The sequence below is a fragment of the Topomyia yanbarensis genome, chromosome 3, assembly GCF_030247195.1.
Source record: "Topomyia yanbarensis strain Yona2022 chromosome 3, ASM3024719v1, whole genome shotgun sequence".
In the NCBI taxonomy this organism is placed as follows: domain Eukaryota; kingdom Metazoa; phylum Arthropoda; class Insecta; order Diptera; family Culicidae; genus Topomyia; species Topomyia yanbarensis.
The window spans coordinates 143904260-144114135 of NC_080672.1; the positions used below are offsets into that span (position 1 = coordinate 143904260).

Sequence of the window (209876 nt, forward strand, 5' to 3'; positions counted from 1 at the left end):
ATTCACCACGCCTGCTCTGTGTGAGTAAGCGTATGTGTGTGTATGCGATAAATAATCGCAAATCGGTCACAATAAATTTCCCATTTACCTGTACTATCATGAAACTTACTTTTTCCACTCATATAGAAAGGTTTTGCCATTACTCTGAAAATCGTCAACCTAATCCAAGCCATTTTTTACTTGAATAGATATTATGGATTTTATCAGGGGTGTGTGGCGGGGGTTACTCTCCACATATCGCACAATTATCCTCTCAATCCCCCTCTCATTAAACTCTACTCAGATCCCTCTCCATCACACCCCGCTCGGACTACCGCCCCATCCCACCTCCTACAGACCCGTAACTCTCTCATTCCTATCGCGTTCACCCACCAGCCATACCAAAATAAGCTAGAGTGGTGGCTTTGGGTTGTGGGTTTTTCATCCCCCTCACACACATGCCAAAATAAGTTAACAAGAAGACACCATTGAACTAATGCTGATTAAACTAATTAGGTATGATTTATTTTTTGTTTCAAGTGTTTCAGCATCAACACGCAGCTCATCAAGTTCGTGGACGGCGAGCCATTATACATAAGTGTACTAAGAATGTAATAGACATTTCCACAATTGTATTGAACATAACTAGCCATGGAATCATAGTTTGGAGAAATGAGAAAGGCACAATTGTACCACTAGGTGAATTAAAACATGTTTTTTTTCATTTAAGTACGATCTGCAACCATTTCCCTCCACATCCCACGACAAAATCAATTGCAATAGAATCAATTTATTTAAAAATATTCACCTTTTCTTGCAGAAGTTTGCAGATGCAACATAATATTGCCTGTTTTTACATTTCTTATAAAAGAAATTTATAGAATTCGTTCAAACTTTCAAGGTTTTTCCCGAGGCCCGGAGGGCCGAGTCTTATATACCAATCGACTCAGCTCGACGATTTGGGACAATGTGTGTGTGTCTGTGTGTGTGTATGTAACGGACAAACTCTCATTCGTGTTTCTCAGCAATATCTGAACCGATCTTATCCAAACCAATTTTAAATGAAAAACCTATCAGCCAGACAGACCGCAATTAATTTTTTTTGATTCTGATGTTTAGTTTCCAAGATATGAAAGTTCAAATGTGTAAAAATGGCGTTTTTTGCAGTTTTTTTTAAATTATCTGCCGAAATAAAATTTTTATATATTTTTAGACAGCTCTAACGAATTCCTTTCGAACAAGCTATATATTATTGAAATCGGACTATTATCAAAAGAGATATTTAACATTAAATAAGGACGAAAAAATTTTATCATTTACCATTGCCAGAAATATGACCAAAACATGTAATCTATTATTAACGCCAAAACGGCAACTTTTAGGTCAATAGTATCTTCAGAGAATCTAATAGAGGTAATATGCCCTTTCTTTTGATATTGTGTTTTTGCTGATTAATCCCCCTACGAGTGAGATATTTTCATAAATTTTCTTGAGGTTTATTGTATTGAGATGATGTGTTCAGCAAATTTGTAGCTCTTACTTTTGCGAATAACTTTACTGAAGACATCAAATATCTATTTTTAATACTTTAACAGTTATGGCTTGTTGTTTGTGGATTACCCTTTGTCGCCTATTTATTGTTCAATATAGTAATAATCCATTTAAATAAGCCAAACATTATTTCGTTAAAACGAATTTTGTATTTCATTCTTCTATCTACAACCGCTAGAAATAATCACCGAACACTTCCAAGTTGTCTGGAAGGAACTTGATAACTTATCAGTACAAAAATGTTCATTTGTGCGAACCTTCTGACTGCATTTTTTCTAACTTATAACCATCGGATCGATCTGAAACATATCTTAAAAAATAAGAAGCGAAAAAAATAATTACAAGCAACGGCGTAGCCAAGAGGAAGCGTTGGGGTTTAATACCCCCCCCCCCCCCCCCCGGTAAAAAAAATTGGATTGAAGTTAAAAATTTATTGATACTGACTGATTTAATTCAATATTACAATAAGAATGATCTGATTCGTACATTGATAACCTGTTGTTGTAAACATCATGAAGACTTTTGAAAAATTGTCGGAATGGGATCCTGATATGTAACTGATGCATTGGTCTTGATTTCACAGTTGTCTAATAACATCAATATCAAATACCTGCCTGAAAACATTCCAATACAAAATTCCAGAGTGAAAAATGGCGTTTTCCATTCGACTCTAACAGTTCCTGATCGATTTTGATGAGCATTTGATTTTTGTTGTATAACCAATATGAATAGGTCAAATAAATGTTCAAAAACAGTAATTTATGGTCAAGATAACACTATTTTGAAACCGCTTATTTCGGAGGTTTAGTATCTCCGATGAGTTTTACAAACGTTAAACAGTACATGATTTGATAAAATAATTTTAACGTTATATCCTCCAAGAAGTATTTATGAAGAATTTACTCAGGTTAATAGGTCATTATTCCAATGATAGTCTCAACAAATTCGCTTAAGACACGAACTCTACTATTTTTTGAAAAATTCCTACTCTGTTACTAAAATTACTACTCTGTTACTATATTTTGAAAAATTGATTCTCCATAATTTTAAAACTTCAAAGATGTCGGTTTCGGAAATATGCCATTTGGACAGTTAGTTCGATTTTTACCAAACCGAATTTCTGACTACGCCGCTGACTTCAAGTAAGTAGAAACAAAGTCGTTCTACATTCATTCACAAGAAACTTCTTTGAATACTGAATATCTATTAAAATACATTGAAAACCCGATTTTATGAGTCATATATGAACATATGTTTGATGGGCTCTAGCAGACGAACAAGACTGAATTCGAGTAAATCCTTTCTTGAGCATGTTTTCCTTATCATGAAGATGCAAATATGCAAAAATAGAAAAAACTCATTCTTTTTAAATTTTACGCTAGAAAACCCCTTTAGAGAAATTTATATTAAGTAATCAGAAATAGTTATCAGATTACATCAAGGGACGGGAAGAATATTTTAACAGCTTCAGTTTATTATAAAGAAAAAGAAAATTGCCCGATTTAGTCAATGTCTCCATTTTGTTAGCCTAAAATACACCATGGGACTGATAAAAACGGGTCTTTACTGTATGTATTATTCACTGTGTCCCACATTAATAGGTACATTCCATTTTTTTATTGCTTCGAACTACAACAATTTTTAGGTAGTTTTCAAGGGGTTATTTTATCGACTTCTTCCAAAGGATTTATATGCTTCAGATAGAGAAAATACTGAAATTTTCAGCTTTTTTCCTACACAATATTACGAAAGCTTATTAAACAACTTTCCCTAATAAGTTTGTGAAAATTATAAATTATTTGAAATTTTTTAATAGTTTTATTTTTGTTTATTAAACCGTGATTTTTTAATAAATAGTGACCGTCGCTTCACAACGTAGTTTATTTTTCATGGCTTGCGGTGAGCACGATCTCTCGAATTGCTGAACTGAAAATTATGGAATAGAAGTTAATTGTTAGCAGAGTTAAAAATATTCAAATTCATTGAATGAAAATTGATCATATTCAGCCGCATTCATTTTCAATATTCAGTGACGCAGCTGAAAATGTCAAACGAACAAACCGCCCATGAATCCATGCAGATTTTCATTCGGCTCCGATTATTACACGAAAACACCGTGCAGCAACGAATCAAACGCATCAAAGTAGGCCCTGGCACAATGTAAGCGATGATGATTGTTGTTTCATATGCTTTATCGACATTTGAAAACATTTTCCTAGATAATTAGTGTAATGAATATATTGTACGATATTCAACTGAATGAATAAGATGGATAGTTGAATGAATATTTTTTCTATTCACCGCGAGTCGCAACAGGGTCATTTTCAGCAGTCAACAAAGAGCTTCGATTATTTTTATCTCTGATTGTTAGTATTCTTTACAGATTTGAACTGTGCACGCATGCAATTCAGAGGTAGCGTGATATCAGGAGCTGCGATTTTATTTCTTAGTTCTCAGTCGCGTTGGAAATTTGAGCAAATCGATTCAAAAAAAATTTCGATTTTTTTGGCTCAGCACAATATATAACCTCATTAGGAAAATTCAGTTTTCCCACCACAATGCATTGATTGAGGAATTTAGATATTTTATTAACAGAGCATTAGCAATAATTCGTTTGTATGTCTATTTTATGGGCCATTTTTTCGCTTTCCCGTTGATTTTGTTTGAGATTTCTAGCACTGATGTTGTCCTACGCCGATTTGAGCCATTTTCTGAGTCCTGCCACTATCCCACGTAGTATGTATTATCAAAAACATCGTGAAACATAAAGTTCTTAATATTCTCAATCGATATAATTTCCGAAGAGAGTGATATGAGTTATAAGAAATGTGTCATCACACTGTTAGGTGGATTAAAAGCGTTTTTGGGATTGAGACTACAAAAACGGATTTATAGGCGGACCTGACCTTAGATATCGATCACGATCGATGCTGCCACTACACTCACTTGAATTTTAAAATGGGCTTGAGTTTTTTTTACGTTTAGATGGTTGGGAAACTTGGAACAGATACAATATACACAAAGCGCATGAAATTTTTTTCTCAAAACCCATTTTAAGATTCAAATGATTGTATGGCAGTCCTAACACTAGTTGAGATCAATATTTAAGTGCATATCTGCCTATAAACCGGTTTTCACAGTCTCATCCTTAAAAAGCAGATATTGTGCACTATTTCACCCCCACTGCATAGTGTTTTGAAAGGGATCAACCCATGAAAACACCATCACCATGGTCCGGTAGACTGTATTTTGGTTTCTTTGGCTTATTGAGACATCTTGTGGTGTTTGGATGGTTGTAAATCTAGGCATGGACCATATTCATGGTTTTTATAGGGGTTGTTTAACTGATGGTTTACAGCTTCAAGAATAGGGAATTAGTACAGATAGTACAGATATATATATATATATATATATATATATATATATATATATATATATATATATATATATATATATATATATATATATATATATATATATATATATATATATATATATATATATATATATATATATATATATATATATATATATATATATATATATATATATATATATATATATATATATATATATATATATATATATATATATATATATATATATATATATATATATATATATATATATATATATATATATATATATATATATATATATATATATATATATATATATTCACTTTGGAATGATTGCATCTGTATCGTACGTAGTTTCATTTTGACATAATAAACCATATCGCTTACAATAAATGATCAGCGCATACCCTGCATTACTAAGGGTAGAGCAAATTTAACACAATTGAATTCATTTCGAAACCACATAGTCTCGGTGCAATGATCAGGTAGCGCAACAGGTAATATTAGTAACAGACAGTGGCTTTGGCTGTCGGGACGGTGCATGAAAAGTACGGAAATTTATTGGCTGTGAAAAATCATAGCCGCCGGCTGAGTGCTTCGCAGCAATATAGGTTAGACCTAGATTGTAGAAGTAAGTTGAAATGGAAAATATGTGCCAAGTTGGATTGGAAATGCAATCATGTTACATCATAATATGGATGGATTTGCACTATACTGAGCCCTATGCTTCCATTATGAAGTGTAGAATAACGTGAAGCCTTAACTCCCTTACCGGGAACGACCGTATTGCATTTGCCCTTAGCCTGGTAATCTCTAATCATTCATTAATACATTGCGTTGAATGTTATTCATACGTCATACGTTATTGTCACATTAATCTACATTGTAAGTTTATTTTTTCTGTGATACTTATATTGATATAGTCGGTGTTATACTCAGAGTTTGGTGTAATCCGTCTATCTCTTTTTTGCATTACTGCAGTATAACACAACGTAAAAACGTTTACATTACACTGGTGTATGCCAATTTGAAAACGAAAACAGTATTAGAACCCATACTGGTTGAGGCCCGAACGAATTAGCTGCCACCGGCTTACCTCGGTATCACCACTCACATAATGTATAAAAACGCTTTTAATCCACCTAACAGTGTGATGAGACATTTCTTATAACTCTTATCACTCTCTTCGGATATTATATCGTTTGAGAACATTTAGAGCTTGATGCTTCGCGATGTTTTTGATAACACATACTACATGGGATAGTGGCAGGACTCAGAGAATCGCTCAAATCAGCATAGGACAACATCAGTGCTAGAAATCTCAAACCAAATCAATGGGAAAGCGAAAAATGGCCCATAAAATAGACATACCAACGAATTATTGTTAATGCTCTGTTAATAAAATATCTAAATTGTGGTGGGAAAACTGAATTTTCCTAAAGGGGTTATATATTATACTGAGCCAAAAAATTCGATTTTTTTTTGAATCGATTTGAAGTTTATACTTTACTCAAATTTCCAACGCGACTGAGAACTAAGAAATCAACGCTTTTTCTTGAAAACTACTAGCAGTGACACCATTCAAAGAAAATCAACAGTGAATATTTCCAGTGTTTTATATTCTAGATTGCATGATTCAGTGATCGAAACCCAAAACTTCATAAAGTATTTGAAATTATTAAATTAAAATTTGTTTTTGCTATTGAAATTGACAAAATTATAGTATCGCCCCTTTGGCGATTGTTTACATTTTCGGTCCCACCTATCAGCATTGAAGTATCGCCCTTACGTTTTTTACAATAACTACAGTTTTACACCACCGATTTCGTCCGGGTTTTTTCAATAGCGATCATTGTTACTATTTACAGCTGGTATCAGCTTGATAATCCTAAAAAATACGAAAAAACAGTTTCGCCTCTAAACTGCTAGCAAATAAAGTATCGCCCTGATTGTTTGCATGGAGCGTGGAGGGCGAAACTTTAAATAAACAAACAAAAATACAGTTTCGCCCGTTGTATTTTTTGCTGTAGTTTAAGAAAGCAAAATCGTAGAATCCAAATTTTTAGGTTAATTTGTTGCGTTTCAAAGCCCTCATTCGCATGTATGAAAAAAAACCTTATGTTTATATTTGTAAGTATCGCCCTTTTCACAAAAAAGCGTTGAAATGGAATCGCAGATCCTGATATCACGCTATCTCTGAAGTGCATGCGTGCATAGTTCCAAATTTTACTTCGACTTCGACTTTTTCTAAAGGTGACTTCCCAGTAGTATCCTTGATTTGAATTATTATCGCTAATCCTAATGCCAAAGAACAAATAAAAACCTCTCGAAAACGAACCATTTGGGAAAATCACCATCATTACTGGAATTTTCATTTTCACGAAACTTTTCGATAACCTTCCGTCACTTGCGTTAATGCACTGGGTGCACAGTGCTCTGAAAACCTAGCGAAATCGTCTTAGGGCACCAGCGGGTCTAATTCAGAGCTATCTGCGCGGCGAGTTAAATCTGTAAAGAATACAAAAAATTAATTTCTCTTCCATCATTTTCAGTTCAGCAATTCGAGAGATCGTGCTCACCGCAAGCCATGAAAAATAGACTACGTTGTGAAGCGATGGTCACTATTTATTAAAAAATCACGGTTAAATAAAAAATTAAACTATTAAAAAATTTCAAATAGTTTTTTAATTTTCACAAACTTATTAGGAAAAATTGTTTAATAAGCTTACGTAATATTGTGTAGGAAAAAAGCTGAAAGTTTCAGTATTTTCTCCATCTGCAACATATAAACCCTTAAGTATACCAATTAATTGGTATACGAATTGGAAAAAGTTCGCCAAATTTTGGAAGAAGTCTATAAAATAACCCCTTGAAAGCTACCTAAAAATTGTTGTAGTTCGAGGCAATAAAAAAATCCCCAAAAATGAAATGTACCTATTAATGTGAAATAATACATACAATAAAGAATAATACATACAATAAAGACCCATTTTTATCTATCTCATGGTGTATTTTAGGCTGACAAAATGGGGACATTGACTAAATCGGGCATTTTTTTTTCTTTATAATAAACTGAAGCTGTTAAAATATTCTTCCCGTCCCTTGATGTAGTCTGATAACTATTTCTGATTATGATGAACTTTTTATTTTTACATATTTCCATCTTCATGATAAGGAAAACATGCGCAAGAAAGGATTTACTCCAATTCAGTCTTGTTCGTCTGCTAGAGCCCATCAAACATATGTTCATATTTGGTTGATAAAATCGGGGTTTCAATGTATTATAATAGATATTCAGCATTCGAAGAAGTTTCTTGTGAACGAGTGTAGAACGACTATGTTTCTACTTGCTTGCCAGAAATTCGGTTTGGTGAAAATCGATCATACTGTCCAAACGGCACAATTCCGAAACCGTAATTTTTGAAGTTTTAAAATTATGCAGAATTAATTTTTCAGAAAATATTAACAGAGTTCGTGTTGTCTTTAGCGAATTTGTTGAGACTTTATTATAATCATGAATATTAACCTAAGAAAATTCACCATAAATACTTCTTGGACGATATACCGTCAAAATTATTTTATCAAATGATGCGCTGTTTAACGTTTGTAAAACTCATTGAAGATACTAAACCCCCGAAATTGGCGGTTTCAAAATGATGCTATCTTAACCTTAAATTACTGTTTTTAAACATTTGACCTATACATATAATTGGTCATACAACAAAAATCAAATGCTCATCAAAATCGATCAGAACCTGCTAGAGTCGAATGGAAATCGTCATTTTTCATAAATTTCTCTCTACATTCGGAAAGTGTTATCCTCGTTATTAATCATATTACGTTTTCGTCTCAATTCGACGCATTCCAAAAAAAAACCTGTTTTAGGTGGGTGCAATTGTGCTTTTCTCATTTGTCCAGACTACGATTCCATGGCTGGTTATGTTCAATACAATGGTGGAAATGAATATTACATGTTCAGTACGATTAGCACATACATACAACGGATCGACAGCCACGATCTTGAGATACTATGTGATACTGAAACATCGCTTGAAACCAGCGGCGGATCATGGAGAAAGATCCGGAAGGTCCAGGCCCTGCCGAACATTTTCAACTTGTTAAGAAATTTTAAACTAGTTTTAATTTTAAAGTAGCAACCCCTCACTGCATACTCCCTCCGGGCCGGTATGATTGACGATTTTTAGAGTGATTGCATAACCTTTCTATATTAGAAAGGCAAAAATGTACCAAAATCCAAAAAAGTCAATTTTTGTCAAACATCTCAATGTTTCATGCATTTTAAAGTCATTTGGCATCAAAAATACAAATTTGATTTTGAAATTTTTCATTTCATTTGTGCAAATCGATCCAGCCATCTCTGATTAACAAAGGTTACATTTTTTTCCACATATACACATACACACACATACATACACACAGACATTTTCCGATCTCGACGAACTCAGTCGATTGGCATATGACACTCGGCCCTCCGGGTCGGGATTAGATTGACGAATTTTAGAGTGAATGAGAAAAGCAAAAACATTTTTAGCAAATGTTGAAAGTTATGCATTTTTTTGGTGAGCAGTTCTATGTTTCATAGACATTAAATCAATTTGAACTTCGCTTCCTATTAACTAAAGACCCTTATTACAGTACATTTCTACAAAAACGAGCTCAATTTGAAAATAAATCTGAGGATTATGATTGATTACAGACTCTGGAATTTTCTATTGGAATGTTTCCAGGCAAAAATTTGATATTGATGCAATTAGACAACTGTGAAATCAAGACCAATAGATCACTTACATATCAGGACCCCATTCCGACAATTTATCAAAAGTCCTCATGATGTTTACAACAACAGGTTATCAATGTACGGATCAAATAATTGTTATTGTAATATTGAATTAAATCAGTCTGCATCAATAAATTTTCAACTTCAATCCAATATTTTTTTGGGTCTGGTGGGGAGGGGGGGGGGGTGGTTGTATGGTGTTAAACCCCAAAACCTTCTCTTGGCTACGCCGTTGCTTGGAGTTATTTATTTCGCTTTTCATTTTCCGATATGCTTCAGATCGATCCGATGGTTATAAGTTAGAAAAAATGCAGTCAGAAGGTTCGCACAAATGAACATTTTTGTACTGATAAGTTATCAAGTGCCTTCCAGACAACTTGGAAGTGTTCGGTGATTATTTCTAGCGGTTGTAGATAGAAAAATGAAATACAAAATTCGATTTATCGAAATAATGTTTGGCTTATTTCAATGGATTATTACTATATTGAACAATAAATAGGCGACAAAGAGTAATCCACAAACAACAAGCCATAACTTTTAAAGTATTAAAAATAGATATTTAAAGTCTTCAGTAAAGTTATTCGCAAAAGTAAGAGCTACAAATTTGCTGAAGGCATCATTTCGATATAATCACTTCCAAGAAAATTTGTGAAAATATCTCACTCATAGGGGGATTAATCAGCAAAAGCACAATACCAAAAGAAAGGTCATATTGCCTCCATTAAATTCTCCGAAGATACTATTGACCTAAAATAAGCCGTTTTGGCGTTAATAATAGATTACATGTTTTTGGTCATATTTCTGGCAATGGGAAATGATAAAAATCTTTCGTCCGCATTTAATGTTAAATATCTCTTTTGATAATAGTCCGATTTCATCTATATTGTCAATTTCGGGAGATAATTCAAAAAAACTGCAAAAAGCGCCATTTTTACGCATTCAAACATTCATATCTTGGAAACTAAACATCAGAATCAAAAACAAATTAATAGCGTTCATACTGTTTTTTAGTTCTTTCATTTAAAATTGGTTTGGATAAGATCGGTTCAGCCATTGCTGAGAAACACAAATGAGAATTTGTCCGTTACATACACACACAGACACACACACACAGACATTGTCCCAAATCGTCGAGCTGAGTCGATTGGTATATAAGACTCGGCCCTCCGGGCCTCGGAAAAAATCTTGAAAGTTTGAGCGAATTCTATACATTTCTTTTATAAGAAATGTAAAAACGTTAGAGAATAAAATCACAGTTTTACATAATTATTAAAAAGGTAGACGGCGGCAGTTCAATCGTGACTTACGGCAGACCGGTAACCATCGCGACGTGGTTCCTCCTTCAGACAGATACATCCGCACATTGGTTTTTAATTGTAGACCATTGATTGTTGAAATTAAGTACTGTCGAAAAGTACATACCACGGCCGCATTGCGCGAGCAAATTTGATCTGCTCATTGTCTTAATTATTATTTTTTGGATTGTCTGGTAGCTTTTGTTGTGTTTCTTACCCATACGACGAGGTTGGTGTTGAAATAGCTGTTAAAAATCTCTCATCATTTGTGAAGTGAGTTACGGGTAAGTGTTGTTGTTAAATTAAATGGAGCACTATTTGGTCGATGAAGTGCACTTTTTTCGAACGATGTTTTGCAAGCCAATATCGATGGGTCTAGTGTTGTTAGCGTAACTGTTTGAGGTTTTGGGTAAATTTTGCAGCTATTGCAATGGGAAACAACCTATTTTTGATTACTCTTAGTTTTTCGCTTAATAGCATACTCATCCTCGATGCGACGATATAAGATGAGGTTTCCTGATCTATTTTAAGTGAATTTGTCGTATGAGCTAAATAAACAAACTTCAACCTCAACCTGCATGACACCTACTGAACAGAGCTGAACGAATTTCAGTAGTGTTAGCCGATAGCTGACATCCTGCCGTTATGAGCTATATCCTTTATTTATTTATTTATTTTTAATTTTTCTTCTGACCCATGTTGGTCTGCATGAAATTTAATGTTGTTGTTGTATGGGAAAAGCCCATTTCAAGGTTCACTTCAGAAGCAGACCTTGAGTGCGCGTAAAAACCCATAATCTTTTCGCACGTTTTTTCAACAATTACAATGATCTCACATTACAAATTAACAAAATTACATACAAGGTATACAGCATTGCAATAACATTACAGAATTATTTTAACATAATCTTATAAGCTAAGTCAATCTCCTAAGTCTATTCTTGAAAACATCACTAGAAACATAACAATCGAAATGGTCATACACATTATTGAAAACATTACACATCGCCCTTATGGGTTCGTACTGACCGTACTCGGCACGCTGAAAGTCGAGACTTAAAAAGTTACGTGATCTAAGGTTTCTGGGTGGTACGTTGTTGTTGATTTATGAGAGAATATCCATTTGGCCAGTCAATATTTTTCCAACAAATACCGCTCTGAATGTATTTCGCCTTTTTGCCAGAGTTTCCATATCGAGCAGACGACAGCGATCAATGTATGTCCTGTTGGGTTACGCCACGGCAAAGTTCTAAGAGCAAAGCGGAGGAGATTGTACTGCTTCAATTTTGTTAGTCCAAATGCTCGTATAAGAACACCAAATGGCTGCGGAAGCTTCCAGGACAGACCGAACAAGTGAAAAATACAACGCCCGCAGACAATATGGATCAGTAAATTCGTTGGCTATTCTTATTATGAAGCCAAGGTTTCTATATGCCTGTGCTATAACGTGAGAGTAATGGTTTCTGAATGTCAGTTGTGAGTCCAGGAGTGCACCAAGGTCTCTGATAACTGACACTCTCTCTAGCAATTGGCCGGCGATGTTGTAGCTCCAGAGAATTGGATTTTATCTGCGCATGAAAGATATTATGGAGCATTTGGAATCTCTGAGAGCCAACAAGTTGCGATTACACCCATTACAGAAAGCATCTAGATGTCGCTGAAGTTCGATACAGTCCTCTATTGATCATACAATAAGAAAGAGTTTGAGATCATCAGCGTATATGAGTTTGCACCCTGGGGATATAACACAGCAAGCGTCGTTGAAGAATAAAGAAAAAAGCAACGATCCGAGATGGCTCCCTTGAGGTACACCCGACAAGTTGAAGCTATATGACACGTTACTTCCTAATTTCCCAGAAAGAGAACGATTTACGGGATATGATCTAAGCCATCCTGCAAAATTTGAAGGAGCACCCAGCCACTCTACCTTTGCCAGAGGAAGAGAGTGGTCTACACGACCAAAGCAGCTTTAAGATCAGTGTATATAGTGTCTACTTGTGATCCATCTTCGATGTTTTTAATGCAGTACGATGTAAATTGGGCTAGATTGGTGGTTGTTGCTGCCTGCAAAAAGCCATGCCTTCGATATGTATGTATTGGTCTCATGAAAGAGCATATTTCCTGCTAGGATCTCAAACAACTTTGATCCAGCGCAGAGCGAGGTTATGCCACGATAGTTCGCAACATTTTGCTTATCACCTTTTTAAAAACGGGAAACATTACTGATTTTTCTAACACACGGGAAACACTGATTGCGACAGTGATTGGTGGAAGGAATCCCATCTGACCCCCCATATAGAGTGCTTTAACTTGCTTATGGCAGCTGGAATATCTTCGCCAGTAAATTTAAAGTGTTTCCAAAATTGATTACATCGCGAGGAACACCTGAGTTAAGCTAGCCGATTCATTTTTAAACATACTCGAGAAATATTTTGCGAATAAGATACTGCTGGGAGTATTGGACGTTTCATTTGCGAGGAACATACTGGAAGGAAGCCCATTTTCTGTACGTTTCCCATTTACAAAGGTCCAAAACTGCTTTGGGTTTCATTTTAGGTTGGATTGGGTTTGTGCTACGTGTCTTGAGTAGAGAAAGCGATTATATGTTTTGTAGCTGTTACTGGCTACAGTGAACTCCCTTTTTGTGATCGGGTTTCGTCGAATAGATTAATGTCAAAGCGCATCTGCTCGCAATCTTTTCAGTTTACGTAGCCGGTTGTTGGATCATGTTTTCGAACCTTAATATCAATTCTACACTAACATTAATTATTAGTCTGCTGTATCTCACCTAACTGATTTGAAACGTGATAACAGATGCCAGACCAATATTGGACAAACGTTGGACCAATATCGAACAATGTAGGACTAATATTCGACCAATGTCAGTCCAATATCATACCAATGTATGAAACCTTTATTTTTCCCAAAGGAAAAAATAAATGTATCAATTTGTTCTTAATGGCACAAAACCTATCTTAAATAAGTTGGATTTGAATGTTTCGTGTTCCACTCGTCAGTAATTAACACCAATTTGCTGTTAGTAAGACGATATATTCAAACTAACACCAAATTGGCATAAGTTAGACAGTAAATCCAAACAGCTCACATAACATGTGTGAACGCCTAAAGCAACCGGTTGATACCGTGTGATGTCTCGGTCAGCCAAGCACACAAGCTCTGGGTCACTGACGAGTATAGGGAACCGATATCTTGTCTTATGGAATTAGAGCCAAATGCCTGTGAGTATGCAACCTGTTTTTCCCAAAGGAAAAAAATGGATGTACCAATTTGCACTTAAAGGCTCAAAACCTAATTATAATTTTGGCGGGTAATACTCCTATAATAATAAATATAATTTTGGCAGGTAATCCTTCTCGATATAATTTTGGCGTGTAATATTCCTAAAAGTAATTATTCACAATTTAATCTTCAAGTATCTTTAGCTTGAGACTTAGTATCTTCAGAAAACTTTTCGAAAATGCTATTTCAAACAACTTTATGGAAGGCATGAATATTCTATATATTCAGGGTATCGAAATATATGTAGTAGACTATATGTTAACGAAAACCTTTAAAACAAGTCATTCCAATATTACTGAATTTGATAAATCTCTTCTGCGGTTTATAAACAATAAAATTTACATTGCATTCAAAGTTCGACGCTCTAAAGCTTACAAAAAAAAGTTATATTGAAGAGAACTGGCTTTAAAAAAATTGGCTAAATACTGTTTTATATCTCGATATGCTGCATTCATGGGGCCTTCATATATTCAACAAAATTGTTTAAAATGATATTATCAACAGCTTTGCTCAAGGCATCAAGTCCCTTACTATTTTTAAAGAGATAATTCTCCATAATTACTTCTAGAGCCAGTCTATCTTCTGACCTCGCACAAAGCAGAAGAAAAAAAATCGCTACGCTACACAGTGGCCGGTCTTCGAATAAAAGTTGGACGAAACCAAAAATGTTGCCCAATCTGGCTGAAAACTACATATTAAGGTAATTTTGGGGTGCTGAGCTAACGTCAAAAGTTATAAAAGAAGAAATAATTTTTCCCATACAGTGCTATCGAACCTTTCTTATAAGCATAATATCATTTTTATGAAAAATCTTTTTTTACTGATTAGATATAACTGAAACTAACATAAGCAACATAATAATCAGATAAAACTTCTTGCAATCTGTATGTAAGTGTTTGTTTACGTTTTATTTAGTTGTTATTTTGCACTAATAACCATGCTCCTCCATGTCAGCAAACATTTTAAAATGTCGATTTTAAATCCCTCCGGGCAAAAAGGGGCAAAACAAGACCATGAAATCCAAAAGGTAGAGATAATTTCCCATAGAATATATAAAAAGTGACCGCTCCGAACTGTTTCACCTGATTGTACAGAATACATTTGTTAAAAAAGAATTTGCTATCAACCCATAATAATATTACATTGTTAGAATCAGATTTGGCAAACACGTTGAAAAAATTCTTTAAATGCCCTTTAAATGAAGCTAGTTGCGATCAAATCGGATTAAAATTGAAAGAGTAACAGGTTTTTGAAGTGAACATAAATACTGTGATTTAGAAAATGAATTTCATTAGAATTGTCTGACACAGCGATGTTTAAATTGCTAATAAAGTTCTAATTCTCATTCAGTTCTCACAAAATTTTGAGAATATGTCATTCAATACATAGGAAACCCAGAAAAAATTAAAAAAAAACATCAATATTTGAAACATAGGTTTTGTCCGGTCTCCGGCCACTGTGCGCTATAGCAGGCTATAGGCACCAGTAAATCAAGCAAGCTTTTGTTCTATATCATTGCACAAACAAATTGTATCGTTGCCCCCGACTGCGGAGTGAAATGAGTTTGCCAAATGAAACAAAAGTGCCCGTGCTACGCGATAACACAATTTCGATCGACTTGAATAAAACTCGTGTGAGACCCACAGTTCAGGAAGTGTAGCAATTAGTTAAAGTTAAAATGAAGCTTAATCTCGCTGAATTTACGCACATTCAGCTACATCACGTTAAAAACTGTGATTTTAATCACTTTTAGAAGTTTAGCGCAGGCAGAAAACTTCATTGAAAAGAACAACATGCAACACGAGGTCGAATTTAATAACACCAGAATCAAGATCCCGGTGCATATGGAAAACGACATGGTGGACGTACGTATCCATGATTTGGCCCCGCGCACTAAGATTACATCAAACAAATTATGTCGCAATATAGAGAAGTAGAATCTATTACGAATGACACCTGGAGAATTTTTTTCATTGGCATTCCCAACGGCGTTCGTATTGTGAGAATGCGAGTGACTAAACCAATACCTTCTTACATGACTATCGAATGCAAATCACCGAAGGATGGCGTGGCCTATAAGCAAACAACGCTAATCACATATCCCGTGCAGACCCCAACATGCCAATTCTGTAACCATACAGCCCACTACGGAAAAACATGCGCCGAAGCAACTAGTCAAAACTCATCTACTACAGCCAACTCTAACAAGCAGCCACCGACACCTTCAGTTCTCGCGTGTTTTTTGTATACGACCAATAAGCATACTGTCAAAATTCACTTTGAGAGAAAATTCCAGGCAAACCGTAACTCATCGAGATTGGATGTTAACGTTTTATGAAAGAGAAAAGTTTTCTCTTTCGTTTACTGCTGTGCTTTATAATCGGCAATTAATCGTTTTTCTAGAATTTCCTCTCAAAGTGGATTTTGATAGCATGCTTATTGGCCCTTTAAAAAAAAACGCGAGGGTTAAACCAAAAACAACGATCCAATTAACCAATAATGCAGGTACAACGACAACGACAACCGCTCCCAAACCAACAACTAGCATCGCCAATAAAGAAGAAAATATCGATAAAGACGGATTTACAAGAGCGACCCGTAAGAACAAGAAACAAATAAGATCCTCTGATCGTGAATAGCAAGAAAGCAGTACCGACGATGACATGGACGGGAACGATAACGCGAGAGAAGGCAGACTGAATGACCCCCAAGTGACTTCACCGCCAAGGAAAAGGATCTCAACACGCAGTAGCAAACTGCGTCAACATGATCTGGTAGACCGACATTTTTAGATTTTTATTTTATTTTTACTTATTGTAAAAAAATAAAAGACCCACGGCTCAGTTGTGCTAACGCATTGAGCCGTTTCAAATAAATCTTTAGATTAAAAAAAAATACTTCTAGAAGAAGTTGTATATCAACTGATGTGCTGTTTTATGTTGGAAACTTCTTCGAACCTTCAAAGCTGATGATTTTGATATTATGTGATCTTGACTGTTGAGAAAGCTTCCGAAAATATGTCACACATTAAAAGTTTACATTCTTTGACTTCATCAACATATTATTCAAGAAAATAATCAATAGAGGTTTAAAAACTGTTCCACAGTTCTCCTTGTTTGTAGACTGGAGTGGTATCTGTTAGTGTACTCATGTTTCTGAATTTTCAATAATTGATTACACTCTTATGAAATTTTAGCATTTTCAAAAAATTCATCAAAATACGCCCCCCCCCCCAAACCAAATTTTTGGCTACGCCACTGCCACCACTGATAACAATGAAATCCACCAACCTACCGGCGAAGATTAGGAGACTTCATCACACGGGGAGAAATTATTCGCAGTGCAGTACTACTGAGAGAGAAATACTGTGAGAAGGAAGGATTGAGGAGAATAATATCGGCCAATTTCTTCACTGGATGAAAGCCGGTTTTCGCTGAAAACCACTTTTCCGATTGCTGGTGACCAATTAAATTGGCCGTATGAGTAATGTTCAGAACAGGGGAGTCGTTGGAAGCTTGCGAATGTTGGTCCTACGAGTTCTCTAAAGGCAAATTTCTTCACTTGGATGAAAACCGGTTTTCGTTGAAAACCAGTTTTCGACTAATTGATAACCAGCAACCAGAAAACTGGTTTTCAGCGAAAACCGGTTTTCATCCAGTGAAGAAATTGGCCGTAATAGTTGGACCTAAAACTGTCGCGGTTTATAATACCAGCTAAGAAATTCGACGGGATGACGACACGAAATACTGTGATGACGAATTATCGTGTGTCAGATGTACGTCTCCGTTTCTTCGAAGCCAGAGTCAATTCTGTAGAAAGCCACGTTCGAAGGAGATTATTAGGGCTACCTGACACTAGCATATCCGCATGCCCTATAGCGGATAAGGAATCTACCACTCCTAGCAATCGAAGTTTATCCAGCTACTCCATAGTCGGCAAAGAAGATGACACCTGTCCGTCGAAAGAGGTGCTGGTGGCCGGTTAGACTTACGCTATCGCCGTGTCTCACGCCGGAACGGACGTTTTTGAGGTTCGGGTTCGCAGAAGTCTGATATCTCCGCTCTTCGTTCTGCGACCATAGTGGATAGAGCAACTGCTACTACTTCTTTGAGCAGCCATCGTCACATCCCATACCAACTGGACGGTGTGTTTATTTTGCTCAGGATCGTTCTATTCACATCACGAAACACCAAAAAAGTACATGCACTCCATCCTCTCTCATCACCACGAAGCAACAATGACCCCAACAGTTTCTGACGGCAGCACCGTTACATCATGTAAGAAACCAAAATATATAAATTTAAAGGTATTTCGTTGGTATTGTATAGTTTTCTTTTTCCTGAGGCTTTTGTCTTAAATACCGATCGATTGTGTTCGTTAGATGTACTATCAGGTAAGCCAAGTTTTTTGCGTCCTCTGAGCAGCGCGTAAGCCGGCATTGAGTAAAAAGAATACGATTGAGCTAGTCGTTCGTCCCATATTGCACACATATTGGATAGAATAACTCTCCATTAGTTTGGCTTGAGCTTTTTAGCACGCGCCATGGTTCAAGATAAAAAGTGAAGTACCGTAAACCGGGGTGACTTTGATCACTCGAAATTTTTTTCGTAGATCTTATTAAACCAGAATAGTTTACCGAATCATTTTAATTTGAAATGATTTTTACTCTAAACTTATAAAATACTGATTTGTTGATTTGTTATACTTTTTGAGTATTTTGTTCGGTTTTTGGGTACAAAAAAACGAAATTTGAAATAACGAAATAATTTTAAGTTGAAATTCGCAACATTTTTTTATAGTTCAATATTCCAACGTGTTAAAATGGATGAAACTTTTTGTACATTGATAAAGCACTGAAATAAAACAATTTTAGCAGTTTTAAAGGTTTTCAGAATCTTTTATTTATTTTTATTGGACACAAATTATACAATTATAAATTTTGGATACTCGAATTTTGCAGTACATTGAAATACTTTGTATAATACCAATTAACATTTATTTAACAATGAGTATCTTTCCAGAATTAGTTTAAACAAATATTTGAATGAAGAACATTGACATCGATAACTTAATGTGGGTGAACATGCAGGCTATCAAAGTCACCCCGGAATACGAAAACGGACTTCAACTTGAAATCATTTTTGGAAAAATAGCTATAAGCGGACAATTTTAGGTAAAACCATCCAATCTCTTGTTCTCCATACATCAGTACATGGTTTAAAAATATTAAACTTGAAAAAAAATTGCTGCGTCTAAAAATATGTAATGATTACTTCGAAAAGTGATCAATGTCAGCCTGGTTTACGGTACACTGGTAAGAAAAGCTTAGGAAATAACTATAGTGACATGACCTGCGGATTGATTATGTTTACGACTGATCCCAGCAAAAGGAACATGGACCTACTGACGACAATTTTATTTTTAGTACATATCCACAGCAACAGAAGCTCCATCGTCTTCATACATTTATTCTCTAACTCTAAGCACCTTGATAAGCTAGTCATGAATGATCTTATGAAAGAATTATGCAATATTATTTCCCAAAAGGGTGAAGGCATTGCTCCGACCCCACGCCGCGATCGTTGACGCGTTCGTGAAGTGGAATACCTTCTGAAGGTGAAAATGGGCCATAGGCCATATTCAGTATCATCATCTGCGCAATGCAGTATTGATATCATTCAACACGTAGATCAAGCCGAACGTTTCGTTTTGCAAAACAACTGAAAGCATGTGGTTGAAAAGATTGCGATTAAGATGCTTTTCTATATAGGAAAAGACTATATAGAGGTATGACTGCATGACCCATCATCACGTACCCTTCCTGAGCTAATTGCAGAATGCATGTTACAATACGGAGAAGTAAAATCCGTTACACCGGATACGTGAAGAAGTTCCTTGCAGGATACACCTAACGATGTTCTTGTGGTGATGATGCGGATCGAAAGACCTATATCCTCCCACTTGACTATATAACTTAAAATCCACGAAGCTATTATTAAACGAACTACGTTATGTACCCAAGAGGGGCAAACTCCTCCATGTAAGTATGTACTGTAATCAGGCATTGCGCCACGGACAACCTTGCCCGGAAGATGCAGAGGAAAATGCATCTCAACTGATTGCCGAAGCATCCACGGCAAACCAACCCAAAACAGAGTTTTCAATACCAATTCCCGAACAACAAATGGTTGCCATATTTGTAGCAGCTGTTCATGCCATAACGACAACTGCAAAAGCAGCATCCAGAATCCCAAAAACAACTGTAAGCGACATCGGCGAGGAAGTTATTAATAATGACGACGGATTAACACCCGTAAGTGTAAGAAGCCTGAGAGAACATATGATCGCGAGCACCAAAACACTTTTTTCGATGATGACCTTGATGTGAAAGAAGAGAATTAAATGATCCCCATGACCTAGCGGTACAGAACAGCTAATTGGCGATTTAAAAAAAAATTAATCATGCGACACCTATGATTCAGCTCATGAACTGGCAATACAGTTTGTATTTTTTCACTCGCAAGTGAGTCGTAGCTTCCAACAAAAACTTTATTTTCTTCTCGGAAAAAGCTTACCAGTGCCAAAATATGAATGAAACGGGTAAGAAAATTTGTGTTATTTGCAATTATTCTAAAGTTAGAACCATTTGAAACTATTTGGCTCATATATTTCTTCGAAATGTAATCGGGGTATTCTGGTGGTTATAAAAATACTTTCCATAAATAAAGTTCCAACTCGAAACCGAGACCCAATCAGTATCAATGTCAAACTCCTTTATATTTTGGACTACGTAGGAGATTCAGTGAAGACTATCAGAGAGAAGGATCGGCTGTGTATGATACAAAGCTGACACTTTCCTATTAGCCGGATATATTCTTTCCTCGCGTGATCTCGAGAGTTTCATGAATTTACACCATCTCATGAAGGTTTAGCTTAACTTAGCAGAAACGGGAAATGATGTTGAGGCGGGTACGGTGCTCAACAAATTACATTTCGGAACAGCACACATATAGCTCTGCGAATAATATTAGAAACCACTGTATTTTACACCCTTTTCGCAAAATGTTTACTCATCATCTTATAAAATGAAGGTTTTTCTTCATTTTCTTAAACAATTATCAACAAATTGACAGGTGATTTGCTGTTTTAAAGTTATTTTTTACCAATGTTTACAGAAAATATATGCATTATGACAGAACAGAATCAAATCAGCAGCACTTTGCTTCCAGCGCTATCTGTGAGCGGTTTCAACGTAGAATCGCCAAAAAGACACGAGCAGAAAATAAATAAACGAGCATTCTCAGTGTTCCGTTCACACCCATTGATAATAACCGCCTTGTACACTTCTACGAGAAACGGCGTTAACGTCAGGTGTGCTCGTGCTAGCTGAAAAGTAGGATTCTTGCACTTACGGGTGACCAGTGTAACACTGTTTCGACAACCTTTCAGGAGAACCAACTGTGGTCGCCAGATTTTTAACAGTATGGCGATGGTATTCGGCTTCATCTAAGAAACCACTGTTGGGACCAAAGGGTCTGTTGGTGTAGATGTAACAAATAAACAAATCAGGAGGGTGACCATACGTCCTGGTTTCCCAGGACATGTCCTGGGTTTTCACTGACTGTCATGGTGTCCTAGGAAGTCGAGGCAAAAGCTTGATTTGTCCTGGTTTTTCTCCTGTTAGCCTAATAACAGGTGTTCAATAAACATGAAAGTTTTTTTAGTCATGTAGTTGAAAAACAAAAAAAAATTCTTCAGCGAATTCAGATTTTTTTTTATTAAAAACATAATGTTTATTCTTCAAAAAAACGTTAATGAATATTGGGGAAGGGGCCCTGGTCAGCCGTACGACGCAACTTAGTCGCGATGCTCTCACAAGAGCACTGGACGCACTATCATCCATCTTCCGGATACAATTCCGGATCCTGGTGTTCAACTGCTTCGTATTCTTGTCTCGCCAATTATTTTAATACACACTGAGGGAGCCGAAAAAACCCCAATGGGACGGCACTGTGGCAAGTTAGTCGGGTTTCTTTCTTTCGGCACGTACGGTATCTTTTTATGCTCAGCGTCTTCTTGGCGTACTTCCCAACCGTATGATGCTCCTTTAAGAACGACAGAAGAATTTTCTCAAGACACTCCTTCTGGTACACTTGTTGATTGATGGCCAGACCGCTCGGCTTGAACCACGGTTTTGAAATCCCTCTGTCCGATGTGGCGATGTACAGCATAATATTTCTTTTAAATTTATGCTTAAACTTATATTTTACTTAGGGGTGTGTGGCCGACTTGTCGCTGGAATAGTAGCTGTCATTTCCTGGAATGTGGGTATTCGAGAGCAGCACGAACGACGTCTCGCGGTAGTTGTTCGTTATCCACTGGCACTGCGATTTCACGATCGCTATCTACTCGTCCGTGTCATCGGGGGACCGAATCTTCTTCCGATAGATGATGTCCTCCATCTTGAGGGCTCGGTGAATCAAGGCCGGCATCACGCAAACTCGTTCCGTCCTTGTTGTCGAACAGCCTTTTCAACGCTTCCTTCTTCTTCTTCGTCATTATCTTCGCCGGCGGCCGCTACCGGCCTTCCGCTCCACACTCAGGGATGCCAGAATCTGGTAAACTGTACTCACGGGCACGGTTTCGTCTCCAAAGTGGTCTACCGTAAACTTTTTTCCACGATTGCCAAGTAAAACCGCACAACGCGCTCGCGGAGTACTTGCTGTTTCGACGCCATCTTCGATTGAGCTGACAGCACCCGATCGAAAAGAAACATGTCTCCCAATTAAAGGGAGTCCAGAGAACAATTCTCTTGGAGAGAAAAGAATTTACGCTCTTTTCTTTAATTACAGAAAGGTATTGAAATCATTCTCATTTTTTTATTAAACACCCGTTATATTTCTAATTATTGAGTTTTCGCTTTATTCACTCTGCTCCAGAGTACTACAAACAAAACTTAATACACTCGAGTCTCTATTGTACCATCCGATGCCTTTTTTAATTTCTCGATAGTACCTCGTTATTTCTTTTTCCAACTTACTTTTTTACATGGAAATTGAAATGAGAAAGAGGCGTTCGTATGTACGTACCATATGAATGAGCTGTAGTCTACGATACAATACAGTGGTCGTTTGTACAATCCGCCCTTGTGTTCACGAAGTGGAACAGTTTATAAAGGCGCATACTCGTAATCCGATACTGATAGCATTTAAAACTTTGGCCATGGCGAAAAGTTTGGCTATGGGAAACAACATACAACACGTCGTTGCACATGACAATGTTAGAATCAAGATACCCGTTTAGATTGACGATGATAAGACTGGTGTGCGTCTGCACGATCTATCCCCGCGTACAACCAATAAATTCACATTTGATGTCCAAACACGTAACGGTGAAAGTTTGAAACCTGGAGAAACTTTTTTCCAGGTATATCCAATGGTATTCGTATCGTGAGAATGCGAGTTACATAACCTATTCCTTCATACCTGAACATTCAATACGAAATAGAAGGTGTAAGCAAATCTCAAATCACGATGTGCACATATGAAGGATAGATCGTACGTGCCAAGCCATGTGCGAAAGCCTCTAATTAAACAACATCAACTGCGAGCAAACCCAACAACATTAACTAAATCACCAACAACCGGAGTTGCAACTCAGCCACCAACGAATGCTGGAACAACAGAATCTACTCACAGCGTGTTTGATCATTGTGATGCTACTTACCAATCAACTGCCAGCACCCCCGACAATAAAGTAAATGACAAAAAATACGGATACACGATCGTGACCCGTTGGTCCCACAAACGATTCAAACCAGGTAATCGTGAAAACCCATACAACATCAAGAGGACAGCATGGACGAAAACGATAATCCGAGTGAAATCGGACTAAGTGATTTACATGGCTTTGCGCATGGGCATGGCTACTTGGGACCGTTGCTGTTTCTGCTTTGCTTCAATGATGTGTATTTAGTGCTGAAAACTCCTCGCCTGTTCCTGCACAGACGATCTCATAATAATTCGTCTCATTTGCTCAATTCAGGATTTCCGATTTCTCCAACAACAGCATGAAACTTTCGCTGGTGGTGTAGCAAGAACTTCGCTTGTGTGTGTAAATCCTAAAAAGCACGGTGATCGAATTCCCACGAAAAATTTTCTGGCAGAGCTCTTCCTCCCAGACCCACAGAACTTTTTTACTGCCGAAGCTCTGCCTGCCCGATTCAAGATCTTTGTAACTGCCGAAAACATGTGGAGAAGGCACAGTCGATTGATAGGTAACGGGAGGAGGGAGTCCCCTTTCGACTGTCCTGGTTTTTTACTCGCCTCATATGGTCACCCTTACAAATGACACATTCTTTCGTGACGTTACAACGATTTGACGAATCTTCATTCGACAAATATGTTATAACTTTATCAATTGAACGCCTACATCAAAACTTATTACAGATTCAGAAAGTAGACAAAATTTCACGAAATATTCAATCAATATTAACTACTAAATATTTTAGAAGATGATTGTTTTATGACCGATGATGTAACGTGGCGTTACAACGCGTGACAAATTAGAACGTTCAACGTATTTCAATAAAAGTCAAATCATCAAATTCACAACGATTAAATACGACAATTTTGAACATAGGTGGTACAACACGAGTTCATGAACAACCTGCGAGCGCCAATACACTAGATCAGCGGTTCTCAACCTTTTTCGTACCACGGACCCCTTGGAAATCATCCTGGGTTTTTGAGGACTACCACGGTTAAACATCGATTTTGTATATTATCAATATATCATTTTCAGTATGTTAGACTTGAAATTTCCATATCCAATTGGCAAAAATATTTTTCCTCCTGGACCCCCAGTAACGACTCCATGCCCCCCTAGGGGTCCGCGGACCCCAGGTTGAGAACTACTGCAGTAGATTTATCGCGACGGGTGCGATTCGATTGTTTATGGAAGGTGATTCCCAACCCCCAGACTCAATCTCGAAAAGAATAAAAAGTGAATGATTTCCGGCTCCATTGTGAACTCGAGCAACATAAAAAAGTAGATATCGATCGTCTGTCGACTCTATGTTAGTACTGATTTATGTAATCATATTAATTGCATAATTCTAGAAAGATCTGAACTCGAACAGGCAACTTATGCAACAAGCGTCCGTTGCTTTCAACAACGCCGTTTAATACGGAAAACTTCAACGAGGAAGAGAAATTAAGTCGATAGCATATCGTGTTCCCACCGACAACACAGGCCTTATAGTTGATAGAAAGCCTTAAACTGAAACTAAGCTGCCAGTTCCGAGGGTTCGGTTTCATTACCCGATCGTAACAACTGTAAGTTGTTTATGTAACAATAGTAAAACCTTATCGTTTAATTACATCGGTACATATATGGCAATAGTATGCCATTGCATATGAATTGTCTCGTAGACGTCAATTTTCTTTGAGGGGGTATCTGTGTTGTTTACCTTGAAGCCGGTAGCTAATGAACAGTGTTTATGCTTTCAGATATCAATTAGATTCAACGACAGAGTCGAGTTCTGTCTGCAATCAATTGCTCCCGCTCTTTGATTCTGAATTTCTTTCGTATTCGTATTACTTCTTGAGTCCGGCTCCTAAGTTAATTTTCTTGTGCTCGAAGAAAGCAAAAGAGGAAGAGTTCGGAAGGAACAAATAGTAGTTACATAGTTGCACAGTGGCACATGGTTTCTCGCGTGCCCATATTGGCACAATGGGAGGAGAGCAAAAGTTCCCCATACGCTGACGACTGCTGTCGTTTGTACCGACATGCGGACATAAATATGGCATGTGGGCCACAAAACAAATAATATAGCAAAGTTGGCCACCTAATTGAAAACGAAAGTATCCGATGATCAATGCGGACTTTCGATGGCAAACTTTAGTAATTGCTGCGGCGATATAACTCGATCAACCATTCAATCGAATTGTACTCGAATTGGCTATATTTGTGTTGTTTCTATGGTGCTCCCCCTTGATGCGATTGTTTTTTGTCCGATCATCTATTGTTATTACATATATCGATCTGGAAACCGAAAGTCGAACGCATTTGATAAGTACAATATTTGTAACTCTCTGACCTGATATGTACCACGTACAATTAAAAAATGTCAGATTTTATTGTTAGTAAATGTTGCACAAGTCACCTACCTAGATGCACAATTATCGCCCACCATACAAAAGTAGGACAAATCCTCAATAGTTTAATACAGTAAGGAAGGGGGGAGGAGTGGGGAGGTTTCTAAGGTTTTCAATGTGAAAAACACATTTTTTCCAATTTATTTTAGAAATTTGGATAAAGCGAATTGATTGAAACTATATAATGTATCATTTCAATAACATTCTGTAATCTTTCTATGCAAAAATATCGACAACCGACTTTTGTAGAGCATCTTTGAAAAAACACGATTTGCGGTGTTAATTGCCATTCAAAAACTACTTAACCGATTTATTTCAAACTTTTCATAGGGGAGTCCGGGGCTAGTTGGCGGTTGGGCTAAGTTGGCGGAATTCCTTTTTCTCCGTTTCTATTAGACTGCCTCTCGTTGTATACCTCAAGTTATGCGAAACCACCTATTATCCAATGTATTTTTGTTGCAAAGCATTATGTTTTGTAGAAGTTGTGGGCGATATTGTGTTTTCGAGCATACTAAGTGAATTTTCTAAATTTTAATCGCTGTGTTATTTAGGGTGATTTTCAATTTATTTCCCGAATGATTTCAGTATTCGTATAGATATTATACCTACCCACGGACAAAAATTATTATTTGAATAGTTTTCCATAATAGTTGGGGTAAGTTGGCGGTGCTTTTGAATATGGAGTACGCGTCAAAGTCAAAATGCCGGAGTATTAAGACTGAAATATGGTCGGTGTTAAATCAGACCGGACTAAGTGACAAAATATTGATATCGAGAAAAACGAGTTTAAAGTTTCAATCGCAGCATCCTTTACATTATGACTGAAAATTTATTTTTGCTATAATCATTGTTTATTGTTACATATTTCAAATCTGGCAAAAGTCAAATGTAGTTGACGATATTCTTTATCCAGAGCTATCATTATCTCATTTTTTGATGTTTTGCGACTTAGTCCGGTCTGACTAAACACCGACCATATAATGACAAATGCCGGTTAATATACTGTTTTCTTGAGAATGTCTTTGCACATTCCATAACTACCCCTGGAGTAATTGAATCTCCATCTGATTGCTTATTTATTGGCGTATCTATGCATACCTGGTTTTTCGCGTAACATATTATTGTCTATATAAAAAACAAAAACAATGCAACATATAAATATAAATATTTAATAAAATTCAGGGATGTTTCCAACAGTCTGCCTTTTTATGCAACGAGTTCTATTTTGCAAGATCTACCTAAATCAAAGCGGTAAAATAAAAAAACTGAATACACCGCCAACTAACCCTTGACTCCCCTACACAATTTAAATATAAAATACCCAACCCCTAAGTTGAATTTTTGAGATAATTTTTCAATTAGAGCGTTTCTACTCATAAAATGGCGGTATTTTTAGCCTTTTTCCAAATGAGTATAAAAACCCCTTAATTGAAAGAATATCTCAAAAACTCAAAGTAGGGGTTATGTATTTTTCACGTACAATGCGTACACAAAATAAAGTATTTTTTTTTTTTTGAATGGCAGTCAACACCGTAAATCGTGTTTTTTTTCAGAGACATTCTACAAAAAGCTTCATCACCGAGTCGCTTGTCGATAATTTTACATTAAAATAATTTCAGAATGTTTTTGAAATGATATATTATAATGCACAAATGCTTCAATCAGCTCGCTTCACCCAAATTTCTTTAAAAAATAGCAAAAAAGTGTTGTTTTCACGCTGAATCCCTTACCCTCTTTCAATATGAATATAATATTAAAATGCACTTGCACTTCACTGTCAAAGTAGATACTAGTACTGTAATCTTCGACAAGGTTCAACCTTGAAGCAATACCTGGGTGTCAGTATTGCTATAGAACTAAATAAAAAGATTGTCGTTAAATGTAAAGTACGCGCAAGAAAAAGATATTTTTATATAAAGATAATGGTACAATTAAAATAATTATGAGTCCAAACAATAAATTGAACAAGTTGCATTTCATTACAGTTAAATACTCGTGAATATGTGGGTCGTCGCAACGTCGGTTTTGAAAAAAAAACAATTCAAAACTCAGACAGAACGGTAAAAAGAGCCGTTGTACCGTCAAGTGAGACCACTCATGCATTCACAAGTAAAAGGCATCCGTATTAGTGTTTCGTCACCATGCCCATTTGAGAAAAAAAAACCCAAACTCTCATAAACGAGCAGAGCGACAGAAATATTTGATGTGTCGTCAAGTGGGACCATTCACTAGTACGGACAGCCAATCTGGAGCTAGCTAGGTGAATTAATCCCTTCGAAATTCGAAGCTGTTCAAGAATACCACAACCCGCAAACGAAGCTACGCATAACGCCTGATGATCGGGCGGAAAGATGATCGCGTGTTCTGCCGAGCCACCGTTTGCAGCCGAATGAAGGCTATATCTTTGCGCCAGCACTTGAAGGAAAACCGCCAGAGTGAATCCCTCAGGCTATATAAGCTCCTGTACCACATGGTTAGGCTCTCTTATTTCCTGAGTCCGTGAAAGCCACACAGTGATACAAATTCGACAGTTTTATAAAGATATATAATTATCTTAGCTATTTGGTTCCGGAAGCCGTTACAATTACCGGAACTTTATAATTCGGCACAGTTATTCGCCGTAAGTTCGAAGTGACAATATTTGCACATAGTTTGAGTGCATAAAGTGACACTCGGTGCTGGAAAATCTGGACCTTCCGTCAGCCAAAATTAAGGCCAGATTCTTCCGAAGAAAAGTGGCAGTGGCTCAGAAGTGTCGAACGGTCGTCCGTCAACAAACGACCACGCTAATCCGAGTGAAGCTAACGGAAGGCCGGAGGATGTTCCCGGCGGAAGAGCTGGACGAGCAAGCCACGCGGTAAGACAGCGACGTAAACCGGTGGCCATCGGCCGGCGGAACACACGGACAGCATCAGCAGCAGCAACACGTGGAAGCAGCCATCGTCGACGAATCAACGCAGTGACCAGTGAGTTAATAAAAGTTTTCTCATTCCTCGTTTGATTAAAAGTAGTTTCCTTTAAATTAAATTGGTTGTTGGACTTTTCTGTTTGCCACATTTCTTGTGTGCGCCTTTAAAAGTGTTTTCAGGTGTGACCAAATCCTGGTTAGAGTGTGCAGATGGGTTTTCCCTAACGCGGTGGCCGACCCTGTGAAGCTATAGAGGGTCTTGTTACTGGGCTAGCCGGCCATTAGTTACAGTACCTACTTCAACTGGTCGGCGTTAAGTCAGACCGGACTAAGTGACAAAATATTGATTTCGAGAAAAACGAGTTTAAAGTTTGAATCGCAGCATCCTTTACATTATGATTGGAAATTAATTTTTGCCATAATTCTTGTTTATTGTTACATATTTCAAATCTGGCAAGAGTCGAATGTAGCTGACGAAATTCTTTATCCAATGCTATAATCATCTCATTTTTTGATGTTTTGCGACTTAGTCCGGTCTGACTTAACACCGACCAACTATAAGTCGTAGTCGAAATACTAGTATCTGTTTTGATAGTGTAGTGCAAGTGCATTTTACCATTATATATAGTTGAATTAAAAGGAAGAGGTTTTATTTTAATTGTGACAATCCACTAAGTCGCTCAATAGCACTTTTCAACCAAAAGAGCCAACTTGAGTATGCTGTGATCGCATATTGTTTTTCGGGAAGTAGAGGGAACTATGAAACATATTTTTTACCATCAATTTTAACAATAGCCACCAAGATCACAGTGGGCCAGAAAGAGAAAATAGCTAGATAAAACCTCTAGCGCTTTGGATAGGAATTTTTTGGAAATGCTGTCTTCAGTAAAGTAGCTTGATTTTACCTGCCTTCTTTTGGTGATGTAAATTAGTTCGAATGTTCACTACGTAGGGATGCTATCTCTCTTATTTCGCATTTTGGAGATTTTTGGCCTTCGACAAAGTTTTAGATCGATTAAAACTATGACGAGTTGTCGAAGACATCATAGCTCTATATCTATAAGTAACAAAGCTATAGCGGTATTTTATAAAATTTCACTTTACTTCGCGTTTTGCCTTTCTCATATACAAAGTATATAGAATCACTCTGAACAGTTCGTCGAGATCGGAAAATGTCTGTGTGTATGTGTGCATGTGGAAAAAATGTCATGTGGATTCTCGAAGACGGCTGGACCGATTTGCACAAATTTAGTATCAAATAAAAGGTACAAGCCCATCGGCTGCTATTGGACTTGCGGTTCCGGAGTTACGGGTTGAAGAGTGCGGCTACAAAGTAAATTCTCATATAAATTGGTGTCACCATGATATTAAAATGATGCAAAACTTATTAGAATGTATGCAAAATTACTTGGATTTACCAGTCTAGATCAATAGCCGAAGTCGCTTTGACCACATTGGCCATCTACAACGGTTCTTGATTCCGTTTAAGCAGAAACTGAAAAATGCTCAAAGAAGGGGGGGAGCAAAGGAAAATTTGGAAATCAAATTGGCATATAATTCGAGATAATCTCCAAAAAAAATGACTTTTTTTAACTTTGGCACATTTTTGTCATATAAAAAAGTTATGCAATCACTCTGAACATGGCCAACCTTATCCCGGCTAGCTGAGATAAATTTTCTGCATTTGAACAGGGGCGTAGCTAGCCCCTACCCCTTCAAGCCTCCCGTCACTCCCGCGCAACCCCCCCCCCCCCCTTCATCAAGCCTCCCAACAGATCCCTCTTAAACGAGCACAGCATCTACCCTCTTTAGACCCACCCCTCTCTCATCCCAATCACCTTCACCCAGTAGGCATATCAACATAGGTAGGGGGTGGTTCGGTTGTGGGTTATTCATCCCCTTCACACACCGCATGATAAAATTAGTTAACCGAAAGACAACATTGAGCTAATGCTACTTAAGCTAATTAAATATTATATATTTTTTCTTCAAGCAGGATCCAGAATAAAAAATTTTAGTGGGTCAGAAATTTCGATTTTGAAATGAGCACATTAGGGACCATTCATAAATTACGTAACGCTTTTATGGGGGGAGGGGGTACGACAAGTTATGACATTTTGTGACATAGGGAGGAGGAGGAGTTAGTTAGATCGTTACGTAACATGTTTTCACCGAAGAAAAAATTGTTTTTCTAGGAATGTGTTACGTAATAGGGGAGGGGGGATGGAGAATTTTGTGGCAATTTTTGCGTTACGTAATTTATGAATGATCGCTTACGTATTACGAAATAACCACATTTAATACAAACTAGTCAAAAAATTTGGATTGAAATGATTTAAGATTGAAACAACTTCAAAATTGAAACCAATTTAAAATTTCTTAACAAGTTGAAAATTTTCGAGGGAGTCCGGATTCTGCCGCTTGTTTCAAGTGTTTCACTGTCGACACATAGTATCTCAAGTTAGTGGCTGCCGATCCATTGTGTGTATGTGACAATCGTACTGAATATGGTCAAGGCTCCGAAAATGGCAACCACAGACGAAATTTTTTTTATCAATTTTTGCGCCAAACTGTTTTCTTTCCGTATGTATGTATCCTCTAATATTAAACAACATGGATGGCGAGACCAAAAAAAATGTTTATGCCTGTCATTTATTAAAACTTGTTGATGCTTTTTGCATGCCCTGAAAATGACTAGAAGACCGTAAGGAGATAAAAAGGTCAATAAAATCCATAATTTTGTCTGGAACCACATTTTTCCATCGTAGTCTAATATAAATTTAATGATATTGCTTGAAAGTTTGAAATGAAAATGTATTAATGCTTATTTTTAATTGTGAATTAATGGAAAACAAATATCTAGTAACGTGACAGATCGAAAATTCGAAACAATTTTGTGAACCCCTTCAACAACTTGCACAAGCGGTACAAGCTGAGAAAAGCGTTTCAAGCTTTAGCTCAGGTAGGCCCTTTAGGTTTTGTGCTAGGCTGAAACGTTCGTGTCTAGACTGAAACTGACAGTATCAAACCAACAGCGTTGGATTATTGTCTTCAACAAAAACTTAGTTCGCCCAAATATTAACTAGACGAAACCAAAACCTTAACTAATTTTTTAGTTGAAATTGTGATGAATCGGTTTTCCGTGTGTGTTCTCGCAAATTCAAGGCCAACGGAACAGACTTTGCCATTTTAGTCGGGCATCCTCCAAACCCACTGCGAAAATTTTGTAACGTCACAGACGCATTAAAATGAGAATAAAGCGAAAACTGTTCATGATAGAAAACAACTTTCTGTAGAAAAAATATGGGGTTTAGCCACCTTAATAATGTGCAATTGTGATAGAATCTGATTTTATCGTTTTTGCAAACTTATCTTATGCGTAAACTTGTAACGTGACAGACAGAAGCCTTGACCATATGTAATAGACATTTTCACCATTATATTGAACATAACCTGCCATCGATTCGTAGTTTGGACAAATAAGAAAGGCACAACTGCACCACTAGGTGGATTAAAATAGGTTTTTTGTATTATTTTTTCATATTCGTTACTTTTATCAATTACAACGTTACTATTCTATCAGAACTGATAATGTGCGTCTATTATAGAAGATTTTGCGAATTTTCGATGAATTTTGCACAAAATATGTCCAAAATTAAAATATCATAATTTTAAAAATAAGTTTTCTAAAATCGTTGCAATTTTTGGCAAAAAGTCCTCCACGTTCTTTTTTTTTTTATTCTCAAACAAATGTGAAGGTCGCCAAACGAGATAACATAGTTCTCACAAGTCTCCTATCTCATGCCTCCACGCGAGTCTAAGTCTATTGACGACATTTGAATGGCTGGCGTTTTTCCGAAATTTGCATTTTTGCATTTTTTAATAGTCCCAAGTAATCCACGTGGACTGTTATTTGAGAAATTTGAAAATAATTTTTAGCTGTTTTGCTGTTAGCAGTCAAAGTTGACTATGGAGGCCAGTACTAACTGGCGTCCCAAAAGGGGCTAACCCCACATATTGTCTTTTGGTAATTCGAGTTTTCTCGTTCGTTTTCTTAAGTTTTAAGAAAAAGTGTTCAATCGATTCGCCATCAGTAAATTTTATGTTGCAGCTCACAATCGGTTTTCCGTGTGTGTTCTCGCAAATTCAAGGCCAACGGAACAGACTTTGCCATTTTAGTCGGGCATCCTCCAAACCCACTGCGAAAATTTTGTAACGTCACAGACGCATTAAAATGAGAATAAAGCGAATACTGTTCATGATAGAAAACAACTTTCTGTAGAAAAAATATGGGGTTTAGCCACCTTAATAATGTGCAATTGTGATAGAATCTGATTTTATCGTTTTTGCAAACTTATCTTATGCGTAAACTTGTAACGTGACAGACAGAAGCCTTGACCATATGTAATAGACATTTTCACCATTATATTGAACATAACCTGCCATCGATTCGTAGTTTGGACAAATAAGAAAGGCACAACTGCACCACTAGGTGGATTAAAATAGGTTTTTTGTATTATTTTTTCATATTCGTTACTTTTATCAATTACAACGTTACTATTCTATCAGAACTGATAATGTGCGTCTATTATAGAAGATTTTGCGAATTTTCGATGAATTTTGCACAAAATATGTCCAAAATTAAAATATCATAATTTTAAAAATAAGTTTTCTAAAATCGTTGCAATTTTTGGCAAAAAGTCCTCCACGTTCTTTTTTTTTTTATTCTCAAACAAATGTGAAGGTCGCCAAACGAGATAACATAGTTCTCACAAGTCTCCTATCTCATGCCTCCACGCGAGTCTAAGTCTATTGACGACATTTGAATGGCTGGCGTTTTTCCGAAATTTGCATTTTTGCATTTTTTAATAGTCCCAAGTAATCCACGTGGACTGTTATTTGAGAAATTTGAAAATAATTTTTAGCTGTTTTGCTGTTAGCAGTCAAAGTTGACTATGGAGGCCAGTACTAACTGGCGTCCCAAAAGGGGCTAACCCCACATATTGTCTTTTGGTAATTCGAGTTTTCTCGTTCGTTTTCTTAAGTTTTAAGAAAAAGTGTTCAATCGATTCGCCATCAGTAAATTTTATGTTGCAGCTCACATATCCGCGAACTCGATATAATATTGTGTTTAGCATTGGATTGCATTGTACGTTGACGTTTCGGCCCAAACAGTCGCTCCTGAAGGTTAGTATCTATTTTCTATATAATATCTATTTCTTACACAAAAGTATATTGTTAAGCATAATTTTTAGAAAATTCAAGCGAGAGTGTCATTCATTGAATGTTGACAGAGCAATAATTGATTAAGAGAAAAACGGTACATTGTGGTCGGAAAATCAAATATTATAGAGTTGTAGAGTTATGGTGTCTTCAGGCAAGTTGCTGCATGGCACCTATCCTTTTATTTGGTTGAATCATACTAGTTCGGAATTCTGTCGCTAGGGCGGCGCTGTTATCAACTTTTTAATAAAGCTAGATAGAAATGTGGTGTCTTCGAGAAAGTTGTAGGTCCAATCATTTTAAATACAGTGAGGACTCGATTCCATCAGTCCCCGATTTTATCAACCGAGCAAATCCTTTCTTGATCATATTTTTCTTATCTTAGAGATCCAAAATATGCAAAAAAATCGAAATTTTGTGCTGTCAGACCCCCTTAAGGGAAATTTAAACTAAATAATCAGAAAAGGTTATGAGGCTATATCAAGGGACTACAGAAGAATATTTTAAGAGCTTCGGTTTATTGAAAAGAATGGAACAAATATGTCCAGATTTTGTCAATGTCCCCCTTTTATCAGCCTAAACGTCACAAAGGAGCTTATAAGAACGGGTTTTTACTGTATATCTTCTGAAGATGTAAACTTTGTAGGTCCTGTATGTTTCGAGATAGAGCATATATTTTTTGGTTAAAAAATTTACTTTCAGATTATGTTTTCAAAAATCCGTTATTCTGAAGATATAATTACCTGAACTTTGTTGTTGACATCATCTTTCTATCTCGTTCCATTAAAAAGTTTATAACAGCGCTGCCTTAGCTACTGAATTCCGAACTAATAGGAAATAATCAAATAAAGCGCTAAATACCATGCAACAATTTTGCCAAAGACACTCAATCACAACTCTAAAAATAAAGATAAATAAAAGACGTGTGAATTGTGGATTAGCCCCTTTTGGACGCTAGAATTAGCCCCTTTTGGACGCTAGACAATATGGGTTAATGAACTACTAATAAAATAATGTATTTTTATATGTTAATTTGGAAATGCGGAAGTTTTTTTTTTCCATTTCCTGTAAACATGCAAAATGTGGGTTAGCCCCTTTTGGACGCCAGCCATTCATTTGTAGACCGCCGACGACTGGGTGCTGTCAGCCTTCTGCCGATAGTAGCAGAATGGGAGGGTGCGAACAATCCTAGTCGAGAAAACACTACCGTAAAAATGAATTTTCGGCTGTGGTCCAGTAGGAGGTTGATAACAGTTTATTATCTTTCTCCGGACAAAACCAGCCTAGAGGCTGTGTGGCATCCGGCGGGTTGAGGTATCTCAACCAAGAATTGATCCACTGGGTTCCTGTTCCCATGTCGTAAGAGGCGACTGAAAACAGGAGTCCTCAAGTCAAGGTGTTTCTCCGTGCCGAGGACTGAATGGCTGACAGGACTAAAATATGCCAGTCGCGCACGGAGTTTCATGGGTCTTACCCTTGTTGTGTTACGCGAATCTCTGACACAGTGGCCGTTTGTTTCTTCACAAATAGTGAAATTTAAATGATGGAAATGTCCCTAATACCCATTTCGGGGTTCGCTATAGGCGATTATAAGCTAACGTGTTTGGTATTTTCTAGTTGATGTACAACAACTGCTGATGATAAAATATGTATTGCTGTAATCGAGTATGGTTAGAGTAGCACAAATTAATCTTCAGCATAAACGTACAGCAACCATGAATCTATCCCGCCTTGTACAGGAAGGAAGAGCTTCTATGGCTTTGGTTCAAGAACCGTATTTCTATGTTGGAATGTTACTTACACCCGTCTTCGTAGCTTTCAACAAAAATGGCATGACAAATGCACGTGAAGTGCCTCGTGCATGTATTCTTACGAATAGTGCTATTGACGCATGTCTTATATCCAACTTCACAACTCGCGATATCACGGTAAATATAACTGTTGACAATATAAACAAGAAATACTCTATTGATCGGCACATTTGCCGCATCGCCTTCTGATGATTTCAAAAGGGTTGTATCATACTGTAGCAGAAATGGGTTACCTCGCATAATCGGCAGTGATGCAAGTGCCCACCACATAATATGGGGCAGTTTAGATATTAATTTGAGAGGCACCGAATCAATTAAATACTTAAGTAGTATAAATCTGCACATTCCCAATGCAGAAAAACGTCCAACATTTGCACGAGCTGGCAGAGAAGAGATGTTAGATGTAGCTCTCTGCTATGACGGTATTACGCATGACTTGGCAAACTGGTTCGAACTAAACGAGCTCGAACCGTCGTTATCTGCTCATAAGTACATCGTCTTTGATCATTTAAACGTCTCACTAGATATCGTCACATATCGTAATCCCAAATCTACGAACTGAGACCTCTACGAAGAGGGCTTGGCGACTAGGTTTCATGGGTATTTTCCGACGATTGAATCTCCAAGTGACTTGGATGAAGTCGTGGATAAAACAAGCTCATTCATAGTAGCAGCATACCAAGAGGCTTGTCCACTCGGAGTTATGCGTGCTTTTAGAGGAACACCTTGGTGGAATACCAAACTTGAAGTGCTTGGAAAAGCCTCTGCACAAATGTCTCAAGTCTCAACGAGTCTAGTAGATAAAATAAGTTGCTTTCGAAATCGAAAAACTTTCATGTCAGTTCAATTAGAACTGCTAATGGTGAATAATCGTCTGACGAAGAAATAGTACTCAACTGTCTTTTTGACACACAGTTTCCAGGCTGTACAGAGCTATCACTGACGACTGCCCCCGAGTTCTTTTCAGGTAGTCCTGATTTTTGGGCATTTACTCGTAGAATTGTGACAACCGAACCGATCAAACGGGCAATTGAAAGTTTTGCTCCCTATAAGTCTCCGGGAAAGGATGGAATCATTTTAGTTCTACTACAAAAAGGATGTGAGCACTTCAAGCACATTTTGAAAAAGGTTTTTATTTATAGTCTTGCAACAGGATACAAGTTTGGGAGTTTTTATCGATATTGAAGGTGCTTTTGACAACGTATCTTTCGAATCCATTTCAGAAGCAGCACGAGGTCATAAAGTACCTTCATATATCACGAACTGGATACACGCAATGCTTAGCAACTGACATCAGTGTTCATCGTTAATATAAGTAGAGATAAGGAAGCTGAGTGTCTGCGGATGTCCTCAAGGTGGTGTGCTGTCACCACTTCTATGGAACCTTGTCGCCGATGGCTTGTCGAGGAAACTTAATGAGCTTGGGTTTCCGACATGTGGTTTAGCCAATGATTATCACATAATGATCACCGGTATTTGCATTAACACACTTTTTGATTTGATGCAATAAGCCTTATGTGTTGTTGAGCAATGGTGTTTTCATGTTGGACTATCAGTTAATCCAAATAAAACATCAATGGTGCTTTTAACGCAACGAAGGATTACAACCGGAGCTCGTCCATTGCAGTTCTTTGACTCTGAAATTATTATCGCAGATCAAGTTAAGTACGTTGGGGTAATTCTGGACTCAAAACTTGATCCGATTTTAATGCAACTAGTTTCATTTTGTAGAAAAATGAAAGAACTTGATTGGCGATTGTAACATATGTGCTAAGTTTGCTGGTTGGTAAAACCTATGCACTAGTGTCTCTAGTCCAAACTAGGATAGCAGGTTAAATAAAAATCTCTCAAAATCGAAAGATTTTCAAATGAACTCTTTAAAAACCAGAGATGGAGTTTAGACGATTTACGAAAAAAGTTCTCAATTGTCTCTTCGATGCTCGTTTTCCAGATTGTATCGATCCGGAGCTGGATTATGTTCACCGATCTCATTCCTGTGACTCGTACTCGTGTGCGTTAGTACGCACATTAGTTATCACTGTTTCGGTTCAAGTGGGCAGTTCACAGCTTTACTCCATCCAAATCGCCTGGAAAAGATGAAATCTTTCCCTTGCTACTGCAAAAGGAATTTGGTATTCCGAAACATGTCTTGAAAAAGATTAGATTAATACAGAATTGAATCAATTGTCTTCTCTGAATTGTTTCTACCATATAAGTTTCAACTGTACAAGCTTGGGAGGGGCATACGACGCCGTACAAAGTAACCGTTTGGATCACGTTCTAAGAAGCTTTCTACGTTTACTTTAAGAAAACTTCTTTGGAATAACCCATCCATCTAGCTCTCTATAATCAATCTCGTCGAACATTATTGACTATCCCGATATTCTTATAAGAATTCATTTTTTGTACGTATTCATGGTATCGTTTGCTTCTACGGATTCATAGGAACCGCACAGCATACGGCTGTGCAAAACCTAGTTAGTAGAGTGGTAGTGTGTTAGTTAGAATTACCCCTTTTTAACACTAACAATAGCATTAATATCCCAGTAAACGAAAAGGTGGCTAGGCGAGTTAAACTAGATGCTGGCGATCGGTGGGCTATTGAAACTTTATTGTATCTCCGCCGTAACTTGCTGTTGACTATAAATGTAGTGTAGGATGTACTGGAATCTGGGTTCAAACGTTGTTCTATTTGATGTTGTGTTGCATGCTGTTCTTCACAGTTATCCTTCCAGACTCGGCCAAACTTTTGAATGTTATCAATACCACATTACGCCCATGATTTAGTTAATTCCTGATAAGTTCACTTTTCCCTTCTGGCTTTTTCATTTCACAGCGGAAACGCGGGAAAAAACTATACAATGTGTGCAGTGGATAATCAACAAACCGGTAGGAATTGAATGCTTGCTTGTTTTAGTGAAAGCTATAAAAGATCCGGTGTTTTTAGTTTTTTTCTTGATAAAAATATTTCAATACCGCTATTTTACCGGTACTACCGGTATTGAGGGCGTCTGTACCGCAGAACTGGTTCTCGCCAAAAAGGGTCAGTACTAGCTGGGATGTGTCTATGGCGACAAAAATTTACGAATAGCGGTCACGCATGTAGCCGTACCTTAACTGCATTATCTTCCAAGTACATTGCATCGAATGGCGAATGACCCACATAGGTTAAAGCCACACATAAACAACAACACCAACAACATTGCATCATGAGTTCATGTTTGTTCTGGAATCCCATCAGTGCGACATTTCTAACATGATGGAACTGAAATGTATGAACTTAGTCTATGCGCATTTTTTTCAGCAAGCATTGGGACAGGGAGTCTAATTTTGACGCATTTAAAATCAACAGCAGAGTTAAAAATATTCAAATTCATTGAATGAAAATTGATCAAATTCAGCCGCATTCATTTTCAATATTCAGTGACACAGCTGAAAACGTCAAACGATTAAACCGCCCATTCACCCATGCAGATTTTCATTCGTCTCCGATTATTACACGAAGCGGCCGTGCAGCAACGAATCAAACGCATCAAAGTATGCCCTGGCACAATGTAAGCGATGATGATTGTTGTTTCATATGCTTTACCGGCATTTGAAAACATTTTCCTATATAATTAGTGAAATGAATATATTGTACGATATTCAACTGAATGAATATCATGGATACTTGAATGAATATTTTTTCTATTCACCGCGAGTCGCATCAGGTTCATTTTCAGCCGCCAAAAAAAAGCTTCGATTATTTTTAACTCTGGTCAACAGCGGAGGTACAGAAAACCCATCACAATCACTCAAAGTCCTCTCAATCCGAACTGCTGGCTAGAAATTTCTATAGCGAAATGCACATTTACTAAACGCGGCTGGTTAACTGTATACTATTATCAGATTAAATAGGACCTTCTTGCCCTTTTGCTATGTACAGTCTGCACATGTCAATGCAACCCGTCATGTCGGTGTAATGCTCTACTGCCAATAACTCATAATTGATGTATTGCGATCTCTACAGCAGTATTCAGCGTATAGTAATATCAGGGGTAATAAAATAGTACATTATTATAGAAGCAGACATCGTGGTCATTCCTATTTTGGTCAACTTAAAGTCGCTTCTCGTCTTGCCTTCCATTCCGAACACCTCAAGTTCAACGATTTCGTATTGAGCAATGTTTATGCTCACAGACGATGTTTATATTTCTCTTCGCTCCTCGGTTGATGTTAACGATTTCAAGGGTAACCTTCAGCTGTATACTCGGATCTTCTCGAAGCTCAAGAGGCGATATAAATTTGATTAACATGCTTCTTACGATGGTAAACATCTCAACGGCAATCCCGAGACGAAAGACTTCAACGCTTGGTGCATCGCACTGTGCAAGGTACAAAACTAACATCGATGAACTAAGTAGCAACACAATTATAGCACAACTAGTTTGTAAAGATTTGAGTGACTGAATTTTGAATAAACCCGATACATTTAATGGGTATTCATTTTGAAAAATACGATTCATCGCTTTTCAGGGTTAGTTACTGACCACGGTGAATGAGAATTATGTTTCTGTGCAGCCAGTTTACCTTCGAATGCAGCCGAGAAAAAGTCGTTAAAAGTTAACAAAAGGAAATTGAAGAAATGCATGTTCGCGAAGGATGGTGAGATTTTTTCTCATGTTGCAACTACAATCCTCATGCATGTGAAAAGGTCTTTAGCACGGCTCGAGCCGTGCCGCTCGGAGTGAACTTGCGCTTACAACTTATCTGCGTGTAAGAAGAAACTTGTCTATTTACCAACCGAAAGGGAAAGCTGCCGGACGGTCGATCGCCTGACTGTATGTATCAAAAAAGGCAAATAATAACCGCGCAGACGACGAAAAACAACTACCATTGAACCTTGAAGGCTCTCCGGAGGCCACGGATAAATAGCGGACTAGAAACAACACAAAACCGGATTGTTTTTTATGTGTCCTAGGAAGGATTGACCACGTTAAGTAAACGATGGTCGAAAGATAAAACGTCGAAAGGACAAAAAGTCGAAAATCTCAATTTGAAAAATTTATGTTTATCTTACAAGTATATTTTCTTTAATCGCAATTTTTGAAATATAACATCATTAAATGTAACATAATAATCAATTCTTTTGGTTGAAACTGAAACCGAGAGCTCCTAAAAAGAGAGCTTTTTTAAATTTTTAGATATGTAGCTTCAATTGTGATTTATTGGAATCAGTATAATTGATCGTCTAATAAATTCATATTCCACTTACAATTCTCAGTTTTTGATTTGTCTCGTACTAATAATGATATGAAAAAAATTCTCAAGTAAATTTAGTAATGCTTGAGGAAAAGAATCAATCAAGAGAAGATCTCATGTGCCCAACGTATCCCTTTGTTCACTCGATTGTTTTTCATCTATAGCGTTAGCAAAACCATAATCACATATCTTTTTTGTTTTTGACGTATTTTCTTTTTTTAGGAACATATTTAACGGAAAATAGACAGAGATAGAATGACCGGATCGGCGAGAGTGGAGATACGGTGAAAATTCATGTTTTTATTGGACACACTGAGAAAAGATATGTCCTCAAGCAAGAATAGAAGCTGCGATCCCCAGTTGTAGCTGGGTTCGTTAACCACTCCGTCATTGAGGAACTGTAATGATGTCATCACAAATTCCCCACAGTATTGCTACGGCCCCAACTAATGAACCCAGCGACCTTTAATGTCTCCTGTAAGCAAATCGTCATCACCTCCTCTCTTCGATCGGCCAAATCTTCCTCGTTATCTATTTTTAGCTCTGGTGGAACACGTTCAGGCTTGAAATATTATCACTAGTTACGTCCCGTTTGCGGTTGTGTTTAAATAAATGGTTAATTTAATGATGTGATTTTTACATTTCTTACAAAAGATATGTATGGGATTCACTCAAACTTTGAAAACGTATTCCGAGGACCGGATGTGTGTGTGGGTGTGTGTGTTATTTATCGAGGAGGAATCTTCAAAAGAGACCAATTCCGACTTGCCGTGGTACTGTCGGATTCTTACTGCAGCTCTCCAGCAAGCCTACTGACTAAACCTAAACCTCTTGTATCTCCGTATGCTCTTCCTCTTGGGATTAACGCTGAGTATTACTTTGCGAGGGAATTGTGCTCTTACACCTCACCTTTCCTAGAGCCAGTACCGTGTTTAGGCATGTGCACGCTGGGCTATGGCCAGGGTCCCCGGGCTTAGATATAGGATAAATATAGAACCATTCTGAAGGCTATGTTTCAGAAAAATAGTAGCACTCAATGCGTGTGGGTAGTAATGGATCAGTCGCTCGTATTCGCACATTGCACCTTAACCCATTTGACGTTTTAAGAGCATCACACAATCAAGCGAAGTGATTGTAGCGGTGAGAATTTTCTACAATACGTATATAAAGTTCGAAAGGTATCAAGCAGGAGCGGCAACCAAGAAGGTAGCAAAATTTCAACAAGGAAGCTCTAAGAAGGAAGAAGGTGTTGAAATTCGGTACACAATCCTTGTTTGGCAAGCGATCCGCGCATTTGGCAAATTTTCATTTCTTCGTCACATCAGGGATCGTGAATGGATAAATCTACAGCCTTTAAAAATGACTCCTGGACTTCTTGAGGTCTCACGATACTTTCGCGGCCGGATAAGGCATTTTCCACAAAACCGTCGTAGTCTGGTACAGTACCAATTTTGTTATTTTTGCACGACAGTGATAAGGGGGAGTATCAAAAACTATTTTAGGCCCTCAGAATCAGGAATCAGAATATACTGGCTCAAATGGAACGTATCCTGTAGGCAGTCGAGGTTTTGTGCCTCACGGCTGCGTGCATTCGATGTTTTTTTTTATTTTGACAGTTTTACATGACTGGTATTGTGACGAATTTTTAAGCTAAATTTTTTCATTTATATTTGAGTTTACATTTTGTATAATATTGCAGTCTAAGTGATATATTTGCATTTGCTTTTCGTCTTTGATGAGCTTCATTGGTAGATGGTTGCATTTCAGTTTTTGGCTGATTATGACTGAACTCTTAAAAGTTGAATTATTGAAATGAATTGTGTTGCTCATATTAATAGGTTCGAATAATTTTGATGTTTCGCTATGTTTATTTGTTTACGTAACAATGAAGGTATTGAACATTCATACTTTCGAAAGGTAAAAAGGTTAATTATTGTTATTATTTTATAGTTTTCCTTCGGTCTCTTTCTACACTGAGTGCCTTTCACCGACACCAGAAAGGCGACTCTACCATCAAAACCCTAAACTTGCCACTTAACTACCGCCTACCGGCGCCGTCTTTGAGATACTAATTCGTTGAACATGAAAATATTAATATTACTTATAATGTACTATTTTCGCATCTCAGAACCGTTCAGTATAAAAGAAAGCACAAAACTTCTGTCAGAATATATCGTCGCTGTTGTGTTATCTTATGACAAGCGCCATTTAGTACATTTCGGGAAAACGATTTTTAAAGCTTAAGATTGAGTATCTTGAAACTTATAAATGATATAAACAATTCAAAGAATGCAATTGATGCTTCTATCTATTCTGTATTAATTTCTCAATTATTTCGAAGATCGGTTGAGTATGTTGCGAGTTTTTACTATAAATGTAAGCAAAAGTCGCACTCACACGTGTCATAGGTGTGCATTGATGACAAAATTTGTATGGCGTGTCAAAATCGTGCCTGGAAAATTTTCCATAGAAAAGATCTTCAATTATTAACTTTTATTCATATCTTTGGCTTCATTTGGTCTATAAACAATCGGTAAGATGCATTTTGCACTAAATGAGTTAGGGAATCCAGAAAAATAGTTATTTTTGGTTACAGTGTTGCCAAATATGCTATTTTTCAGTTTAAACTTAAACTGCATTTTTCTCATAATGCTTGTATTTTTCTTTTGAAAATAATCATGCCATTGTGTTTCTCGGATAGTTTTACACATAAAAACATCTTATACTTCAAGATAACTTGAGCCAATCCCCAGACACAATCATTTGAAGCAAAAGATTAAAAATTTCTCAGCAAGTTTCTTACTATATCTCAGTAACCAAGCAGAATTTCAAAATTCTGAAAACGACACTTTGTAGACATTTTTTTATACAAGTGATGTGGCATATGAGCGACCGAAAATAAAAGTCGCTAGGACAAAACATGCTTCGTAAAACCCGTTTCAAATATATTAGAATATAAAAACTGGATATAAACTTCAAGCATAAAAAACGGACTGGGACATTCGTTTGTAAGAGTCGGGTAAAAAAACCTTCAGTAAAAAAACCGGAAAGGAATACATCCGATTCTTACAAAGTAGTTTTTGTTAGACGACTTTTAATCTTGAACATCAAGATATACGGATGCTCCTACGAGTGATTTATTTTTTAACGATTTTTATACTGGAGGTTCATCCTTGCCAAGTTTTACGGGGGAGAACTTTTTAAGCGATTCTTATGCTGGAGGATTTCTATCCGATTTTTATGCTTGAAGTTTATTTCCGATTTTTATATTCTACTATGTTTGAAACGGGTTTTGCGAAGCATGTTCTATCCTTGCGACTTTTATTTTCGGTAGCCCATATCTAACACAATTTACCCCAAAATGGCGTTTGTCATAAGATAGCACAACAGTGACGATATAACAAAAATCTACCTCATCAACAATTTGTGCATGAAGAGATACTATTTCAAAAATCTTTCTATTCTTGCAGCGAATAATGCGAACATCTAAAATGAATGAACCTCGAATCGCGCACTTAGATTCGACAAATTTAGCGAGTGATTTCAATGGCTGCAATATTCAACATTGTCATCTGTAAATGTAGTTGAATTATGATTGAAAAAATGTTGCTTTTTTAAAGCTGCCAATTGACTTTTTCCATCTGCATCATATCAGGAACAGTAAGAAATTGAGAACAACACTGTACGAATCAATGCAACTTTTGTAAATCACGTAGTAGTCATCTATTAACAAGATGAATTTTATAGCATATTGCCATATATTTTTCCTAGATTGTCATAGTGTCAGGACAATTATTGATTGAATCGTCGACATTGTAGTGTTGACGTTTAACCCGCCTTACTCCATCATTCCTCTTTTATGACGGAAGCACTCTTCAGCCTCATACAACGTCAATTATGATGGTCAGATTATATCACATGGGGAAGGCATATCGCAGCTGGTAAGCCCATTACACTGTACGCAGGTCACCTGAGTTCGAACTCCCACAACCGCAAATAGTGTGTTAGGCCCTTCGCCACTTTCGGTCAGATTGGTTAGAAATGATAATATCTTTTTAAGATCTATCAAAATCATCTTCCGTTTTTCGACGGTACCTGGACATTTACAATGCCACATATAGTGGTGGAAATCTAACATTTTTTCTCCATCTGTTTTGATTTCTGTAGTATTTTTAATACTCTCACATGGTTGAATGATTTTTCAAATTAAAAAAAATAAATCTCAAAGTGGCATAGATGGTTCCCTCATGCTGGGGATCATTTGTATATCATCCTACTCTATAGCAGTTTATACCTGTTCAATTGTATGGGCCTCTCAGCTCAGTTGTGCCCAGGGGCCCCGAGTTGTCTTAAGACGGCCCTGCCTAGAGCCCCTGACACCTATTATTTTTGATTTGGGACATGTTGATTACCTTCTGATATGGGGGATTTTGTTCAAACATGACATGTTTTAAGCATATAACTTTTAAACAAAGCAATTTTGTCACGCATATAAAGTGAAAGCTTATGAAAATACCTTTTTACGCGATTTAAGGAATTCGATTCCGGAAACATGTTGTGATTTGACTCAGTAATACATAAATTATTTTTCAAAAATTAATGTGTAAGCTCACTACAAAGATATGGGGTTCGACCCTTGCATTAGGCATTGTGATCAACCGTGATTTTGATGCTATATTACTTCCTAAGGAGTAAATTGGTTTAAAATTGTCTTTATGCATGAAGAGCACAAAACCTAACTAGAATTAGTCTAGGTGTTTGTGTTTGCTTGCAGTTAAAATAAACCACAGGGATTGCAAATAGGTCTGGGGTACACATGTACCCCACAAAACCGCTCTAGGGTTAAAAATATTCTTATCTTATGGGCCTGCAACCCAATTCTTAAACGATCATAGATATCAGACTACCCAGTATAGAAATACTCCCACGGCCGGCTGTTTGGAATTCAAATTGCTGTAGTTCATGGAAAAAGTAAATCACTCTCGATGGCCGGCTATCCAGAGTTCAAACACAAGAAAAACACAACTAAAAATCTTTTTACTCCAAATATTCGTATACTCGGAGACTAACCACCCCACCACATAAAAACATAATCATTTCGTGGTCGCATTGCCTGCTTGTGGCGAATCCTAGACCTATACCTGTTCTATAATCTAACTAAGCGTCGCTAAGTCGATGGCCTTCTCTAAGTAGGTGTTGCATCAAAATTTCCAACCCTATCCTAAGTATCGGTGAAGATGGTCGTGGCCGGCGATGACGATTCTCATGCCATTGGTTTGCTGAACTCAAAAGAGACAAAGCTCAATCCCGACCATAACACAAGCAAGATAAGTTAAACTACCTATTGGCAACATGATAATTGTTAGTACGCAATCTACGAATAGCACCGTGCTTTTACGAATAGCACCATGCTTCACAACGCAACGCAACACATTAATAGATTCGCATCCAGCTAGCATGCAACTAATTAGCATGAAGGAAACATTGCCATTAGCTTCCTTCGTAAAGTCAATTTCTTTCACTAAACGTCGACAGAGAAAGGCTCGAAAGCAGCATACCTTGCCTAAAGACAGTTAGTTGATTTACCAATTACAGCTCCATTCGCTGTGTGCTTCATCTGTTTTATTTCTTCACCTGCGTTTCATGCCTCCTTCACGGTCATTCGAGAGACCACGTGCCGAAAGTCGACTATCTTAGGAAACGGACTAATCACAGGGGGGAAAAGGCTACCGGTAATACCGCTTTATCTACAATCTGCCCAATACGGCAAGCGCGTGCATCAGCTAGCCATCTGTAGGGGTCAACGGCGATCAGTCACCCTCGAGCCTAGTACCTGCGATTAGTTCCCGCAAATACCGCACTGTGACAGTGAATTTAACGCCTCTAACCATCTGCAACTTCAAAGGCTGGTCGATGATGGTCAAGGTGCTTTGTCCCATTCATTGAAGCTTTTTTAGGTAAAATTTCCGCTGACCGTGAGAAATGGACAATGAATGGTGAGATTGCAAACCTTAATTTAGCTTACATCATAACGAACTATTTAATCGCGAAATACATACCTCGCATGAACAATGGATAATAATCATCGGAATAGCGAAAAATCACATCTCCATGTGGGCGTTGGAGGTTTGCACCTGCACCATATTCACCTTTAAGAAGAGTGTGCTTTGCCGTTGCCGAGCGGTTAATTTGGAAATGATGGGGCAGAATCCGAACATACAGCTGAGATAGAAAGCGAAGAGGCGTAATTTGCAAATTTGCTGATAATTGATGCTTCCTCTTGCAAATTGTTTCGTGATGATTCTTCTGGTTAGAAATCAAAATCTGCAGGAAACAGAAAGTTTAATTTTCCTTTCTCTCCGGGTAACGGTTTCCGATTGTACCTTAAGCAACTTTTTCTTGCCAGAGGGATGTGTGTACAGTGAAAACCTCTTAAAAACAATATCACAATGGACAGACAAACAAATCAAAATATTAGTGTGTATAAGAAATTGTTCCAGTAGTTGTTTTTTTTTTATTCATTTCGTTTATTTGATAGGCACAAATGCGTTAGCTTGGCGGTGCCAAATGCTTATGTTTTTACATTTTGGATATCTTAAAACTAGGAGGTTACAATGTTGAAATATTTTTTTTACAAAGGAAAAAAAGTTTACAGCTATCTTAAGACTAGAAATAAGATTCAATATACAAGAGAGGGCCAAAAGATTTTTTTTATGAAAAAATTTAAAACAAGGGATTCACTTTGATATACAAGAGGGGGAGTAATAGTATTTTACGAAATATTTTACGGTTATCTTAAAACTAACAATATAGTTTAGTACACAAAAGGGGGAACAAATATTTATGAGAAACTTCACAGAAATCTTAAAACTAGGGATTCAATTCTATTTACAAGATGGAGGACAAGAGTTTCAATAAAGATTAAAAATTATAGCTATCTTAAAACTAGGAATACAGAATACTAATTTGAATTTTTTAACTAAAACTTATGCTTGGTCAAGATATTCAGAGGGTGGCTTATTTCCGCATCAGTGTAGCAGCAGTTGTATCAAGGACAGGGGAGAGACAGGGAAAGAAGAGCAAAACTTGCAACTTTCGCTCAAAGGGGGGGGGGGGGGGGAGGGGGATCAGCGAAACAAATTTGCGCCTCAGTCTAGAAAGTCGTCGAGTACCGGATTGGCGGATGGTATTCTTCGGACCCGCGGGGAATCCTTCAAAAGTCATCGGACTTCGAGTCGCTTTCGCTTCAGTTTCCTTCTATGCAGGCGTAGTGGTAAGGGCGACGGCGGTTACATAGTGGCACTCTGGAGCTGATCGGTTCCACAAGGCAGGAGGAAACTCTAAAAACGAGAAATAAAAGAGAGGGGCTAAATTGGGATATTTATCGTTTTTATGAAGGTATAAATAAGGGACATATAGGGGAAATCACGATTTGCCAGTATATCTCGGACTGGGACATTGGGTGGTCTACCTCGGGCCCGAAGGAATTCCTTTAACTGAGACCTGGCGTCACAATACCCGGCGCATACCCAGACAACGTGTTCGATGTCGTGATAGCCCTCGTCACAAGCGCACAGACTACTCTCCGCAAGCCCAATACGCCGCAAATGCGCATCCATGGTGTAGTGATTGGACATAAGTCGGGACATTACTCGAATAAAATCCCGACCCACATCCATCCCCCCGAACCAAGGCTTCGTTGATACCTTTGGGATAATCGAATGTAGCCATCGTCCAAGTTCCCCGTTGCTCCACGAGGTTTGCCAACTGTTGAGCGTCCTCTGATGACAATTACTAAAAAATTCGTTGAAGCAGATTGGTCTTTCGTATATGTCACCATTTAATGCGCCCACCTTTGCTAATGAGTCGGCCTTTTCATTGCCCGGGATAGAACAATGAGAGGGGACCCAAACAAAGGTAATCTGATAAGATTTTTCAGATAACGTACACAAGGACTCCTGTATCATCCCCAGAAAATACGGGAGCTGCTTTTTAGGCTTCACCGCACGAAGAGCCTCGATAGAGCTGAGGCTGTCCGAAACGATGAAGTAGTGATCTGTGGGCAGAGTGTCGATGATCCCAAGGGTGTACTGAATTGCAGCTAACTCTGCGACGTAAACTGAAGCGGGATCATTGAGCTTGAATGAAGCGGTGATAGTATTGTTGAAGATACCGAAGCCAGTGGACCCATCGAGATTTGATCCGTCAGTGTAAAACATTTTGTCGCAGTCGACTTCTCGGAATTTATTATAAAATATATTGGGGATCACCTGCGGGCGTATATGGTCCGGGATTCCACGAATCTCTTCCTTCATGGATGTGTCGAAGAATACAGTAGAATCAGAAGTATCTAGGAAACGGACACGGTTGGGATTGTACGAAGAAGGATTGATGCTCTGTGCCATGTAGTCGAAGTACAAGGACATAAAACGGGTTTGAGAATTAAGCTCGACGAGCCTCTCGAAATTTTGGATTACCAACGGGTTCAGAATGTCGCATCGGATGAGCAATCGATATGAGAGTTCCCAAAATCGATTTTTTAGCGGAAGAACGCCCGCCAGCACTTCGAGACTCATCGTATGGGTCGAGTGCATGCAACCCAAGGCAATACGCAAGCAACGATACTGGATTCTCTCCAGTTTGATGAAGTGTATGTTCGCAGCGGAGCGGAAACAGAAACACCCGTACTCCATCACCGACAATATCGTTGTTTGGTACAACCTGATCAGGTCTCCTGGGTGAGCACCCCACCATGTTCCAGTTATTGTTCGGAGAAAATTGATCCTTTGTTGGCATTTCTGTTTCAGATACCTAATGTGACATCCCCAGGTACCTTTAGAGTCGAACCAGACCCCGAGATATTTAAATGTGAAAACCTGGTTGATCGTTGCACCCATTAATAAAAGCTGGAGTTGCGCCGGCTCACGCTTCCTAGAAAAAACAACCAACTCAGTTTTCTCCGTGGAGAACTCAATACCCAGCTGAAGAGCCCAAGCAGACAAATTGTCCAAGGTATTTTGTAATGGTCCTTGCAAGTCGGCAGCTTTGGGCCCTGTAACAGAGACCACCCCGTCGTCTGCAAGTTGCCTTAGCGTGCATGAATTGGCAAGACAATCGTCAATGTCATTCACGTAGAAATTGTAGAGCAGGGGACTTAGACATGAGCCCTGGGGAAGACCCATGTAGCTAAATCGCGATGTTGTTAAATCGCCATGCGAAAAGTGCATGTGCTTTTCAGACAACAGGTTTAGCAAAAAGTTATTTAAAATTGGCGAAAGACCATGCTGGTGCAGCTTCTCTGACAGAATGTTGATAGAAACTGAGTCAAAAGCCCCCTTAATATCCAAGAAGACTGATGCCATCTGCTCTTTGTTAGCATAGGCCATTTGGATTTCTGTAGAAAGCAACGCAAGGCAATCGTTCGTCCCTTTGCCTTTGCGGAAGCCAAATTGTGTATCTGACAGTAAGCCATTTGCTTCAACCCAATTGTCGAGGCGAAACAAGATCATTTTCTCGAATAACTTCCGAATACAGGACAGCATTGCAATCGGCCGATACGAGTTGTGGTCGGAGGCTGGTTTTTCTGGTTTTTGGATGGCGATGACCTTCACTTGCCTCCATTCATAAGGGACAATGTTACCCTCAAGAAACTTGTTAAATAAATTCAACAAGCGCCTTTTTGCAGTGTCAGGCAGATTCTTCAGCAAGTTGAATTTGATTCTGTCTAACCCTGGGGCGTTATTGTTGCACGATAAGAGAGCAAGTGAGAACTCCACCATCGAAAACGGTGTTTCGTTCGCGGTATCGTGAGGAGACGCGGCGCGGCACGTTTTCTGTACCGGGACAGAGTCCGGGCAGATCTTCTTGGCGAAAGCGAATATCCAACGGTTTGAATATTCCACGTTCTCGTTGGTACTATTACGGTTTCGCATACGTCGAGCCGTACCCCAAAGAGTGCTCATCGCTGTTTCTCTCGTTAACCCGTCGACGAACCGGCGCCAATAACTGCGTTTTTTGGCTTTCATTAGACTCTTCATTCGCCTTTCTAACGACGCGTACTGTTGATAGCTAGCGGGTAACCCGTCTTCCCGGAAGGCCTTATATGCAGTGGACTTTTCCGCGTACAGCTCTGAGCACTCTTTATCCCACCACAGGGTGGGAGACCGTCCATGGGTATTCGCGCTGGGTACTGGTTTAGTCTGAGCTTGATTCGCACTGTCGAGAATCAAGCCAGCCAAAAACCTGTACTCTTCCTCCGGAGGAAGTTCTTGAGTGGATTCGATTTTAACGGATATCGCGGTCGCGTAACTCTTCCAATCAATGTTCCGTGTGAGGTCATATGAGACATTGATTGTTTCCGATGGTCTTGAACCGTTAGCAATTGAAATCACGATAGGCAAATGATCGCTACCGTGGAGATCAGGGATCACCTTCCACCTGCAATCTAACTGTAGCGATGTCGAGCATAGCGATAAATCCAACGCGCTTGCGCGTGCTGGTGGTGTAGGAATCCGCGTCATTTCTCCCGTGTTTAAGATGGTCATGTTGAAATTATCGCAAAGATCTTGGATTAATGTTGATCTATTATCATCATGAAGACAGCCCCATACCGTACCGTGCGAGTTAAAGTCTCCCAGAACTAGCCGCGGTGCCGGTAAGGATTCCGTGATATTACAAAGCGTTCGGTGCCCTACCGAGGCTCTAGGAGGAATGTAGATGGAAGCAATGCAAAGGTCTCTACCTTTGATTAAAACTTGACAAGCGACAATTTCAATGCCTGGTGTCGAAGGGAGGTTAATTCGGTTGAAAGAATAGCACTTTTTGATCCCCAAAAGTACTCCTCCATAGGGGTTTTCTCGATCCAGACGAATTATATTAAAGTCGTGGAAGTTGAGATTTATATCGGAAGTTAACCAAGTTTCACATAATGCGAAAGCATCACATTTTAAACTATTTAGTAAAAATTTAAAGGAATCGATTTTCGGGAGGATACTTCTGCTGTTCCACTGTAGAACAGTGATCGAATCGGTGACCTCGTTCGATGACTTAGCCATCGAAGGATACGATCGCTGCAAGGAGGGGCCATTTAGTAGTCAACTGCTTCAAAAATGTTTGCACTATAGGGAGAAAACGTATCAGAAGGCTTTTAAGAGGATCAGTAACATTGAAAGCTGTGAAAATTAAGTCCACTATGTCAGAAAATTTCATTAGTCCGCTACTGGACTGAGTATCTGTTTGAAAAAAGGGGACACTTGGGGTTTTGGATGTCCCTGGAAGTGGTGGGTACTCCTTGTTAGAATTAATATTTCCAAGTCCTGGAGCAAATTGCTTCGGCTTTTGTGCATCACTTCCGTTGGATTTATTGGTTGTAGATGGCGCACTCTGAGTGGACGACACCTTGGCACCCTTACGAGGCAATGTAGGGGAGGCTGGATTTATCCTCTTCCTGGATTCCCCTGGGTTAACCAAAGATGTTCCCTCTCGTGGGTCGTCAGATTCTTGCTCAACGTTAGCCAAACCAGCATAGGGATTTTCGGACAGGACAGATGGCGAAGCATTCTTTAGCATTTCTGCATAAGAACGCCTTGAGCGTTCCTTAAGGGAGCGCTTAATTTTATCCCCGCGCTGCTTGTACGCAGGACATGATTTAAGAGCATGTGAAGGGCCCCCGCAGCAAATACACTTTTCAGTTTCTTTGTCGCAAGAGTCATCCTCATGCTCTCCTTCGCATTTGCCGCATCGTTTCTTATTTCCACAATATGTGGCTGTGTGGCCCAACTGCTTGCAATTGCTGCAGCTCATGACCCGTGGTACGAACAGGCGAACTGGTAGGCGAACCTTGTCAAGGAGGATGTAGTTGGGAAGAGAGGACCCGGCGAATGTCACCCGAATCGAGCCTGATAGAGAGTAGGTAGTCTTACCTCCCTCGGTGTTTGCGGTATACAATTGTTTGCATTCTAAGATCTTAATCTGTTCAAGAGAGGGGTCCTTAAAGCAGCCAACCCCGTGCTCCAACAGTTCTTCGCATTTCAGGCCCGGTTCGGACACTACCCCATCGATTTCACAGGCCACACAAGGCACGTATGCTTTAAATTCCCGCGTAAAGCGCTCACAGCAAGCAATCGCGTTTGCCTGGCCGAGATCATTCACTAGAACACGTATCTTGTTTGCCCGAACACGTGTTATCTGAGTTACGGCCGGGTAATTAGCAGTCAGATCTCGAGAAAGTTTTAATATATTAACCGGTTTCTCTCCGGTCCGAAAATATACCACCCATGGCCCAGAGGAACCTTCTGGGTACTGCTTTATACGGGGAGCAATGCGAGTATTAGAGGGATCAGGGACTTCCATGATTACATCAGATGGTATTTCGCCCTCGGCCATTTAAGCACGAGGGCAGAGCGTTATATAAACGGGAATGTGTCTTATTATTTGATTACAAGGTAGAGTAAAAGTAAGGAAAAGGAAAGAAAGCAAACGAGGAAAAAAAAATAAAGCAAAACTTATCTGCAAACAACGTCGATTGTTCCGCACCAGCGAAAACAATGTACTGGATTTACTGCCGGCACCAGCAGAATGGCAGCTAACGAACGAACAAAGGATGACCTTCAATCACTTTAATTTACACAACGAACACCACTGTGAAATATAACGATCCGTTCCGTTCAAAGGTTGGGAGACGTATGGTCCAGTAGTTGTTAAATGCCATCTAAAATTGGCAACTACTAGCAAACTCAGACACGTTGGCAATTTACAATCTATTTTTATTTGAACATACATGCAACTATTTTGGAAGAAACCCGATTAAATCCATTCTGCAGTATGATGAGACATATCTTATAGATATCACTATTTGCTCATTTATTAGTTTGAAGAACCAGAGATAGGGTGAATACAGAATAAAACCAAAATGCACCAATAAAACCTCGAATAAAATGAAGTAACTATAGACAACAAACCAAATGAAGATAATTTCAAGAACTAAACAATAATTTCCAAAATAATCAAATTTACAAGGCGAATACAGAGAAAAAATGAAAAAAGTGAACAAATTCATAAAATGAGCAGAAAGGTTAATGTTCAAACTATTAAAGTATATAAAGCGAATAATGAATAAGTAAATAAAATAATTCAAGTTATAAACGGAAATATTAAATTAAGTGGAAGTCCAGGGGTTTGTATTTCGAGTTTGTCCCTACAGAGCAATGGTACTTTTAGTAAGTTACAAGACTGACGCTAGTCCAACATGGGGACCACTACTTGTAAACATACTAAACGACTCCTAACTTAGGAACTAACGTACCTGGTCCGTAAGAGAAGAAGTTTGCTAATAAGACATATTCGAATCTGGATTTTAGCAGGTAAGCCAATGCGCAGCGATAGGCATCAATCCCCCCAAGAACAATCTATAGAGCAGTCCTGTGATCAATTGACCACCATATGTCGGGAACTGAAATATTATAAAAATAAATAAATAAAACAAAATTTAAAAAAAAAATCCTGTTTTAATCCACCTAGCGGTGCAATTGTGCCTTTCTCATTTCTCTAAACTATGGCACAGAGGCTGTTTATGTTCAACATAATTGTGGAAATGCCCATTACATTCTTAGTACACTTTGCACTTATACACAATGGCTTGCCAGCCACGAACTTGATGAGCTACGTGTCGACGGTGAAACACTTGAAACAAAAAATATCATACTCCATTAGCCTAATCAGCACTAGATCAATGTTACCTGCTTGCTAACTCATTTTGTCATGCGGGGGTGGGTGTGTGAGGAGGGCGAAAGTCCCATGGACGAACGACTCCCCAGCTTAAGGTTCAAGTTACCGTTTTTAAGCATGTGTTAGAATTGAACGCTTGGTAGTGTGCGTAGGAAAATTTGTGTTCAGCTTTGCCACCGGATTATCCATATAAACCTTTTTAAAACTCTAAAAGAAGAATATCAGTCGATTTATTAGATCATCAGGATTCAATTCATGCAAAATTCCTGCTGGAAAAACCATTGGCTTAGCTGGATGGTGCTTTTGAAAAAGGGGCTGTGGTTTTTTCATTGCGCAGTTGTGTTGCGTACCCCCGCTCGGTGTGGTAGTGTGAAAAAAAATCACAGCCACTTTTTCAAAAGCACCATCCAGCTAAGCCAATGGTTTTTCCAGCAGGAATTTTGCATGAATTGAATCCTGATGATCTAATAAATCGACTGATATTCTTCTTTTAGAGTTTTGAAAAGGTTTAAATGGATAATCTGGTGGCAAAGCTGAACACAATTTTTCTTACGCATACTACCAAGCCTTGAGGTAACTTGAGCCTTAAATTGGTATGCTTTGTGATATAGTGGTGGTTCAAAGATGATGGGGTTGAAAGGAAGGGGTATGAGGGCTGGATGGGGTGGTGGTCTGAGGGGTGATTTAAGGAGATTTTTAAGGGAGGGGAGTGAACAGTAGAGGGGGGGTGTAACCCCTCTCCGTCAACCATCAACTACGCCCCTGTTAAAATCCAGAAACCTTATGCGAGTCAAAAAAAAAAAGTTGGCCTGGGATTAGGTTGACGTTTTTCAGAGTGATTGCATAACCTTTCTATATGAGAAAGGCAAAAATGTGCCAAAATACGAAAAAGTGAATCGTCGTCAAATTTTTTTTCGAGTTTGCATCAAATCTCGACGTTTTATGCACCTTGAAGACATTTAGCATCAAAAATAAAAAAATTTTTTTTAATTTTTCCTATAGTTTATTTGAGAAATTTCTGTGTGGCCGCACTCTTAAACCCGTAATTCCGGAACCAGAATTCAGATCGATCCAAAATTCAATAGCAGCCGATGGGAAGGCTGCACCTTTCATTTGAGACTAAGTTTGGGCAAATCGGTCCAGCCATCACTGAGAAAAATGAGTGACATTATTTGACACATGCGCACATACATACACACACATACACACATAGACACACACATACAGCCTTTTTCCGATCTCGACGAACTGAGTCGAATGGAATATGGCCGGGATTAGGTTGAAGTTTTTCAGAGTGATCGCATAACCTTTCTATATGAGAAAGGAAAAAATTGTGAATTTATAATAAGGATTACTTTACATCTCCAGTATTGTAATTCTTCGAAAAACAAACTCGCAATATCCGTACAAAAATGACTCTATATACGAGAAAAGGAGAGTGCGGCATCACAACAGATTCGCCATCTCTCCCGAAATTACCCCACATCGAATCATGCATTTTAAAAACATTTGGCATTAAAAATGAAATTGAAATTTTCCTTCGCCCCTTTAACCACTTTTAGTTCCTGCTTATATGGAATCAAGAACCGTCGTAGGTGGTTAATATGGTTAAAGCTACTTTGGTTAGTTATTATTGATCTAGATTGGAAAAATGAAAGTAATTTTGCATCCATTTTAATAAATTTTGCATCATTTTGTTATCATTGTGGTACCAGTTTATATTGGAATTTGCTGTGTGGTCGCACTCTTCAACCCGCCACTCCGGAACCGGAAGTTCAATCAATAAAAAAATCGATAGCAGTTTGTACCTTTCATTTGAGACTAAGTTTGTGCAAATCGGTCCAGCCATCTCTTTGAAACAGAGGTAACATTTTTTCCGCATCCACACATACACACATATGCAATAATATATACATACACATACAGACATTTTCCGATCTCGACGAACTGAGTCGAATGGTATGCGACAGTTCGGCCTACGAACCGGGATTAGATTGGCGATTTTCAAAGTGCATAACCTTTCTACACTGAAAACCCGTTTTTATCAGCCCCTTTGGTGTATTTTTGGTTGACAAAATCGGGGCAATGACAAAACATATTTATTTATTTCCTTTAACCTTCCGGTAGTCGCGCTAGTGCACTGAGTGTACGCTGCTCTGAAAATCTAGCGAAATTGTCTTTGGGCACCAGCGTAAGCATAGCCTCATAACCCTGACTGGTTGACGAAATCGGGTAGAAAAGCTGACGATATTGGGGGCTGATAAAAACGGTTTTTCACTGTATATAAGAAAACCAAAAAGTTAAAAAATTAATAGAATAGTTCAGATTGTTTAAAACTAATCAATTGGATGAAATGAATAAAAAAATGACTGCAATGAATTAATAAAATGAATAAAACCTTCCAGTCCCTTGCTAATTATATGTCGTTACAATATAAAAAAGGAAAAAGATTGACTCACTATAAGTCGTTAATAAAAAAGGGAAAAAAATTAATAAAAGGAGAAACTGAATAAACTGGAAAAAAATAAAACAATAAAATGAACCAAATAAGTAAAATAAATGAAACGAATAAAATGAATAATATGAATAAAATAAATAAAACAAATAAAATGAAACCCTTTCATGCTCAACTTTTATATCTCATTTAGTTTTAACTTTGATAAAATCAGTTACAATTTTGTTATCATTAGCCAGTTTTTTGTTTTATTTTTTGCTATTTTAACAACTAGACTACCTGCTAGATTTATAACAGGTTCTGTTTCAAAATAATTTTGAAATAAATTACCTCAGTTGTTATAAATCAGTTATGACCTTCTGATCGGGGAATTACACAACACGTCTTTACTAATTGTGGCATTGAAAATTCAAATATGGCAAATATGAGCAACTGAAACCGTCGCTATAAGTTAGAAAAATCATTATACTTACATCCCCCAATTGAGAGTTCAGGGGGCCCTTGAGCGACTTTTTTTGCCGGATGCTCGGATCTAATTTGTGGGAATTTTGGATCTTTTAACCGTTATTTAACATTCCTTCATTTTACATTCCAATACAATTATTATGCATTTGTAATACCATCCCAAAACAGGTATTCTTAGATTTCAAATGACATATTTGAACATATGTTTCATTCAAAATTCAATAGAGATACGAACAGTTTGAAAAAGGCACGTGAAGTGGCTCTTTTCAAAATTTTCATCTTCAAACATCCATACTACCCAGTGTGAGATATCCTTAATTATAGTATACTAGCTAATACCCATCGCGCGTTGCTGCGATTTTCAACGAAATAGGAGGAAAACACAATTTGTTCCAAAGCGGGTATATAATCTCCAACTAATAGCACACAAACACGCCCTATAACAAATACCTACTGTGCATAATTTTTTACGAAAATCGGTTAAGCCGTTTGGGAATCTATAAATCATATACATACAAACTTTGGCTTTTATATGTATAGATAGATAGATTAGTTGAGATTTCATTAACCTTCTGGAAGTCACGCTAGTACATTGAGTGCACGCTGCTCTGAAAATCTAGCGAAAGCGTCTTAGCGCACCAGCGGCTGCTCGTTCTGTGGGCCATTTGCGTGACTTCCAGAGGGTTAATCATAGTATATATAAACGCTCAATATTAAATTTAATACGCTTGGATTTGATGTAGTTTTCGATTTTTGGTCACATGACTCTCCATAGTGCAATGTTTCGAAAGAATATCCCTTCATCTTAAAGGAAAAGCAGGGTTGAACATAAATTAGTTATAGTTTTCTCATAATACGAATATTTTGCAAATTTCTTCAGGACTTCAAATATTTTCTTTTTCAAGTAGAATGTAATATTAAGTTTGTTTCCGCGAGTGGCTTTGCTCTACACTAAATTCGAAAAACTATTTGTAGGGAAATAGCAGACAAAACAGTTTTGTCTTCCTAAACCTATAAAATTATATTGCAAACATCAAATTAGTTTGGACATTAACGAATATCTCAGATGGAGATCTTATGACACAACATAGAAATAGCTAGAAAAACAGCAGGAGGATAGTGACTCGTGCCAGTAACTGTGGTCAAGAACACGAAGGGAGTGGGGGAGGGTTGGACGTGCATGGAATGGTAAATGATGGTTAGTGCTGTGACATAAGTTTCGTATATTGGGCGATAGTTTGATTCCTTACATCCTTATTATTATTTATAATACAACTGGTAATTTTTATGCCATAACCAGTAAAACATCTTACAAAAAAAGAAAAATTTTCTCTAAAATTTTTGGATTCAAAACTACAAATCCTCTCGCTGAGGCTACTAATAACTTGATGATCTGTGTATTCGTATTCCACCCCATCTACCTCATGACTGAACGCAATGCTTAATCCAATGGGTCAACCCTGGACAAATTTTCACTTTGAAGAACATACACATTGTTTGTCTTTGTTTTTGGAGTGAATTTACATATTATTAAATAGTGAACTTACATATTATTAAATAGTTATACTATTGAGTTAATTTACAATATCTTTTAGAAATTTAAATCCTTGAATTAGGTAGATGTGTTTTCATACCCCGAAATTCAAAATCGATTCAGTTTTGCCCCCAAAACACCAGTAAAGCAATACTCTGTATGTAACGACCAATAAGGTTATTGAAAATTGGTAAGTGGGGAATACCAATATTAAATGTTTAATATCTCCACCGTTCGTATACGGAATTAGACGATATATAGTTATGTTAGTAAAGGTATTTTTAAAGGTTTTCTATTTGTATGCACTTAACTTGACTTAACCCTGCGGAATGGCTGACTGAACGAACACCCGCTGGTGCCCAAAGACAATTTCTCTAGATTTGCAGAGCAGCGTGCATTCAGTGCACTAGCGCGACTGCCGGAAGGTTAATTGCTTTGTTCGAAAGTTATTTTCCTAAAACATGTTGTATTTTGACAAAATCACTCATATCTCAGAAAGTAAATAACGTATTCAAAAACAGAAATAATAGTGTCGAATTGTCATGTTGAGCCTTTCATTTGAAACTAGTTTCGATAAGATCGGTTAAGCCGTTTTCCTGGAAAGGAAAATTCAGTTTTCCCACCACAATGCATTTATTGAGGAATTTAGATATTTTATTAACAGAGCATTAGCAATAATTCGTTTGTATGTCTATTTTATTGGCCATGTTGTCCTATGCTGATTTGAGCGATTCTCTGAGTCCTGCCACTATCCCATGTAGTATGTGTTATCAAAAACATCGCGAAGCATCAAGTTCTAAATGTTCTCAAACGATATAATATCCGAAGAGAGTGATAAGAGTTATAAGAAATGTCTCATCACACTGTTAGGTGGATTAAAAGCGTTTTTTGTAAGAAATGTTGAAATAGATGAAAATTCCTAAAATATCTCGATCTGCAACAATCTAAGGCTAGGTGTTTGGCTGGAAGTGATAGATGGTAGATTTATTCTGTTGATCAAGACCGGTATATTGCGCCCTGGTTGGTAGATTGTTGATGTCATCACATACCATTAGATTTGAGTTATTAATCCGAATGCCATTACAACCCATTGGTTATGCCCCAGACAACATCCATCAATCTTGTTTTAACACGGATCGTATCACTCGCATCCAAAAATGAGCGAGAAGAATCAGATTTTTAAGTTTCCCAGGTTGAAAAAGTCACACGATTATCCCTCTCCAGAAACTACATGAGAATAGTTTTTTCGCTCCAATTTAATTAGTCCTCGCACCGAAGAATGTGATAATTATTTATTTTCGTCAAAATAAACAAAAGTGTCAAAATATCCACTCCTTTGGTAAGAAAACCATAATGAAGTAGGATTGACTTGTGTTGTCATATTTATAACGAGCATCAGTTAGTCAGCGAGCACAAAAAGTATGCCGCAACCAACCCATAAGAGTTCATTCTCCGACTGATTATTTATTCGGGGTAATAATGCGTATATCCGGAGAGCTTCTATGAGTGATATCTACTTTTCATATGAAAATATGAGCTTGTATCGCGGAATCAATGTAATTACCGGGCACTATTATTCATATGAGTGATAAAAGTAATGTCTGATAAAATTATGAAATGACACCCAGCCTCAGATAATGAAGTGAGACTTTTTTATGTCTTAAATTTGGGTGTAATCACCATGGAATTTTAAGGCAGTACTTTCGAAATATGACTTTCTTCTCTTCTATTTTTTTCTAGCATAACTTAGGTACACTACCCCCTAAAGTAAGTGTTAGGGTTAGTGGTGGGATATATGATGCTTAGTTTTGCATATTTTATGGACAGTCTCATCGTGGTTTTGAGTAGTCTAGAAAAGAACGGTCATTGTTTCAAAGCTGCTTGCCAACCCAATGCTCCCCTACCCTATAGTGTTGATAGTATACAGGTAAGCAATCTCGCGATTGTCGGATAGTTTCGCACTTCGCGCACCTCCAAATCCAAATAGACGAGCCCGAGCGAATGAAAGTTTGCCTGCCGTCAGCCAGTGCACTGTCGGATCACGCGATTTTAGTTTCTGCACGTTTGTGCTTCGAAACGGACGCGTGTTAGTTTTTTTGCTCTCGGTTATTAATCCGTGGGTCGCGATCAGCTTAGCCAGGTTTGTGTGATCGAAACGCAAACCGACCGTGACTCGTGAGTGAATCGTCGTGAAGTTTTCTCCAGCAACGATGAGTAACCGGCGGTCGAACGTTGGCGAGTTTGTATTATGGTCGGTATCTCACCGTATCTGATGCTGTAACAGATTTGGTTATTCTGAAGAATAGTGTAAATCCGTTCCACCTAATTCGAACCGGTGTGAATCAAATCTCTTATCGAGTGGATTGCGGATTGGGGCAAATAGATAAAACCAAGCCCGTTAGGTGACCACGATTTGAGATTAATATTCATGCCAGAGCCGAAGGTTTTTGTTTTGGTCGACAGACGACCCGGACGAATTCGATTACGAGAAAGTGAAATTTCCGTTACCTGGCGCAAACGTGTGCCCGTACAATGTATAGAAGGAAGCAAGTCAATGGAAGTGTGGCAAGTGTGGATGAAATTCATAAACTTTGCGTTGATCGGTTGTGAACGCGCGACCGTAAAACAGGTCTGTGCGACAAGAAGTTCTTCGTGCGAGCAAATTTCGCCATCGTTCAAGTGAAATCCCATATGTGCGTGTTGCGTACAAGGCGCAAATGTACCTGCACACTACTGATGGAAAATTATTATCGCGGTGATGTAAATTTACTGTGGAATGCATCAAGAGAAAAGCAAATCGTAACATCACTGTCCAGCCGAGCTAGTAAATAGTGTGATAGCTGATAGCAAACAAAAAATTTTCCTTTCGAAACCAAATCTATTAAATGGGCGTTCGTCTCGGTGAAATGTGGCCAAATGTGCATTCGGGCGTGTTGCAACTATTTATTCACGTACATTTTGTCTTAGATGTTTTACTTTGCAGGCTGCAAACACTTTTTGTTTCTTCTTCTTTGTTTTTGTCTCTATACCTGCCGACGACGATGATTTGTAGCGTCTATGATTGGTGGTCAATCAGGCCACAGTCACAACACGCTATATATGAATAAGTTATGCTAATTGTATGAAATGTGTGCTGAGATGTGCGTGTGCCGTGATGTGTCGACATCGGTATCGATATGAGTGAATTTGGTAATGAGTGCATTCGAACTAGCATATCAGGTGGCGTTCTTCATCTTCTTTTGTCAGTTGTGCTCTTTATTACTGTGTTGATGCCGTTAGCTCAATGAAGGTGAAGTTCATAAATATTGAGGCAATTGATCGAATACTTGATTGAAATAAATCATTTTACTTTACATAGTTGATTCAGTCATTGTACCATCCCTATAATTTCATTTGTCAAGATTCTACTACGATAATACTATTAGAAACAACATGTTCAGAACATAGTTTTTGTATAAATTTGAATAATAAATAGATTTCGCAAGCAATTAAACAGCAAAAAACATAATTAGTATTGATGGGGTGATACGGGTGATAAAGATTTTTTTTTACATTCTGGGAAAACAAAGTTTGTTTTGATAATGAGTAAACAGGGGCACAAGCCGTTGTGTTAAAAGTGTTTAGTATTTATGCTAATATTCCAAACATATGAGCGACCGAAAATAAAAGTCGCAAGGATAGAACATGCTTCTTAAAACCCGTTTCAAATATATTATAATATAAAAAACGGATATAAACTTCAAGCATGAAAATCGGACTGGGACATTACTTTGTAAGAGTCGAATAAAAAAACCTTCGCAAAAAAACGGAAAAAACTATATCAGATTCTTACAAAGTATTTTTTGACAGCCGACTATTAACCTTGAACATCAAGATATACGGATGCTTCTATGAACGATTTAGTTATTTTTAAGGTTGGACAGAGAATGCGCAAAATTCGCAAACGAAAACAGCAGTTTTTTCCACACCGTATGTCAGATCTTCATTAAAATCAATCAGCGTATGTAGAATGTTGTTACAATACTGCTGATTGATTTTTATGAAGATCTGACATACGGTGTGGAAAAAACTGCTTTTTTCGTTTGCGAATTTTACCCTTTCTCTGTCCAACCTTAAACGATTTTTATACTGGAGGTTCATCCGTGCCGAGTTTTACGGGTGGGAATTTTTCAAGCGATTCGTATGCTGAAGGATTTCTGTTCGATTTTTAATGCTTGAAGTTTTTTTCCGACTTTTTTATACTAATATGTTTGAAACGAGTTTTGCGAAGCATGTTCTATCCTTGCGACTTTTATTTTCGGTCGCTCATATATAGTCCTAATATATAATGTTGATCATTTTTGTTTATAATTACGAACTTTTTGAGCAATGTTGTTGTTGTTGTTGTTTAATATTGCGTTAAAATTTGGGAAACGACTAACATTGGATAAATCATCGATCAAATAGTCTCCGAAAATTTAAAACGCAAGTAGTGATTTTGTCGTTAATATGTTAATTATTAAGAAATGATCAACAAGTTGCTAAGTTTGTTTGTTTCCAAGTTAAAATCATTTTCTTATTTAAATTTTAGAACAAATTCTGAGTTTTTGCGAACAACGTTCCGACACGTTGGACCTCATTCACGATAATTGAAGGGATAGCGATCGATTACCTGATTGGGACGCGAAGATCATAATCATGCCTTGGAGAATAGCTTTACAATATGGTGTTGCCCAGTCAGGATACTAGGATAGGATAGCAAAATGATTGTGCAACGGAGATGCAGTATCACAAGTTCAACAAATATGCTTGTAATTAGTCTTATTACTCTTAATCAATCAAATCAAATCATGTTATTTTTATCAAATAAGGAATTTCCTTTCAACGTGATGGATGTTGGTTTGAAAAAACTAGGCACAGCCGTTGCTGAATAGTTGGACAAAACTGGTTCTATTGAGCTTTAGCTGAACATTGAATGTATACTTGTAATTATTTTTATAGTTTATTCCACCCTTTAATATCTGAATTTGAAGAATTTATTCGGGCTACCTGATTACCTGATTCGGGCTACCTGATGAAACGCATTAAAGGAAGCTTAAGTTTAAGTCAGAAAAAGGGACTTTTTCAAAAATGTTTTAGTGATGTATTTAATTTCCGTATAATAATGCAACAATTGAAGAATATTTCCTCAACGTTTCATTGCAAAACACAAGTTTTTCGATTTTTGAATTGTCCGTACCATTTCGTAGTCAAAAAATCGATTTCCGCCAAAAAAAATAGACGGCTAAATGATATTGTAAAAATATTAAGGGGTTACATAGGGTTACTGTGTCCTAATTCATCTTCATCCCACCCATTTGAACACATTAGTTAGAGCAGTATCTGCCATCTCTATTCAACGCATTAGCTCAAATAGTAGGATGAATAAGGGTGCGTTGTACTCGACTCGCTCTAACGTGAGTATTTTACATTTTCCAAGCCAGATTTTTTTATTGATCTGCTTCTTAAGAATGAATCAAAGGCATTGATACCTATTTAAGCGTATTCCAATCAGTGTATGCCGAGTTATCAGCGAAATAGTGTGACATCGTGACGAATGAGATGAATAAGGGCACGTCTACCCTATATTTTTATTTTTCCAGAATCGATTTTTTTTATTACTTTAACTGAGAATGTTTTCTGAATTTTTTTAAAGATCCGACAAATAGTTTGAAAGATATAGTGCTTTCAAACGCTTGTATGTGTGGCTCTGCTTAACCACATTTTTTCATGCTCAATTAATGTATAAATAAATCTTAACATTACACAAAAGATCGATTGTTGCCTTGCCTTCAAAATTGCAAAACAAAATAACTTTCGGTTTGAGTACTTTACACCAGACGCCCCCCTTAACGATTCCTTTTTTATGCATAAATTTTTGTTTTGTGGATAAGAATTTTTTAATACAATTTTTAGAGCTTAAAGCAGCGGTTTTTCTGTAAAAATATTCTAATACAGGAAAAAATTATTATTTATTCAACTAATCATTAAGGTACGGGGAAAACTCATATACTAATGGAATTTTTTGAGTTTTGGATTTTAGTTGATCTATTGGTCTTTAATCGTGATCACCGCAAGCCTTTCAAATAAGAAAGGGCTTCGGAGAAAAAGCAACAACTCCGCCAATTATCAATATTTTTTCTCACAAAAAGATATTCAACCCCTTAATAATAATAAACTCTCGTATATTCATACGATTTTTTTATTAAGCTTTATTTGACACGGCTCAATGCGTTAGCACAATTGAGCCGTGGATCTTTTATGTTCTTACAATATAAGTAAAAATAAAAAAAAAATTAAGAATGTCTATCTACCAGATTTTGTTGATGCAGTTTGCTGCTGCGTGTTGAGATCCTTTTCTTTGGCGGTGAAGCTGCTTGGGGGTCATTCAGTCTGCCTTTTCTCGCGATATCGTTCCCGTCCATGTCATCATCGGTACTGCTTTCTTACCGTTCATGATCATTTTTGTTTCTTATTTGTTTCTTGTTCTTACGGGTCGCTGTTGTAAATCCGTCTTCATTGTGCCTGTATTATTGGTTAATTGGATCGTTGTTTTTGGTTTATCTGTAAGCGTCGGTGGCAGCTTGTTAGAGTTGGCTGTAGCTGCTGCCTATAGCCTGCTATAGCGTAGCAATATTTCGCTTCTGCTTTGTGCGAGGTCAGAAGATAGAATGATTCGTACGATATGGTGTCTGGTATAACAATATTTAAACAAAAAAATCTGCGTCGCTGAAGTACTCACCAATCGAATGCTTAGATATTCCTCTTTCATCTGAGTATCTGAAATGATCTATCGGGGGGTCTAGAACAATATTTTTGTGTCGCCTATAGAACAATATTAACACAAACAAATCAATATTGCTGATGTACTTACCTCTTTTACTCTGAGATGGTCGAACCGATTTTATAAAACTTAATCTCAAATGAAAGATACTACAATTCCTATAGGCTGAATTTAATTTAATTCCGACTTCCGGTTCCGGAGTAACAGGTTGAAGAGTGTGGTCACGCGTGACATTCCCATATAAACCGAAGTCAGAATGTTATCTTAATGATGCAATACTTCATAAAATGTGTTCTAAATTGTTTGGATTTAAAGGGTCAGCTCACTGATGTCCAATCAAACCCACGTTGACCACTTTGGACATCTTCGGTGGAAATGTAAGCTTCGGGAAAGTTTACCACCAGTTCCTGAATTGACTTTACATCTGCTTCTTAGAAAAGTCTGACTCGACTTGATTTTCTCAAATTTAGTCTCAAATGAAAGCTACAGCATCCCTATAAGGGGGGTGGGGGGTGGTTAAGGGTTTCAGCAAGAAAAAAAATCAGTTTTTTTTGTCAATTTTTTTAGAAAGTTGGGTGAAGCGAATTGATCTAAACTTTTATACATTAGACTCGGTGACGAAACTTTTTGTGGAACGTCTCTAGAAAAATACGGTTTGCGGTGTTATCTGCCATTCAAAAACTACTTGACCGAATTATTTCAAACTTTGCATACATATTCTATGTTAATAATTCCTAACCCCTACGTTGAGTTTTCGGGATAATTTTTCAATTAAGGGGGTTTTCTACTCATAAAACGGCGGAATTTCTCTTGAAAAATAGAAATTCCGCCATTTTATTAGCAAAAAAAACCCTTCATTGAAAAATTATCTCAAAAGCTCAACGTAGGGGTTAGGAACTTTTAACATAGAATGTGTATGCAAAGTTTGAAATGAATCGGTCAAGTAATTTTTGAATGGCAGTTAACACTGCAAATCGTATTTTTGCAGAGACGTTCCACAAAAAGCTTCGTCGCCGAGTCGCTTGTAAATATTTTTGCATGAAAAAATTACAGAATGTTATTGAAATGATGTAGTTTAATGTATAAAAGTTTCGATCGATAAAAATCATTAAAGTGAACATATAACATCATATATCATACATTCAAAATTAGTCGAATATTTAAAATTAAAAAAATAAGCTTATCGAATAAAATCCATGAAATGAACGAACTGGAAAAAATGAATATATATGAAACAAAATTTAAAGAAAGTCATTTTAATGAAGTAAATGTACGAATTCCAGAATCATTATTTCAGAGTATTCTGAAATGTTTGTTAAAATCCCATTATTCTTTTCTTACTTCTTTTCTTGACGGCGTTTTTAAGATTATCTGCGGTTTCTACTTTATTGGTGGGCCTTAATTAGTCATCAGGAAATCGAGAAATCAGGAATTTGTTTTGGAATTAAAAGATGTCTCTTTGGTCACAGATTTCTGAAAAATGATTTTCATACAGAATAGAATTTTCGGGTCAATTATTTGAACACGTAACTGGAAATAGTTAACTGATATAAGGTCACATGTGCTTTCAAGCCCCTTAAACAGAGAGCGACAGAGTGAATGCGAATAATGTATAGCAATACAATAGTATTTATTTGCATTGAAGTATATAGAAAAGAGTGTCAAGTGTCTAGGCTATGTTGGCACTTATGTTATCGATGGCACAAATGCCTTACACAATGTAGCAAACCCGCTACGACTGTAAGCGCAGTGACAATAGTCTAATGAAAATCTATCCCGGTATTCGAAAGGCAACAGAGATGAACAGCAGCAATCACCATTGAGGTTTTCAGTGGTGATCTTGCGTGGCTTTTATTTTGTCGGTTCCCTTGGTAAAGAAGGACAAGTCTGTCTATGCCAAGGTACATGCTGGTGAACTCGAGTGATTCGTAGTTATGCTGCCTAAGCTCGACCCTCATCAGCAGAAGACAAAAATTAAGCCCGTAAGATATTAAGCCTGTTCTAATGACCTTGCCACTTCTAGTTTTCCGATTTGTTTACTTTACTTGCTCTTACTTGAGTACTATGGCCCTAATTTTCATAACTTTCCCTACCCAGTATGGCAAAAATTTAGTGAGATCCACTATCTGTCCAACGCATAAACTCTGATTGTAATCCTCGCTAATTTACTTGTAGAATACGGAGCACTCAAACGAAACGTAGGGGGTCTTTGGGCACCATCTTTTCCGTGTCTAATTTGTTAATATTTTTGGAATTTGATCAGTTATTTTTCAAAAAAGTGCATTCCAATACTATTAATGTGCCTCTTCAATAATATCATCCCAAAACGAGTATTCTTAATTTTCAAATGCCCTATTTGAACATATGTTTCATTCAAAATCCGGTAGAGATACGAAAAGTTTAAAATATTCACGTGGTATGTCTCTTTTCAAAATTTTCGTCTTCAAACAACCATATCATCAAGTTTGAGAAACCCAAGGATTTTATTAATTAATGTATATACAAACGCTCAGTATAGAATTGAATTAAGTTGGAGTTGATGTATTTTTGGTTTAGTGCAACGTTTCGAAGGAATAGCCCCTCATCTTCAGGGTAGAGTATTTCTGTAGTTCTACGTACTTTTGTCTATTTTTTGAGAAAATATAGGAATATGCTTTTTTCAAAAATTTTAGCTGCCATCAACTACAATCGATTTGTGTATAATAAACTATAGGTCATCGTTTTAAATTTAAAGTTATATGACGAATATTTTAAAAACTCTGAACTTCTTCGTATATACTTTCGCAGTTAAGTGATTTTTGTAGTAGGAAGTTTTAAGTCTACTTGTCATGTAAATAAGGAGTTAAAAATATTAAAACCCAACTTATAAACTATAAAGAGAGCTAATCGCTCTAATTGATAATTACAACGATTTTTGTCGGAAATTGCTTATAATGCTATCCGTCATAATTTCTAATGTTTCTATTTTTGTGAATCTGTGCAATTCGTTTGTACTGAACCAGGGAGGACGCTTCAGAATTATTTTCAGAATTGTTCTGAATCCTTTGGAACGCTTTCTTACTAGTAGCACAACACCTTGTCCAAATTGGCACTGCATAAAGCATTGCCGGTCTAAAATATTTGTTTATAAATTAATAGTTTGTTCTTTAGGCAGAACCTAGAATTCCTGTTTATAAACATTTTATTTATTTGTTGCATTTGTTGCGCTTGGATTCATTCTATGTGATCCTTAAAAGAAAGGTTCAAGGGTTAAGTTGTTTATCCTCTGCCGAATATGGTATAATGTATAAGCACAGATAACAGACATCCATGATCCAACAAAAATATTTAAAAAACGTGTGTAAACATTTGAATTAATATAATAAAAACACTAGCGCCGCCACACCAACCTATCCCAACTATCCGTCAAATCGATTCCGGAACCGGTTCGAAATCCTGGATGGATTCTGCATGGAACCTAACTCAAAGAAAACAACCGATTCCAACTCTATCGGTTGACGCATTTGAGCTGGAATTCATGCTGGAAGTCCGAATCGGTTCCGGACTAGTTTGACTGGGTAGAGGAATAACCGCTGTCAATTCTGTCGCACTCAGCCACAAAAAAAACATGACGACAGTAGCGCACCTGGTTTAGATATCCAAACTACCTTCGAAACCGTTAGAGATTTTACACAAGTTGAATGCTGAAGATGGACGTCTGTTCTCTGTGGTATAAGCATCAAAACATAGGATTTAAACAAACAGTTAACTTAAAAAGTTTTTTAAATGCTGGACACAAACTAGCATTTAAAGATAAAAAAACGAAAACTGTGTGCAAAAAGGATGTAGGCATGAGCTCGTTTAGTTCGTAGATGAAATTTACACTCACTTATCACAACACGACTTTCGCAAAGCAAGTATCTTAAAATTGTCGAACCGCGACAACTGTCGATATCAGCGATAAAACCAGCACCATATTTTCATCAATTGGCGTGGCACATGCGAAACTAATTGTTCATCATATGAAATGCTTCGATGCTGAGAAAATGTAAATGAAAATGGCAGAAGAAAGATTAAATATAGGTAATGTTAGCATGCATGCTAAAATGAAGGAGAAAATAACCGATCAACGGCTCAGCTGTGTTTTATTGCGATTCATTTATGTTCATTGAATATGGCAGCATGAAAGGATTTCTGCCTGTTATGAGTATAAAACTATGAAAGTGGAACTGATCGATTGCAATCCAACCAAACATTGGAAAATGGTTAGGTTGGGTAACAATTTTCTTCGCCGTCTAGCTAATCAATTCGAGTTTTCAAGTAAAAAAAGTGGCAAGCTTACGGGTGTATGAAATAAATTACCGCGAACTGATCTTATTAGCGGGTCATGACACAGGAGGAATTTCCGACAACCAAATTTAGTAGAGCCAGTGAGTGCACTTTGTGTACTACGATCGGAAGCTCGAACGAAGTCGTCTTTGAGCACCAGTGGCTTGGCTGCCTGTTTAGGGTGGCATAGATCGAGGACTGCACATCAAGAAGACTGGCAACTCTGTCCAGAATCTGGAGACAATAACAGCAACGCCACTTGCAGGTAAAGGTGGTACTTCCCACAGAGATGCACACACATATACATTTTTACATTAGGCATCCTACCTTCCTCCTATTGGTCTATAGAGGCCTCTGTCGCTTCTCGTTTGTATGGGGGGAAGAAAAGAGATATTAGTCTTCTTAATACGTAGTCTTCGCATAGATGCATATATATATATATATATATATATATATATATATATATATATATATATATATATATATATATATATATATATATATATATATATATATATATATATATATATATATATATATATATATATATATATATATATATATATATATATATATATATATATATATATATATATATATATATATATATATATATATATATATATATATATATATATATATATATATATATATATATATATCAAATATATGTATCCGGTATACTTTCACATTTGCTAGGACATGTATGGTACATTAAGGAACATCGATGACTTTTTGCGAAAAATAGCAAATTTTTTTAAAAGCTTTTTTTTTAAATCATGTTATTTTTGCTCATATTTTACATAAAACATGTCGAAAATTCGTAGTAAAGTTGTTCATAATAGACGCAACTTATCAGTTGCGACAGAAGGGTAATGTTGTAAGTGTTGAATTATTGAACGCAGAGAAAATAGTGTAAAACCGTGATTTCAGTGAAATTTTATTTTTTTTTTATGCTATAACTTCGTTACTAATAGATATAAAGCTAAGGTATCTTCGATAGCTGGTCCTAGTTTTAAAACTTTGCTGAAAAATTCAAACCTTTAAAATACGAAATTAGAAATTAATATCGCAGCGCCACCAATGCAATTAAAAATTAATACTAATTTACATCACCAAAAGAAGGCGCAGGTAATACCGAAATACCTTGCTGAAGGCAGAATATCAAAAAATTGCCTATCCAAAGGTCTGGTTAATTTTCCTTTCTGATCTAGAGTGCATAGTGACCACAGACACTTTTGAGAATTTTTGTTCGATATGAACTTCATTCACTACCCCTACAACGCAATTATCGGAATCGTCAGAAGAGACCAGTATGATCACAGACAAATATGACATATAATTATGTCGTTATCGATTGATATCGTTTTTGCTTGATGCTGAAACTAACTCAGTTTGGGACCTAACTGCTGTCAAACCGTTTGTTTGAAGCCAGCAAAACCGTTTGTTTGTAGCAAGACAGAACCTAGGTTATGCGAACTGAGAACCGAGTTGGGTTCTAACCTGAGAGATATTTCGGGTTCGCTCACACCACAGCTGTTTTGCCAGAACTCAACTCAGTTTTATTAAAAACGTTTGTTTGAAGCAACTAACCTGGGTTTGTTTCTAGGTTTTCAATCGAAAACGACATAAGAAACATGACGGCGTGAGGCGACCAGACAAGATTGGTTACCGCATTAGAATGATACACATTTGTACAGTCTCTTCCGTAAGGAAATTTATGACAAAACATAATTCAAATTTAGCAGACACGAATCACTTTGGCCACATTACCCGTGAAATTGTGCAGAGTGAACCAATGAAGAGAAGAAAACGAAGAAAAAGTGCAATCGGAAAGGGCGCCCAAACTCTCCGCTGTTAGTGCAGTTGCCGGTTGGGAGGTGAAATCGGCAACGTGTTGCATGCCGGTGACGAGAGACGAGAAAAATTGTAAATATGTGGTAAATTTGGAGAATCAAATGAGACCGAAGCAGAAACAGCAGAGAAAGTCTGTCTGATACAGTCGACAGCAGTTGGCTGTTGGTGATTTCAGCGACAATCACAACGATCTTAAGTGACGCACCGACCGTCAAAACAGTAAAACGTCAACCTAACAACAACCAAAACAACATCAGCAAATTACGTCAACCAGAAGGAGAACATGAGCTGGAGGGATTCCATCTGGCCAAGCATCGTTATCTTCCTGGGACTGCTCGCCACTGAAAAATGCCGGTCTGTAGCTACGGATGATTTAGCTGGTTTGTCGGAGAGAGAAATAGGTAGGTGTCCCCCTTATTGTAAACATTTTCGATTTTTTGAATCTAAGTATATATTGATTTTACTTTAATGAAACGATCTACTTCAAGTTCACTTTCAATACAACTTATTGAAATCACGTCCTTTTGCATTTTTGTTGTAAGATGTATTAGGCCTGTTATGTCAAAGATTTTGTCGTTCCTAAAATTGCAAACACAATCGTATGCGTGATATTGTTTGCATCATTAAGCATTGCAAAAATTAAAAAAAACGAAGGGGCGGGCATAGCGTAGTTGACAAATCGATTGCATTGTACGCAGATCACCTGGGTTCAATTCCCAACTCCGCACTTAGCGTTAGAGATTTTTCTAAACAGATTTCTCTAACCCGAAACATAACCAAAATAAAATATAAAAAAAAATGAAGAAGAATCAGTTTGGTTCTTTTTTTATTTAACCTTCTTTAGGTGTTGGTAGCTTGACTTTTCCTCTTTCATGTAGAGGAACGATTTCCAATTGAAAACAAGATTTTCGGACATTCCTGATGGGCTGTACAAAAAGGTTACTAATAAAATGTTAGCATTTCCAGGATTTCATACACAGTTTGAAGTAATATTTGCCTGTTCCATGTAATCGTTTTTGCACCAAAATTGAGTACTAGAATTTCAATTATCAATTTTCTGATTAATATTATCAATCTTCACCAATAGAAATCGATGCCAAAGAGGACCCTGTTTGGCGATAATACTGTACAAGTGACAAAGTGGAACTCTAATTGCAATGAATTCATGTTTGTAAGCTGAACTTGGACCTTATAGACTTCGTAGTGACCTTCCGGAAGATCCGAAACTTTCGTAAAACCAATTTAATTTACATGCAACCTTCTGATACATATTTTTTAAAAGAATTTGTTTAAGTATCATTCGAATGAATTTATGACTTTGATTCGGATATGGACCTTATTGAGCATCTATCTCCTGACTTTCCGGATGGAGCGGAACCAGGGGGTGGCATCTCCATCCCGATGTACAGACGTTGGCAGTAGTCCACATTTGATGGGCCTAGTCATTTCTAGGCCCATGTCGGCCATGCTCTTGCATTGGGTTGTTTTGTGTTTAACTAAGGCTAAGATGTTGGCTTGAAAAAATGGCTACCTAGCAGGGAGTTGAACGAAACCAATTCATAAAGTTTGTCCTAGAACTTGGTAATTTTTTCGAGCATATTTTTGTAGTTCTTCATATTGGCCCTTTAGATCCGTTATCTGGCTCATTTCGTCAACTTGGTACTAGAGCTCGATTGCTTTGACCGGAATTAGGGTCCATCCATTTTTTAAAAGGATCATTCTATTGTTGTAACCAAACATTGAAACGTTAACTAGTATGAGAATTATGGGTAAATTCGACACTGTGGGTAAAACCAACACCCCACAACTTTCCATAGAAATCAAATTTTTAATCATTTCATGATGACACTTTATTATTAGAGATTATGTAGAGCATTTGAAGACAAATTGGATAACGCATAAGTACGCCGAATGTCATAAAACCATATGACAGAAGCGTTTTTACTCGTCTAGATGTTAGATTTTGTTGGTAGATTTTAAGGTTTTAACCGAACAAAAGGTTTTCAAATCACTAGTTTTTTCAGTACCTATTATTATCAGCCTTTCCAATGATCAACTGGGTGCATTGAAGACGAGTTTGAGAAATTCAATATTTTTAACGCATTTAAAAAAAAAGTCGCTCTTGGGGTAAAACCGACCCCCTATGGTTAGGGTAAAACCGACACGCTGCTAAGCTGGTTGTGTTTACTTGCGACTCATTACAAAAGGCTGGGAATCTTTGTGACACTTCACTTACACTACTAGCACATTATAGTAATTGCAGAAATACACAGAAATACTTGCATTGTGTTTATTTCTTATAAGTCTGTTTAAAAATCAAAAATTGGAATTTTTGCTTATCAGGTTCAATCGAAGCTTTTGCTATTTCTGCAAAACGCTCATCAAACCGAATTTCTGGTGCTCTCTTGGTTTGTGATAGATGTACTTTATCACATTGAGACAATGATCTTTTGTATACCCCGGTAATCGTTGATGATCAGAGTCCCAAAAAATCAAAGTCTGAACAAGAAGTTTTACCAAGAATTGTGTGTTGCTCATAAGTGAATGAATCATATTAGCGGAATGTAAAATGCTTGCAAATCTTCTCTTACGAAATAAAATGACACTGAAGGTTGCAATGATTTGCGTAAGGATTGGTTGGAAAAATCCATATCAAGAAATAATCCTATAGTATAAAATACTCTTGTTTCTATCACTACGCTTTCCAATTCTCTTCCCCTCACTAAATGATGAAGCTGCAAAAAGCACATGTTTGCATCACACATACTCACACATTATTACTCACGCATAAAACACATTTTAATTAAAAATGTGGAGGAAAAATGAATTAAAGGGGGTGTCGATCTTACCTCTATGGAGTGTCGGTTTTACCCCCAGTGCCTAGAAGAAGTCACTTTGTTTTCCGAGTTTTGCAACCAATAATTTTTAACGAAATTATTTTTTTGAAGCGCTGACAAAATTAAGCCTTGTTAAGAATTTTCTGAAGAAGAATTCTGCGTAGAAACTATTTTTTTTTTTTGGTTTTGTGATAACCCAGAAAAGCTTAAGGTGTCGGTTTGACCATAATTCCCCCAGGACTTCCACACAAAATAACACCATTATGAAGAGTTTTGTTCATTTTTATTTTATCATCAAATGGATGGTATGTATTAATTTGCTTGGAAGCTGAAAAAGTTTCGAAAAGTTCGCGTTTGAATATTTGTTTGCAAGAGCTGATTCATGCTTTTGAAGAATATAAGTTTTTGAATTCATTCCCATGATACTTCCAGAAATACTTTTGAAAATGCCTCAGCGCTCTAGGATCGTGCTAATAAGATTAATGTACCGATCAAAATATGAAATCATTGCAAAGAGAATTCTGAAAATACTGTCGAGAAAGCTTTGGAGTACCAGAACCAAATTTGTGAATTGGCCACTTCTGCGGATGTAGCGAATTTTTCGGAAGGGCATTATGTTGCCAAATACTTACGAAGACGAATGTACGTCAATTATTCTTCTAAAACATGTTCAAAAAACCGTCGGAAAGTTTAAAAATTGCTTCCGAAAATAAACACCGAATTCTAGACTTTTCTGGCTGTTCCAGATTATCCTACAGGGTCCATAATCTAATCGAAAATACAAATTAACGTCAGTACTATTCCTAAAAGACTTCCATAGAAAAAAACAAGGGTTAAGATTTTTCAGCGAGAAAAAAAACACTTTTTTGCGATTTTTTAGAACTCAGCGTGAAGCGAATTGATCAAAACTTTTATACATTACTAGAAAATACTCAACGCGCGATGCTGCGAGTTTCAACACAATTTATTCCGCAGCACCATCTAGCGGGCAGATAATCTCCAACCAATAGTACACAAACACGCTCCATATCAAATGCCTACTATGTATAAATTTTTACGACAATCGGTTAAGCCGTTTGGGAGTCCATAAATAACACACATACAAACATTGACTTATATATATATATATATATATATATATATATATATATATATATATATATATATATATATATATATATATATATATATATATATATATATATATATATATATATATATATATATATATATATATATATATATATATATATATATATATATATATATATATATATATATATATATATATATATATATATATATATATATATATATATATATATATATATATATATATATATATATATATATATATATATATATATATATATATATATATATATATATATATATATATATATATATATATATATGCGACTAGCTAATACCGATCGCGCGTTGCTGTGACTTTCATCGAAATAGGAGGAAAACACAATTTGTTCCGTAGCGCCATCTGGCGGGCTGATAATTCCCAACCAATAGCACACAAACACGCTCCATAACAAACGCCTACTATGTACAAATTTTTACAGCAATCGGTTAAGCCGTTTGGGAGTCTATAAATCATATACATACAAACATTGACTTTTATGTATATAGAAAGATAGAAAGAATAGAAAGAATAGATAGATAGGTAGCGATAGCGGCAAGCAGTAATGATCATTTAAATGTGATTGATGGAAATATTGAATAATTATTCAAAGTGTTATGTCTGTTTGTCTGTGCTATTATTTCTAGTCCTACAGCGCGGATCTAAACGGGACAATATTACTGAGTACTACCGTAACTCCAGTAATCTAAACATTTACATTGAAATTTATTGTTTGCATATTTGTTCTTAACATCTATATCGCGATTACGGTGGCTGTCATACGCAGATCAGAAGAATTCGAAGTTAACCCCAACTTATCATGTACTATCAAATGGTGTACTTAACTACTACTCCTTGGCAATTGCATTTCCAATTTTAGTTAGCTCAGTTCGAAACAAAACACATTATTTCTTATAGATTGAACATTCTTTAGCTTTAGAGCTATGAGAAGAGAACTAAAGAAATAAAAATACATACTAGCTACGGTCAAAATCAACAACAAATACTTCTTTCTTTATTTTGTCAGCATTTTGGAAATTTGAATGTGTGATACTTTACTTGATCTTCCAAAAAAAGCCACGTTCGCTTATATATTAATAAGGCTTTGCAGCTATAGTATCGATGTTAATAAGTTCAGATTGAACATGTGAACTATTAACAATCATCCAGAAATAGGAAATCTCGCGCTTTATTTACGCAAGCCACCTTAAACTCATCATGTAATACAATTTTTTCTTCTAGTCAAGACAACGTTCAAGTAGTAAGCGGTAAACCAGCCCTTCTTCAGCATTCCCGTTTGGCAAAGTACTATTCCATATCAACATTTGAATAGGGCTAATAATATTTGTAAACAAACTTTTGTTTTGCTGATTTTTCTTAATTTGTTATAATTTTAACACAGAAAACATTTGAAATTAATTCTACCAAGTGTGAAGATGTTTATTCATATGTATCTTTCATGAAATTCAACTCGGCAGCGGAATAATTAGCGAAAGAAGTTTGTTTACAAAAATCTCATTAGCCCTTTTGAAGAATTAATATTGTATTCATCCTCAAACAACGACATGCAACTATGAAGGTCAGATTACCGCATGTTAATTTTGTTAGGTTACTGCTTCATCATACAGCTGCTATTAAAAAAAACGCCATGCCATATCTTTTATTTCTGTTATCTTTCCAATAGCTCAAATTTGGAAAAGTCTTAGAATGACATGGAGAAACATGCTATTATATATCTATTTATACCTGTTCACTGATAGGGGCCCCTTAGTTCAATAGTGCCCATGGCCCAGAGTGGTCTTAAGACGGCCCTGTTGAGTTCCTAAACATCATGCTTCAAGGGGTTACACCACTGTATAACACGAAAAAACAGGCATATTTCAGGAATTTTCCTAGGCGCAATAAAGAGGTGAATCGAGATCTTGTCGAATGAGATTTATAATACTAGTTTTCTTAAGTAATTTTGTCACAAGATGGCCAACGCGTAACAACCTTATGCTCAGATTGCCATTTCGACGCACTAATTATAGCATGCACGGAGCCATTACTGGTCTACAACGGATCTTCAACCGAGTCGCATCAGCTTTCAACTTTAATTTGTCTCGCCCAACTCTACGTCTACGATTTTCCAGAACCTTTAACGGACCCGTTAATTTCGGCTGATTCCTTCATTGCTGTTTTTTTATATTTTTTCACTGTATTGTTATTATTTTTACTGTATTATTTTTTATTAAGTTTGTAACGATTTGACTGTTAGCCGTAAGTTTAGCATTAAGACATCATTGGGGCTTTGAATTGCCTGTTGATGCATATATGACTAATACAAATACAAATACAAATACAAAAACGCGCCGTACTGCCTTTTCCGTAGACGACTCTTTTTGGAAAGAGTCCATGGCCGTAATCCTATCTCCCGTAATTTTCAACCTAGAGCTTAAAATCAACGTTTTTTCGATGTGTTGTAACAATAGCAAGTTACGTACTTACGTACGACTTTTTTCGATATTTAGTTTTTTCACGAAATGGCGCTATTTTTTATGAAAAGAACGCTGAAAATATCATAGAAATCGACACAAAATTGTTGATTAAAAAATTAAAGGGTTGTGTACAGGATACGACCACGGTGACATTAAAAATATAGCTTTTTTCAAGAGCGTGCAAATGAATTTTATCTATCACACATATCGACTCACGTTCTTGTTCACTCCTCTGTTTTCATATGTTACAATTTGCTATATACCATCCCCATCAAAACATAATTTATTGAAGGTCTTTTAACGGTAATCTATTAATTAATCAAGTATCTCACTAGGTGATTGGCATTATTTGGCTGATCCATCTAGTAAAAATGAGCTGGTCTGTCCAGAAAATATATTCAAAAGAAAAGTTCCATATTGAGAGCTGTGATGAGGAAGCCCACGCCCGCCAACGGAAATATACAGATTCTCCATGAAATATGAAATTTCATTTTCCATTTAAATTTTCAATAATGTACTAATGAACTTAAGTAAACAATCTTAAGTTTAAGTATTTCTTGATCGATTAGTGGTGGAAAAAATGAAATTATTTGATAAATTACATTGTTATGCAACGTTCGCACTACCAGTTAAAACGGGTTTTTATGCTATCTTGTCGACATTTTTCTTGTTGCTAATTATTAAAACGTGTTATAACTATGTAGTGTAAACATTGTATTATTAAAACAATTCTGCAGCGTTTTATGTTATATAGATGTTTTATGTGGTAATAGGACTGACATAATTATATCTTCAGTACAGCGGTTTGTTTCATAATTTAAAACAGATTTATTTTAAAATTTAAATTAGTATCCCCAACCGTTGTATTTGTTGTATACTTTACTGTGTTTTAAATACATAGGGTAGGACAGATATTCTGACTGGATAAACTGGGAAAACAATTTTAAGTCCAGTAACGCTTAAGACATGGCTAGAATTTAAATCGAAAAAGAACACCCGCTTCAACTGCTGCTGGGACGGTAAGTTCTGTTTTAAAATTTTCCGTTGTGTGCAGTACGAAACAAAAGTGTTTGAAATTAGAAAACAAAAAGTTCTGCTGGGAATGTGATTGTTTCCGATGCAATTACACTCAGATTTTTCACGCAGGGGATACAGGCCGTGTAAATGAAAACCGCGTAAATTTAAAAAAACGCGTTTATGAAAACCGCATAAATTTCAAAATCCGCGTAAAAAACCTGAGTGTACTCTCCTATATAAAATACTACGCTGCTGAACAGTGCAATAACTACAGAAGCACGTTGTCAGATGCCTTACTGATAAAAAAAAACACATAACCAAAATATGAAACATGAAAACCAATAGGCTCTTTACCCTACGCAGCTACAAAGCGCCGTAAACATGGATTAACAAGTTACAACGCACACGCATGCATAAAAATAAATATATTTTTTTCAAGCGCAACACTCTTAAGCAGCACACATCGTACTGAATTGAAAATCCAAACCACCCCGCCCACCCACTTTGCAAATCATTCTGTGACACCGTGCTGGTACCCGAAAAATCCGCACACGGCCACCGCTGCCGAAAATGCTTAGCGTCTACCGCTTATTGTAGTGCCCAGACGCTGCAGCCATGATCTTACCCGTTCGACATAAGAACAAAAACTGATTCAAACGGGTACGCGTCACCTCTATTTATAAACTAACCGTATATGGTTTAGTCACTTAGATGCGAGTGTGTGCAAATGCCAACGTTGCCGAAAATCGATAGCGCTTATTGCATCGCCCGGAGACGATGTTGCTCGTATGGGATAAGAGCAACAACCGATTTAAACGGACATGCGTTGCTTCTATTTATGACTTTTCGTGTTTCATTGAGCAACTAAGCTGCCCACTCTTGACGGCTGTGTCTGAGAAATCTGCCTCACGAATGGTAATTTTCCCGTTTTTCGTGAACTTTTTAATTTTACCAATTTCCAAAAGTCTACTTTTATTGGGGAGATATTAAATTATTACCAATATTTAAGTTAGGTGTTTCTGAATCGGTTGGTGTATGAATGATTAAAATCCATCTAGTAATATCGGAGTTATAAACGTGCAAACCTTACATAGTTTCGTTACATGGGAGATGCTTTAGATTTTAGAATGACACCTAGCCCCAGATAGTGGAGTAAGACATTTTTAATGTCAAAAAAATTAACCAATAAAAAATAGAATCCTACGTACGTCGTACGGCGTCGGAAGTAGAACATGATGATGAGTTATGTTCTATCATAGACCATGCGGTAGACTTGGGTAAAACGCCCAACTCCTACTCTGCAGAAGGCAAAGAATTCTTCACATTTCCTTTCGATCATGCCCATATGAGCCTGCCTAGTTCTAGTTTTCCGTTCTAAGTTTATAACTGATTCGCTCTAGAATACCTATCCTTCTTTCAATTTCATTGCTTTCATAGAAATCATTTTTGAATATGTATGTATGTAAAATTTCAAAACGATCAAAAATCATTTGTTCGAATTACGCTTCCGGTCAGCTAAAAAAATGTGGTACGATTGCGTATTTGTTTTAAGAAAATTTCAACAGAATAGAACTGTCAACCCTCAAAAACAGCTCAACTACGGACCTCAAGAATAGAAGACCTTCCTAATGAAAATCATACCTTATACAATAAATCGTTATTCTGGAATGCTGCACCTGTGCTTGTGAAGCATGAAATCTCAGCAATACTAATTCGCTCAGTTGTCACACAAACGTTCACAGTGATTGAATCATCTATGGCCAATAGGTTTCGTAACAAAATTATAAATTACCATAAAGTCAACGCAAGTATATCGCAACGATTCAAAGTACATGAACCAGCAAACCATATCAAATGCCCAAAACCACCGAAATGTAACGACAATTTGGATCCATCCATTAGCTGGGAAAGCGTTTGCTATTTATATACCCACGTTCCTTTTGAGCATGCTTATAAACCTAGAGTACCTAATGTTGATTGTCGTAGGTCAAGCATGCTTTAACAGTTAATAGATTGAGTCAAGTGTGGCGCAAAGTGTTGAATAAATAATTCACGTATTCTCCTCTACTTTATTTCTATCCTTTCAGTGGAAGCAATTGTGAGAAAGTGGGCCCCCTTGGTTTGGCTTGCGCCGAATGAAAAGTATCTGCCGGGAGCGGTATCGACGTTCCTGGAGCACGTGCACGCCGAAAAGGCAAAGATCGTAACGGTTTACCCGGGCAGCGAAATATCGGATGTGAGTGAGTTGAATCACTATACCTACAACTACGACAATGAGAACGAGCTGACCTACTACGATCCAACACTACGACAAGCACGCAACCGGAACAAGCGTAACTTCCGCGATCCGGCCACGTCGCTGGACCTACTGTTTGATCTACCTATTGGGAATGAATCCAAAAATTGGTACCTCGTCACCAACAATGAAATCGAAGAGCTTATAGCCGATAAGAGTTCGTTTATTTACGGACAGAACCCACAAAATGAAAATGTGCCAATCTATGCCGTTGTGAGCATGTGTCGTTCAGCGACCTCGACAGTCGGATCGCCGTCGCTTGCTGCCTCCATCGCTGCGGCCGCTTCGTCGACCGTTACCGTGCAGCCGCTGCCACTTTCGTCCACTGTGCCACTGCAACCACCCACGACCACCTTTCCGACGCCACCGGTAGCAGCATTGCACCATTTTAGTCATATTGAAAACGGTAAGTGCTTGGCATTAGTATTCTGGACTTTCTAATAAATATGCAACCACTCTACAAGTTTATTTACGCGGTTAAAAACTATTGGCCACTTTCCTCGATTATGCTGCATTAAATTTCAACGAGAGTACTTTATTGTTTAAAAAAAGTTCAGCACGAAACATGGATGCAACGTCTTTTCTAAGCAAATGCAAAATCTGTTGAAACAGAAGGCGAAAATTCCGCAAAGGGATTGTAGCACCAAGGCATTGCTTTTTGATTGTTAAGGGGTTCAGCGTGAAAAAAAATTGATTTCTTTTAGAACTTTGCATGAAGCGAATCGATTGAATTCAATAACAAGCTGTAATTTTTCTATGCGAAAATATCGACAAACGACTCGGTGACAAAGCTTTTCGTAGAACGTGTCTGGAAAAACACATAATTTGCGGTGTTACCTGCCATTCAAAAACTACATACCTCTTAATTTTTAAGAAAACCGAATTTTGGTTTTATTATTTTATCTGAAAGTGCATATTTTCCCAAATTTTTATAGATATCCGAGAAATAGATCGAAAGTTACAGCGCTTCCAAGCGCGCATCGTCTACCAAGAGCAGCGGTAACTTCTCGACAAACATATGATTACGGCTTAAAAGTCAACTGTCAAAATTCTCTGTGAAAGGAAATTCCGGACAAACCGTTACTTACTAAACACAGTTCATCGAAGTTAATGAAAGAGAAAACTTTTCTCTTTTGCTTACTACCAATATCTGTTATTGGCAAGTAACGATTTACCAATATCTGTTATTGGTAAGTAACGAAGTAATTTCGTTTCAAAGAGAATTGTTAAAGTTGGCTTTTAAGCCGTAATCATATGTTTATCGAGCAGTGGCGGATACAGGGGAAGGGTCCTGGGGGTCCGGAACGGGGGGGGGGGGGCGAAATTTTTTAACTTCCTGAGAAATTTTAAAATAGTTTCTATTTTGAATTCAAAAACATTCCAAACCAGATTCGACCTCAAAAATTGATTCTAATTAACCCATTCGTGCCCATGTTGTTTGTGGACAACAACGTTTTTAAACAGCTATAACTATTGATTAAGGCAAAATTTGCAAACAAATACAAGTAAGGCTAATAAATGTGACTATTGCCTTTCATTTGAGTATTAATAGTTTCAAGGACCAGCTCTAGAACTGAATTTGTTGCGATTAGTCTGATAGGATTCCGATGGAGCAGTGCTGCCAGGAACATTTACGTTGACGACGGTAAATGATTTTTTCGTACATTTTCGTTATGTTGCAATATTATTGAAAGTTGATAAAACTTATCAATTTAGACTGTCTTTGGCTACATTTTCCATGCAATTGGACTGTTGTAAATATTCTAGGGGTATTGTATTGAGCATTGGAAGGCAAAAATTGAGCAACTTCTAGCACTGCGAGGGAAGCACCTATCTTTATGAAAAAATACTTTTCGTGTTTCTTGACCCCACCGTTTTCAAGGAAAAATAGTTTTGAAACTCTACATGCGCGAGAAAAAAGTTGGGCATGAAAGGGTTAAATGAGGGTGTTACATATTACGTATTGTACAAAACACATTTCAAAATCGAAATTTCGGACCCATTCCGAATTTTTTTTCTGGATCCGCTCCTGTTATCGAAACTTGAAATTTCAAATTAGATTATCTCGAATTGTAGTTCCAAAAATGGTTTTCCGTGATCACGATTTCCAAAACACCACTAAACCGATTTTCTTCAACTTTTTTTTCAATTCATCGTAATCAATTTTTCTCGTACCTTCACGATTCCTTTTTTATGCATAAATTTTTATTTTGTAGATGAGAATTTTATAATGCAGTTTTTATAGCTTAAAAACGCATTTTTTCGGAAAAACGTTCCCGAGTGCAGGAAAAAAAATATTATTTATTCCTTAATGACGAGGAATACTCAAATACTAATGGAATTTTTTGAGTTTTAGGATTTTAGTTGATCTATTAGTCTTTATTCGTGATCACCGCAACCCTCTTAAATAAAAAAGGGTTTCGGGGAAAAATCCATAACTCCGCCAATTATCAATATATTTTTATAAACTTATGCATGTTAATTTTACTGAAAATATGTGTTTGGAAAGCAATTTCCGTTAGCGCCTACATATTAGGCAATCTGTAGGCTTTAGCTTTGAAAACAACTCAGTGAAATCGCAGAGACATCTTGTGGTGAAACAGAAGCAGTTAGCCTAGACAAACACTACTTGTAATCGAATATTTTAAATTATTTTATTATTAGCGTGTAGGATGTTATATTTCCAATGTATCGCAAATGTAACTTGTCGGTCGATTATCAATACTGCGGCCGTACTAGTGTTAAGTCAGTTCAAAATAAAGTTCTCTTGAGGATATCAAGAAAACATCGACAGTTTGATAAGCGGATACCTATCAGTGACCCTGCTAGAGTTCAACAGGTTATGGGCCCAGGACCCTTGCCAGCAACTGCAACTTTAAATGATGACATCAAAGAAATGCAGCTATGGACTACCAGTATCAACGAGTTCGAGCCGGAGGAGCATGTCGGAGAAAATGGCGGCGGTGTACCAGTTTTGTCAGGACCAATAGCGTCTGGCAGTGGCCTGGCAATCAACAGCGGCGCATCAACTCCAAGACGGCTCGGCATTGGACTACCAGCTAGAGGCATACAAGGATTACAAGCTGGAGGCGGATTGGTCGAAGCCATATCTGGTTCTTCCGTCAGTAAGCAGACCAGGAACAATCAGCGATCATCCCCAATCCAACCACCGTCACGATGATGGAACGGAGAAGTCTGGCTGTAGGAGTTTTCAACGGCAATGAACGTGAGTTCGTTGCGTGGAAATAGAGATTGCAGCACCATCTCACCAGGATCAAGCTTATTCACACACTGGACCGTACACCTCTGGAAGAAGAATTCGCCAGGACAGATCCACATGCAACTGAGTAGCAGGAGCAGGTGCGCCGAGCGAAATATATTCAACGATGTGAAGAAGATGACGCTGCAGAACATGAAATATGCTGCACAATCTCCAACGAGATGACACTAAAAATTATTAACTGCAAATATGCGAAGGAATGCATGGACACTCTGGTTCATGCATATCAACGAACAGGGACGCTCGTGGCCATATCATTGCGTAGGCAACTGTTTACGCTGGGACAGAGGCAGTTCGTAAACCTATCAGAGCTTTTCAGTGAACACTCTCGACTCAGCCACGAGCTCGAGGTAGCAAACCCACAAGCAAGCCTCATGGAAAGGTTGCAGACCTTATTAGGAGCCATACCAAAGAAATACAAGCATGTGGTAGCAGCTATATTGATCTTGCCACCAGATGAGCTACAGCGCAAATCAATTATTGATATTCACCGCATGCTCCTGGAGGCGGAAATATATATCGACAACAGTGATAGGACTTCAGATGCAGCAAGGCCAACGGACCTGGCCATGATAGCCGCGAAAGGAAACATCGAGTGTTTTGGATGCGGTCAAATCGGACACTATCGCAACCGATGCCCGCTCGACAAGCGTCGAAAATTCCAGGAAAGAAAACAGTTCCCACCGAACGCGACGAAAGAGCACGCGCTTATGGCTGGACGAGGATTCGGCAAGCGAACCAGTTGGGTGGTGGATTCTGGAGCGTCGAGTCACATAACCAACGATAGAGGTATAATGAACGACGTACGTGAATTCGAAGTGCCCTTAACCACATCTACGGCAAAAGAAGGTCAGCAACGGCAAAGGTAACATTAAATTGAAATCAATGAATGGATTCAATAAAGTTAAAGATTTGAGACTTTACGACTGCCTTTTTGTATCTGGGTTACAGAAAAATCTCTTGTCCGTTAAAAGGGTTGCCTCCATAGGAAAAGAGGTGAAATTTTCGATGAATGCGGTTAGCATCAATGAGTATGGTGAGGTTATCGCCAGAGGTCAGTTGGTAAACGGTTTGTATCAAATCGACGTTACTACAAACAACGAACAATCCTTGATATGTAAAAATAACAGTTTGGTTCACTGGCATAAAAGGTTTGGACATCTAGGTTGGTCAAACCTAGAAAAGTTGTACACACACAAAATGACTGAGGGATTTGATATTCAGTCAGAGGACTTTCATCAGGGTGGTCAGCTCTGCGAATCATGCTTGTTTGGGAAACAAACAAGAGACAAGTTTAAAAGAATCAACTTGCCACGTTCAAGCAGACCGCTTGAAGTAGTACATTCAGACGTGTGCGGATATTTTGAAGAGTGTACTTATGACGGCTTTCGGTATTTCGTCACCTTCATCGATGACAATACGCATTTCACAATGTATATCTTTTGGGTCACAAAAGCGATGTTTTTTTTATCGATTTAAACAATTTGAAGCAATGGCAACAGCTCACTTCTGCAAGAGGATTGCTTATTTAAGAACTGACAATGGTACGGAATACTATGGCGAAAGTTTCATGGAATACTGCAGACTGAGGGGTATTCAGTTGGTTGCAACTGTTCCTTACACACCTCAACAAAACGGGGTCAGTGAAAGGATGAACAGGACGCTTTTGGATAAAGCATGAGCCATGCTTCATGAAAGTGAATTATCAAAAAAGTTTTGGGGAGAAGCAATATTCGTCGCGGTCTATTTAACAAACAGATCACCAACGAGTGCTTTATTGGATAATAAAACACCTTTTGAACTATGGTTCGGTAAGAAACCAGATGTAAGCAAGCTTTCGGCTGTAATGCTTATGCTCAAATTCCAAAAGAGAAAAGGAAGAAGCTGGACAAGCGAAGCAGACTTCTCCAGTTCATAGGATATGCGAACAACGGATGTAGGCTTTGGAACAGTATAACAAACACTGTGGAAATTTCACGTTATGTTGTCTTTGATGAACGTATATTCAGGAATAAATCAAACCACTCTGAAATGGACCCCGTTCTCCCAGACAGCGAATTATCGGTTTCCGAAGACATCGAAGTCATTGAACCAAGGGAGAATGATGACAGAAGCCTGGAATATAACAATATTGATCAAAATGGTGAAAACAGCTTCATGACTGCTAATAACTCAGATGAAAATCTGTCGGACAACGACAATGATAACACGACCTCGTCACAATCTGTGCGTTGCAGTGGTAGAGAACGTAGAGCTCCTGGATGGATGGATGATTACGAGACAGCCTTATGCGTAAGTGAAGATATCCCCCAATCAGTGGAACTGTTAAAAGTGCGAGCCGATTGGGTAAAATGGAAGCAGGTCATAGAACTAGAACTGCAATCATTAAACGACAACAACACATGGTCTGAGATGGTGGACTTACCAAATGACGCATTAACAAAACCACTATCTAAAGTAACACACAGAAAATTATTTGAGAAGTTGAACCTGAAAATTGAAGGTAGATGTTTGGAAAGCAATTTTCGTTAGCGCATACATATTAGGCAATCTGTAAGCTTTAGCTTTGAAAACAACTCAGTGTAATCGTAGAGACATATTGTGGTGAAACAGAAGCAGTTAGCCTAGACAAACACTACTTGTAATCAGAGTTAAAAATATTCAAATTCATTGAATGAAAATTGATCAAATTCAGCCGCATTCATTTCCAATAATCAGTGACGCAGCTGAAAACGTGAAACGGATACACCGCCCATTCATCTATGCAGATTTTCATTCGTCTCCGATTATTACAAGAAGCGGCCGTGCAGCAACGGATCAACGCATCAAAGTATGCCCTGGCACAATGTAAGCGATGATAATTGTTGTTTCATATGCTTTACCGGCATTTGAAAACATTTTCCGATATAATTAGTGAAATAAATATATTGTACGATATTCAACTGAATGAATAACATGGATATTTGAATGAATATTTTTTCTATTCACCGCGAGTCGCATCAGGTTTATTTTCAGCCGTCAAAAAAGAGCTTCGATTATTTTTAACTCTGCTTGTAATCGAATATTTTAAATAATTTTATTATTAGCGTGTAGAATGTTATTATATATTTCCAATGTATCGCAAATGTAACTTGTCGTTCGATTATCAATACCGCGGCCGTACTAGTGTTAAGTAAGTTCAAAATAAAGTTCTCTTGGGGATATCAAGGAAACATCTACAGTTTGATAAGCGTATAGCTATCAGCGACCCTGCTAGAGTTCAACAATATGCCACCAAAATACTATAAGTTTGATGCAATTAAGATGCTTTATGCCTTTACGTAAATTCAATCTTTCTTGACATTTTTCGCACTAAAAGTAATGTAATTTATTAAAATTTAAAGGAAACATTTATTTCCGCATCAAACATCCTATTTATCATCAAAATCGGTAGAAAAATGGCATAGTTAATTATTTTATCCCAAATTGGAATCTTGCAACTGTTAAGGGGTTAGTGAAATTATAGTATTCTAGAATCATATCTTCCGATATGTTTTCCTTTAACTTCAAAATTCACACACATAGTTTCGAATGTATACATAATCGAGTAAAAAAATCGATCTTTTGAAAAAAATTCTGTCCCCTAGCCCTCCGCCACTCGCGCGAATGGTTCCCCGAATGAGCAGCCGCTGGTGCCGAAAGAAGATTTCTCTAGAGTTTCTGAAGGTGTTGCACTAAATACAACGGCGCGAGTGTCGGAGGGTTAAAAACTCGCGTAAGTTTCTAATTTGAAAAAAAAAAAAATAAAAATGTTGAGCAATATTCATATTTTTCATGAAAACATCGTAAAATAATGGTTACTTTCATATTACTGTCCCAAAACCGCATAATATTTTTAACAAAATAACATATATAGCATATCGTTGGAAAGGTTATTTGTTCTTCCTTGCAGAACAGTAAAAACTTTGAAAATCGGTTGAAAAATGACCGCGAAAATAAACTTTGAGTGCCGAAAGTACCGAAAAATAGTTTTTTTACTATAAATCAAGATTTTGAGGGTAGATTAAAATGATTAAAAGAGGTTTTGTGTTGTATTTGACTAGACCTACAACCTTTAACAGATCACCTGAAAAGTACATTCATTTTTTTATTTTGTAGCACCGTGTAATTGGTCACTTGTTTCACCACACTTCGATCCCTGTTTCAACTTACTTGATTGAAACAAAATGAACACTATTACAAAAATCAATATGTCGATCCTTTGCTCGAAATTTTTACTGCTTATTTTAACGTAACTTGATAGAGCATAAACAGAAAAAAAATTAAAATTAAAAGGTCGTCAAATAATAGTGTTTTGTAGATTTATCTAATAAAATAAAAAAAAGTGTTTCAACCCTCCTTGATTGATTTTAAACTTTTTAGAAAGGTCTTATGATACTGCAAGTTGGCAAAAATGAGTTTTCAAGTGCACAGCTACAGACTTTTTTGGTTTCAAAAACATGAATTTTCATAGCAAAAAGTGCAAAATTTCATTTAGATTACAATCGAATCGCTTCGATCGCGTTCTAAATATTTTAGTTACATAGATCCTGGAAAACGCATATCGATCGGTCGATAGGTTGTGCAGATAAAGTGTTCACCGCCAACGTAATACAAAACGAAACGTTTAGGGAAAAGGGCCGTTGCTCCGTCAATTTTCGCTATTTTAACCTTTTTTTTACAACCATGAAAACTTTTTCTATTAGATACTCTATAGCTGATATGAGGCTTAAACAACAAACTTTTCGGTTTACTCGACATAAAAACAAACTAAGTACAAGAGTTTTTTGACGTGAATGAACGTGCAGACCAGTGATGGTTAATGTCAGAAAAAAAACTAAAAATGAGGCACATAGTTTGGTCAAGTCGAACAGTACGATACCAGTATACTTAATTAACGGATTGAATAAAACTGGCAAACATGGCGAGGAATGTTCAACAGAGTCGAACGGCAACAATTCACCCTACATGGACATTAGCGGCACATGTAGTAAAATTATTAAATAAAATGTTTGTTTGGCCTACCATTATATATATTAGATACCTTATGACACGCTGCATTTTTAAGTACTAATAAATAAGTTTACTTTTAATAAAAATTTTTAATTGTGCTTTTCAAAGTTTATTTAGTTCAAAGATGTGTTGGTTTGTTAATGTTAATGCCGTTTGATTACTTTGATGGACAGACAATATACCGTCGGGACCAATACATTTGTCCACTGACAGTCTCAGGTAACCAAAACGCACAAAACAGCCAGTTATCAATTGAATACCCAGGTAACCAATAAGCATGCTAAATGCAACTTAACGGCTACTTGATAAGCACTTAAGTCATATTAAAAGCTATTTAAAAGTCGCTTTTGGCAAAATATACGGCTAAATTACTGCTGTGCCATGAAAATGCTTTTTTACTGCTGTTGTGCATTCAGAATGCTGCTTAGTGGCAAGAAGTTTTTAAACAGTTTTTCGAATGCTGATTAACAACAGTTATGCATAACGAATGCTAGCATACGGCAAGAAGCATCCGAAATGCGAATTTTACGCTACTTTACTGCATACACTAATGCTTGTTGGTTACCTGGGTATTCACCTTAATGGCAACCTTTGTAATGATATTTAGTATTGAGGGGGGGGGGGGGGGTTGTTAAGGGTTTCAGCGCGGAAAAAAAATTTTTTAGCGATTTTTTTTAGAATTTTGCGTGAAGCGAATTGTTCAAAACTTTCGAACATTATAGTGTATCATTTCAATAACATTCTGTAATTCTTGAATGCAAAAATATCGACGAACGACTCGGTGACGAAGTTTTGTGTAGAACGTCTCTGGGAAAAACATGATTTGCGATTTCTTTCAAACTTTGCATACACATTCTATATAAAAAATACCTAACCCTAACTAAATATAGAAAAATTACAGAATGTTATTGAAATGATACACAGTTTTGATCAATTCGCTTCACGCAAAGCTCTAAAAAAATTCGCAAAAAATTCTTAATTCACTCTCAATGTTATGTAAAAACCGCTTGTGGAAAAATACACAGCTGCTTTACCGCTAGGCCCAACAATTTGATCCCGTCAATAGTCTTAAAAATGAAAAAGGAACATATTATCTACCTTGATAGAATTTCAATTGCACTTATTACCTTTTTGCCTTTCTCATATAAAGAAAGGCTATGCAATCACTGTAAAAATCGACTTTTTAACCGAGGCCCGGAGGGCCGAGTATCATACACCATTCGATTCAGTTCGTCGAAATCGGCAAATGTCTGTGTGTGTGTGTATGTATGTGTGTGTATGTGTGTGTATGTGTGTGTGTGTCATTTAAACTCACACAATTTTCTCAGAGATGGCTGAACCGATTTTCGCAAACTTAGTTTCATCTGAAAGGTATAACGCTCCCATAAGCTGCTATTGAATTTTTAGTTGATCCGACTTCCGGTTCCGGAGTTACGGGTTGAAGAGTGCGGTCACACAGCAAATTCCCATATAAACTGGTACCACCATAATGTTCAAATGATGTAAAACATATTAAAATTGATGTAACATTACTCTAGTTTGCGGGTCTGGATCACTAATGATCAATCAAAGCAGCTTTGACCACATTGGCCACCTATGACGGTTCATGACGCCCTCGGGGAACCCGCCAAGTTCCAAAGCTAATATCACACCCATTCCACAACGAATTCTCTACCGATTTTTACGAACTTAATTTCAAATGAAAGATACAGTAATGCCATTGACTGCTGCTGAATTTCATTCGGTTCTGACTCTTGCTTCCGGAGTTACAGGGGTGTTAGTAAGGATACACTGGAATTTCCCATATAAATCGGTACAATCGTAATACCTCAGAGGCTAAAAACTATTGAAATGGTCACCAAATTACTTCTAATCGTAGATCTAGATCACTGATTGCCAATCAAACATTCTTTGAATATATTGTCCACTATCGACGATTCCGGAATTCCGGGCATATTCCACAATTAAAGTCACATCGGTTCATCGGTGATGACTGAACCGATTTTCTCAAACCAAGTCTCAAATGGAAGGCAAAATATGCAGTTGAGTATTGCGTTTCCAAATCGGTTTCTCGGAATTTTCTGAACCGATTTTGACAAACTTAATTTTAAATGAAAGGTCCATCAGCTGCTGTTGAATTTTGTGTGGATCCGAGTTCTGGTTCCTGAATTACAGGGTGATACGTACGATCACGCAGCAAATCCCGATTCTAACGAATTCTGCGATGAATGTAAAAAGGTGATTTTTTTTCAAAAATGTAAACACAACTGTTGAATTTGTAGATCTAGGTCCCCAACAGTCATTCAAAGTCTCTTTGGCCACACTGGCCACCATCGACGGATCCGGAAGCATCCAAAGTCAGAATAACGGTTATATTGGTTTCTCGAAAATGGCTAGATTTGCTCAACTTAGTCTCAAATGAAAGGTGTTGCGTCCCCAGAAACTGATATTAAATTCCATCTCCATCCGACTTCCAGCACCGGAGTTACGGGTTGTGGAGGTCGATCACATAGAAAACTCCGATTCAAACCGATACCGCGATGAATGCAAAAAGGTGCTCTTATATATACTTACCAAGTGTAATAAGAATGAAAGACATTTCCATAAAGTTATATTGTACGAACCAGCTATTAAATCATAGTTTGGAGAAATGAGAAAGGCACAATTGCACCTCTAGGTGGATTAAAACAGGTTTTTAATTTTCGCTTCATCATGTAATATATATTTTTAGGTATGGTACAGTGAAATTATTAATAGATTTGCTCGAGATACATTTCCAACTAGTTAAAAAAGTGGCTTCGAGACAAAAGACGTTGAATGTTTTCAGTGCGCTGCACTGTGCGACGAAATCGTACAAAGCCGCACATTGATATTTGAGACGACATTGTGATATCTGCAGAAATGTTTTTTTTTCACAGTGCTTTTTGCTGTAGACATCTTTAAAACCTACTATTCATGTAAAGCAACGAAATAAACGAATCCCCAAAACTACCTTATAAACAACTAAGAAAGCTAATCGTTGGTATTGATTATTGTCAGAGCCGTAGCGCGCGATTGGTCAGGTTGGCCCCCGCCAAGGGCGCTAGCCTCAGAGGGGCGCTGAAATCATAACTGGCTTGTTAATTGTTGTGAGGAAAAATCACGCAATAAGCCAAGATAATGTGCCATTTGCAAGTGAACTGAACACTGAAAACAGAAGAGAATGTAACACAAAAGGGTTGCAAAACTAACGCAGTTTTTGCTCGAGGAGAAACTGAGTCAGGTTTTAACTCCACTGAAAATCGAATTTCTAACCTGAAAATCGAATTTCTAACCTGAAAATCGATTTTGTTGGTTTTGGCCAGCTTTGCATCACTGTGCATGGGGTTCATCAGAGTAATACTCTTCCAAAAGAGCATAATGATTTGCCGTGATGAGCGGCGTAGCTCTTTTTAGTTTTTCTGCAAAAGTGCTTAGATTGTCTATAAAGGTCGTCCTTTGGTCCTTAGACCGGCGACGACTGGGTACTATCAGCCTTCTGCCGATAGTAGCAGAATGAGAGGGTGCAAACAGATCTAGTCGAGAAAACATTGCCGTAAAAATGAATAGTTGATCAGAAATTAGCCCCAAGACAACTAATCTGACTAGTATCGATGATCACGGGTCAAAACGTATTGAAAATTCGCCGCGTCTGTTTTTATGAACCTAATTTCAAGCTCCGTTATTGCTAACAAGCCCGTGCATCAGGTTAACAATCCTTTATATTTCCCTTCAGTCTTCGATATTATCGCTCGTATACTTGTATTCCACAAACAATCCGATATGGAAAATAAAAAATACCTTTCCTTTTTTATAACATCTCGCGCTATTTTTGCCTGTATAATGTGTTATCACTCGGTAGTTTTCAAGCCAATAAATATATCGTAGAGAAGACGTAGCAAATTCCGTCTAAATACTGTTTCAATATATAGTGATCCGGCCCATTACGCAGATAAGTTTAGCTTGCCTAGGCAATACTCCCACGGTCGGCGTGTGGAGTTCAAATTGCTTTTGTTTAGGGAACATAGGATACTCTCGGTAGCCGGCTGCCCAGAGTTTAAAAAGAATCAAAAACTAAACAAGATCTTTTCTTTTTCGAGGCATCGTGCATTCGAAGACTAACTAAACAACTACCTAATAAAATATGCTTTACATGTCGCATCGCTTGCTTGGAGCGAATCCTAGACCTGATACCCTTCCAAACTACCAACTCTGCGACACCTATGGAAGAGTCTGATGAATCGTCGTCCTTCCGTTAAGTAGGTGGAGCATCAACACTTCCTGTCTATCTTATCCTTTATCCTTCCCCGTGAACGATGAAGATGGGAGCGGCCGGCAATGATGGCTATCATGCTGTTGAGGTTTTAATGAGGGTCGGATTGGTATGAATTCCTACTTACCATTTCCTAAGCAACTCTTATTAGATAATCAGCAGTCAAACATGATGAAGTCAGTGTGCAATCCGCCAAAATCATCGTCACAACGCATCGCAAGAGTGCTTAGATAGTCTATAAAGGGAACGCTTAAGATTCCTAGTACCCTAGAACACATGGAATCTTTCATAATAGGCATATCTTTTTTTCAGCATTCTCGATGCAAGAGTCATCCTCACGATTCTTGGTACAACAGCCGAACAGGCAGACGATTCCTGTCGAAGAAGACATAATTAAATACCAAAGTTCACCCGATACGAGTTAGAAGGGACACACAAACCAACCAGGATTTAAAGTTTTATAGCACGCTACAAGTGCAATCTAAGTATAAAGACACTCTTCAAGAGTACCTTAAAACCGCAAATGTTGCTTGAGAATGTTGTCCCCTCCAGTGCAATTTCCATTCAAAAACCTTCGTCCAATGAAGCAAGGGACCTTGAAGCAGCCAACCCCATGCTTCAGTAGATCCACGCACAATTTCGAATCGGTGGCCCCACCGTCAATCTCAACTTTGTAAGCGGACATTTAGACGTGGTAGTCGTTCATACAAGCCTAGCTACGAACGTCATTTGCTTGCTTTAGACAGAATATCACAATTGTGAACTTATCTGGACGACCTTTCGAGATATCTGTCACTATGCCTGCGTTAGCTCTTTCAAAATCATTATAATACTTAGCGGATTATCTTTGATTCGAATGAAGCTCAAATTCAATCAATGTTTTTAAACGGAATCTGGGTCTGTTCAGGAGAGTTTATTTATGCCCGGACCTAAAACCCGACGCAAAGTGAAAACTTAAAGAATACGAAGGTAGAGACAGAAATTACGGGATATATAATAAATTGAAAGACAAGCCAAAGGATAGTAATGCTAACATGTGGTAAGTCTGGGAGTTAGCAATAGATGTCATTCCCAACGGTTTTTACCCGAAACTGTTTTGGAAGTCAGCAAAACTTTTTATGTGATTACCTATAAAAGAGGAAACATCCGACTGCATTGTAACATTACTTTGACCCTCCCAATTCACGAAAGAACTTGGTGTTACCAACCTGAAACACATGCTCTTCGAGTTTGTGTCAGTGAAATGTTATACGACGTATGTTGTATTCACATGTCTATGTGAAATTCTTTTTTACATTTTAACGACATTCAATTAGCTAGAGATTACTGGGTAGGGAAAGTTATGAAAATTAGAGCCATAGTACTCAAGTGAGAGCAAGGACGTGAAGTAAACAGATCGGAAAACTAGAAGTGGCAGGGTCATTAGAACTGGCTTAATATCGTACGGGCTTAATCTTTTTCTTCTGCTAATGAGGGTCGAGCTTAGGCAGTATAACTACGAATCACCCGAGTTCATTAACATGTGTCCTGGTAATGATAGACGTGTCCATCGTTACCGTGACAACCGACAAAAATTAAGCCACACAAGATCACCACTGAAAACCTGTCGACGTTTAGTATCAATCTTAATGATGATTGCTGCAGTTCATTTCTGTTTGTTCTGTTTCTGTTGCGAATGCCGGGATAGATTTTTATTAGACTATTGTCACTGTGCTTACAGTCGTAGCGGGTTTGCTACATTGTGTAAGGCAATGGCTGTGTCTACAGCGGCTACCCATAACTTTCCCTACCCAGTAATCTCTAGCTAATTGAATGTCGTTAAAATGTAAAAAAGGAAATGTGACTAACACAGTCGAAATAAAAGAGGAAAAAAGAATATGTGAAATTCTTTAAACCTTTACATCTGAAGAATTTTGTCGGGGGGATTCATGTTCACCGCGGCATATTCGCTGACAATACTGCTAGCATTGGCAAATGCCTTTGTGGCCACCGCCTTAGGAAAACGGAGCTATCTCCATGTACACACGAAATCATTGTTTGAAGGTCGAACTAAGAAGAATGACAAAATTAACTCCAAAGGGTCACAAAACTGGTAATTCGCCAAGGGCGCCAGAAGGTCACGCTACGAGTCTGAGTATTGTATCGATTTTTGTCGGGAATTGCTTATACTAGGTACTATTCAATATTATTTCGAAAATTTGCTGTGCATTGGAATGGGACATGGATATATGAAAAACTAAGGGTGGGTAATGTCTAGGACATAACCGCGTGTTGACGTAGGACTATTCGTTGGTGTATCATATTATTGAAATATTCCTGATTGTAATCCACGGGCTCAGCGAAATTTTCCTGGGGTTTTGAATAGTATCCCGTTCGGTAATCTGTTCTAGACTAGAATAGAATAGAATATAATTGAACTCCCTTCGTTTTTGAATACAAGTTTCATTCGCTTCGGCATGTAATCATTAAGATTTTCTATATTTCAGGCTCTGAGCTTAACCTAGAATGATTTGATTGCTTTCATTTATCAAGCAAATGCAGCATCGAATGAAGTTTATATTAAAAATGATGGGTTTTCGAGTGTTTATTTTTACTTAATAATTAAGTGAATAAAGCATTTTATTAGGAAAAATCGTGTTTTTTTTTATTTTGCTTGTAGAGGTTATAAACTTTGGGACATTCGCCTATTTTTTCGGGTTAGAAAAATCTTTAACCCTATGTGCGGTTATGTTCCGGACATTACATACCCAAAAAAAATTTCAACATTTTCATTATCTAATTCCAATTGAATAGATTGACTGATTTTATTGAACATTGATATCAATACAAATTAGTGCGTTCAGGAAAGCTAGTGTCCAAAACTTTAATAAGGCAAGGGGGGCAAATCTGACCTGAACAATGCTCATTTTGCATCGGATCAAGTCGTTATATATTACCAAATTAATAGATAGGCTTTTGCGCAACTTTCTATGAATAGCATTTTATTCATACCTTGCGAAAATTTTGAGATACAAGTGTTTTACGAAAAAGTTAATCGAGGGTGAAGAAATCGACCCTTATATTTCCCAAATTTAATGGTTTTGCCTTTCTCATATAAAAGGTTATGCAATTGCTCCAAAAACCGACATATACTATTCGACTCAGTTCGTCGAGATCGGAAAATGTATGTGCGTAAATATGTGCAGATATGTTAAAAAAAGGTCCACATCGGTTTCTCGGAGATGGCTGAACCGATTTTCACAAACTTAGTCGCAAATGAACGGTACAACGTTCCCGTTGGCTGCTATTGAACTTCATTGTGATCCGACATTTGGTTCCGGGGATACGAGTTGAAAAGTACGGTTACATAGAAAATCTTGTCTCAATTTGTCCACATCGGTTTCTCGGAATTTTCTGAATCGATTATCACAAACTTAGTCTTAAATGAAAGGTGCAACGTTTCCATCGGTTGCTATTGCATTTTGTGTGGGTTTGACTTCTTGTTCCTTAATTACAGGTTGATGAGTACGATCACGCAGAAAATCCCGATTTCACGGATACTGCGATGAATGGATCAAGCAGCAACTTGCGGACCTTTTCCAGTCTAGCAAACAAGGGTCCGTGAATGTTAACTCCGGCGAAAACTTAAATGTTCGTTTATATGCTGACGTCGTTCAAGCCAATGTGGGCCACCCCGCATCAATTAGAAAGAGGAAAGCTGCCGTCATGACTGCAGGTGATCTTCCGGTGCACAAACAGTCAAACTCTAATTGCGACTCCATGGAAGTAGGTCAACTTCGGTCGGGTAAACGTCGATTTTTGACTGTTCCACCTAGCAGTGATAACCTTGGCAATGAGAATACGCCCAAAAGCGCACCCCACAGTGGCGGAACTGCTTAAAAACCTGGCCAAAAGTCGAAAAGTGCACGGTAGTACTTTGGGTTCTAGTACATACATTGTCCTTCAGATGGTGCTGCCGCATGCCATTTTAAGTGAAACACTCCAAAATTTTCATATTTGAGGTGTTGACACATCCAAACAGTTTAAACCATCGCGTTTTGCTCATATTTTTCATCGTGCACCCGAAATATTGGTATTATTCAAGTGTAGCTAGATTTTGATAAAAGTGCTAGTTTCAAATGTGTAATAATGGAAAGTTATGCTGACGGTATGTACTTTATTTATATGTATTGATGTCAAAATTTATTATTTTGCTTGTTTATAGAAAATGTCAATAACTTTCACGCTTTTGTAGTAGACAGTTTCAACAAACATTTTTGCTAAATTATTGAAATACTTTTTTGTCCACGTATGTCCACTATGTTTCAAGGCAATTTGTGTTCCTTGAACGATTCTCCATTTGGAACACAATAAAATTCTTGCCCGAAGTTGCCCGTTTATGAGTAATCTTTGATTAAGTGAAGACGAGATGGATTATAAGATTTTCAGTTTAAAATTTGGACTCGTACTTTTATTTTTACTTTTCCAACGAGGTCAACAGAAGTGATCGCCAAAGGTTCCAAATCGATTATGAATACCATGATTAAACGTTACCGGGGAACTATGACCTTTGATCATGCAAAGCAAAACAAATCTAGAGGTGGAATATATGACTGGATACTACAAGCGAAAAGAGTAGAGTAGTGCAAAAGAATACTGGGATCTCTGGCCGTGATTTCGCCAAAGAGCTCACTTTGGCGTACACTCCAGCTTGGCGAATTTGTTTTTGAGAAGATTGACAGTCATAGCATGTCAGCAAGCATTACAACAAAACGTGGTTGCTCAAAACTATAGCAGGAAGCAGTACTGGTATGTTCTGACCAAGTATAACGCATGAATTTAAATGGCCGTTTCATCGTAATAATGGACTTTGGACAAATCCTCGGTCAAATTTAATTTAAATAAAACTATAGATCTAAGTGAATTTCACTTATTTTCGTATTTTTCTTATATTCATTTTTAGTTACTGTAACTTGCAAACTTGTCAATTTTCACTTCATGCATTTCGTCGCAGAATCGGCTTATTTTCTGTAATTTAGAAAAATATCATTTTTCGATTTTTGAAAAATGTGTGCATCGGTCAGCAATTGAACAATAATCGTACAGAGTTTAAAAGTTTCGTAACTATGTTGCATAATATTTCAAAATACAAGTTTGAAATGACTAATAACATCAATTCTCATAATACCTACATTATCTGGACACCCAGACATCTTAATGCGTGCAAATCAACAAAATCTATCATTTATCTACATACTATTTAAAATTCGATACATTATAAATGTTATTGGCATACACTGGAACCATTAAATCTTCATTCGTGAAAATTTACTTATATTTAGATTAAAATTTCGGCCATTTTGCATCCGCCATTTTGAATTTTGAAAATCTGACATCAAAATCGTAATCTGCGCCCCAAAAAACCGTTGTATGCACCTTTGCAGGTCAATCGAAACAATTTTCGACTTTTGGCCAGGTTTTTAGGGAAATCCGCCACTGTGCACCCCTGTGTAACTTTGCAGAAACACATCCAGCTAAGTCCAATGCAATTGTGAAGCGAGAGCGAACAGTCATCATTAAACCAAACGCGCAGCAAGTTGCGACTGTTACAAAGCAGGAAATTCAAGGCAAGCTTGACCCAGTTTCATTGGGATTGGGTGTCAAAGAGGTATATTACCGACCCAAAGGAGAAGCAACTGTTAGATGTGACTCCCGTGAATCAGCGCTTAAATTGCTCAGTACAGTGAAAGCGAATCTGTCTGAGAAGTATAACGCCGACGTCCAGAAAGCTCTAAAACCCAGAGTAAAAGTTGCTGGTTTTACTGACGACATCACTGCGGAAAACTTCGTGGAAAAACTAATTCAGCAAAATAATTTTCCTCAGTCTGCCAACCTGACGGTGATACGAATTGTGCGAAACGAAAAACATACAGATAATCCGATGTCTGCTATTATTGAAATTGATGCCAAAACATTCGAAAAGCTGATGCAACTACAACATGTCAACTTGGGTTGGATGCGCTGCAAGATCTCTGAATGTGTAAACGTGCTCCGCTGTTATCGCTGCTCGGAGTACGGCCATAGAGCTGCCACATGCAAGAAGTCCCCATGCTGTCCGATTTGCGCCGAAGGGCATGAGCACAAAGAGTGTGTCTCAGATATCCAAAAATGCATTAATTGTCACAATACAAATGTGACAAGAAATCCTGAAGATCAAACGCCAACTGATCATGCTTCCTGGAGTTCTGAGTGCCCCCTGTATCAAACTCGACTTAGGAAGTCACGCCGTATTATTGACTACAGTACATAGCAACTAGCGCAACACGGCGAAGCCGCCCAGTTTTCCGACCGATGTAATCAGCAAAAATCTGCCACCGACGCCCATATGATTGACACGGAACATAGATGTTATAGCAGCGACCTTTCCCGGTCAGGTAAAGCTAAGGAGGGTATATGTCCTCCCGAAGCTATTCGAGATACTGCGCGCCCTGAATCTGGTCTACAATTGCAGTTTGCCAACGAACGGAAACAGCTTGACTCCATCACCGACTCCCATCTGTTTGCCATGGAATTTGGATGTTATGGCGGCGACCTTTCCCGGTCAGGTAAAGCTAAGGAGGGTATATGTCCTCCCGAAGCTATTCGAGATACTGCGCGCCCTGAATTTGGTCTACAATTGCAGTTTGCCAACGAACGGAATCAGCTTGAATTCATCACCGACTCCCATCTGTTTGCCATGGAATTTGGATGTTATGGCGGCGACCTTTCCCGGTCAGGTAAAGCTAAGGAGGGTATATGTCCTCCCGAAGCTATTCGAGATACTGCGCGCCCTGAATTTGGTCTACAATTGCAGCTTGCCAACGAACGAAATAAGCTTGACTCCATCACCGACTCCCATCTGTTTGCCATGGAGCTTGGATGTTATGGCGGAGACCTTTCCCGGTCAGGTAAAGCTAAAGAGGGTATGAGTCCTCCCGAAGCTACTCGAGATACTGCGCACCCTGAGTTTGATCCACCATTGCAGCCTGCCTACATACGTAATCAGGTCAACTCCGTCACCAACACCCACCCGTCTACCACAGAACTTGAAGGACACGACATCAACCTTTTCCAGTCAGATAACAACGCTCTAAACAAGTCAGACCAACTCGAAGGACATGGAATTCCTGTATCCGTTTCCTCAGGTAAATACAATGAATGTATATGTCCTTCCGAAGTAGGACATACAGATGCTGCCCCCGTTGAAAGCCCACCCCATTTACAGGCATTTGCTTCCACAATCACTCGATCTACCACCGTTCAACCGTCAGGAGAAAACTTGCAGCGGCATCTTAAAATCTACTATCAGAACGTGAGAGGGCTACGCACAAAAAATGATGAGCTGTTCATCGCTGCTTCGGATGTTGATCATGATGTTATTGTTCTGACCGCAACTTGGGTGAATGATCAAATCAACTCGCTCCAATTATTTGGCTCAAGGTACTCTGTATATCGTAACGATCGCGATCCTAATAGTGCAGGGAAGAAACGTGCTGGTGGTGTGCTCATTGCAGTTTCCAACCGACTCTCATCCAAACACAAAAATGACACTCACAATCTCGAACAACTCTGGGTAAATATCCGTGGCCCCTATACTAATCTCTGTGTGGGTGTTGTATATATTCCCCCCGATTCCGCAAGTGATGTAGAAATTATTCAGAAGCACATAGACTCCGCACTTGACATTGCAACTTCCATTGAACCCAACACGGCACATCTACTATTTGGTGATTACAACCAGCCTGGACTTCCTTGGAAGAGCACTCCTTCCAGGTATGCTTTCCCAGACCCTTCTGAATCAACCTTTTCGAGGGCGAGTACTATCTTACTGGACGGAATGTCTGTACTGAACATGCGACAAATGTCTACAGTGAATAATAGGCGAAATCGAATCCTGGACCTCCTGTTTATAAATGAAGAAGCTTTAATGAACTGTACCGTATCAGAGGCACTTGAGCCTTTAGTTGCTGTAGACGCACATCATCCTCCACTTCTAGTAACGCAGATTTGTCCGCAGCTGGTTCTCTATGACGAGATGGAGGATGTCAGGGAGTTCAACTTTTCGAAGACTGACTTCTCTAGGCTTCATAACTCACTACAAACAATCGACTGGGAGACTTTCTTGAATTTCGCGATCGATGTAGATGCTGCCGTAGAAAAACTCTCACTGATGTTAAAACAGCTTTTCAGTATACATGTGCCTGCACCTCGTCCCCGAACAAAACCACCATGGTCCAACAACCGGTTACGTAAACTGAAAAGATTGCGAGCTGCTGCGCTTCGACATTACACTATTCGAAGAAACCCAATCACAAAAAGGGAGTTCACTATAGCCACACGGAAACACTCTCGATCGCTTAGCAACTAAATTATTAGCTATAGTTTTAAAAACGATTGGTTAAAATTTGGTACAGCTAAACGATTGTTGATTTTTCTAAACTGTCGTTTTTGTTTTTGTATCAACAAAACAGCGGCTAAACCAACTAAAATATTTAGTTGAAAATATGATGCTGTCAGTTAGCAAAGACACACATCATCTGAATCAGCCAATTAAATGACTCTTACAACTAATATGGTTGTTGACTTTAAGACAAGTGCAAGTTGAAAATCAAAACCAAATTGGTTGTTTCAATCAATTTTATTTTTAATTTGATTCCCAACCGGTTGAAACAACAAATGAATTTGTTTATTTTAAGGCAGATTTATCCGGAAATAAGAGGCAAAATTATATTCTATCAAGTTTATTGACGCCATTTCAGTGACTATTCAAAAGTGTTCGATCACTAGGTAATGATCATATAAAGCTAAATTTACACTGTTTATAACCGTTCATTGCGAATACGATTCCACAAATTCTAACTCAAAAACACTAGCTTATTATAGTATTAACTTTCTATAAGTATGATAGCCCTATTTGTATCGAACTAGTATTTATAGAATGGTACTGTATTACCTGTAGATTTCCTGGCAGCAACTACCTATGCTAATGCCTAATATCCAATATGTTATGAGTATCAGATTTCTTATATACATCGGTGAAGATGTAATATTATCTCTTAATGATTATTTTCCCATTATTACATTGCATTTGTAGGAATATATTCTCCGACGAGTGCTATGTGTTGCTATGTGTTGTTCGAGGACAAGTACAAGCGGTACACCATATGCCACAATCTGTAAGAGAAAACCATAAGTTAAAAATACGTTTACCCAGTTTCAGAAAGGCGACATGAGCTTAGACAATATGATGAATGTTCTTCATAGGGAGAGTGTATACTATAACAAATAGATAGTCAGTAACAGAAATGTTAGAAACATACCAATTAAATACGACAATTTGATAGTTAAAATATATGCTAGCCAGTACACTGTCGCTATATGCACAACTGTCCCATGTGCTATGGGATTCACTATACATATGGGACAATTATGCGTAGAGCGGCAGTACAGCACGTGTTTTTTAAGATACTATACTAACACAGACATGAAAACTTCGAAGAGAAATGGCATGAATTTATAAATAATTATAATTGATTTCTAATTGTCCTAATTCGGATCCCATGGAAAGTCCTCAATATTTAGCATTGTGGTATTGCTTTACAAAACTTACTTTTCTTTAAAAAGCTCCACCAACTGAATACCATCTGAATTCTACGTAGGCACTCACATTTTAACTTAGTAATAACCGGTAAAACTGTCGCGGACTACGCCAAGTGCATCTGAATGGGAATGGGTTCCGACAATGGTACTGGTGACCACATTTAGAATCTTACATGTTGAACACATCTATTATGCCAGTTGAATTACGTTGTGTGGTAACTCGTTTTTATGCGTAGAAACAATACCGATCGGATGTTGATTGAAAACAACGTACTGCGGGAGAAAATTGAGAAAAATAAATATTTTCTGGAATTTTTTTGTATACTTACATGGTTTTATCATATAGGTGTTGAACCTCTTTGAACCATTCGAGTGGTCTTCGGTTTAAGCCTGGCAGTTAGGTGAGATGGGCCATCCCTGGCCTTAGCCTGTCACGTGACAGTGACGAAAGTAAAGGAAAAAAAGCCCAGCAATTCTAAAATAACCTTGATGAAATGATGACTCAACTCAAAAGTCGTAAAATATATTGTGCCTTGCAGGATAATCGCTCGTTATGCGATTATATGAAAGCTCAATTGAGATAGGCGCGTGACAGCCGCCTATATAAATGTATAGGCAGCTTTTTCCTTGAAGCTTTCGAAAAGCACACAGCTGGCAGAAAAATAAAGCTCCACTGAAATCTGCTTGCGGAGCAACTGCGGCTATATTTGATGCGCCTTTCAGACGCCCGCAATGTGAGATTTTATTATAAGCGCGACAATAGGTGGACATTAGAGAATTGACCAGCGAAATTTGCGTGCGGGGAAATCTTGACATATTGATGATCGACTTTAAATAGTCATTATCTTCATTCGTCGAGTTTTGTGTGAGACAATGATGTTATATAAAGGTGGCATGTATTTTTATATGTAGTCAAAGTGTTCCAGGTCAGAACCATCAAAAATCGATATTGCATACTTCGATTTTTTAGGATATCTTATACATAATTTTATAGCTACTGAACTTGGAAAGCGCAAGTAAATTAAACATATATTAAGAACTGTTGGTTGTAGATGTAAAGCGAAGACTACATATTAAGAAGACTGATATCTCTTTCCTTTCCCCATACAAACGAGAAGCGACAGAGGTTACAGTGCCTCTATTGGAGGAAGGTAGGAAGCTTAATGTAAAAGTGTATATGTGTGTGTGCATCACTATGGGAAGTACCACCTTTACCCGCAAGTGGCGTGACTGTTACTGTCTCCCGATTCCGGACAGAGTTGCCAGTCTTCTTGATATGCAGTCTTCGTGTAAAGCTAGTTGAAATTGAGAAAAAATCAATTACATTTCAACGATGATTAAGCCATAACAACTATCTATTGTCCATTATATTAGGACATAGGTAACGACGGTGAATTTCCGAAAAATGACTCAACATCTCAATGTTTTGTTTAACATTTATCTGTAGTGTCAGTGTTATTCCAATCGAGTACGAGACTTGTGAAAAGCATTCAAATGGATGATATCTTTTCGAATCGTTCTTAAACGTTTGGTTCTACAATTCTCGTGTTCGATTGGAACGACACGCAGGTAGATGGGAAGAATGGGATGTCGAGTTTTTATACAACAGATTCAGCGTCTTGAGACGAAAGTAACTGGGTTGATTGCACATTTCTAAACGTATCGTATTTCATGCTAGAAAAAGAAAACCTGCGTATGCCAGTTGTTTATATTAAAACCAAGTATTCCAAATTAAAAGACAAAATGGGGATGTATTTGTTTCAGTTCCAGTTTTACTTTGAAACTCCTATATAAAATAGTACGCTGCTGAATTTACTATAAAATATTAGCAGGGGTTCCACCCTGTATTTATCATCTTGGTGTCACGCCTGTAAACTGATCTGGATATCCCAAGTTTTGAAAAAATAAAATAACAGCGATTATATCATAAGATTTTTCATACGTGACGACTGTATTTTGGGGGAGAGCAGTGCATGTTTATAAAAATGTTTTTTCGATGCGTGAAACAAGAGAAAAGGTAATATTCATTGAACTTCCAGTAGCATACGCATTATAATTTTGGTATTTTTTCCAGGAAAAAGAACAAAATGAAATAATATGAAAACAGTTTGCGTTTTCAAATGCTAGTGTGGGTAGAATAGTTTAACCCAGCCATGTAGTCATGCACGCAAAGAAGTTTAAAAGGTCAGGATTAAAGTGACCAGACTTCCTGGATTAGGCGGGACAGTCCCGGATTTTAAGGTATTGTCCCGTATTTTAAAACGTCCCGGAAAGTGTCCCGCATTTACCAAAATGCTGAATATTATTCCAAGATATCCATATTGTACATTTATATTGTTCAAAACACTCATCAATGCTTTGATCCGCCCAATCTCCGAACTTTGTGGGGAATGTGCAAATTTTAACAATTTATTGTGAATGTCACGGTGTTCTTTTCGACTTTTAATATGTGCTAGGTCATGAATCCTTGCGAAAAATTGCTCAGTCTCACACAAGTTGTGCAAATATTTGGGAAACGTGCAGCATTAATAGGTTTCTTGAGTACGTCTCGCATTCGTCCTGAAATCATCTGGTCACTTTACTCAAGATCCACAACGAAATGTGGTTTAGTGTAGTTATACACTGTCGACTTGAGTTTATAATGAACACGGTAAGGTTATACTCAAGTAAAAAAATGCCACCGCAAGGCCTTATTCCTAATAACTTGCATGGAAGCGTTGATCATAGAACAGGATCCGTTTTGGTTTCGTTAATTCCTTATATTAGAAATGTGTGCTGATTTGTTGATGTATTGCAATTCAAACTTGATAGGCTTGTATTGTTTGTAGAACCAAAGTGACTGAATTCATTGTCAGTGTTCAAATCTGAACAAATAAACATGTTTATACAAACGCGTATATTGAAAAAAAACAAGACTAATTTGATCTTAATTTTCATTTGAAAAACGATAACTTCGCTTTTATATGATCGAAATTTTATCACAATCAATGTAAACAACGGAAACATCCGTTCGTCTCGATGCATGGTAGTAGGATTATAAGGTTTAAATTTATACTTATCAATAAGAACAATAAACCACTATGATTTTTCAGAGAATCATGTTATTGGCATAAATCGAAAAATAAAACTTACCTGTTTAAGTTTCGCATCAAAAGCAGTGTTTGGATACTCATTTCAAGGTTTTACAACTCAATAATTAATTTTAACTACAGTGTCAACCACTCCCATGTTAGCTCAATTTTTAGAAAATTAACATTGCGAGCAAGCTGACATATCTTTTTAACTAAAGAAATGGTTAAATTTGTATTTCAATTTTTGTTCTCCTTCTTGCTGTCTGTGTTTTAGGAAACTGACAGCTTCCAAAAACAACAATTTTTTTCAACAATTGGTAATGCGAAAATCAACAAAACAGTTAGTTGAATTAGCAAATTTTTAGTTGAAACAGTCGAGAAGAAAATCAAAAATTGCAATATTCGTTTTTTGTGATTGCCGGGTTTTCCGTGCAGTAACAGCTACAAAAAATATAACCGCTTTCTCTACTCAAGACACGTAGCACAAACCCAATCGAACCTAAAACAAAACCCAAAACAGTTTTGGTCCTTTGTAAATGGGAAACGTAAAGAAAATGGGCTTCCTTCCAGTATGTTCCTCGCAGGTGAAACGTCCAATACTCCCAGCGGTATCTGTAATTTGTTCGCAAAACATTTCTCGAGTGTGTTTAAAAATGAATCGGCTAGCTCAACTCAGGTGGACTGTGGCCTTCAAGATGTCCCTCGCGATGTAATCAATTTTGGAAACATTCAATTTACTGACGAAGACATTATGGCTGCCATAAGCAAGTTAAAGTCCTCTACATCGGTGGGGCCAGATGGGATTCCTTCCATTATACAGAAAAAATGCGCAAGCGCATTGTGTACACCTTTACGCCTAATCTTCAACCAATCACTGTCGCAATCAGTGTTTCCCGTGTGTTGGAAAAAATCAGTAATGTTTCCCGTTTTTAAAAAAGGTGATAAGCAAAATGTTGCGAACTATCGTGGTATAACCTCGCTCTGCGCTGGATCAAAGTTGTTTGAGATCCTAGTAGAAAATATGCTCTTTCGTGAGACCAAAGCGTACATATCGAAGGACCAACATGGTTTTTTTGCAGGCAGGTCAACAACCACCAATCTAGCCCAATTTACATCGTACTGTATTAAAAACATCGAAGATGGATCACAAGTAGACACTATATACACTGATCTTAAAGCTGCCTTCGATCGTGTAGACCACTCTCTTCTTCTGGCAAAGATCGAGCGACTGGGTGCTCCATCAAATTTTACAGGATGGCTTAAATCATATCTCGTAGATCGTTCTCTGTCTGTGAAATTAGCAAGTAACGTGTCATATAGCTTCATCAACTTGTCGGGTGTACCTCAAGGGAGCAATCTCGGACCGTTGCTTTTTTCTTTATTCTTCAACGACGTCTGCTATGTTATACCCCCAGGGTGCAAACTCATATATGCTGATGATCTCAAACTCTTTCTCATTGTGCGGTCAATAGAGGACTGCATCGAACTTCAGCGACATCTAGATGCTTTCTGTAACTGGTGTAATCGCAACTTGTTGGCTCTCAGTGTGTCCAAATGCTCTATAATATCTTTCACGCGCAGAAAAAATCCAATTCTCTGGAGCTACAACATCGCCGGCCAATTGCTAGAGAGAGTGTCAGTTATCAGAGACCTTGATGTACTCCTGGACTCGCAACTGACATTCAGAAACCATTACTCTCACGTTATAGCACAGGGAAATAGAAACCTTGGCTTCATAATAAGAATTGCCAACGAGTTTACTGATCCATATTGTCTGTGGGCATTGTATTTTTCACTTGTTCGGTCTGTCCTGGAAGCTTCCGCAGCCATTTGGTGTCCTTATACGAGCATTTGGACTAACAGAATTGAAGCAGTACAAGCAAGATTCCTCCGCTTTGCTCTTAGAACTTTGCCGTGGCGTAACCCAACAGAGCTACCACCATACATTGATCGCTGTCGTCTGCTCGATATGGAAACTCTGGCAAAAAGGTGAAATACATCCAGAGCGATATTTGTTGGGAAAATATTGACTGGCCAAATGGATGCCCCAGATATTCTCTCACAAATCAACATTAACGTACCCCCCAGAAACCTTAGATCACGTAACTTTTTAAGACTAGACTTTCAGCGCACCGAGTACGGTCAGAACATACCCATAAGGGCGATGTGTAATGTTTTCAATAGTGTGTATGACCATTTCGATTTTTATGTTTCTAGTGATGTTTTCAAGAATAGACTTAGGAGATTGACTTAGCTTATAAGATTATGTGAAAATATTTCTGTAATGTTATTGAAATGCTGTATACCTTGTATGTAATTTTGTTAATTTGTAATGTCAGTTCATTGTTATTGTAGGAAAAACATGCGAAAAGATTATGGGTTTTTACGCGCATTCGAGGTCTGCTTCTGAAGTGAACCTTGAAATGGGCTTTTCCCATACAACAACATTAAATTTCATGTAGATCAACATGGGTCCGATGAAAAATGGAAATAAATAAATAAAGGTGAATTTTTTTCAAAAATATGACCACAACTGCTTGGATTTATAGCTCTAGGTCATTAACAGTCATTTAAAGTCTCTTTGGCCACATTGACCACTATCGCCGGATCTGTCAGCCCAATTGGAAGTACCCAAACTTAGAATAACAATTACATCGGTTTCTCGGCTAGATGGCTAGACCGTTTGGACCAAACTTAAATGAAAGCTTTTACTACCCCGTAAACTTCTATTACATTTCCTTCTGATCCGACTTATGGTTCCAGTGTTACGGATTGTGGCATGCGGTCACATAGAAAATTCCGATTCAAACTGATACCGCGATGAATGCAAAAAGTTAAAAATTCCGCTAGAATGTATATATGTGTCAAACAACTTGCATTGTTCTAGATCACTGACGGCCAACCGAAGCCTCATCGACCACATTGGCCATCATAGACAGTTTTGGAAGTGTCCCGGAAAAGTCGCCACTTATCAAAATTAACAAACTCACACAGTTTATCGGGGATTGTTGGAATGATCTTCATAAACTTAATGCCAAATGAAAGGAATATAGTCGTCATAGATGTTCGTACGGATCGGTTATATGGCTCAATAGATATAGACTGAATTGTACGGCTTTTGTTGCGCTTATAATAAAATCTCACATTGCGGGCGTCTGAAAGGCGCATCAAATATAGCCGCAGTTGCTCCGCAAGCAGATTTCAGTGGAGCTTTATTTTTCTGCCAGCTGTGTGCTTTTCGAAAGCTTCAAGGAAAAAGCTGCCTATACATTTTGTATAGGCGGCTGTCACGCGCCTATCTCAATTGAGCTTTCATATAATCGCATATCGAGCGATTATCCTGCAAGGCACAATACATGAATTCCCACATAAGCCGGAACAATAGTTTTTTTTACTTTGGGGGACCACAAGAAATTTCAGAAATCGAATTCATACTTTCGATGCCAACAATCACACATCTACTGTGGACTTTCATAACATTACAGCAAATTCTACTACCATTCAAAAATCAAATTTCTAAAGTGTTTTGTCCTCTCTTTATCTCTTTCCAGAGGTAGTGTACAACACTATCGACCGCGTCGGTTACAAACGCCAACCCTACGTGTCGGTACACAAGAACTTGTTTGAACTGCAACCGGAGCTGAAACCGGATATCAATAAGATCGAAAAGAGTATACGTCTGATACGGAAACGTCGCCGGCGAGGAATTTCTAGACCCGAAACTCCTCCAGCCAGTGACGGTCAGCAAGAGGAGAATACCGAAAGTCCCAGCGAGGAATTGCTGGACAAAATTGTCGAAGGTCGAGCAGAGGACGAAAACGATGAGGATGACGACGGTTACGGTGGTAACGATAATGATTCAGACGATTGGGAGACAATAACGGAACGACGGGATGACATAATCATACAGAATGGAGAAGATTCTAGTGATTATCCTCACTTTCACGTGACCTACTGGATGTTCTATCCATACAGTCAGGTAGGGGCAATATTATTGTCATCAACACTGTATGATGTACAAATCAAATCCCGCCGGATTAGTTTTTCTGAAAATATGCTAATAAAAAGTAAAAATCTCGTTGGGTTTGTAAAAGTTGTCTCGATATGTTAACAACTACAATAAAAATTCGAGCTAAATTTTACAAAGTCCACGAGGGTTTTACCATTGGATAGGTATATTAAAACAAATGGTACAGTATCGTCGATGAGTTCTCAACAGATGCGTTTGTTTTTTAGGGTAAAGTAATCTGTACCGTAAACCTAGGTCCACTCGGTCCGTGGCCGATCCCTCTTTTGTTCGGAATGTGCCTTGGGACCAAAAAGGAATTTGGTAGCCATGTCGGTGATTGGGAGCACATGAGTCTATTCTTCAGAGGCAGAAGAGAACCTGACGTGAGTAAAAGGAACAGAATGATTTATAATTTACCACATCATTGACTGATCACATCACAACAAGCTTAGTCGCCCACCGAAGTACGGTGGGTAAAGAACTTGGTAATGAACTAAAATCAGACATCGGCAATAATAAAAACCCCGGACTTGGCATCTTGCGGGGAAATTTTGTTCATCTATTTACATATTTATTCATTAATTAATTAATTTATTTATTTTTCATCTGACCTGCATGGTTTACATGAAATATAGAATGAGCCCATGTGGAGTTAGTCTTTCGAACATCCTCCAAGTGCGCGTAAAAACCTCATTATATGTTCACATATACACATTGAACAATATTGCACATTACATTACATTACATTACACTTTGTTGAACTAAATAATAATCCAATCAATATCTCTATCTAAATCACATGTTAAGCACTAAGTTAGCCGTAAGCCTATTTCTAAAAACATCACGTAATACAGAGAAGTCAAAACATTCATACACATTATTAAGGGGAGCGCCTGGTGTAAAGTGCTCAAAACGATGGTTTTTTTATTTACGATTTTGAAGGCAAGGCAACAATAGACCATTTGTGTAATGCTATCGTTAAAAAAAATAGTTTCTGTCACACAGAGCCACACATACGAACGTTCCAAGAGTAGACGTCCTACCATTTTCAAGTCGAGGAGCACCGCGGCGAACACGATACCTCTCGTTAAAATTGTATGATGCGGGGAATTCAATAAGTTTTGTAAACCTTAGACTTGTAGTTACTCGATGAACCAGAAAAAAATAGAAAAAAATTCGAGTTTCGCTCCGTGTAAACCGAAAACTCTCATATTTTATTGTAAAATTAAAATGCGCTTTCACGATTTGTCATTTTTCCCAATTATCAAGGTTTATTTGACTATTTAGAACACTACATATCAAAAAAATGATAATGCCGTACATATTAGCCTATGAAATGATCCAGATTACGTAGCCAAACCGTATTTTTTCAGATTTTTTTTCTCATGACTTCCCAAAGCGGTCCAAAATACCCCTGTTACCCTACAATGTGAAGTAAACTGAGGTAAATTCGTGGCTGTGGATTAACCTGGGAACCCGTGTTGATCTATCGATATTTATGTTTCGGCTTCCCGGAATAACACATTGCTTGCTAGAATTTCGAACAACTTGGACCCGCACAGAGAGAGGTTATGCCTCGATAATTTGCTGTGTCCTGCTCATCACTTTTTTTAAAGATAGGAATCATAACCGATTTTTTCAACACAGAGGAAATGATAGATTAATAATGAGTTTTAGATGAGCAGAAAGGGCACTCGCGCATCTATTTAAAATAATGGCAGGAATCCCATCTGAACCAGCCGATTTCTCAATTTTTCAACAGCAGCAACAACGTCTACTTCGGAAAAACAGATGTACAAAGGTTCATCGCGGCCTGGTTGAAACCTGTGCTGAAGTAGTTGGAACTGCAAATACATTCAAAAAATGTTAAAAGTGCCGCGGGTCGTGTTAGAAGTTTCGTTTGTGTCTGTCAGGATAATGACATCGAACCGAAAATTACTTTGAGGAGGTGCATTATCAAGGGTAGCTTAATTTGCTGACGCTTCCTTTGAACATTTGAGCGCAATTAGCAATAGAAACACGACAAATTTGTAGACGATATTTCTCTATAGAATTTAACAGTGGCGGTTGTGTCTGGTCTCGCTCTAGAAGCAGAGTGGCACGATCACTATCACCAATACGATAATCATGTGTTCTCCCTGGGACGCCATCATTGCCCAGGGATAGCATGAGGGTTTGTGTATTGAATCGCAGTCCCAAGGGTTGCAGGTTCAAATCCTGCCTCTGATATTTTTGAAAATGAAAATGTCTTGTGTCATTTAAAAAACTAAAATCAAACGATGTCACATTTTTGTGTCGCTGTTTTGAACACTAATATCTCTGTTATTTATGGATAGATTTCCGTCTTTTTACTACCGTACAATTCGTACAATTGTAATTCAAAAATGAATAGATACCGAAAAATGTGAAAACTCCATACGAGTCAATCTATTCCGGACAGAGCCGTCAATAGGGAGTATCTAGAGACTCAATAAAATACCACGAGATTATAAATAGAGGTGTCACATGTCGAAAATAGAATTGCGATAGGTTCGACTCGGTCAAACCATTCGGAATTTGATTCGGAATCCTGAATGGAGTCAGTATGGATTCCAACTCAAATGCAACAATTGATTCTGAGTCGGAATTTGATTTGGAATCCATAAAGACTCCATTCAGAAATCCGAACCGGTCCCGGAATGAGTTTAACTGGGGAGTCGTGTACACACAATGATTAGCAATGTGGGTGGGAAGGGTAGGGTGATAGCATGGGTTTGAATTGAGTTCAACACCGCAGGATTCGACGATTGTGCGTTGCTTGTGAGTTTGCGATTTGGGAAAAAATAATTTATTTCTATGCTATTTCTATGCATTGGTTGACGGTGCGTTTTCGGCGATTTGTAGGTACGTAGGGTAATGTGCCTATTAACACACACGTTTCATATTTCGAATATACGCGATGTTGATTCAACTTGATTCACGCCTACTAAGAGGCGTAGGTTTATTAGAGATTTAAGTGAACGCCGAGAGTGAGTTATATTAGAGCAGTTTTAGTTTTTTTTTTTAATGTTGCGAAACTAATCTATAGCGATTCTTGGTAGTTAATTCAAAAGTAATGCCAGCTAACCAAGAGAAAGCACTAATGGGTTTTTATTGTTAGCACTGGTTTTCAAGCTTTAGAATTTTATATTTTTATAATAATCAAATAGATAATCGATTAGTCTAGAAGTCTAGCAGAGATTATTGTGCTGTACTATAGCAAACTGTTGCATATCGGAGCAGGAGAGTAAGCTAGACGTGACGTAGCATGTTTTTACCAAAGGCTGTATAGTTTTCAACCCTGAGATGAGTCGATAGTGTTGATAGATCAAACTTCATTCGCAAATTATATTGCACGCTCTTGAAAAATGGTGCCATCGTGGTCGTGTCTGAAAGCATATCTGATCCACTACTCAGTTATACTGAACCGTGTCAAATAAACACAAGAAAAATCCAGCGGAACACCAACGCACAGTGGTCGCAAACCCACATATTTTGTAATTTTAAGTTTATTTTCATGCACATATTTGAAGCATGAATATAAATGTAAAATAAAGTTCCACTACAAACACACACGACTTGTCGTGCTTTCTTCGACGAATTTTACTATAATTTTACACGTGGATTGAAAATTACAGTTTCATTAAACGGAAAACCAATGCACTTCAATGTATTTTTATTCGAATATTGCTGTAAAATGAATGACATGTAATATTACACGAATGAAAGAGTAACATTGTTTGCTTTTTGATGCTTGAATTGAGTCCATTGATTTTAATGTGTTTTTCAATCTAATTTTTGATTCAAGCTTTGTAGGTTTACATTCGTATTGATTTACATGCTGTTTAAATTATTTTTTGGTGCGTACCATTTTAGCAAATCTTATTTTTTTAATTAAACAGTAGAACATTAACTTTCTTAAGCAACCTTGTATAACAGTTAATTTGAAGTAACTTTGCTGGAGATAGTATATACCTATATATTTAGCCAGAACGCGCTAACTTGCCATGATGTGAATTTTGAGATACATGCTACGTACAGTGGTCCAAACCGGAACAAGGCAGTCAAAATGCTTTCTGAATTTCGATTCTGGAAGTGATTTCTGAAAAGGTTCATAAAACTTGATCACGCATCAAAATTGGTTAGCAACTTAATTATAATTGAATTATATTAGTGTGCTTAGAAAAGTTGTGTAATCCACTAGTGATTGTAATTTACTGGAACGTTAACGTAATCTAAATCTAAACGTCAGTAAATAATATAGGCTGTCCGCTTTGGGTTTGGGACCAACAGTCTGAGAGCAAACCTAGGAGAAGTTATTCTATTCGTTTCCAAGAGACACACATAAAAGGCGATACGAAACCAAGAGGCACTCATAAAAGGTAAAACATTGAGGGGAGAGTGGGTACGCTTGATCCCACCTTTATTTTTTTCTCATAACTTTTCAATGAAATAAAAATTTTAATTGCCAAATTCGCCATCTTGTAGTCAAATTGAATTGTAAGAGCTATGAATAATGTATAAATCCGAATACTATGTTCTGTTAGTAATATTAACGGTTTTGAAAATCATTCCAAAACGAGATTTTTGTAAAAACGTGTGGTAATTTGATCCCCCGCCTACTAGGGCTAAAGGAACGAAGCACACTATGACCTATAGATACGAAAGTTCAGCCAATCACCTATCCTGACAAATTAATTAATAAGACTACCTTTTTAGATGCACGACAAACTTTGACCACAGTAGAAAGTCAAGACAAGTATTTTCGGTAAATCGGTGCTGTTTAATTGGCTTTTCTAACCTTCAATAACTTATACCATGATTTGTTTACGGAAAAAAAAAACATTTTAGATCAATTAATAGTGCCCGGTACTTGATGATGATTTTCTCTTTCTATACATATCGAAAGTGTTTGAGAGAAGTAATGATAGAGATCAAGACTACCCAGTGTTACAGGGATCAGAGCTACCTTTTGTATGAGGTGAACAAAAAAATTTATTTATGTGTTGTGCAACTTTTTATTCGAAAAATGTGTTTTTCTAGACAAAAGCCCTTAGAAAGTAATCGTACTTAAAATATTCATAAATTTTTAGTGCGACGATCTCATACAACCGTTCAAAAAATTGATAAAAAGATCTTCGCAATGGATTTAAACCCCTTTTTTGAAAATATTACACAACTTTTCCAAACCAAATGTAATACACCAGATTTGTTTTTCCAACGAGCAAATATTTCATTTTCTTTTTATATTGTGATAACTTTATGCGTATAGATTATGAGATATGGCCAGGGAATCAAATATCCCCAAGGATCAAGTGTCCTCACTCTCCCCTACGGTAGTTCGGTCACTGTTACACTGGGGAATCAGTTAAACAATCGAACCTCTACCAGACGGTTGGCCTAGCAACCAGGGATTGGTCGTCTGAGTCGGCGATTTAAGTTAGACACCGGATTGATTGTGGAAATCAGCGACGTCGGAAACAAAGAACGGAATCTCGTCAAATAACTATAGAACCTCTTCTTATTATTAGGTGGGGTTAAAAAAGGTAGTAGCATCGACATAACACCACAGACTAAATTAGGCAGTCCATTAGACGTTCATTAGACAATTCAGCGGTGGGTTCTGTCAACAAGTCTGCTACTGCGAACAAAAAAAAATCGTCCGTCAAACGTTTTTCGTTAGTCCGATTCGTTTGATGTTGGATTGAATCAACGATATTGTCGAACGTTGCACCCCTCGGAGTAACGCCAGAAAAAGTAATCAAGAAATAATAAGCTGATCAGAAACGTCTCATGGATTTCCTAATAACACCATAATTGAAGCAATAATTCTATAGAATTCAAATGGGACTGAAGTATTTTGACGTATAGAAGCAGTTTTGTCATTTTTTTTTATTGACAATACAGTGTATTCATGTATCGTGTAGGATCTTGAGTACTACAATCCCCCAGAACAATAATTCTTCCTGGTCGGAGCTCCAACGTACATTGGCCTATGATACCAACTTTAACTTATGTACCGCCAGACCAGGGTAGACAGACAAATTAGTAATGACGTTTTCGTTTTTGAATGTGCACTACACCGGTGTAGTCGGTGCTACACTCATTCAAACATGGGTGTAATCAGTCTGTCTCTTTTTTTGAACTACACCGTTGTAGCACAAAGAAAAAAACAAAAACGCCATAAGTTACATTTATGTATAGCAAAATAAATAAAAAAATATCGTACTGATGCTTATTATTGTTGAGATATAAAAATATGTCAAACCATATATTTCATTGAAAACCGTTATTTTTTTAACATTATAATGTTAACCATCACATATTTTTGTTTCTATGTTTAAATTTTGGACCAAAACCGCCATTCCTCTATATTCCAGGAAATGTACGTCTCAGCTCACGATGCTGGTGCGTTCTATTCCTACGAGCGACTCACGGGTACCTTTGAGTATCGCAGCCAAGAAACGCGTAAAGGGATCCTGCAGAGACCAACCTTTCCGAAAACGGTCATCACCTCCGGTAACCATCCGGTACTATTTGCTGCTGAAGGATCGCATGGTTTGTGGACTGCACCTGGAAAGCACAAATACGTTCGAGTACCGCGACTGTACGACGTTAACGGATTCGGTACACCGTGGACTACCTGGAAGAGTGTTGAAGTGATACATGAAAACGACTCTAAGGGTAATTATGTTTGTACACAAAACGACTATCGTCTGAATTAATATATATGCATTTTTAGGTCGCACTGCATTGAATCCAAAGTGGCTTAAATTTAACGGTCGTTGGGGTAATCCGAAAAACCGCTGCCATCCATTGAAGCGATTCGGGCTGCACATCTGTGAACTAACTGACGGTCCTACGGGAATTCCACGAAAAAAGCCCCACTTCAAGTGCAAAAAACGATAACTTTAAATATGCACACTCTTTGCATTACATGCTAAGACTTAGATAATTCTATTTATTTGGTATTTTTAATAATTTATTTATCATTGCTCATTTTACCTTTCACCATCATATATCATCATTTTTGGTCTTACGACTGACATCGTTGTTAATTTGTTTTAACTACCATTATCGGCTGCCGATAATATCCTAATCATCTATCAACATTCATACATATCTATCAATTACTACCCATAAGCTGTAACTTTAAAAAAGTCGGCAACCTACAAAAATTTCATTGTGATTCGACAAAGTAATATGTTCCACTAAAGTAGGTATTCGATGCATCGTTGTAAAATGTAAATAAAAATGTTATTTTATTGACACTTCGAAATGCGACAAATAAATTTAAAACAAAAAAAATCCGACTGAATAAAAGAGTAAACGTATTGAATATCATGACATTATTAATTAGTAATGTGAATGGATTGTACATCTAATTGTACAGAAAAAGCGCATGCAAGTGCACTAGATACAGATCTTCCCTGAACCATGCAACGGCTGGATTGTAACTGACTAGTAACTTTTTTTTTTATTTTATTTTTCAATTTAGCGACCGAAAATAAAAGTCTCAAGAACAGAACATGCTGCATAAAAATCGGACTAAGAACTTTTAGCAAAAAAGTCGTTTAAAATGTTCTCAACCGTAGAACTCGGTAAGGGTTAAATTCCAGTATAAGAACCGGATAAAAATAATTTATTGTGACGTTCAAGAATAAAAATCTGCTAAACAAAACTACTTCGTTAGAATCGGATGTACTTTTTAGCGGTTTTATACTGAAAGTTTTTTTATCCAACTCTTACAAAGGAGAGCCCCAGTCCAATTTGTCATGCTTCAAAGTTATATCCGATTTTTATATTCTAAAATAATTGAAGCGGGTTTTACAAAGCATGTTCCATCCGTGCGAACTTTTTTTTAGGTCGCTCATCTGACCTAAGAAGTAGAAAACCTGTTTTAGAACCATCATTTCAAATCAAGTACCGTCATTTTTCTGAACATAGGTGTACGAACAGTGTTCAAGTCATGACAAATTCTCAGAAAACATACGTCCATGTTTGGATAATAAACATTCTCACAACCTCTTCCTATTTTTTCCTCCACTTGGTGATCTGTGATTCAGAAAAAATTCTCAGTTCTTTTTTATCTTGCCACTATTGATTCCCTTACCCTCTAATCAAGTGACAGTACTCATCGAACAAGATGATGATTCCACTTTAGGGGGAGGGGGAGTTGAGATTAATTCGGTAAAAAATTGTTTTGGCGATACAGAGAGTGTTAGTATATTCTCTCAATTTCCAGATAATAATAATAATACAAAGTTAGAAAGCGATGTATTCGAGAAACTAGCAGGTAATCAAAGTTTTTTTTCAATGTCCAGCATTTTAGATTTTAGATCATATCCGTGAATGTCTCCGAATCATGGCTCAACTGTCTAGGAAAGGCGTCAGAAAGCCGCGCATTGGGAGTCGAGGAAGAGTTGGTAGCGCCACTTATTCGATGGATTGGTGTAAATTATATTTTTAAATCCTCAATTTTGCAAAAATTTAATTGTTACCTGTTTATAGGAATCGCCATCAGCCTATTCAACTAGGAACATATGCAGCGTACGCGGTGGAGCATGGTGATCCGGTGCCTCCGCACATTGTTAACCAGGGAAACGTATTCATAATGTTCATACAGGGCTATATAATTTCATTGAGTACTAGCTCAGTTCAAGCTAGGGGAGACTTGATCCCCTTTTTTATTTTTCAGTCCAACTCCGTGGAATGATAAAAAAAACTATGTATTTTTTGTAGTTTTATATTGTTTCTAGGGATGACTAATAATCTTAAAAAAATTACATGGAAATATTATACTGGACATGAGCTATGAGCATTTCTGGAAAACAACAAAAAAATGGAAAATTCTTAGATTAGTGGAGACTCGATCCCTAATTTGGGGACACTTGATTCCTTTATGAAAACGTGTTTAAAAGAGCATGTAGGGTAATAAGCCTATTTTTGCCCTGTTTCTACTATCATCCTACCCATCTGAAGCTTTTAGTTAGAGCAGCGTCTGCCATCTTTGCTCAACGCATTGACTCAAATGGTATTGCGATAATGGGGGTACTCGATTAGAGATTTTCCTGCGCTCAAACAGAAGATTTTCACCATTCTCAAGACAATTTTGTTATTATATTGGCTCTTAATAAGAGGCGAATGACCTTAACGTTAAAACCTCCATAATCGAAATAAAAAAATGGACCTTCATAACAAATCAAAGAAGCTGAAATAATAAAATTATTGTAGTAATAATGTGGTACCCTTCTTAATAAGGCAAAAACGGGTACATTACCCCATTCAATTTTATAAATGGATAGTAGTATTGATTAAATTCTTATGATTAGATATTGTTATTTTTGTTACTACATATTACGCATCTCTCACCTGATTTTTTTACGAATTCCCCAAATCTCCGTGCAATTATTTGAAAGCTGTCTTTATTATGGTTGAGGAACGTCAAATGTGGGATGAATGGTTGCTACACTGAGCAAAATTTACTTTGAATTTCCATAAAAACGTCTTATGACTTTCAGACATAAGGATTTTAAATGGATTTTAAAAGTTTGTCTTATGATTTGGAGGGGAAATTTTCCAAATCCATCTCTTATTATTTTCATAAGACAGTCTTATGAAATTTATGAAAATATCCGATTGAACGCCATAGGTGCCCATTTATGAAAATTGCTGATATTTATAAGCAGAAAATATAGTAGAAATAATGATTTCCATAGAACAGTCTTATGAAATTCATTACAATGTTCGAATGAATGTCATAAGTTTTTTTTATGGATATTATTGTACATTTATATAAAAAATAGAACATGGCTGACATTTCTCGAGCATTTTTAGTAGACAAAAAATCAACAGTAAAAATCAACCTTTAGAGGATATTAGGTTTTACACCAACCGACATAACCCCAAAATGAGCCGGATGAACTTCACTTGACAATTTTCGGTGGTTTGTTTACATGGGAGTACGTGAGTTTGAAATTAACAGATGGGAACCCGTTGCACTCGAACTCACGCAACTGACAAAGTAAACAAACCACCGAGAATTGTAAAACATGAACGTCATTCATAATGAGTTCATTAGTGTGGTCATCTTGTTGAACTAAATTCGGGACAAATGAACCGCCAAGTGTAGATCCCTTCAGAAGATTGAAGAAAAAACTCATTAAATGGTAAAATTTGTACATAATGAGCAATGCTTCGTCAATATTTCGTGGGAAACTGGGCTTAGACAACTGAATGATAATGATTGTTACTTCTCAATTGATTTTGATAATCATAAAATACGCGTCAGACACTAATTATATGCACATTGCACAACTTATTTCATTTCAAATAATCGAATATCTTCTGTAAAAATCATAACCATGTAAACTGATTTAATGCTCATAGTAATTTATTCAATAACAAAAAACAATTATTTAAAATGTTGTAGCAATTTGACAAAAATCTCACTTCTTTTGTTTCAAACAGCGGTAATCAAAAAGTGCTGGCCTGAAACTATTAGCTCCTGGTTGGCCGTGCAGGCCAGTACTGAATTCATAAGAAACAATTATGAACTTTTCACAAAAGTGACGTTTAAGAAAAACAAAATACAATTTTATAGAATCAATAACAGATTTCATATGGGTTTCATAAGAAAAACTTATGAAATTCTTAAACGCATATATTGGAGCGAAGTCATAAGACTGTTTTATGAAATACATTATTTGTACGTCTATGGAGTGCATGAATAAAGATAAATTAATTCATAAGCCTGCCTATGATATTCTAAAGCGTTCAATGGCATCGTCAGAAGGCTGGTTCATATGTCGAGACTTATGAAATTCTCAGATGCTTTTTGCTCGGTGTACGTATACTGTAGTAAACAATTACAGTTATGTTTCTTTACGATGAAGCGTTCATTTTTGACATTTTTTATGACAACAATGACTTCAATTGTTCTGGTGTGAATTTGGTTATTTTCAGTGGTGTGTATGAAGTATGGCGAAGGGGATCAAGAAATTAAAACGTATGCATTTAACTTTGCAGAAAATTTTTTTTTCAAGAAATTAAAACGTATGCATTTAACTTTGCAAGCATGAGTATAAATTACCCATTTTATACTTTGTTGAAAGGGTCAAAACTATGCATTTTTTACTTTGTTGTGTGGAGTAGGAAGTATGCAGATTCTAACGTATATTCTGGTTACGCAAAAGAGGGTTAAAACAATGTATTCATTTTATGGGTAGTCCCAGTTTCCCACCAAAATGCGTACTTCATAGATATAATAAAGTTTGTTGTGATTACCGTGTGCGTTTCTGCTGAACGACAGGCAGAGTACCACGCTGCGTGCTGCCACAGCCGTTGTAGCTATACTGGCTGTGGAGGTACGCTACGCAGTTCCGTTCAACAGGCCACTGAGCTTGTCCGATCAATCAGCATGGTTTCTCTTGTGTTGCGCTCGTTTCAAGCACACTTTGATATACAATCTCGTATAAAACGCGTGCACCAAATCGCTTGTGCAGTAGAGCTCTATGTGCGAACCCATTTAACATAACTGCGTGGTATTAGTTGTCTCTTTCGCTCCACCCATCATCACTAGCGTTGACTTATTTTGCTTGGTGCGTATCTTCCATTCGTGTACGGATACGATGTTCTAACACAGCTCTTTGATTCAAGCGTTGTACAACTGTACATTCATTTACCGTTATTAGTTATTCTATCGCACTATATATGAAAAATATACTAAGCAATACATACTTAATACTGATTTCTTAATTGACAACAGAAAAATCGCACTGAAAACCTAATAATTGTGTAACCTAAGGCGATTACATGACAACATTTGTGAAATCCAAACAGAAAACAAAAAAAACCAGTTCATGTTGTTGTTCACCGAGCATTTTGCTCCATTGATGCGATCTGCCCCGTTGTTGTAGTGCATTATGCCCCGTTGTTGTGGTGGATTTTACCCCCGCACAGGTGCGTTTTGCCCCACTTATTTTTCAAAGAGTAATTATTAATGATATTGAAAAAGTCAATATTTATTTCTGTTTTCAAATATTTTGCAAAACGTTATGATTACAGGGGAAAAGGTTGGCTAAATTATATCATTAATTAATTTCTCCCAATTTATGATTCTATAGCTAAGTTATGACCGTATTTTCTAATTCTAATTCAATCTCCAACAATCTGTGCTTTCGTTGCCTCAAGACGAAAACTTTCTTTGCAACAAGTTTACGCGAATCGATGGAAAGCGCAAAGAAGATTTATTATTTACGCTCATTGATTCCACGTGATTCGTTTCCATTCAACCTATCCTACTTTGATTCTACCAAATTAGTAGTACTAGTCATTAAGTCACGCGATTGTTTTTGATTTTTTCCAATGCAGCAGACGTGAAAGTTACGTAGTCAAACAAGCATTTTTTTCACTTTTTCGTACGCACAATAACAAATAAAAATTGTTTTATAAAATTGAATTATTAAGACCATTCCATTAAACTACCTTGATCACTATTCTTTTGCTGGGATTACTGTTAAAGATGCTAACCCATGTGGCTAAATTGACTGTGAAGAAAGACCGATAGTGTCAAACGAGAACGTGTTTACAATTTTCTAAGAAAATCATAGAGGGATTGTTTGAAGTTTTAAGGGTTGTGCATATATAATGCTATATTCAGATAGATGAGCTCTATCGGTTTATGTAATAAAAGAAGAATTTTATTCTTCATTTAATGACCCAATTACAACTTATTTCGCATAGCGAAGTTATACGGGTTCAAAAGCAGGCAAAATAATATCAAAATCAGCCAAAACTCTTCAAAATATTCACAGCTATTTCCCATTCACCATGCCCTAGCAGAAAGTTAGCAGAAGTTGAGCAAAGCAAAATTGTTACTGGCAGAGTTTCTGCGATTTGTGCGAGAATTCTGGCAGAGAATTAGATCAAATGCAGCAACTGTTTCTGACAGAACCGGTTAAACTAACGGAAGCTGCTCGCTTCTAGCCAGAATCAAGCCAGGAATGTACGGCCAAGAATTCTGTACGCCTCCTGCACGACTTTTTGTCAGAAATATTCGTGCTAAAATTCTACCAGGTAGGAATTGCCAGGACCTATGTACGGTTTATTTCCGAGTTGGACTAAGGTTTTGTTCGGTTCCTGTCAGAATTTGTCAGAAAACGCGAGCGAAACCGAGTGCGCCCTATGTTCAGCTAACCCGACAGAAAGCGCGCAGAAATCTGGCAGGGCTGCTAAACCAGGACTGACAAAAATGGGCAAAATTGTCTCTACTAGAAAAGTTGGTGACTGGGTTTGAACCAAATAGGGAGAAAACCGTCCCTGTATTCTTTCCTTCTCTTTTTCTTTCTGATAGCTAATCGGAGTAAAAAGAGTATGTTTTGTTGATCCTGTCTCCTCCGGAGCAAGCTGAAGACAGAAGCGTGTACTGGAACAAACCTGTTTATATTGTTACTACACTTTATACTTTGTAATTTGTTCGTCGAACCGTATTTAGTTTTATTCCTGATAGTAACAATGGCTGAGCAGAATCAGATTCGGAGATAGAAAAAGAATTTGATCGAATTCACAGCAAGGCCGAGAAATAAATGCGCATCAAAGGACATCCCGGGATTTATTGTTGGAATGCAATCAAAAACTGAACCAAATGATTGACCAGATGAAACCTCCTTCAAAGCGAACATTTCCGCTGAGATCTCGCGAAGAAGTCGAAGCTGCTATACGCAAATTTGATCATCCCGTTTGTTTTTCCCATTTTTTGTGAACAACCTTTTGAGTCAATTTTTTAACTGTTTTAACGGCATTTAATTAGCAAGGGACCGTAAGGTGAAGAATATTTTTCAATATTACGAGCCGCCGTAGTGCTCAAGAGAAAGTAATGAGTTGAAGGAAGAAAGTTAAGAAAAGCTCGGAATAGAGTCATATGAGCAAGCTTAGATTTTCCCAGCGACTTAACCTTTTGTCTGCTACCATCAGGATCAGGATCTTTTGGCATTAGAAATGCGAATCGCCTGAGTGCAACATGTCCGGACGAGCGAAAAGTAAATTTGTACTTCATGATGTCGGAGATTATCCCGACCAAACTATAAGCTTGAAGCAGGAAGTATCGTATGTGTTAAGTTGCGTCAATAAGGACGATTAGCTACGTCCCATAGCCGATAAAGTGCGCGACACAAAATTCGCCATCTTAATTTCAATAAGCATATTAATAGTAAAGTATTGAAATTAGCATTATCTAATATTATAAAATTTTCTAAAACTTTTCGTACAGATAACATCACATTCACTACCGATAAATTGTTCACCGCGATGATGAACCAGGCAAAGGGGAGAGCATATTCACAGCGTCGCAGAGAGTCAAGAAAGAGGGAAACACTAAAGGCCCTAGTATAAAGGTTCCCCCACACTGACGCGATTTTGTCGCAGCGACTGCGAAAATTTCGCGAAGCGACTTGTCGCTAGCAACTCTGCTCATGGCGACAGATGTGCGCTCCCATACTGACGCGAACTTTTCGCGTCGGCTGTTGCGAAATTGCAGCGATTTTTGAACAATCGCTGCGTGCGAGCATTGTGTCACAGTCGCTGGGTGTTCGCCAGATATTCAAGATGGCGCAGACTAATCAACTATTGTCATTTGGCGCATCTCAACTTTACATAAGTTGACCAGAATTCCGAAAAAAATGAAAATAGTTATACGAAAAAAATCGCCTAAATTTCAAAACCAAACTGATGGACGCTTCTATACCACTACCAAGTCCAACAAAACTATTTGAAAACGAAGATTACATACCGTATGAAAGCCAGGTAAATCGAATAAATACTGGAGCGGTAAAATTGAATTGAAAGTAGGGTGGTTAGAGCTATTTACTATAATCCAGTGTTTCAAGTCCTTCGAGAATAAAAAATATTCCAAAGCGGACTCATCTTTCCAAAGAGCTGATCGAAAAATAGTTCGACGAACCCAACGATTCCGACGTAGAAGAATTAGTGAAAGCATTGGAAAAACGAAACGTCGGTAATAATACGGATGATGAGAAAGGCCTCCCGGAAAAGGACGATCATTTCTTGTTCAACGAAGATGTTTTAGCATTTTGTTTGAGGGAAGAAATTAACGCCAATGAACGGTTGAACATGTTATGCCAAAGATTCCATAACAATCTGAAATATAAGAATATAAAGTTCATACCGCATACCGGGAGATTGAAGTTCCCCACAACATAAAGATAATCGATGAAATCTTGGGTACGGACTCGATCGGAATTCCCATGCGATCAGATGATAATCATGTTTCTTCAGCTGGACGAATAAATAGCAACCTCTCGTCGAGCAAGTTCTGTATGTTGGTTAACGGTATAACCCAATAGAGCAATTGCACATCAAATCAAAATATACTCACACTAGCTTTGTTCCAGTACAAGGAAATCACTCCGGAGTAAACAGGAGCAAAAAATTCTTGCTCCTTTTTACTCCGGTTTGCTACCAGAAGAAGAAAAAAAGAAGAAGAGAGTAAAGGAACGATTTTCTCCGGAGTCCTTCCAGTTTCTCCTGGAACAGACCTACTGATAGCTGCTCAATTTCTCACGAGTATATGTACATTCGAAATCAAAACCCCACTGCTTCTGGTCGGATATACGCGCAGCAACGACGAATCATCTGAATACACCTCTATCGAAGACTGCATATCAAGAAGACTGCTAACTCTGTCCAGAATATGGAGACAGTAACAGCAACGCCACTTGCGGGTAAAGGTGGTACTTCCCATAGTGATGCACACACACATATACACTTTTACATTAAGCTTCCTACCTTCAGACAATAGAGGTGCTGTAACCTCTGTCGCTTCTCGTTTGTATGGGGGAAGGAAAGAGATATCAGTCTTCTTAATATGCAGTCTTCGCCTCTATGCTAACCGGATCTAATCTGCCGTATATGCGAGAGTTAACTTACATCTTCTTGTTTATAATCCTGGTACCGAATGTGGAGACTCCCAAGTTCGGCACCAACGGGCTGGAGTGTGTGGTGTTGCAGCAGATTGGTGCGTATTTATCTGTGAGGAGAGGAGTACCGCAGCGAGTTTCCCAGGAGGGGATGCTACCGCTAGCAATGTTGATCAGTGGCGAAAGGGTCTGCGTTACAAGGCTGCTTGGTCCGATCAAAGTTCCCTTTGTGATCGATTAAAACGTGGAGCTAATGATATATAGGCGATATGTTTCGCCAATTCCTATTCACTACAACATGGACGCATGTTCACAAATTGGCGGAATTCGGTCCACTAACCGAGTAATTTTTAATCGGTTCCAAAGATAGACAATATTTATGAAGCCAAGCTTCGCCGAAGGATTAAGGTGTTTTATTACCTTATTTTACATCTTTTTGGAGTACGATGTGTATCTTATCTTAGGACAAAGTCTCCTAACAGGCGATAGTACTTCTGTCATTATACGAGAGAACAACGATTTCTACTTTGTAGATCCAACCAGCGGTAAAAAATACTCCAGCTCCGATACGTACTGTCCTTTAAGTAGAATTTACTACTTTGTCAATCAGGACAACGTCTAGGGAAATATTCAAAAAGAGAACCGGGTGTTCCTGACGCAGCTAGATGTGAACAAATCAGCCTACTGAAGACCGCTATTCAATCGATCTCATGAAGCTCCCACCGGTTGTATTCACGATGGAATTTACTTGTACAAAAATGCACTGAATGTGCGAGATTTGTAAAAAACTATTGAAAAAAAGATTGTTAAGAAGATTGCAATTTGGAGAACGCACCGTAAAATTACATGGAACCGGTTAGTTTATGAAGCTATCAATTGTGTACTCTCGGATGGTATGCTATAGCAAAAAAACGCAATAACTATATTCTAGTTTCAGCCATATAAGTAACCAACTTGCATACGCCCTTCCCAACTTTCAGTCGGACACTTGTCTGGAAACTAATACGAATGGCAATCTGGAACTGTTCAGTCAACTGTTATCCTTTCCTCAATAGTATATACAATATAAAGTATGCTACAATTTAAACTTTAAACTTGCTTTTCTCGAAATCAATATATTGTCACTTAGCCCGGTCTGACGTAACTCCGACCAGTTCGCTCTCAGCAAGACTTATTCATTACCAGCCATCGAAGTTTAGTCTTTGGTCGTGGTTGCCGAACGAACCATCGCAGATCCGGATCGCAAGAATCTGGGGGATTTGTGTAATCCTCTATTTTCTCCACAGTTATTTCCACCAAACCTTATGACACTGTTGCTATAATTTGTATTTTTCGTAATTTTGCAGTTTTATTACGTACGAAAATCTGTTAGTTTAGACTGTACATCAGGTCAAGGAAAAGCATTTTTGGTTAAAGTTAACAATTAACATAAGGAGCGAATAATTATTTATAATCTTTTGCGCAGCGAATGCCTGCTCAGCTTTATACTCGTCGAAAGCCTCTACGAGGACAACCCGCTTGATCTCGCTACATCTTACGAAGTAAGATAGCTCATTTAGAATTTTATCCATGGTATTGCTCAATTGGGGGCTTCTGCAGATCATTGTTCTCGACAGTTTCACCGGGTGTCCGACGGTTCCATACAAATAGCTACATTGGACCCACAGTATGATGTACGGGTGATTGGTAGTTAGTTTGCACCGCTTCTCCTTCTATCGCTGTATTGTAGCACAATCTGTATCTGCTTCGTAAGCGGACCCACTCACAGGGGCAATGGTACTCACCCAGCACAGGTAGTACTTTAATATCGCCGTTAGTAGTGCGCTCATGAAAAAATGTGTATCCTTAATGTCGGCCAGCAATAGCAGGTAACAAAGATCGTTCATAAAATTATTATCAATTTTAAGCGCAGCCCGATTAGAACATGTACTGCTTTGAGTTCCAAGAGTGCACGCACCACTGCTTAGCGTTAGCCACATGGGACTTACCAGTTTGGGTACAGTAAAAAAATCCACTGGGCACTGCTGCGTTATGCCGGCAACCAGCATTATCTGTAGCAATAAATTAACACAACTGTTTGAACAGGTAAGTGAAGGGTTTCTATCAAGCCTACCTGGAGTAACTGCGGCTACCTGTAGCTTGCGTTTTCCGCCGCCATTCTTAAACGACACAGCATTGATTCAAATATACTCATGTGTTCCGAGCTGAATGCTTCAATTTCCTGCAGCATGTCATCGTTTAGTTGAACGCACAGCACAATTCCTAGACGTGCCTTTTTGTGCAAAGGTCTCCCGTGATAATTGGTTGCAGTGGAAAGAACATCCCCGCTAAACGCTTTTTGTCTAGTCAGTACTATGGTTTCACTATTCCGTCGATTTTTACCACCGGCGCAACCATCGCTCGCTGTCACTTGACTGCAAATGTTCACTGAACCGGTCGTATTGACCTCGATGAAAGCTGCCATACTGACTATAGTCGTCTAAACTTGTGCAATTCAGAGGCTGTGGAATATCAATACTGGTATCTAAACTAAGTCTTCGAAAACACTCGAAATCACTAGAAATTGATGCTAGACTGTTTCGGTGCGATGGCGTGGTTGACTTGATGAAAACGCCCAAGGTTCCGTTCCACCATACCCTGAGTCAAGGCCACTTTTGGTTGAAAGTCTCGGATCTGCCAGATGCTCCAAATGCGCAAACTCGATTGGCAGTGGTGGCCTTTGTCTGTGGTTGTACGAAGTATCATATTACATCAAAGTGGACGAAGTAACAGTAAACGACCGTAGTGACGTTGTACCTATGGAGCTACGATCACTTTCCGACGTATGTCGGCCGTTGTATAGTGCATTCTGACCGATACTTGGCAGTTCATAGCCCAAGTAGGTGGAAGTGGATACTTTTTTACTGCTGTTGCTGCTACTGTTGGCTACTGAAACACGTAAGCATACTTAATGGTTTTTCGAGTTTTTAATCAATGTACCTTCAAACTGCTGTTCTGGAAGACTATAGGTGCAGAACCAAAAATCATTTCGGCCATCGACGTGGTATCGCTTTTGGTATAGCTGTTGTGCTGATATAAAATTTTGCGATGAAATTTCCCACGCTGTTGGATCGCTTTGTGGCTTTGTATTGCGGTACTGCAAGTGGACGTTGTTGCTGCATTGGATTCGCCGGAAATTTTCTCGACCGCACTGGAATCAAACAGTAGTTTACGACCTCGAATGTCACATTCGCGGACAAGAACCTGGTCAGCGGTGAAAGTTGATTCTTCTGAGGTATATTTCTGTGCTGCTGAACTAGCACTGCGCTTCTTGGTATACTATAGTTGAAAACAGATTGTTGAATAATGCAATATTTATAGTCAACTCCATATTAAATTTACAAAAGGGCGAATAAGATTTGTAAACAAACTTTTATTTTGATGGTTTCTCTTAATTTACTATAATTTCAAAGCAGAAAACAATTGAAATTACTTCTACGAAGGGTAAAAATTTACATTAACGCATATTTTTCATGAAATTCCACTCTGCCGCAGACTAATGAGCGAAACAAGTTTGTTTACAAAAAAACACTTTCGCCCTTTTGACGAATTAATATTGAACTGATTTAGGGCTCAGATAAGCTGAAATTCCGTTCCGATTCCGTTCCGTTTTGACGTTGTGGATCGCTGTGGAACTTATGTTCAACCCTGTGTATATGTCTAAATCAGAGCAAAACAAATCGAGCATCTCTTTTTCTCCTATCAATTTTTCTTTCGTGTGTCATCATACACTCCATTAGCAGACGGAAAGAGATGAAAAATTCAGTTTGTTTACATTATTAAATGCAGTAAATAAAATTTGTTCATTTCAAGTCTATTTTCTCCAGTTAAAACATGCATTGAAAAATGTTTATCACAATCGAAGCATGAACGAGTTCCGGAAGCGCTTGTGGAGTATATTTTGTTGTTTGACCGAGTAAGCTGGTGATGGTAAATATTACTGAATACCATGCCAGCAAAAAATATCAAATGGTTGATGAGCGATGTGCGGTTGAAATAGTGCCTGATAATGTCACTCTAGAAAGAATAATATATCGTTTTTCACTGTGAAAACCACGTTAAAAGCTTTTTTAAAATATTTGACTATTATGTGTAATACGTGGTGAAACTACAAGAGATTGATCTAGATGTTTTATAGCACGAACAGGAAGATTATGTAGTGAAAAGACTGACTAAGATTACTACTGATAGTGTTTTATTGTACTGAAAATATATTATTAAATTTCGGTCGCATGTTTTATTCGTTAAATGCCACGCATCCTCCTTGGATTCAGGTAACGATAGCTTTCCTTTTCTGCATTCTTTCAGTCGAGGGCCCTACTATATGGTAGTGCAAATTACGAGATTACTGCGAGCGAAACGTGTACCAGCGTACGCAGCTTTGATAAACGTCTGCTATCTGTATCGGTGACCATGCCGCTTTGTAGCGGCGAAAATGGATACCCTCGGTACGAGATCTAAACATGCTAGCATGCTATTTGGAGCGGGCGCATAACAATTCATGACTATATATAAAGAATAAGCATAATAATATATAAGAATAAACAAAAACGTCACTCCGTATACTGTTTTTAATCAAGATTGTAAATGAAAGAAAGCCAAACTAAGTTCTTTTCTCCATACAAGGTTATTATGATTCTACTTATTCTTCGTATATCGCTTCCGGCTCCCTGAGTGCTTTTATTTTAGGCAAGATTGTAAACTATAAGATTGTACTGCTGAATTATTCCCAAACAGAAGGGTAAATTTTTATATCTACTGGATATTTTCTTTCGATATATAAAGCAATTTGCTTCAGGAACTCAATTTATTCATTCGCAATATTTTTGTCTATGGTGTATGAATTATGATTAGTTTCGGTCGAGTAAAACCGTATAAATATTCTATCTACTGAAAGGGAAACAGGTCTTTAAATTGCCGTAGTCTCTCTATTTATTCTACCTAGTCGAATACATTAGTACGAGCAGTGCCTGCTATTTGTTTAAATCAAGTTTCTACCTTTTTCAATACATTGATCGGAAGCTCTAATAGTTCGAGGAAAAACAAATCATCTACACTATATGGTTGACTGTTTCAATCAGGAGCTCTTTTATTCATTTTGCTCTTTTATTGCGGTTAAACGCTTCCAGCTGACCTGGATAAAGCTATTCAGATCGAAGCGGTCACGACCGTTCGTTACGGGGGGCGGAGATGCACATGCAACACCCGGAAGATCGTCAGGAATGCTTGGACAGCGAAATTCAACAGTATGACGCTAACTATGAAAAGTTTCAATTCTTAATAGCCAGTTGGGTGGTTTCTTTCTTTAAAATTTTCGTTTAATAATCTCTTCTCGCACAATATAATCTCTTCTCGTTAGATTACCATCCGACGTTGGCAGCCGAAACTGATATCTATACTGAGATGGCAAAAGAAGCACAACCTACTCGTAGTAACAAGGATGAAACGGAAATCAATCGCCTGTTCGGCACTCAACAAAAGACCACCCAACGTTGCCAGTAAGTGCTCTTAGCCATTACACTTGCCGGAAAGTGAACGGCCGCTGAAATTCAACCAACGGTGATAGATCATAATAATTGAATATTGATCCAATTTTTCTCACCACCTCCAGACGAACTCCACACCTCGGAAAAGCGTGGCGATGTCCGGTGATGGAACAGCGGAAAAACCCTTCAAAACAATCCTGCAAGCCACGAAGCACGCCGGTAAGGAACCTTTCTCAGCAATTTACGTGGACGCCAAGAATGCAAAATCGGAATCACTCTACCAACTGGCAGCCAAATCTCAACTCAAGAAAATTCAGAAGCTCTGGGTTCGCGATGGCTTTAAAAACGTCGGTAACGAGTGTATGGCTCACAACCGCACGGGGGATACGGGTTGGGATTGGAGCGATTCATGTGCTGGCTGCTCAACAGGTACCACATTCGTGAGGTTTGTCTATACCCCAGGTTCTTGGAGAGATGCACACCTACAGCAGTATCTGCATTTATACTTGCAAGCATTCGGAACTTCCGAAAGCTATCCTATTTTCTAATCGATTTCTCTGAACACCATTTCTAAAAAACTAGAATTTGATACTTTTATTTTAAGAAAATAAAACATTGTCATTCTATATCAATATATTCGTACATCTAATAAAGCAACATACAGAAATGAGGGAATTGTATTAGGCACCTAAAAGCCCGTTGACATGAACACGTATTTTCAGTTGCTTAGGCAATACTCTTATCACATATCCTTCGGGGTCGTTTCCATTGACCAAAGTACGGCGCTCCCTGATTGAATTTGAACTTCCTGGCTAGAGTAAGTGTTCGAAGTAATTACCAAACTGCCAAACTCCATCACCCGGTTGTCGAGGTTCCAGTGCAATCCACTAGTTCTACATACGGCCCGTTGTCCAATAGGAAAAAGTGAACACCAGATACGTTCGTGTACCAACCGAGGGGGAATTTGTATTAAGTGGGTTCCCGCCGGTAGCAGCCAACTGAGAGAGTTACTGGGTCGCAAGAATACAAATGCATTCGGTAGAATGTCACGGGCCAGAAACAAAGTTAATACTTTGTTGGCCATGATTTGGTCCAACCGGCCAGAACTTTCACACAACACCAGAATCCGACTTATTTCGCTATCGTAACCGGCGCTCTGGAGCGCTTTGAGAGATTTTGTAAAATCTGTAGCATTCTGGTCGGGTGTTTTGATTATCTGTTAAATAGACATCAGTGACGAATGAAATGTTTTTTTTAATTTGTAATGTTCTTACCTTGCAATTCAACCGCATTACGTACGACATGGATTCATCGGTGCAAGAATCGAAATCCCCCGTTGCCAGATCGGGTGGCTTTAATTGTGCTTCTGTGCCAATATTTTCCTTAATAAAGTCCATCGATTCGTACCCCCGTCGACGGTAATGCGGATTTTTGCTGGAATTTGACAAGCTCAAATAATTGCAGCAGAAACGATGTTTAAATTAATCCACAAACCATTATTCCAAACAGAGTGAAAGTATTCCTTGTGCAGTAGAATAGGCCGATTGAGCAAAATCACGGCTAGTCCATCATCACAGCTGCTCGCATCGATTAGGTAAGCCGGAGACCATGTGGTTGCGACTCTCAACTGCAACGAAAAATAATTTCTAATTAGAATCCTGACGAGACCATTCATGCTGCCTCAAAATTAATTTACTAAGTTTATTTGTGCGAATCGGTGCAGCCATAAATCGAGTGCCATTATTTAACACATAGATATGCACACATGCACACACAGACATTGTGCGATCTCGACGAACTGAATCGAATGGAATATGACATTCGGCCCCCGAGTCTCAGTTGGAAAGTTGATTTTTGGAGTGAGTGCATAGCATTTCTTTATATGCGAAAAGCACAAAGGTTTAGGGAATTTCATGTGCGATCGCACTTTCATATTCATAACTCCAGAACCAGATCCAAATAAAATTTAATAGCAGTATATGGATACGTTGCACATTTCATTTGAGTATAACTTTGTTTAAATCGGCCCAGCCATCTCTGAGAAAAGTAACATTATTTAACACTCGCATACGTACACACAAGCTCAGCTGAGAGCCATCGAGCGCGTCCACGGGTGGCGGATACAGGAACAGCCTGTATCCAGTGCTCGTGGCCACTATGATGCTCATTTGCTGTGCCATTGGCCACCTCTATCACCACCGCCCGGTCGATCATAGTCATGAGTGTCAACTGAAGCTAAATAGCCAAATTTCTGTGTCGGTCCGATTCGACCTTGAGCATCACGAGAGGTAACGTTTAAACGATAATGCCCAACATTGCCGACACTGCTAGTTCACTGGCCGACGCCGGCGGTTTGTACTTTACGGGTATTTCTTTAAAGAGATTTCCTAGATGTTATTCAAAGGGATTCTTTTTAGTAAAATATACAAAGTTTACACAAATATTGATTGTGTAATGCTAATTGGTAGAACATTCTATAAACATATATAATAAATTATGATGATATAATAATAATTCTACAAAACATGTCCATCAATGGCGAAACAGTTCAAAATCATCTCAACGGCACCACGTGTTTCCGCATTTCTGACCGTCGGTTATAATTCTTTCAGTTTGACGTGTGCTTCAAACAGTTTGACCGCCTTTTCCGGCAATATCCGGTTGATGACCCGGTCCCAATTCTGGCGCACCGTATCGAACAAAGGAAGTAATTCGTTGCTCATTGCCACCAGGTCGTCCCGCGTTGTCAGTCGAAGAAAGTGCGAAAGTGACAGACAAAGCTGCTCTTGCAGATTATCTCTGTGTTTGTACTCATTGTAGTCAATAAGATTATCCGACTGCTCTAGTGCGGTCAACAGAGAGCTTCAAATTTGATTACCGAAAGGGCAGCTGCAGAATTGATCCGTACCTTGAAATTGTTCGAATTGATGACTATCGTGCAAAGTGCGGGGAAAATCTGCTTCTGCCAATCGATTCGATGGCCGTCGCTGCCAATAGGCTCATTTTGCATCATGTTCATGTTCTCCGCTCGGGAAAATTTTTTCCAAACTTTGTAGTCATCGCGTGACTTGACTATCTCATTTCGAAGCATATTCGTTGGCACTTTGTTTCGTTGGGGGATTAACTGGAAGTTTGTTGTTGATGGGAAGGTTCAGTGGCTGAAATAATACACAACGGAATTAAAGTAATCAATAGCTGAAGGCTAACCCTTACTTACCCAGAAGCAAAAATTTACGTTGGCGATGATGCTCGTCTTTCCTTACAACCGGCACGTAACCGTAGCAGTGGGTTTCCGGTGTGCGGGTATTAAAACATTTGCAGTCACTCAAACACAAATTCCGGGCCTGAGCAATTATTGCACGTTGGTCACAAACCCTAAACAGAAATAAACAACATCAATTTTCTTCTTTAGTAGGTGAGGCAAAATAATGATTTTACTAAAGCAGATGAGGCAAAACGATATATTTACTAGCAGGTGATGCAAAACGATATATCGATATTTCAGCATGAGAAACACAGATGCAGATTAGAATATCGCGAATGTTTATATTGTTATATCCCTCAACTACTCACTGATACTATGCAGATCAAATTAACCAACAGAATGTACGATTGTTTGCTAGGAAAGACTTTAATTTTACTATCTACAATTGGGAAAACTGCGACAAACTTAGCCAATGATTAAAGTTTTAATATCTAATTAAAAGGTTTCAGATGAACTTGTCCGTTACAGGTACAGTTATTCACAATGGTAGCCAATGAATAAATTTTGATACTCTTAAAAGCAGTCTATCATTCAATGAAACTTAACCACCACAAGAAGTAGGTCACAACTGGAATACTCCGCACTCGTTTTCAAAACAACTTATTTTCGTCGTCATTTTAATTACGCATATACTAGCGCATATATGTTGTCTTCAAATTGCATGTCTGTCCCCATACCAATTGAATAAACAATTTTTTGCTAAGATTTGGATCAACAACATTAACTTTTTGTTTGTAATCTTTTGTAAGTTTATCTAATTGCATTAATATAATATCAAATATTTATATTCAAAGTAACAACAGTCAAAACAATGTTGACAGCTCTATGTGGAAGCTGTGGAACAAAATGTCAAATATTTGTGGAACGGAAGATTTTCTTCGAATTTAACACAACCCTGATCACGAAACGGAATAAATTTCATTCCGTTTTAGAGAGAGATCAAAATAGAAAAATAGGGCAGCCGGAAAAGAGATGCAAGAAAACGGAATTCCGTTTCTGAGCTTATCTGCACCCTTACTATCCTCTCTTCTTGTTTGTTTTCTTACTGTGTCTAGACTGTGTCGAGCAAACGACCTGCTTCACGCAAAGATGTTTTAAATATAAAGACACGCGGACAAATACACTATTCTCACTGAATGGCTGATAAAACAATCGAAAAATATTTTTTTTTAATTTTAGGACAACATACGTCGTATTACCATGAGATTAAAATTGAGGTTGTCCCATCTAGCTACTATAGTTTGCAAATGTCACTTTGTGTCGCTTGTAATGCGAAATTCGCGCTGGTGTGGGCACACATGCGAATCGCACTGTCGTAGGAAGCGCGACGAAATCGCTAAGCGAAATTTTCGCAGTCGCTGCGACATAATCGCGTCAGTGTGGGGGAACCTTTATTCGGAATGTTCCGATTCAGATGAAGACGACATAGAATCACCAGTATACACTTCCATTGAACTTCATTTGTAGTTTCTCTGCAATTTTTGTTTTGACTTCCACGCGCTATAAAAATAATATACAAATGTTGTTTTAAACATCGAATCTTCACCAACTTTAAAGCTCACCAATCCAAGATGCGGAAAGCTCGGCAATTTAAATTTAATCCCCTTGACATTACCTTTACTAAAAATTCAGCAATTGAATTGGTCAGATTGAAAACGCAATTACCGATTTTACAGTAATCCAACCCGAAATACTGAAAATTTGGTAATCGCACTGTCAATTTGAACTACTAATTATCAGCAAAGATAATCTGCCAAATGGGATAAATGCAAATTTCTGAATTTTCGGCATCTTGAATTACTGAAATCTCTCGATTTTTAGGTCGATTTCGTCTGTAGGGACAACAATTAAATATGATGATTTTCATCTAATTTCATCACAAGATTTGTCAGTCGATTTCGTCTGGTTTCGTGGGAACATTAATGTAATATGTTGATTAATCGACCTATTTCGTCTAGTTTTACAATTTAATCTCAAATTTTTTTTGTCTATTTCATCTTGTTTCGTACAACTAGAAATTAAATATGTTGAATAATCATTCTACTTCGTCTGATTTAATACATGGTTACCTACAATGATGTCATGCTACTAATCGTTCGATTTAGTCGCTGCGAGTTGACCGATTTAGAAAGATTCCGTCTGTCGATTTTCTATGCCGTCGTGTCAACAGCCCCTTTTTAAAAACTTTCATAAGAGTCAACAATTTATAAATTCGTCGGTATCAAAGTCGGGCGATTTTAGCGACGAAAACCGATTTAGTCATGCGAAAGGTCGGGACGATTTTTTATGTGATGTCCCCAAAGAAAATCATCCCGATTTTCCCATCTACTATATATACTAAATGAAATCTGGCGACTAATATACTGATGGAAATTGCTTACCGACTAAATCGGGTGCTTCGAGGTCGACCGATTAATTACCCGACTACGTTGGGTTTCATCCGTAAACAATTTCCATCAGTATATTAATCGCCAGATTTAATCTGTGTAAATCTTGTTCCAGTTTTAAACTACCAACTAATCACCGATTTATTAGGTTGCAATAGACCAATTTCAACAGATTTCATCCATCATATTTATGCGGTTGTCGCGTCGACAGACGCCTATGTTAAGCTCCCATAAGAGTAGGTGCAACAACCGCATAGAAAATTTGACAGTTGATAAATTTGCCAGTCGACCCACGAAATCGGGTGCTTCGAGGTTAACCGATTAATCTACCGACTAAGTTGGGTTTCGTCGGTGAACAATTTTTGTCAACATATTGATCGTCAGATTCAATCCGTGATAATTTGGTTCCAGTTTTAAACTACCAACTAATCGGCCGATTTAGTTGGTTGAAATAGACCGATCTCAACAGATTTCATCGGTCATATTTAATCGGTTGTCACGTCGATAGACGCCCATGTTAAACTTTCATAAGAGTCGGTGCAACAATCGACCGATTAATTGGTGGCATAGTCGGCCGATTGTGCCGATGCAAACCGATTTAGTCGGTGGGTAGATCGGGAGGATTTTCTATGGGGCGGTCGATTGTTTCTCCGCCCCATAGAAAATCCTCCCTTTGCGTCGGAACAATCGGCCGACTATGCAACGACTCTTATGGGGGTTTAACAAGGGCGTCTGCCGACGCGACAGCCGAATAAATACCCAAGCAACCAAAAGTTTATATGAGGGAGCTGCATAAGCTTCCCGTTTTAAGTAATTTTGCAATACGTTTTATGTTCTAATAGAGGCTTAAGCAGCTTTGAAGTTCCATTAAAGCTTAAGCAGCTTGAATGTTCGCTAAGAACTTTATGTGAACTTTAAAGTGTGCTTTTTAAGTATTATCCGAACTTCTGGTTGCTTGGGTACGACCGACGAAATCTGCTGAAATCGGTCTACTTCAACCAATTAAATCGATCGATTAGTTGACAGTTTGACAGTTTACAGTAACTGGAACCAAATTTACACAGATTAAATCTGGCGATTATTGTGGAGACGAAAATTGTTCACTGACGAAACCCAACTTAGTTGGTTAATTAGTCGGTCGACCCCGAAGCACCCGATTTCGTCGGTCGACTGGGAAATTTATCAACTGTCAAATTTTCTTGATATTTCTCGACTGGTTCGTGCAAGCCTAAGACAAGACGAATCCTGAATGGAGTCAGTATGGATTCCAAATCAAATGCAAGGTAAGGTTTGATGAAAACTTCTGAAAAAAATTTAGTTTACGCTTTGGTTGGGGTCTTATTTTTGTTTAAATTAATTAACCACGTATACGGCAAACTTTTGGTAGATACTTGTTCTACTTTGTCGCAAAATTTCTGCTTCATATATTCATTTTTACTCTTTTAACGATAATATGATTTGTCAAAAATAATTGCATTATTTTCCTATAAATACTATCATTTCGCTATCCCTGCAGGAACATTGCGTACTGTGCAAAAAGTCAGAATCAACCAATCAGGAGCTGGAACATTCTGACGTAAAATTGGAACAGAAACGACCCCCTCTATTGTCATGTCTTAGGTGCAAGCCAACTAACTGACATCCCCATCTCTACATACAGAGTTTGATCAAATACAAATTATTAACATATTTGTATTTGGTTTAACAATAGGCGACATCGTTTTTCCACCGATCGATGGACAGTTTGACAACATCAAAATCGCTTGAAATGCCATCAACAAACGGTAATGGCAGTAAATAAAAGGAAAAGTGTACACTTTCTCTAATGTGGTGCAAGTGCTCCTCGATCATATTTTTTGTTCATTTGCTTACAAACAACACCGTTATGTTGACTACGATAATATGACGTCATGTCATCCTCTTGATGCAAGCTCACCATTGCTGCATCCTTATTATCTCTCGTCTGTATTTTTTGTGTATAAATAATAGTAATCAAATTTGGAAAATTCAAGGAATGTAGGCTTACCTGATATTACAAAATGTTTCGAAGAAACGAGGCTTTTAAAACCGTCCATCCGTCATTTTTGCCATAATATTTCACGTATAGCGAAAACATAGGCAAAACCAGAGCTTTAAAAAATTGACATTCCTGCATGAACTTGAAAGAGATATGAAATTCTATTCATGCACGCGGCGATGAATGAAATGTTTGGTTCGTTTCCCTCGTCATTCGTTCTTTCGACATAGCGCTTCCAGGTTCGGACATGTTCGGTTTCAGAAGCAAACTGAATTTTGTTTTTTACAAGCTCTGAGAGGGATTATTGAGTAAAAGTGCACCAGATGTAGATTACGCAGTTTGCTTATGCTCGAAAAAGGTAGAAGATGCCAACTTCTGCCTTCAAGCTGTCCAAATAATAACAAATGAATGCTTTGATTGGTGAAGGAATTCCCATACATTCAAGCATTTGATTCTGCATGAAATTTCAGGCTATTTAATGAATGAGGGAGGCGGAATCTGAATGTTGGTTTCGGCAAAGGCCTTAGCAGAAAGGTGCGCAAAGAGTGTGCAGAGAGTGAAGCCAAAAAAGTCTACCTATCGAGCAAAATTAGAATCCAACTTTGCTCTAGAGATATCAGATATGGATTCCAATTGTGCTCGATAGGTTTTTATGATTTCACTCTTTTTCTCTATAAACTGTGGGTTTCGGTAAATACAAGCAAAAAGTGACTGACTTTGAAATTTCGCAGCACTGGACAAAACACTTGTAAGTGAACTGTAATGCTTATGAAATCCAAAAGAAAAGCACTTAAAACTAACGTGATATGAGTACAATAAATTTCAAGTGCTGCAAGCATATATAGGTATTAGGTAAGCAGAAACTACACTGATAAAATTCGCTATATTGAATCTATTGATTTCACACATGATTTTTTGCAGGTAAAAATTATCTGTCACACATAAATACTGCCGTTATTCGCTGGTTGGACACTTTTTAACTGGGCCGCTTTTTAGTTGAACCTCCGCTAGTTGGACCATTGTCCAACTAAAAAGCATCTGAACGCCAAAATCTCATGTCAAATTTACTTTGACAATCAATCTGACAATATTTAGAGATGTGAACAGATGCATTTACACTGCCAACATCTCCTTTGAAGAGTTTTTGACATCTGTTAGTCGGTCCAACTAGCGAATCAAATTCGTTAGTTGGACAAGGCTGTGGCCCAACTAGCGAATCACGACTGTAGAATGTGGCGTACATCAAAATTATAAAATTTTGCGGCATAGAAATTTGTTTCATAGCAGATTTCGCATCAAATGGATGTGTGTGATTAATACAATTTAAATTTTTAGCGCATTTTTATGCACACTGAGAAACAAAAATATGCATAGTTAACATACTTTCTATTTCCGTCTCTTTTCTTCTGCTATAATTTTTATGCATTTTCATGCATTTAATAAGTGGATAGACCGAATATGTCCAATGCATAAAATTTACAACAGAAGACCCGAGAGGCAGATAGAAAAGTATGCTATCGATGCATAAATAAAATTCTGCGGGCATATGCATATCTTGTGTGTGGAATACATAAAATATAAGTTTGGATTTTTCGCAGTGTAGTCAATTCTGCTAGGCGCGTCCCGCGAGAACGTGTGCACACTTAAAATCCATTACCTACCAGTAGGTAATGTTAATTTGCTGTCCTTATTTCACTGTCGGAAACAAGGGAGAGGGAATTATTTTTTTCTCAAAATTAATAGGATGAAGTTTAGTCGGCTTTGGGGAATATTTAATTATTTTTATTTGTTTATTTGTTTATTTGTTGTACCGTCACCAACAGACCCCTTGGCCCCAATGGTGGTTACTTAAACTAATTACATTTCAGAATACGAATTATTTTAGTTTTTATCGAATTCCTTGTCAGGTTGAAGTCAAACACCGTCGCCACACTGTTAAACACACGCTGGAGTCCGGTAACAGCGCTCTGGCGCCCATAGTTAGTTCTCCTGAACGGGACTCGCAGAAGAGAGTTATTGCGCAGAGCTCGAACGCGAGCTTGAAGATCGAGGCGTCCGAGGATTGTAGGGCAATCCACCCTGGCAGACAGTAAGTCCGAGACGAACAGGGCTCGAGAGCAGTCCCTCCGGATGCTTAAAGTATCAAGCTGTATTAACTGACAACGGTTTTCGTAGCTCGGCAGCTGAAATCTGTTTTGCCAAGGAAGATGTCGGAGTGCAAAGCGTATGAACCGGCGTTGGACGGCCTCGATTCTGTCGACACCGTTCTGGTAGTAAGGGTTCCAAACAGCAGAACAATATTCCAGTGTTGAGCGAACCAGCGCACAATAGAGAGATTTTAAACAGTATACGTCCTTAAAGTTTTTCGCTATTCGGAAGATGAACCCAAGCTGTCTTGAAGCCTTATCCACAATGGATGATGTATGTGGTTTGAACGTTAGTGCCGAATCCATGATGACTCCGAGATCCTTGACGTTAGAGTGTCTTGGAATACTCGAGTCGAAGAGATGGTAGTTAAACTGAATCGGATGGCGTTTCCGCGTGAACGTAACGATTGAGCATTTGCTCGGGTTTAAAACCATCCTGTTTAGATCACACCACGTACTACAGCTGTCCAGTTCCCTCTGAAGAAGCTCGGCATCGGTTTTATCCCGTATTTGTTGAAAAATTTTCATGTCGTCGGCAAAAGAAAGGCGGGGTCCTTGTAATTTGATGTTGACGTCATTAAAGTAGAGGAGGAATATCACTGGACCGAGATGGCTTCCTTGTGGGATGCCGGATGTAGCGAAGAATGGTGTAGATAGACAGTCCTTAATGCTGATTTGGAGTTGCCTTCCATCGAGGTAGGAACGAAACCAGCGCAGTAGTTGTCCATGAATACCGAGTTTGTCCAGCTTCGCTATTGCAATATCATGATTGATTTTGTCGAAGGCCGCAGATAAATCCATGTAAATAGCATCGGTTTGCAATCCGTCAGCGAATCCATCGAGTACATATGTTGTGAACGAGAGCAGGTTAGTCGTTGTCGATCGTTTAGGCATAAAGCCGTGTTGATCGTCTGCAATGTAGTGTTTGCAGTGAAAGAAAAGAGGGTCTAAGACAACCAGCTCGAATAGTTTTGATACTGCACTTAAACACGAGATTCCCCGATAATTGTCAATGTTCGATTTGTTTCCTTTTTTATGAACTGGAAACATGTGCGCTGCTTTCCAGCAGGAAGGGAATGTTCCAGTATTGAGTGATAGCACAAAGACTCGCCGAAGTGGTTCAAGAAGCCCGTTGATGCACTTTTTGACAAAAATCGAGGGAACGCCATCTGGGCCCGGGGAACTAGATGCTTTCAGCTTGGAATTTGCTGCAAGAATGGCAGCATTATCGACACAAATTCGGTTGATGGTTCGTCCTAGAGAAGGAGTTAGATTTGAAGCGGCAGCGACTTGTTGTGAGGAAAGGTTCTCGTCGGAAAAAACGCTTGAAAATTTGTCGGAAAACAATTGGCAAATTTCCTTAGTGTCGGTGCCTAAAACTCCATTTAATGACATACAAGATGGTAACCCGGATTCTTTTCGCTGCTCGTTCACATATTTTCAAAACGACTTGGGCTTGGATTTCAGTTGACGTTCGACGTTTCGCTGGTATCTAAAAAAGGCACGTCTGCTTTGCTGTTTGTATTCGTGGTTGAGTTGAAAGTAGTGGTTTCGTAATGCAAGTGTCTTATGCTTCGAGAACTTTTTAAATGCGGCTCGTTTGGCAGTTTTTAATCGTCTAAGCACTGTTGATTGCCAGGGAGGGTGTTGATTTGTGCTAACTGTTCGCTTCGGCACATGACGGTCTATTAGGTAGTTAAGAATATTAGAAAACGTCATCGCTGCTTCGTTCGCGTCATCACTGTTAAGATTTTCGTCCCAGTTTATATCCAACAGCGTGCTAACGATGCTGTCGTAGTCAGCGTTTTTAAAATCGTAGACGATAGAGCTTGAGACGTCTTCAAAATTCACTCCTAGGTTACCAGCGAGTACAAGATGTAGCGGGGAATGATGGCGCACATGCTGGACTAAAGGTGTCGGAGCGGCGCAGCAGTACGGAGCGTAGTCCCGGGCACTTACAAAGCAGAGGTCCAATGTACGTCCGTTCTCGTTGATGATATTATTAATTTGCCGAAGAGTTGCGCTACTGTAGTTGTCCAAGATACAACTGGCATTGTTGATAAGCAAGGACTTTTCGATATCCAATCGTAGAAATCCAGTACTTGCTGGGCACCAGGTCAAGCCATGTATTTGGACTCCCTCTCTTTCGTTTTTTTGTTGGAGGAAGTAGGATGTACAGATTTAAGATTACTTAGGGCATGTTCAGGAGCGTTTTATTTTGTATAGGAGTTTCAAAGTAGAATTGAAACTGAAACATTCACATCCCCAGCAGAGCGTTCATCGGGTCCAAGTGTCTGTGCTGAAAACTTTGCATGTATTTAAAACCAGCCCCCTGTCAAGGACGACGTCTCTGTACAGCCAGCATCCTGCCATGAAAATCAAAACATTGATTTTGAATCGAATGCTTAAAAGCTGTAATTATTTAATAAATGTTGATTTTCTGAATGAGATGGTATTAAATCATCCCACAAGATGCAAAACGTCATGTGGAATGCTTGAATATCGTGTATAGTGGCGAACATAATTCTTTGTTTGGGGCTTTATAGCTATAATGCCCCATACATGTAGGTCGCTGTCAAACTCCATATGATGTTATAGGGTTGCCAGGAGGCTGTTTAAAACACAGTTCTAAACGTGTTTTAAAATCAGCAACAAATAGAACGGCGCCGTATAACAGTTTTAAATTTTAAAACATAACTGTTCGAAATTATAAAACAAAACGCTCTGCTGGGGATGTGAATGTTTCAGTTCCAGTTCTATTTTGAAACTCCTATACAAAATAAAACGCTTCTGAACATGCCCTAAAACTGCTGGGGACAGCAAGTTCCAGTTTTAAAAATGTTCAGTTTTATATTATAGAACTGTCAAAATTATGAATCTAAAACTGAAACACTCCTGAACATGCTCCAAGTTTTCTGTGTGGATAATTTTCAATGTGGAAGCCCTTGATTTTGACAGTTTGCTTATTTAGCCCTTTCAGAAAATACGCGAGATTAATAAATTCTAGAGAAAATTTTCAATAGGACGTAAGGAACAATGAGAGATTCTCTTTGGAGTCTTTCTCTTCTGTTCATTACTCGGCCATTTCAACATTTACTACTCTACTCTTTGCATAATATTCTAGTAAAAACCGTCTGCTTTCGATATGTACTGGAAAATTAGTGCAAAGTGTTGTAATGACGTCGTAATAAACGAAAGAGAAAGTAAACAAAGAGAGGCTCTCAATGTTACCTACGTCCTATTGAAAATTTTCTCTAGAATTGTTTGTTTACTAAAAAAAAAGAAAAGTTACGGTATACCGTAGGAACGGTACGCTATTTTTTTGCACCACGCTATATTGGACCAGGTTCTAGTATTGGACTTTCTTTTTCGTTTCGAAAGTGAGGTTTAAATATGGATACGTTTACCAACTTGGTAGAAAATAAGAAATCTGCCCCTAAGGCACTTAAGGTTCGAAAAATATACATCAATGAAGATCCCAACGTGGTAAGTTCCCGTCAATTGATGTGTAAGAAAAACGACATCTATTTTTCTTTCAGGAGGAAATCGAACCCTGCCCAAAATGTTGGTCTCAAAATCGACAGAGCAATGTTCGATATATGTTCGTCAGTATGCAAGAAGCAATTTTCAAATGTGAAGCTTCTAATTGTATGTTTCCGTTTCGAGATTTTAAGTATAAGAACTACAGTGAACAAACGGTTTATTACTATCAACCGGTAGTGGAAGAAACACCACTGGCACTCACTAGTTTAACACCACCGCAAGAGAATGTCGCGACATGTAGTAAAGATGCCCAACTATGCAAAGATTTTAATTTGCATTTTATATCGCCGGAGAGAACTCATTCTGCTACAACTCGTTCTGCGAATTCAAACGATCTAAACATTTTTGACAGTCCATCTCTAAGTTACAGCAACCTTGCTGAAGGTTTTGATACTGGGTTCATAGATGACATCCTGAACGAATTGGGTGAAGTATCATCGCCCGAAAAGAAGCCAGTGATTATGAGTCCCTTGCGGCCAGCTACACAAGAAAAAGAAGCTACTAAATCTAATCGCCAGCTAAAACGATGTTTACAGATGTTTGAAGAAACCAAAATCAGTGACTGCAAGACTGATGGAATTTTCAAAGTACCCCCTCTCCCAGGAACGGATGTTTGCACCTCACCGTCGAAGCTGAAATCGAAAAAATCGTTCACCCAGAAGCGACACAGTCACTTTCGCCGAACAAATCATTCTAGCTTTACTAGTGAAAAATATCTCAAGAAAAATCGTTTAAAGCCACTGCAGTTTTTAGAGTCATTGAACAATATTCGACAAGCGGAAGACATCCGGAAGAAAACCAAAGAATCCACACATATGCCAGGAATACAACGGTTGAGTAATCAAAAAGTAGCTCGGATGCTCGATTTTATTGAAAGAAGTATGAAAAACAAAGCTCCGACGCCGGAATCTGTTACCAGACCTCAGATGGATTTAGTTGCAAATTTTGTCATCCCAGAACAAAGTCCTCCTACCCGAAAGCGCAGAGAATCGAAAAGACTTTCACTCTCCGAGACAGTTCTGCAGGACACACAATTTGAGTATAGCTCCACCGACGACGAATTGTTGAGGTCTCCATCTAAACTGACGCAAATGAATGATCCCATCAAAGAGGATCCTCGAGAGGAATCGCAGCCAGTAACGGATGAAATGAGACTACCTTCATTCGCAGAGCTCGTACATTTTGTCCACCCGGAGCAGCTGCCTTGCGGGAAACTTGGTACCTATGCTTCGGCGGTAACTGGAGTTCGGTCGGCGGGTTGTTCACCGACGCGCGTCGAACAGTGGGAAGTGACGCCACCGCGAAGGATACATAGTATGGAATCGCTCAGTAGTTTGCTGGAATAAATTGTGTAATTCTAAAAAATATGCTGTGATAATTTATTTCCGAGAAATTGCTATGCTTCTACCTTAATGTTATAAATAAGAATAACGATGAATTATCTAGGTATTCTTAACTCCGATCGAGTTGCTTTTTCGTAATTGGTATTCATATTTCCTTTAAAATAGTTGGTATTCATATTTCTTTTAAAACCGACGGCTCTAGAGTTTCCAGTTTAATTTATCAATTCTGTGACAATTTGCCTCAGGTTTTCTGGAGTAACACATTGCATACTTTTTTTTAAAAAAAATTTCTAGAACATATGCAACTAATGCAATCAAATGAAGTTCTATTATTATGACTGTCATTCTGTATTCTGTATAAAAAGCTATAAACTCTGCATTACTTTTACTTCTCCGAACGAATACATTTTCAGATTTTCAATATGGGCAGTTTAATCAAACGACAGTTAAATTCTTTCGAATCGTTCCATTCGAAAAATCAATCCGTTGTATGGTAATGCACAATAAGGCTAAAAACTTTTCAATTAATCCCTCGACGTCAAATGTCCTCGTTCCGGAAAGAATTCCTCCCGCGCTATTCCTATGATGGCGCAAGCGATCCGATTACCCGAATTTCCAGTAGTTTTGCTGTAGTCGTGCCCTCCCCGCCCCAAATCGTCTTCAAACTCGGTAATGGACAACGTTCGACCTAGAATGCTTTGTTCACCAAAAAGCGTTATCCTATGATCTACCAGCTGAATCTTGGCCAGTCCAGTGCTATAAGCCATTATGTTTCCCAAATCGCCTACATGTCGATTAATATCACCTGGTGCGCCATGGTCATTGCCGCACGGATTATAGTGCGGTCCGGTTGACAGGCAGCCTCTAGAAAAATCGCCGAACTCATGAATATGCAGTCCGTGTTTGCCCTGAGACAAGCCTTCCACGTATCCGGTGATTGAAACTGGACCACCCTGTAGGAAAAGTAAAGGAAACCATTGCTCGATAAAGGGGATGTAATTCGGATACACGCATGAATTGGTAACCACAAAATGAACGCAGATGATTAATTTAGTACGAGTAAGGAACTTCTAGATTTATTAGACATGACCGAAATGTAGAGCATTATGTAGACTTGACGTTTAAGGACACCAAGTATAAGTCTTAATAGAAAGACAGTTTCCACTACCCAGGGGTTTATAGCGATGCGATGCAGTAACTCGAATCATATTCGATGGATATTTAAACTCTGTAGTTCCTGCAGTTTGCAGTGATTAAATTTTGCAAATTCCAATCACTCCGCAGGCTAAGCGAGCTCCAGCGTTTCCGGTGGACTTGCTCAACTCATGTCCACCCAGGCCGAAATCGTCCGGATCGGCATGTACGACAACCGTACGCCCTAAGATGCTCATAGGTCCGACCAATGAAATCTGCTTGTCGCTAATTTCCACCTTGGCAACTCCGCTACCATCGGCAACCACGTTTCCTAAATCACCAGCGTGTCGCTCGGTGGCATCCGGTCCACCGTGTTCCTTATTGTGCGGGTTGAAATGTGGTCCAGCCGAAGTACATCCATTGGTGTTGTCGCCAAACTCGTGAATGTGGAAGCCATGGTTTCCTGGTTTCAGACCGCTTACATCGCCGGTTACTTTGACCGGATCCGAATCACCCTGCAATGAGAAGCGTGTACAGCATGTGCATGAAACACAAACGTGTTAGTAATGTTTGATTTGCGAGAAAAAATGTAATGTTATAAGAAGTAGCTTTGCATCACACTATCAGTCTCAACAATCTTATTGGAGATGAAATTCCTCTCTGTATAGAATCTTTCGTAATTATTACATACCGTTATCGAGGGCTATTTGTTATTTTTCAATAATTTAAGATTGTCGTTAAAATGTTACGTAGGCTTATGACAAAAGTTTGCGTATAATTACTGGGAGATTACAATTAACAACCGTAATTGAACTTTCTCGGAACAAAACCATTCTGCCTTCTCGCTACTGGAGGCGAGAAGAGCTCCAAAGCCCTGTATTTTTTCCGAGTACTGCAACAAAGTATGGATAAACCAGATAACTGGAAGTATTAACCTAATATCGATAAGTGATCTATTTTGATTAGGTACGTGCAAGAAATCGATCAACGAAAGCGGAAATATTATTGAATGCACCAAAATAACTGTCGAACGAACGAGACGCTACAAGAGCAAGTAGGAAATGGACTAACAAAAAAATAGTACACCAATCAATATGCAGCGTCATCTTCAGGTATCACAATAGGCGAAGTATTCAATTAACGCGTTTTGCACACTACCCCAACAGAGCACCTTATGATAAGAGCTATGCTCTATCACTTTTCAAGTCATTTTCGGCTATGAACTATGACCATTTTAATTGTTCACTCCATACGTAGACGAGAACATTCTTGTGCAGTCGTTACGTAAGGAAATGATAAAATACATATTCATAAGCACAATGATATACGATAATGCTAACGTAAATTGCGGCTTATTCTGCATGGTTTACTTACGTTCTGTTCAAAATAAATGGTGCCCTTGACATCGCCGCTTAGTACGCAGACAGCTTTGGCCGGCATTTTTAGTTTTGCAAATCGGTTCGCTGGAATAAATTTATCCTGAATGTTACACAATGCACTTTTCAGAAAGCAAACATCTAAAGAGTGCAACTTTGAAAGTAATTACTTACTTAGAGATTAGAAGAAAACGTGAACTTCACTATCTGACGCCTCTACAGTGAATGACGATTATTGTGGCGTTGATATGATTGCAATGTGCGCCGTTGTATCGGTTTTTCGTCCGTTATGCGGAAATTTCTTTCCTGCCAGGGATACCAGATATATTTTTTTATGACTTCATTAGAGTCCGTGTATAGTTACTATAGTTAGGCGGAGACACTGAGCGGAGCCAATCGAACATGTCAAATGCCGGAGCCAATCGAGCATGACGTCACATAACATGTTGTTTTCGGATGTATATGGAAAAGGTATTGTGATTATGGTGATGATTATTTTACTCTTTCCTTGTGTTATCGAGCGTAGAGAAACAAAAATAAACAATATTTTTTTGTGTATTACCAGGAGATATTCGCAAAAATATGAAAATATGTTTTCTTCCTGAAACAAGAGCTGCCAGTTTTCCTGTTTTTGAGTCCGCCTAACTATGAATATAGTATCTATAAGAGCATGTTCAGGAGTGTTTCAGTTTTAGATTCATAACTTTGACAGTTCTATTATATAAAACTGAAAATTTTAAAACTAGAACTTACTGTCCCCAGCAGCAGTTTTAGCGGATGTTCTATTCAGTCTAAAATTCATGTCACGCTATGCCGAGATGCATTATAGTATAGGTGTTCACATTCGTCAAGTTTGAGTGTGTTGATTTGTTGCTAGTGAAATTAATCATGGCGGCCCAGGACCGCGAAGCACATAATCAACAAACCGACCAATCGAAACGAAGCTTGCAAGCACGTGGTAAAATAAGTATGGCATCCGGGATCGCAAAAGAGCAAATGTTTACATCACTAACCAATCAGAATGAAGTATGAGACCACGTGCTTCTGTTTTCTTCTTCATTCTTCTTGTTTGCCCGAAAAAAGTGACAGCTGATGCACACATAGAAAAAAAATGTGTACACCTGTATACACCTCGACGCTATGCCTTCAGCGTCGCTGCATTCAAATTTATTTTCCCCCAGTCTATCGGGTCTAAGTGTCTGTGCTGAAAACTTTGCATTTATTTAAAGCGGACCCTACACGAGCAGAAATATTGACAATAAACCAATTATTGATCAATATATTGATCGTGTAAGGACATTTTGAAAATATTGATTCTGTAGGATTCAAATGGGATTGACGTATTGAAGCTGTCTTGACAATATTTTTATTGACAATATTCTTGTCTCGTGTAGGGTCCGCTTAAAACACAGTTCTAAACGTGTTTTAAAATCAGCAACAAATAGAACGGCGTCGTATAACAGTTTTAAATTTTAAAACAAAACTGTTCGAAATTATAAAACAAAACGCTCTGCTGGGGATGTGAATGTTTCAGTTTCAGTTCTACTTTGAAACTCCTACACAAAATAAAACGCTCCTGAACATGCCCTAAGTCTGTGGTGTTATCCAGCCCTCTGCTAGGAAGCCATTTTGTCCTAGCCAACATCTGCCTCTGTTAAAATCAAAACAACCCAATGCTATGGCACAGGCGACATGGGCCTATAAGCAGCTAGGCCCATGCATGTTGACTACTGTCAAAGTCTGTATATCTCTATAGCGGATGACAGAAGTGACACCTCCCTGGTGTTATCATATCTGCATAGCGGTTGACATTTTAATTATAAAAGAAATTATTACGCACAAATATTGAACACTAAATCTCGACAAACATATGATTACGGCTTAAAGGCCACCTGTCAAAATTTTCTTTGAAGGGAAATTCCGGACAAACCGTTACTTGTTAAACACAGTTCATAGCAGTTAATGAAAGAGAAAACTTTTCTCTTTTGTTTACTACCAATATCTGTGATTGGCGAGTAACGGTTTGTCCGGAATTTCCTTTCAAAGAGAATTTTGGCAGTTGGCTTTTAAGCCGTAATCATACGTTTGTCGAGATTTGTTCGGAATTTCCTTTCAAAGAGAATTTTAATAGTTGGCTTTTAGGCCGTAATCATATGTTCGTTGAGATATATTACAAATTTAACGAATTTCGATCGATCTACTTTTCATGAAGTCTAAAATGTAGGTAAAATTTCGATGACTGTGAGATCAAGTGACAGATTTTTCTATAGATATTTTGAAAAATTTTAGATGAACTGCCAAATTTTCTTTGAAAAATATTGGCAACCCTTATTAAAAGAGATTCGCCGTTTGTCATTTCGGATTCGGACACTTTTAAACTGTTATACTACTAAATTCCGACAAACCGGCATGATAATTTATATCGAAACGATTGAAACTGTGTTGAGTTTTGTTTTTTTGCGGTTCAAAGTATGATTCGGCCGGCAGGTTTTTATTCTGACTCCGATGAGGATTCCGAGTTTGGGTACGATTTTGGCTACAGCAAATCTGAAGTAGGTAAATAATCATTTGAATCTAGCACGATTGATCATGGTTATGTTTCAGTTCAACAACATTCGCAAAGCTCCACCGCCGGTAGTTGTAAACAACGACGATGTTTTGTACCAAGCTACTATCGATGGAAATTTAGCGGAAGTCCAGCGCATTTTGGAGCTGGACAGATATTTATTGACGGGTTGCCTGCGGCACGGTTGGCCGCTTTTACTGTTGGCATGTAACGAGGCTCAATATGAGATTGTTGAGTTCCTTCTCGAGAAGAAACGTGTCGATGTGAATCAAAATTGGGGTCTGAAAACTGCTCTAATGACAGCCTGTGAATCAACGCAAAGTTCCGACAAGGTTCTTAGATTGGTTACGTTACTATTGGAGTTTGGGGCGGTTATCAACTGCACCGACAGCTACGGAACAACCCCTTTGATGTTCGCTATAACGAATGGACATACTGAAGTGGTCAAACTAATGATTGATCAAGCTTCGCTTGAAGCAACCGATAATGAAGGTTTAACGGTAGGTTGAAAAACGGCGTTACAAATTGTAAATCATGTAAATTTAACAAAATCTTTTATAGGCCCTTTTTCACGCAGTAAACAATCAGCCGGAGATTGTGAAACTTTTGCTGAAAGCTGGTGCTATGACCGACATAGTAAATCGCAGAGGTTTTACACCGAGGCAAGAAGCGGAGTTTAAGGGGTTTGTTGAACTTTCTCAATTGTTTCCTGCCGTGGAAGAGTTTTATACTATTCCGAACAAATACCTCAGCTATACCCACTATCAAGACATTTGCCAGGGCGAAACAGAGGACGATATGCCAGGTTATTACCAAGAGATTGGGTTAATATTGTTTGGATCGTACAGTGAACAGCATTTAGGCGTGTTCGCCAAGGAGGGTTTTGATTTGTTGCGATTCCTAACGTTGACAGAACCGGAGCTAAAAGATTTGGGCTTTCAGCTGCCCTTTGAAAGAAAAAAGATTTTATACGGATTACTGAAGTTCCACCGGCAGTCATGGCGCAAACGAAGTTTGAAAAAATTCGAAAAAAATCACGTTTATGAGTAAGTATGACGTCATCGTTTTTCTATTGAAAAAAAAAATTGTTGCAACTTTTAGGGTATTAACATATTCTTCGCAACCAAAATTTCATTCAGCCGAAATTTATCAACTGGTTTTAAAGATTGTATGATTCGATTGGTTAGACTACTTGTTGTTGCTGACTGCCCAGGTGTCGACGAAACTGCCGAACACATACTGTTCGTTTGTCCTCGTTTCGACGTCGAAAGAAGTGCAATGCTTGACATCTGCGGCTGGGACACAACCCCTGATACCCTTATTCAGCGGATGTGTCAAGCGGTGGAGAAGTGGAACGCAGTCTCGACTGCAACCACCCAGATTGCCTGCAGGCTACTAGGAATCTGGCGCACCGAGCAATAGACGACGGGCACGACTAACTAGTGATTGGTTAGTTGAAGCAAAAAAGGCCGAGCGCAGAAAACCTGAGGGAATGGTCTGTTAATGCTGAGGCAGGTTTGGCGCAGCGACTGGCAACCGCGTAAGGGGTAAACCCAGCCACCCCGAAGCAAGGCAGAAGAGCGAGTGTATAGGCGTATATGTGGACCGCCTCATGTCAAGATGGGAGGGTCGTAGCGTAGTATGTTGGGACTTAGCTATCGATGCCTCGTGGCGTGGTAGAGGAGTCAAGGGTGAGCATCCAAGTCAGCCTCACACGGTATGTTAAGGGTGAGCACAAAAGTCAGCCTCACACGGTATGTTAGAGGCGAGCAGAAAAGTAAGCCTAGCAAGGTATGAAAAAGGTGAGCACACAAGTAAACCTCGCAAGGTACGAAAAAGGTGAGCACAAAAGTAAGCCTCATGTGGAGTGTTAGAGAATGATTCAAGGTGTGACAGAGCGAGCATCCAAGTAAGCCTCATGCAGGGTGTATGAACCCGCGAGCGAGAGTGAGTGAGTATCAAGTACAGCCATCCCTCCCAGAAGTAATACCGAGAGGTAGTCCCTGGGGGGAATAATTGCCCAATGGAGTTTAGTCGGTATTACCTAGTCATGGTGTCACCATGAGAGCCCGACACTTCAGTACACCCCGTGTGGTAGCTTGGCATCTACTAATAGCACGTGTACTGCGTTATTGCGTAAATTGCATTCTCCATTGAAAAAAAACCACTCGTTTGAAGAGAAGTTAAGCGATAATATTTCAGCCTGCGCTAGTGATGAACCTAACGACACATACTCTACTCTTGTATGTGGAATGATTGGAAAGTTCGAGTTCGACTCCAAAATGTGTGTAATGTGTGGCCTTGACACAGTGGTAATGATCTAACACAGTGATTCTCAAATGGGGGTCCGCGAAGATAAATATATTTTCCGAGTGCATATTGAAATTTCAAATATTGTTTCCTAACATATTGAAAATAACATATTGATAGCATACAAAATTGATGTTTATCTGTGGGGGTCCGCAGCAACCCAGTACGATATCTATGGGGTCCGTGGTTCGAAAAAGGTTGAGAACCGCTGAACTAATATATAAGAAATGCTCAGACCTCTCTTGGGTTTGCTTATTTCAAATAGCTCGCCCAGTAATTCAGGTTATTGGAAAGTACAAGGTTGGATTGGTCACTGGATTTAGTGCATTGATTTGTCTCGAACCGATCGGATGGAAACTGGTTATAAGCATGAGCATGATGACCGCACAATTCGTAGTTGCTACTCTCTGCTCGACCAGAACAAGCGCACAGAGAATCAACAGATGTAGCTTGAAAGTAGCTATTCACCCTCAATGTGCACGTTTCGAGAATTCTACATTTTCAAATGTCAGTAATGGCGCCGGCCACGTCCTTACAGTCATCGGGAGAGGAAAGGAATGTTAGTGTGACAAACGTTATTATGGAGACCGTGTATACCTCTGCATCTCCACGTTTGCCACGGGAAGGAGTTTTTGTTAATGGAATAGGGAAAAAGTTAAAAAAAATCTGGATTCACCGTGATAAGTGGTACGATCGATGCAACTCTCAGAAGTGTTATTATGTGTATATCCCGGCTACCGAAAATTTGATTGATGTATCGTTTGTTGTATTAATTCGGAACTCCTCATTTTGAAAAAAAAAAAAGTTGCATAACTTCAACTCCGGCCAGCCGACTGTCGGGAGTGTCGCTTATGTTTAAGGACCGTTATATACCACATGGACAAAAAATCTTAATTTTTGACCTTCTCCTCCCCCTCAGTGGACAAGCGTGGACATACCAGTATCCCTACGCTGTCCATGTGTACATTCTAAAAAAAATCGGGTAGTTTCATAAAAATGGGGCTTTAGAAAATTTTTCAATGTGTTAGACTATTATGATGCTGAAGGACTTAATGAAAATCGTTCAAACTCCAACCACAAAATGTTATACGCTTGTTTAATCTTTTATGAAATTTCAAATCCAAAATTAGAGGGAAGATAGAATCAAGTGATTCAGGCAAAAATGTTTTCACAGATTTTATTTCGTACGATTTCTTCTGTTTTTGATGATAGTTGCCATCGATGCCTTCAATTTTCACAGATGCATCCACTCTCACACATTATGCTGTAAGCACTTAGACTATTTCAAAATCTTGAAAATATTCGAAGGAAAGTGCTCACACAAATAACGATACAAATGAGTTGCATTTTCTTATAAAAGATAATAATGAAAAGTCCACGTGGACAACCGTGGACTTTCTCGTGACCGCTACCCTTCCCTAAATTGTCCACGTGGTATATGGATGGTCCCTTAGTCGAATCAAATATTTTTCAATCGGCGTATGAATGATTTTATTATTCTTTGTTTTTTATTTCGGCGTAACACGGCAGTCGTGTAGAAACATTGGTATAATTATGAGCAATGGGGTGACGAACGACGAAAAAATGTGCCGGTTCTTATTCAGGCAATATTTGCGCGCGTTTTCGCTATCTGGAGTGCCTGCCCACATAGGACTAATTTTTTGATACTTGAAACATTGCACGATGAGGACATCAAAGGAAAAAATGACAGTTCAGCGAGCTTGTTTGCAAAAGTTTAGCGCTCTAAAGCGCTTCGAACAAAGTTCGTCGCTCCTTCGAATCGTGCCGATTTCATCGTCCATCAACATCTGCACACACCAAAATTTTGGGATAAAAATTCAGCAAATCAAAATGCTGAAAGCTCTGCAATTTAATTTCAACCATTTGACAGAATCTTTTTGCTGAAAATTTTGCAATTTCGTTGTCAAAATCACATCACAATCACCGACTTTCCAGTAATCCAGCACAGATTACTGAAAATGCCGTTACTGTGTTGTCATTTTGACAAATCAATTGCTAAATTTTCAGCAAAAACAATATGTCGAATGGTTGATATTAAATTGTTGAGCATTGAGCATTTTGATTTGCTGAATTTTCAACCCAAAATGTTGGTGTGCAGCTTTACGACACGCCGATTCAAAAATGAATTCAGCATTTTTTTTGTTAGGAGAAACTTTGCCAGTGCCGCCCCTGTTTGCTCTACATGTTACAAATTTCTTGAATCCAATGAACTTGGAAGCGAGTTGTTTGTTTGTCCACATGTGTCGTCCCAATCGGGTAGTACATTATTAATGTAGCTGAGGATCCGTTTGGGACAGGTATGTCATACCTCAAGAGGCGTCATAAGATGCCTTCCGAAGTATCGCTTCCCTACTGCACAATGGCAGAAAATATATTCCGAGCTCTCGGGCTCGTAGTTACATCATCTTGACTTTTGCCATTTTTTTTTTTCAGATGATACTTAGCAGGACAATGTCCCGTAAATAAATCTGTATACGTATAATCGTAAATCTTTTCGTTTAAGATCTATTAGTTTTTTTTGCTCTCGTTGTATCTGGATGTATGAATTTCTTGGCTTGTTGAGCGTCTACTGCGTTACGCCAGCCGTTAAGTAGTTTAAGGCCCAAATCCCCGACTACATCCGGGGAACATGCCTTTTAAGCCAATATATTCTGATACGCCAGTCGTTTAGTAATTGGTCTCTTGCCCAAGTCGAAACTTCTAGTTTGATGACATAGGTAGATATGCCTGGAACTGATGTAATAAATAAAAGTTGGCTTCACCCCAAATCTACGCTGAAATCCCTTTTCTTCCCTTCGCACTTTTCCGTTTCCATCTTTTAGCGTTTTGCACTTTCCTTCTCTCGCTAAAATCTTCTCTTCCGTGTTGCACTTTCTCGTCTCCCCCTTTTCCGCTTCGCATATGACTTTTCTTGCCACAAACTACTCTTCAGTACCGCACTTTTCGATTTCCCCCCTTTCCGTTTCGCACTGGACTTTTCTTCTACACTCTGCTTTTCTTACGGGGATGCGAGCATCCAGACCAAATTCCCGGGATCCCGGGAATACGTAAGAAACATTTAAAAAATGACTTGTTTTCAAGAAAACAAAAGAATAAATTTAAAAGTTTTCAAACCTAATCAATGTGAAAAACGTGATATACCGAATCCGTTCCCGGTACAGTTGGATCAGCAACACTAAGAATTAAGATTGAATCAAAATAAAGCGGATAATGAACGAACTACGCAGTGATGGGTGAAGTCTACCATTGATTTCCTGCAAGGGTGCGTATCCGAATTACTTGGTCTAAAGGCAATTCAAAAATACTGCATCCTTGAAAGCGACGATTAAAGAGTTTGGATGTGCATGATATTGGACAGATACGGCTTTCTGAACTTTTCAAGAAAATTTAAATATCTCGGAATGATAAATTGCATTTAATTTAATAAAATAGATTTTACAATTCCAGTATAACACATTGGACGAAAAATGCATTTGATGAACGGACCAAATTTTTCTGCAGACGTCTGGAAAAATTTCCTTATTTTTAAACAGTGTTTGCGTTAAGCACGATATCTTTACAAACCGTCTCAATTTTTGAAACTAAAACTGATCGATTTTTTAAAGAAATCCGACCAGTTTCCGTAACTAATCTCTATTTGCAAACACTTTCATTGAAGATCAAGTTATTAAAATAAGAAAGAACTGAAAAATCAACAAACTGGTTCATCGATTGCGGAGATATCATACGTACCGCTAAAGCTACTGTAAAGAAATGCTTTGCGGTATAAGTCGGCGAATTTGTCACATTCTTTCCAATGACTTGCGTAAGGTTTGGACACTATACCTTAAAAAATCACAAAAAATGTATGCATATTACCGAGCTCAAAGATATATCGCCCTTTGATCTGCGAACTAGTTGAGAAAGTATAATTTACAATTACTACTCACTCCAAGTGTTTGCCGGTCGAGATTTTGTTTTTGCGGAAGGTAAGCTATTTGGAATAAATAAAAAAATATTTTTTCCGAGATTCCCGAATCCCAAGAACATTAACCAAGCCATTCGTCTCGCGAAACAACATGCAGCACACCGCCGAATGCGGCAATGTTAAATATAGCAATATAGCAGTATACATCGAAAACGACGCTGTAGAAGTTCGTGTCCATGATTTGGCTACGCGTACCCCTGACAGCGTGATTAAAAAATGCTTGCAAAAATACGGAGAAGTAGACTCCGTTACAGACGATACATGGAGGATTTTTCCCGGGCATCCCTAACGGTGTTCGTGTGTTGAGAATGCGTATAACCAAGCCAATTCCCTCATACATAAGCGTCACAGTGTTAGGATGTGACGATGTTCTCATTCATCAGACATCACTAGTCACGTACCCAGGGCAAATTCCTACGTGCCAGTTCTGCACAAAGACGCTGCACCTCGGAAAACCTTGCGCAGAAACTGTTAAGGAAAACTAAACCAATCCAACTGAAATCAGCACACAGCCATCTTACGCTAAACCACTAACAGCTGCAAAACCAACATCTCCGGATCAAGCACCAACAACCAGCAACAACAACAACGAAACGAATGCCGAAAAATACGAACATATGTACAATAAGGGACCATCCATAAATGACGTAGCATTATATGGGGGAGGGGGAGTTTTGTATTTTGTGATGATGTGTGACGACAGGGAGGTAGGGGGTCATGTCATGCTACGTAGCTTTTTTAAAGGGGAATAGGGGTTGACCTGATGTCACGAGAATCTTACCCGTTTCCTCTAACTAACATCGTTTTTGATTTTTTTAAATTTTTTTACGGGGACAACGAGGGGGGTGAGGGTTACGGTCAAGCTACGTAATTACTAGGGGGTATATAGAAGTTTGTGACGAAATGCTACGATGGGGGAGGGGGATGTTAAAAATCACTCAAAAAATGCTACGTCATTTATGGATCATTCCTAACGACCCATAAGAGTAAGACACAAACTAGAACATCCGACCGCGACCAGCAGGAAAGTAGTACGGATGAGGACATGGACGTGAACGATAACGCGAAAGAAGACAAACGAATTGAACCTCAACTTGCAGTCAACAACGCTGGCAATATTTCGCCCCTAGAAAAAAGATCTCAACACGCAGCAGCAAGCTGCGCCTGAACGAGACCAAAAATTTAACATAGTTGTTTTTTTTTATTGTGAAAAACAAACAATCGGCCTCGTCGAGCCACCGCATTTGGGCCTAAATAAATTTATTTATTAAATTTAAAAAAAATCAGAGTACGTGGACTAGTCTTGGATCGGGCGTCCTTCAAAAACAAACTGAAATTGATTTTTTAAATCAACTCTAATTCGAAAGACATTATGATCGACTATCTCTAGATTCCCGAGCAAAGTCGAACATCAAAATTACAACAAGTAGAACTCATATTTTGATAATAGCATCAAATTGAAATCATATTGTGCTATAAGTTTTAGATTTTTTAAATGTAACATCAAATTTTGATTTCAATTCGCCATCCTTGTTTCTTAGAAGAATTTTCTATATTTATATTTCTTTGGTAAAACATCAAAGTGAATACATATTTTACTATCCAAAATAAATTCAACATCTCAATGAGCTTTCAATTTACTCTCACTGATAGCAGAATTAGTTTCCTGTTTGATGTCATAGGACAATTTTGCTGGTCTCCATTTTGATCTTTTAACCGTTAAAACGACCAAAACGACAACAACCTGAGTAATCATTTGCCGAACTTCGCAACATCAAGTTTTCAATTTGTTGTCAGACTCTGCTCGGGTTCTCCGCCTAAATAGATAAAAGTATTTTTCCCATATATTAGGCACCCTAGTTTCTAAATGAACACAAAATAGTGTACAAACAAAGCGAAACGTGATCGCTTGATTTGTGAATAAAACAGGTCGTGCTGTTCTCACTGCTTTGGTGGCAACAAATATTTTCCATCGGATGAAAATGGTATTTTTACTTTAATGTTCACTAGATAAAAAAAGTTCCAAATGATGTACTGGATATATACAAATTTAAAAATAGCATCTGCAATATTGTGTATAAGCAATTCATTCTTTTCAGCACCTATGACCTGTTCGAAATACTAGGCAACCACTTGAAGCATCTCACTGTGATTCAAGCTTCGCTAGTATTCATTGCCCAGATGAAGCCGCTAGCTGGAGGGGAGGTTGATTTTGGGCCACAGCTAGAGCAATGCCAGCAGAAAGTAGAAGAGCTGAAACAGACCGTTGCTTCGATGGAAACAGAACTTAGACGAATAAATCTCCTAACAACATTGCGACCGGTACTGCACATCGATGCTGTCCAACGCGAGCGGACACGTTGGAAGCGTTGGACTACCCACGTTATCGTGATTGTTATTTTCTCTGGGACTGTGGCGAGTTTGGTTCGGTTAATGAGAAAATAGTGCTAAACGTAATATTCAACTCAAGTACAACTATGTTATCAATTCTAAGTTTAATAAAAGTTGAAAACACTCAGTAAAACAAATTTCCCATGAAAATTAGGTATTTGCTATCCCGCTGATAAATCACTTTCATGATGCGCCACACCGTGAGCGCACAAATGGGTATATGGCAAATTCATACGCACGTGAGAAACGTTTAACATATGTTTGCCATATCCCACCTAATCCAGAAGTGCATCTTACAATAACATGTACTGGATCATCGTCGGTCGATCAATCAGTTGGCACTGAGCGTGTAGAATGAATGGAGCATAATCATACACACAAATGCAGAGCAGCGTTGAGGTATTAGGGCGATTTATTTCAGTTTTTTTATGAGTTCTTTAAAAAGTCTACATAATTCCAGCATCAGAAATTGCGTCGAGTGAGCGAATTCCGATCTACCGACGTATGGGGTAACGGTGGCACAACGAATCTTCGGAGAAGCGTAGCTTACTATGATGATGGTGACGAGGAAGAAGATGAAGTACTAACGAAGCGAGGTTCCTGGTCGGGAAGATTTGATTTTCTGCTGTCGCTGCTCGGATACTCGGTTGGACTGGGCAATGTTTGGCGGTTTCCATATCTTTGCTACAATAATGGAGGAGGTAAGCATCCGGGTTAGTGTGTTAGAATTTTCAAATCTACGTAGGTTATATTGGTCTTGAAAAAAGGGTATCAACCAGACTTGTGAAAACGCAAACTTTTTTTTAAGGTGCTTTCTTAATTCCATTCACCGTTATGCTGGTGTTCGCCGGTTTGCCATTGATGTTCATGGAACTTTCGCTAGCACAGTATGCGGGATTGGGACCCGCAGTGCTGTTCGGACGTTTCGCCCCACTGCTGCAGGGATTGGGTTTGGGAATGGTACTTGTCGCCGGTATTGTAATGCTGTACTACAACGTAATCCTTGCTTGGACTCTTTTCTACATGCTAGCATCGTTCGAGGAGCCTTTGCCGTGGAAGGGTTGTAACCATGATTGGACTAGTATGCTGTGCTATTCCTACGAGGAAGAAAATAAATGCTTCAGTAGCAACGGTACCTATTACATGCGAGAGTGCTATGCGAATGCTAGTTTCATTGGGAATATTACAAAGGTACCGAAAAAACCGCCAGCAGAGGAATTTTTCAAGTGAGTTCCAACAGTTTTGTTATTTTGATCTTTTTTTAAAAGCAATATTTTACAATTTTCAGAAACTATGTTCTCCAACTTTCTAGTGGCATTGAACATACGGGGCAGATTAGCATCACCTTAGCGCTGTCTCTACTGGCAGCGTGGCTTATCGTATTCTTGTGCTTATGCAGGGGAGTGAAATCTTCCGGAAAAGTAGTCTATTTCACTGCCCTCTTCCCCTACGTTGTGCTGGTGATGTTATTCGTAAGAGGCCTTACTCTTCCAGGCGCTCATGCGGGTATTATGTACTATCTGGAACCAGACTGGGAAAAGTTAAAAAGTGCTCAAATTTGGGGCGATGCCGCCGTCCAGATTTTCTTCGCTTTGAGTCCAGCCTGGGGTGGACTTCTAACGCTTGCATCATACAACAAGTTTACCAATAACTGCTACCGAGATGCTATTATAGTGGCTACCTCCAATATTTTAACGTCGTTTTTTGCTGGCTTTGTGATATTTTCGATACTTGGATTTTTAGCTCACGAACTTGACACCGAGGTCGGTAGTGTTATTGATCAAGGGGCTGGATTGGCTTTTGTTGTGTTTCCGGAGATGGTGACAAAGCTGCAAATGCCAATATTTTGGTCAGTGCTATTTTTCTTCATGTTACTAACGCTTGGACTAGACTCTCAATTCGCCCTGATGGAGACTGTAGTGACTGGCATACTGGACACTTTCCCAAAGTGGAGACGCTGGAAATTGCGGGTAGTGTTTGTAGTGGCAGCCGTAGGATACATCGGTGGCTTAGTGTTCATTACTAATGTAAGTACAATCACATTGACTGATCTTTATACTTTGACTTTAAAAATGTCTTCCTGAACTATCTAGGGTGTGTCATTCTAAAATATATCGATGTCACGTTTTTGCGAATATTGAGCTCATATATTTTCTTTATTTATGGATGGATTTCCATCTTTGTATCACCAAACAATTCGGAAACAACTAAAGTTAAGTTTTATTGTTATATTGGTTTTGTTTGGACTCCGTCACTCCAGACTACAATTTTTTATGCTTAGGGATTTGTGGCTTGGAGACCTTGGATTCTGGTGGTCCCTAGAATCTACTAGCAACACGTCGCATGCTTCAGGTGGTGGATAGAAGCTAAGGAATACCCTGACGACTGGCAGATTGAATTATTTTTGCTGTCAATTCAACTAGATCCAGACCAATGCAGTGCAATCCTATGATTGTTGGTTCATTACACATAATGGAAATCAAATATTCAATTGCACAATATTTTAAAACTTAAGTGAATTAACCAAAGTATTGGGTTCATACCAATTCAAACCGAAATCTAAAGTAAACATCATTCAATTGCACATTGTATTAAACTTAAAATTTAAGTGGGTTATCCAAAATATTGGGATCATATAAATTCAAATGTTCAAAATCTGCCTAGTAATCTTGAAGAACCATCATCCACGCGAACCAAACCGTCAAATAAAGTGGCTATTTTCCAAAATATAAGCAACTTTAAATACCTCCCTGTCGTTCTTTTCTTCTACTTCATTGGTCTATTTTTTCTTTTATTTCTATTAGGTTACTTTTCCACTACTCATTTATACCAAAAAATATGAGTCAATTTATATGTTTCTACTTAATCCCTTTTTATATTTTTTTCTTTTAATTCGACATGTTATTACTTTTTTCTTTTAATTCGGCATGTTTTATTACTATCTTAAGTTAGATTCATACTAACACTCACTAACACAATCAATTGCATATTCTCTCATGTACACTAACACTCTCTCATCCAAAACGCATAAACGCCCCTAGCCTTCGATAACACAAACCTGTCCACAAACGCAAACTTACAATTTCAATCATCCACACATACCTACGCCCGCATTTTCGCCAACATTTAAACACCCCGGTAATTAAGTGAATGTTTCAGCACCTATAACTTTACAACCGTGGTCTCAAGCATTAACTCACCGCCCGCGGGATCATGAATCGGTTACGTCCGGAAGTCTCTACTCTCGATGTGTCTAGACTCATGCCTTCAGTTGGACCATTAAAAAGTGACGCTCATATTCACTAGACAACATGTTCCTCTACCATACACTAAAAATTAATTATCAGATTCACAGTCCGCGCGCGACCGTTCATAAATACACGCGAATATGCGAATGGCCACACGAATATAAAATGTAATTTATGCACGCGAAGTTAAATACACGCTAGCATTCAAACGTTTACGCAAATAGTAAACACCCACGCCAACCCAGACAGATATGCATCCCTGGACTCGAACGCTAGAACTCACACCTTCCACGCACACACCACCACAGGACTTACAATTAGATTTATACATACAAAGTCACAAGCAATAATTACAGGTATTCGTCCGGCAACCGGGGAAGTGCATCTCAAACGCAGAACTTATCATTTCAATGATGGCCATGGATCTGCGTTGCCTGTGTTCAAGGCACCATAGCTTCGTCCGTCAGATCAAGGATGTATAAAAACCGCTAGCCACAACCCTCGGGCCTAGCTGCCTATAAAGGGACAAAAAAAATAGTTTTTGTTTGGACTCAAATGGGTTGGCCTACTGAAATTATCTCAAAAACTCAACGTGAGGGTTAGGTATTTTTTCAAAGAATGGTGTGTATGCAATGTTTGAAAGAAATCGTTTAAGTAGGTTTTGAATAGCAGGTAACAACGCAAATCATGTTTTTTTTTTCCAGAAACGTTCTACAAAAAGCTACGTTGCCGAGTCGTTTGTCAATATTTTTGCATTTTGGTGCCATAAAAGCTCATTTGGCAGCGCTAAGTGACGATTTGCAAAACTCTACGTTTTGCCTTTCTCATATAGAAAGGTTATGCAATCACTCTGAAAAACGTCAACCTAATCCCGGCCCGGAGGGCCGAGTGTCATATCCCATTCGACTCAGTTCGTCGAGATCGGAAAAAGTCTGTATGTGTGTGTGTATGTATGTATGTGTGTGTGTATGTGTGTGTGTGTGTGTATGTATGTGCGTATGTGTCAAATAATGTCACTCATTTTTCTCAGAGATGGCTGGACCGATTTGCCCAAACTTAGTCTCAAATGAAAGGTGCAACCTTCCCATCGGCTGCTATTGAATTTTGGATCGATCGGAATTCTGGTTCCGGAATTACGGGTTTCAGAGTGCGGCCACACAGAAATTTCTCATATAAACTATAGGAAAAATTAAAAATAGAATTTTTATTTTTGATGCTAAATGTGTTCAAGGTGCATGAAACATCGAGATTTGATGCAAACTCGAAAAAAAAATTTGACTACGATTCACTTTTTTGGATTTTTGCACATTTTTGCCTTTCTCATATAGAAAGGTTATGCAATCACTCTGAAAAACGTCAACCTAATCCCGGCCCGGAGGGCCGAGTGTCATATCCCATTCGACTCAGTTCGTCGAGATCGGAAAAAGTCTGTATGTGTGTGTGTATGTATGTATGTGTGTGTGTATGTGTGTGTGTGTGTATGTATGTGCGTATGTGTCAAATAATGTCACTCATTTTTCTCAGAGATGGCTGGACCGATTTGCCCAAACTTAGTCTCAAATGAAAGGTGCAACCTTCCCATCGGCTGCTATTGAATTTTGGATCGATCGGAATTCTGGTTCCGGAATTACGGGTTTCAGAGTGCGGCCACACAGAAATTTCTCATATAAACTATAGGAAAAATTAAAAATAGAATTTTTATTTTTGATGCTAAATGTGTTCAAGGTGCATGAAACGTCGAGATTTGATGCAAACTCGAAAAAAAAATTTGACTACGATTCACTTTTTTGGATTTTGGCACATTTTTGCCTTTCTCATATAGAAAGGTTATGCAATCACTCTGAAAAACGTCAACCTAATCCCGGCCCGGAGGGCCGAGTGTCATATCCCATTCGACTCAGTTCGTCGAGATCGGAAAAAGTCTGTATGTGTGTGTGTATGTATGTATGTGTGTGTGTATGTGTGTGTATGTGTGTGTGTATGTGTGTGTGTGTATGTATGTGCGTATGTGTCAAATAATGTCACTCATTTTTCTCAGAGATGGCTGGACCGATTTGCCCAAACTTAGTCTCAAATGAAAGGTGCAACCTTCCCATCGGCTGCTATTGAATTTTGGATCGATCGGAATTCTGGTTCCGGAATTACGGGTTTCAGAGTGCGGCCACACAGAAATTTCTCATATAAACTATAGGAAAAATTAAAAATAGAATTTTTATTTTTGATGCTAAATGTGTTCAAGGTGCATGAAACGTCGAGATTTGATGCAAACTCGAAAAAAAAATTTGACTACGATTCACTTTTTTGGATTTTGGCACATTTTTGCCTTTCTCATATAGAAAGGTTATGCAATCACTCTGAAAAACGTCAACCTAATCCCGGCCAAATTTTTTTTTTGACTCGTTTAGGGTTTCTGGATTTTAACAGGGGCGTAGTTGATGGTTTACGGAGAGGGGTTACACCCCCCCCCCCCCTCTACTGTTCGCGCCCCTCCTTTAAAAATCTCCTTAAATCACCCCTCAGACCACCACCCCATCCAGCCCTCATACCCCTCCCTTTCAACCTCATCATCTTTAAACCACCACTGTATCACAAAGCATACCAATTTAAGCTGGGGAGTCGTTCGTTCATGGGACTTTCGCCCTCTTCACATACCCAGCCCCGCATGACAAAATGAGTTAGCAAGCAGATAACATTGATCTAATGATGATTAGGCTAATGGAGTATGATATTTTTTTGTTTCAAGTGTTTCACCGTCGACACGTAGCTCATCAAGTTCGTGGCTGGCATGCCATTGTGTATAAGTGCAAAGAGTACTAAGAATGTAATGGACATTTCCACAATTATGTTGAACATAAAAAGCCTCCGTGCCATAGTTTAGAGAAATGAGAAAGGCATAATTGCACCGCTAGGTGGATTAAAACAGGTTTTTCCATCCTTTTACAATATAGGGGTAATTCGGACGTCCCTACGGGAAATTCAGGCCTTCATTTTTTTTTTGGTGCCATGGCATTATGTTTACTTATGAAATCTTTATTGGAGAAACTTCTTAACAAGCAAAAAATAAAAAAATGTTTAAAAAACTAATCTGGGTAGTCAGCTGTCGATTGGCGCATCATGCATTTTTTTTCTGTGGCGTGTGCAATCGTGTGCGCAGCCGCAAGCCGCTGAACGGTGGTTGTTGGACTAGGGGTCCGACTAGCCCCATACGCTCATTACACACAAAAGTGATGAGCGTCTTGAAATTATGTGTTTCCATCCAAATAAAAATCATTCTATAAAATAGGCGGTTCAAGCTTTCCAAAACACTTACCTGTTATTTTTTTCACTTTCATTTTCGTGACTGCCGCGATTGCTACCTATGCAGAATATCTCGATATAGAGGTACTGGAAACCGAGTATCAGACTGCAAGTGACAACGATGCCACTGCAAATAACTCCATCGCAACTGGATAACAAAAATAAATGGAACATGCTTCAAAGATTATATTGGAAAACGGTTGTATGGAAGTTAATCCCGAAAGCGAAACCGAACATCTCAAAGAACCTGTAGCAAAACTATTACACATGAAAATAACTACAGCCGAGGAAAATGTAATCGCAAAGGGTCTCGTCTGAACCTTGCAATATAACATATAAATATACTTTTCACAATATGGCAAACAAGAAAATAATGTTTCATAATTGTTTTATTTGTACTTCACAGTACGATCGTAACGAAAAGTGGACTTCTACTTAGGTCAACTTGCGTTTTTTCTACCGTTTTGTTTAGTTAATAAGTGGATTTTAGAATGCCACTGGCGTTGTTCCTAGCTGTGGTACTTGTTGTTGTTGATAATTCAATGCGGAAGGTTTGAATACTATTTTCCGGATCGGAAAGCTGTAATTGATTGGGAAAAGTTTCCTTTTAAAATACTTTCCATATATTCAAAACCACTTTGTTCTTACCAGAATCTGAGCCAAATATTACTTTGAAGTGACAGAGCTCAAGCTTCGAATATAAAAGTTTAACTTGATATTTTGCTAAATTCTCACACCAAATGCTAGAATGCCTGTAAAATGTTTGCCTAACAGTTCGACAAGCGAGTGTTCGGACTGCGAAATGACAAACAGAAGCCAGGGCTGCCAGAGTTACTGCTATGGAAAATATAATGGTAGGCAAATCTTCCACCATATAGCGTAGTAGTATATTATGACGAGGTTTCTTAGAGATAATTCGATTAAGTGTTATGTCTGTTTGTCTGTGGTTTTACCATTATACTGATTTTTGTTTTGAGGATGACAAAAAAACAACGTTGTATCTCTTTTCTGAAAACCCAAATGAATTAGATTCAGCTGCCCAAACTAATGTTTTTGAATAGCGGTCCCACGAATATGTACGACAGTCAGAAAATCTTACTATTTTCTGAGAAATCCATGGTTCCGATTTACCGCCGCGGTCTTAATAGTCCCGGGCCCCTTATAGTTTAACTTGCCATTTTATGTCCAGTTTTCGACCAAAAACTAAAAAGACATTAGTATTCAAAATTTAACGAATATACACTATGTTGTGCTAACATATCTCGCGCGTTTTTCATAAACGTCCAATAAGCATTTTGACAGTTACTCTCAGAATTTCCGACGAATTTTTGAATGCTTATCTTGGTAAAATAAAAAATTTGAAGCCCATTCAAAAAAGTTCGACAATTGGAATGACCTATATCTATACTTTGCAGAGCGGCATGTACTGGTTCCAGCTGGTAGATAAATATGCTGCCAATTGGTCAGTGTTATTGATTGCAACCATTGAATGCATACTGATTGCGTGGATCTACGGGTCGGAGAGGTTCATATCTAACATCGAGGAAATGATTGGACGCCGGTCAAATGGTTTCATTCGCTTTTGGACGCTGATTTGGAAATTCGTCACACCAGCCACGCTATTGGTAAGTTTACATTCTTTGTCCTAAATATGAGAAACAGTAGTGTAGAATGGTGTCAGATAAGTATGGGGGTACAATAGGTATAGGGCATTATCTCTGCTATGTTATTTCAGAGATCACTCGTGTTGCATGAATTAGATACATGGTAGAGAACATCGTTGCCAACTGTTATTTAGGCCGTGGATCAGCTGTATTAGTTAAGGCGTCGTTTATGTTTCCGCGTGTTGCTCTGCGAAAAGACATTTTCTTTCGTGGTCGGTGCAGTACATTTAATCAGTGTAAACAATGTCAAGTGATTTTTTCCTTACGTAAAAATCAATGAATTTTTGTTTTTGAAAAAAAATACGGACATCAACATGGAACATGCGCTTGAGAGCTCGATGGATCAGTCATTTGGGGTACTGTAGGTCACTACTATAATGTAAATTTGAATTACTTTTATCACGTCGAGGAGAGACGGACTTGGTTTATTAGAAAAATATTTACAATAGTTATCTTGAAGCTACGTGTGGCGCGTGCGATTCATATATCTTCGCGGGAAAATTTGTCCCTTCTAGTTCTTAAGTTTCTTCCCTATTCTTCTATTTTACGGTTAATTTTTTGTCGATTTTATATTATTTCATTTGGAAACCATGAAAAAAGTGTGATAACGAAGTGCATCCAGAATCCCACTTTAAAAGCAATGTACAATAAATAATCGCAAAAAATATGAACGAAAAAGAGAAGGAAAGAGAACCCAAAAAAAATTCCGAAGCGCAAACGTGATCATCGCACAGCTAAGCAACCACGTGAGTTAGAATGCACTACCTCAATGCACACTCTGGCGACGACGAGGACACCGAAGAAGTCATTCGCAAGTACAAGGCCAGATACAGCTGCAGAAAAAACTTGTTTTTTCAACATTTACCTCCGCGCACAGTGGCACGACGAGTGACTAAACCCCAAAAATGAATGTCTTGTAATTCTTTTCAAAATATTTATTTTATTTTTCTCCCAGTTTGAACAAAAGTATCTTCAAATTTTACCACAATCGGATGAAAACTGAATTTTTCACATGTCGTTGAAGCAGATGATGTCGAGGATTTCTGTTCAATTCCATTCATTAAATTTGTTAGTACCTTAGAGCTTCAAATGGCGATATCTCAAGAACTACACGGCCGATTGGAATTATTTTGAGTTCTTTGGAAAGATGAATGAATATGCTAAACTATAGATGTGCGCTTTTCGCGCAAAAATGATACACGTCTGTCCTGCACGCAAGAAAAATTAATTGAGAAATTCAATGCCATATCAGTAATTTATCTTTATACGTCTTCCAATTTTTAAGATGGTCTCCCATGGGTCACTTATTATCATTCTGACTCAACATTTAGTGTAGTTTCAAGATATAAAGGCCTAATCTTGCGCATTTTTGCGCCGAAAGTGTTATGTCTATGTTTTTGAAAATACCCGAATGGAGACGCCTTGTAGCTCATAAATCTTCTTACAAATTGGTTGTCTAAAGAACATCATACTACTGAAAAATTAGTGATTTTACCTGTTTTGTCAACCATTTCTGCGATCCGATGTGATTGACTTCGATTATTAACGTGTATATTAACCCTTTAACGTCCAACGCCTTCAAATGGGTTTATATAAAAGTAGTCGAAAAAAGAATTACGGAATTTCAAAACTGATAGCAGAATGGGTTCAGCGACCCAAAATTGGTTAAAAACCCGATTTTTAGCCACATAAACCAATTTTTATAATTTTGTCACAACTTTATATGAACAGGTGCCACTGTGCCGCGATTTCATGATTTTTCACATAATTTGACACTTACTCATTTTCTTACATGAATGATGTCAATGGACTGCATTTATTATTTGTGTTATTAATTTTTAAATAATCTGCAGTATTCATACTCACCAAAAAAACTGCATCGCTGATTTTCTAGGCATGTAAATTGTTTTATTGAACCTCGAACTATCGTACCCCCAGACTTTAAAAACATCGAAAAAAGTATCTTCGCCTTATTGGATTTAGCTTGAAAAATATTTAGCCAGGCATAAAAGCATTATTGCCAAAACGTTTCAAAATGTATAACCTTTCTAAGTGCTTGTTTGTCAAAATCAGTGTAAAAATAGCATCGCGCGAGCTGGCAGAAAAAAACTAACCTACCTCACCCAACTCTACTCGAACTGTAAAGAATAAGGACCAGTTCATATAACACGTGGACACAAGCACCTTTAACAAAATTATGTTTATCATAATTTATGGGAATCGTATTCTCTGCGGAATTTGTTACACAATTGTTGTAAATATTTTTAGTAGATCGCGCAAATGTTCGATTATTCCGTTCAGTATAGTGGAAATTATTGACGTTGAAAAACAACTCGGTTACTTCTACTGCCAAACATTTTGAAACGATAGAAATTTTTTATCGTAATGGTCACTTTCTGATCAAAATTATAATTAGTATTTTTTACTTCCGTTCAATCGTGATGAGCCCATTTGCGCCATGTTTCTATTATCACCCTACCCATTTGAAGCCGTTGGTTAGAGCAGTGTCTGCCATCTTTGTTCAATGCATTGATTCAAATGGTAGAGCACGAGAATTTTACTGTTTTCAGCGCATTTGTGTTATTATGTTGGTTCTCAACAACGAAGCAAAGCTGTTTATGTAAATTTTCACGCATTCCATTGATTGTAGGGCGAGAAATTAACGATTTAGTTAGGCACCTTGCTTAGTAAGGTGAAAATAGGCACTTTACCCTAGTTCACCTTTACTCATGCACATACATTTGGAAACATCTATTTTTATCGCACTTTTTCGAAAAATGTTATAAAAAATAAAGAAAGAAGGGAAGTTATTTTCCAAACTACGAAATGAAAATTTCAATTCTAACTCTTAAGATAGTGGTTTTGTGATCCTAATAAGGAACGTTTGTTATGGATATTACAGCTAGCCGTAATAATGCCAGTAATAATACGGCTTCTTAACCTTCCGGCAGTCGCGCTAGTGCACTGAGTGCACGCTGCTCTGAAATCTAGCAAAATCACCTTAGAGCACCTGCGGTAGCTCGTTCAGTAGGCCATTGACGCGACTTTCGGAGGGTTAACACATGGCGGAGGGAATTTTGAGAGCGCTTTTCGTCAGCTACTGCTGGCGGAGAGCGATCCTTCTAGGAACTAACTAGCGGAAAAATACCTGTGACTTCTACGACGTGCAAATTCAAACTGGAGAATTATTGTTCTAAGCAATTGGTTTTATGTGTCTCAAAGACGGTTCGTTGTCAAATGGGTGATGCTAACAAAATAAAATTTAAAATCTGTTATGTTTGCACATAATGGTTAAGATAATGTGCATATTGAATTAAATTATAAAATTAAATTATGGTTCATTGAGGTAATTATGATAAGCGTGCACGGCATACCCGACAGAAGAAGGTGTGCAAGTAAAACACTCGCTTGACAAAAACAAATTTGTCTGGCAACAAAAACCGGACGTAGGCTAAAACGTCAAAAAGGTACAAAAAAGGAAAAAAACATGGAGAAAAGTCAGTAGAGAGGTGAGCGTTCAATCGAAAAGAAGGCAGGTACGAGCAAACGGAGGCTGATCCTGCGGACGGAAAAAAAGGAGGACCGTCGTGCTATCAGCAGTCACCGGGAACACATGCGATACCGTTAACACCGAAGATACCACTCTCGCATCCGTACCATCATAGGCAGGAGATAAGTAAAACATCCCCATCGTCACGAGGCGTGAGTATAAAATAGTGCCGCAAGGGTCAGCGCCGGCAGTAAATATAAGAGCAAACCACGCTGCCGTGCGGATGCTAGGTTCCAACGAGTTCGCCGGTAAAATCAAGAGAAAGACGGCAACAACTATTCGGGAGCATCCAATAATCATCCCTCGGCGACGTCGGCCCGGTCCCGAGAGGAAAGTCCGTGCAGTCCGGCTCTTCCCAGGTCGGCAATACTCGTAGTGGCAACAATCACCACGACATTTCGGTTCGATCGCAACAGCCAGAGTCCGGTGCGGCTGGCCAAATCCTGAGGAGAACCGGTTTGGTCCACCGAGTACGTGATCAAGTTTCCGAACAAGGCGATCGAAATCTGCAAAGAAGACAATATTACAGACCTCAATTGTTCAGACTGCCCGGGAAAGCAACCACAGCGCGGGTGGAAAACGGTGGGGAAACAACCGCCACTACCAATGCAACGGCAAAGCAGCAGATTCATTTGCGGCAACGGAGCGGTTATTGTGAAATTTCTCGGATCGAATATGTTGTGTCGGCGAACCATCTAGTCGCGGAAGAGCGCTGTGTATTTGTGAGGAATGACTAATTCGCTTAGGATAAATAAACCAGTGACGGTGTTCTGGAATAGGCAGCTCTCAAGCAATTCCCGGGGTCACATGATGACGGCCAACATCATTAAGGTGAGTGCACCTCTTTTTACCTCCTTCTAAGAACCATATGTGTTTTGGGGCAATTTTGGGAAACGATTTGGGTAAAGTCAACTTTAATTTTACATTGGCGCCCAACTAAAAACCCCACATTTAAGATACATTACCGTTAGTATTGAGTTTTGATTATATTCTTGTGATAGTTTTAGTGTAGATTTCACTCGAATTTTTTAAGCTTGCAATTCGATTTGTGAAACCGATCTTAGATAATGGATTACACACACTTAATCGATGAAGAGATTGAGTATGAATTGGCTTTGAGACATGTGGTTAACTTAGGATCAAAGACTCATCGCACGAAAGTGCAACTTTTGCATAAGGCAATCCGAGAGGATGCAGCACGGAATGTGACACGGGATAGCGCAGAGCACGCTATAAGCCCCACAGTAAACATGGAAAGGTGTCAAATCCAGATTTACGAATTACATAAGCAGGTTAGTGTTGCTCTCAGAGACGTCAATATTGAAATGCTCGCACAGCTTCGATCGCGTATCGCACATTATCGATTCCGGTTAGCAATCTTGAAACCTCCGGATGGGTTCGCGGAAGCGCACAGTTCACTTCAGACGTTGGTTAAAGTAATGGAATGTGATGTGAACAGTGTACTAAATAGAGCAGTTACCCGAGTGGTAGACGGAAGTGGTGGAGGAAGAGAACAGTTAGGCGTACCGATGGGCAGAAACAAGGCCACAAGTGCTAGCGATAGCAGGCAACACACCTCGTTACCTCCAACCAGCTCACCACTTTCAGCAGGACACGGCAGCGATTTGGCGTGGCCGGATTTCACCGGAGCACGTTTCGATGCGAGCTCGCACTACACCCCATTCCAATCCGGAAATCTAGCAAACAACAGCAAGAGGAGAGGAGCAACGAGCGAAGTTCAAGAGCAGTCGCATCTGAACAACATCGACACAGCGGAAGTCATTTGGCCACCACCACCAATAACACAGCAGGAGGCTGAACAGACGCGCAACCCAAACAGACACAATCGATGTCGCAACGCATGGGAAGAATTCGACGGACTTCGAGATGATTTATTACGTCATCTACTGCGGCGGGAATCGAGACCAACACAAGATCGTAGTGAAGACAGGCGAATGCTGAAGGCAGTGCATAACTGGCCGTTCAAGTTCAGGGGGGAGAAAGACACCACATCGCTGAATGTTTTTCTGGATAGGGTGGAAACATTCGCCAGATCGGAAGGAATGAACGATGACACGCTGCTGGCATCAATCAAGCATTTGTTGCAGGAGGACGCGCTTGATTGGTATGCTCGAGCTATGACGCAGCACAGATTGAACTCGTGGGAGGCATTCAAGCAGGAGATTCGCAAGGAGTTTTTACCCAGCGGGTACGCGCAGATATTGCGGCTGGAGGCATGCTTTCGGTTCCAAGGGCTCAATGAGTCATTCGCCAAATATTATCGGGACATCTCAGCTTTATTTCGTTTTGTAGAACCACCAATGCAGGAAGAGGAAAAGTTTTTCATTGTCAAGAAAAACATGAACGCGGATTACGCGGCGATCGTCACGGCAGCAAGACCAAGGACACTGCAGGAGATGGTCGAGGTTTGCATCAGCTATGACGAAACTAGATTGCTTTTAAGCAGGCAACGGCGTCTTCCCATACCGCACGGTGCATTGTTAGAACCAAACTTTGCAACGCCAACGGTCACACCGAAGCCGACACACACCTCACAATATCAACCACGATTCAGTCGAGTTCATGCGGTAGAAATGGAGAACCTGTCAGGAGAGAATGGTACAATGGAGTGTCCATACCCGAGCTACGAGGCCACTCAGTCGCAGGATGCTGAAGATCCGTGGCAACTGAAAATAGATCAGCTAATGGAGCAGGTCAGTGAAATGAAATTGCAATTATCAGCAAGAGGACAAAGACCAACCTTTCCACCGTCGCAAAAAACAAACCCATCGGAGCAGCATCGGCGGTACATGCAACCACAACAAGGTCAAACACGACACGGACAGCTTCAGTCGCATGCACTGCAACAGCAGCAGCCACATCATGTGCCTTTCACACTGCCAGCGGCACACGAACCGAAACGCGAGGAGCGCTCACTGCAAGCACAGGGCGAAAGCACCGCTGATCACCGGCGTTTAGTGTTAACTTGCTGGAACTGTGACGAGGAAGGACATCGGTTCATGGACTGTCCAAAACCACAGGCGATATTATTCTGTTACAGATGTGGGCGGAAAGGATATTCACTGCGCAGCTGTTTCTCTTGCAGAACGGATGCGGGAAACGGAACAGCGGAGAACAGACAATAGAGGGAAATGATTTTCCGCAGCAATTCGAGAATCCCTCAACCATTCCAGAATTTCAAAACATCAACTCCATTATCATCAATTATGGACATGACAACCGGCCACACGCAGTAATCAGTGTGATGGGAAGGAAAATAACGGCACTGCTCGACAGCGGCGCGGATTGCTCGATTCTAGGAGGAAAATATGCAAAGTTGGTCGAAGACCTATCGTTGCGGATAGGCTCTGTCGAAGGTGGTATCAAAACAGCTGATGGCACGCGGCACAGGATCAGCAGTTTCACCCGACTGCCCGTAGTATACAACAATCGAAATGACACAATTCCGGCGCTTCTAGTACCCACCATTCCAGACTGTGTGATCCTAGGAATGAACTTCTGGGAAAAATTCGGTGTAAGGGCGATTTGTTGTACAATGGAAACCGAAGTACAGGACACTGAGCTGAAAGAAGACGAGTCCATGAAAAAGCTGAACATCGAGCAACAACAACAACTTCAACGTACGATTGATATGTTTCCAAAGGCGAAAGACGGAAAAATAGGCAGGACTACCATGTATGAGCACCGCATTGATGTTGGACAAGCAGCACCACGCAAGCAACGCTACTATCCAATGTCCCCGTACGTACTGGAGGAGGTAAACCGAGAAATCGACAGAATGATCTCGTTGGACGTAATCGAAGATGCACTGTATTCACCGTGGAATAACCCTCTAGTGGCGGTGAAAAAGAAAACGGGACAACATCGCGTCTGCTTGGATGCGAGACACTTGAACTCCGTGATGGTGAATGAAGGCTATCCGATACCTCAGATTTCCTCGATTCTAAATAATCTCGGCGGCTGCAATTACATCTCGTCGATAGATTTGAAGGATGCGTTTTGGCAATTACCGCTACATCCGGATTCGAGACCGCTGACGGCGTTTACAGTTCCTTCGAGAGGACACTTCCAATTTAAGGTTGTCCCATTTGGACTGTGTACGGCCAGTCAAGCCCTAGCACGGTTGATGACGCGACTGTTTGCAGATATGGAACCTGAAGTATTCCACTACCTGGATGACATCATCATTTGTTCCAGGACTTTCGAGGAACACATAAAGACGCTCGAGGAGGTAGCCAAACGGTTACGGCATGCAAACTTGACGATATCAACGGAAAAATCGAAGTTTTGCCGGCGTGAAATCAAATACCTCGGCTACATCCTAAATGAAGACGGTTGGAAAGTGGATGAGGACAAAATCGAAAGCATCGTTAAGTTCCCTTCTCCATCGACTAGAAAGGAAGTGCAAAGATTCCTTGGTCTTTGCAATTGGTACCGGCGATTCATCGTGGACTTCTCAAGAATCGCAGCTCCAATCACGGAACTAACGAAAACGAAAAGCAAATTCTGTTGGAATTCACAGGCTGAACAAGCTTTCCTGAAACTCAAAGCAGCGTTGGTGTCGGCACCGGTATTGGCAATGCCAGATTACACGAAACCGTTTTCGATTGCTTGCGACGCCAGCGATGTGGCAATAGGCGCAGTACTGACGCAGGAGATAGATGGGGAAGAGCATCCAATTTGCTATTTCTCTCAAAAGCTGTCTTCATCCGAAAGGAAATACTCCGTGACAGAGCGGGAATGTTTGGCCGTAATCCGCGCGATCGAAAAGTTCCGTGGATACGTTGAAGGCATACGGTTTACAGTGTACTGTGATCACGCAGCGTTGAGTTACTTAAGGTCGATGAAAAACCCGACGGCGCTAATGAGTAGATGGCTATTAAGATTGAACGCGTATGACTTTGAGATCAAATACCGGAAGGGAAGCATTAACGTTGTACCGGATGCGTTGTCGAGGATCGTTGCAAGCATGGTATTCGCGACGGAAGAAATCAAAGATGGCTGGTATAAGAGCCTACAAGAACGTGTTGCAAAGAACGGTGATAACTTCCCGGACTTTCGATTGACAGGAAACGAGCTGTACAAGAACTGTCTTTGCAAGGATGAAATGGGAAACACGACACACAGATGGAAGAAGGTTGTTCCAAGCGAGGAACGGATCGAGGTCATAAAGCGGTTCCATGATTCCCCGACAGCCGCACACCTTGGTTTCCACAAAACTTGGCAGAAGATACAATCTCATTTCTATTGGCCAAAAATGCAGCTGGAAATCAGCAAGTACATTCGAGATTGCGACGCGTGCAAGGCCAGTAAAGCACCGAACACACAGAGGATGCCAACAATGGGAAAGCTGAAGCCGGCTAGAATGCCATGGGAACTGGTTTCGATGGACTTCGTAGGTCCGTTGCCCAGATCGAAGCGAGGCAACACAGTGATGTTGGTTATCGTGGACTGGATTACGAAATATGTCATCGTGCACCCAATGCGCAGCGCAGATTCGGTGAAAATGACGGAATTCCTGGAGAAGGAAGTATTTTTGAAATTCTCACGCCCGCGGATAGTACTCTCCGACAACGGGAAGCAATTCGAGTCAATGGCATTTAAATCGTTGCTGTCACGACACAACATCGCCCACATGAAAACGGCGTTCTACTGTCCAATGGTCAACAACACGGAAAGGGTCAACAGAGTCCTAGTAACATGTATTCGTTCCCTGTTAAATGGAGATCACCGAGAATGGGACGAGCAGCTCCCAGCAATCACTGCGGCCATCAACAGTGCTAAACATGAGGCGACCGGCGTAAGTCCGCACGCTGCAAATTTCGGCAGAGACCTGATTCTCCACACGGATCTGTACAAACAACAAGAACTAAACAGTCACGATGACCCGAAGGTGGCACAGGACATGCGGTTATCAAAGATCAGGCGAATTCAGCAGTTCGTTGTACAACGCATACAAAACAACCACGAAAAGGCGAAGCAGCGTTACAACTTCCGTAAGCGAACAGTATCATTCAAGGTGGGGGACCTGGTGTGGCGAAGAACATTCGGCCTGTCCTCAAAGGCGGACCACGTCAACCAAAAACTGGATCCGAAGTTCACACCGGCCATCATAAAGGAAACCCTCGGAGCCAACCTATATTTGCTGGAGGATGTGCCAACAGGAAGAAAGGGCAGATACCATGCGAAGGATATCAAGGCAGATTAGAGAAAAGTTACTCAGCTATGTCGGCGGGTTTCAGCCTGCTAACCATGAGCAATGTGCTCCAAAAATACCGTTAGCCGATCGGGACAAATCGTGCCCTGTCATGGTGTGGTGAGCAATAACTTCTTTCAAACTACCTCCCCACCATGGCACACCAGCCAGCGTCAAATGGATTCGAGGAGCTGTCTAGGAAGGCCCGTGACAACTCTCAGTCGCAGTAAGGAGCGGTCGTGACGTGAAGGACGGTACAGAACTCCCACCAACGAGAAGCAGAAGCCTTCAGCAGGCACGCCGTTAGCGAATCGGGAGAAAACACACGTCGAGAAGCAGAAGCCTTCAGCAGGCACGCCGTTAGCGAATCGGGAGAAAACGCACGTCGAGAAGCAGAAGCCTTCAGCAGGCACGCCGTTAGCGATTCGGGAGAAAACACACGTCGAGAATCAGAAGCCTTCAGCAGGCACGCCGTTAGCGATTCGAGAGAAAACGCATTTCGAAAAAGCAGAAGCCCACAGCAGGCGCGCCATTTCGGAACGAGAGAAATCGACCAGCGAGCACGCGAGCGCAACAGGAAGGAAAGCAGGCAACCGCAAACTAGAGACGGAACTTTCGGAGCGAGTCTCGGGAAAACCTTGAGCCGTTGCACAGGGGTGCAGGTCGACGAAGGCGGACCCCTCTGGACTCCGCAGACATAGCAAAAGTCAATCTCATAGGTAAGCTGCTTCATGGTGACACATCAAACCAAGTTATAGACCTCAGTCACTGGCGCAAGCGCGCGAGCATTTTTCGGAGTGAGCAAAACCATGCAGCGGATGGAGCAGGGGAAACCAGGACAACAATTGAGCACAGTAGACCGTGGCGAAGCGGAATCACCAACGGACACACACCGCTCATAGCGGGGATTTCGAGCATGACGAAGCCAAGCACCATACCCTCCTCACAACCTGTCAACTCCTGCTGCCTACAAAACGTTCGAGCGTTTGCCGTTCTCGATACGGGAGAAATCGAAGTACGAGTGTTTGCGACACGCAAGCCTCCGCGGGTCAGCCGTTTGTCAGAGCGAGAGAAACTGATACAGTTCACGAATCAAAACGCTGACGGAACGAATAAATTCGGATAAGTTAACCAGCTATGAGCAACACCAGCTACGACAAAATAAAAAAGCCACTCAATACAATACGCTTCGCGGAATCAAAATAACCATTTCCTGGATTGGTGTCAAACTGTGGTCAGATCCAGTACTAACAAGATCCACAAGATCGGAGGGAACTCAATTGTGGCAGGGGCCGTCATGAAAATCAAAAGAAACGCGATTCTGGGCGCGGTAAAACCCTTGCTACGGACTCATGGCGGTTTAGGAATTAAATACCCCTTTTCCTGCGCAATTATAATCCCCACACTATGAAAACTATCACTGTTAATTGTAACTTCTCGTAATTTAATTATAATCCTACTAGTTTAGTGTTAAAATTAGTAATGATTATTTGCCTGTTGAGCCGAAGTGGGGGAGGTACAGAGAAGCATGAATAAAAACTCAGTCGGAGACAATTTTACCAAAGATTTGTTGGTGTTGGTGATCGCAAATTTTGCCAGAACTCGCTGGTGTGTGATTGGATTAGTTTAGATGAGATGAAGATTTAGCAAGCGTAGAGGGTTGCAGTTTAGGATTTGCGTTATGTTTGTACTTGTTGAACCTGTTGTTCGTGCAAGTCTCCTGAGCGATCCACCGTCTCTGACCGACTTTTTGTAAGGAAAAGTTTTAGAATTTTTCATGCATCACTAGCTACGATGCATGAAAAATTCATCCGCTTTGGTAATGTTATGTTATGTTTGCACATAATGGTTAAGATAATGTGCATATTGAATTAAATTATAAAATTAAATTATGGTTCATTGAGGTAATTATGATAAGCGTGCACGGCATACCCGACAGAAGAAGGTGTGCAAGTAAAACACTCGCTTGACAAAAACAAATTTGTCTGGCAACAAAAACCGGACGTAGGCTAAAACGTCAAAAAGGTACAAAAAAGGAAAAAAACGTGGAGAAAAGTCAGTAGAGAGGTGAGCGTTCAATCGAAAAGAAGGCAGGTACGAGCAAACGGAGGCTGATCCTGCGGACGGAAAAAAAGGAGGACCGTCGTGCTATCAGCAGTCACCGGGAACACATGCGATACCGTTAACACCGAAGATACCACTCTCGCATCCGTACCATCATAGGCAGGAGATAAGTAAAACATCCCCATCGTCACGAGGCGTGAGTATAAAATAGTGCCGCAAGGGTCAGCGCCGGCAGTAAATATAAGAGCAAACCACGCTGCCGTGCGGATGCTAGGTTCCAACGAGTTCGCCGGTAAAATCAAGAGAAAGACGGCAACAACTATTCGGGAGCATCCAATAATCATCCCTCGGCGACGTCGGCCCGGTCCCGAGAGGAAAGTCCGTGCAGTCCGGCTCTTCCCAGGTCGGCAATACTCGTAGTGGCAACAATCACCACGACATTTCGGTTCGATCGCAACAGCCAGAGTCCGGTGCGGCTGGCCAAATCCTGAGGAGAACCGGTTTGGTCCACCGAGTACGTGATCAAGTTTCCGAACAAGGCGATCGAAATCTGCAAAGAAGACAATATTACAGACCTCAATTGTTCAGACTGCCCGGGAAAGCAACCACAGCGCGGGTGGAAAACGGTGGGGAAACAACCGCCACTACCAATGCAACGGCAAAGCAGCAGATTCATTTGCGGCAACGGAGCGGTTATTGTGAAATTTCTCGGATCGAATATGTTGTGTCGGCGAACCATCTAGTCGCGGAAGAGCGCTGTGTATTTGTGAGGAATGACTAATTCGCTTAGGATAAATAAACCAGTGACGGTGTTCTGGAATAGGCAGCTCTCAAGCAATTCCCGGGGTCACATGATGACGGCCAACATCATTAAGGTGAGTGCACCTCTTTTTACCTCCTTCTAAGAACCATATGTGTTTTGGGGCAATTTTGGGAAACGATTTGGGTAAAGTCAACTTTAATTTTACAAATCTATGAAAGAGTGGTATTACAGTGGTTGGTAGAAAAGGTTGGATCCGACGAGCAAACTCTTCCCGATTCAATATACGAATCTGTCGATACAGACGGAGTGGAATTTAATGATGGAAATTATATTTGGGCTTACTTATTTATGATTTCTTTCGTGTTTTTTAAAAACATAAACTAATCTGATCTTATCTTTCCAGTTTATTCTTTGTTTCAATTGGATCCAGTATAAGCCGGTATCGTATGGAAAGTACTCCTATCCGGAATGGGCCGACATTGTTGGTTGGGCAATAGGGCTCTTACCTATGGCAGTAGTGGTGATAACGGGCTTATATAAAATTATATCCGATACCAGTGGCCAACCGATAACGCAGGTAAGCTAGGTTTAGGCACAGAAATTGGTTGTTTTACAACGTTTATTTGATCATATGTGGAATTGGCGTTGGCCAAATATAAGCGTTGCACAGTGTTTTAAAACGTCGTTTTCGTGCTCAAAATTAATAGCGTCTAAACCGTTGACCTTAGAGGTATAGTTTGTTCGGAGAAGTTGTTGTTCTTATGATTGCACATCCACAGGAGGTTACCGTTCTGTGATTAATTTACCTATAAGTGATATACGAAATTTATTTTCCGAACTAATTGAGATAGAGACTTTGTGTCTTCGACAAAGTTGTAGAAAATGTTACTACAAAAGAAATTTCTGAAGACACTATATACCTAGCTTCAATAGTTTACGAGTTATGGAACATATTATATGGAAGACCCCTTAAAATTAGTTTTTTCATGATAACTTTTTTAGACATTCTCGTATCTTCTTCGAATATTCCACAAAGTTGTTTGCGGTATCGAAACACATATTTTTACTTCCTATCTGTTGAATTTAAAAAGATATTCCAAACTTTACGATATTTTTGGGGTAACTTCCACCTTAAACCATTCGTTAAGGAGCAAAAAGGAGCAAACAACATCATAACATACTGAAAGTACTAGCTTTTTACTTTCACAAAAAAGCCCGATTGTTAGTCGACGCGATTCTCCCCGAGTGTTATGTTCAATACAATATCCCATCGCAGTGGTTTAAAATGAAATATTCAAGCGCACTGCAATAAGCAGCTTCATCTTTTCATGGTAAATTGCATGAAACATATTCATCGATGTCCAAAAAAAGGAAAAGAGAACTTTGACCACAATCATGATCAAAGTATGAAACGTAGCATATCGTGCGTTCGAGAAGTGTGTCACGTGAAATTTAAGCAATCAGTGGATACTGGTAAGCTTGGAAAAATTATGAAAATCCTACCAGAAGGTTTATTAATGTCTTTCGTGACAATTATAATGGAGCTTGATTAACGTCACCTGTTCACAATGTGGATTCTGTCGTGACTGAGGCTCGGGGATGGCCAACAAAAGTATAAAACGATTTTTAGAAGACGCCAAAGCTCTTTTAGCGGAAGAAGAAACTTTGAAGATGACGTAGAAAACGATTATTAAAAATAAATTTATTTATCTAATTTATAATGCAAATATCGACATTATTAAACACATCCAAAACTGCAATTTGATTTTTGAAAGGCAAACCATATGCATTGCATGTTATAGACGACCGTGTTCTATGCAATTTAACATAAAACATGAAGCTGTTTGTCGCAGTGCGCTTGAATATTTCATTTTATACCACTGCGATGGCATATTGTATTGAACATAACACTCGGGGAGAATCGCGTCGACTAACAATCGGGCCATTATATGAAAGTAAAAAGCTAGTACTTTCAGTATGTTATGATGTTGTTTGCTCCTTTTTGCTCCTTGACGAATTATTTAAGGTGGAAGTTACCCCCAAAATATCGTAAAATTTGGAATATCTTTTTAAATTCAACAGATAGGAAGTAACTATGTTCAGCAAAAATATGTGTTTAATTTTAACCCACTCTTACTCTCAGCCTCTCAATATACCTAGCTTCAATAGTTTACGAGTTACGGAACATATTATATGGAAGACCCCTTAAAATTAGTTTTTTCATGATAACTTTTTTAGACATTCTTGTATCTGCTTGGAATCTTCCACAAAGTTTTTTGCGGTAACCGGAAGTCGCCATCTTGGATTTCAAAATGGCGGTAATGATCAATATTCGGTGTCTGCTAACCACCTCCTTTCAAATGACACCCATATTGATGGTGGTTCTCACTATTTTATGGTAACCGGAAGTCGCCATCTTGGATTTTAAAATGGCGGTGATGGTGAATTTTTGGTGTTTGCTGACCATCCCCTATAAAATGACACCCATATTGATAGTGGTTCTCACTATATTATGGTAATCGGGAGTCGCCATCTTGGATTTCAAAATGGCGGTAATGATCAATTTTCGGTGTCTGCTGATCATCCTCTTTCAAATGACATCCATATTGATGGTGGTTCTCACTATTTTGTGGTAACCGGAAATCGCTATCTTGGATTTCAAAATGACGTAATCAATTTCCGATATTTACTGACACCCGCTTTCAAATTATACCCATATTGATGATGGTTCTCTCTACTTTGTGGTTACCGGAAGTCGCCATCTTGGATTTCAAAATGGCGTAACAATCGATTTCCGATGTCTACTGACCCTTTTTAAATGACACCCATATTGATGGTGGTTCTCACTATTTTGTGGTAACTGAAAGTCGCCATCATGGATTTCAAAATTACGTAATAATCAATTTCCGATATCTACTGACACCCCTTTTCAAATGACACCCATATTGATGGTGGTTCTCACTATATTGTGGTAACCGGAAGTCGCCATCTTGGATTTCAAAATGGCGGTGAAGGTCAATTTTCGGTGTCTGCTCACCATCCCCTTTCAAATGACACCCATATTGATGGTGGTTCTCACTATTTTGTGGTAACCGGAAGTCGCCATCTTGGATTTCAAAATGGCGGTTGTGGTCAATTTTCGGTGTCTGCTCACCATCCCCTTTCAAATGACACCCATATTGATGGTGGTTCTCACTATTTTGTGGTAACCGGAAGTCGCCATCTTGGATTTCAAAATGGCTGTGGTGGTCAATTTTCGGTGTCTGCTCACCATCCCCTTTCAAATGACACCCATATTGATGGTGGTTCTCATTATTTTGTTGTAACCGGAAGTCACCATCTTAGAATTCAAAATGGCGGTAATGGTCAATTTTCGGTGTCTGCTCACTATCTCCTTTCAAATGACACCCATATTGATAGTGGTTCTCACTATTTTGTGGTAACCGGAAGTCGCCATCTTGGATTTCAAAATGGCGGTGGTGGTCAATTTTCGGTGTCTGCTCACCATTCCTTTTCAAATGACACCCATATTGATGGTGGTTCTCATTATTTTGTGGTAACCGGAAGTCGCCATCATGGATTTAAAAATGGCGGTGATGGTCAATTTTCGGTGTTTGCTCACTATCTCCTTTCAAATGACACCCATATTGATAGTGGTTCTCACTATTTTGTGGTAACCGGAAGTCGCCATCGTGGATTTCAGAATGGCGGTAATGGACAATTTTTGGTGTCTGCTCACCATCCCCTTTCAAATTGCACCCATATTGATGGTGTTTCTCATTATTTTGTGGTAACCGGAAGTCGCCATCTTGGATTTCAAAATGGCGGTAATGGTCAATTTACGGTGTCTGCTCACTCTCCTTTCAAATAACACCCATATTGATAGTGGTTCTCACTATTTTGTGGTAACCGGAAGTCGCCATCTTGGATTTCAAAATGGCGATGGTGGTCAATTTTCGGTGTCTGCTCACCATCCCCTTTCAAATGACACCTATATTGATGGTGGTTCTCACTATTTTGTGGTAACCGGAAGTCGCCATCTTGGATTTCAAAATGGCGGTGGTGGTCAATTTTCGGTGTTTGCTCACCATCCCCTTTCAAATGACACCCATATTGATGGTGGTTCTCACTATTTTGTGGTAACCGGGAGTCGCCATCTTGGATTTCAAAATGGCGGTGGTGGTCAATTTTCGGTGTCTGCTCACCATCCCCTTTCAAATGACACCCATATTGATGGTGGTTCTCACTATTTTGTGGTAACCGGAAGTCGCCATCTTGGATTTCAAAATGGCGGTGGTGGTCAATTTTCGGTGTCTGCTCACCATCCCCTTTCAAATGACACCCATATTGATGGTGGTTCTCACTATTTTGTGGTAACCGGAAGTCGCCATCTTGGAATTCAAAATGCCGTAATTATCGATTTCCCATATCTATTAACCACCTCCTTTCAAATGATACCCATATTGATGATGGTTTTCCCTGATTGGTGATAAATCATTTATGAAAACATTCTTAGAATAAAAATGGAATATATATCCTCTCAGGGCAAAAGTGGTATATCTTTTTAACCCACTTTTGCGCAAAGGTTTTTTTTATCCCATTTCTGCTCTGACTGGTACTTAAACCGGTTTTGCTCTAAATAAAACGTATACCGCTTTTGCTCGCAGCGAATTTTTAACCCACTCTTGCTCTCAGCCTCTCATATAGTGTCCTCAGCAATTTCTTTTGTAGTAATCTCAATTAGTTCGGAAAATAAATTTCGTATATCACTTATAGGTGAATTAATCACAGAACGGTAACCTTCAGTGGATGCGCAATCATAAGAACAACAACTTCTCCGAACAAACTATACCTCTAAGGTCAACGGTTTAGACGCTATTAATTTTGAGCACGAAAACGACGTTTTAAAACACTGGGACCATTCATAAATTACGTAACGCGTTTAGGGGGATGGGGGTTACGAGAAGTTGTGACATGTTGTTACATATGGGGGAGGGGAGTAGGCTAGATCGTTACGTAACATGTTTCTACTGAACAAAAAAAAAATTTTTTGAGGAATTTGTTACGTAATAGGGGAGGGGGGGATAGAGAAATTTGTGACAATTTGTTACATGGGGGGAGGGGGGAGTCAATTTTGGACAATTTTCGCGTTACGTAATTTATGAATGGTCCCACTGTGCGTTGTAATGAATCGAGTCCAGCAGAAAATAGGTCATTGAATAAACCTATTAACATTGATAGAAATTAAAAAAAAACTGGTTAGCTCTGTCAAACTTGATGGACGTACAGAGTATCAAAAATATAGGTGAACTAGGGGCAAGACGGACATGTTAAGAATATAAACAAATAATATATGGAAAAAGCATGTTTTGGCCAACACGTAATATTCTATTTTGTAGTTCTATATGTTGGTTTTCGAGCGTCGAGTGAATTTATGTTTCAAAAATCAATAAGTATCTTTTTTAAAGAAATAGAAAGCGAAGAAATATCTGCACTTTTTTCAGACTGCGGGTGAAACGGACATATGATGGGGGTAAGACGGACACGTTGGAGATATGTTGACCACAATACAAAGTAGCACCATTTACTGTTTCTAATGGATGTTTTTGAACAAATTGTGGTTCTTCTTAGTGTATATGCACAATTTGAGACGAAAATTTATGTTTCGGGGTCCATTGAAGCAAATGCTGTATTGTCTAATATCGATTTTGCCGTTGTCATAGAGAGCTATGCAATCACTCCCAATGATCACGTATTATGTAAAAATGGTAAGTTATATATTAAAGTGTCATTGGTAATATCTGTTCCTCAATTGCACACAGCCAAAGTGCGGGACCTGCACGAAGTCGTCTACCTTTTCCAGGTTGTAGGATTTCCGTATTTAGCCTCTGTTACATTCATGTACAACATCCTGCAGTCTACTGAATGTCAGATCAGTCTAGACTTCAACTGACTGGAGGTTGTTTCACATTTAAAGGTTAGATTTTCGTTTCTATATGCGAGACATTTTCCTATAAGGATGAATCAACCGAAATAATGAAGACTGTCCGTCTTGTCCTTCAAACACACATATTTTTTAACTAATTGCACTTATTCACTCATAAATCAACTTAGCTATTTTATCCTACGGAGTTGTCACTTAAGAGTTGAAATAAAAGAAAAAATCCGCGAAAGAATTATTTTTTTTTGTGCAATAAACCTTAAAATCAGAGACTTGAGAATTACATCCGTACGAAGATGCACTACTGATTGTTAATGTTTACTTAAATTGTACACGTTTAGTAGTAGTCAAGGCATATTGAGTATTTTATAATACCAAGTTATCCATAATTATAGGGCCTACACATACAAATCATTTGAATTTTAAAAGTTATATGCCTAAAATAGCCATGTGTCCATCTTACTCCACCTGTCCGTCTTACCCACAGTTCCCCTATTAAACGCATAAAAATGTTATGTTTATTTATGAACTAAACTAACATTTTAAGGGGTAATATATGTTGAGGTGCCGAAAAATAGAGAAAAATTTATATTTTTATTGAATATTTTGCATACGTCTAGCGTAGTACAATGTTTAAATCATAAAATCAGTTTGAGAACATAATAATAATCAAAGTTATAACTATTTCCGCAAAATGCGTTTATTTTTAATGAGGCTTGCCGTGACTATTATCCCAGTCTAACAGCTCAACTGAAAGCTTAAAACTAAATAAATTTCATTATAGGGGGAGACCGGGGCTAGATGGTGGTGTTTTCAGTTCTCATTTTTTATACTACATACTTTGATATAGGTGGATAGTTTAAAATAGAACACGTTGCATAAAAGACAAAGTGTTGGTAACATCTCTGAATTTTTTAGTATTGTTTTGCTTTGTCTTTGTTTTTTATAGACAAAAATATATGGGGCGGAAAACCCGCCAACTTACCCCGGCCTCGGAGTAAGTTGGCGATATGTGTGGAGTGTATGGGTCCTTATGAAATTTCAACATTCTTCAGGTGATTGGCCAAAATAAATGTCAGTAATTGTCTAGTTTAGAGACATTAGTGATATAGGTCCAATTTTAATGCGGATTTTTGCCAAAACGGTGTATTTTAACCTAAATAAACCGAATTTGATAGTCAGTGTTCGGTTGACCAATGTGGCTACGCTGGTGGACTGTGCACTTTTAACTATAGCTATAATCCCTTCGTTTGAGTAAACTGGGGAAACGAGAGGATCGCAGGTTTGTTTATAACTCCGGCCACGGGTTGATCAAAGCCTTGTCCAACGGAACCTTAGCGGCATTGCACCGCTTCGGATCCTTGACCTCGGATATGCGGCCCAGCCGCATCACACTAGTTCCGCAGCATAAGCTCACTTGTTAAAGCACTGTCATTGGTATGAATGTTATTAAGCACAGCTTATTTTTTCAGTTTACCGAACTTTGGTTAACAATTTTACATTTCCGCTCTCGGATTCGGTCTATTTACGTGAAAATACACCCTTTTAGCAAAAAAACGCGTTAAAATTGGACCTCTATCACTAAACTCTCTAAACTAGACAATTACTTAAATGTCCCATGCATTGACGAGATACACAAGAAAAAGATTCTTTTACTTTGTAAGATTACCAGAAATAAAAATATTTGATGACTATTTTTACACTGTAAATAGTACCGCCAACATGCACCGCGTGCGTTAGCACCAACTTACCCCATCTGCATATTTTATAAAAAAAAAATATTTAAAAACAGCTTTTGGTTGTGAATAGGTGTAATATCTACACGGATACTGAAAGCTTATTGCACGTACTATCGGAAGATTGAAATTCATCTTAAATAACACAAAATATTTTAAATTAAGAAAATTTACTTGGTATATTCGAAAACACAATATTGCCCACAATTTCTACAAAACAAAATGTTATGAAACATAAACAAACTGGAAAATGTGTTTCACATTAGTTGATGTACACAACGACAGACAGCGCCATACGGATCATGAAAACAAAGAAAAGGGGACTCCGCCAACTTACCCCAACCAAAGAGAATAGTGAAAGAGACGAAGAGTGAAAATCAGTCAAAACGGCAACACTCCCTTTATGATGATTTCAACACTAGAATTTTGGCAACCGCTTCCACAGGCAGCACTTTACATGACTCCTATTATATTTTGAAAACAAACCGTATGTCGATCGTTGGATTTGTTTATCAAACGATGCGCATTTCGAAACAAAGAGATGAAATAATTCTAAAGCTTGTTTTTACTCATACATATACTCTAGAATGCACCTCACAATCACGATTGAACCAAATTCTGACGAAATTGAAATTTCTTTTTTAATAGATGTACAATGCTTATCTCCTCCAACTCAGGCATGAGTAATGTTTATTTACATTGCACGACTGGTCTGCTTAATAAAGTATTTGTGGCTTCACTCTATTCGTCTCTTTCCCTATTCTCTTTGACCCCAACCACCAAATAAACATATCTTGCAAAATCGATGCCAAAAATTGTCCGTACATTAAACATGCATTGTTTAATACTTCTAAGCAATTCATGTAGATTGTCATTTGAGAAATTTGAAGATTATTTTTTGCTGTTTGCAATCAAAGCACTATCGGGTATCCAAAGGAGAGTAACCCCACATTGTATCTGAAGGAAACTCGAGATTTTTCATTCGTTTTCCGAGGTTTTACGAATAAGTAGTCAATCAGCTCGGCATCTAGAAGTGTTTGGTTGAAACTTACATATCGGTGAACTTGATAGTTTTAGTTGGATTGCGCTGTACGTTGACATTTTGGCCCAAATAGTCATTCTTGAAGGTGAGTGCCACTCAAACACTTAGCGCTTTATTTGATTGCATCAAACTAGTTCGGAATGCAGTCGCTGGGGCGACGCTGCTGTCAACTTTTTAATGAAGCTAGAAACAAGTATGGTGTCTTCAAGAAAGTTTTAAGTCTAAGTATTATATCTTCTGAAGAAGCAAACATTGTAGGTCGTATGCATTTCGAGATAGAGTGCTGTTTGAAAATATGATCTTCATGCTAATATTTATCCAAAGCTTGCACGTTTTTATCTAATTGTGTACTATTTATTCAGCATATTTCGTCACAAGACTCTGAAAACTTATTGCAAGGATATGAGAACAGCTTTGATATAAAATTGTAAAAGAAAAAACATTTTTTTAAATGGTCGGTGTTAAGTCAGACCGGACTAAGTGACAAAATATTGATATCGAGATAAACGAGTTTAAAGTTTCAATCGCAGCATCCTTTACATTATGATTGGAAATTTATTTTTGCTATTGTTACATATTTCAAACCTGGCAAAAGTCAAATGTAGCTGACGATATTATTTATGCAGAGCTATCATTATCTCATTTTTGATTTTCTTCATTTAGAAGATTATGCATCAGTTAATATAGTGAAGTTTAAACAATATTTTTCTCGTAGTAAAGAAATATGTTAAATAATGATACACGATTAGATTATTAAAAAGCAAGTTTTGGATCATTCGCACAGTAACTCTCAATGCATTTAGACGTTTTTTCAGTCCGTGCAGTGTAGCACAGTAAAGCAAAGCTAGCTAATCTGCTTTCAAAGTTATCCGGAGCTTTCTCTGCCTCTCGAGGCTTTGAATTTTTTTTTCTTTTGTGTATGTGCATTAACAGTTGTACTACCAGCAGAGCAGTGGCAGTGTGTATCATCTTGTAAGCTGCTTGGATACCGTTATAAATAAAAGATAAGTAGGGTTGTGGTTCCCATAGTAGTGGGGTACCAATAGTTGCACTACTGTGAAAATAATATGTTTTTTTGCTTTATTTGGACCCCACTTGAAACAGTACAAACGAAAATAGTGGCACTTTTAAACAATCCTTATTATACATAGATGTATGCAGATGCGTCATCATAAATCCAGGGTTTATTAACAGAATACTAATAATACACATAAACAAAACAAAAATGAGAATGTGTACATCAAATTTGTATGTGATACAGCCGATCTTGGATGTTCCGGATTACAATTCCGATGCCAATCCTGGCGGTATAATAGTATTTCTCATAATATTGAACAAACGACAATGTGGTCAATCAGTGAAACTGATCCCAAAAATTTGCAAGATGCTTGAAAGCTTAGATAAAATCTCAACTAAAATTCATAAATTCGTCGTTATGACTGAAACAGGGACCCATTGCCTTTCAGATGATCCGGCGTCGAATTGGCCAGTTCACAAGTAGGGTCTTTGTTCCGGCCACAAATACGAATTACTTTCGAAAAACCGCAGACTTCCAGAGTCAATTCCTGATCTTCCGGAAGTTCACTGCGTTATTAATAGAGTCTCTATCCCAGTCACAAGTACGAATTTGTGCAAATGATATTCCCAAAAATCTCGAATGATATTCCCAAAAATCTCTGAGCTCTAAAACAAAGTTCATGAATCGACCAGTTTCACGGATGGTCCAGATTTTCCGGAAGGTCATTATGTAGCGTGTAGGTCATAAGCACGAAATCATTCAAATAAGAATCTAAGAAACACTAGAACACCTGATTCTAAGACCAACTTTATGAATTAAACAGTTCAGCGAATGTTCCGGATTGTCATTTTAGGATCAATTTTTCCCTCGAATTTATGCCAATGCAACGTGAACAAACGTTTTCGAAAAAACTTCAGAACTCTAGAACTAGATTCATGTATTTGCAAGCTTTAGGAATGTTCCAGATCTTCCGGATGATTTTCACGTAGCATCCAGGGTCAGTATGTGAATCAGAGTATTAATATCTTTTTAGATGGGATTTTATATAAGCTTTCTAGAACATAACAAAACTTTGGGAACAGTCGCTTGTTCAATATTTTGAGAAATAATATTGTATCGCCGGAATCGGCATCGGAATCGTTTTGCGGAACATCCAGGATCGGTCGCATCATGTACATAACTCGTCGCTGTTGTGCTATCTTATGACAAGCGCCATTTTGCACATTTCGAGAAAAACGATTTTTAAAGTTTGAGATTGAATATCATGAAACTTATAAATGGTAGAAACAATTCAGAGAAGACAATTGATGCTTCTACCTATTCTGTACTAATCTCTCAAATATTACGAAGATCGGTTGACCATGTTGCGAGTTTTCACTAAAAATATAAACAAAAGTCGCACTCACACGTGTCATAGGTGTGTATTGATGAAAAAATTTGTATGACGTGTCATAATCTTGCATGGAAAATTTTCCAAAGAAAAAATCACCGTATCGATTTTGTTGGCTATTTTCTGCAAATTTGAGACTAAGAGAAACGAAAGCAATGAAATTGAAAGACGGATAGGTATTCTAGAGCGAATCAGTTATAAACTTAGAACGGAAAACTAGAACTAGGCAGGCTCATATGGGCATGATCGAAAGGAAATGTGAAGAATTTTTTGCCTTCTGCAGAGTAGGAGTTGGGCGTTTCACCCAAGTCTACCGCATGGTCTATGGTAGAACATAACTCATCATCATGTTTTACCGCCGACGCCGGCTAAAACATGATGATGAGTTATGTTCTACCATAGACCATGCGGTAGACTTGGGTAAAACGCCCAACTCCTACTCTGCAGAAGGCAAAAAATTCTTCACATTTCCTTTCGATCATGCCCATATGAGCCTGCCTAGTTCTAGTTTTCCGTTCTAAGTTTATAACTGATTCGCTCTAGAATACCTATCCGTCTTTCAATTTCATTGCTTTCGTTTCTCTTAGTCTCAAATTTGCCGAAAATAGCCAACAAAATCGATACAGTAGAACCTTGCGGCAATTAAAACAGAGTAACAAAGAAAAAAATCACCAATTATGAACTTTAATTCATATCTTTGGCTTCATTTGGTCTATAAACAATCGGTTAAATGCATTTTGAAGGAAATGAGTCAGGAAATCTAGAAAAAATAGTTATTTTTAGTTACAGTGTTGCCAAATAGGCAATATTTCCAGTTTAAAGCTAAAACTGCGTTTTTCTCCCAATACATGTATTTTTCTTTTGAAAATTATTATGCCATTGTGTTCCTACGACATTTTTACACATAAAAGCAACTACAATTTTATTATAACTTGAGCCAATCCCAAGATATAATGATTTGAAGCAAAAAACTCACAATTTCTAATCACTTTTCTTGCTATATTTCAGTAACCAAGCAAAATTTCAAAATTCTGGAAACGCCATCTTGTAGAGATTCGTTAGACGAGTAATGTGGCATATCTAACTCAGTTTACCCCAAAATGGCGTTTGTCATAAGATAGCACAACAGCGACGAACTGATATGAAGGGCTCAGTGCAAGAACGGCCCAACTACAAAAAAACTTGTTCTGAGATATAACGGAAAATAAAAATAACAGAATTTGTTTTTACGTTTTATGGGCGACTATTAATTTTTCTCTGCATTTTCTTTTTATAAGGTAAAATGGTAAAATGGATAGATTTGAACATTAATTCAGTGTTTTTAGTTTCGTTTAAAAAAAATTAAAATCACTTGGGCCGGTCTAGTGTAGAAAAAAAACGAAATTCCCAAAACATGAACTTAGGCCACAAATTATTGCCGATGACCTTATCTACATCGTTATCTTCCGCTGTAGTAACTGTTCTTAATTTTTTGTAAAAACTCTGCGTAACGTATACGGTACGTATAGTAGCAGCTGCTGCAGGTCACTGTATTTTTGTGATTTATTGGGCACCCGGCAGGATACAGAAAGCTTAATGAAATTTCATTCAATTTATGTGAACGGCAAGTTTTCTTCCTATCTAAATTAACCGAATTAAACTAAACTAAACATTATCTAAACATCTGGAATAAGGCTGGATTTGAAAATCTATTGGAGCATGAACAAATTAACATTTTAAATATTACGGTATTCACCAACACCATACTCTGATTCCGATCGGAGCTATTCATATACCACGTAGACAATTTAGGGGTGGTAGAGATCACGAGAAAGTCCACGCTTCTCCACGGAGATAGGGAAGGGTAATGCCCACGGGGACTTTACATTTTTTTTTATTTCGATTATAACCTTAAGGTCATCAAACCTCTTCGAGTTAGAAAAATCTCTTATGAAAAATTTCTAACCCTATGTGTGAGGGTCGAGACTCGAACCCAGGTGCGCTGCGTACAAGGCAATTGATTTACCAACTACGCTACGCCCATCCCCCAGACTTTACATTACATTTTTATCTAGTAAAAGAAAGTGAAACAAATTTGTATTTGTATTTTTCGAAATTTTGAAATACCCAAAACGCTTATAATACCATAGTGTGTGAATGGGCAGACATTTGTTTAAATTGAAAACATTTTAACATTTAAATACGTTCGGATGTGAAAGCTTGTTAAAATTGCGAGCCAACTCAATAATCTGTCAGTCAATCTATATAAACTTTGTGTTATTATGATGACTCTTTAAAACGTCCAATAGATTACAATATCGTTCAGAAATGAAACATTTACATGGTAGTTTCCCAAAGAGATTCTATGATATTCTGTAGTTAAAATCAACACATTGGAAAATTTTCCCCCAGAATTGAAATTCCATTTCTATTTATGAAACCACCCAAAAAAAAATTTTGGAACGTCCACATGGACATCGTGAGGAAGGAAGTAGGGATATAGAAAAAACAGACGCTTCTAATTGCAACATGAACTGCCTGCGTTTTTACCCATTCGAAAATCATTACTATTGAATCTTCCGCAAATGATATAAAAAATTTCCTAGTAACTCCTAAGTTACAGGATATAGACCAATGATCTGTTCTGAAGAGTACAAGACAAACAACTGTCTGGAACATGCTGAGCTTCTGGTAAAAAAAGGTTTATGGGGTCACTATAACTAAAGATTTTTGGTATTCAGTAAAGATGTTCGTAAAAAACAAGCTCTTCAACATTACTGACAACTTCAGCTTGTTCACGTGGCAAGCGTATGTCTGGTCTAATTGATGCGCCTTGTTTCCTCGGTAGAATAACACTTATAATCCATGCAATTATTCTTATCTGCTTTACCATTTCAGAAAATAGTTAACCTCCTCAAACCGACCGATGAGTGGAAGGCGGCACGGCCATCACTGTACCAATTCGAATATGATGACCATGGCATTGAAATCTAGCGATATCACCACCGTTGACATTGCCCTGATCTGGTTAAAATGCAAAATTCTTCGGTCCATAGGTAATGGCGGTTGCATTATCGTAGGTGCTCATATCACATAATTTATCAACCTATTGTAGTATCGTTTGCTCTAGTCTATAGCACTTGTGCTTAAATAAATACCTATATATATTCGTGTTATTGTTTGAACGATTAATTACACCTTCGCCAAATTGTTGGCAGACTTCGCAGCTATAAATGCTTGGTGATAATAATGTGTTATCTTGAAAAGACGTTTCCAATAAATATTTGTGTGGATACATTTAAGTAAATTTCTTGTGAATCGCTGTTTAATTTTGATATCGTTTACCAACGAAAAGGTACACATGTTTACCAAATAACGTATCTAATTAGTTCCGAGTATTCCCCTAATGTGCATAACGTTGGAGGGTAAATGATTTTGTATAGCGGATGTATTTGAAGAAACGCTGGTATTGCCCACGTTGTGCCATTTCTTGGAAATGGATTAGTCAGAATATATACGTTTCGGTACAATATGTTACGGTCTGGTAGTACAGGATGTCATCATCATCGTGATCGAGAAATCCGAGTGTTCGAATCATGGTTGAATGTATCCGGGTGGGACGATCTTGGACCGCCTGTCCCCAGTCTACTTGTATGTCCGTTAGGGCATCTCAATTTTTTTTTTTAGTTTTCGACCCCCCCCCCCCCCCTCCTATCTTGTGCCAAATGCAAAAGTAAGCTTGAATGCCAAATTTCAGCTCATTTGGACAATACTAGACCCCCGCCCACTTCGATTGAATATTTTGCCTTAGCCACCATGAGAAAATATAAACGAAATAAGCAAAAAAATGCAAACTCTTATGATGAAGCGATACTCGTCATTGAAAATTTATAATCTATACTATTTTTGAAGCAGAAAATACCCAGGATTCAAATGTTTGTTGCTGGAAAAATAAGGGAAGTTGTGCTCCGCAACCAACACTGACAAGACATAAGTCTAGAAAAAATAAATTACCTCAGGACTGGCTTTTAGGAGAGCTTCTAATCGATTTGATACCAAAGAAAGGAGCTCAATTACCAACGAATGGTGATGTTTTGCGTTTGTTTTTTATGCCTGAATCTGACTTCTAAAGAATGATAAGAAGGACTCTGTCATCAAAACTGCGTCATTCGAAAAGTTGAGGTTTTTTGGCAAAGCGCGGGAATTCCCACCACGAATATCAACAGTGGGCATTCCAAGAGTAGACTCAACAAACTTATTGTGAACTATGAAAATATTCGGAAACACAAGGGAAGCAAGCACATTTCCGTTCGGAAATGAGGATGCTGTCAGTATTATTGAGCACGATAGATACAGAACAAAACACATGATAGCTGAGGACATACGGTTCCTAACAGGTCAGCGCACAGTTCACAAAATGGAAAAGAGATTTTCTCGTCTCCAACAGCTAGACCAACGAGCATAAAAAATGAAGAGCGACAATACATATTCGAGGAAGAAAAAGGATCAGATGGCATCATGCTGAAGGAGGAAGATGAAATGAAGGAGAAAGAATCTTTTGATCCTGACTTTGATCTCGCTTCGGTAAGTAGCATTAAGCGCATAAATTCTCCTGTCGTCTCCCTCAATCTGTCTCGCAACCCATTCAAAAGCACAAATATATCAGCTATGGTAGACCTGCTTAATCTCTCAGCTGGTCAACGAACAGCTTTTATGGGTGCGATTCTTTCTGAAGGTGGAGTCAGTCCTGATGATGTTACCTTATCAGTAAAAAGCACTTGGGCAGCAGGTAAGGAGGTTCGAAAAACTGTTGCAGAAGGTATCAAGGAAATATTCGTTCCACCGAAACATGCCGCTCTTCACTGGGATGGCAAGCTTGTGCCAGACATTAAAAAAGAAAACAAAGATCATCTGGGAATTCTAGTTTCTAGTATGCCAGAGTACGAAGAAGGGAAACTTCTTGGTATACCTGTAATAAGTAACAGTACGGGAACAGAACAGGCAAACGCTTCTTGGACTCTGGTTAAAAAATGGGGACTATCTGATAACATACGAGCCCTCGTCTTCGATACGACTGCATCCAGCTCCGGCCGAAAACTTGGAGCATGTGTAAAACTCGAAACATCTTTAGATAAGAAGTGTTTATGCTTGCCTGTCGTCATCACATATTCGAGAGAATATTATGTGCCGTCCACAAAAAACTGTTTGGTAAGACGTCAGGTCCAGAGAATCCATTATTTGTTCATTTCCGAGATTCGATTTTGAAAACTCTGGATACGAAAACAGATTTCAAAACCCTTCCAATTGTGGAAAGAAACTTGAAAAGGCGATCGGAAAATGTTATCCAATCCCTGATCCCAACTCAAAGCAAGCACTTCCACGAGATGACTACAGGGAATGTGCAGAACTCATGCTCATGCTTCTGGGAGCGAAACCTGAACGAGGAGAGCATTTATTACGACCCGCTGTTTGTCATCATGCTCGATGGATGCCTTCAATTTTGTACCCCGCTAAAATGTACGCTTTTACTGATCAAGCTGGTTATAACAAGGATATGGTTACAAAACTAGAGAGATTGTGCCAATTTAACGCTCTTTTCTATGTTGAGAAATGGCTCACGGCATCGATTGCAGTCGATGCACCACGGAATGATCTAAAACTCTGGCATGACTTGTGTGAATAAAGGAAATTTGATCATGAAGTTGCCAATGCTGCACTCCAAGCATTGGATAGACACAGCTGATATTTAACTGAGGAATATGCAGTCTTTTCTATATTTTCAAACCATTTGTCGGATGCTGAACGGCAACAAATTGCTAAGAAATTGTGTCGAACACCACGACCGACCGAGTTTGAAAGAGGCCATCCAACATTTCCCATTTTGAATGAAAGTACAAAACTTGTTGATCTGATTGGTCCTAAGTCATGGTTCTTGTTTGATACCTTGAATATCAGTGCATCCTGGCTTCAGAAACGTTTTCGTCATTGGTCATTGATCCCAATTATCAAGAAGCAGAAAGATTTGTTCGGCACGTGAAGGTGGTTAATGATGTTTCGGAGCGTGCTGTAAAACTTATTCAAGATTTTTCGAACACCATCACTAATGATGAACTACAAAAACAATATCTGCTGCAAGTGGTAGAACACCAGAGAAAATCAATCCCTAACTATAATAAGTCTACACTAATCAATTTATGAAATGCGAGCTTTGGTGACATGTAGTTAAACTCGATAATTTCTATATTTTTATCTATATATGTCTTGGTATAATTAATGCTTGTTTATTTGTCTACATAATTAAAGAAAAGTTGCAGTATATTTCAATCAATATGGCTTGAATGAGTATTTTTCTACAATACGTTCATTGAGTTCCCCTTATTAGATAGCATATATAACATGAAACTGATAATAGCATGTCCCAATACCCCAACTTCCCATATTTCTATTTTAATTACTTTCCGTAGATTTATTGTGTAAGAAATGAAATACAGGTCGGACTCGATTATCTGGGGATTCGATTATCCGGGGATTCGATTATCCGTGATTCGATTATCCGGGGAAAATGATTCGATTATCCGGGTGTTTTGAAAAAAATCAAATTTCAACTATAATGTCTAATTATAGTGCTAATTCCATCATTGCCGTCAATAGAACGTTTTTTTCGGGCAATTGGGGGGTCTAGGGTTAACCTCCTCTCAAATTTTAACCTACCTCAAAAATAGCTTATATATGGGTTATTCCGCGCAAAGTGACCTAATGAAACAAAACTCGACCATCATGGATTGGAACCAGTTTTGAAGAAATTGTTCATTTAGAGATAATATATAATAACCTAAATTGTTGGGGGGGAAGGGGAGGAGTTGCTTCTCTAATCTTCCGGTCATCACATCGCATGCTTTGGTATTGTTAGTATGAATAACAAACATGAAGATGTGACACAAGGCGCCAACAGCGCACTAAAATCCTGTCAATCCTATTTTTCGTTGGATTGTCTGCTCTAAATATATCACCAGGGGACCATTCATAAATGATGTTAGATATTGACAATAGGGGAAGAGCGTCACGTAACGAGATAAAAACTAAAAATGAATTTTAGACGTATCAGCGGATCAGGGATAAAAAAACGAACAACATTGCTTATGAATGGCCCCCACACAAAGAATATTCCATAACGAATATCACGTAACATCGGTGACAGAGCATTGGGATCAAGGCCAAGTCCCCCCTGGGTCGTGCAAAACTGAGAAGCAACATCAATTTAGGCACAGATAGCAGACGTCCATTTATTTTCATTTTGTTTTGTTTTGTCTTTTCATTTGTTTCTCCTGCTATGATGTCTAAATCGATCGAGCGTGACGACCAAGGAAACCGAAAGCCAGTGGCCCAAACAGACCAGGAACAGGAGGGAGGACTACGAACAAGAGAACGGACAACAGAGGAGAAATCGTTTACCTATTTATTATAACTACGATACTAATCACAATTATTTTGCTTTTCTTGTTTCGTTTCAGCAAACCAAAATCTAAACGGACTAGCACATACGAACAGTTAGGCTTTGTAGGTTCTCATCTTGACAGAGTCTAGATGGGCGGATGAACGTCTGTCAGAGGGTGGGCTGAGAAATGACAATGACACTGTACGAGATTGCGCTGGGCCTGTGGCCTTCGACTGGCATGGTCCATTCTCATTGATTCGGAAGTCTTCTTGGCTGGTTGGTAGATATGTGCTCCTACTTGCAAGTTGATCAATTCGCTTGGGTGGGGGACATGTAGATCCTACTAGTTGTCGACTCTTTTGATCGTGAGAATGAGGCTAGTTCAGGAAAGGAGTGCAGGACTGGCACCTAAGAGATAGTTAATTATTCAGGATTTGTTCTTATGATTATTAAACTCGATCAAGCACACCGGCTCTCAGAAATGATAAGCAACCCTTTCGGTGTGGTCTGTTCGAGTCGAACCAGGCGGACATTCGTTTCGAGCAAACTTCATGTGGAGAAATATTGCTTACGCCTTTATTGGCAGAGATTCTTTTAACGAAATCCTAAAATACCTTCACTGGTATAGCTACTCAGGATAATAATAATAGAAAAATTAAGGGTTTGCCTGGTCCATAATGTAATGAATATGTATATTGGCTAAAACAGGGATAATCGAGTTATGTTATAAGATAGAGAAGAAACAGCACAGTTGAAGGAAAAGTATTCGCGAGTAAGGACTAATACTGCTAGTATGTTTACCGTTTCAATTAATAGTCGATTGATCTGCTTCGGACCTAGGAGACAAAAAGGAGATTAGGAAGAGACAGAAGCAGATTCAATGCGAAATTTGCCAATAAGACGTTGACCCCAAGGCGATGGTAGGATGATTTTCCATAGGATGACAGACTAGATGACACGACGTTACACGCTCTGAACTTGCGCCAAATAGTTTGTATTCGATTGATCCGCTTCTGACCTAGGGGACCCATGAGGAGATCAGGAAGAAAATAGAAGCGGAATCAATGCGAAGTTTTAATTGCATCACTGACGACTTAGCACGCGTTGTTAGGAGCAGGATACATTGGACCAGACAAAATAGAGAACTTGACGTTACACACTTCGAGACAAACAGGCGCAAAATTTAGTCCTCCTCCCGAGGACCGGTGTTTATTTGGCGGACAGTCGCTAATCCTTCCGATTTTGCAAATTTTGTCTCGCGGGACGGACCGAGATCCCTCAAGCTATAAGCTGCAGTCCTATCAGCCAGTTAAAAATATATAATAACCTAAATTGTTGTGTCGTTTAAACAGCCCCTCAGTCCATGGGAACACTCTTAACTGTTATGTGTCCGACGCGGTACTCGGATACCTTTTTAGGTTGCAAATAATGAAATTCCGATGTTTTATCCTTAGCTGGAAATTGAAACTTTGTGACATCTTAGAACTTCACTAAGTCAAGCTTTTGGGATAATAATGTTTTTGATATAGTAAGAAGGGAGTGAGGAGGGTCTCCTGAATGTTTTACTATGTCACAGGCCGACGTGGATACCCGGGTACCTCCAAAACTGAAATGCCAATAACTAAGGTAATTTCCAACCGATTTTGATGCTTTTGGGTGTTTTGGATTCAAGAACTCATCCACTTTTAAACTTGGTAAAAATAAATCGGGTTATTCCAACCGGTTTCCGGGAATCCGGATTTCCGGAAGCATGTTCCAGTGCTTGGATACTATTTGTGAATTTCAATGGAATACTAGCAATATGGGTATCAAAATTCTTGGCATAGCATCAATAGGCTGTACCTCGTGGTATTGGAACCATTTGGTGATTTCACCCCGAAACAGACATTCCGGAGCAGGCTCCCGTAGGGCCGTGAATGGCCATTCCATTCCAATTCCATTTTTCAAACTACCATAGGATCCCGCAACAATAAATAACAGGCTTCCAAGACAATTTGAAGAGTTTTGATACTCATTTTGCTAGGGCATTATTAAAATTTACAAATCATACCCTAGTACTGGAACATTACTCCGGAAAATCCGGATCCATTCATTGGGTTCAATGTTACAGAATCCAAAAGTGGACGAGTTCCTGAATCTAAAACATCAAGTGTCAAAATCGGTTAAAGGAAGCCATAGCTATGATCATTTTAATTTTTGGGTACCCTGGTACCCTCGTTGGCCTGTTATAGGTGTTTTTTTTGTTGGACACATAACAGTTAATTTCAACAAATTGTTTAAAAAAATGTTTTTCTTCGGATTATATCTCTGGTACTGTTTGCACTAGAATCAATCAGCGAGATATTTTTTTTAAGATTTGTTTAGGGATTTCAAAAAAAATGAAAAGTTTTTAATGCCAATATTGCCAAATATGCAACTTTTTAATTTTACACTAAAAGTACATTTTTCTCGTAATACATCGGTTACTGTAGGCCACATACAACGTCATTATACGTACATTGTTCGGTCGGTTTCTGGCTATCTCTTGGGATTATGATGACATGCTTCTCAGGATTCTGTTTGGGATACTTTTCAAGATTCTGATCGAAGTTTTCTTAGCATCCCAATGGAATCTATTTCAGAGCTTCGATTCAACATTTATCCGTATTTCTACGGTTTTTTCTCTAAATTTTGATGCAGGGTTCTAGAGAAAAACTTCTTAAATGTCTAGTGGAATCTTTCTCAAGATAGAATTCCGCTGAAGATTATGCTTTATTCCAGATACTGACAGAATCATGGTCCTATTATCATTGGAATCCGGTGTAATGTCCTGATGAATATCCTGCTTTGAGTTCCAGTCGACTTTGACACAAATAATATTGCTCTTCTCCCATTATCCCCTTCAATAAGTGATTTCTGCTCAGAATTCCAATAGAATCTTTAACCCGTTCGTGCCCTTCTGGTTGACGAACAACCATGTTTCTATATGACTATAACTTTTGGTTTACACAACGTCAAGTAAGGCTAATAACTGCGACTAAGATCTTTCATTTGAGCACTAAAAGTTATAAATATTAGCATTAGAACAGAAGTTATTACAATTAATCTGATTGGGTTCCGCTGAAGCAGTGCTGCCAGGGATAGTTTCTGTTAATGGCGAAATGAAATTTTGGAATATTTTCTTAGCCTGGGAATATTATTGAAAACTGCTGAAACTTTCTAATTTAGATTGCCCTCAATTACCTTTTCTATGCAATTGCACTAGATCGGAAGGTAAATATTTAGCAGATGCAAAAGAAGCACCTATCTTTCTTAAACCAGGTTTTTCGTGTTTCTTGACGCCAACAGTTTTAATGAAAAATAGTTTTGGGACCCTATTGGCGGTAGAAAAAAGTTGGTCAAGAAACGGTTAACGAGATTCTGAAAAGAGACCCGGCCGTCACTGGAGGTAATTTCAATTCTAGGGTAGCTCAAGCAAAGATGGATGATAGGCTATGTAAAGAGGGTAGTCCTTCGCTAGTGACAAGTATGAGTGGGACAGTTTGCGAAGACTACACGCGTAGTTATTACCTGACAATCCAGTATTGGTCAACTAAATGATGCTACAAGGACAAGGACAAGGATCTCTTTGTGGGTGCGCAACACGCACTCTTCTAATTAGAATTACTAGACATGTTAGCTGTGCTATGTGACACTCCACGTAAATTAAACTGGAGCCGAGAAACAGACGACCCCCAGTTTACTTACTAACTTTATTTTTTCTGGTATTCGAGTAATCGAATCAGTTACCACGGAAAATCTAAGCCCTGGGTAATCGAGTTTGACTTGTATTGCAAAAGACACACCTTATTAAAAAGTTTATCTTAGAATTCTTGTACAAATAGCTATAAACAACTGATACATATCGTTAACTCGTTACCAATATGAATAATAAATGAAAACCAACTGAAAATGCAAATCACACCCTGAAAGTCTGAAAAATCGACTAGGGCCAAAATAGGTACATTTACCATAATAGGAAAATTTGCCCTGGTCATTTTATTTCCAATTTCTCCACGAATGAAGCTTAAATTCATGAAATAACGCAAAAAAAAGTTTGATTCGATTATCCGGGTGATTCGATTATCCGGGGTGAGATTTTTTTCAAATCCCCGGATAATCGAGTCCGACCTGTACTAGAAGTATGATTTTCAACGAGCTGCCAAGCTCAAAATATATGCTATTTTTTCGTAAAACAGGTGATTTTGGTGATTAAAAGCCCTCAAAATCCCAACTTCCCTTATTTTTCCAACAACAAAACTACAACCATTTGAATCGTGTGGTTTTTCTGCTTTAAAAATTGAATAGATTATAAATTTTCGATGGCGAGTATCGCTTCATCATAAGAGTTTACATTTTTTGCTTATTTCGTTCATATTTTCTCATGGTGGCTAAGGGAAAATATTCAATCGAAGTGGGCCCCCCGCCCAATATTGTCCAAATGAGCTGAAATTTGGCATTTAAGCTTACTTTTGCATTTGGCACAAGATAGGAAGGGAGGGGGGGGGGGGTTGGAAATTTAAAAAAAAATTGCTATGCCCTAATGTCCGTCACTCGCGCATCTTCCTCGATCGCACACATCCAGTGAGAGCGAGGTCAACAGCCTATTCCGGGTTATCTGTTGAATCTCACTATGCTGCCTATTTTTGCAAGTCAATCCTATGTTCTATGGGATTCCCTATTTACAGTGATACAATCTCATATTCGTGCACCGCCATGCAGAATGCATAGGGACCATACATAAATGACGTAGCATTTTTGAGCGATTTTTAACACCCCCTCCCCCATCGTAGCATTTTGTCACAAACTTCTAAATAACCCCCTGGTAATTACGTCGCTTGACGGTAACGCTACCCCGCCTTGACCCGCAAAATTAAAAAAAAAATAAAAAAACGATGATAGTAATTCCCCTTTAAAAAAGCTACGTAGCATGACAAAACCCCCTACCCCCTGTCGTCACACATCATCACAAAATACAAAACTCCCCCTCCCCCATATAATGCTACGTCATTTATGGATGGTCCCATATGCATTTTATAAGTAAAAAATTAGCTTAAGAGGCCTCGTATTTATGTAGAAATAGTTTACTAGACAGCATAAAGAAGATACAATAATTATCCTTTTTCCTTTTTTATTTCGACTATGTTAGTCACATTTTCTTTTTTACATTTTAACGAAATTCAATTAGCTAGAGATTACTGGGTAGGGAAAGTTATGAAAATTAGAGCCATAGTACTCAAGTGAGAGCAAGGATGTGAAGTATACACTACTTGGAAAACTAGAAGTGGCAGCGTCATTAGATCAGGCTTAATATCTTACGGGCTTAACTTTTGTCTTCTACTGATCATCAGCAAAAGACAAAAGTTAAGCCCGTAAGATATTAAGCCTGTTCTAATGACGCTGCCACTTCTAGTTTTCCAAGTAGTGTATACTTCACATCCTTGCTGAGTACTATGGCTCTATTTTTCATAACTTTCCCTACCCAGTAATCTCTAGCTAATTGAATGTCGTTAAAATATAAAAAAGAACAATAATTATCTTTGTACTACAAATGCTCATTGTTTCATAAATAATCATAATTTCAAAGATAGTCAAATATACACTCAATCTCATATTCGTACAGTACACATATTTTTTAAAAAAAATCAATTAAAGTTTCCATAATAAATAATCAACTTGGTAGATTTTGTTTGTAATTACAGTTTTCAATCGTATTGGGATACTGACTACTAGTTTTTGTGTGAATCCAACGTAAATTTTATTCCATTGTTCTAAATAGTAATTTCTAAGATCATTCTCGTTATAATCCGGATAGTTTTGCACATTTTATTAAAATACTGCCATATATTTTCTAATCAGTTAATAAACGGTGACTGCATAAGAGAATCGATAACATTAAAACAATTATAAATTTACTCTAAGCGTTTTTTGCATGATTTATACTTGAAGTTCTTCTCCTGAACGAATTTCCAATATCCACCATTTCTTAGTAAAAGTTTCATTTTACGGAAGCTTTGCTTTAAAATTTATTTTATGGTATTCATATTAAAATAAATTAAATTAAAATTGGTCCATCATTCCATTAATGAAAACCAAATTTCTAGCACTTCTAGTGGGCATAAATACCCCATACAATAACTCCATTGTCCCTGCGCGTAGCTGCTGTTTTTAGGCTTTCACGTTCAGCTCTAAGTTCGATTTTCTCCACTCGAAACAACAGCCATTTGAGTCAAATATGTTGAATTTGGCATCGTAGACAAAGTTTACAATCTTTCCAATATTTCGATAAAATGCTTCAATGTTGATTAGTAAAAAAAATCAATTCCTTGTTCTTCTCATTGAAGAACGGCTTCTTGCTCAGAACATAGGCATTGTAATTGTGAACCATGGATTTTTGGTGTTTCTTGAAATCTCATTTGAACGTAGATCGTAAGGCCTCTGTCCCAGTCACAAGTACGAATTTATGCGAATGGTATACCCTTATATGTTTTTGAAAATATCTCAGAGCTCTAGGACAAGGTTCATTAATTGCGCGGATGTTCCAGATCTTCCGAAAAGTCATTATGTGGCCAATTTTCCAGTTATAACTACGAATTTATGCCAATGTAACAAATATTTTCGAAAAAAACTTCAGAGCTCTAGAACAAAATTCATGAATTGACCAATTATACGGATGTACCGTAGAATCCAGGGTCAATAATTGATCACAGTTTTAATATCACTTTAGACTAGATTTTATATGAACTTTTAAGCTTATTACAAATTTTTAGGATTAGTTTCATTGATTGACCACATTGTCAATTGTTCAACATTATGAGATATACAATTATTCCGCCGGAATCGGCATCGGAATCAAAATCCGGAACGTCCAAGATCGGTGCATCATGTGCAAATTTGGTATATACATTCTTATTTTTGTTTGTGTTTATTATTAGTATTTTGTCAATAAACTTGTGATTTATGATGACGGTTCTGCATGCATCTATAAATACAAACATGACCCCATTCGGTACCGATTCCCACTAGCCAATCTGGGCAAAAATGACAATATTTACCAGAAACTGAGAATTGAAACTCTAACATACAATTTGGGTACAGGTTCATATAGATTTGACTGAAAATGTGCCCTAAAACTGAATTAGAAATCGGGGTCAATATTATCCGCTAGCACCTTATTCGTTACAACAAGTTAACACCTAAAGAAGGTTAACGATCCTGCAACGATTTTTTCGCTTGTCACGAGTTAGCTGGATATCTGATTTCATTTACTCGCGATAAACATGAAAATAATGCTGCATCCAATGCGCAGATATGCACAATTGCATTCATATCACGTTTGATTGCACTTTATTTGCTATGGGGCAACCGGACGCGACAAGTTTGTTTCACTTCTTACAAAATGCTTTGCAACATATTTTTGTAGAAAGTACAAAATTTTTGTAAATTATTTTTTATGTTTGAAAAGATTAGAAAGAAGTAAAATATTTTAGGGATGTATGAATTTTACAATTGCCGTACGCATACGTCATCCAAATGCTTCTTTCATATAGCTGGATTCTTATAACAACTTCAATTTTTTGACATACCGTTAGATTTTTGTATTTTTTGTGACTTAAGATTTGCTTTATTTAGTGGTTGAAGCAGTACATTATCTAACGACGACTTGCAGACCATTTGTGTAAACAATAATATCTAAAATTGTTCACAGATTCTTAGAAAACAGGGGTGCTCAACGCGCCCCACATGACGATATGTCTTCACTTTCCCCTATTTAGGAAGCCAAACTGTTTGCGTTCAAACGGTTAGCTTTAGACATTTTGTGACTTCGGAAAACTTTCTTAGTACTTTTTGCCTTTCTCAATAGAAAGGTATTGCAATTGCTCTGAAAACCGACTTTTTAACGAAGGCCCGGAGGGCCGAGTGACATATACCATTCGATTCAGTTCGTCGAGTTCGGCAAATGTCTGTGTGTATGTATGTGTGTATGTATGTATGTATGTGTGTGTATGTGTGTGTGTATGTGACCAAAAATGTCACTCATTTTTCTCAGAGATGGCTGAACCGATTTTGACAAACTTAGTCTCAAATGAAAGGTGCAACGTTCCCATAGGCTGCTATTGAATTTCTAATGGATCCGACTTCCGGTTCCGGAATTACAGGGTGATGAGTACGAACACGCAGAAAATGTCGATTTTAATAAATTCTGCAATGAATGTATAAAGGTAAAAAAAAATCCAAAATATGACCACAACTGCTTCGATTTGTAGTATTAGGTCACTAACATCCATTCAAAGTCTATTTGGCCACATTGGCCACCATCATCGGTTCCGGAAGCCCCGGCGGAAGTATCTAAATTCAGAATAACAGTCACATCGGTTTCTCGGAGATGGCTAGACCGATTCGACTAAACTTGGCCTCAAATGAAAGGTATTGCGTCTCTGTAAATGGCTATTCAATTTCATCCTGATCCGACTTCCGGTTCCGGAGTTGCAGGTTGTGGCGTGCGATCACATAGCAAATTGTGATTCAAACCGATACTCCGATGAAAGCAAAAAAGGTAAAAATTTCGCTAAAATGTCTCTTAAACAACTTAAATTTGCTGTTCTAGGTCACCGACGGCCAACCAAACTTTCGTTGACTACATTGACCACCATAGACGGTTCCGAAAGTGCCCGGGAAAAGCGGCCATCTTTCAAAGTTTACGAACTTACATCAGTTTCCCGGAAATGGTTGGGCCGATTT

At 38.4% G+C, this 209876-nt stretch overlaps 6 protein-coding genes, 2 long non-coding RNA genes and 3 pseudogenes across 24 annotated transcripts; 8 read left to right on the top strand and 3 right to left on the bottom strand.

Annotated features, from left to right (window-relative positions):
• Window positions 1-28940: 28940 nt before the first annotated feature.
• On the top strand, window positions 28941-119186 carry LOC131689325 (uncharacterized). 13 transcript variants are annotated; one of them, XM_058974332.1, is made up of 7 exons: window positions 28941-29405; window positions 72521-73169; window positions 82319-82933; window positions 111370-111797; window positions 112055-112210; window positions 118226-118529; window positions 118588-119186. In XM_058974332.1, the coding sequence occupies exons 2-7, from the start codon at window positions 73052-73054 to the stop codon at window positions 118752-118754; spliced, it is 1788 nt and encodes a 595-aa protein (XP_058830315.1). In that variant the 5' UTR covers window positions 28941-29405; window positions 72521-73051; the 3' UTR covers window positions 118755-119186. The 13 variants fall into 13 exon arrangements, with proteins under 13 accessions (XP_058830315.1, XP_058830316.1, XP_058830325.1 ...); XM_058974333.1 differs by having other exon boundaries at window positions 72660-73169; XM_058974339.1 differs by lacking the exon at window positions 28941-29405 and adding an exon at window positions 29620-29637 and having other exon boundaries at window positions 72657-73169.
• A 793-nt stretch (window positions 119187-119979) lies between these two features.
• LOC131689326 (uncharacterized) lies at window positions 119980-120474 on the top strand. Its single transcript, XR_009305375.1, has 3 exons — window positions 119980-120065; window positions 120170-120298; window positions 120357-120474. It is a non-coding gene; the product is annotated as an uncharacterized LOC131689326 (long non-coding RNA).
• Window positions 120475-125502: 5028 nt separating this feature from the next.
• Window positions 125503-127238, top strand: LOC131687264 (uncharacterized; annotated as a pseudogene).
• LOC131691525 (folliculin-interacting protein 2-like) lies at window positions 127231-131383 on the bottom strand (annotated as a pseudogene).
• Window positions 131384-131454: 71 nt separating this feature from the next.
• On the top strand, window positions 131455-132375 carry LOC131690891 (uncharacterized). Its single transcript, XR_009305647.1, has 2 exons — window positions 131455-131749; window positions 132128-132375. It is a non-coding gene; the product is annotated as an uncharacterized LOC131690891 (long non-coding RNA).
• A 591-nt stretch (window positions 132376-132966) lies between these two features.
• LOC131692184 (uncharacterized) lies at window positions 132967-133996 on the top strand. Its single transcript, XM_058979061.1, has 3 exons — window positions 132967-133065; window positions 133179-133317; window positions 133431-133996. The coding sequence occupies exons 2-3, from the start codon at window positions 133223-133225 to the stop codon at window positions 133747-133749; spliced, it is 414 nt and encodes a 137-aa protein (XP_058835044.1). The 5' UTR covers window positions 132967-133065; window positions 133179-133222; the 3' UTR covers window positions 133750-133996.
• LOC131692183 (thiamin pyrophosphokinase 1-like) lies at window positions 133929-137105 on the bottom strand (annotated as a pseudogene).
• Window positions 137106-146174: 9069 nt separating this feature from the next.
• LOC131688577 (uncharacterized) lies at window positions 146175-148010 on the top strand. Its single transcript, XM_058972927.1, has 2 exons — window positions 146175-146607; window positions 146661-148010. Exons 1-2 carry the CDS (start codon window positions 146515-146517, stop codon window positions 148008-148010), a joined length of 1443 nt encoding a protein of 480 aa, XP_058828910.1. The 5' UTR covers window positions 146175-146514.
• Window positions 148011-148019: 9 nt separating this feature from the next.
• Window positions 148020-150890, bottom strand: LOC131688585 (superoxide dismutase [Cu-Zn]). 5 transcript variants are annotated; one of them, XM_058972936.1, is made up of 3 exons: window positions 150688-150890; window positions 150516-150604; window positions 148020-148960 (listed from the first exon to the last, which is right to left on the bottom strand). In XM_058972936.1, the coding sequence occupies exons 2-3, from the start codon at window positions 150579-150581 to the stop codon at window positions 148532-148534; spliced, it is 495 nt and encodes a 164-aa protein (XP_058828919.1). In that variant the 5' UTR covers window positions 150582-150604; window positions 150688-150890; the 3' UTR covers window positions 148020-148531. The 5 variants fall into 5 exon arrangements, with proteins under 5 accessions (XP_058828919.1, XP_058828918.1, XP_058828920.1 ...); XM_058972935.1 differs by having other exon boundaries at window positions 150692-150868; XM_058972937.1 differs by lacking the exon at window positions 148020-148960 and adding an exon at window positions 149053-149656 and having other exon boundaries at window positions 150692-150848.
• A 1992-nt stretch (window positions 150891-152882) lies between these two features.
• Window positions 152883-161909, top strand: LOC131688578 (ankyrin repeat, SAM and basic leucine zipper domain-containing protein 1). Its single transcript, XM_058972928.1, has 4 exons — window positions 152883-153069; window positions 153122-153583; window positions 153645-154129; window positions 161481-161909. Exons 1-4 carry the CDS (start codon window positions 152989-152991, stop codon window positions 161824-161826), a joined length of 1374 nt encoding a protein of 457 aa, XP_058828911.1. The 5' UTR covers window positions 152883-152988; the 3' UTR covers window positions 161827-161909.
• A 180-nt stretch (window positions 161910-162089) lies between these two features.
• On the top strand, window positions 162090-196976 carry LOC131688576 (sodium- and chloride-dependent glycine transporter 2-like). The gene is made up of 7 exons (XM_058972926.1): window positions 162090-162171; window positions 162233-162473; window positions 162581-162998; window positions 163061-163799; window positions 169733-169942; window positions 182979-183152; window positions 196580-196976. The coding sequence occupies exons 1-7, from the start codon at window positions 162154-162156 to the stop codon at window positions 196673-196675; spliced, it is 1896 nt and encodes a 631-aa protein (XP_058828909.1). The 5' UTR covers window positions 162090-162153; the 3' UTR covers window positions 196676-196976.
• The last annotated feature ends 12900 nt before the right edge of the window (window positions 196977-209876 follow it).

What these genes read in the sequence shown, in the direction of transcription:
- LOC131689325 (XM_058974332.1), top strand. Translation starts at nt 73,052, where the DNA reads ATGAGCTGGAGGGATTCCATCTGGCCAAGCATCGTTATCTTCCTGGGA. An exon ending in TTTTAGTCATATTGAAAACG is followed by an intron (nt 82,934 to 111,369) that starts GTAAGTGCTTGG and finishes ATCTCTTTCCAG; the next exon opens with AGGTAGTGTACAACACTATC. An exon ending in TGTTCTATCCATACAGTCAG is followed by an intron (nt 111,798 to 112,054) that starts GTAGGGGCAATA and finishes TTTGTTTTTTAG; the next exon opens with GGTAAAGTAATCTGTACCGT.
- LOC131692184 (XM_058979061.1), top strand. Translation starts at nt 133,223, where the DNA reads ATGGCAAAAGAAGCACAACCTACTCGTAGTAACAAGGATGAAACGGAA. An exon ending in AAGACCACCCAACGTTGCCA is followed by an intron (nt 133,318 to 133,430) that starts GTAAGTGCTCTT and finishes CACCACCTCCAG; the next exon opens with ACGAACTCCACACCTCGGAA.
- LOC131688577 (XM_058972927.1), top strand. Translation starts at nt 146,515, where the DNA reads ATGGATACGTTTACCAACTTGGTAGAAAATAAGAAATCTGCCCCTAAG. An exon ending in TCAATGAAGATCCCAACGTG is followed by an intron (nt 146,608 to 146,660) that starts GTAAGTTCCCGT and finishes TTTTTCTTTCAG; the next exon opens with GAGGAAATCGAACCCTGCCC.
- LOC131688585 (XM_058972936.1), bottom strand. Translation starts at nt 150,581, where the DNA reads ATGCCGGCCAAAGCTGTCTGCGTACTAAGCGGCGATGTCAAGGGCACC. An exon ending in CCATTTATTTTGAACAGAAC is followed by an intron (nt 148,961 to 150,515) that starts GTAAGTAAACCA and finishes CTTTTCCTACAG; the next exon opens with GGTGGTCCAGTTTCAATCAC.
- LOC131688578 (XM_058972928.1), top strand. Translation starts at nt 152,989, where the DNA reads ATGATTCGGCCGGCAGGTTTTTATTCTGACTCCGATGAGGATTCCGAG. An exon ending in CCGATAATGAAGGTTTAACG is followed by an intron (nt 153,584 to 153,644) that starts GTAGGTTGAAAA and finishes AATCTTTTATAG; the next exon opens with GCCCTTTTTCACGCAGTAAA. An exon ending in GAAAAAAATCACGTTTATGA is followed by an intron (nt 154,130 to 161,480) that starts GTAAGTATGACG and finishes CATTCTTTTCAG; the next exon opens with CACCTATGACCTGTTCGAAA.
- LOC131688576 (XM_058972926.1), top strand. An exon ending in TTGCTACAATAATGGAGGAG is followed by an intron (nt 162,474 to 162,580) that starts GTAAGCATCCGG and finishes CTTTTTTTTAAG; the next exon opens with GTGCTTTCTTAATTCCATTC. An exon ending in CCAGCAGAGGAATTTTTCAA is followed by an intron (nt 162,999 to 163,060) that starts GTGAGTTCCAAC and finishes TACAATTTTCAG; the next exon opens with AAACTATGTTCTCCAACTTT.